A 238,092-nucleotide genomic window follows, 5' to 3' on the forward strand; every position below is an offset into this window, starting at 1 on the left:
TCTATAAATGTACATATATATGAAATATTAATAGATTATTTTAATATTAATCTATAAATTCATTGTCATTCTTGTAAAAAATCTAACAGGGTTTTCAGTGGAACTTGCCAAGCTGACAAATGGTTCAATTAACATTAAAGAGTAAACCTTGAAGAATAGGTAAGAAAATTCTGAAAAGGATGAATAAAGAGAAAAGAACTGCCCGAAAAGAATGTCAGGAACTTTTGTAAAGTTACAGTAATTAGAGTGTAATAGTACCAAAAATAAAGATAAAATGAATCTATAGACTGGAATAGGTAATAGCCAAATAGATGCAAGCATATGCGGGGCTTTCATGAATAAGAGGAACCACAAAGGCAAGAGGGAAACTTGGGTCTCTTTCATAATAATGTGGGAATAATTGCATTTCCATATGAGGAAAAACATTAAATGTTCACCTGATACCATTCACAAAAATAAATTCTAGATAGATTACAAATGTAAATATGAAAATATAAACTTTGAAAAAGAAAATATAGGAACATATTTTTAACCTTGAGGTCAAGAAAGATTGCTTAAACATGAAAAAACATGGAAATTATAGAGGAAAAGAATAATACATTTGACTGTATGAAAATTTAAACTTCTTTATGACAAAAACATAACATGATTAAAAGACAAGCCACAGGTGAGAGACGATGTGTATACTGCATATAATTGAATAAGAATAAGTATTCAGGATATGTAAAGAATTTCTACAAATCAATAAGAAGAACAGGAGACTATATAAGGAAAAAATGAACAAAAAATATGAGTAGCAAATTCACAAAAGACCCAGATGGCCAATAAACACGTAAAAAGATTTTTAGCCTCATAAGTAATCAGAAAAATTATAGATTCAAATAGCAGTAAAATACCACCTCCAGCTAAGATTGGCATAAATTAAGAAGACTGACAATATCAAGTGTCAACAAGAAGGTAAGAAAATAGGAAATCTAGTAGGACATCAATTTGATGCTATCTCATGAAGTTGAAATGTGCACAGTTCATAAGATAGAAGCTTCACTTCTAGGTCTATATGCTAAAGGAACTCACACATATGTGCACAAAATTCCACATAATATATTCATTGAAGTTTTTTTGTGTTACAGTAAAGAATGGGGAAAATATGTTTATACTAAAAGAAAAGATAAATTATGGAATATATTCAGCCATGCACAGGCAAGTGTTTAACAATCGGCTCTTTTAAAAAAAGTAAAAACAAACAAGCAAACAAACAAAACCAAGCCTTTATTTGTAGCGTTTGTTGATTGCCATGGTCAATTTCAAGCTACCAACACCATATCACCGAATGCAGTGTTGGGAAGAGATGTACACAGTGGGATCCATCTGCACCAGCACAATACTAAATATATGCACACACTCACCTATTCTTGCCTGCACCAGAGATAAGAATCTTTGGTATTAGAGCAATCTTCAAGGTCTAGAGCCTGCATCTCTCTACCTCAGACTTACTACTGGGCAGGTGGGCTAGTCCTGCTGTCAAAAAAGCATTTCCTGTCACAAAAGACTTTTAGAAGGTGAACAGTAGAGCTTCTTGAGCTGCAAAATAGGAGGCATGTCAACTGGGGGCCTGCTTCTGATGGGCAGAAGAGTTCTATGGCTGATTTTTGTTTTACCTAAGCCACTGATGGTGAGGTGATAAAAGGCCATCTTCCACCGTCTCTAACCACTACAAACCACTAATATTATTTTTTTAAATGAAACAAAACAAAACAAAAAGCCAAATTTGCCCGACAGCTGCAATGACTTAAGTGAGCAACTACAATCTATACCATTTAAAAATTGGGCAATAATCAAACTTTAAAATTGGGCAACATCGTAAGAATAATTGGCTTTAAGTATCAGGGTGGAAAACATAGGAGACTTTTATTTCTTAAATGTGTTGTTTAATTTTTCTCAAATTCTGAAGCGATTATGGTAAAACTGAATATTTGCTAAAACTGAATATTTATTAATCTTGGAAGCCAGGAAGTAGGAGTTTGTTATTTTATTTTCTAAAGAAAAAGGCAGTGCTGTTGCTTTGGTACACCTCTCTACTAAATCTCAGGTATTAGGATTTCAAACAGGGAATAGTGAGGCTGTTTAATTCTCTCCACCTTTTCTTGCTTCCAGCCAGATGTGTTTTTATCTTTCCCTGCCTTCTTAAACTGATCTGAAATATACTACAACACTGGCTTTGGAATCAGATAAACAGAAACTCCACCTCTACCATTGACTAGCTATGGTAATTTTAGCACCTGCTTTTTATGTGTAGAATGGATAGTGGTGCCTACTTCATGGAGCCAATGTAAAGATTCAATGAGATAACATATGTAAACCACAGTTACTAGAAACATAGGAAGCACTCGATAAACTGCTCCTTCTACCTGCTAGTTAGCAACTGCCTCCTAGCAAAACATGGGCAATAAAAACACAGCTCAGCCCACTCCTCGCTCAGTAGAATCTCCAGTGATGAGAACATAGGTCTTCAGCAGACACAACCTGCCCCCAGTTATTTTATTGTCACAATCTTAATGGCAGATGTTAATCAGTTACCAGTTATTTGCAATCCTAGTCACTTCTTCATTGTGTCAGGGTATCAAATGAATAAGGCTGGGGCCTTAAGTCCTTCATTTGAAAGGCTTATGGCTTTTCAGTTTAAAGAAGATTAGGCACTCTGCGGTCAAGGTCCATGCCTTATTTCCTATATCTGCCCCAGTGTTTGGAAACATAGTAGGTAATTAGTTCTCATTTTAACTGAAAAACAGTAAATAGAAATTTCTCTGAAGGTATTGGATGGGGTGACTTGCTTTGATCTCAGGAAGGGCATTTCATAAACTGACCAGTTGAGAAAGTGGTCTGAAGCTTGGAGGAAGAAAGCCATTGACAGGTAGAAAATGGAAAAACCCTCCCCCAGCTATTTCCACACACTCTCCAGCTTCATAGAAGCTCAGGCCAGGAGTTGGGTTAAGAGACTTGCAAAGTCCTCTCACCCAAGCCATTTCTCAAGGATGTTCTCTGCCCTCTTTCTACTCTATTGCAAGATGCTGATTCCTTCTGCTTCACTCACAGAGTTCTGCCTTCAACCAGCTGTCAGCTAACCTGAAACACAGCAGTCCTTGTTGTTCCTCCCAGGGCAATCAGCATATGAACAGGGGCCCAAAGCTGTATAGAGCAAGAGTCGGCAAACTCTCTGTAAAGGGCAAAGAGATATATGTCAAGCATTGTGGACCATCTGAGTCCTGTTGTTGCTATGTAACTTTCCTGTTGTATGTAGCACAAAGTAGCTGTAGACAAAAATAATGTAAAGGTGTGAACATGGCTGTGTTCCAATAAAACTTTATTCACAAAAACAAAGCAAAGGGTCATAGTTTGCTGACCCTTGGGTTTTAGAGAATAACCTTCAAGGTGGTGGAAATTGAGATGGTGATAATAATTATAACAGAAGCAGTAGTGGCAACCAACATGTACATAGTACTTACTATGGGCCAGGCAGTATTCCAAGTATCTAAGGGTAATTACCCATTCAATCCTCACAACAATCCTAAGAAGAAGACACTATTATTATCTCCACTTTATATATTAAGAAACTGAGATGAAGAAAAATTAAGGAACCTTCTCAAGGTCATGCAGATCCTGAACAATGCTCCTAAATTCCACCTGAGAGGCAGTTCTTTACACCTATGTCTGGCCCTTGACAGTCCAGGAGTGAGACCTCCACCATCATGCTGTAGCATGCAGACCCCTGGTTTCACAGGGTTCCATCTCCAACAGTTTACTAAGAAGACTTAACCCTGTGGGAAACAGCTCCCAAGCTATAGGTTCCTTCAAAATCCTCTGGATGGTTTGTTGAGGTACAAATTTCATGGCTTGGAATTTGGAAATCCCGACTCACGTCAAATGGTGAGTTCCAGAGATCTGCATTTTTAATAAGCACCCTTGTGACTCTGATGCAGGTAGTCTGTGGACCACACTTTGATGAACAGGACACTGTGGAATTTGCATCAGTCAGATGCTTCCACTCTCATTGTGGTTATTGAATAGCTTTCCTCTGATTCCCTTTGTATAAGAAAATCAAAAGATCATAGAACCTTCAGTTTCCTAGTAGGGAATATATCAGATGTTAAGAATTCGAGAGATCATCAACACAGAAGTCCACTTCAGAAGGCCTCCAGGAAACAGCCCCTCTGTGGTGTGGTTTGAGGACCTGCATTTTTAACAAGCTTGGGGGTTATTTCTATATGGAAAATGTGAGACCTGCTGACCTTGGCAGGCAACTGTGTTTTGGAGTGTGTACAGACACCAATCCCAATGGTTGGAGAGGCAGGGGAGACTTCTTACTCAGCTGGGCACTGAGAACCCTAATAAGCCACTCTTTAGGGCCAGGTGGGCATTCAATGGGTTTGGTTTCAGCCGTTTCCCTTTTATAGACCCCAAAGAACACATTGTTATCTTTCTCTTATGACATAAGGAAGAATCAGACAAGCAGCTTACTTTGTGTTTTCCCAATTCTCTTTCTACTTATCGAACCCTCATAAAGTATTTAAACTGAAGCCAACTCAGCTATGAGCTACAAGGTTGTCCCCTGATTTCAGGAAAAGTCTCCAACCTCTGCTAATTAGAGGGATTATCACTGCTCACACGGCCTAGTTAGACTGTGACGTCTGGGAGAGAATACTTAACACACGGGAATGGTTGAGTGAAGGGAAGACACAATTGAGCTGGACTTTTCTCTGAAAGGAAACATGATTCCTATGAAGAAGTTTTTCTACTGCTTCTGAAATAAGGGTACAAGGAAACAGGCTTAAATTGTAAAAGGGACACTTGATTGATAGCTATGAAGACCTTCCAGGGCATCTGAGGATTCTTGGATCCTAAAGTATTTTAAGGAGGGAGACAATGTTAGTCATAGAAAATAGTGCCATGGCTGCAGCCTGGGTGTGAGGCAGCCACAGAGAGATAAAATTCTTCAGATAGGAGTGGTATTGGAGAAAGAATGGGTAGGGCTTGGTTTGGGGATTTTTTGTTTGTCCTAGAAAAGTCATTCAGTTTTGAGGTCTTTTAATGGAAGCGAGATGATAATAAGTTACATATGAAACTTGATCCAGACAACAGGAGGTTTAGCCACTTAAGAAAATAAATAGTATATGTAATCCCATTTCCCTTTGAAAATGGCAAAATTGTTTTTGGTAAAGCTGATTCTTTTATGCAAATGGACAACAGCTCTCTTTAGGGCCAATTGCATTATCTGCCACTTTAACAGGAATGTCAGTTGAAGTAACAAAGGGAAGGTGATAGGAGGCCTCTTGGGGGCATTTTTGGAAATTCTCAGAGTAATTGATCAAAGTTGATAGACTGGCAAAGGAGGCTTCCTGAATTGGTAGCAGGTGAGATTATACTCATATTCTGAATCAAATTTTAAAATATAAGTTTACCTTCTAATTGCCAATGATGGGAGTGGGAAGACTGCAATGGCAGCCACTTTCTAAAACAATGTCACATATTACACTAATAAGGACAGCTTTGCACAAACATGCAAGCAAGAGTGTCAGTCACCAATGACCTGTGAGTAGAAGTGTTATATCTCTTTAAGTACAAGGAAAGGAAGAAAGCTATTAATAGCTACACCTTGGTTTTTCAGTTGAATTTCTGGGAACAGGAGTTTGCCAACTCCCATCTAAGTTCCATAGCTTGAATGGCATTTCTTCTTACTAAAATAATAGCAATTATTTTAATACCCAGAGGAGTCATTAGGTGCTTATTACACGGCAGGCACTGTGTAAAGTGTCTTACATAGGCTATCTCATTTAATTCTCATAACAATCACATAAGATAAGAATTGTTTCTCTCAATTTATGAAAGACTGAGCTTAGTCTAGTGCTCAGAACCTGAAAAAGGTCAAAATAGAGAAATTAGCTAATAATGTGTTCTTTTCGTAGGTCAGTCTCCATTCTCAGTTGATTAGCTAAACCAATGTGTTGATGCATGTGTTCATTCATTCATGCATTAATTCATAAAATCTTTACTGAGTGCCTCCTCTGTACTGAACATCATATTAGGCACTGGGGAAACAGTCGTGGCCCAGACAGACACTGTCACTACCCTCATAGAGATTACATAAAGATGGAGGAGACAAGTACCCACCAGCATTTTAGTAGATCCCAAAGTAAAGGTGGATAAACAGGTAAACAGATGAACAAGCTGTGATATATTCATATATTCCCATAAAATTCTACTAGAATAAAATACACAACAGAATACTGTCACCATGGACTACTACTCAGCAATAAAAATTGAGCTACAAATACAGCTAACAGCATGGATACATCTCAGAAAGTGTTACAATAAGAGGCCAGACACAAGACCATATGGTGTGTGATTTCACTAACATAAAACACAAGAAAAGGTGAAGTTATAATAATAGAATCCAGATCAGTGGTTGCCAGTGGCCAGAGGTTGGGAGTGGAAGGAGATCTGACTACAAAGACAAGAGGAAACTTTGGGGGTGATGGAAATGTTCTATATCTCGATTGTGTTGGTGGTTACACATCGTAAAAGTTTGTCATAACTCATGGAATTATACATTTAAAATTGACAAGTTTTCTTGTATGTAAGTTACACCTTAATAAAGTTGACTTTACAAAAAATTAGGGACCCTGGGAGCCACATCCTACCTCTTCCACTGACACACCAGGTGACATTGGGTGAAACACTGAATCTGTGTTTTTGTTTCTTCTTTTCTTAACATGGGCTAATGAGACCTTGTCTGCCTCTCTTATTACTAGGTCAAGAGAATTTCAAATGTGCAAGTAAAAGGCTTTGCAATGTATTAGATGCTAGGTAAATATGTAACTTCATCGTTATTGTTCCCTCACTGAGGACTATGCTTTCATGATTCTCAGAGGTCTAGAGTTGATTTATTTTGATGGATTTCATAACAGTTTGGTTTTGATCTCCTTGTAAGAAGGGAAGCTTTGGAGGCTGAGCCCGGGCTTTGTGGTTCCGGGTCAGCATGTTTTAGGGAAGACCCAACCCTTGGCGCTGGATTTGGCCCATCACCTGGCTGAGCAGATGGGAACAAGATCTTTGGAAGCTTTTTACCAATAACCACACATCCCTAAATAATCAACAAGCCTATGTCCCCTGTGTGACTGGGTGAGAAACCAATGCTGCAGGTGATCCGCGCAGAGTCTGCTCATGGAACAACATGAGCAACTGATGGTTAGCTTTGTGGTTAGAAACTTCCTTGATTCTCATCCAAGGATTTATCTCCTTACTGCTGGCTGTTTTCCTGAAGAAGCAAAAATGTGTTCTCCATTCTGAAAGCAATTCTTCTCCCACCAATTTTTATTTTATTTTATTTATTTTAGAGCTCAATATGCCACTGATTTCAAAACTGTTCACACTGTAAAGAAACATGAGTAGCACAGATAAATCCATCTTGACATATCCAGTCAGTATTTGATCAGGTCACCAACATGCACTTGGGCCCATATTGGATGCTAAGAGGGAAACTAAGAAGAATGTTGCACTTTCCTTGTTCTCAAGGCCTTTAAATTTAATTTTTCCTGAAAGTGCAGTCCCTTCATTTACTGAGTCAGTGGCAAAAAAAATGCTATGACATTAAAACATGCCCATTATGAAATTAAATCTTTCTTTAAAAATATAAAAAGAAGAAAAGAAAAACCACTATGAGTGCCACTGTTGACTTATGCTCTGATTCCTTCCAGTTTTTTATTATTTATATAGACATATTTTATAATAATATAAAATTTATCCACTTACATTTTGACCATTAGGGCTTTCAAAGAATCATTGAGTTGGAGTGTCACCCATTTTTCCTAAATTACCCTCCTCAGGAGCATTCATCAGTGCTCAATTCTTCCCCAACAGATGTTGACCAAGGCAGAGTCCCACCGAAAATACTGTGGGTCGCCAGATATCTCAGCTTTTTAAAAAGTAATGCTTATTAAGTTAGCTTATATTTACAATTAATAGTTAATACAAGAAAATTGGAAGAAAAAACACTAGGAAAATGCTAACTTTAATCTCAAAGTAACCACTGTCAGCATCTCGGGGTGTGTCCTAGATTATTCCTCCGTGCCTATTTTTCTTTGTAAAAATATTAGTGACATTGGGCTTATAGCCTGGCTTCTAAATATTTCTCCATGTCAACAGATATTCTTTAACAGCATGCTTTTCGGTAGTGACCTATAATTTCATTAAATGGATATGCTGACTAAGCAAGCCTGTGCTGTGAATGTAGAGGTTACTTCCAGTTGATTTTGCTTGTCACAGGCAATGCTACAGAAAATATCCTTGCATTTGCAATCTTAAGTTATTGCCTTAGAACAAATTCCAAGAGGGGGAATTGCTGAGTCAAATATATTTAGTTGTTTTTTTTTTTTTAATAAAGAAAATATAATTACATAACATCCCCAATTCCCCCACTCTCTGAAAGCACCTTAAAGAAAGGTGGAGACAATTTGAGCTCCTTCAGGCAAAGATCCTAAGAATTCAGGAATTAACTCCTCAAAAGGGAAACAAAGTAATCATACTATGATTTGGTGGCTTACCAAAGGCAACACGAAAATGAGGAATATTAGGACCAATAAAGTGGAGAAAGCAATTTCCACTCTTCCACTCTTTGATGGATGCTGTGTTACATGTAATAACACATTTAGCAAGAATGGCAAAATATAAATTTCCTCTAGTAGACCCTTCAAATGGAATGATAGTTATAAATACAATAGACATGACATGTCTCTAAGGAGCAAAGGAAGTCAACTTCTGTTATCTGTATTCTACAACCAGAAAAGAGTCAGGTATTTAACACCATTATATTACTTAATCTTCACTGAGGCTCTTTGACGTTTGTTAGGGACTGAATGTTTATGTCCACCCATCCTCCCAAAATTCATATATTGGAGTCCTAACCCTAGTGTGGCTATATTTGGAGATGGAGCCTCTAAGGAAGTAATCAAAGTTAAGTAAGGTCAAAAAGGTGGGTCCATGATCAGGCAGAATATGTCGTTAAAAGAAGAGATAACAGGCCAGGTATGGTGGCTCACGCCTGTAATCCCAGCACTTTGGGAGGCCAAGGCAGGTGGATCATGAGGTCAGGAGATCGAGACCATCCTGGCCAACATGGTAAAACCTGGTTTCTTCTAAAAGTACAAAAATTAGCTAGGTGTGGTGGTGCGCGACTATAGTCCCAGCTACTAGGAAGACTGAGGCAGGAGAATGGCTTGAACCCGGGAGGAGGAGGTTGCAGTGAGCTGAGATCGGGCCACTGCACTCCAGCCTGGGCAACAGAGTGAGACTTCATCTCAAAAAAAAAAAAAAAAAAAAAAGCCCTCACTAAAAACCAAGTTTGCCAACACCCTGATCTTGGATGTCTCGGCCTCTAAACCTGTAAGAAAATACAATTTATGATGTTTCAGCCACTCAGCCTGTCATATGTTGTTCTGGCAGTCTGAGAAGTCTAACACAACATGGATATTATCATCATCTACATTATAGATGAGAAAACTTCAAGTGAGGAAGGCTAACAATATACAGCAGGTCACACAGTAAGGATCTGACAGCTTTTGAACTCGCCTCTGTCTGAGGCCACAGCCCATGTTCTATCTGCTTTATCTTCTTGACTCTACAAGAAGGAAAAAAGTTGGTGACTACCTTTGAGGTGTGATTTGAGCCACTCTAGTCAACTGTTCTAGGTCCTAAGACATGATCGTTACTATCTGCCTCCGTTTCTGAAATTCCACCATTAAAGAATCTGTGCCCAATATTCCAAGGTTTACTCTCTTTCTGGAACTTTTCTCTGAAATTCTGAAACCTCTCAAAAAGAATAATATTTTAAACCAAGGAATCTGACATATAGTCCCCTCCCCAAATGTACAGCCCACCTGTTCTGAAAACATTACCTTTGTCTAATAATCTAGACAGTAAATAAGGAGAACAACCAGGCCTACCCAGTTGCCCATCATTGCAATTATGTTGCAAAAAAAAAATGTCAAGCAAGAAGGCTAAAATAAAAAAGTAATCATAATTAAAACTAAATGCAATTATTATATAATCTAGAGCTACTTAATTCTATTATAATTACATCTTAAAATTGGGGTATTTTGAAGGTTTACTGACAAAAAAATGACAGAGAAGAATAAAGCCTCCATTACACCCTTGTTTTTTTTGTTTCTGTTTTTGTTTTTTCGAGTCTTATCAACATGTGCAAGCCAACCAGGCAAGAACTTTCTCTAATTCCTTTGCTATCAGTTAAATATTCTTGCAGATACCCTCTCACATATCCTCCACTTCCAATACATGCAAGGTTTCAGATTATGTGGCCCAATCTTCCTAAAGAAAACGTAGACAACAAGCTAATAACTTTTTTGGCCACAGTTTATTCATTCAAGCCTGTTCTTGCTCTCATATTTCCTACCTCAATTGCCATCCGCTTAGTTGCCCCAAATCAGAAATTTTGGAGCCATTCTTGCCTCTTCCTTTCATGGCAATCAGTTTCAACAGGTTCTGTGGATTCACCCTAATCAAAACTTTCTAAACCATCTGTTTACGGTCTTCCTGATACCCCCACCTCATTGTAGGTCAAGGTCAGCATCATCACCCCCCCTTCCATCAGGGCATCAGCCTCATCATTAGCCTCCTCCACCAATCACTCTTATGTAGGGTGAGAAACTTCAAGAATGTCTAAGGGATGAAGAACCATAAGGTATTATTAAAAGTATTAATTTTTAAAATTTATTAAATTAAAATTTATTAAATAATTTTTAACAAAAATAAATTTTAATAAAAATAAATTAAAATTAATTAAATAAATTTTAATAAACATTAAAAATAATTAAATTAATATTTAATTAAATTTATTAAATAAAAATTAAAAATTAATTTTAAAAGGTATTATTGAAATATTTGCCATACTGTATGTTTATGTTTCTCTTGAGGCATATCTCTTCAGGATCTTTTATGTACACTCAGCATGTTAATACTATTCTCACGAAAGGTCTTAAATTCTTTGCAGGATCTCAGATTGTCGAGGTTTTACAATTTGAGGGTAAGTCACTTAATTTCTTTGAAATGTGTTTGCTTTATCCGTCAAATGATGTTACACCTTGGTGATGTAGTCCTCAAATTCTAAGGCTCTCGGTTGTCTTGAGTAAACTTATCTACTAAGATTTTATTTGCCTTTCTAATTTATTTCTAAGGGTTCAGTGTATGCATTGGTGAATGAATGCTGCTGTGCTTAGACTGTTTAATCCTTTTTGATGCAAGTCTGCTTTTCTTTGGTGTTAAGTGTTCCACAAGAGGGCGCCCACTTTCTGGTAAATTGGATATTATAGCCATAGTCCTCATATTTTAGGGAAATCCCTGAGGGCAATTTAAACAGCAGTTTAAACTTGTAACCTATTTAAATTGTAAATATAACTTGCTTAAATATTTCAAAAGATAATTGTTAGTTAAATTTAATTTAAGTTTTTAAAGAGTATCTCTACAAATGGGGTGAACTGGTGATTTTTCAATGATACTGAAATGATGAAAGACATCAAATTTATATGAAGATATACTTGGGGTTCTATTAGACTTTCTAGAGAACCTTCAATTTCTTAACTTCCTACTTAATAGCCATGCTTCCTAATTACATCTGAATGGTCTACCTCAGAGGGTTTTATGGAGGTTGATTTAAAGTATATGAAAATGATTTGAAACACTATCTAAATATAGGCTATTGTTTTTAGGCAAGAGTTTATTGCTAAAAATCAGGACTCAGGTTGTGTCTTAACTATCTTAACCATCATTACATATTGATAGGGGGAAAAGTTAAAACAATTATAAAAGATTCCGTTTTTCATCTTGAAATGTCTCTACTTGAAATTCCTATCAAATAGATGAAAGGTAACCACGTAAATAGCATGTCTGCACTCAACAGCAACAAACTTTTTACGCTACATGGTGGCTTTATCAAAATAAGCCACTGAGTCAGACATTTTCAATAAAAAATAGTTTGGGGTAGAATTCTTCACAAAAACAGCAAAGCACTCTGGAGAGCAAATAAGCAGTTTCGAGGAAAGATTCCGCTACCCATTGAGAAAATTTGATTCAAGGGTCCACGTTTATAAACTTTAGGCAAATTATAACGGGGTCTGATGGTGGAGATGATGGTGATGGTGAAGGGAGTGGGGCAAAGTTGACGGGAATAAAGGAAGGGAAGTGAATGAAGTTGGGAGATTGGTAGGGGATGGGGAAGGAGGAACAAACTGATAGTCAAAGGGACCCTGCGGGCAGGAAGACATTAGGTCAGGACAACGAACACAAGACGGCAGCTTCTAGCCTCACTGGACACTCAAACTTGCATTTGAATCCTTTGAGAAGGACTCAAAACATCATACAAAAGGCACAGCAGCCACCCAGGAGGCTAGCCAGGGCATCAAAAGATGTGAGAGATGACATCTATATATGAGGTAACAGAGTTAGTAGGAAGAGTATACGTTTCTCTTTCAGTATGGGTTTGAGTGACTTTGAGAAAGTTAATGTTTCTGAGCTTCCATCTCTTCAACTTTTTTTTCTTTTCTAATCTATTTTATTTTCATTTACTATTATTATTTTTATTATTTCAATAGTTTTTGGGGAACATGTGGTATTTTGTTAAATGGGTAAGTTCTTTAGCAGTGATTTCTGAGATTTCAGTGCACCCGTTACGCAAGCAGTGTACACTGAACCCAACGTGTAGTGTTTTATCCCTCACCCCCTCCCATCCTTCCCCCAGAGGCCATTATATCTTTTTTTTTTTTTTTTTTTTTAGATGAAATCTCGCTCTGTCTCCAGACTGGAGTGCAGGGGCGCCATCTCGGCTCACTGCAACCTCTGCCTCCGAGGTTCAAGCGATTCTCCTGCCTCAGCCTCTCGAGTAGCTGGGACTATAGGCACGCATCACCACACCCAGCTAAGTTTTGTATTTTTAGTAGAGACGGGGTTTCACCATGTTGGCCAGGATGGTCTTGATCTCCTGACCTCATGATTCGCCCACCTTGACCTCCCAAAGTGCTGGGATTACAGGCATGAGCCACTGCGCCTGACCCATTATATCATTCTTATGCCTTTGTGTCCTCACAACTTAGCTCCCACTTATGACTGAGAACATTCGATGTTTGATTTTCCATTCCTGAGTTATTACACTTAGAATAATGGTCTACAATTCCATCCAAGTTGATGTGAGTGCCATTATTTTGTTCCTTTTTATGGCTGAGCAGTATTCCATGGGAGATATATATATATATGTATATATATATATACTTGTTTTATATATATATGTATATATATATACTTGTTTTATATATATATACACTTGTTATATATATATACACTTGTTATATATATATATACATTTGTTATATATATACACTTATATATATATACACTTGTTATATATATACACTTGTTATATATATACACTTGTTATATATATACACTTGTTATATATATACACTTGTTATATATATATATACACTTGTTATATATATATACACTTGTTACATAGATATATATACACTTGTTACATAGATATATACACTTGTTACATACATATATGTATAGACTTGTTATATATGCTTGTTCCACATTTTTGTAATTGTGAATTGTGCTGCTATAAACATGTGTGTGCAAGTGTCTTTTTCTTATAAGGACTTTTCCTCTGGGTAGATTCGCAGTAGTGTCAATGGCAGATCTATCTTTAGTTCTTTAAGGAATCTCCTTACCATTTTACGTAGTGGTTGTAATAGTTTACATTCCCACCAGTAGTGGAGAGAGTTCCCTTTTCACCACATCCATGCCAACATCTATTATTTTTTTTGATTTTTTTAAGTATGGTCATACTTTCAGAAGTAAGGTGGTATCACATTGTGGTTTTGATTTGCATTACCCTGATAATTAGCGTGTTGAGCATTTTTTCATGCCTGTTGGCCATTTGTATATCTTCTTTTGAGAATTGTCTATTCATGTCCTTAGCCCACTTTTTAATGGGATTATTTTTTTTTTTCTTGCTGATTTGTTTGAGCAGCTCTTCAGCTTTAGAATGAGGATAATAATACTCACCTCTCGGTGTTATAATGATTTAATAAAATAGAACATAAAGCTGTACATGGTAAATACTATTACACAAAAACAGTACCTCTACCATCACCATCATCATTATCCTCCTCACCTCCTCATCATCATTATTTTTGTCTGTGTTGTCCCACATTATTTCTGTTTAAGACTTGACGATGTGGTAAGTCCTTCAGTGAACGTACCTGGCTAAAATGCTTCTGTGGCTTTCCATACATGGCAATTAAATAAAAAAAAATCTTACGAAGTTTAACATATACCTACCTGACGACCAAGCAATTCCATTCCTAGGTGTTACCAGAGATAAATGGAAGTATTTGTAAATAAAAAGACACACTAAAAGTTCATTGTAGTTTTAATTGTAACTACCTCAAAGTGGAAGCAACCCAAATGTCCATCAAGTGGTGAATTAATAAATTATGGTATACTCATCCAGAGAATAAGCTATTGACACAACCAATAACACACAAATCTCAAAAACATTATGTTGAGTGAAAGAAGCAAGACACAGGTAATGCATACTAATGATTTCTTTATACAAAATTGAAGAATACACTAAACTAATCTATGTTGACAGAAATCAGAACAGAAGTTCAGGCCGGAGGAAGAGGGAGCAGAGGAGGGAGCAGGACAGGACTGGTAAGGATTGACTAGACAGGGGTATCGTGGAATGTAGAATGTTCTCATCCTGTGTAGGGTGTGGATTTTATGAGTGTACACGTTAAACGGTTCGCTTATGCCCTGTGCATTTGACATATGCCAGTTATATACTGATAATATGTCAGTTCTTTGGAAATGTAAGAGAAAATAAACAAGTCTGTGAGATTTAAGTAGCCAAAAAGAGCTCACAAAGTGAAACTGATCTACCAAGATACAGTGAAAGGCAACACGTACAGAGACAGCTTCCGTGGCAAAAAGACAGAAACCTACAGTGATGAATAAAGTAAGAGCAGATTTCCAGAAGTTGCTGAATCCATAGCTCATGAGAAAAATAGTTGTCAGGGGCCGCCGCCAGCAAATTTTCCCTGTGCGGACGCTGAATTGTCATCAAGCATGATCAGCGTCTGTGAAGCCGGTTGATGGGGGCACGTTCTGCACATTTACTGCATATCCTACTCACCCCGTAATTGAGTCATCTGCCAGGCCTTCACAGTATGTTCATAATCTGGGCACTTCTCACCACCTTCATTGCAGCTCAAGTCACCATCCCCTGTAGCCTTATTATGGCAATAGCTTCGGTTTCTGGTCTCCCTGCTTCTACCCTGGCCTCTTTTCAGCATAGCCTACTCTCAGCACAGTAGCCAGAGAGACCTTGTTAAGACTCTCCAGTAGTTTTCCATGACCTGTAATACAAAATGCCTAATTATTTATTGCCTTGGCCTATAAGGTCTGCATGAACCTGCTGCTGCAGTCCACCTCTCCAACTTTATCTCATTCCCTGAGGCACTCTCCAGCCCTTTGTGATCCACCCTTAACAGTTTCTTACTGTGGTTTGGATATCCTAAACTTGTGTCAGATATAGGGTTTCGTACCTGCTATGCCCTTCCCCGAGAATGATCCTCTTTCACAGCTTCTGGCTTTTACTTCATTTAGATTACTGTTCTTATGGCCTCTCCCTAGAGATGCCTTCTCTGAGAACCCTTTTAAAATAGCACCCCCAGTTACCACCTTTCCCATTAACCCATATGATTGTTAATTTTATGTGTCAACTTGACCGAGCCATAGATATGCCCAGATATTTAGTCAAACATTATTCTGGGTGTTTCTGTGCAGGTGTTTTGGGATGAGATGAACATTTAAATATGTAGACTGAGTAAAGCAGACTGTCCTCCCTAATATGGGAGGACAATCAGCTGAAGGTCTGAATAGAACAAAGGCTGACCCTCCCAAGAATAAGAAAGTCTTCTTCTGCCTAATGGCCTTCCAACTGGAACATTGGCCCTTCCTGATTTTGCAGCAGTCTGCCAGCCTACAGGCTCAAGCTGGGACATCAGCTTTGCGGGCCTTGGACTTGCTCCCCCTCCATAATCATATGAGACAAAGCCCCTTAATGAATAAATAGATCCTATTGATTCTGTTTCTCTAGAGAACCCTAATACAACATGCTTTATTTTTCCCACAGTGCGTACCCTCATCCGGCACACAACATATTTTCTCATTTATTTGTTTATTGCCTGACCCCTCATGTAAGTTCATGAAGGCAGGAACTTCGTCTTATTTTCTGCTCTAGGTAAGCACCTAGCACGTGGTAGGAGCTCGGGAAATAATTGTTGAATGAATTCTACTTGAAAAGCTTATTCTACTTGAAATGCCACTTAAGAATACTTAAGAAGCTTTCTCTTACAACGCTAGACACCTAGAGTAGTGGTTTTCTACTTGGGTTACACTTGAGAATCAATAAGAAGCTTTTATGTATTTTACTTTATGCTTTTAATACATGATTCTGATAAGTGGTCTACAAGATTCACCAGGCAGCCAAAGGAGTCCATGGTACACAAACGCTAAGAATTTACCTTCCTCAATGAACATGGCAGGAAGTGTATCTTCATCTTCACTCACAGTGCTTAACACATTGCTGCTGTTCAGTGAGTCTTTCTTGAGCAGAGTGTGAGATGGAGAGGCCGTGGTGGGTCCCTGCCACCCAGTAGCTCACATTGCTGAGCACCTGATGCCAGGCACTGTGTAAAATGCTGTAGAAGCCTTGTCACTTCATTCTCACGTTGACAATCCTGTGAGGAGGGCATTATTATACTCCGCAATCATAGATGAGAAGTTTAGAGACTTTAGGCAGTGTAACCAAGGTTCAACATCTCTTTGATCAGGCTGACTTGGGAATCCAAGCCTTTACCTACTGTGCTGCCTCCCTGTGGCATCTCTTACCTAGGTTGCTCCAGAAGTCTCCTACTTGGTCTCCCTGCCTGCATTTTTGCCCTGTTCCAATATGTTTGCAATACCACTATGTCACAACCAACTTTACTTAAGGCCCTTCAGAGGATTCTCATTACCCTCAAGGTACCATCAAACTGATATGCCCTGGGCATCTGTGACCGGGCTTCATCTGCTTTCTAGGGTCACTAGGGCCGTCGCTTCCCCTCGCTGTCCCAGATCCCTCACATACACTATACTCCAGCCTTGCCAAACTTGCTTTGGTCTCTCAAACTTGGCACAAATTCTCTTCAGTCTGGGCCTTCCTAAAGCAGCTCCTTGGCCTAGTGTGTGCTCTCTCCTCCTCTTCTTCTGCTTAACCCAGCCTCCCTTTTAGTTTTCTGTTCAGATACCACCTTCTCCAGGACACCTCCCCTGAATTCTTCAGACTACATTATGAGCTCCAGGTAAGGGCTCCTGAGGTCTTTGGGCCTCCCCTTCACATTCCATCCCCCTTTACCATTTTTGTGAGTTAACTTCTTGCTTTCCCAGCTGGATGGGATCTAGCCTATCTTGTCCACTTTAGGGTGAGCACCTGGCACCTACAACAGTGCTTGGCACATTAAGTATGCCTGATGTATATTTGTTATATGAGTGAATAGATGAGTCATTGAGACACCTCCTCTTAAGAGCTCATCTGTTCATTTGCATGAAATGTCCAGAAAAGGCAAATCTATAGAGACAAAACGATTAGTGACTGCCAGAGCATGTGAGTGGGAGCTGGGAGTGATTGCTAATGGGCAGGAGAGATCTCTTTAGGGTGTTGAAAATCTAAAATTGGTTTGTGGTGGTGGTTGCACAACCATATGTCTACTAAACATCATTGAATTATACACTTAAAATGAGAGCATTTTATGGCATGTAAATTATTCTTCAATTGAACTGTTTTAAAAAGGAACTCATCTAGCCTTTGCTGGCTGCTTGCCAACCAGTTCCACAGATTGCTCTGATGGCAGGAAAGCCATCCCAAAATCTTACATAGCTTAACATTTTTATAATAGCAATAAGGGCCAGACCTCAAGTTTCACTGTTTCACACACAACCTTAACTTCTCAGTGGAAAGTATTTTGCTACCTTAGATTCTTCAGGATCTGTAGTCATCAAGTTTCACAGAACCTGATAAGGAGGCTCAGAGTCACATGGCCGAGGGAATTCCTGTACTGAACATTAAAAAAAAATCTTTGTAGCTAAATTTACTTGGAGACTAGCACAATGTGCACGGGTGTTAGATAAGGTCAGGGAAGTGTCTGAGTGTGACCAGGCGAGAGACAGGAAGCCAACTTAGAGAGCAGAAGCTGTTCTCTCTAATTTCTGAACCCCCGCTGCAAAGTTGCTGAACAGTCACGTGGTTCCTAGTGGGTGGAAGGTCTCTGATTTCTCTTCTGCAAATGTGGCAAGAATTTAGAGTTCCCCAGCCCAATAAGAGGAACACGTGTGGTCACAGGCTGGCCTTGGGACTCCAGTTATATCCTGGAGGGCAGCTTTTTCTTTGCCTTGGTTTTGTCAAATGACATGTGGCAAGAAATGGTTTGCTAAGAGACTGCAGCTGTACTTATAATGTTCCCACAAGCCATGCCAGATGCTCAAAGAGAAAAATTCTAGTACCCCTCAAGTCCAAGATTCCTGGAGAGCTCACGGCTGCTGCCCCAAAGTCCTTTGGTCTGATGGAATCTAGGACTACCCAAATGTTGAGAACAGAGTGACAAGGCCAGCAGGGGAGAGAATTCCTGAGCTGTCTCTTACTGAAATTTGCTCTTTTGCATAGGAATTATTGGTGATGCTTGATTGCCCTATAGTTGGTATATGTGATTTTATAAGATGGGGGGAACAATCCTCTGGAAGGAGTGTGGGACGTTGGACAGATGACTGGACGAGAACACAGAAAACCTGAATTCAAATACTAATTCTACAACAAATCCACTATGTAAGCTTAGGGAAATCACTTTTCTTCTCTGAGCATCTGATTGCCCATCTGTAAAATGAGGGTTTTTGGTTAGATGAACTTTAAGGTCCTCTTGACTCCGATAATAAGAAGAGTAATAACTATAATCATGAGTGCCAGGTACATCGTGTGTAATCCTAAGAGGCAGGCGTGGCTATCACCAGTTACAAATGAGGAAACTGAAGATATGGCAGACTAACCAAACTCCTCAAGTTCAAACTGTTTAGAAAGAATTGCTTGAACTGACTACCCTAAAATAGATCCTGAACTCTGACTACACAGCAGAATGTGAGGGAATCATTTCTAATTTCTTGGGCTTGTGGGCACCATAGACATTTCCAAAGGCCACTGGCTACTGCAGAAAAGCCTCTAGATTTCCCCCCTAACATTACATTTAGAAAACTTTCAAATACACAGAAAAATTTTAAAAATTTTTTATAGTACCATCCTAATACCTATCTTCTACTAGCTCTTACTGCTTGGTTTCACACATAACTAGTCACCTGCCATCCCACTATCCCTCTGTCAATCTTATTTTTGGAGGAACCTTTAGTCTTGATGAGTTTCTAAGAAAGATGTCTCTCATTAAGCTTTCTCAGTTCTTTCTCCCTGGCCACATATTGCTTAATCTTCACAAGTGTCGATGAAGCCAGCACGAATGGGCCTTATGTAGGAAGAAACTGAGGCTCACAAAGGTCAGCAACTTGCTCAAGGCCACTGAGCTGGGAAGTGCTGGAACCCACCTGTCTCAGGCAAAAGCCCCTGCTCTTACCACCAGGTTCTGTTGCCCTCTGACACAGCACTTTTCAAAAACATAGGCCTTATGCCTTTGTTAGTCAGTCATCTTTTACTTTCACTGAGGGTTTTTTTCTTCCCTAGGGCATTAATATCTTTGAGGCAAAATGAAACAAAATAAAAATGACTCAGGTTTTATTCACTCTGCTATGAGCAGAACTTCATGTATAGTGTCCCAAAAGAGAATGAGTAAATTATGTGGTCCCCCTCCCATACAGGTTGACTTTACCGTCTGGTTTTGTGTGTGTGCGTATATGCGTGTGTTTATGTGTAGTCCATCATATCTGTTTGCTTTCACAAACCAGTGCCTTTCAACTCCATTGTCAACCTTAGCTGCTTCTTTTGTCTTTCTTCCTTTCATTTTGCGTGCCATGTTCTTGAAATCATGAGAGAAGAGGAAGTTCCATCAGAGTAAATGAGTGTAGGCACAGGCCTTGAGTGATATGGGAATGCTTACACTGCTCAATGTGGCTTTCAAGCCTTGTCATCCTCAACCTGTCAGCTGGGCTTGCACAAGTAAATACATTTCCGTGTTGTTTTTTTTTTTGAGACCGAGCTTTGCTCTTTTTTGCCCAGGCCTCCCAAAGTGCTAGGATTATAGGGATGAGCCACCGCACCTGACCTAAATACATTTCCTTGCCAGCTTGATTGAGTAAAGGGATGTTGGCAACCAGAAACGCCTCAGGTGATCCAGAACCCCATCACACCTTTATTTTAAAGTAGCTTTCCCCCTCTGCTTTCATTTAAATATGGGTGTGTCTGCAGTTACAGGAGCCATAATACTTTATTTTTTTATAATTTTTCTCCACTTTTTAAAATTATTTATTTATTTATTTATTTATTTATTTTGAGATAGAGTCTCACTCTGTCCCCCAGGCTGGAGTGCAATGGCATGATCTCAGCTCACTGCAACCTCCGCCTCCCAGTTTCAAGAGATTCTGCTGCCTCAGCCTCCCAAGTAGATGGGATTACAGGTATGTGCCACCATACCTGGCTAATTTTTATTATTATTATTATTTTTAGTAGAGACAGGTTTTCACCATGTTGGTCAGGCTGGTCTCAAACTCCTGACCTCAGATAATCCACCCACCTCGGCTTCCCAAAGTGCCGTGATTACAGGAGTGAGCCTCCATGCCCGGCCCACTTTTTTATTAAAAAATAAATCACAGATTGGGAAAAATGGGTTAATATTCTTAGTGGACAAAGGTAGCGTACAGATTGGCAAAAAGAAAACACATTTCCAGCACAAAAATGAGCAACGACAATGGACAATGGGAGCCCTAACACTTTAGATCAGGGAAACTTACCGTGAAACTGTTTAACTGTTTTGTTCCATGAGCCATTTTGGCTGCCTGGTGAAGTCTATAAACCCCTTTCTAGGAAAAGCATTTTTATATAAAATGTAATATAAGAGATTACAAAGAATACTGATTTTATCATAATGCGATTATTAAAATATTAAAATATTAATCGTGAGAATATTTATGTTATTAATATATTACATAACTATATTTAGAGATAATTCTAATAGTTACTGTAATTTCCAGTTAGAATGTAAATATTTAAGATATCTGAAATATTATCAAAATATTTGATAATTTGAAATATAATATTAATACAACATGAAAATATCTGATTTATCTGTGTGAAACAAAGCCACATGAACTACTAATACATATGAGTTTTGTTACCCACCATTCATAGTTGAAGGAAATGTTAAATGTCACATAGGGCTAGTAAGAATAAATATTTTTCCTCCAAAGAAGTTTACATACATCCTAAATTCTATGCAGTTATAAGAATGATTAGTTTAGGTGGCTCCAGTGGCGCAATCGGTTAGCGCGCGGTACTTATTAGAATGATTAGTTTAGAAAGGATTTTAACAATTATACAGCTCAAGGATTCTAACCCTGGATGGACATCACATTCATCTGGTGAATATTGAAAAAATAGAAATTCCTGGGACCTGACTTATTGAATTAGAATCTCTGAGGAGAAATCCATAAATTTGTATTTTTTATAAACTCCAGAGGTTATTCTGATACAAAGCCAATAGGGAATCCACTGAACTAGCCCAATATTTCCAATAATTTATTCACCAAGAATTTATGGAATACATTCCTTTTTCCATCCTCAACTCTCATGGACCTGGTGTTTTGACAGGGGCTTTATCTTACTACATGCATTAAATAATCATTAATTTTTCCCCCATATTAAAAAATGTTTAACATACACTTTGCATATACTAAAACTTATACTTTTAGTGTACCATACAGTCATGGAACTGAAAATTAGGACTTCAACATACAAATTTAGGGGGAAAAACAATTCAACCCTTAACAGCTTTGATTTCTCATTTATAAAGCTAAGATAAAGCCATCTTCTAATATTTTGATTGTAACTTTCTAAATTTTCTTTTAGCAAGCATTTAGAATTACTGATCTAGGAAATAGATATCCAAAATTGAACAAAGTGCCCTCAGGAGCACACAGTCTACTCAGGCCTTATTCATCTTTTGATTCTCAGAATCTAGCATAGTGCTAGACATAAAGTATGGCTCTACAAATATTTGACAACTGGTAAAACAAAAGAAGGGAGGCAGGACTGTGCTTACTTTAGATCTTCCTTAATGAAAGAAGAATAATTGCTTGTCATTTCCTTAACGAGTTCAGGTTTTGTACAGGTCCAAAATTAATGATTCTAGTGAATGTGAACATCTTAATTTAAATATGTAGATTGGATGCCTGGTGTAAATTCATCAGGGGCAACATCCTGCTTTAACTTGGTTTCTTAGACAGTCTAGATCTAAAGGTTCCAGACACTGGTATGATATCAGCAATAGATGTGACCTTGCAGATCTGGTTCTCCTCTTTGGTTTTATCTACTCATCTGACAAAGGGCTAATATCTAGAATCTACAATGAACTCAAACAGATTTACAAGAAAAAAACAAACAACCTCATCAAAAAGTGGGCAAAGGATATGAACAGACACTTCTCAAAAGAAGACATTTATGCAGCCAAAAGACACATGAAAAAATGCTCATCGTCACTGGCCATCAGAGAAATGCAAATCAAAACCACAATGAGATACCATCTCACACCAGTTAGAATGGCGATCATTAAAAAGTCAGGAAACAACAGGTGCCGCAGAGGATGTGGAGAAATAGGAACACTTTTACACTGTTGGTGGGACTGTAAACTAGTTCAACCATTGTGGAAGTCAGTGTGGCGATTCCTCAGGGATCTAGAACCAGAAATACCATTTGACCCAGCAATCCCATTACTGGGTATATACCCAGAGGATTATAAATCATGTTGCTGTAAAGACACATGCACACGTATGTTTATAGTGGCACTATTCACAATAGCAAAGACTTGGAACCAAGCCAAATGTCCAACAACGATAGACTGGATTAAGAAAATGTGGCACATATACACCATGGAATACTATGCAGCCATAAAAAATGATGATTTCATGTCCTTTGTAGGGACATGGATGAAACTGGAAACCATCATTCTCAGCAAACTATCACAAGGACAAAAAACCAAACACCGCATGTTCTCACTCATAGGTGGGAATCGAACAATGAGAACACATGGACACAGGAAGGGGAACATCACACACCGGGGCCTGTTGTGGGGTGGGGGGAGGGGGGAAAGATGGCATTAGGAAATATACCTAATGTTAAATGACGAGTTACTGGGTTCAGCACATCAACATGGCACATGTATACATACGTAACTAACCTGCACGTTGTGCACATGTACCCTAAAACTTAAAGTATAATAAAAAAAAAAGTAAGGAATCCCATCCCAGAATCACTGACCACAGTCACATAGCCAGTGCCAGGTGAAGTCAAGTCCAGAATCGTCTCTCCTCTTCCACTGCCCTTTGTATGACACGATACTGCCTCTACTTCCTACATGATATAAACAGCTCATTTCTCCCTGCCTGTGAGGGTTGGAGAGAACAGACAAGGACCACAAATACCACTCCCTCCAACTGCTGCAAATCTTCAACTAGATCCCAGTGAAATGGACAGTCAGCACGACAGAATGAAGGCAGGATGTTGGAAGTCCATCTGTTTTGGCTCAGATACCTTGCAAGGGACAAACCTCAGCCCTAACGCTGCTCGGTGGAGAGCTCAACCCCAGGGGCAAGAATATAGTGGACAACTTCATTTAGGGTTTTCAGGGGCTTCAGAGAATGATGTCACCCCAAATCTCCCCCTCTGGACTGAGGGAAATGCTTCGAGGCAAGCCATTCTTCATTGTTACATATCTGGGACACTGAAGGCTGTGAAAAATAGTAACTACCACAGCAACTGACATTTGGTGACCCCCACCTTGTTGAGGACATTGTACTAAGTAGTTGACATGTCTTATCTCATTTGATCCTCACCACAACCCTATGACATAGGTGCTGGTATTATCCTTGTTTACAGAAGAGGAAACTTGAGAAGTTAAGCAACCTGCCAAAGGTCTTAGAGCCTGAAAGGTTAGCCCATCAACCAAATCCAGCCAGGCTTTACAGCCAGCACAAACATCGGTCAGGTGGCCTAGGGCAAGTCATTCAACCTCTCAGAACTTCAGTTTGTGATGTCAGTTGTGGATAATGATACTTGCCTTGCAGGTATGTCATGCAGATTAGATATAATACATGTAAAGCACTTAGTACAGAGTCTATGTTGCATCAAATTATTCATACAGAGAAGCTATTTTACCATTCTCTTTCCGTTGTGCTCATTTACTACCTAAAAACTTGTGGGAGAAGACATAAGTCTCTTTATATCTCAATGAGAATAAGTATGAAATGAGGGCACAACGAGGGCACTGGGAGGCCATAGGGTTGTGGGCACAACCAAAGACACTTTGCTTATCACAGTTTTTTCCAGCTGATGGAGGACAGGCTATTATCCATGCCACAAAACTAGATGGGATACTTATGGACTGGACAATAAAGAGCCTCGTTTGACCTATAAAAGGCATTATTCCTGGATCCCTTTGGGATTCCCAGGGGAAAACTGAGTTCACTTCTATAGTAATACAACAGCCATGACATAAACCAGTTATAGTGTGCCAATGTCAGCATCTTACACACATTGTCCATCTCATTCTCACAGCAACCCCAGGAAATGGGAATTCTTTTACCTATTTCCAGAGAGGAGGATACAAACCTAAGTCAGCCTTACTCATAACCCCATGATTAAAATACTGTACTTATTAGAAAAGTCTGCTTGCAAGGAAAATAATCAATTCAATATACTGTAAGCAAAGGGAAACTTTTATGATAAAATAGTATTTCACAGATTCCTGAGTAAGGAACCAGAACTAGGAATAGCAAATTATCTAACTACTCATCTCTGTCTGTCTGTCTATCTATCTATCTATCTATCTATCTAATCTATCTATTCATTTATCTACTGACCTATCTCTATCCCTTTGTCTTTTCCTCGGTCTTCTTGTCCTTTTTGTAGAGCATCTCTGTAGCCTTCCTCAGCCCTAGTGTAGAATTAGCCACTCCATACTTCTGAAGTCATCTGCTACTGGTCCAACCTATCATGAGGATTTCTTTTCAAGTACCCAGGAGAGGAATCTTATTAGTCCAGCTCGAGTCAGTTGTCTTCCAATGTTTGTACTGGTCCAAAGCAGGAACTACTCTGCATTGCAGAGCATAGAGAAAGGGATTGATGCTCAAGGGTAGATCAACACGAGGAAAGGTATCCTCTATAGGTATACTGTTTTTCTATAAGATATTCAAACTTTTTTTTCATACCAGAAAATTCAAACAAAGCATGGCTTGTATTAACACAAGCACTAATTGAGGAATATGTAATAAAGATACTTGATAGCTAAATAAATTGATTTAGGCAGAGAAATTAGTATATCTAAAATGCAGAGCAGCCAGGGAAAGTAAAATACACCAGACTAGTCTCCTAGTAGAAGCTTAATATGCTGTCTGGGTTCTATAGCAATGCTGTCCAATAGAAATAAAATAAAAAACACATGGGTAATTTTAAACACTCTAGTAGCCACATGTTTTAAAAAGGAAAACGAAAAAGGTAAAATTCATTTTGGTAATATATTTTATTCAACACAGTATCCCAAATATTATCATTTCAATGTGGAATCAATATTAAGTATTATTAAGGAGACATTTTATATTTTTGTACTAACTGTTCGAAATCTAATGTGTATTTTGCATCTCAATTTGGATGCAATTTTTTATTGGAATTATCTGATCTGAATTTAATTTTCCCAAATTTACAGTTGAAAAAGTAGACCTATAATCACATGTTCATTATTTTACATTATCTCTCGTTCATTATCAGGGATGAAGTTAATTCATGCCAGAGTTTCCTTGTCCCCTGAAATTCTATCATTGTTGGGGGGCAGGGGACAACAGATGCTGACTGTGCAAACCACTGATGGCAAAATGCAAGCAGGTTTTGTCCTCTCCTGGTAATTATTGTACACAGTAGGTGCTAGCCGGGAAACAACAGCCCATGTGGACAGCACCTAATGACAGGTCCATGGGCTTTTGGCAGAAGCCAGGTGGGTAAGGGTCTATGAGTAAAGTCATGGAAAGGCCACCATGCCTAACAGCCTCATTTCTGGCACCAGGGAAAGTTCCCTGCCAGAAAACATAAGGCTGAGTTCTCATACTCTCCTCCCCTTGGTATTGCTGGGCCTGGTGGGGCCTCTACTTTTCTTATTCTTTTTATTCATGTTTTGATTTACGGAAGGAAGAGACAGCTCCAGCTCCCTTTTCTTGGCATCCCAGTCTTCATCACGCTCATCCAGAGGCAGCCCCTTCTGCTGGGCAACACGGCGGTGGTCCTGGCACTCGGGCTCTGCCCTAGGAAAGAAGAGAGGGGCTTCTGAACTTGGAGCAGCAGGGCCTGTTCCAGCCTGGGAATCGGCCTCTATTCACAGGTTCTGCACACCGCAGTGCAGTTGAGAAGGAAGGAGGCCAAGTTTGAGCATTTCCAAGCATACACTTAGGGAAGATCTCAGACGCTAAAGAAACTACTTGGAGGTGGAGAAAAATTGTGGGACCCGAGTGAGATATTAACAGACTCAAAGATAGTCACTCAGCTTGAAGAAAATGCTCCTGATTTTTGAAGTGCTCACATTTATAGAGCAACCTGCAGATTATCGCGAGACTGTTTTCCTTTGTTTATTTTTAGTTTTATTTTTCATAGTTTTAAAAGTGATGTGTGTTCCTTGTATAAAATTTAAAAGTACAGAAACATATAAGGAACAAAATGGGAATCACTCACAATCATATATGTATTATATGTATGTATGAATTATGTAAAAATATATATAATTGTAAATGGATACATGAATGGATAAATAGACAGATAAATAGAGCATTATACACACATAGACAATGGGAAATACACACATATACAGTTTTGTATGAGGCCAAAGGTGAGTATGTGACTTGCTTAAAGGCACTTGGAAAAGTCACTTTTGAATCAATATGAGGACAAATGGAATTTAAGAGGATAGATAATGGTACAGGGAAGGCAAATAGTATTTTAAGTGCAAACTATTATTAAAAGCACAGTTCATTCAAAGGACAGCAAACTCACTAGTCCTTCACCCTAAGCTGGAAGTGACCTTTCAATCTTCAGACCACACCATGTCCTTCCTCTGCCTAGTCACTCTCTGTCTTGTGTTAGTGTTATTTATGTAAACAAGTTATTTCGTCTCCCAAACAGTTAATCTTCTTGATGTCCAGCACTGTATCTGTTTTATTTTACATTGTTTTTAGGGTCTAACTCAATGACACAAATAGAACTCAAAAATATTTGCTAAATGAGAGGTTTATCACTTGGGGGCTGAATCAAAAGCTGAATTGTTTCACAACATTCCCTAGGATATTCAGAAAATGATCACATACTATCTAGGCTTCTTTTGAAGTTCTCTTATGTCCTTTATCTTCATCACCTAGCCCAGGAGCTAACTTACTCAAAATGTGGATCAAAAAGAAATTGCTTAAGTGATCCCCTTGCCTAAAGTCTAGCAGTCTTCAATCCCACGCAGTACCACTGCCAACTCATCTACTACACAAATAAATTGCTAATGCATCTATTTCAGCTTGTGACTCCCCTGATGAGCTCACACTCTTCTGCTTGCCTGGTTCACTGTGGTCACCCACCCTGTCACCTGACCTTTTCCTCCATTCCTCTCTAGTGTGAATCCTCTGCTTAGCCAGGCCACTCATCCCTGCACTGTCCCTCCACTATCCCTCGCCTTCTCACATATACACACAACCTATGCACATTTCCAACTTGGTTCCTTCACTCTGAATCAACAGTTTTTCTCCCTCCTTCATTAGCCAGCTAGCTTTCAAGATCATCCAGGTTAATCCCCCCTTAATTCAGGATTCTTCTTCCTAAACGCTCTAACTGTCAGAAGGGAAGTTCTTAGTGGGAGCTGCTGATAAGTAGAAATGACTCACACATGATGTGACTGACCTTTATTGTTTTTGCTGGCTCAACACTGTCTGCCTACTTTTCTTGGTAATAGCACTCCCCACTATTTGGAGGCAAGCACCCCTCCTGCATTTCAGTTATGCTGGGGTCATATTTCATGTTGATCCCTGGTCACTAGGGAGGGGCTGGGATTACTTAGAGAGAGTCAGTAGAGGACAGCCAAGGGCAGGACCCTGAGGAATGTCAGCATTTAAAAGGCATGCAAGAATATATCATGAGATTTATTCTTAGAAAAAGCACATTTTAAAAGTCATAAGGAATTATCGGAGAAGTAGAAGAAAAACTAAAAGAGAATAGCATCAGATAAAACAAGGAAGAAGAGTTTCCGGAATATTAAATAGTGAATTAAGTGGAGGTAAGATGTGAATTGAGAAGAGGCAATTGATTTAGCGTGAGGAGCTCCCTAATGACTTGAGTGACAGCTGATTCAGTATGAGGATCGGGGAAGAAGTCTGAAGCGTGGGTGAGAGGTGAAGAAGTAGAGACAATTACACAGATTAGTTTCCTCAAATTTAATGTTTCAAAGAAGTACAACTATCATGATTAATATTGCTATATTATATGTTAAAGTTCCAAGGCTATATATGACTATCAAGTAATATCAGTAAGCATTCCTATCATAATATTCAAGCAAATGAAATAACATTGCCTTTTTGAGAGAAAAACATATTTTGAAACTTTTACAAGCAGACATAAAGACAGTTGACATTTCCAAAAAGGCACACGTAGTTTATGAAAATCTATTACGTCCCCAATTTAGCACAAACTCAAAGCTGATCTAATTCTGATATGTAAAATGCACCTCTCTCCTCTGGATGAAAATGAAATAACAAACCCTTCCAACTAACAGACATTTAAAATCTACTCAATTTGATTGCTAACAAGTCAGAGGAAGGACATGTTGTCCTTCCCCAAGATTTTAGGACCTAATGTTTACCATGATCTTAGATCTCGCAAATACAAACTACTAAAGAAGTCAGGTGTTTCTTGATTTATATAGAGTCAAAATTCTATTCCACTGGGGAGAAGAAAGAGAGGGTAGTTGTTTAATGGGTGTGGAGTTTCAGTTTTACAAGACGAAAAAGTTCTGGAGATCTGTTTCACAACGATGTAAATGTACATAACACTGATGAACTGTACACTTTAGAAACAGTTAATATGGTAAATTTTATGTTATGAGTTTTTCATCACAATAAAATACAGAAAACTTCAAAAATTCTATTTTTTACACAAATTATTACTATAAAACATGTTAGACACTCTGAGAGGATAAGTGCTTTTCCTTTTGGATTAAAAAAGTAGATTAGCTTTCAAGTTGCTTAGAAGTGTAGGGAAGAAGAAAGACACAACGGAATTCAGAAGGGCCTCTAACTTTTTGTTTGTTTGATAATACCTATTTGAACATGTTCACAGTCCAAAAAGAAGTCAAGGGAAAGGAAAAAACACTAAAAATACAGGAGAAACAGTAAAGATGTAACAAAGAACACACGAATAATGAATGGCCTTCTAGAAGACATAAAGGATTAGATCAAGAGTCTATATGGAGGGGTAATACTTTATAAAGGAGGGACAGGACGGCAAGAAGGAGCTGATGTAAATGTACATAAAATATGCAGGTGTGAGAGTTGAAAAATGTGTAACCCATGGCTTCAATATTTTTTCTAAAGTAGAAGGCATACCTCTGAAAGACAGGCTGAGGTGTGATGTGGCTTTGGAATTGCCAGTGAGGGAGTAGGATAGGAACAGATAGCCAAGCTGCTCTGAGGGCTCAGATAAAAGTGGAAATATTCAAACTGCTGGTGATACCCATATATTGATATGTGGGATTTTCTCTAGCTGAACAAGCATAAACGTGGAGAAGACAGAGATTCATCTAAGGTTGGGAATTCTGGGTTATATGCTGGGTTGAGAATTAATAGCAGGAATAGCGGGAAGAGAGTGGAAGAATGAAGTGTATTATGGTACTCATATGGTAGAGGAAATTTAGTGAGACCTTCAGGAAGGTGATAGATTAGGAGAAAAAGGAGAAGTTGAATGACAAGAGATCTTGACGAATTCAAGACCTGGTGATAATGCAGGAACTGATAAAGTGAAGAGAGCTATGGTCACATTGTGGTATGTTAGGATTTTAAAAAGTTCAGAGAACAATGTCTGCTGATGCTGAGGTCCACAGAGGATGGAGATCATTGAATGTAGGGGATGATGGATGAAATTGGAGAAAAGTGAATCTGTGAGTCAGGACTCAAGGTTCTGCCTCTTTACTCCCCAAAGCATCTCAATTGTGATATTGGATATTTTTAATGTAAGACATTACCTTTAAGAGAATGTCTCTTGGGTTACTTCTATAGATAACTAATATCATCATAGGCAAAATTTTCACTTGTTCAACTTTCTGAAGATAACTGCACTTTCAGGTTCTTCGGAGGGCACCCCATCATGAACTGCCCCTGTAGATGGCATTGCTGTCTGTATCATTTGGTTTCCAAGCAACGATGCCCTCACTCCGATACTCTACTTTCTCTTGTATGAATTGCTTGTCGAAGTAATCAAATTCTAAGTTTCCAAATTTTGTTCCATCCCTCTCAGAACTATAACTGTTATGCAAATTATTGGTGCTTAATTATGTTTGAATGCTTGGCTGAGAGAAATAAATAAACAGGTGCTAGTTAAGTTCTTTGTGTGTAAATAGGGCATTCACAGATGAACACAGAAGTTTTAAAAGATAGGAGGGCACTGAAAAATGGAAGTCTAATTCACCTGCCTCATTTTAAATATGAGAAAACTGAGGGTCGGGAAGCTGCCTTGACTTGCACAAGGTCACACAGCCAATTTGGATGCCTTTCAGAAAGCTGAAGGTCATGATTCTTGCACCATGCCCCATCTTCAAACTTGGTATTCCAATTCTCTTATCTGAGATAATTTTTGTATAATCAAAACAATATGTTAATATAGTTTTGACCCCTAAACTAGTCTTTTAAGTGAAACATTAATAAAAGTAACTCAACTAAAAAATCAATAAAAATAATAGTCTGTTGGCTGGATTTCCTCATTTCATTTTCATTGACCTGAGACCACAGAATCAGCCAAGATCTTGATCACAGACTCCTGTTCCTCTGCTCCTTCTATAGGTGGAAAAAAAATAAACTTACTTTTCCAGAAATGCCACACAGGCTTTCTGTCCATAGATCTGTGCAATCCTCTTTGGTGTGTCTCCAAAGAAGTCGGGGGCGTCGATGGCAGCATGCAATACATGGAGAGTTTTGAGTACATTCAGATGGCCTGATTCTGCTGCAAAATGAGCTGGGGTCCAGCCCACACTAGTAACCAGGCAGGGCCTGGCTCCATATTCTATCAGGAGCCGTATCACCTCCATTTGCCCTTAGATGTACCAAGAAGAAACAGGATGAGGTTAGGATAAAGATGTCCCAAGTGGCCTGAGGCCAGAGCCAGCCTAGGTAACACAATAGAAGGGGAAACTTTGCCTTTGAGGAGCCTCCAGTTTCCTATTATCATCCCCTCTTCCCTTTTCCCTCTTCTCACCAGGGACTCAGTGCCCTACCTCACCCCATGAACCTTGTTCCCACCCAGGGCCTGAGCCCTGCAAGCCTTCCCTGTCCTCATTCCAAGACATTCCCCTCCCCTGTGCATTGCCACAGGCCATGCCCAGGAATCTTGCTTTATCTCCCAAGCCACACGATACCTGCCTATTGGTAAGGCCCACTGTGCTTCTGACAGTCTCAACACTGAGCCAAAACCGAATATTTTAAGTCCTATTTACGTGATAAATAGCACGGGTTAAGAGCACAGGCTTTCTAGTTGATAGATGTGATTTCATACCCTGACAATCCCACTTGCTAACAAGTGGCACCTCAGACAAGAAACAAATATCTGAGGCCAATTTCCTCATTTGCAAATTAAGGATATTACCCCTTATATCACTGAATTCTTGTAGAGTGCAGGTGAAATCACAGACATGAAGTACACAGTGCCCAGCAAATAGCAAATCTTCACTAAAAGGTGTTTCGCTATAGCTACCATCACTTTGTACTTAGATTTTCTCAAAAATATCCCAACTAATTTCTCTGCAGCCAGTCTTGCTTCTTGTCAACCCATTCTCCACACAGGAATCACAATAAATGTTTAAAAAGCAAAGTTGACCATAGCACTTTCTTACTTAACATTCTTTAATGGCCTTTTATTGCCAAAGCCTTTGAGAGGCCCACTGCCTGAGTTTTTGCCACTATCTTCCTCTAATTCTGTAACTGAGCTATGTAAGGCGTGGGGGATTCAATGAGGAATGAAGCAAAGTCCGTATCCTTCTTTGTGATGCTCTATTCCTGTTAGAGGTTGAGAGGGCAAAGGACTAATATTAACTGAGAGCAGACTATAAGATAGGCACTGTACACTCATTATTTTACTGAATTCCCATCACAAGGCTCCAAGGTGGCATTCCTGCACACGTTATTTAGATATCAGGCCCAGAGACATCGAATAACTTGCTTAAGATGCTACAACTAGTAAGCAGTGACATCAGGATTAAAATGTTCCATCTGGGGCCAGGCATGGTGGCTCACACCTGTAATCCCAGCACTTTGGGAGACTGAGGTGGGCGGATCACTGGAGGTCAGGAGTTCAAGACCAGCCTGGCCAACATGGAGAAACAACTTCTCCATTAAAAATACAAAAATCCACTAATTGTGGTGGCACACACCTGTAATCCCAGCTACCTGGTAGGCTGAGGCAGGAGAATCGCTTGAACCCAGGAGGTGGAGGTTTTAGTGAGCTGAGATTGTGCCACTGCACTCCAGCCTGGATGACAGGCGAGACTCTGTCTCAAAAAAAAGAAAAAAGATGAAATGAAGTTTCCATCTGGCACTAAAGAAATGTTTGTTCCACTCCCCCACATAGCCTACTGATTGATAGCCTCATGAATGGTGGACTCAAAAGGGCAGATCTACCTAAGCATTGCCCACTCACCTTTGATTGCAGCCCAGTGAAGTGGGGTCCGGTCATTCCAGTCTACATCTTTGTAGTTTGGGTCACAGAGACCTTTCTTCAAAATCTTCTTCACTAAGCTGTAGTCTCCTGCAGCCACAGCTTGGTGAAGCTTTGTCATGTCTGACATTTTGGCCAATTCCATGACAGAAAACAACTGTGGGAGAGACATGCCACTTAGGAAATTCTATGTAACCCTTTATTCCTAGCGAGTAATCCTATAGACTACTGTATCATTTATTTCCTTTCCTGCTGCATGCATTTGCCTCTCAGTTTGCCTCATGTGTGTGGCGTGAGTGTGTACTTAGACCTTAGCTCCTGTGGATAGTGCCCGCCTGTCCCCTACCCTAAAACTATTGGTGGCTCCCACTGCACACAGAATGATGTCTAAACTTACGGGCTGATACACTGCTACCTGGCCTCAAACTATCCTCCAGTGCTATTTCCTACTCCTACTTCAGAGTTCTAGTAGTGTTCCCTTACATTAGTAAGTTAAGTTAGTAAGTAAGTAAGTTAGGAAGCGAGAATTACATGTAATTCTGTGCCTTATCTTTCTTATCTATAGAATGGATAAAATCTGCCAGGGTTGTTGTAAGGATAAATGTCAATTTGCAAAAAAAAAATTATATTGGATACAGAGCAGGTACTCCATGAAAATTAAATAGTATTAATGTTGTTACACCCATTGAGATGGACACGCAATCACACAAATAAATACCTAAAAATTGTTATTAATGTTATGCCATAAACTAGCAGTTCTCAAACTATAGTCCATAGACCCTCAGAAATCCCTGGAGTGCTTTCAGGGGATGTGTGAAGTCAAAGCTGTTTTCATTATATTGAAATATTATTGGCCTTGTTACACTGTGTTGACAATTGTTCTGATGGCTCAAAAGCAATAGTGTAGAAAACTGCTGGTACCTTAGCATGAAGCAAGGCAATGACACCAAACTGGACCTGGAATCATGCCATTTACCACACACTCAGAGTAAATTTTAAAAAGCCAGTTACATAGGAACATCCTAAATGAAACAATAAGAATTATTTTTATTAAATCTTTATCTTTGATTACATGACTAAATAAATGTGTTTTTAGAATATCACACAATGAAATGTGTGAATGTTTAGAAAATATTTATCACCCTAAAGACCAATATTTTCATGACAAAGAAAGGATGTTACAAAATCATGCATGGATAAAGAGATCCATTTGGTAGACCAATGGATTTTAATAAAACCATATAGAAAGTGCATTGATATCATTTCAGATTGCACATTGCAACTAACCTTTAAGACACTACAACTTACCCAATTTTGTTGTAGTATCAAACAATATCCACAATTACCTGAAAATATTCCTTCCTTTTCCAACTTTATATATATAATATATATGTGTATATGTACACACATATATGTATATATAATATACATGTGTATATGTGTACGTGTGTATATAATATATATCATTATATATTATATATACATGTGTATGTATATGTGTATGTATATATATATCATGCACATATATGTATATATATATTATATATACGTGTGTGTGTGTGTGTGTGTGTATAACCAGATTTGCTTTATATACTTTAACCAAAACAACAAACTGAATGCAGAAGCAGATACAAGAATCCAGCTGTCTTCTATTAAGTCAGATATTAAAGAGATTGGGCAGGGGAGAGTAAACCTATGTGACTAGTCACATTTGTTTTGCAAAATATATTTATTTTCATAAAATGTCATTTATATGATAGCATAATAAGTTTATTACAGTTTTTTAAATGAACTAATCAATATTTAAAAGTTTTCTCAGTTTTAATTTCCAGTAGAATAAATTGACAGCTATAACCCACATAAACAAAAGCTCTCTGGGGTTCTCAATAATTTTTAAGAGTAGAAAGAAGCTCTGAGAACAAAAAGGTTGAGAGCTGCTGACGTAAACAAGGAGCTGAGATAGAAAACAAGAGTGGAGAGAGTGCCACTTGAGATGGGGCCATTGGGAATGTCTCTGATCTCAAGATTTAAGTTGGGATCATAAGAAGGAGCTGGAGTCAACTTCACTAACTGTGACCAGCAGCAGCAGCCCCTGGGAACTTGTTAGAAATGCAAATTATTGTGCTCAGCCCCAGACTTACAGAATCTGAAACTCTGGGCGGGGGTCCGGCCATCTTTGTTGTGGTAAGCCCTCCAGGTGAGTGCTTTGAAATGTGAGAACAGCCCTGGAGGGAGAGAAAGAAAAGTAAATGTAATTAAAATGCAATGCCCTAAATGCCCAGAGGACAGAGAGAAAGAGCCATTCACAAAGACCTGAAAGTAAAAGGAGCTTTCTCTAAAAGTGGCCTAAGCTGGGTCCTGATGTGATGGGTGAGATACATATTGGCGACTGATGGAGGTGGAGGATCCCCAACTGAAAGACAGCATGTATGTGGCCGGAGTCACACACTGCAAAGGGCAAGTAGTTCCTAATGTGTAAACCAAGAGTCAATAAACTTTTTCTGTAAAGAACCAGATGATAGTAATTTTTATGCCAAGAGGAAAAACAAAAAAGAGGGGAAAAAAAGAGAAGCAAAAATTATGCCAAGAGTCTATTATATATATGTGAGAAAGAAAACTCCTGCTCCACCCTGCCCCCCTTGCCTGGGGTGGATCTTTCTACCCTCTTTGTACCCTGGAGCCCTCAGCTGCAGATATTCTTAGGGGAAGGTGGACAAGCCTGAGGGGGAAGGGCCTGGTCGGTGAGATGGTCAGTTTCACTCTGCCCTAGTGATGCTCAGATCCCAGTGAGCTTTCTGTCCTCCTAGAGGGGTCATCTCCAGTTGATTGGCAGGAGACACGGAGGCTCATGGAGCCACCAACTCCCATACTGAGATTCCACTGCTCAGTCCCAGCAGTTGCCACCAGCAGAGTCCCCATTGTGTAGGTGGTGACCAGCAGGGCCTGGGCAGTGGCCAGGCACAGCTGTGGGCTGCTGAGGGGGCAGCAGGGGCAGAGGGCATTGCCTGGGCTTGCTCTGGGAATCTCACTGTGCTATCCCATGGAGGTTCAACACCTTAAATGGTGACCACGGGCCTACGAAAGCGGGGTGAGCCAGATTTGGCCTGTAGACCATAGCGTGCTAACCTCTGATGTATGCAAATCATTAGAGATCTTGTTAAAATGCAGATTCTGATTTAGTAGGTCTGGAACCTGGCCTGAGATTCTGCATTTGTAACAAGTTCTCACAACGGTACTAGCTCACTTACCACACTCTGAGTAGCAATATCTCTGTGGCTGAAAAGTAAGGTATAGACTGGCAGGAGGCAAAATTGGAGAGCTGAGGAGGGAGTAAGGATGTGGCAGCTGTTCTCAACTGAGGGGCTACATGAGAATCAGCAGTGGGTTTTTAAAAATACAGATGCCTGGGCCTCAGTCCAAAAGGAATCAGAACCTTTGGGTGTGCAGGACAAGGATTGGGCATGTTTTGTGAAGTAGATGCTCTGTACATACTATGTTAGGTAAGAGAGAAGATGGCACAGACTGCATTTTACTTTTAAAATTCATTTTAATAGAAATCCCTTACACTGGAGCGTTTGATCGATGACAAAATAGTAAACAAAAATGCTAGAGTGTTTCTAATCTGAGGGTGCCACTAAAATAAAACCATTTTTTAAATCAGTATCTAGAAGTCTTTCGCTTGCCTTTCATAGAGGCCTTTAAGCAGGTTTACATTTCAACCAACCCCATTTGTCCCACATTTGAGTTCATGCCAAGATTCCATAACTTCCCATGGGTGAGTTGCAATTCAAGTGGAAGCATTGGGCAGCAAAATTTATTTCCAGAGAAATGGAAAAGCTGATTCTAAAAAAATCATATGGAAATGCAAGGGACCCAGAAGAACAAAAACAATCTTGAAAGAGAACAAAGTTAGAGGACTCACACTTCCTGATTCCAATAAGTATGCCAGGACAATTCAGTGACAACATAATAGTCTTTTCAATAAATGATGCTGAGACAACTGGATATCTACAGGTAAAAGAATGAAGTTGGTCCTCTCCCTCACAGAGATTTATTCCTGTGTTTTCCTCTAAGAGTTTTATAGTTTTAAGTCTTACTTTTAAGTCTGTGATCCGTTTTGAGTTAATTTTTATACATGACAACAATTGCCACAAAACAATTGAACATAAATATAAGGGTTTTTTCTAGACTCTCAGTTCTACTCCATTGCCCTAAATATCTATCTTCATGCTAGTACTACACAGTCCTGATTACTGTAAGTTTGTAGTAAGTTTTGAAATGGGAAAGTCTGAGTATTCCAATGAGCTATATACCCAAGAGAAGAAAAACATATATCCATATAAACATTTGTACATGAATGTTCATAGAAGCATTATTTATAAGAGGCAAAAGTGGAAACATCCCAAAGGTTCATCAATAGATGAACAGATACACAAAATGTGGAATATCCATATAAAGCATTCTTATTTGGCAATAAAAAGGAATGAAGTACTGATACATACTTTATGGATGAACCCTGAAACACGCTAAGTGAAAGAAGCCAGTTACAGAAGACCACATATTGTATACCTCCATGTATGTGGAATGCCCAGAATAAGCAAATCTAGATAGTTAGAATGTAGACTATAGGCAGCGTAGGGCTGCGATGGAGGTTGGATGGGGAGTGACTGCTGATAAGTACAGGATTTCTTTTTGGGGTGATGAAATGATTAGACGCTTTCACAACTCCAAAAGGCCCAAAACCACCGAATTGTACGTTTGAAATGAATCCAATTTTATGGTATGTGAATTGTATCTTAACAAAGCTGCTTTACAAAAAAACTATTAATTAGAAGCTTTCTACAAAACAAAAACAAACACAATTTGTTTGCAGAAAGCATATACAATTCACTAGCTTAGCATTGACTACAGAAATTTATCAATTACTTCCTTTAGCAACCAATCCTTGTGAATTTGGTTAAATGCACTTGATTTCCTATCTTTCTGGTAGAGGCACATCTACCATAAAGATAGGAAATCAAGTGCAAAGTAGTCAATAAATATCAGTTCTAATAAATGTGAGTGGTTTTTAAATAACTATAGTAAATAAGAAAGGGTAACTTAAAAACACTTACTGTCTTCTGTGAAATTTGAGGAGCTCTGTGCTGGCAGGCACTCCTAACCATCCGGAGTGTTGTGCCCATGCCATGGAAACTGACTCCTCCTTCTGCATGAAAGCCAGCCAGTCAACTTCAGCTTCCCTAGGTGTCTGGGTGGGGTGGGATTGCCAGTCTGCTTCACACCCTAACTCTTCAGCAGTTCCAGCCATCCTTTTTAGTCCAAATGTGTTGGCCCTAAACAGGTTCTTTCAAATAGTATTTAATGCAAAAAATAAAAATAAAATAAAATTTAAAAAGCTGTGAGTGATTGTCTGCCCACATAACACTGTGATGGAGGTAGGCTGCTTACAGACCACATAACCGTAAGAGATGTGAGACCTGTGGGGGAGTGGGGACAGTGTGGGCTCCTCACATTCAGAAGCAGCTGTCAGGTCTTGGGCAAGTTCCTTAACTTTAGAGAGGTTTTTTTTTCTTTTTTTTTTTTCTCACCAATAACATGAAATTTTAACATCTTTTTTTGTATAGTGCTATTATATATGACTAGCTAAAATAATTTAGAAAACACTTGGCACAGGGTAGATGCTTTTACAAAAAAGAAGAAGAAGAAGGAGGAGAAGGAGGAGCAGGAGGAGGAGAAGGAGAAGGAGGAGGAGAAGGAGAAGGAGAACCAAAGAAAAATTCCCAGGTGCTTTCTTTTTGCTTCCTCTTTTTACCCCTTGCTCTAAGCGAATATCTACCATATTGATGATGATGCTGGTCAAAAAGACCTATTTCTTCTTCCTCTCTTTCTATGTTTTCCCTGCCTTTTCCCTCTCTCCTTCCTTTTCTTTTTCCCTCTCTCTGAAGGGAGTTCCTCTCTCTCTCTCTCTCTCTCTTACTCTCTTTCCCACCTCCCTCATTCTCCATCCATTTCTCTCCCTGCCTTTCTTCCCATATGTATTTAGTAAATGCCTTATATCTGTCAAGCACCACTGTACTGGGTGGGCCCTGTGAAGATCAAGATACTCATTGTTCCTGTCTTCCTTGAGCTTTTGGTCTAGATAAGAATAAACAAGAAAACAAATAAATGTACACAAGTAGACTCACAACCTGTACAAGTACCATGAACAAACTATACAATAGCAGAGAACACCAGGAAAGGAGTATGGGCAACTTAGGGGATGACATTTGAGGGTCTGAGGGGAGACCTGGCACAGCAGAAGAAATCAGGCATCTGAAGAGCTAGGAAGGTGACCTGGGAAGAGTGAGGGGAGGAGCTTGGCTTAGGTGAAGAATGAAGAAGAGGAGGATGCAGCTGGTTTATGGAGTGTGGGGCAAGTAGAAGATGAGATCATTCCCAGTCTACTAGGACATGGTAAGTAGTTTGGATTTTATCACAAGTATAATGGGTAGACGTTGGAAGCACTTAAACAACGAAGAAGAATGTGCAACTTTTATTTTCTTAAAAGACTGCTTTGACTATATTGTGGAGAATGGAGCAAAGGGAGACAAGATTGAAAGCAGGAAGATTGCTGAGGAGGCTACTGTGGAAGTCCAGACAAGAAAGGATGGTGACTTGGTGAACTGTGGCCATAGAGATGAGAGAAGTGAGTGAAATTAAAAGTTTTTTAGGAGGGAACATTGACAGAAGTTGCCAATGGATTAGACATGAGTACTGGGGGGAAAGAAGGCATCAAGGATGATCCTCGGGTTTCTGGCTTGATGAACCTGGTGGAAGGTGGTGACATTGGTGGTAGGAGGTGACTAGGGTAGGGCCAGGTTTGGGTAAGGGAAGGACAGTAAAAATGAAGTGTTCTGTTTCAATGTGTTAAGTTTGAGATACCTATGAGACACCCAAATATCAAGTAGGAATCCAGAGTTCTGTGACTTTGGGCTAAAGATACATATTCTGGAGTTATCAGCATATAGGTGACATTTAAAGATGTAAGAGTATATCAGATAATCTAAGGATAGCAAGTGCAGAGAGGAGACCCAAGCTCTGAGGCCCATAGATCTGGCAGCAAAGAATAATTAGCAAAGGGTATTAAGAAGCACCACTGAGAGGTAGGAGGGAAACCAGAAGAATTGTGTCTTACAGAAGCCAAGAGGAGAAGAGTGTGGTTAGAAGGAGTAGCTGTTAACCATGTAAAAGGGAGTAGAGTTTAATGTGTGTCTATCACAAGCCAGAAAGATGCACATGAGACCCCTTCCCCACCCTCAAAGAGCTCAGTGCCTCATCACCCTTTCTAAGATTTGTAACAGTTCTGGTTCAGCTTGATTTCGTTGAACAAATACCTGATGAGTAACTAGTATGTGTTGATGCAAGGGTGCAGAAACAGAGGTCTTGCCCTCAAAGAGCTTGTAATAAGGGACAGATGGTAAAAAGTTGCATGCGTCTGGGGCCTCACCTTCTCTTACACCCTCTCACAGATTTCCTTCCCCTAATAACAGGTGTCCCACATCTAATTTCTTGACAAGCCATGAGCTGGCCAGAGAGTGAGGCAACCAAAGGGAGAGGCCCCCAGGATTTCCCCAGGATTTTCCACAAGTTAAGATTGAGTTACTTCCACTATACTAAAAGGAAGAAGAAGAAGAAGTGACAAAAAAAGGTGCAAAATGTTGTAGTATGTTTTGAATAAAAAAGTAAAATTTTGACATAATACACAGGGCTATATAAAAATAAGTAAGGCCAAAATAAATCTTGATCTTATGAAAATATTAATTATTTGTTAACTACAAATAGTAGGGTCTGCTAATGTGATACTCAGTTTGTATGATACATGTTTCTCAGTGCTCTTAGTGTGCCTTTGTGACTGAATGAAGGTCAAAAGTCTACATTCAAGAGTCTCTCGCCTATCCTGCAATAGGTCACAGAGGCCACCTGGCGCAATATCTATGGGCCAGCCGTTGATCTTTGGTCATATTGGCTCAAGCACTGGGACTAAAGTTTCTGGATAAGGTGACTTCCATGAGACCTTTTTCCCATAGAATCAAAGTCATTTTTAGATCAGGAAGAAACTCTGGAAATAATGAATCCAAAACTCATTTTATAGGTGAGAATATTGAGAGCCATTGACATTAAATTATTTATTTAAACTAACACTGCTACTGTGTCTTAATTCATCTCTTACCACCTCCCCGACCCCAGCTAAGTTCAACATACAGAATAGATGCACAGCAACCGCACGTTAAGGGTTCAGTTCAGGGTTCAGGGTTGAGTGGGTATGGTCTGGGCAGCTCTGCCACCCATGAGCTGCTGACTCATGCTTGGGACACTGAGACTTGATTCTCTCCTACCTCCTTCCAATTCTAAAGAGGATGATAATAATAACAAACCCATATAGGCTTTGTTCTAAGTACTTTAAAACACATTAACAAGTTTATTTCTGTGGGGAAGTTACACTTATTATGCCTACTTTACAGAAGCAAAAACAAAGGCACGTAGTAGTCGAGTTACTTCGTTAAGTTTACAAAGCTAGCTGTGGGACAGTTCTGGTAGTTTGGTTGCAATATCCATGTTCTTATCTACTGTGCCACATATTGCCTCCTGTGGTGGAAGTCAAACTTACATGCAAAAGTTAATGAAGTTAAGACTTCTCTCCCTAGGAAATAACCCAGTTTCAACTGCGTATGAAAGAGGCAACACAGTAAAGGGACGAAATGGTGACTTGGACAATGGGAATGGCAGGAAGGAAATGGAATATTTTTTAGATGGCTTTGTGCCTCAGGCATTGTTCTAAGTATTTTATGGATATTATCTCATCAATCCTAGCACCAAGCCTGGAATACAGATAATTTGCAGGCAAAGAAACAGGCTCAGCTGCTCTGCCTATGGAGTAGCCATTCTTTTCTTTACTTCTCTCTTGAAAAAAATATAAAAGAAAGAAACTGAGGCTCAGAGAGCTTAAGCGTACTCAAATCAGGTCTCTGTATTTCTTGCATTTCGTGTTATGAGGATGACAGCTGATGAAACTTGGTGCCTGATGGTGCGACTACCAAAGCTCATACCTCAGGCAAGTTCTAGAGTTCCCTGCATCTGGGACTAGGAGGGTGAGAATTGGGTTCCATCTGGGCTTCTGGATTACTCATTCCCTTCTATCTATATCCATTTTGCTGGAGCTTTCACAGGGCCTCCTATTCAAAGAGTAGAACCTGAATTGACGTCTTGGACCACCCATGGGAAGAGACTGGAGAAAAAGCACGTGCTGGATCTAGGATTCCAGCATTGCTGCTGATCAGCCCAAACTAGAAGTGTGTGTCAATCCATCATGAAACTTGTAAAATCTTGTTCTGGGGAGTTAGGATTTCCAAGTGGGCCATATTTCCTCTAAGGTGTTGTTTTACTAGCAGATACCAGCTTCAAAGACAGCTATGGCTCTCCTCTCAGTCTCTCCTGTGTGCTGCACAAACTCAAGGTGGGCCTACGTAGATCCCCGCCTCTGTAGACCCTGACTCTTGCATGGGTTTACAAAAGGGCTCCATATCACTGCCTTGGTATCTCATATCCCTCCCACCAAGGAGCCCTTGTCCAGACATGTCATCCTTTCTAGACTCTCTGGTGGACCTATTGTCCCTAAATCAAGTTTCTTGAAGGAGTCTCTTTGGGGGATACATTTACAACAAATATTTCCTGAGCACCTGATCACACATGTGAAAAAGATCACATCTCTCTTTAAGGAGTTACTAATCTAGTTGAGGAGGTAAGATATTGCACAACAAAATGTAATCGAGGTTATGTTAAATGCTGTAAGAGGGGCACTAAAGCACTTGAAGACTGGTATATAGGAATAAGCGGGTACGCTGGACATCCTCCATTTGTCTCATCAGATCCACTCTTAATTTTTCCCACCTGGCATCCATGGACTCTGGTGCCACTGACTTCCAGTTGGGCCTGGGCAATTTTCAGCATGAGATTGAAGGGTGGATGGAGAATGGGTTTGGAATATTTAGTTCCTTGGCCTCCTTCCTGCCTGAGTGCCAAGGGTTTGCTGTGAAGGTCACAGTTCCTCTCTGGTGGCCTTCTCTATAGTGTTGCTCTTGCCAGGTCACAGCTACTGCTTTCTCCTCTTGCTCCTGCAGGCACATGCATGATAAGGGCTCTTCAGTGTTGTTTGCCCAGAGGCACTGCACTATGCTTTGTTGGGTTTCCTAAACTCTGCTTTCACCTTTGTCCACATTCACTTTGTTAAACATCCATCCAATAATCCAGTTTGAGCATGTTGCATGCTTGCTGCCAGGACCTGGACCAATAAAGTAGGAATTCAACAAGCTAAGGGGATGCCATGACATGAAGTCCAGAATGGCTGAGCATAAAGTGAGCTGAATATGGGAGACCTAAATGAAAAGGAGCTTGAGGCCAGATCCTGGGAGGACACAAATGCCACGTCGGGATGTCTAGATTTTATCTGTACCTGTGTCCAGTGGGACACATTGGCAGTTTCTGAATGGGGAAGTAGACTGAGTTAAAGTCCATCCCTCACTTTTGGAGAGGTAATTTTGCCGTAAGAATGTAAAATGTATTCTGGAGTAAAGGATACCCATGGAGGTGGAAGAGAAGAACGAGTTAGAAGACAAAAATATGCATATACTCTGACTCAGAAAATTCATTTCTAGGTATTTCTCACAAATAATTAAAAACATGCACAAAGATTTAATTGCAATGATAGTCACTGAAGTACCTTTTCAAAAATTAAAAATTATGAACAACCCAAATTTTCACTAACAAGAAAATAAATATTTAGCCTTTCAAACCGATTCTGTAGATGTGGATTTGTTGGCTTGGTAAAATGTTAGTAGTATATGGCTGAAAGAAAATAGAGCCTTATATAAATGGCCAATAATTTCAGTATATGTATTTGTTTTTGTGGAAAAAGCTTAAATGGATATATATTTAATTAGTAATAAGCACTTTTTTAATGAGCATGTATAATTTGTGTAAACAAAAGAAACATTTTGTAATTGTCAAGGTTAGACCTTTTGAGGGCCTTGATTAGCATGAAAACAGTAGGAACTGTGCAACCAGATAAAGGATGTGGGTGACTGAATCACAGTGCCAACTGAGAGAAACCTGGGAGTTCGGATTTAGCACAATGCTTCCCACATGTTGATTAAGGTAAGGGTGTTATCAATGACTGGGGTAAGGAAAAATGCCCTGGAGACCAGTTTGGCAGGCCAGATGGTAGAATCCAGTTACTGAATGCATACAAACAAACCCATTGTGACATCCACAGTTCTCAAGTCCCTAAGTGAACCACGTCCACAAAAGATATCAAGGCATTGCCAATGAGGAATGAAGGCTTAGCCTGGCATTGCATAATAAGTTTTGGAATTGGCTAAAATATCAAATCAAAGATTAGTTTTTTCTACTTCAAAAACTTAGAGGCATAGTTATCATCACTGGACTCTTGGACCTCAAATTCTATTCTCAGACCATGATATTCTCCCTTCCCACTTCTGTCACTCTGTCTTGTGGTAGGTTCTTCCAACCCACACAAACCACCAGTACCTTCCAGGTCTTCCTAGTTATTCACATATATATTCATATATGTATGAATTGTCTTTCTCATATGTATATTTATGTGAAATATCGCAAGATTTCTCTTCAAACAGCCTGCTCAGATTCTTATTCTCTAATTCCAAATTACCGCCCCTCTTTCTTCTCCTTTTCTTCTTTCTGATTTTACTACATGCCCAGGCATGCCACAGCCCCAGCTCACATTTCTTTCCTTATTTGGGAATGGACTGGCGCTCTAGTCCTCTGTAGATGACCCCTTCCTCCTCTTCCCTCTTTCCCATCATAAGCCAACCTTATCTAAGAAAGTTTAAATATTTAACCAATCGAGTCTAGTTTAGATTGTGCGGTCCGACCCCAGCCGATGGGGAAAGGACACAGAGGCAGGAGTCATTTTAGGAATAAAAGCTTCTACTCTCCTTTGTTCAGTGTGCTCTCGTGGCAATCATCCCTGCGAGAAGCACCCTTCTGCGCAGAAGTAAATTTGCTTTGCTAAAAAATCATTTGTTTGCTCCTTTTTCTTTAAGACTTCGAACTGTATTTCTAACAAATTACATATCTCTATATGCATATATATCTATATACATACTAATAGGTAACATCTTTCAAGTGCCCACTCTGCTTGTCAAACATTGTTCCAAGCACTTTACATGCATTATTCCTTATCCTCACTACAACTCAGTGATGTAGTTGTTGTTATTATTTCCATTTTATAGATTAGGAAACTGAGGGCTTAGAAGGCTACATAACTTGCCCAAGACCTTTGAAGGAGTACAGGTAGAGCTGGATTCCAGGCTTTGTCTGACTCTGCTCTCTTAATAACCACACTCACATCTTAATAAAGCATCTAGAAGGTATGTACCAAATTGTTAAATAATTACCAAATGAAGTTGGGGTTACAGGGCAACCTGAACTTCCTATTTTTTTCTGTTTTGTTTAGATTTCTAGCAATATCAATATTACATCTTAACTGGAAAAATGTTTTCAAATTACCATCCATTATGTCATTTTCTTATGACATAATTGATCATGTTGTGATGTACTACTATTGCCATGTGCTAGACTTTGTACTGGATGCGAGAATAAAAATGATGTGGTTCCTGTCCTCAAGGTGCTCACTGTCCAAACTCTATTACATTACCCAGAGGACTTTTTTAGCAACCCCAGCCCTCCTTTCATTCTTATCTTCTGGTTTGTCCTATCCATAGGCCTAATGCTCTTGACATGATGGAGAACTTGACATTCCCAAGATGTATTATTCACTTTTAGGCCCCTGAGCCTTTGCTCATGAAGTTCCATATTCTGTAGAACGAGTAGGAGTTCATCTGGAATAACTCCTACTCATGCTTGAAAGCTACTGCCATGGTGAAGTCTTTTCACAAAGTTCTAATCTTGAAAAGTTTTAAATATGTATTCTGTACAATCACAAGCATAGTTCAAATAAGTGGCAGTGAAATACTAAAAACGAAAAAAAAGAGTCCCCACCTCAGCCCACCCCAACCCCAACGTCAACCTCAGTCTCAATTTCATTGCCATTCTCCAAACTCTTAATGGTTTCTGCTTTTAGATTTCTGGTGGTGATCTCCATGTTTCCAAAATAACATGCTATCTTATTATTTCCTGGTACATCATCTTAGGCCCTATCTACCTAATTTTTCCTAAGAGAAATGAAGATTTAACTCACATACACACTGGTCTTATCTCCTCCCTAACCTACTAATAGAGATATGTCTCTATATTCAGCCCTGCACTGCTCTCTCCTCTGTACATCCAGACCATTTTGTCCTGTCAACTACAGACAGTATCTTTTGACTGTCACTTCCTAAAGTGAGAACCTGAGTACCCCACGCTTCTCTCCACCTTGCTCCTGCTCCTACCCCTTTCTACCTATTGACGTTTACCCTGTGCATTAAAAAAATAATCATATTTGCGTTATCTTTTAGAGTCATAGTTCTTCTTTGACTTGCTTATAAGGTGAATCTAAAAGCAGAAAACCAATACGCAGCATTTCTGTGACTATGTGAATATTGTTCCCTGTAATCTAGTGGAGGGCTTGATTATGCTTCCTGCTCTCGATCATTTGGAGAACATTCAGATTTCAGATTTAAATGGGATCTCCTGTTTGAGACACCACTAATAGCTCAGAATCAATCCATTTTAGGTACATCACACTTGCATCAGGCCTTTCCTGGACATTTTCTCCCTCGAAGATCCTAGTTTTAATTTCAACTTTATACTTTAGATGGAAATAATTTAACCGTAATTTTTTTTCTTTGCATTCTGTCACCTTCTAACAACCTCCAGGGCTTCCAAGTTCCTAGCCATGATTTCGATGGTATTGAACCCTATTTTTCCCTCCAGTCTTCCTACTGCAATCAGGATGGGTTGCTTCCTAGCCTCAACACTGCTGCCATTCTGGGACCTCTCCTGCTTATCTGGGTTGGAGCCACTTTTCTTTGGGTCCCAGACAGTGAGGTTTCCTTGACTCCCACATCTTTCTCAGGATAATTAAATAACTCACCTTGCTGAACTCCCACAGTCCTCTGTATTTGCCTAATAGGGTAGCACTTTATGTTGTTATTTCCTTATCCTCTAGGGAAGGACTGTGTCTTATTCGTCCTTGAAGTGGTACCTGACATACAGCTGGCCCTCATCTCAGTAAACACTATTCAAATTTAAAAAAAACGTTGAGCACATGGCAAGGCACAGTGGCTCACACCTGTAATCCCAGCACTTTGGGAGGCTGAGGCAGGAAGATCGCTTGAGCCTAGGAGTTCAAGACCAACCTGGGCAACATAGTGAGACACTGTCTCTACAGAAAATGAAAATAAAAAATTTAGCCAGGTGTGATGATATGTGTCTGTGATCCTAGCTACTTGGGAAGCTGAGGTAGGAGGATTGCTTGAGCCTGGGAGGTAAAGGCAGCAGTGAGCTGTGATCATGCCACTGCACTTCAGCCTGGGTGACAGAGTGAGACCATGTCTCCAGGAAACAAAAAAGAAAAAAAAAAAAAGAAAGAAAAGAAAAGAAAAAGAAATTGAGCACATTATTACAATTTACTCTAATATCTTGATTGAAGGGAAGAGCCGACTCATCAGTTTCATTCATATTAAAGAGGAAATAGGTCTGCTATGTAGATGGGAAATGAGAGGAGGAATTAAATGTAGGAAATAGAATAACAAAGAACCAACTCATAAAAAACTAAAACAACCCATATCAGACACACCTTATAATCTGTATGTCTGTGTTGACTTATCCTCTTGGAATGTGAGGAATATTCTTTATTAATTTTACTTACGGAGTTGCCAGATATAATACAGGAAGCCCAGTTAAATCTGAATTTCAGATAAACAACAAATAACTTTTTAGTACGTGTCCCAAATATTGCATGGGGCATATTTATACTAAAAAACTATTTATTGTTTATCTGACATTCAAATTTCACCAGATGTTCTGCATTTTTATTTGCTAAATCTGGGCACTCTTCACTGGGCATCTTCTCAGGGCACTAACCTGCCAAATGCCAACTGCTGTGGGGCTGCTCAGAGAATATGACCTAATGACAATGGAGATGACATGTTGCTGGCAATGAGAGAAGTGAATAAAATGTTGCATACTTGTTTTTAGGAGCTGTTCTCCAAGCTTAACACCTTTTTAGTGTGGGGTTAGGTCTTCAACTTCAACTTTGTCTTCATCTTTGTCTTAAGGTCAAAAGAAGACATTAGAGATCTCTTTGGTAGGGCATAATGTATCCTTTTAGATTGATATTTGTGGGCCATTTGTTTTACAGGGGGCTAGTCCAGGAAGTACAAGACAATGTCATTAGGCAGATAGAGTTTCATTTAAATTAAAAATAAAATCTACTGTTAGGTTTAAATGAGTCACTGCTTCATTAAGCTATCAATATTAGACAACACATATTGAATGAATGTTTTCCATAGGCCAAGCTCTGTCCTAAGCATTTCACATGTATTTGCATTTCATGCTCACAAACTGCCTCTGACTGACTGATTTTGATTTTCTTGATTTTATGGATGAGGAGACTGAGAAGCAGAGATGATGAACTTCCCCAAGGTCACACCACTCATAAGTGGGAGAAACAAGCTAAAATTCAGGCCATCTTACTGCAGAATACTCAAAATCAAAATAAGCAAAATTTCACCTCCAGTTCTGGCACCTCACCAAAAACCAAAACACGATTTAAAAATATAAAATTTTAATAACACCACACATAAATTTCAAACTACTTTCCCTAAGTTTCTAAGTGAAGTTTTAAATGAGTGTGTTTTTAATTTTTTAGAAAGTGGATTGAAGATAAAACATTGGAAAATGAAGGAAGGCGTTTCAGTTAAACCCCAAATAACTCTGTGTTAAACAGCTGTAAAACGGCTCCTTCTAGCTCCATGTCTCCTCAGACCTAAGTGCTGTTCCTGATTGCCCTTCATTGTCATTTCCGGGGAGAAATGACACCAGCACAGCTGCAGGCCTTCTAATCTGGAGCACGGTCCACACAACTGCCGAGTTGGTGTTCAGTGTACAATGTACCGGAGTGCGGAAAATGCCCAGGGCATTGCCAACTATAGATGCTGGGAGTAATTCAGTGTATTCAGAGAACATGGTGAAACAAGCAAAACCGGCCTGATTGTGGGGCGAATTCAGCAGGGAGTAAATCTGATCGGCATCAGGTCTGCGGAAAGGAGCTGGTGAGCACGGCACCACCCAGGCATTGCCTGGCTCTGTCCGCGGCGGGCTAAGTTAACCGCAGGTCCAGGTGCGGGCCCCGGCCTTGGGGAGGGTGCTGGGTGCGCTCGAGCACGCTCGCGTCGGGAGCCGCCGCTGCTAGTGGGAGGCTGGGGCCACACACGCTCCTCCCCGGTACCTCCTCCAGCATCACCAGGGGAGGAGAGGGTCGAGGCCACAAGGCCGCGCGGGGCGGACCCAGGACACAGCGGGCGCGCAGCCCACCCGCCCGCCGCCTGCCAGAGCTGCTCCGCCCTTAGCCAGGGGGACAGCGGCTGGTCGGAGGCTCGCAGTGCTGGCGGCGAGACGCAGTCGGGTTTGGAGCACTTGGGTCGCGTTGGTGCGCGGTGGAACGCGCCCAGGGACCCCGGTTCCCGAGAGCAGCTCCGCGCCGCGCCTGAGTGAGGAGGGGCCCCTGGGGCGAGGCGGGAGTGGGAGGAAGGGCACGGTCGCCGCGCTGGAGGCCGGGACCCCTGAGCGGCGACCGGCCAGGGTGGGCTCGCTGAACCGCACCCGCTCTGCTGGCCGGTCCGGGGCTCACAGTCCCTGCAGCCCTCGGAAACAGCTCTAGGATCCTTGCGGGGAGAGGGAGAGGGTGACAGTATTGGACACCAGTTCTTCCAAACCTTTTCCCGAAAGGAAAGGAAGCAACCCTAAGAGCTCAGAGCTAGAGGGGAGAATCAGGACAGGCAGGGAACACACGGAGTTTTCTTCTTTTCTTTTCTTTTCTTTTCTTTTCTTTTCTTTTCTTTTCTTTTCTTTCTTTCTTCTTCTTCTTTTTTTTTTTTTTTGAGGCGGAGTCTCACTTTGTCGCCAGGCTGGAGTGCAGAGGCGCGATATCGACTCACTGCAACCTCTGTCTCCCGGGTTCAAGCAATTCTCCTGCCTCAGCCTCCCGAGTAGCTGGGACTACTGGCGCGCCCTATCACGCTCGGCTAATTTTTTTGAATTTTTAGTAGAGACGGGGTTTCGCCGTGTTAGCCACAATGGTCTCGATCTCCTGACCTGGTGATTCGCCCGCCTCCGATTCGCCCGCCTCCGCCTCCCAAAATGCTGGGATTACAGGCATGAGCCACCGCGCCTGCCCCGGAGTTTTCTTATCTGTAGATCTCCTACAGGGACAATCTCTCTCTCTCTCTCTCTCTCTCTCTCTCACACACACACACACACACACACCCCACTACACATCTCTCACTCTGCCTCCTCTCTCTCTCACACACACCCTTCTCCCTCTCTCTCACTCTCCCTTTGAGGAGTATTGCGTCTTTTGGAGCCCAGTTATGAGTGGCTGCTGTAGGAACAAAACAAAGCACTTTTTCTCCTACCTGGAGCATCCCCCTGCAGGCCAGATAAGATCACAGCTGTTTCACCAAGTCAAGGGACAGGCTCATTTTTAAAAAATTAAGAAAAATCAGAAAACAGAGAACACTGTCTTCCTCATCATCTCCTGGAGCTTGTAAGAGAAATTTCTGTCACCAAAAACGAAAAGTTCGGGCTTTTATTCATGCCTGTGGTTCTTGGGATTACTGCAGTGGTGATGAGGGAGGAGAGGTGCGTATGGCTCATAAATAACAATTTGCCACCTTTAAAAGGCACATGGATTCAGATTTGGGATGTGTTAACAAATCAGGCTTGCACAAATTACCTTTGATCCAAATGAGAATGCCGAGCTGGGAGACTGGTATAAGGGTAGGAGCTGGAAAATGTATCCCTTGAGGTGTTGGCAATCCCAAGAGGCTCAGCACCAAACCTTGAGCTTACATTGAATTCAGAGATCTGAGCATTAAGCACTGGCCTGATCAAGAAGAAGCAGATGGCCTTCTGGTCACGAGGCACTGGTGAGCCTCCATCACCCAGGCAGATTCCCTCACAGAGGAATTCTGCTGGCCCTGCAGAAAGTGGTGAGACAGCCCACCACCTTGGCATTTTCCAGCAGGCCTACTTCAGTTCCTTGCACTTGGGCACTGGAAGTGCTTTCCCCTCCCCAGATATTTGTGTACCAGAAGCTGCTGCTGGCCATGTGGTGGATGTCTCAATGTCTTTCTTCATTGAACTGGGCCCTTCATACCCAAGGCTGGCATCATAGTCTGTCACTGCCTGTACAGCCAGCGAGACTGAAGGAGTTGCAGCATTAGGAGTGTTGTGAATCTGGTTCGGCCACTCATTTTACAGTTGAGAAATCCCTTCTGAGGTGTGGAAGGGCTTGCTTAGCACCGCAGGACTTTTCCCTCAAACAGAACCTGGGACAGCTGCGTCCTCCTTTCCTCTCCATTGCATCTCTGTGCCCTTTGCATTTTTGTTGTGAGGAACATACATGGGCCTAAACACATTCCCTCACCCTCACCTTTGCACATGAATACGGTTTACCACCCTCTTGGAAGCTCTGTGAGCACAGAACATTAAGAAAAGTGCTGACTAGGTACCTGAGCAGCTGGAGTGGGAGCACCTGGGAAGGTCAGTTTAGGAGTCCCCTTCATCTTCCTGTTCCTGATACCCAAGAAGATGGCTATTTCCTGGAAAGGAAGGTGGTTATTGGATTATTTACACTCTTATTCCTCTTAAGCCTAAGTTTTTTTCAAGATTCATGATAATAAGCCTGACTGACGTCTCAAGATGTTGAGAAATTTCCATAAAATAAAAGCATTGAAGGGAAAGTACTGAGTGAAGAGAAATTGAAGGGGAACATTTAATTCTAACATCGTGTTGTTCCAGAATATGATTCTGGGTTCTTACTGCCTTTCTTTATGACGCCAGCCACCTGTTAGACACATTATGTGCCCTCACTGTCATTTTGCTCAATTTTATGGACGTGACTCAACACTAATAGAAACAGGCTAATACATACAAACATGTAGGTTTTTGGTTTTTAAAGAAACTTAGCAGTTGAGGAGAAATAAAAAGTCTATTGTAAGAGTAGATGCTTATTGAATTAAGTGGGCTAGTTGATTCCTAGTAGAACTTGTATTCATTCATTCATTCACTTCAAAAAATATTTATTGATCAGATCCTAAGTGCCAAGTACTGAGTACAGCACAGTTAGTAAGATAAATACGCTCTCTGCTCTCACAGTGCTCACATTCTAGAACTGAGGGATGAACACGGTGAATTCATATAGTGAGAAGAAAAGCAAGCAGAGTGCTGCAGTATAGTGGTGTGTGCGTGTGTGTGTGTGTGTGTGTGTGTGTGTTGGATATATGGGAGGGGCCCAGCTTCTTGGATTGGATTGTGAGGAGAGACTTCTCTGCAAGAAGGCCTGGAGATGAAACCTCAGGAAGATGGGCAGACATTCCCGCAGAGGGAACCACAAGCACAAAAGTCCTGCTCCTGGGAACAGGTGTGATGTGTTGGAGGCACAGTTGGAAGGTCAGTGTGGCTGGAGTTAGGTGAGGGAGAAGGAGAGTTGGAGGAGTGAGCTTTAGGCGTAGCAGCCAGGTCAGGAAGATCCTCATAGGCCAAGGGAAACATTTGGATTTTACTCTTTACAATGAGAGAAGCCAAAAGAGAGTTTGAAGTAGAGATGTGACATAATTGATTTACATTATAAAGAGATAACTCTGGGTACCATGTGGCGAATGGATTATAGGGGAAGGAGAGGGGACAGAAGGAGGCCAGAAGCGAGTTTACTGATGGGGGGTGGTAGCAGTAGATGCACGTAGGCTATTTTTTTGGAGTTACAGTGGGAAGTTAATGTTTCTCTGTCTTGAATTTCCCATCTACAAAATGGGAATGAGATTGCTATACCTGGTCCACTTGTAAAAACTAATAAACAAATGAATATGCCCTGAAGCATAATGTAAGACATTATTACTATTATTATTTGCTAATATTGTATTACTTTGAATTCCCTGTGATTTATTTTAAAATTTGTTTTAATAAATTTGATGTCTTATTATATTCTTTTCAGTAAACCTAATTTATTATACATAAAAGTATCTTTCTCTGTTCAGAGAATTGGAAACTCTTAACTAAGAGTTACCAATAAAAACGAGTCATCACAAAACACAGGGAAATTATTGCTAAAATAATAGCTGGCTTAATTTCAAAAGCTGAATATGCTCAGATAAAAATTCAAAAATAGAATAATTAAAGCTGGGAATGGGAAAAAAATATTTTGGACAGATTTGCCTTTGTCCTGGCTGTGGTCATGCAGATATCTGTGAGTGCAAAGATTTGTAGATAACTGAAAATATCTATATGGCAGCAGAATTTCTGGAGAAGTCTGTAGACCAGAGTTGAGTAGGGTTATTTCCCTTAGTGAAGCATTCTCTCTCAGAGGAAGCTCTTGAATTTCCTCTCGTTGATCACTAAGTTTTAGAGAGTCAGAAAGTTTTAAAGTTGTTTACCAACTAGGATAGCGATGTTCTTCGCAGAGATAGAACAAGTAACTGCCAAAATAAGGCAACTCTATTTCTCTTTCCTGACTCACTTTGATGTGCAAGTTACTAGAAGGAGATATGCCTGCTTAGAGGAAAACAAGCCCTTCCTCATTTGTATTGTGGGCAGCGGCAATGTCAGCTCGTGACTTAATAGTCCCTAGGTCATGTTAACTTGCCAGATCCCCTTAATTATTTATTGGTCAGTATGTCTGAATTTCAGCTTGAAGTGGCTAGTCTGGTGATTCAAATTGCAGACAAAATGTGATAGTAATTCTGGGATCTGTATGATTTATCTCTTGCCATATCAACCACCGTATTTTTCTTAGGGCTGGAGAGTGGGGGTGTTTGGGTATCTTAAAGGGAGAGGTTACATCTCTCCTTGAAGCCAGAAATCTATTTGTTTCACACATGTTTTGAAATGTTGAATTAGTTGCTCCTTTAAAAATCAGTGGATATTACATACAAATGTAATTTTCCAGTTTTTCTTGGAAATAATCAGATGATCTAGTGACATGGAGCTGCCATTCCTACATGGAAGCAATTAACTGGAATAGAGTGGTAGTTGCCTTCTTTGGATGGTCCAGTTTGCACCATCCAAATAGAAAAAGGACAGTTCACACCAGTCCTTATTCTATTGCATGAACCTGTTTGATTCATTTAAATTACCTGTCTGGCCCTTGTAGACTTTTGATTTTTAACTTCAGGTTTAGGGCAATCAAGGGTAACCTGTCTGTTATACTTTCACCTTCATCTAATGCAGGAATCTATATTCCAGTACCCCTGCTGGTAGGCCCCAGGCCTGTACTTTAACTGCTCCTCTGATAAAGAAGATAATGCTAATTGTTGAAAAGCTACTGTTGATGGAGCTGTACAGTCTGGGCCCACATAGAACATGTTTAGGAACTTTGCACAGGACTGTGGCTGTCACATGCAACCTGGGTTTTCCCCATTAAAAGCAAACATTCCTCATTCCTTCAACAGCTCCTCATGTGACTTGCTGCCTTGTTCCCTCATCATTCTGGTTATTTTTGGGTTACTGTCCCTTGTCCTGAACCTTTATTTGTTAAAATCCTTAAATCCCCACCAATTCAATAAGATGTGGTCTAACTGGTGCAGAATGCAGTGGGAGGGTGGCCTCCCTTTCTCTATGATGTTATACTTTTGTCATGTAACTGAAGATGTCTTTAGATTTTTCTGGGCCAATCCATTGTATTTTTAAATTTACTTTCAGGGCTTATTTTCCAGTTAGATTGTTCCTGAGAGTTTACAGGAGAACTGTTCAATGTACAGCTTGAGAGCAATGGTTTTCAGCTGAGGATGATTTCTGCCGCCACTCCAGGGGACATCTGGCAATGTCTGGAGACAAAATATTTAGTTGCCACAACTGGGGTGTGCTATTGGCATCTAGTGGGTAGAGGCCAGGGATGCTGCTAAACATCCTACAATGCACAGGACATCCCCCACAACCAAGACTTATCAGCCCCTAGTGTCAGCAGTGCTGAGCTTAAGAATTCCTACTTTAGAGTCAGGGTCTAGGTTCAGATCCTGGTTTAGCTACTTCCTATCCTTGTGAACTTGGGCACGTTATTTAACCTCTTTGTCTTCATTATCTCAACTGTATGTCAAAGAACTCTGAGGGCTAAATGAGTTCATTTATATGAAATGCTTAGAAGGGTAACTGTATGTATAAACACTATCTTATTTTTCTACCATATTTTATTCATTTTGGTGTGTACATATGACATCAGATAAGTGGGTGGGTAAAGTTTGAGGGATAGCACTTCATTTCTAATCTTGCCTATGGGATGGGCACTGGTGCATTTGGATGTTTTAGGGAGCTAACAGCTCTTCTCAGAAATGCCTTCCCTCTATGGCCTCCATTATCATTTTTCCAGCTTCTTTTAGTGTTTTCCTCCATATTGGGGCATATATGTCAGTTTAATACTGCATCCTCCTGGAGAATATGGACAATGAGTTCCTTTAGCGGGATAGGATCTGTGCCTGTTGCTTATACATCCCATTTCCAGTGTGCCCCAGGCTCCTCCACACCCCAGTCACTGTGGCTTGCACCTGCACAACAGATTCCTGGGGCTGAGTAGCAATTGGTAGACTTTGGATAATAATAATAGCATTTCTCCAAGGGCTCACATCCCCATAAGAACCCCATTATCTTTCTTCTGACCCCAAAATCATTCTTCTGAAGCTTTAAATTCATTGTAAGACTGTAGAGAATATAATAGCTGAGGTCACAGTGCCAGGTTGGCCTATCTAGGCAGGCAGGTTGGGGGACTGAGTCTGAGAGTAAGATCAGGAACTTCCAGTATAGCAGCAAGCTGCCCATTGATCTTAGACAACTTTTACCTTTTATGACCTTTAAGCCATATAGAACACCAAACATTTGGACATTTGCACATGGGATGCAGATTAGTTCCCATTTCCAAAATTGTGAGTAGAAGCAACTAATTATATGTTACTTGCAGGTTTTGCATCTCATGCATCTGCCTCCCTAGAATGAAATAAATATTTCTTCCTTATTAAACAAGGATAGAGTTGCCCCAGCATTTTCTTAGACCAGGGTTTCTCAACCTCAGCATTACTGACACTTTGAGATTCCTCTATGTTGTAGGGCTGTCCTGTGCACTACAGGATGCTTAACGGCATCCCTGACTGCTACTCACCAGCTGCCAGTAGCAGCCCCCTCCTGGTTGTGGCAACCAAAAATATCTCCAGACATTAGTAAGTGTCTTCTTGGGGGGCAAAAATGCCTTAGTTGAGAGACACTGCTGTAGAGTGATGTTCTAGCCACATTCTCCAGCCTTCATCCTATTGTAAAATATCCAAAGAAGATTTTATCTTCTTCAGCAATCATTTGGTCTGGTAATGGGTCAGTTTTGAGGTATTTAAGCCACTTTCTTTGACTTTAGTTGAAACTGAATTGGGCTATTATTTGCTCTTTGTCTCATTCAGTTACTTTATATGCTCCATATTAGTTTTCTATTGCTGCTATACAAATTTTCTACAAATTTAGTCACTTAAAGCAACGCAATTTATTATCTCATGTTTCTGAAAGTCAGAAGTCTGACATGGCCTTACTAGGCTAAAATAACAGGTTCAGTGAACCTTCAGAGGTCAGCTAGTCTGTGTTGCTTTCTTGAGGCTCCAGAGAGAATCTGTCTCCTTACCTTTCCAAGATTCTAGAGGCCATCCACATGTTATAGCTCATGCCCACTTCCTTCATTTCAAAGTCAGCCATGGTGGGTTGAGTTCTCACATCACATCATTCAGACCTCTTCTTCTGCCATCCTCTTATACTTTTAAGGACTCTTGCGATTACATTGGGTCAGATAATCCATGATAATCTCCCTATTTTAAGGTCAACTGATTAACATTAATTCCATCTGCATCTTAATTCTTTTTTGCCATGGAACATAACATATTTGCATGTTCTGGGGTTTAGAATATGGACATTTGGGTGGGAGTGCATTATTCAACCTGACACATGCTCCCATTCCAAAGGTCAATCAGGAAGAATTTGGAAAGAGAGTACTGATACTTAACAAATGAGCATTTTCTTTTCTGACTCTTTACTATTAACACAAGAGCTAAGGTCCACCTGCCCTAATCTCTTGCCAGGACTGGGTTTTACTTGGATGGTTTATTTGTCAGCTTTTCGCAGAGATTTCAAACTTGAGATTGGACATTTTATCTATTGTTTTGGTTTGTCTTTTGTTTCAAAAAGGGAAATGATGCCTGATGAAAATTTAACAGTGACAAATAGGGGAAATCAGGATCTGTGGCAGTTATGGTTGTGTATGGAGACTGCAACTGAGATCTGAAGAACAGGTAGGGAACTGTGGTTTCAGTGGGAGAAATGAAGTCTGCAGGAGAGAGGCAGAAAGGTGGAATCCATTTAAATGGAATGTATTATCTGAGTGCTCACTGAAAGTCTTCTTGATTGCCAGGATGATATTTTATCTAGTGGTCAAGGGGCCAAATTGAAGATAATTATTTTCAGGCCTTACTATTTGAAGAAAATTGATTTTTAAAGTGAACATTCCCATTGATTTAGAATGATGGTGGCTCATGCCTGTAATCCCAGCACTTTGAGAGGTAGAGGTGAGCGGATCTCATGAGGTCAGGAGTTCGTGAGCAGCCTGGCCAACATGGAGAAACCTTGTCTCTACTAAAAATACAAAAATTAGCCAGGCATTATGGTGGGTGCCTGTAATCCCAGCTACTCAGAAGGCTGAGGCAGGAGAATCACTTGAACCTGGAAGGCGGAGGTTGCAGTGAGCTGAGGTGGTACTATTGCATTCCTAGGTGACAGAGTGAGACTCTCCAAAAAAAAAAAAAAAGTTTGTGTTTTTGTATTGACCAGTGATTGTGGTTATGGTAATAGATTTTCATACAATGTGATGATGAAGACGGCTGTATCAAGGGTTTTAGTGTAGTCCCATTGGATTCTCTAGTTCTAAGAGAATGTCTAAAGGGTTTTAGTGTAGTCCCGTTGGATTCTCTACTACTAAGAGAATGTCTAAAGTTACCATTAGGTTTTTCAGGTCCTAGTTCTTAAATATAAATACATTTCTAGCTAACTCATATCCCATGGTTGAGAAAAAGGCACTTATCTGTGTAAAGAGAACTTTAAAAGTTAAAAGACTTCTTATGAATTATTCCTGTGTGTTCATATTCAGAAGCCTCTGTGGTCATTGTGATTATTACGTGTTAATATCGTTCCTGGCTCATAACTCCCCTCGCCCTTGCTACAGTCTTTTGTTATAATATTGGAGTGCTTTCGGCCTCAGGAGCAGGTCTCAGAAAGCAGAATCTTTCTCTCTGACCTTTTCCTGCCTTCCTTTCACCTGTCCAAGGCAGGACTCTACTCTGATTGCAGTTTATAAGACCCTCATTCCGGGAAGGATCCTCTTACCCTGGAAGAAGGAATGCTGCACAGAGAGACCAAGAAGAATCTGAACAGACAGGGCTTGCTGGGTTGCCCCTCTGAGTCTATTAGCATTAGAGCTTACCCTTATTGTCCAGTCATATTTCTACACAGCTGTTCATACTTTGTTGAACCTATGCATAAAAATAGACAGTTTCCCCTGTATTTTTGGGTCTTCATTCTGAAGGCTCCTTGTGAATACACATTAAATAATCTGCCTTTTACAAGTTGAATTTTCAGTGACCCTTCAGAGGTCCAAGGAGAATGCCACCCATGGCCTCCTTGGCCCCTGCAGTGTGCATGTATTCAAGTCTAGAAATACCTCTGGAAAAAAATCTGTTAGCAAGTCATTATTTGTGAAGAGAAACTCAATTTACCTTTTTCTGTTATGTTTGGATTTTTGAAATCATGTATTAACTTTATAATAAAATTAAATATAATACTGAAATAAGATCAAATAAAATCAACCAAAATTATAAATAATCAAAGAGTTACACATATATACCTTTTTTTTTCTGATCAAAAGAAAGATGTTGAATAAGGAAATACAGTCCCTCTGCAAGTAGTTTAAGAAGTTTTGGCCGGACGCGGTGGCTCATGCCTGTAATCCCAGCACTTTGGGAGGCCAGGGCGGGCAGATCATGAGGTCAGGAGATCGAGACCATCCTGGCCAACATGGTGAAACCCCGTCTCTAGTAAAGATACAAAAATTAGCCGGGCATGGTGGTGGGCGCCTGTAGTCCCAGCTACTCGAGAGGCTGAGGCAGGAGAATTGCTTGAACCCAGGAGGCAGAGGTTGCAGTGAGCCGAGATCACACTACTGCACTCCAGCCTGGGTGACGGAGTGAGACTCTGTCAAAAAATATATATATATATTTAGAGCTCCAGCAACACATTTACCAGCTGCCTATCTGGGTCTTTCTAGACTGTACAATAGGAGCTGCCCTTACACGAAAGCCCCATCTCTTTGAAATCTTTCTGTCTACATTCCTGTTGCTCTCAGAACTTGCACCATATCATTTAAGAATTATAAAGTGCCCCTGTAATTTGCTTTCTTCCTGTATTATATTATTAATATATGCTAGTCTTGTCTCTGAAACACAATTGTAAACTCTCTGAAAGTAGGGATTGGGTCAAATTCTCTGGTACTTACCACAGTTGTTGCCGTAGGAGAGGGCATATAGTATTTGCTTAAGAAATACCCTTTGATTGAATGACTGCAGATCTGATAATCAGGATAGGCCATGCTGTGATGCATTAAGGCAATAACAGTTTCACCTGGAAATTTCAGTGGTTTAACACAGCAACGGTTTATTTCCCATTTGTGAAAGGTCATTTGAATTGGCAGGGGCTCTTCTCTGTTCAGTGACTAGGTATCCAAGCATCTTTCACTTCAAGACTGCACTGCATCAGCACATGATTTCTAAGCTTGCTGTGTCAGGGAGAGGTAGGCGTGAAGGAGATACAGTGACTCTGTTGCAAACCACTTCTGTTCAAATTAGTCCCATGGGCCCAGCCCAACCACAGGGGCGGCTAAGAAATGTAGGGAAGCACATAGATGTTGAGGAGCACGCATTGTCTGTGCCACACATCTATATTACATTTTCCCGCAAAATAGCTGTACTAACGAGTGCTTCATTAGTGTCAGTGGGACACCGGATCATTAAACTTGGCTCAGTTTGTATTAGTAACCAGATGTGCTAGATTTATTCACTCAGCAGGCATTTACTGAGTGCCTCTGTATACCAGGCACTATTCTAGGTCTTGGGAATACAGCAGGGGGAAAAACCATCAAAAATCCTTACACTCACAGAACTAAGTTTTTAGTGGAAGGTGATAAACAACTAACAAATAACATACAAGGTATGTTAGTTGGTGATAAATATTGGAGAAAAATAAAGTAGGGAGGGAAATAGGGAATGTATTGGTGTGAAGAAGGAGGTTAGGTTGCAATTTTAAATAGATTGAACTGGGAAAGTGTCACTGAGAAAGTATCACTGGAGCAAAAGCCCGGAGGTGAGAGGACCAGTCATTTGGGTGTCAGAGCAAAGAGCATTCCCATAAAAGGGAACACATTCAAAGCCCTCAAGGTGGGGATGGAAGGTGGGTGTGGAGTACTTGGCATGTTTGGTGAACGGCAAGGAGCAAGTGTGATTGCAGCAGAAGTCCAAGAGGGTATAGCGGAAGGATTGGGAGTGTGTTGAGTAAAGGTTATGTAGATCCTTATATGCTATTTTGGGTGAATGGCTTCTCCCCTGTAACATATGACACCATTTGGGGGTTTTGTGCAGAAGGGTGACACAATCACTCTGGCTGCTGTGTTGGGGATAGATTTTAGGGTCAAGGGCAAAAGCAGGGAGACCTGTTAGAGGTGATGGCAAATTTTAGGTAAGAGATGGTGGTGGCTTGGACCTTTTCTATCCCCCCCAAAAGTTGAAGGGCCAAATTTTAGAGGGGAAAATGGATGCACAAATGCAAGATAGGTTTCACTGATAAGATGTTAGCATACAGCCTAATTGTAATTTATTATTACCACACATCTCATATTCTGTCGTTTCATTTACTGATTCAACAAGCATCTATGCAATATTACTTCTTCCAGGCCCTCTATTAGGCACAGGGACAACAAATAGACCTGACCTCTGCTTTTTGGAAACTTAAATCATAGTAGGATTATAGAAATTACCAAGAATATAACATCATATTAACACCCGAAACAACCACAGCAGCAGAAATATAATCACTATATAATGAAATGATGGAAATAGCCAAAATTTATGAACTATTTACTATGCGCTAGACATACCTATGGATATTATGATGATGATGATAGATGGTTGTTATATTTGTTATATTTTGTTGGCTATCTTTATAGCTGACCATACTGTCATAAAGTTAGAAAACTAGTGACCAAAAACTTAATCTAACTGTCCGAAAGTATTATTTTGGTGCTCTACAATCCAATGTAATCCCGAGTAATGTAGGTAATGGTAATCCTACATTACCAAGGATTTTACCATTCTAGTGCCAATCTAAAACCCAGCACAGAAAATACATGTTTTATTTTTTCCAAGTGTTACTAGTACCTCAGCCCCTCTTCATTTGTCAGCTTATTTAAGGCCTCTTCATTGCATACTTTTTTTTCTTTTAATCATCTGCTTCGAAGGAGACTAAGCTGAAACTGCTGCTCAGCTCCCAAGATGGTACCACCCAAATTGCATGTGCTTTTCTGCCTCTGCGGCTGCCTCGCTGTGGTTCATCCTTTTGACTGGCAATACATAAATCCTGTTGCCCATATGAAATCATCAGGTAAGAGGTATATTTGTTCAAGGTCTTGAGCAACTGATCTGTCGCCATACTTCAAGTGGGCCCCAAGATGTTGCACATCTGCACATGTAAACAAGTCCTATTTAAAGGCTTGTGGAGATCCTGTATTCTGCTGGAGTAGGAGAGAGGTTCTCACTTTTTCCTCATTTCAACTGAAATTGAAGAAGCACTTGTGTTCTTCAGTATCAGGACTGCAGGACAGAACCAGGATGGGACATTTTAAGATACACTGGATGTTCAGCTTGTAATCACCACGGAGAACCTCCTTAATGCCACCCCTTCTCTCTCTGACTGCCCTGACGCATGCCCACACAAGCATAGTAATGCAACTGATCTGGAGTCCACTCCAAGACAGCCTCAAAACCTGCTTCCATGAGGTGGAGAAGAAGCAGGTGTCTTGTTCAACAGGCATAGTCCTGGTTAACAGTGGAAAGTCGTGTGAGATAACAATTTCAGGTCTTGGGATCCAAAAGGAAACAATCTTTCCTACCTAATAATAAAAAGAAGTAGGGACAAGTAGGTGCTAGGGAGTTCCAGATGAAAATGGATGTGATCACTCATTCTTTCTTGCCGTGTGGTAAGTGGGGAAAGAAAGAGGAGGAAGGCTTAGATTAGACTAACCCAGGAGGAGTGGCCAAAACGGGGCAGCCATCTTTAGACGGCTACATTTAACGTCACTAAGAGGGAACTTAATTGGAAAAAGATTGTTTCTGGAGCTTTGCAAATTCCTGCTCATCCCAGAGGGTTGTGATGCATAAACTTCTCTTTCCAGTCTCCTATGGAGAGCAGTGTAGGTGGCTTCTGAATGGTGTAATACTGACTATACCTACAGAGCTGTGCACCTGGATAGTTGTGGGTCACTCTGGATCTAATTGTTCAAGCTTGATGGGTGACTCCTTACTATAGCATTTGCAAAAGAGCTTTCATAATTCAGTACCTTAAATTCTGCCCTACTACATAACCAGGAAAATGAATGCATTAGGAGAGGTTTTATATCTTGTATCTACATTTGCATAGGAAATAGAATAATATCTCACAGGTCCATTCATCCTACAACACATCAGGAAGTTAAGTTATCAAGGATACACTGGTGACTAAGACAATAAATTTATAGTCAAATTCAAGGGTCCTGCATCCTAGATGACATTAAGTTCATTTTGCCTACTACCTTTTTCATGGATTGAGAACAGGTAATATCTTAGATGGTGGGAAAATCATCATTCAGGAAACATTTATATCCTTCACTTTTAATTGGTACAGGGTAAAAATTTAAACACATTTTTTAAATCCCTTTATCTTTAAAAACCATTGGAAGGCTGTCACTGGACTGACAGAAACTTGAGGACAGGGACATTGCTTTATCTTTATAGTCCCAGCATTAAGCCCAATGGAATGCCCATTCTAAGTGTTCAAAAACGAATGCAGGCCAGGCATGGTGGCTCGTGCCTGTAATCCCAGCACTTTGGGAGGCCGAGGTGGGTGGATCACTTGAGGTCAGTCAGGAGTTCGAGACCAGCCTGGCCGACATGGTGAAACCCCGTCTATATTAAAAAAAAAAAACATAAAATTAGCTGGGTGTGGTGGTGCACACATGTAGTCCTAGCTACTTGGGAGACTGAGGCAGAAGAATTGCTTGAACCTAGGAGGAGGAGGTTGCAGTAAGCCAAGATTGCACCACTGCACTCCAGCCTGGGCTACAGAGCGAGACTCTGTCTCAAAACAAACAAAAAAATGAATGCATATATATTGGTTTAAAGTATTAGAAACAGTTTATTAAATAAGATTAAAATAATAAGTGATTCTTTATAGTTTCTTACTAAATGAATACACAGAAAATATGGCTATGCAGGTAAAAAGGTTTGTAAGAATGGGCTAGAGATATCCTCTGCTAGTGGAGGACATAAAGCCATATAAGAGTGTAATTGTCCTATCATGTACACAGTTCATCTCCAAACCCAAGACTGAACATCAGGAATATTTGACAAATGAACACGAACAAAAATATGTAATAAAATTAATAGCATACCATAGGTTCCAATCCTCCAATTAAATTAAAGTTGAAGAAAACTAAGAAGAGACATTTGTAAATTCTGAACCACAAAACTGTGTGAGTGGTCATTTGATCTGATGAGTCTCTTCCTTCCACTTCCTTAATGATGACTCCTGACAGATGGTTAGAGAATGGGACATCCAGGCCCATAACCAGGTCGGCTGTAGGCTATGGAGCCTGTTCCACAGCCACCCCCAGGCACCCTGGCACTGGTGCATAAGACCCCATAGACCTATACCAAAACCTGGGTCAGCCTGATGATTCCTGAGGCCTTCTCAGAGGTCAGGTGTCCTGGAACAGGCAGATCTCACCTTGACCTGAATGCTCCTGAATGCTGAGTGAGGAACCTTCTTAGGGAGAACAGGTGTTGGACAAGTAGGGCACTCCTAACTTATTGGAAAATGTTCCCCGGTCCTTTGGAATTGAGATCTCACAAGTGGAGGCTTGTGTTGGGTGAAACCCTCCCGTGCCTCCAGAACTGAGCCTCCAATTCTAGAGGTAGTGTCTCCAACAGCAGCTGTGGCTCTGGGGCTCCTTAGAGACTTGTGTGAGCCAGAGGTCTCCCTGCAGCAAGCCCTGCACAGGCACACCATGCCTGCCTAGGGGTGGGGTTGCAGTAGCACTAGGCTGCTTGCCACAGAAGAAGAAGAAGCAGGTGTCCCTGCCTTAAGGTCCTCCTCCTTGGTACTTCACATCTCCCTGTTACACCAGAAGCATGGCTCAGTAGATACTCTTTTAATGGAAGAAGAAGAGCCTTTTGTAATTCAAAATAGACCCTGAAAGTTCACCTTGCAGGTAAAGTTTAAAAAAAAGAAAGTTTCTGGGGTTTGAATTTACCTGGGGAGAGGTTAGACCTGCTAAAACTTCCCTAAGGACTCAGCACAGATTTACCTAGCAAGAGTAAATGAACTCCGGGGAAGGAGTAAACAGCATTAGTTGTCTACCCGTTATGTGTCATGTTTTGTACTAAGAACTTGACCTACATTCTCACCTCATCTTTACAACTGTCCTGTGGGCTGGTCAAGTGCTTTTATGTCATTTTACGAATATGGATCAGAGAGGGGAGCAAATTGCCTAGGCCAGAGGATTATAGCTTGTAAGAGGTACACCTGAAATCTGAAATAGAACCATGTCCCTCCAATTCCCAGGGTTTGTTCATCTCCACCCCCTCTCCCCTTGCCTTTCTTGAAACTACCTCCTACCATTTGACCATGGATTGCTGACCTGTGTGTCAGGCAGGTGGTCTGGAACTTCAGCCCAGTGTCTCTTCAACTTTAATGGGCACTCCTTTTCTGATTCAGTGGAATTGTGGTGAAGTCCAGGAGCCTGCATTTCCAAGCTCCAGATGGTGCCAATGATGCTGGTCCATGGATCAGTTTTGAGTAGCTGAGCCTTATGTACTGAAAGGCTTCATCATGGGCAGGTGTTTCACACATGAGTCACCAGTGTGGAGGCTGTAAATTGGTTTCTTCCCATGACTCAAAACCTTTCTGGGCAATGTTCCATGGTATTGATGCAGATGCCTTACCTAACATTGCTCTTGATAGCTGGCTAGCAGAGAATAATCAACTCCCACCATCCAATGGAAGGAATGGGTGGACAAGCTGAATATGTCAAGGAAAGTGAGAGTCTGAATACACTGATATTTGGATTCAACATCTTGTAATTAAATATGGATTTGATTGAGGTTTAGAAAGGAGAACAGATGAAGCTGCTAGTGTGTGGAAGGATTGCACCAGAGAGAGAAAAGTAGTTTTAGGAGTGGGTGAGTAAAATACTGCATGCGATAAAGGGTTTAAAGGAAAACAAGAGAGACCAGTGGCCATTTAAGTTAACTAAGCTTATTTTCATATGTATTTGTTGAGCACTGACTATGTGCCAGACACTGTGTTAAGATCAGAGGATGCAAAGACATGGATATGGCTCTGGAGAAAGAGCCTAGTGTAGCATGCAGACACGTAATTTTAATATGTGATAGGAAGAATGATTACATGTGTGTATACACACATGCACATAGAATCTATGTAATATTGAAGATGAAATGATTAAGTCTGTCTGGGGAATCAGGGAAGGCTTCAGAGAAGACAGGACATCTGACCAAGGTATTGAAGTTTGAATGGGAGTTTGCCAAGGGGATTTAAGCACAGGCAGAAGCATTTACAAAAGTGCAGTGGCATCAACCAGCCCAGTATGTTGCTCAGGAGTACTGTAGCACAAGGAAGGGGTATAACTTAAGGGGAAGAGGAAGAAGAAGAGTACGAGGCAATGGGCCTCTAGTGGAGGGTTTCTTTGCAGTGCCCAGAAACTTGGGATTTAACTTGTGCACCTGTGAACCTCAGTATGTTTCAACCCCAGAGCACTGGAAGGATAGGCCACATTTTTGCAAGTAGCAGTGTATTTGCTTAGGAAAGCATGTGTAGATTTCAATTCCTCCTACAAACTGCCTTCCAAAAAGATTACAATACATTCCTCCTTCAAGGAAAGAACACTTGCTGATAGGAAGCCATTGAAGGATTTTAAGAACTGTCTAGTGTGATTTGTGCTTTAAATCCCTCCAGGAGCTGTGTAAAGGATGCGTTTGAAGGGGTCAAGATCCAAGGTGGGTAGAACAGTTAGGAGAGAGAGCAAGAGTCTGGTCAAGAGACAGCGAGGGCATAAGTGAGACAGTTGAGCTAGAGGGTCAGTGATATATTGTGGAGATCATTCTATGCTAAAAACTAATGTTAGCAATAGAGGCTTGGGGCTGGGCACGGTGGCTCACGCCTGTAACCCCAGCACTTTGGGAGGCTGAGGCAGATGTATCACGAGGTCAGGAGATCAAGACCATTCTGGCCAACATGGTGAAACCCCGTCTCTACTAAAAATACAAAAATTAGCTGGGTGTGGTGGCACATGCCTACGCCTATAATCTCAGCTACTCAGGAGGCTGAGACAGGAGAATCGCTTGAACCAGGGAGTCGGAGGTTGCAGTGAGCCAAGATTGCACCATTGCACTCCAGCCTGGTGACAGGGTGAGACTCTGTCTCAAAAAAAAAAAAAAATAGAGCCTTGGTTGAATGTAGGGGGGTTGGTGAGAAAGAGGTAGGAGAGTAGGATGATTCCCAGGTTTCTGGCCTGTGGTGCAGGAGATGAGGAGTTCTTGAGTTGCAGGCTGTGTGGTTGGAAGGTGAGAAAAGAGAGTTGAAAGATGGTCATTTAGTTTCATTTTGGAAACTAAATGGCTTTGACATTTTTATGGGAAGGACATCAGGTAGAGATGCTCAAGGAGAAGTTGTAGGCACAAATCTGAAATGTGAGATAAAGTTCATGTTTAGGAAAAACAGATTTGTGAAGTCATCTTTAATGTACTCTGGATAGAAGTAGAATGAGAGGGCAAGGCTGCAAACATTAGGAGGTAACAGTCCAAGGCAGCTTGGGAGAAGGGCTATGTCTACTTTCATCTCTTTACCCTCCAAAACCCCTACACAGTGTTTCAAACAGAGCAGACCCTCAATAATTGCATATTTTACTTGTTAGGTTGAGAAAGAAAGAAGGCCAGAAACTATGGGAAGTAACTTGATTCCATTGGAATTCCTTTGCATAATAAAATCTGATGTGTAATGGATGACAAATGAGATAATATTTACCTGTTTTTCAGCATGGGTCAACAAAATACAAGTACTGATGGCTGCTGCAAGCTTTGGCCAAACTAAAATCCCCTGGGGAAATGGGCCTTATTCCGTTGGTTGTACAGACTTAATGTTTGATCACACTAATAAGGTAATGCTTTGATTTATACAACTTATCCTAATACTCTAATATTGTCTGTCGCTATGGACCACTAGAAGGTGTTCAAATGTGACCTTGCCCTCACCTGAGAATGACACATTTTTCAGTTTGTATTGTTTCATATGAAGGCTTTTGCTAGTTTGACCATTCCTCGATTCTTTGCTATTGTCTGATTAATTTCTCTATAAACCTTATTTTTCACTTCCTTAATACCTGAAGCCAGCCTGCTTATATTTTCCTTTCACTGAGATAGAATATTGTTTTTCTGTTTCTCTTTCATGACTATCTTCAATCACCACAGCAGCCTAAAAAGTTCTCTAGACCTTTTTGTGAACACAGAGGTATTTGGGTCCCCACTAATTAAATATGCAAAATAGCTGCTGGAATATGTTTGAGACACAACTTCTCTAAAAGTGCATTAATTTCTTTCTTAACAGGGCACCTTCTTGCGTTTATATTATCCATCCCAAGATGATGATCGCCTTGACACCCTTTGGATCCCAAATAAAGAATATTTTTGGGGTCTTAGCAAATTTCTTGGAACACACTGGCTTATGGGCAACATTTTGAGGTTACTCTTTGGTAAGATTTCTGTTGATCCTTCTTTGTAGGCTCTCGCGTATAAGAAAACCTTGAAAACAACAAGAATTTCAAGTAGTTAAGACCATAGTAGATTTTTCTCCAGTCCAAACAGCTCCTAAAATGATAAGGAAAGTGTTTCTTTAAAGCCCAGGCAACTACGACAGAATCAAGGTTCTCATTTTGTCCTTTCTGAGTTGGATGGGAGTGGCCGAGAGTATCAGACTGACTCTGACATCTTTCTGTGGCTGCTCTTTAGTTTTCATCTGACATACCATAGAGAAGGCAATACCGTGGTGAGAATAGCAGGTTATTTGGTGTGGCCACTATCCCGCATGGTCTGTGCTAAAGTTAGACAAAAAGAGAAAGAAAGTAGAAGCCATAGAACTCTCCAGATCCAAAACAAAGGAGTCAAAGCTAATGCCTTTCTTGTCATACATGAAGAGACTCTACTTTCATTCCCATCACCTACCCCCATCACTAAGACAATCTGATGTGCATTCTTCACTTACTGTCTACATTCTACTAATACAGACTTTTTGTTCCTTATCTGTTTGACTAGACACTACTGTTGGGCTGATGTTAACTGTGTATTCACATTTACCCCTCAAAACGATCTACAAATTTTGGGATTCATCTTAAACATCAGCCTCTAATTTTCTTAAAAACCACTTATAACAGACATAAAAATAGCATAACTGCATATTTATGTTGCAAAATAACTTATAAATCACTTCCATAGCAATCATCACATTCAGTCTTTATGACTGCATCTGCATTTTATAGACGAGAAAATGAAACACAAATGATTGCTGATAATAATGGTGACAATAAAAATTGAGAAGTGAAAGAATATTTCCATTTTTTGAGCCCCTTACTACGTGAGGGATAGGTGCTTTACATATATTACCTAATTAAGTAAAATTCTCACAAAAACACTATGAAAGAGATATCATTTTCTCAAGTTTACAGAAAAGGAATCCGAAGCACAGAAAGTTTAAGGAACTTGCCCAAGATCCATAGCTAGGAAGTGGCAGAGTTACATCCATGACTCAGTATGAAGTCAGTGGTTTCTCTACCTTTTGCTGCATGATTATGACCAAATCATAATGAACAGAGTCTCTGTTTCTTAGATTCTGGCTCTCAGTGTAATGTATCCAAGGTTTTATGGGTAGTTTGGTTTCAGAACATTCCCTTTAAAATTTTTCCAAAACCTGGGAATGGCAATTAAGTAGCAGCCTTTATGAATACACGTATGAGTAGGAAAATCTCTCACCTTAAGTCCAGAGCTGTCAGTAAGAACTCATTTTTAATGATCCTATGGTCTGAGGAAAGAACTTACGCTGGGTGCGGTGGCTCATGCCTGTAATCCCAGCACTTTGTGGGGCTGAGGCGGGTGGATCACCTGAGGTCGGGAGTTCGCGACCAGCTTGACCAACATGGAGAAACCCCGTCTCTACTAAAAATACAAAATTAGCCGGGCGTGGTGGCGCATGCTTGTACTCTCAGCTAATCGGGAGGCTGAAGCAGGAGAATCGCTTGAACCTGGGAGGCAGAGGTTGCAGTGAGCCGAGATTGTGCCATTGCACTCCAGCCTGGGCAACAAGAGCAAAACTCTATCTCAAAAAAAAAAAAAAAAAAAAAACTTACAGTTCAACTCTTTTGTTGGTGGGTATCTAGTAGCAGTCTTTTTAATGAATCTACTATTCATCCATAAAAAAGTTGATATAAATCAGATGGGTCTGCATTTTATGCTAATGAGATATGAATTAAATTCACTAGCAACACTCAGAGAAAACCTTAACTATAACCTTCCACTGTTGTCTAGGTTCAATGACAACTCCTGCAAACTGGAATTCCCCTCTGAGGCCTGGTGAAAAATATCCACTTGTTGTTTTTTCTCATGGTCTTGGGGCATTCAGGTAATGTTTGAGAGGTTGAACAATTTTAGCTTCCAGGAACAAATGACAATTTTTTTATTCAAGAAAGAAATAGCAGATTTTGGAATGTCATGCAGGCCCTTGTCTGGAAGAGTTGGGGTTCCTCAATAATTGGCTGTGGGTCTATTGATCAGTCCTAGCCCTGTCTGGTCAAGTAGTTTTCTCCCTACTACCAGCTCATTGGGATTAGCCTTACAGCAGAGAAGAAAGGGTGTTGCATTTTTATAGTTGTCCTTCATTATTGTAATATTTACACTCTTAAAATTATCCTCCATAAAGTTTAGAACTTTTGAGAAACCAATTTTAGATTAGCTGTGAAAGGCATTTATTAAGAGAAATATCTGTGAAGGCAACAGAAGGAGCAGGAAAAGATGGGGAGACCCTTTGGACCATGACAGAGGTTGGACACCTGAAAAGGTGATGGGGAAGGGAAAAGGATTGGATAAGAAGAGCTTCAGACTGAAGCATGGTTCTAAGAAATAATTGAGCCAGGCCAGTGGAAGGAGTGCTTGACTATATTTGCTTATCAAGAGGCCTGTATCTCATAGGAATGGGCTAATGTTAGTACCCATGCTGTGCCAAGTCTCTGGGAGCAGCTCACTGGATGCTTAGCTTCCACTTGACCATGGTGATGGATCTAGGGGGGCAAGAGCTGGATAGGGTCTTTAGTAAGCTATGCAGTCTGTAGCATGAGAGCTGAGTGGCATATTTTCATAACAACAACCACCCTCTTCACTTTCTTCCACCACTTTCTCACCTGTCGCCCCTCTTCTACCTCAGAGGATTGTAAAACTCAGAAAATAAGAGAGATGGCTTTTAGCTGGGAAGAAGTTGGGTAGCACTTGCAATAAAGAATTCTCTTCAGCACTTTAAATGTAGTTCAGCAAGCTATTTGATTTCTCCTACACTAGTGATTGGCAAATTAGAACCCAAGGGCCAAATCCAGCCCACTGCCTATTTCTGTAAAGTTTTATTAGAACACAGCCACACCCATTCATTTTTGTACACTGTCTATGGCTACTTTTGTCCTAAAACAGCAGAGTTCAGTAGCGGTGACAAAGACTGTATGGCCCACAAAGCTGGAAATATTTACTCTCTGGCTTTCAACAGAAAAAGTTTGCTATAACCTGTGCTATATCATTTCCCCCTCTTGAAAAGGTCCTGTATCTTCAGCAATAAAGACATAGTTTCTAGCTACCTCCTTTTTATTCTCTGTGGACATTTCCTATTGAATGCATGGTATGAGGAAAAGGTTGTGCAAATGAAGCTGTGGAAGAGAGCATAAATGCAGTGCATAGCACATGATTTTTCAACCATTTCACCCAGTCCAATCATTTAAATAATAGCTAACATTTGTTAAGTATTTACCTGTTTCTAATATGAGTATAAGTACTGAAAATGTTTTAATTCAATTGATCCTCACTGATGAGGTAGCATACTATTATAGTATCACCATTTTATAGATAAGGAACCAAGGCAGAGAAAATATTGTGACTTATTAAAGGTACACAGCTAACAAGCGGTAGAACCAGGGTTCAAACTCAGTGGTCAGACTGCAGGTCTCATTCTTGTAACTACCATACTGTACTGCTTTCCTATATACATTATCTTAGCAAAACCTTACAACTACCCTAAAACAAATGCTTTACTCTAGGCCCATTTTACAGGTGAGGACAAAAATGCAGTAATTACCTAAAATCATATAGCTGGGAAGTGGCAGAGCCAAGATTAAAAACCCAAAACTCTCAAAGGCAATATTTATAATCACTGCCCTGGGTTTTCTCAACTTTAGTAGTCTTGACATTTTGGACAAGATAATCTCTTGTTGTGAAGGGTTGCCCTGTGCATTGTAGGATGTTTGACAGCATCCCTCTACCCACTAGACACCAGAAATATCCTCGCCCACATTTGTGATAATGAAAATACCTCCAGACATTGTCAAATATCCCCTAAGGAACACAATCACCCTCCTTTAAGAACCATAGCTCTCCACTCCACCCCAGGGCACTACTACAGGGGTATAATGGCCTCCATGTTCCCAGTTTTATTAGTGGACTCAGCCTTGTAATCATGACGGGTAGTTGTAATGGTTCCCTCTTTTTGTTTTAAAGGACACTTTATTCTGCTATTGGCATTGACCTGGCATCTCATGGGTTTATAGTTGCTGCTGTAGAACACAGGTATGTTACCTGATAGAATTGGGCTCTTTGGCCAACTACAGGGAATGTCAATGCTCATAACTATGTTTCTAATTTTCATAAAAGTTTATTTAAAATGTTGATGGAACTTTCAAGTATGGCAACATGATGAGCAAAAAAGGAGATTGAGTTTATCGACTTAAAAGACTTAAAAGCACCTAACATTTCTAGAGTGTTTATTGCCTGCCATGTCCTATGCGAAATGTTTTTAATACACCATTTCATTCAGTCTTCATAACAATCCTATGATATGGTTATTATTATTGTTGTTGTTGTTTTAAGGAAGAGGAATATAGAGGTGATAAAGGGTAATTTGCCCAAAGTCACACAACTAGTAAGCGGCAGTGCCGGGATTTGATTCCTGAGAGTGAGTTTCAACATGGCTAACATTGCCTCCCAGAATTAGGAAGATAGAATGGATTGAGTTTACCTGCAACTTGACGATAGACAATAAGGTTTTTTTCCTGGAACTCTTTTACAGTCTTCTTTAATTTAAGAGAAAATATAGAGTGGAAGAAGAAAGGGAAGTCAAAAGATCAGAGGAATTTGAGTCAATGATGGAACTGAGAAACACGGGTCAGATGAGGAAGGGAAGGAGCATACATAAATAATAATTTTGCTTGTATTATAGAGATAGATCTGCATCTGCAACTTACTATTTCAAGGACCAATCTGCTGCAGAAATAGGGGACAAGTCTTGGCTCTACCTTAGAACCCTGAAACAAGAGGAGGAGACACATATACGAAATGAGCAGGTACACTGCAGTGAAAGGAGAGGTGGTTGGTGACCTAAAAGCATGTACAAAAGGATGACATTTGTTAATTTAGTTTTACAGATGGCAAGTTATGCTCCTAGCTCTCCTATTTCCCATTCCCAAAAGATCTGTCAGTAGATTCCTGGAGTAGTAAAATTCCCTTAATGGAATATCTAGTTCATAGTAAAAATAAAGGCAAATACAAAAATTTGGGAGATGACAGTGAATATTCAGAATTCCCTTGAATTAAAACTTCTAATTTTAGAATCTAAAAAGTGCTAGAAAATAAATTAATAGATTCTTCCTCACAGGCAATATAAAAAGACTACTTTTCAGAGAGGCAGTATACAATAGAATTAAGAGTATGGGCCTTAGAACCCAATTTTCTATGTTTGAATCCTGGCTCCACCACTTAATTTTGTTATAAAATAATGAATAAAAACGTTATTTGTCTTACAGAGCTATTACGGCAGTTAAGTGAAGCATATTGGCATCCTCTTTATGGTGGGTGTTTTATATGTGTCATTACATTTGAGTCCACCCACATTTCCTTTAGGTAGGCATTATTATACAATCAATGGAAACTCAGAGAGGTTAAGTAAATCATCTCAAGTTACATAGTAGGTAAGCAACAGAGCCAGGATTTGGACTAAGCTATACCTATGTGCACAGCTGGGGCCTGTGTCATTATGGTAGCATGTGATAGTCACTAATCACATTTCCAGTTTATAACTGACCAACGATTTTTCCCACATACAGCTTCTACCTAAACTTTAAAATAAGTGTTATAACTTTTTACTTTGTCATTTCCTTCTTCTAATAATTATATTAGGTACGGCAAAGAGCAAAAGAATGTTCCCAAGCTCTCAGTCTGATTCTTGACATTGATCATGGAAAGCCAGTGAAAAATGCATTAGATTTAAAGTTTGATATGGAACAACTGAAGGTAAGCTATAAAAAGAAGTAATTTTTCTCTTGTCCTACAGTTCTTTATTGTTTTTGTCATCTAATTTTCTGCTATATTGCAAGGTACAACATGATAAAGGGCTGCAACCACCCCCCTCCCCAACGCACACACACATAGACACACAAAGCAGTACAGGTAAAGTATTGCAGCAATGAAGAATGCATTATCTTGGACTAGATATGAAATTGCCAAAAGTTAGTCAGTTTTGATCTACAAAAACAGCAATGTCATATGGTTCAACTCAACTCCTGTGGAAGTATTATTATTTCATGGACAGCTCCTGCATGTTTTTAAGCTTGATCTTGAAAACTTGACACAAGTTTGGGAGCGGGTGGAAAAATATCAGACAGAGTGGGCAGCATGAGCAAAGACTCAAAAGTGTGTGTGGCATGTGGAGTGCAGGGATTAGGGGGAACTAGAGAATAAGATGATGGTCTGTTCTCCAGATACAATGAAGAAATTTGTTATCCCTCAAGCAGCCACTCTCTTCTGTATCCTTGCCTTTGTACATGTTGTCCCCTTGGCCTGACACACCCTTCCCCTTGCCTAACTCCTACCTAATTTCAAGACTCCAGTTGAGCATCACCTCCTCTAAGAAGCTTTCTTGGACCCCAGTGCCCACTTCTGGACCAGGCTTGCTGTCTGTCATGTGTGCCCCTTTGTAGCACTGTACTGTATTGCATCATGCCTCTGTATAACTTTCTTCCCTGATGGACTGCAAGCTCACTGAAATGAGACTGCAGTACCTGGCACAGAGTAAGTACTCAATAAATACTCATGGAATGAACAAACAAATAAACATGGGGTGAGGAAAGGCAGAAGTCAGAACTGATGTTGAAGTTTCCAGTGTGGTGACTACAAAGACCATTAAGTTTACTTTCAAACCTTTACATATGTTATATATATTTGTAAATGTGTTTTATATATGTATGTATATATGTATATGTGTGTATGGTATGTATAAATGTGTGTGTGTATATGTATATTCTATTTTATAAGAAATCAAAGTATTTAACCATCCCCATGAAATGAACAATTATATGATTGACAAAATCATTTCTTCTAACACCAAGAGATAGCTATAAATTTATATCATGCTTTTTCAAATAGGACTCTATCGATAGAGAAAAAATAGCAGTAATTGGACATTCTTTTGGTGGAGCAACGGTTATTCAGACTCTTAGTGAAGATCAGAGATTCAGGTAAGAAAATAAGATAGTAAAGCAAGAGAATAGTAAATTATTGGAAGAGGGCGAGTGATAACTCATGCAAGATATAATTTTTTATTCAAATTCTTAGTGAAGAAGGGATCTCTTGGAGTTTATAAGGCTATTCTTCTGCCCCCATAAAATACTCTATATACATTTTCCTAGGCTAAAACATCTACTTCTCCTGCTATTAAAATCTCCCCCTACTCCCATATGTTTTCCCTCATTATTCTTGTTTACCTAAGGGCTTAACACTTTTCAGTTAAAAATTTATTTTTATATCATTTTTTGTGACAGAATGATTGTGATAATAATATTGTCATCTTACAGTATTGCCAGTCTTCTCCAGTGGGCAGGACATTTTTTAATTAGGGTTTTCCCCCTTTCACCTTTAAGATGGAGCTGGATCTAAAATTACGATTATTAGGGTAGGAGTTGGGACAAGACCCCAGTTTTCTAGCTTGCAGGAGCATTTTCTTTCTTAAACTACTTCATTCCAGACTGATGAGATCACATAGGACAAACCGTACAGAGAGTGGGCAGGATCATTTTTGAAACTTCACCTCAAATCCTTAAAAGTCCATTTCAGTGTTAAGAGAATTCTCCTCTTTCATCCATTTAGCAAAAGATCAGGAAACATAGGATAAACCTACTTTTAAAAAGGAAGTTAGTTTCATTTTCAAATGATATGCTCCATATGTTTTTCTTCAACCCTCAGACAGTTTTTCAGCTGAAGTGCCTCTAAATATAAAGTAATGGGCCCAGTTGTTACTCTAAAAAAGCTATAATAAATACACTACAAGGTGCATAAAAGCTCTGAAAACAAAGGTGCATTTATTATACTTTTTCAGGTACTCCACAGTGTTGAAGAAATTATTATGTATTCTAAAATTTATTTTGAATAAAAAGTTTTAAGGATATATCACTCAAATGGTTGCAATTCCTAAAAGGCATATAAAGAAAATGATTATATATAATTCCAGGTCTGCTACTTTACAAAGTTAATCATATCCCTTTCCCACATTGAAGTATAATACCTCTTTATTCCAATGAGATAACCCATAATAAACTGGTATGGTGCGTGTCCACCAATCCTAGCATTATTAGGATGTCCTCAATGTTGGCTAGTATGTAACCAGTTTAATTTCATCATTGTCAACAAATACCTACAGATGTGGTATTGCCCTGGATGCATGGATGTTTCCACTGGGTGATGAAGTATATTCCAGAATTCCTCAGCCCCTATTTTTTATCAACTCTGAATATTTCCAATATCCTGCTAATATCATAAAAATGAAAAAATGCTACTCACCTGATAAAGAAAGAAAGATGATTACAATCAGGTAAGTATTAGTGACTTATTTCGTTATCTGAAACAAACTTGAAGCTTGGGTAAATATCAATCGATATCATTTGGTAACCATTACAGAATTGCTGAATTGGTTGTTTAGACTTTCAATAAGGAGAGAATTAGATAATCTCAGTTTCTAAGTACATTTAGTCTTACTCTTTTTAAAATGGGAATGTTAATGTATATAGTATATATACTGGTTATATTAGTCTGTTCTTGCATTGCTATATAGAAATACCTGAGACTGGGTAATTTATAAAGAAAAGAGGTTTCATTGGCTCACAGTTCTGCAGCCTGTACAGGAAGCATGATGCTGGCATCCGCTTGGCTTCTGGGGAGGCCTCAGGAAACTTAACGATTATGGTGGAAGGCAACTGGGGCGTGAGCACTTCGCATGGCCAGAGCAGTAGGAAGAGAGGGATGGGTGAAGGTACTGCACACTTTTAAATAACCAGGTCTCACAAGAACTCACTGTCACAATGACAGCACCAAGGGGGATGGTGTGAAACCATGAGAAACTGCTCCCATGTTCCAATCACCTCCCACCAGTCCCTACCTCTGACACCGGGGATTCCAATTTGACATGTGATTTGGTGGGGACACAGATCCAAACTATATCACTGGTAATTAAAATTAGCATTATACTACATGCTACTTTAATCTAAACACCAGAATATGCCTACAGATTTTTGGGGGTAGAGCTAGGCGGAAGTATTCCATCATTAGGCTGGGCTAGGAACTCTTTAAAGAAAAAGTCAGATTATCTATTGAGACCTGCAATATACTTACCTGTTGAGAAAGAATATGAGTTTATAAATTCCCCAAAGCTATAATGGGGTGCCATCAAGTGTTGGCAATTCTTGTATCCTGGAGGTGAAAAAGAACTCCTGATAAGGTTTCGAACTCTCAATGAGATATTACAAAGCAAAGATGGACCTGAACTCACCCCTTTCCTATCTGAAACCTGGTTTATTTAGGAGAAGAGAAGAGGCAGGAAAGAAATATACAGAGTATAGGCAATAAACAGTATGGGCTCAGAGAATAGAGGGGTCTCTTCCAATGGAAAAGGGTTCATAGATGACACTAAAATTGGATTTTGTAAGATCAAGAGAGTTTAGATAGTAAGGAAGGGTTTAGGTGTTTCAGGCAAGGACTTCATTTAGCTTATGTGTATGTGCAACTCTAATTCTAAAACAGAAATAATACAGAACACCTAACCTTCCCTCAACTCTACTTCCTTACTAGGCTCTCACCTTTGCTTTTGTCCCTTCTCTGCTAGAAACCTTCAAAGAATAGCCAATATTAGTTATTGCATTGTGCTGACTTCTACTCACTCTTTGACTCTTGTGGTCTAGCTTCCTGGGCCCTCACTGGCATGCCAAAACAAAGACACTAAAGGCCTGCTGCACACCACACCAGCAGCCTCTTCAGAGTCTCAACCTTGCTCTCTGCATCTGTTCAACATTGCTGACCACCCCTCTTCCTGCTCCCTTGGCTACTACGACCCACCTCTTTGCTGCTTCTCCTGTCATTTATACCGCTCCTTCCATTTTTCCTCCTCCGGCCAGTTCTCCACAGTCAGATCATCCAAGCTTCTGCTCACAATTCTCTGTAGTCCTGCTGTTTATCTTCTTTATGTTTCTGACATTCAAGTTTCCTGGGGAAGAGGGAGAGGGAGTTAAGTGGCCCTGTTTTGAGCTTAGATGACTAAAAGAATGATGGTTTGCTTATAAGAACCAGCAGAGTCAAGAGGCAGAACAGCTTTGGGCAGGGCTGGGAAGATCTTTTAACTTCACAGTTTCTTAGCTTGAGAACTGGGGAATCTGTATACAGATGTCTGGCCACAAATTGGATGATTACATAATTTACATGATAACACAGATGAAACATTTGAAGTAGAAGAAATTGCAAAGTGAGAAAAGAGTTGGTCTGCCAATAGAATCGTAAGGAATGCCTACATTCAGCCAATGGGAAATGGGTGAAGAGCCTGTGAAGAACATAGAGTGGTTAGTGTCAGAAGGGAAGGTGCAACGTTAAGGAAACATAAAGAAAAAAAGTGCAAGAAAGCCATCAAGTGTCAAATGTCCCAATGGTGGTAGAAAACGAGGACTTAAAAAAAGCCATTCTATTTGACGTTAGGCTATTGATGAATTTAGAGAGCAGTGCAAATGATATTTATAAAGTGCTTACATTTAATACTGGGAAAGGTGTTGTTTGAAATCTATTTCCTCTAAGGCTTAAATCTAAAGTGATTTAAATTTAAAGTGACTAGCATCAAATACATACCACGTTCAGTGGTGAGGGCAGGCGGCAGGCTCTGGCTCTGAGTTCAGGGACCCTTCAACACAGAACACATTCCAGTATTCAGATTGGAAGTATTCCAATTCACTAAAAACGAAGAATAATTTCTTCTAAAATCAAGATACCAAGCAAGAAGATTCTTTGAGTTGTTTTTCTGGAAGGAAGAAGAATATACTCTGGGATCCCTAAACAGCCTGTGACCCTTGAAATACATCTAAGTAGATCAAATTACAAGTTTTATTTCTTCTTTGGTTTTCAGTAAACAGACCAACAAAACCAGTATCTTACACTCTAACTAAAAAAATAATAATTTTATCAAACAATGTGACTTTTAAATGTCTTGTTCTCTTTTAGGGGTTCAGTCCACCAGAATTTTGCTGACTTCACTTTTGCAACTGGCAAAATAATTGGACACATGCTCAAATTAAAGGGAGATATAGATTCAGATGTAGCTATTGATCTTAGCAACAAAGCTTCATTAGCATTCTTACAAAAGCATTTAGGTAAGAAACTATTTTTTCGTGACATAAACCAGATGAATCTCAGGACAAAGCTGTCTATCTTAATACAGTTTTAGTACCATTTAAACTATTTCCAGTTGGTTTACAATGAAACAAAGCAGTGTATCAATTTGAAAACAGAAATCTGAGAAAGTTAATTTTGCTGCTTTACATCCTCTATATCATAGAAAGCAAACCCAACTGTTAAAGCTAATATTCTTTGTATGAAGCCTAGAGTGGACTTCCATGTTGAGGATACTGACAGCAGGTTGCCTCACTCCTATCCCATTTGCATTCAGCTGCTAAAGCAGCCATGAGGCAGCTGATACAGAGCACATTGTCTTTACCATCCTAATGGAACTTGTGTAATTTGTAAATCTTTATTGCCACCTAGGGGCACCAAACTGTTTAATGCTCTCAAAAGTTTAATATGTTCATTAACACTTTATATTTTATAGGACTTCATAAAGATTTTGATCAGTGGGACTGCTTGATTGAAGGAGATGATGAGAATCTTATTCCAGGGACCAACATTAACACAACCAATCAACACATCATGTTACAGAACTCTTCAGGAATAGAGAAATACAATTAGGATTAAAAGAGGTTTTTTAAAAGTCTTGTTTCAAAACTGTCTAAAATTGTGTGTGTGTGTGTGAGAGAGAGAGATTTTTAATGTATTTTCCCAAAGGACTCATATTTTAAAATACAGGCTATACTGTAATCGTGATTGAAGCTTGGACTAAGAATTTTTTCCCTTTAGATGTAAAGAAAGAATACAGTATACAATATTCATATCAGCCTAAATTTTAATTTTACAAAGAGGATTCCTTTTTAGTGTCGAAGTTAAAAACTGCTTTCACATTACTTTGACAGACAAGTAGATTAAAACAGGCAAAATGCCAGTGAAAACCTGTTGCGATGATACAAGACTTCCTAAACATACATTTAAAAAAAAACATTTCTTGCTTTTATTATCTACTATGGGCAGTGGAGTTTAATTATAGCAACATGATATGCTAGGTAGAATCTGGCAGCACTTCTCTTTGACTTTTGGTCACGGCAAGAAAAATTAGAACAAGCAAAAGCCATTGTTTTAGCACAGGATTGGTGGTACTACACAATTTCAAATGATGACTAAAAAGGAGTAGAGAAGGGTTAACAACATTACAGATGAGGCAAAGGCAGTGGATTAGAGAAAATTGGTAATTTTTGGCACTTTCTTTAATTCTTTAAGGCATTCCATTTACTAAAGAAAGGTTCCATAGGTATTACAGCATATAGCAGGGATTCCAGTTAAAATACATTAGTTACTCACACAAAGGCTGTGAAGGATAATAAAACATTCAGAATTACATTTAGCTTCTTCATATTCCAATTAATTTTATTTAATGTTTTCAATTCTGTATGCAGTAGTAAAACAGAATAACACGATTAAATGGAGGTAAAAATATAGCTTAAGAATTTATATAAATATGGGAATCATGGAAAATGATTTTATTTCCCAAGGGACATAAAAATTTATACCACTCATTTGGTACCCTAGTCCTATCTTAGTGGTGTCAGGTGCAAAGTCACTCATTCTCAGAAATTTTACTTCTGTAGCCATTCAGATTAAATTTTTTAAAATAGGGAGTTAAACTCAGCTTAAAATTGAAGGCTTCCTATAATCTGACCCTAACGCATCTTCTCTGAGTTTTGCTTCTGGCAATTCACATTATATTGTCTATATGAGTAAGCCAAACTTGTCTATTCATTATTCCAGGAATAAGTAATATACTCATCTACCTCAATTACTTTTAATGCAAACCTCTCTCCCTTCTACTTACTGAAATTATAACCGGTTTTTAAGGTTCATAATTCTATTTCCATTAGGCTTCAGAGTTTGACAATGCTTCACAGAGATACACTTTCACCCCAGTCTCATTTAGCAAATCTTTTCCCTATTCATTTTAGAAATAAACATTCCAACTGTATGGATGTCCCATTCAACAATTTTTGTTTGTTTTTTTACAATCTTTTGTTGGTGGCACATGCTGATGCTGAAAGGAGAAAATAACTATTGAAAATATCTACTAAGGTTAAAAAGAAATAACCTAACATAGTGCACACTGAGTATTTTTCAGGGTAAAGAAAGAAACATTTATCAAATGCCTACTCCTTTTCAGGGACTTTATATCAATTATTTCTAATCTTAAAAAACACTGCAAGAAAGGTTTTATTATCACCACTTTACAGATGGAGAAGATCAAAGTTCAAAATATTACATAATTTGCCCATGTCACATATCTGTTAAGCAGCATATAGCTAAGATCTGTTTCCAAAAGCTAAGATCTATACTTTGCAAAATCATGTTTAAAAAGTCATGGCCTTTAAAGTTAGGTAGGTCTGGGTTTGATCAAGCCTCTGAGACTCATTAGCTATCTGACCTTAGTTAGGCAAGTTATTTAACCTCTTTATGAAGCTTCAATTTTCTCACCTATAAAATATGGATAATATTGATATGCACTTCGAAGTTGATGATTAAAGTGAAAAAAATGCATTTAAAGTACAAGCTAAGTGACTAATACATAAGAGCTAACATTTAATATTACTATGCTTTCCCCAATCCTCCATTACAGAGGAGAGATGGAACCAAGTATATTTAAGAGTTCTATTTCCTTTTTAATAAAATGAGACCATCATACTAAGGATAAACTTTATTTAAGGATAAACTTTATTCAAATCTTGTATTAGAATACTTCCAAATTCAAACAGAATGTTAGTCAAATGTTTAGACAAACAGGCAAAGATTCAAAATCAAGACAAAAATTCTGAAGGAGATCCTGCTAAAAAGCTATCCTAAGTAGAATCAAATAATGTACTTGTCATGAGCCCTTATTTTTCTATTTTAATTTAAACACTGTATTTGAAAGGTACCAAAATAGTTTTTTGAAATGTAATGTGTTAGTAATCTGTTTAGCAAAATAAATCCTCCCAACTAATTAGAAACATAACACAATAAAGACAAAAGATCCCAGATCTGTATATATAACAGGATCACTATAAACACACTCCACCGTCAACCTGAGACCTAATTTGTTTTCCACCTATATAAAAGTTTTGAGAATGACAACTTCTTGTTGTTACATGTTTTCAATTTTCTCAAATACTGTTGGTCTGGGTAAGATGCCACTTGTTCGAGGGCAGCTTCTGACTGATTGGCCACAGCTATAGATCCACAGTTAAATCTCCATCACCTCCAAACCCCTTTTCTGAAACAAAAAGAGAAAAACTTCAAACTGAGAAAGAAACATACAAACAAAAAAATTTATTTCCATGGGTGTTACCATGACAAATGTCATGTTCTCTAAAAGGGAGGGGGGACAGATGAGTATTCTAATTACTATAGGGCATTATCTCTATAGAAATAATGTTTTATTTTATTATTAATATTTTGGTTCTCACACTGTACCATCAAATCAAGTTTCTCTAAAAATTATGAAATTGGCATATTTTATATTTTGCTAGAATGGTGTGAACAAGGCTGATAATCAATTAGTTCTTTGTCCTTTTTGATTAGTATATATTTCTCACATGATATTAAAGCTACCATTAGCCGATTTTATTCTCAGTGTGCCTCAATTCTAAGAACCACTGCATTGTTTATGAATAAGAATGTGCAATACCAAGAACCAGCCAATAATTTGAATCTTATATAAACTAAAGATTCAGAAATTCCAAGAGATTATTTAACAAAGATCATTTGAACATATGAGCCAATTAACAGAGAAAATTCCTTAAAATGTGAATTTATCACATTTGTAATTTAACTTTCAAGATTAATTCAGTTAATAAGTTTCCTCTATTTCAAGAAATCCTCATCTTGGTTATTTATCTCCATAAGTATTTTTACATTTTTTTTTACCTAAAGTGGTTTTTCTTCCCTGCTACCTATGTCCAAAGAAACTGATAAATCATTTTTGTTTGAGGGATTCAGCATAACAATATTTTTAAGAAATTGTAATTCTGGGTGATAGAAGTATTTTGTTTTAAAAACACAAGTTACCTTTAATTGTGGTATCACCCGCTGACATGAAGTAAAGATCTTTCCCTACTCTTTGGGATACAGCCTAACAAAAGGAACCTTTGAATTGCTATTGATTCTTTATCATGAGTACAAAATAATTCAAATCAGAAATGGAACCACAGATAAGCCAGAAAAGATGTAAACAACAAAAGGTATTTCTATCAAAATTATGACAATCTGATTTTATAATGAGGAATCACGTCAAATACATTTTCTATTCTTCAAATGCTCATTTCTCTAGAACATATCCCTGCAGCACTCTACACAGGGAGTAAAGTACCCTTTTCCAATGTTTAGCTCCCAAACCCCCAACAACTCTGGTAATTGGTGAAGGAGGGAGGGACATCATTGTTCAAGGGGCTGTTATTCAAACACAGTATCCATGTAGAGCCACAGATGCTTTATTAAGGACAATGAAAAGGGAAATATTTCTCTTATATTCCTTTTAACAACCAATAGCATCATGTGCATGCATCATGTGATACAGTAACTAATTAACAAAATACTCTTAGGGTAAAATAAAAGATAAGAAACCATTTTTTTTTAAAAAAGTAATTAGATTCCTAGATCATAGTGACTTCATGTATCATTAAAAAAAGTCATGCATAATACAATACTCACTTTGTAAGGAAAGCTAGCTCATTTGTAGACAGGTATCCAGATTTAAGAGCTTCCTCAAATTTGAAGGAAGGATATTTAAATCTCATTAGTAACCAAATCAAAATTTTTAGAGCCTTACTCATAAGTAGTTTCTATATGTCTGCTAACTGGCCTAGTCAAAGCCAGAGGTAGTTATCTATTTACTTATCTAGATATATAATTTTATGTCTACGTTAAATAGTTCTTTTCTATGTAGCAGGCATAGAGAACTTTATCCAAACTGAATCTTGTATGTACGTATGTATGCATTTGGCTGTGGATTCTTCATAATTAATGGATGGAGACAACCCAAATGTAAAAAGTTTTAGTAAATATTGATGCAAAAAGTGTAGTAGGCTGATATTTCTGACCTAAGCAAAAAAGTAATTAACATAAAGAGAGATATTCAGTGATTTTTAATAGTAAAAATTTCAAATGACCTAAATATCCAACACTATGGGAAATGGTTTAATACATTATGACTCACTAGTGTCATGCAGCATTATTCAGCTATTAAATATTGTTTATGGCATTCTGGGTGCGCCAAGATGGAATAAGCTGACCATAACCTCTTTCGCTGATTACAATGAAAAATTCTAGACAGAATATAAAAAGCAACTACTCAAAGACTCAAAAGTGAACAGAAATAGGTAGATTAAGAATTAAAGTAAAAACGTGAATAATGACTCACAACAGGAGTGAGTTTCATAGGCCTTTTCTTTTCTTTTTTTTACTTCTTTGTCTCTTGACTTTGATCTGAGGGTGGGCCAAATCAAAACTGCCCAGCTAGGGTAGACAGCAAAACTCTGAGAGAAATTTCTTATTTATAGCCAGTGGACTAGGGATAAAGGAACCCTGAATGCTAGAGAGTAAGAAATAGGTAGGAAATCTCTTTGCTGTATTGTGGTATTATGTTTATTTCTATTTTTCTTCTGGCTCTGCCCTGAGGGTGGCAAACCCCAGTTACTGCCTGGTGACAGCTATGGCAACATAGGCACCTACAAATGTGAGAGATGACCCGTCTCTCTAGCCAGTGGAACCAGGAAAAGAGCTTTCTGTCATCTGAAGAGTAGTAATAGGAGATTGTTTTTGTTATCTCTTTATCTGCTTCGCTCTTACAGGCAAACAGAACTGTGTGGTGGAGCAGAGTCTGAGAGAAAAATACTGCCTGGCTAGGTGACCAGAAAAAGGGGCCATTGGAGGCTGGATAAAAGAGGATCCTGGGAGCCAGAAAATGTTGAGGACATCTCAGAGAGGAAAGGAGTTGAAAATGTTTAACTCCTAATGCTACATGTGAACTGTAAGTCTCAGGATTGCCCCTGAGCTATGCACATGCAGAACAGAGCCAAATAAGCACAGCAAAGTCTTTGACACCTAACTACTATATAAACCACTGACCAAAGTCCCTGACTACCCTGGGTGGCTTATGTACCAGGAAGACCTGAACAACAAAGGCTTTGAAAACTAAACTGACAGGACAATCACCAACCACAGAAGGAGAAACAGAACATGTAGTATGAATTGAAACCAGCTGATCATCCGCTATAACAAAAACTTCAACATTCTCCAGATTTTAACAGAACCCAAAGTCTTAAAACATAATATGCAAAATGTTCAGGATATAATCCAAAATTACTCAACATACAAAGAACCAAGAAAAGCTGACCATTTCTCTAGGGAAAAGAAAATCAACAGCTACAAACCCCAAGATGACCAGATATTAAAACTATCAGACAAAGATTGTGAAGGGAGAGGTTCAAGAAGTCCAACCACCCCAAACAGGATAAACTCAAATGCCCAGACACATCATAATGTCATGGCAAATTGCCCACCATATAGTCTCAAATGAAGAAAAACAGAATATAAAACTATACATAGGATGAAATCAATTGTGTCTAAAATATGTAGATGAAATACTTATATTACATATAAACAGAAAAATTATAAAAGAAAACCAAACTGGTCAACCTATTTGTCTCTGGATGGGTATATTATCGGTGATAGTTACTTTCTCATTTTTAATATTGTTATATTTCTCAGGTTTTCTGCATCTAATATGTATTTTATTAGAGTCATGAAGACCAAAACATTTTCTAATCAAGAAGTAAAACATTAATAACTAGTTTTCTCAGAATAATACTTGGCATAAGGACTAAAATCATTGATTTTGTTATTGCTGTTTTTAACTATTGTCACAGGATTTTTCTCCCATTTTTCCAAACACAAGGGACTTTGGAAATAGTTTGTTAAATCACCTTTCAAAATGAAGAACAATGCTCTCACTAATTACTATTTATAGAATTCCATACCTCAGGTGGACTCTTATCAAATTTGGGTATGCCACTCCAGACATTCTCAGGGTTCACTATCTCCTCCATACCATTTGAAAGGTTCAAAACCTACAGGAGAAAACAAATTTTTTTAAGTGTCCAATTCAAAAAAAACCGATTTATGTACCAGAGCAATTATTTTAAAAATGAAATATTATTATTATTATATTATTATTATTATTTTGAGATAGGGTCTTGCTCTATTGCCCAGGCTGGAGGGCAGTGGCAGGATCAGAGCTCACCGTGACCTCGACCTCCTGGGCTCAGGCAATCTGCCCACCTCAGCCTCCTGAATAACTGGGACTACAGGTGCACGCCACCACGCCCAGCTAATTTTTTGTATTTCGGGTAAAGACAGGGTTTCACTATGCTGCCCAGTCTGGTCTCAAACTCCTTGGCTCAAGCGATCCACCTGCCTTGGCCTCCCAAAGTGCTGGGATTACAGGCATGAGCCACTGCACCTAGCCCTAAAATGAAATACTTCAAAAGACAATGAAAATGAATTTATTGAGCTTCAACCTTATATTTCAAACTCCATACTACTTCAGTTTCACAAACATATATAGAGTATCTACGACTGGTGATCAAAGATGGATAAAATTTCAACATCGAACAGTTCAAAATCTAGTGGAGAAAAGACCTCTAAGCAGATAATTAGAATACACCATAGGAAGTTCAGACTTCTGTAGTAGGAGGTATAGGATTATAATACAGAAATAAGGCTTTTTTTGGGATGGGGGAAGGTTGAGGACAAGGATAAATTTAGAAAATAACGTCAGTGAATGCTCCCTGGTAGAGGCAATGGGTAAGTGAATTGGAATTAACCAGTTTGGTAACAGGATGGAATATAGGTAAAATAGAACTGCATTATTAAATATATCGAAACAGCAAGCAGATGGTATATGTAAGAGAAGTCAAGAATTTTGATGTTCATCTAATATAAAGTTCAAAATATAAAGAATTAGGGCCAAAGAGAGTACATAAACACCTAACCCTAGAGGATTTCCTATGCCATGTTAATGAGCTTGACTTTTATGTTCCCGGCCAGGGGCTCTCCAATTTTAATGGAATATGAATGCACATTCGGGAATCCTAACCCCAGAAATTCTGAATTAGCAGGCCAGGCCAAGGCGTAGGAATCTATAATACAATTTCAAAAACAGCCGGGCGCAGTGGCTCACGCCTGTAATCCCAGCACTTTGGGAGGCCGAGGTGGGCGGATCACGAGGTCAGGAGATCGAGACCATCCTGGCTAACAAGGTGAAACCCCATCTCTACTAAAAATACAAAAAATTAGCCGGGCGTCGTGGCGGGTGCCTGTAGTCCCAGCTACTCGGGAGGCTGAGGCAGGAGAATGGCGTGAACCCGGGAGGTGGAGCTTGCAGTGAGCCAAGATCGCGCCACTGCACTCCAGCCTGGGCAACATAGTGAGACCCTGTCTCAAAAAGAAAAAAAAATATATATATATACACACCAGGTAATTCTCAAACAGGTGGTTTTCAAATCACGGGAGAAACACAATCAACAGGCTCCCTAATAAGTTTTACACAATAATGATGCAATCAAATTTGCATTTTACAAACGTCACCCTGACACCGTGGACAATCAGTTTAAGGAAGACTAGAAGAAGCAAACAAAATAGAAGGTTATTAGAGTAATGTAGTTGTGAAATGACTCAACTAAGGTAGTGGCATTAGATATAAAAAATTCCAACTAAGAGATAAGATGTGTAAAGTGTGGAACTAGGTGATTAATAGAATTTAGAAAGAGTAAGGGAGATAGAAGATACAGCCTAGGATGATTTCTTGCTATGATTCTTATATATGGAGATTTAAAATATTTGTGCATTACATCAAATTATCAGGGGGAACAAGCAGGTAAACATTTGTTCTATCACATTCTCTAGTCTGACAGAGTCTGCTAAACTTTCCTTAATAGTCTGCATATACATTTGGAGATAAAGTACTTAAACGTCACTTACCCTTGTTCCTTCTTCAGCTGTTTCTAAAATCTCACATTTAGACCATGTGTTTCTTAGACTTGACCACACAACACATTTAGATCCAACAGTAAAGGCTTTCAGAGTGTAGGTGTTCTGTGGTTGAGCTGCCAAATTGAATTGAGTAAGACTCAATACATATCTCTTAATTCCTTAATGCAACATACACAAGCAAAGCATTTTCCTAATCTGCATTATTTCTATATCATCAACATCATGTAATTAGTACATTGGTATGACTGTCTCCCTCAATTTTGTTTAAAATTCTTCCAGTGCCCCTCCCCCATATAATCTCTTACTGCTTTTCTAAACCAACAAACCAAACAAAAAATCACATCATAAGGATGTGAATCTGATTTCTAACAGTGAAAATCGCTAATAAAATATGGTACTATTTAGACAAGTGGTGTTTTTTATACTTACAACAGCCATTTCTATAAGAAAGCAGCATGTTACAAATGAGCAGACATTCTTATCACAGAGTTAATACTTACTATTATTAAATATGACAATGAGGAATAAATATCTAATGCAAGGGTAATACTTAAATAACTTATGTGTAACCACAGGATGGCATACCATGCAATTAAAATATTTTGAAAGCATTTTTAAGGGACTAAAATGCAGGATTCAATACTGTATGATAGTATGATCTAAACTGTTTTTAAAACTACGTAGTAGACATACACAAAGACAGTAAAAGACAACAAAAAGAAAATACATCATGGTGTTAACATTGATCACTTCTTGTTGATTTTCATTCTCACTATTCCATTATTTTCCTTATTTTTACAATGGTTCAAATTTAATAATATAAAAATTGACATTTAAAAAGTATAGCATTGATTATAAAAAGCTAAAAGTTACCCATTTAACAATTCTTTTTAAGTAGCAAACAGTAGTAAAAATAATTTATAAAAAAGTTAATATAATAAATGTCCTCCAAGATTTACACATGAAAATTTTTTTGCTTAATATAGGCTACCTAAATCTATTTTCTTTCTTTAAGGGTTTCTAATGAATTGCAAGATCAATGCACGATACAGTTAAGTCTAAAAGACCCTGTTAAAATAATCCTTAGTGTAAATTTATGCCTATAGCAGTGCGATAAATTTGGCAAGGGAATACCATGTTTTATAAAACTTACCAACACATGCCCTCTTGACTATAAATGTGATTACATTTTAAATGTGATTAACTTTTGGAGACTAATAGATTTCAAGCATTCAATTTTTAAACACAAAACTAATATTTCAGTGTTTCTTCCAGCACATATTATGCACTGATTTCACAATACATTTTCCCCAAGTTTAAAATGCCCTTCATAAAATCCAATCTGATTCACTTTCCAGGTTTTTAATCTCTTTTACAAAAAATTATTTTTTAGAAATCCATATAAGAATTATTCTCTTTTCTTTAAAACAAATAACAACTTTGGAAAGTCACTATGTTAAACTTAAAAAAGGACACTTTGGGAGGCTGAGGCAGGAGGACTGCTTGAGCCCAGGAGTTTGAGACCAACCTGGATAACATGACAAAACCCTGTCGCTACAAAAAATAGAAAAATTAGCTGGGTGTGGTGGCACACACCTGTAGTCCCAGCTACTCGGGAGGCTGAGGTGGGAAAATCACTAGAGCCCGGGAGGCAGAGGCTGCAGTGAGCCAAGATCACACCACTGCACTCTAGCCTAGATGACAGAGCAAGACCCTGTCTCAAAAAAAAAAAAAAAAAGAAAAAAGGACAAGGGAAAAAAAATTCACATACCTGAGATATGATCTGGTAAACCATTATTGTGCTTGCTTCCATCACTGCTTTCTTCCTCAGAGAACAAGGGCATCAGTGCTGAAACGGCATCCCTGTTTTCATACTCTATAAATTCTTCTTCATATATATTCATTTCATTCTGTGTTTTGGGATCACAATCTGCTCCATGTAGATGCAATGACATCCTGTGCTGGTCTTCAAAAGATTCTACACAACTTGACTTTCTCATGTCCTCAGTACACATGGATTCCTGTGCTTTCTGACTAACTCCTGAAGACAAAGGATCCATCTTCTTATCTAAAGGCAGCTGGGCTGTAGGTAGTTCTAGTTCTGGCTGTTTCTCAGCTTCACAGCTGAGAGGAAGCTGCAGTGTAAATAGCTCCATGGCGCCTTTTGTGACACATTCTTGGGAGAGTGGCACACTCGGTGGCACCGGGCTTAGCTCCCCTTTTTCTTCATCCACAACCAGAGAATTCTGTAACTCAATAGATTCCAGTTCTAAGAATTCTTTTGATTCATCATGAGGAGAAAGTGGCACCTCAAGTGAATTCAGTTCTAGTATCTCCTTTGTTTCATTAGCATGTGGTAGTAATGTGTTAAATCCTGTAATCAGGTATTTATCATCAAACTCTGCTTTGTCAACCAGATGGCACTCTAATTCACCTTCCAGTTCCTCAGTATCAATTTTATCTTTGCAGAGGTTTTCAAAGCCTTCACAAATGTTATCAGTTTTAGGGTCACGGAAGTTACTTGGTTTGGTTCCAATGATGTTTACATCGTTTTCAGTTATTTCAGCAAGCTCATCTGTCTGCTGTTCCATATATATTTTATTTTGTACAGCTTTATTACTTAACTTCTTAAGTCCTACATCAAGATTGTAGGACCCACGAGTCTGCTTTATCTCTGAGTCAATATTTTCATAGGGAAGAGCACTTTTAGTAATACCAGTCTTAGAATATTTCTCCATTTTCTCATTAATACTTTTACCTTTGCTTTTCAAGTCAACAATTGCTAAAGGGATATCACAAACATCCCTTCTGATTTCTAGTATTGTTATTTCCAACACATCTTCTGTTATTATTTCATGGAAATAGTCATTTCCCTCTTGAGAACATACCCCTTCTGAAATGTTAAATCCCGAGAGGCAACATGGAAAGGCTTGCATGGGAACCGACAAAAGCTCAGAAGGAATGGCCCAGAGTGCTTTTGGGTCCACACAGTCTTCAATGTTTCCAAAGTCCACAAGCCTGACAGATACAAGATAATCTTCACAAATATTAGTGATAAGTGCCCTATAATAATGTCCATCTTCTCTGTATCTTACTATACAAGGATCTCCAATATAAGGACATGGGATACAATTTCTCCTGTCCACTACCTGTTCTCCAGCAGTCTGTACTTCTACTTCTAAACACTGAAGTTTCTCCATATCAGCAAACTGACACCAAAAGTACTCAGGTCCATCTATCACAGTGGCATAAGCTCTTACCATTTTTTTTTGTGGATTATACCAGTTAAGAAATACTGAAGTGTCAATGTCTGATTTGTCAACAGACTTTGAATTGGCATCTTTAATTACTTGGGTAGAAAGTTCTATTTGAGATTTTTCACTGAGAGCATACCTGCTAATCATATCATCTGCTATGATCCCATGTTCATCAGCAAGAATAACTTCCCATCTGTCTTGAAATTTAACAAATTCACATCTTATTGCAGCCTCGCCGGTCCGTTGGGAAAAGTAATGCATCATTTTCTTAGAATTTTTATTGTCAGGAACCCCAAATCCCTGCAAGGAGCAATGAATGCACAACCCTGGCAATACCGCATTAACAAGGTCAAGCCTACCTATTTTGTTATTATGAACCACAGAAACATTGCCATAATCTATAAACTGCACAGAGAGAAGGTCATTGGGTTGTTGCTCCTTGATCACAGCACGATACCATAAATTGTCTTCTGGGAAAACAGCACATATCATATCTCCTCTTTGCAAAGGTGGACCTGCATAATATTCCGGCCTTGTTTTAACACTGTTTAATCTCTCTGAAAGATGACTAATTTCAGATTCATCTTCTATTAGTTGAACATAAAAGTCTGAAAGGTCATTTATATGAGAAACATACACAGTTGTTTTAAATCCGGGCATTATAATCTTCTGTGGGAACTCACAAAATTTCAGAGGCAAATCTTTGTCACATGAATCTCCTATTTTTCTCTCTGAAAGAGTGGCTTCTACTCTTGCTGTTTTCCAGGGTGTCTCAGCATAAATTTCTTCTTTCTTTTCTCTTGTTAATGGAAACACTTGACTATTTTTATTTCCCATAGAGTCTTGATATTGAGTGACTAAGTTTGTTTTTGTTAAACTTTGTAAAAGTTTGAGTTCCTTGTATGATGAGTCGATCTTAGGTTTATATGACTCTTCCAAAATTTCTTTATTAGGTAACTTGTTCCCTACTGATTTACTTAAATACTCTGTACATGGCAACTTCATATTCTCATTTTTTTCTGCAAGAGTTTCAGTTGTAGAACGGAGCACTTCACTTTCTTTTTTTCTTATTCTATCTTTGTAATTAAGTAGCCCCAACTTCTTATTAATACTAGCACTAATTTGAATATTGTCACCATATAGTTCTATAATCAGTGTTCCATCTGGATCTTTTGCTACAACTAAAGCCTTCAATGACTTATCTAAAATAGTCTCCTGAAACCACACCACCACTTCTTCTGGTATACGATCAGGAATATCAGATAATGAACATCTGACAGCTTGCATGGGCAAAAGTAAGACATCATATGCATCACTAGGTATTGGAAGCAGATCATCACTTGTTACTACATAAATATTCCCAAAATCAACAAAGAAGACTTTCTTTGGCTCTTTCTCTATTACTATGCCCCTATACCAGTTTCCATCAGTATACTTGGCAAGGCACAAGTTTCCAGGGTTCAAGGGAGATGTTTTTAAATTCAGCAAAACTTTACTTAATTGTGTAATACTACATGACAACTGTTCTAAAATATTTGCATTTCTTGCCAGCTGGCAATAAAATGTCCAAGGGTCATCAATATGCGTTATATAAACTAATTCTTCACTTCCAATTTTGATATCATGTGTAGAATAGAAGTAGGAATGCAGCTGAACAGAGGACTCCAAAGGCTTCTGAAATTTTAGTGGTCTTGCAAGTCTCTTTTCTACCAAGAAATGGCATGCACTCTGAAAGGGGGTTAGCAAATCCACAATGTTAAACAGTTCATTATTAATTGAAGCCAGAGCAAATACTGTACATTTTAATTCTAGATTTTTTTGCCATGCATTATCTATAAATTCATTGAAAGCTTGTATTGCCTTTACATCCCAAACAAGGGGATTCTGGCCAGTTGGGTGAATTAAATTATAAAGACTGCACCTAAAAGCCTGAGCCTTAACCTTGAGAAATTCTTCACTAATTGAATAAATATTCTTCACAGATACCATTTCTCTGTCTCCATAATCTACAAATATTACATTGACATGCTCCACAGATTGTATCCCACTGATAAGTGCCCTGGACCACTGTCTGTTTACTGTTCGCTTAGCCAAACAAGCAGGGGTGTTTCCCTTGTGAGGAGCAGCTGTATTTTTGCAATAGTACTGAATATCAGACATTAGAGTTTTAAGCCCTTGTATGTTCCTGGTCAGCTGACACCAGAAATAGCCAGGGTTTTCAACATAAGACACTCTGACTTCTACTGTACTTCCAACTTCCAGCTCTCGTTTACTAGAGGAGCCTGGCTTAATTTCCAATAAATTCTGTATAAGAGGAAAATAAACAGATGCTCTTTTCACTTTTTCCTGCACAACTAGTTCAGTTGAATCATTTGTTACAACTGTTGTGTCACTCAAAGCTTTTGAAACAGATGTGGTTTTATTCTCTCTCTTGGCTTTCTGCTCTCCTTCTCTGGTCTTGGCAAAAGGTATTTTGTTACTCTCCGTAGTAAAGTGATTTGAAACATGCCCTGGGGAGTGGGCATTTACCGGGATATTTTCCTTTGTTTCAAATTCCTGATACTTGGCATATCCAGCTTGGGCAATTACCTTACTAATGTTTTCTTCCCCTGTTCTTGATTCATCAAGAATCTCAATAACATATTGATGATCCTGTTTATCAAGAATATGGATGACTAATTCTTTGTGGAGCACAGTCTTTTTAAAAAAGGAAACTGCCTCCTGGCTCCAAGTTTTTCCCGAAGGCCAAGTATCAGCTAGGGTGCACTTCAGAGCCAATACTGGTAGCTGCCTAAACTGAGGAAGCAGCATCCTTACATCATACCAGTCCACATTTGCCGAATTGCCTCGGTCAACTAAGAATACATCCACACTCTTGTCATCCAATTTGGTGACTATTGCCCTATAATAACCATTTTCTTTCCACTTGACACAGCAAAGGTCATCAGGTTCAGGTTTCAAAACTACACCATCCAGCTTACTGGCAGAGGAATAGAAACCGCACATTCTCCTCATCAGCTTACTGAAGGTGACATTGTGTTTCCTCAACCTAATCCAAAACTCAGAAGGATTTTTAACAAACTCTACCTGGGCATCGTAGAAGGCATTCATCTTTAACCTGATAGATCTTAAGGCTGGGAGTGAAATCTCTTCATCTACTTCTTCAGCAGGAGACTGAGACTGAGATGTTTCTGGTTCCTCCTCCTCTGTTTCCTGGCTCTGAAGGGCTCGGTCAGCCAAGCAACACGACTGTACTCCAAACACACGGTTCAGATTAATCCCATCTTCTCCATACAGGCTGACATAATATACACGCTCAAAGGAGCAATAAAATTCAATCTTTGCATTCACTGCCTTGCCCAGTATCAGTGCCTTCAGGTCACCGACCTGTGACCGAGACCAGCCTCTCCCACCGTCCCAGAGTCCATACAAAGCACAAGGGTAGGTCACCACCGGCATTCGAAAATATTCAGGCAGCAAGTACCGAAGGCTGCTGCAACTCACTAACTCCTTCCTTCCATAGTCCACATGAAGCACCTGGGCACAGCGCTGGGGCCGAAAAGTCTCCAGTAAGAGTGCTCTGTACCAATGTCCATCCAGGCCACAGGATGCACACGGAGAGCCCGGCTTGTCTGGGCTCTCCTCCCTCTCCTCCCAGGTGGCACTGGTCGAGTTCTCATCCCCTGTCCCCGTGGAACCCCGGTATACTTGGGCCATGCTCTCGGAGAGGCGGTGGATCTCCTGCGACAGGTTGCGAAGCTGGCAGTGAATGCGGTGGGGATGGCACACTTGGGTTACGACCACGGGCTCCGTCACGCCCAGCTGCAGCTGGGGATAGAAATAATCCAGACCAGGCTGCTTTTGCTCGAGCGGGACTCGCGAGAGAACCGGGACCCCGGAGCCCACGCTAGCAGTGGCCGCTGTGAGATGGCGCTCCAGCAGCGAACGGAAGAGGCTGTCGGGCACCCGCCGGACCAGGCCTAGCTCCCGCATCTGTTGGAACACATCGGGCACCTCCAGGAGGACCAGGCGGTGGAGCAGCAGCACGTCCAGGACGCACCCGTGCACCTCCTTGCCCTGAAGGTTGCTAAGGAAGTCCACGGCGTCGGCGGGCCAGTGCTGCGGCTCGCCCGCGCCCGCGCTAGCGCCGCAGCCTGCCGGCACCAGGCCTGCCAGCACGCAGCCCAGCACTTCTGAGGGCAAGTTGAAGAACTCTCTGCGCCCGGGCGCCAGCGAGCCCGCGCCAGCCGTGATGGTGCGGCCCTCGTCCAGCAGGAAGACACGGCTCTCCTGTGCCTGCCGGCTGATCACGCGGCAGCGGTGCCACAAAAGCCCGACTTGCACCAGGCACAGGTCGCCGGGCGAGGCCGAGGCGCTGCCCAGCGCCCACTGGCCACGCGTGGCCGCCGCTTCCTGGATTTCCCGATTCAGCCGCAGGTACTCGCCCCGCCGCTCGCCCACCAGCCCCCACAGCTGCACCGGGATCACATCGGGATGCACGTCCACGAAGGACACCCGCAGGGACAGCGAGGCCCCTGGCGCCAGCATTCCGGGCGTCGAGCACATCTGGACTGCGCGGCGCGGCGCCCACTTCCGGAAATTCGGGGTCGCTTGTCAGGGCCTCGAAATCCTCCGCGCCGCCGGAAGGCGAGTTCCAGCCAAACTAGGTTCAAAGGACCCAGGGGAGGGGAAGGACGCCGGCGAGGCGTTTCCTCGGCAACTCCCCCGTCGACGGTCCTACAGGACTCACGCCGCGGACTGGTAAGACCCGGTGGCCCCACCAACCGTCCGAGGTCGCGCCTCCGGGCACGCGTTTACTGCGCTCGGCGCCGCCACTTCCGGCCACGGGGAGTGGGCGGGGCCAGTTGAGGCCTGGGGTTGGCCTAACGCCTAAGGGCCCAAGGAGCTTGTTGGGACCTTCCGTAGACCCTGAGGTGGGAGGTTTTGGACACAACCTGCATCTCCTCAGACCGCCTTCGACTCTGGAGGCCGCCGTGTGACTGCCTGGCACAGGGCTGCGGTGAGGACCGACCAGAGAGGGATTTCCTTTTCGTCCTCCCAACTACCAGGGATTGAGCACTGGGGGCCAGGCAAGGTACTAGCCAGTGGCGTTCCCGACGGGAACGAGAAACGCGGGAGCCAATGGCACGTTCCTAGGCGTTAAGGCCGGAACTTTCGGAGGGCCCCGGGTGCTGCTGCGGGGCACGGGTGCTCCTGCTGGCTCAATGTATCCGTGGACAGCCAGGTGCTCAGCCTCTATTCTTTAACCCTGTTTCATCGTCTGAATTGATAGAGTTGTTATGAGGTTAAAATAACGTATGAAAGTATATAGCAACTGGTACATATTTCCCTTCCCACACTTAGCTGATACGGGTTCCTTTGCTGCTTTGCTGTCTAACTCTGGCATCCCAATTTTGAAGGCATTTTCATTTACTCACAGAGCTAGCACAGAACTGGATTCATAAAAGGAGGCCAAGAGGAATGGAATCAACATTCCTTCAAGCCTCTGCTGTATATACTAAAATCTTAACAGGATAACCCTCTGAGGCCTCTGTTTGTTAAATGTCCAAACCTCCATTTGGAATGGAAAAGTGCAGGCAAACTAGGAGAAGTTTCCAGGATATGTCTACATTAGATTTTTGTTCATTTGCAAAGTTAGACACATCCGTGGAAGCTTCTTATAGTCTGCCTGTACTTTTCATTCCACGTTTCGAAATGTCATTAAATACAAATACAATAAGGCAGTGCTTAAAATGACCCTGGCCTAACTGTAAATCTCAGTGTCTTCAGTCTGTCCAGATTAGAGGCAACCATGTGCTTCCACATCACCCTATGCTTACTTTTTCACGGCACTTTTCACATTGTGTGGCAACTGTCTGATCTCTATCATCCCGCCAGCCGACAGGTTCCCTTTGGCAAGCACTGTTTGTTGGATTCTCGGAATCTAGCTTGGAGTAAAGGCAATGAATATTTGCTAAATGAATATGAATGAATGAATGAATCCAATTTCTCTAAAAGCTTTGGCTTTTTCCTGAAGAACTCATCCTTGAAAACTCAATTTTCCCATCTTTTTCTAATTGTTTCATATTCATTATGGAAGAAAAACATTTTATTTAAAAACATCTAGCAAGACCTAGCTCAAACGTCTTTTCCTCATGACTCTACTATTCCCCCTGGCAGAATTGGTTGTTCCTTTTTTTTTTTTTTTACATACTTCTATATTATTATATTTTGTAGCTCTCTGTCTGCCACAGTAGGAACATCTTAAAAGCAGGAACACTTCTCATTTATTTTTATGTTCCCGATGCCTAGCCAGTGCTGTACTGTTAGCATCCAGTAAATCTTAACAAGAGTAAGCAATCTAACACTATGCCCTTTACAGTGGAAAGAAGAAATTCATTATAAAATGGTCTTATGATCACTTGAAATTGTTTTATCATTACATGGAATAATGAATGGAGACTTTAATCCATCATCTATTTCAGGTTCATGTAGTATAACCAAACTCCTTTGTAGACCACAGGGTTGTAGATATTATGACTTACTTTTTGTATTTCATTTGTCCTCCAACCTCCTTGCATGGCTCATGGCCTTAATCCTAGGATGTCAGGGTATATCACGTGGCCGTTATGGGCTGATCCGAATCCTTTACCCCCATCCACCCAGATGTTTCCAATGTCCTACCTTTTCTGTATCTGGAGCAGGTAGCATTAGTTTGTTCTGTCTTGCTCTGCTGTTGGACAGGGACTTGGGTTAATTTTAAAAATCAGGTCACTGCACTGTTAAGATTAAGCTCCCCTCATATATCTCCCATACTATACTAAGCAAAATATCTTGAGTTTTATGATAAATAAACTTTCCTCCCATTAGTTTTGAGAGGCCCTTGGTTTCGGAAAAGAAGGGAGAGGGGATATTCTTTTTTTATTATTATTATACTTTAAGTTCTGGGATATATGTGCAGAACGTGCAGGTTTGTTATATACGTATACACATGCCATGGTGGTTTGCTGCACCCATCAACCCATCATCTACATTAAGTATTTCTCCTAATGCTGTCCCTCCCCTATCCTTCCACCCCTTGACAGGCCCCGGTATGTGAAGTTTGGGAGGATATTCTTATCCTAATACAAATACGTAAAGGATAAAGGGGGAAAGGATAAGGCCAGGAATGGAATGTGTATGACAGGTGTTTGAATACTAATATTGTGAGCCACTTCAATATTTTTTACGGAAACGATGCAGGAAAATTGGGCTAAATAAATCATACTTATTTTGTGCTATCTTAGACCTCTGTATATAGAGAACTCTAAGCAGAAATGCAGTATACTTTACAGTCTATAGTTTCTATACTACTAATTGACTTTGTTTAAAGTTGCTTAGAAAAATTAACATTTACTGGATATTTTTAGAAAACAATTCAAGTAAGAAATACCCTGTTAGGAGAATGAAAAAGACAAGCTACAGACAGGGAGAAAATATTTGCAAACCACACGTCTGACATAGGACTTGTATCTATAATAGATAAACGACTCTCAAAACTCAATAGTAAAAAAAAAATAAACTTGAAAATAGACAAAAGATATGAAGTGGCATTTCACAGAGGATGTACAGATGACAAAGAAGAATATGAAAAGATTTTCAACATCATTAGCTATTAGACAAAAAAAACCCCACAATGTTATATCACCACATGCCATGATAATGACTAAGCTAAAAAATCGTGATAACACCAGTACTGGCAAGAATGTGAATAAACGGCATCACTTATGTTGCTGGTAAGAATGTAAAATGGTACAGCCACATTTTAAAAACTATATACTTGCCATATGACTGAGAAATTGCATTTAGGCATTTATCCCAAAGAAATGAAAACATGCTCATGCAAAAACCTGTACATGACTGTTAATAGCAACTATATTCCTAATAACCCTAAACTGGAAACAACCTAAATGCCCTTCAATGGGTAAATGGTTAAACTGTGGTACATCAATACCAAAGGGTCCTACACAGCAATAACAAGGAAAATGAATTATTGATGTGAGCAACAACTTAGGAAGGTTCTCCGTAGAATTTTACTGAGTGAAAAAAAATAGTAAAAGGTTACATACTGCATTCTATTTTCATAATATTCTTAGATGAACAAAATTATAGAGATGGAGAAAAGATTAGTGGCTTCCAGGAGTTAGGGATGGGGAAGAAAAGGGATGAAAACGCCTATAAAGGGATAGCATCAGGCATGGGCTGATCTGTTCTGTATCTTGTGTGCAGTGATAGTTATCAAAGCTACACAAAGGTGATGAAATTGCATGGAATGACACACACACACACGCACACACACACACAAATGTGTGCTTGTAAATAAGTGACTTTGGAATCTGTGGATTGTACCAATGTCAATTTGCTCCTGGTTTTGATTGTGTACAACAGTCATGGTACATCCCTATACATTTTTTTGGAAACTTCATGAAAATCTAAAATTATTTCAAAATAAAAAGGTTTTAAAAATTTAAGATTCCAGTGTCACAAAATACAATTTTATTAGAATACACACACAGACAATTCAAGACCATATCATTACAGGGGGCAATGAGAGTAGAGAGAGCATCATAGTCTTTTGAGTTACAGCAGGACTGGCCTCCATTTGTAAGAGCCATGTGACCCAGGCAAGTAATTTACCCTCTGTTTCCATATCTGAAAATGGATATAACAGCATACACCTTACATTTGGGTTCCAAGGACTGCATGAATTAATGTAAATACAGTTAACATGTTTGCATTAAATAAATACTTGAGATACAACAAAACATAGTGGGAAAGGAAGGGCTTTAAATTTTGAAAGTCCCTGTTTATCATCTCAGGGTGACATGGATAATAAAATTTTCAGAATTAGGTACTCTTCATCTATAAAAATGGAACTATACTTAAATATGAAGACTAAATGAGCCAATATGGGTAAAAGACCCACTGCAGGAAATATGCAATAAGTTGTAGTTATTAGTGATATGAATGAAATTAAAACTTAAAAATATGTTACCTCCTAGGATTCTTAAAGATTAAAAATCTTAAATTAGGTTTTTTAAAAATTTGGTCTATTTAGGCATAATTTTTGTACAGTAAAACTCACACTTTCATATTGTACAGTTCGATATTTTGACAAATGTTTACAGTTTTATTCCCTTAAATAGTGTCTTTTGAAGAAAAAAGTTTGTAATTTTGATGAAATCATATTATTCACATATTTTCTTTTCTAAATGGTAGTTTATTTTGTTGTTATTGTTCCACTAAATCTTTTACTAACCCAAGGTAAAAAAACAAAGCAAAAATCCACAAAAACAAACTTTCAATGTTTTTGTTTAGAAGTTTTATAATTTTAGCTCTTGTATTTAGGTCTATGATTCATTTTAAATTAACTTTTTGCAGTGAGGTAAGGGTTGAGGATTTTATTTTTATATACGGATATCCAATTGTTATATTGCCATTTGTTGCAAAGACTATACTATCCTGTTAAGTTATCTTGGTGCTTTTGCCAAAAATTAATTGACCATATGTATGTGAGTTTATTCTTTGACTTGTTATTCTGTTCCATCAATCCATATATCTGTCTTTGTGCCAGTACCCCTTTGTTTTGCTTATTTTCTAAACTGCTTAAAAGCCAATTTTAAAATTAAGTAATATGAATCCTCTTTGTTCTTTTCCCTCAAAATTGTTTTTGATTTTCTATATGTATTTTAGAATATACTTGTCAACTTCTGCAAAAAAATTTGAAGCCTGCTGGGGTTTTTTTAGAATTTCTTTGTAGGTAGAGATCTATTTGACAATAATTAACTTTGGAGCAATACTGAGTCTTTTAATCCATGGACTCAGTTCATTGCTCTATTAAAATCTTTAATTTCTCTCAGTAATGTTTTATATTTTTCAGTGAACAAATCTTGTACACATTTGTTAGATTTATCCCTAAGTTTTTAATGTCTTTATGCTATTGTAAATATTAATTTTTAAATATTTTACTCCCTAGTTTTTCATTGCTAGTATACCAAAATATATTTTTGTCTATTGGCCTTATAGCTTGTGAATTTGCTAGGACTTCATTATTAATTCTTGTAGCTTTTGGTAGATTCCTTGGGATTATTTTATATATGTAATTATATCATCTGTGAATAAAGGCAGTTCCATGTCTTCTTTTCTAATATATGTGCCTTTTATTTCCTTTTCTTGCTTTACTGCAATGGCTAAGACCTTCAGTACAGATTAAAATAAAATGGTAAGAATTGATATTGCCTTGTTCCTGATTTAAGGAGAAAGTCTTTCACCAATACGATGTTAGCTATAGGTTTTACTTAGGTCCTTTTCATCAGGATGAGGAAGTTTCTTTTTTTTTGCTATTTTGTTGAGAATTTTTACATCAAATACTATTGAATTTTATCAAATACTTTTTCACATTCTGTTGATAAATGTTTTGTTTTGTTCTGTTAATTGGGTGAATTATATTGATTTTTTAGGATGTTGAACCAATTTTGTATTCCCAGGATAAGTCTCACTTAATCATGATGTATTATACTTTATATGATGCTGGATTCAATTTGCTAATGTTTTTTCACATCTACGCACAGGGATTTTTAAATTTTCTGTTTACTGTGGTAAGATATACGTAAAACAAAACTTACCATTTAAAACATGTTTAAGTGTAGAGCTCAGTGGCATTAAATATATTCACATTGTTGTACAACCATTACCACTATCCATTTCCAGAATTTTTCATCATCCCAAACTGAAACTGTACACATTAAACAACTCCTCATTCCCTTCCCACTATTCTATATTGTCTTTATGAATTTTCATTATTCTAGTACCTCAAGTAGAATCATGTATGTATTCACTTTTGCCTGGCTTATTTCACTCAGCATAATGTTTTTAAGGTTCATCCATGCTGTAGCATGTATTTCCTTCCTTGTTATTACCTTCTTAACTCAGAACTATATCAGGACAAAACAAAACCCGTGATAACAAGCAATTAGGCACTTTATAACATTTACTTTTAAAATAAGAATAACACAGTTTATTTACTCACATATATTCCTGTTTGTTACCAGATATTTTCAGCAAACAGACATCTTTAAGCATCTTCATCTGCTTTTATCAAACCTTCAAGTGGCTCCTGCTGCTGTTGACAATCACAGCAGCCTGTTGGGGGTAAAGTATGGGGAGAGAAAAAAATAATGTATTCCTCAAAATTCAGAAATAATAAAGCACTTGAGTGGGTAAAATGTGCATGTATATGGCATCAATGAAGGCCAAATAGTGATATAATTTCCATACATGCTTTAAAATGAAGAATAATGTAAGCACATCACATATTTATTGTTAGTCAATTATATATTATTTAAAACTATCAAATTCTCGATTTTATGGAATAGCTATTAAACTGATGAAGATGATCCTTAAAAATTATGACGTTTCAAACACACATGATCATTTAAAAACATAATTAAGCATTTAATACGGTAAAAAATTTCATAAAATCAGAAGTGTTATTGACCCAACATAATCATTCTGAAGAAGAGAACAAAATGATTTAATCATGTGTATAAATGTCTTTCTCTTCACTCCCCAAAAAACCCTCTCAATTCATCAGATACCTTCAGAGTGGCTCCTATTTGAAGTTTGTAAGGGATACAAAGATGTGTTACATGGTCCTTGCTTTCAAGCAATACATCTTGTGTAGGGGACGCTGATGCGCACATCTATGTAGTAGGGGAAGCAGTGGGAGAAAGGGGGTACTGAAGATACTGAAGGCTTCAGAGAGGAAATAGTAGGTGATCATTTTAGATAACTGAGGTAGAATTTAACCAATACGAATAAAGATGAATAGGTGGTGGTGGTAGGAAGAAAGGTAGATGGAGGGAACAGAATAAACTACATAGAAAAGCAGCAAGTATAGCGCATCTGCAGGAAAATAATTAGAGCAATGCATTTCTAAGGAAGTAGGGTACAGGTATGCAGTGAAAGGTAAAAGTGAGAAAAATGGGCTGGAGTCAGATTGAAAGGGTCTTGGATATAGCATTAAAGGTTTTAATTTTTAGTATGTGTGTATATAGGAGAAATTGAAGGTGCGAATATGCCCAAAGTTGCCCAATGGAAGATGACTGTGCTTCCCTGTGAAGAATGGATTTCAGGGTGAGACAGTCGAGACACGTCAGAAGTCTGTATTATACTTTAAGATCTGAATAATTTTTCCCCATCTTGAAATATGAGAAAATAAACCCAAGCATAAAGAATCCTAATGAAATTTTTAAAATTCTATTTTTTTAAACCTGACATCAATATGGCTCCCTTTAGGTATACACAGGTTAAGATTCTAGAGTTCAATCCTTCAGCTTTTTTTTTTTTTTTCTTTCGCAGACAGTCTCCCTCTGTTGCCCAGGCTGGAGTGCAGTGGTGTGATCTCAGTTCACCGCAACCTCCGCCTCCCGGGTTCAAACAATTCTCCTGTCTGAGCCTCCCGAGTAGCTGGGACTACAGGCGCATGCTGATTTTTTGTATTTTAGTAGAGACAAGGGTTTCACTGTGTTGCGCATGCTGGTCTTGAACTCCTGAGCTCAGGCAGTCTGCCCGCCTTGGCCTCCCAAAGTGCTGGGATTACAAGCGTGAGCCACCGCGCCCATCCCACTTCAAATTTTAAGGAAATGGGAATTCAGAGAAGTGAAGGGACTTGATCCTAGTTATACTCTTCTGTCAGTAGAACCCAAAATAGGATAAAGATCTTTAGATTCTGGGTTCAGTCTTTCTTCCACATTATCTGACATTCAATAATAATATATATTTGCTTGGTAGTCATCTTTAAAAAGTCTCAGTTTAATTGGGAAGAAAAGAATTACTTATTTTCCTTTCCAAAGAAATTGTTTTAACCATCAAGTATTAAAATTAACCATTTTTTCTAGGAAAGTCCTGAAGGAATTTGTTTTCATTAACAGAAAAATTATATGTAATTATAACAACTGTAAATAAGTGTGCTTGAAAATTTGAAGATGACTGAATAACAAATTCTTTCATATTTATATTGTCCTGAGTTTTTATTTTTTTATTAGCAAAGTAAAAGAGAAATTGCAGACTCATATGATAGTCACAGATTCTTTTTTTTTTTTCTTTTTTTTTTTTTTTGAGACAGAGTCTCACTCTGTCACCCAGACTGGAGTGCAGTGGCGCAATCTCGGCTCACTGCAAGCTCCGCCTCCTGGGTTCACGCCATTCTCCTGCCTCAGCCTCCCGAGTAGCTGGGACTACAGGCGCCCGCCACCACGCCTGGCTAATTTTTTGTATTTTTAGTAGAGATGGGGTTTCATCGTGTTAGCCAGGATGGTCTCGATCTCCTGACCTCGTGATCCGCCCATCTCGGTCTCTCGAAATGCTGGGATTACAGGCGTGAGCCACCGTGCCTGGCCACAGATTCTTAAAACAATAAAGATAAAATTAATTGATTCATGTCATATGTAGCTGTAATCATTTTTTCTTAATAGCAAAAAAATGCTACTAAAGAGAGCAGAGATTTATATAAAAATGGAAGATGTATACCTATCCACTAGTGGCTTACAATCAAATAGGATTTGGAGCACTTGAAAAAGACATGTTATTCCATATTGAAAGCAAACTTAATGTTATCCCTTTAATTATATATAAATTAATTCATATATAATTTATATCTTATAATTATATATGGCATAAATTGGCATAAATTTAGTCTATAATTATATATACTAATTCATTTATACATATAAAAAACTGTACATAATTAAAAATGAGTATATGCATTTTCAGTAAGAAAAAATCATTTGAGAGGAGAAAAAATGTAGAGAAATACCACATAGAGTAGTACTATAATAAGTAAGTGAGTTTGGAATTCTTAAGTCTGTGAGTAAGGACATAAAAATTACTGAAATTTTTAATCCTTTTTATTTACTGAGGATTATTTTGGAAAACAAGATGATTCCAAGTTGGCAAAAATAAGCAATGTTCCAAAATAATCAGTAGATATGATTTCACCAGAAAATTATGAATATGATTGGATAAGTATTGGGTATACTGGATTTGGTTAGATTATAGAAGGTCTTAATGTTCAAGCTAAAGCATGGTGACTCCATTCTAAAATGTATGCTAGAGACAATTCAGATTCATTTAAAATGTATGAGACATACAAATGCCATAAAGAAAAATCTGTTTTTAGAAGACTCTACTGGGTTGTAACCATGACATAAGACCCTTCCTTGGTACCTAATTAGTGAACAATAACTCTCAGTCATAATAATCATATTAATTAGGAGAACTGTGTTTTTATCCTGGCTCTGCTACTAAGTCACTCATGAGCATAAACAACTCTACTTCTCTGAATCTCAGTTTACTAACATGTGAAATGTGAAGGTTAAATTAGATAATCCCAAAGAGTCATTTCAGGTTAAAAATTCCTGAAATTCGTGTTGATCCAGATCCCAAGGAATGATGTCAGTGCGTAAGCAGTGTTTTCATCCCAACTCCCCGACCCCACAAAGAATAAAGCTAAATCAGTTGTTCACGGTCTAGTTTGGATGTAATTATTTTGATCCAGTCTTTACTTAATTTAAAAAATTACAAAACATAAAAAAAACAAAATTTTCCCTAAGTGGTTCAATGCAGAACACTTGGGAAGTTAAGCATATATATATATATATATAAAATATTTTACAATGCAATTACATATTGACAAATTCAATGAAAAAGTAGACGATCTAAATATTTTAAGAGATTAAACTTCACATTCTCTGCAACTAGAAAAACAATAAGCTACTGCATATCAGTACATGACATTCAAATATATTTTAAAGTGTACTTCCCCCTCTTAAAATGGCAGTGAGTATACATTAGTGCAACCACAAAGCACTTGTAAACTTTTTTCTGTTCAACATCATCCATGTCCATTAGAACAAATTCTGTTTGGCTGGCTCCAAGGCCTTTCTTGGGCCTGAGCTTTTCATGTTTTTCTGTGTTAACAGTTACAGCCTTTATCCATAACCGCAGCCATCCATCCAGAAATGCCCACCGTCTGAGGTTGGGAGAGCTGGTGGTATGCAGCTGAATTTGAAGAACTCTTTTACCTTTCTAAAATAAGAACATGGATTTGATTCAAAGATTGGAGACATAACTGTGTACCATGAACAGATTTTTACTTATCACTTTTTAGGCAAGAATTTTTCTAAACTGCGTAAGAGTCAGGCCACTGGCAGTTTTAGTGTGATTTGTGAGTGCTCTCTCTGCCTCTCTGGAGCCCTTAGTATCAGGTAAGGGAGATAAGAAAGGATGCATGTCAGAGTTGGCTGACTTCATATCTATATCTGCCTTGCTTTTAAAATACCAATGGAAGGCTGATGGTTAACAAAAGGTGCTTTATAAAAGGATCTATACAGCTGAGTTTTAATCAAATAAGTTGTAGTTCTTAATATATTACAGTTCTTGAGAGCTAGCAACATATCTGGGTTGTAACAGACTATGTAACAAGGCAAATGATCTTCTCCTTTTTCATCAAGATTCGGTGTGTGGCTGTCAGAGGAAGTCATTAGCATGTGCAGTGGAGTGCTAACCAATTAACACAGATCTAATGAGAGGGCACTTACAGAAAGCAACCTCTTTTCTTGAAATTCAAACATCATCTCAACTTGATTTTTTTTATCTTTCTGACAAGAAAAAGTACACCTTCCTTCAACACTAGGGAAACTCAAAATGTTTATTCATTAATTTCCATTCACCTCCCTTTAATTTACAATATGTACACTTTAACAATGACAGAAAAGTGAATTATCAAACTTCAATTATAAATACTGACATAACAGGTTAAATGTATTTCTTAAGCACTACGTATGTGTTCTTCCACATTCCTATCATCTACTTCAGATCTGAAATGCTGGCTCCCTCCTGGTACTCCTCCTCTAAGCAGGCTCTTCAGCATAGAATAGCAACTCAAAGGCCAAACCTTCTTGCCCAAGGTGAAAGTGGTCAGGCTTCGATTCTTCTTTAGAAAATGCTGTGTGGGGTCTCATTGGATGGCCTTGTGAGATCCGACCAGATCACTTTTGGACAAAAAGAGGAGTCAAAGAGAACTTGGGTTTCCAGAAAAAAATAAAGTGCTGCCCCCTATAAATCAGTCTCTGTGGAATAGGTGTCTTCCTAAAGAGGTAGAAATAATAGGGGGTATGTGTTGCAGATGCCCATATTTCAATAATACTGAACACTGTATCTTTAAGGGTTGCATCTTTAGGGGTTTAAAATGGACTGACTCCACTCATCTCTCTGATTTTTTCATAAGTAAGCCAGAACACCATTGACCAAGGGGTCTGAAAGATTAACCAAAGAAGTTAGTGCATATTTCAAAGCAATTATAAATAGTCTACATATGTGCATACATATATTTGAATGACAAAGTCATTTTGCATCCACTTAGGCTGAAAACAAATATTTTGGTATTTCACCTTTGTAAAGGACTTTACAATTTACAAAGCATTTTTATGTCTTATTTATCACAGATTTCTCTAAACAACATCTTACAATAGACAGGAAAGATATTAATATCCCTGATTTTCAGATGAGACCACTGAAGCTTAGCAGTCAAATGCCTGTTGGCATGTTGTAGAGCTAGACCACAGGCTTCTGTTTTCCATTCTCAGAGTTCTTTTTATTGAACCATTACTGGCTAAAGGGCTGGGACTCAAGATGCCTGAATTCTAGGCAGTCTTTTCTATATCTAGTTTGTATATGGAGCATAAAAATAAGTCACTTTAGAACTTGAAAGTGAGGAAGGTGAAAGATTATCCTTGGAGATTTAGGTCATAAAACCAACACCTAATGTCTCACAACATTTATATAAAAATCCACATTAAATAGAGAAAAGCCCTTCTAGTTCAGAAAGGCTTGTCTTTAACTTGAATGAAAATATAGCTACATCTAAAGGAATTATAGAAGAATAAGGGTTAGAAGAAGACATAAATGCTAAAGATGTAAACAGTAAAGACACAGAGGGAAATCACAGGGTAAACACTGGAACAGAGAAAGAGTGCCTTGGATCTAATAATTCCTGTCTAATTCAGTTCTAATCAAAATTGAACAGAGAGTAGCTCTATCATTCTAGAGTAGACAAATAAGCTTAAGCAATTAGAAAATAAAGTGTATTTGGTTTTGTTTGTAAAGCAATGTTTATCTCATATTTGTTTGGAAATACTGAGCATGTTATATTAGTAAACTGAGAATTCACTAAATAGTAGATTTAGGAGAATATATCTTGGTTATTTAACGGTATGACAACATAGATGAAATAAGGAATATAAAGCTATGATGATAACCATATTCTTGTGACAACAAAAATGAAGTAAACCAATATAACTGGAGTTGGATGAAGAAGGTAGAGGTCTTGGTAATCAATCTTCTTCTTCATGTTAATGAAATTATAGCAACAAAATCCATAGGCAAATGAAATAAGTACTAGCCAGGGACTGAGCAAAGCAAGGTCATAGTACCTCTACCCAGTAGAAGGGATCAGCATAGAGTTTAGCTGGATTTTGAATAGAGTTTTTAAAGAGTGGGAGATCATATAGCCAAAGAATGTGGGTGGTATATAAATGGGATTTACCAAGCCTCTGTACAGAAGTAGCACATGTGGGCATTATGTTTGCTTGCTGATTTTCTCACTGATACAGCTATGAGCACTGCAAATAATCCAAGTGTATATGAACCCATATTGTTTCTTTTGGTCTATCTTTTGCCATAAGGCTGGAGAAAAACCCGAAGCAGGGTCCCTTTTCATGCCTGCTACTGTGGAGCTGAACACATAAGAGCTCTCTTAGGTTGATTAAGTTTACAAATAAGCTCTTCCTGTTCTGACTCTGTGTTAAGAAAGTAACCTTCTGATTATTACTTGAGTACCCATATAGCTTGAATTTAGGAAAAAACACATTGGCCAGAGGACTTGAACATCTAGATCAGTTGCCAAATGTGTTGTGCAGTGTGAGTGAGCCAACGATTGTGGCCTGATCATCAGTGTCAATGAGATCAGCTGAGTCAAATCTGTATTTTCAAGGCCAATTTACTTGGAAATGCTCATGAATTAGGTTTCTGTGCTCTGGGTCATGCACTGTGGCAAGTCAACCAGGCAGTGACTTTCTGGTGATCTCTGGTGGTTAGCCAGCCTTTCTTTAAATACCCCTCCACTGCTAGGAATGTCTCTTCAATTTTAAAACTTCTGTAGCTAGCTGCAGGATGTTGAGCAAATCAGTATATTGCATTAGTAAGGAGCATAGGGTTTTAGGGGAACAGACCTGAGGTCAATTCCCAGCTCTGCCAGATACTAGCTACATGAACTTAGGCAAGCTTCTTATACTCTGAGCCATGATTTTCTTATCTGAAAAATGAGGATAATACTGCTTGTTTCGCTAGGTTCTTATACAGTTTTAAAAAGTAATGTATGTAGAGCTTTGCACATATTAAATACTCTTTTTTCCTTATTTATACTTCCTGAGTCATATGTATAAAGACAAAGGATTAAACAAAGTGGTCCCATCCTTTGTACTTAAATATTCTACCTGCCCCTCATCCCTCCTGACCCTGATTTTGTGTTTCTGCAGTGGTCTCACTCATCCTCCTAGTTGCCTGCATTAGAAACACAGGAAGTCCCATTTGCTTTTTTCTGTCCCTCACCTTCTACATATAATCAGTTACTAAGTCCTATGGAGTTAACCATAAATGTCCCTAAAATTTATCTTCTCTCCATTTCTACAGTCATCTAACTGGTTAGATCATTGCTAAAACTTCCTTTCTTACATCCTAGCTTTCAATGCATCTACTATACGACTTCCAAAGTAATCTTGCTGTCAAACAAACATTACACATTGCTCCCGGGCTTAAGCAGGTGCTCCATAGAGTTCATCTAAACTACTAGGCTTGGCCACAAGGTTCTTCCCAACTTGGTCCTTAAGTACTTCTCTAGCCTTATCTCCTACTGCCTCCCCTATGAGGACCTGTTCTTCAACCAGACTGAATTTTCTGTAGTTCTTCAAACATAACAGACCTACACATGACATGATGCCTATGCTCATGTTGCTCCCTTATATTTCTCTTGACAAACGCCTATTGATGCCTCAAAGCCCAGATCAAATATCAGCTCTGTGAAGCCTCTTGCGACTTACTAAATATGGTCATAGCCATTTCTACTCCACGATCTCTTCCCACAGAGTACTGTTCATACCACTGGTAAAGCAAGAATACAACCTCCTTAATAAGGCTGTGTTATTGGGTGTCAGGCCGCCTGGGTTTGATGCCCTGAACCACTCACCTGGCCAAGCTATTTAGACTTTTGATGCTTTTTGTTTCCTTCTCTATAAAAGAGGGATATGATAGTAACCTGCTGCACAGATTGTTGGGAAAATTCAACGAGTTAAGCCATGAAAATGATTAGCACAGTGTTGGCCATATACCAAGTGATTCAGTAGTATTTATTTAGTAATTTTTATTTCTGTAATTTTAACTACTTACATGTTTAACTTCTACATCTCATTGTAAGCTCCTCCAGTGCAAAGACTATGTTATTCCTCAGTGTTACCAGCACTTATAACAGTGCCTGGTTTATGCAGGCCAAATCAAAATTTACCTTTCCAGTAAGAAACAACCACAGTTTTGACATAATTTCAAAGTATAATCAAAACCACCAAAATAACATCTCAAACTCTTGTATACTTTTATCAGGTATTGCCAAGGGCTTTGGCTATTACTTTCATATTAATACACAAATACCTACTATTCCTTGATGATATCATTTATTATCAACATTTCAATTACCATCTATATGTGGAAAATGCTCACATCTAAACCTCCATCCCTGTATTCTCTCCTAAGACCTAGACCAATATATTCAGTTTGTCATCTAGACATCTCTGCTTGGATGTCCTATGGGTATCCAAAATTTCATAGGTCTTAAACCTTATTTTACCCCCAAATCTTCCCTGCAAATGATCCCCGTTTTAGGAAATTACATCATCATCCTCAGTTGCTCAGAGCAGGAATTTGGGAATGAAGTCTGACTTTTCCTTATCTTCTCCAACCTTTCTCCCATCCCCATCCAATCAGTCATGTTTCTGTTCCCTTTCTACCTCCTAAACATGTTTTTAATCCATCTTGTATTCCCACTGTCATACTCTTGTCCAAGCCACCATTCTCTCTCATATATCACTACTCCTGGCCTTTTCCCAATCCACATGACAGGCAGAACACATTTTCTAAAAATGCATATTTCTTCAAACTGGTGCCCATTACTCTTCTGGCTCATATGGTCCTTCCCAGTGTGGTGTCTGCCTCTCTGTGGTCTCACCCTCTGACTCTCTCCATGAGGTCTCTGTGGCTTGGCCTGCTAGGTTTCCTTGAACTCACCCTGCTCTCTGTCCACTCCAATTGTCCCTCTATAGAGAATGTTTTTTTTCCTGCCCTCTCTACCTGGCTAAGTCCTACTCATTTTGCAAATCTAAATTCAAAAGTCCATTCTCCAGGGAGGTTTTCTTAATTGCCAGCTTAGGCTGTACTTATTTGCTATATATTTCTATAGCACTATGCACTCTTCCCATAACATTTATCACTTATAGTTTCTTATTCAAAGCTGAGACCTCAGTACAGGGCTTTGCATGATGTAGGTACTCAATTAAAAAGATACATATAATATTACATTATATATAATTGTATTATAATATATTGTGTTAATTTTTGATTACTTGAATTTCTAAACCTATAACTCACCCATTCTTTCAAATGTTTTAACTTACAAAAAACGTCAGCACTTTGTTTTTATATTTGCTATATTACTTAAGTCTATCTAATTCTACATTATAGAATTAGAATTCTATATTCTATTATATTTGCTGTATTGCTTAAACAAGTCTATCTAATTCTATATCTTAGTTCACTGCAATGAAAAATAACATCTAAACCAAATAAAAATGACATAATGTTTTCTTACTAAGCAGAGTTTTGTGGTAATAAATATTAATGGGTAATGTAACATTTGCTATCAAAGTAACAAATTTTTTTGAAACAGTAATTTTTTTTTTGTAGGAGAGGTCTCTAGTGTAAAATCTGTATATATATTCCAAAATATTGTATTAAAATATGACTAAATGAAATACTAAAAATTTTACATTACAGAAAATCTATTTACTGGCTTTATAACAAGACTATCAACTTATTCGTTAATGGATGTAACTTGTTTTACCTTACTCTACCACAGAAGGCAAGATAACTCTGAGGAGAAGTGAAAGGAAATAAAAGAAGATTGAAAAAAGAAAGAAAGGACCTTGATTTGGGGGGCAGGGCCATGCTTCAAACCAGAAGAGAAAAGGGAAAATGCTTATAAATTAAAAGCAATTTAAGTACAAAGAAAAAAAAAAAAAAGGAAGTAAACCTAACTTTACCATTCTCAGCCAAGATGGTAAAAAGCCTTTATATAGACTCATGAATCCTTCACCTTGAACAGCCTGAATCAAGCAGTCAGTTGATGATTTATACAAAAGTCCCCTACAAAGGAAACAAGATCCTTTTGTTAATTTTTTTCTGTGTAAAAAAAAAAATATATATATATATATACATAAAAATTGTCTAAGGAATCTTATAAAAATTAAATATTGGCCGGGCGCGGTGGCTTACGCCCGTAATCCCAGCACTTTGGGAGGCTGAGGCAGGCAGATCATGAGGTCAGGAGGTGGAGATCATCCTGGCTAACACGGTGAAACCCCGTCTCTACTAAAAAAAATACAAAAAATTAGCCAGGCATGGTGGCGGGCGCCTGTAGTCCCAGCTACTCAGAAGGCGGAGGCAGAAGAATGGCTTGAACCTAGGAGACGGAGCTTACAGTGAGTGGGAGATCACGCCACTGCACTCCAGCCTGAGAGACAGAGTGAGACTCCATCTCCAAAAAAAAAAAAAAAAAAAATTTCTGCTAGTTTAGAAACATACTTGTGGTTCTACAGATACAGATAACTTGTTTTGATCTTAAAAATATTTTCAAGGTTAACTCTTCTGATTCATGCCACCCTTGGTCTTACACTTAGAATTCACTCTATCTTTTCCAGAGAGAACATACTATTTCATATCAAATCAGATTCTCCATGTTACCTACTCAAGTCATAAGCGTCTGAAGAAAGTGCTCTATAAATTCTCAGCAGAATATGCTTTCAACAATTCTTTAAAAACAGTAAAGTCATAATAAAAACTTTGTGTCTAAATAATATGATTGTTAATTAGCTTATCTCCCCAAATGCATGTAACACTTTTTCATCAAAGAGCAGGTAATTGCATAAAAACAATGCTCTCAATTTTCTCAAAAAACACACAAATACATTTCTATCAATAAAAAATACAGAGATGCATCTTTAAAAAACAATGGTATTACAGACATTCAAGCACATGGATACTGAAGACTTTTTACCTACCTTCCTTGTTTATCTCGTGGTTGATTCATTATTCTGCTTTTGATGACATCGGCTGGTGTTCCCAGAATAGAAGCTACCAGTCCAGAACATAAACTTTAAATACAAATAAATGAAATTGAAAGATGATATGTAGTAGTTTCTAGCTTAGGAAAGGGAATGTGGTATTCAGAAAGAATATAATACTAAATATATTCTTATAAGCCTCATAATGCTCTTTTTGCTTAAAATTAATGCTAAATTAATTAAAGAGGTAGAAAAAAACAAAAAGAATGTCAGTCAACAAACAGGCATTGTGCACCTGCTGGTGCCAAGCATTTTTCTAGGCAGTGAACAAGACGGGTAAGACCCTGCCCTTGAAGAGCTTATACTTCACTTGGGAAAAGGCAGAAGTGAAATAAATAATTTCAGAAGCTGACAAAAGCTATGATAAAAACATGGGGAAGTGTGACAGGGAGCAACTGGGTGGCAGGTAGTCAGGGAAAGCTCCTGGGGTGACAGCAGAAGAACTGAGTGGTTACAAAGGACACATCTATATGAAGACCTGAAGGAAGAATGTTACAAGAAGACAGAACAGTACATGCAAAAGCCCCGAGTCAGTAATACTCTTGGAGTGGTTAAATTCACATGCGTGCGCGCATGCGCGTGCACACACACACCCCACCTCCAAATATTTGACTTGACGCTACTACACTTTCAGGGTTGTCTACTTTTAGGGTCATCTAAATAGCATAGGAAGTTTTAGAATTTGGAAACAAGATCAGAAGCTAAATGAAATCACTATAATGTCAAGGACAGTAACATCCATAAAATAAGTCATTCTAATGGATAATTTGAAATTGTGTTGCAAAGAGATCAAGGTAGTGCTCCTTCCTGGAAAGCCCTTCTTCTTGTCCCGTTCTGTGAAGAGACACAGGCTTTCAAAACTCTTGTCTATTTCTACCTCCTTTGTGGATCCTTCTAAGTGGTTATGTTTTTTCCTTCCTCTGAACCCTGTAGTAACTAGTTGCTTCCTTTTAGCATTTCCTGTAGAGTGTTTTTATATTTGTCATGTTTTCCTGGTTGGTAAGTTCTCTGGATAGGAATTGAATTTACCCCTTTGGTGCCCACCACAGAGCCCTGCCTAGTGCCTTTAACATAAAAGGCACTCAAACATATCTGTTGAAATGAGTTGGAGAGTCCATCATCATAGCCTGTTCCTGGGATGGCCCCATCAAGGTGCCAATATTTTGAGAGGTTTAATCCGAAACATCCTACAACTTTGTCTGTCTCTTCCCCATTCTTACTGCAAGAAACTTTAAGACATTTCTCTTTATAAATGTACTCTTCTCTGAAGGTGATGCCAGTACAGTCCCAATCAAATGAGCCTAAAGAATTTATGCCAAATATGAAAGAAAAAGTGATACAAAAAAAAACCACAAAAAAGAGTCCAACTAAAACAATCCTTACCTTGATAAACCGTGAGTCATGATATTGTCCTCAAGTGGTGTATTCAATACCAAGTAGTGTTTCACTGTATCATAAGTGGTTAAATCTGGCAATGGAAAAAGTTTAAATATTCATCAGTCAACAGTGAATGTCTTTTGTGTCAAGAATATGCTAGGCTTGGGGCAGGAATGTGTACCAGGATGAAAGATACCAAGGAATCTTTCTTGTTCTCAAGGAAAGCACAGCTACAGATAGAGGGAGAGAAAAAGAAAAGAGACAGAAAGTCAAATGTATCATTTAGACTCCTGAATCTAGCTATGCCTAAATTCAGCTCAACCCCTGGGCCTTTCAGTATTTGAGCCAATAAATTACTTTTTTAGCCAAAGTTGAATTGAGATCCTGTCACTTACAGATAAAAGGTCCTATTATTCTACATTAAGCATTTTATACATTTTCAAGACAGGGTCTCTGTCACCCAGGGTTGAGTGCAGTGGCGCAATCTTGGCTCACTGCAACCTCCGCCTCCTGGGCTCAAGCGATTCTTGTGCCTCAGCCTCCCAAGTAGCTAGGATTACGGGTGTGCATCCGGCCAATTTTTAAATATTTTTGTAGAGATGGGGTTTTACTATGTTAACCAGGCTGGTCTCCAACTCTGGAGCTCAAGAGATCTGCTCACCTCAGCCTCCCAAAGTGCTGGGATTATAGGTGTGAGCCACCGCGCCTGGCCCTTTTATACATTTTTCTAATGGCAATGACGAGCTATGGAAGGGTTTTAAATATGAGAATGACATCACAATGCTGGAGTTATATAAAGTTAACCCACACTGAAGTATGGGGAAGTAAGTTGTAATGAGGCAAGAATGGATAGGTACATTTGATCGCATTGGGGGAAACAGCCATGGACAAAATGAACAAAAATCCTTGTTCTCTGTTGTGGGATGAGACAATAAAGTAAACTGCATGGTGTTTCAGATGCACTTGCTCTTGAAGTAAATGCCCTGAAGACAAAGAAGGTAAGGAAAGGGGACAGAGAGTACCAGAGGGTAGGGAGGAATAGTTTCTATTAATTTTAAATCGGGTGATCAGGCAAGACCCCTTGATAAGCGGACATTTGAACAGAGACCAAAAGAAAGCATGAGAAAACAAACCTGTAGATAGCTAAGAGAAATTGCCCCAGGCAAAAATACAGTATGTTTTCTAACCCTGAGTCAGGAGTCAGCTTACTGTGTTAGAGGAACAGCCAGAAGACTGGGCCAGCAGCAGCAGAATATGCAAGGAGTAGCAGAGTCTATATGGTGAAGAGCAGAAGCCAGGGGAGGCTTTTGAGCAGAGGAGTGACTGCCCAAAGTTACTAGTTAGAACTTAATAGAACTATTGAGTTCTTAATAGAACTTAATAGAACTCAATAGTTCTATTAAGAGTAGACTATAGGAAAACAAGGCAGAGCAGTAATCCCAGTAAGCGATGATGACTTGAATTAGGGAGTTGTGGAGCCCTGGTCAGATTCTGGATAAATTTTGAAGAATCAACAGTATCAGCCAGCAAACCGAATATGGAATGGGAGAAAGAAATCAAAGACAACTGCAAGGTTTTGAGTGTGAACAATTTAAAGGACAGAGGCACCATTTATAGGGATGGTGAAAATGAAGACAGTTTTAAATTTAAAAAAAATAACGTAGTAGCAAGATAATCTTGATAAAATCAGTTTCAAAGGCATAGTGGGGCAAAATGGGAATGGAGTAGATCTGGAAAGACCAGTTATGAGGCCTCTGTAGTGGTCCAGTAGGAGGGGATAAATAATACTTGGACTACAGAATGGCTCCAGGGATGGAGAAAAGTGTATGAGTTTGAGATATATCTGGAAGATGGAACGACTGGATTTGGTGACTGCTTGGATACAAGCAATGGAGCAAATGAAAGAAGAGCCAAAAATCATGCCTGAGTTTCTGCTTGTACAGCTGAAAGAGTGGTGATATATTTTTGAGATTATGAAGAATGTAGAAAGAATGGTGTGAAAGAAGAGTTTCTAGCTTCTTTCTCACACCAAGAAAGAATGGGTGTGATAAAGGAGTTTGGTTTGGACACATTCAAAGTAATGTGCTTGAGATATCCAAATGAAGACACTGAGTAAATAGGTGGAACTTGGAAGAGAAATTTTGGCTACAGTAGATTTTGAACCAATGAATTAAGAAAGTACAATCATAAAGATTTTCTGAAAATCAAAATATCCACAAATATACAGTAAACACAGACAGACTCTAATAACAAAGCTGAAAACAGATTGACTTCCTTTGATGTTTAGGTGCTATATTTCCGGAACCCTCAAAAATGCTATTTATATATTTCTTAGAACCATATAATTGGTCTTAGGAAGGATTATTTCATTAATTCATTCTTCAAATGTTTATTGACTATGTATGAGGGTCTGGGAAAATAAAGATGAATAAAACACAGTCCTTGCCTTCAAAGGGCTTATAATATAGTGGAGGATATAGACATGCAGTAGCAGGCAAGGAAAAGAGATACAAGCAATAATAGCTATAGAAACACACAAAAGGGCATATAATACAACATGGCATGGAGGAAGGGATTGTGGCAGGTTCAGGAAAAATATATTGGTGAAGAAGACACCTTAGCTGAGTATTAGAGGACCTCTAGAAGAAAACTAAGTAGGAGAATAGGGAAAAGGACAGAAAATACAGAGGTGAAGAACACTTTGGTATGTGCAGGCATGGAATCTTGCAGCTCATTACTGCACCACTCTTTGCAAGAGAATCAATGAATTGCTTAGTTCTCTGAAGGCACAGGCCAGATTTTGCAGATCTTCTAAGTCACATTCCAAAATTTCCACTTTATTTTGTGGGTGATTAGAAGCCAGTGACAAGTTTTAAGGACACCAATAATGTGTTAATATCTGTGTTTCAAATAAATCACTCTCAATACCAGGTACACATTTGAGGATGGAGGAGGAGACGAGTTAGATGGCTGTGGCAGTGGTCCAGCTGAGAGGTTTTGAAGAAAAAAACAACCCCATCAAAAAGTGGGTGAAGGATATGAACAGACACTTCTCAAAAGAAGACATTTATGCAGCCAAAAAACACATGAAAAAATGCTCATCATCACTGGCCATCAGAGAAATGCAAATCAAAACCACAATGAGATACCATCTCACACCAGTTAGAATGGTGATCATTAAAAAGTCAGGAAACAACAGGTGCTGGAGAGGATGTGGAGAAATAGGAACACTTTTACACTGTTGGTGGGACCGTGAACTAGTTCAACCATTGTGGAAGTCAGTGTGGTGATTCCTCAGGGATCTAGAACTAGAAATACCATATGACCCAGCCATCCCATTACTGGGTATATACCCAAAGGATTATAAATCATGCTGCTATAAAGACACATGCACACGTATGTTTATAGCGGCACTATTCACAATAGCAAAGACTTGGAACCAACCTAAATGTCCAACAACGATAGACTGGATTAAGAAAATGTGCCACATATACACCATGGAATACCATGCAGCCATAAAAAATGATGAGTTCATATCCTTTGTAGGGACATGGATGAAACTGGAAACCATCATTCTCAGCAAACTATCACAAGGACAAAAAACCAAACACCGCATGTTTTCACTCATAGGTGGGAATTGAACAATGAGAACACGTGGACACAGGAAGGGGAACATCACACACTGGGGACTGTTGTGGGGTGGGGGGAGGGGGGAAGGATAGCATTAGGAGATATACCTAATGCTAAATGACTAGTTAATGGGTGCAGCACACCAACATGGCACATGTATACATATGTAACAAACCTGCAGGTTGTGCACATGTACCCTAAAACTTAAAGTATAATAATAATAAAATTAAAAAAAAAAGAAATGGTCATTTTAAGGATACTAAAGTAGTAGGTATAGGAGGGGAAAAACTTTTTTTTTTTTTGAGACAGAGTCTCGCTCTGTCGCCCAGGCTAGAGTACAGTGGCACAATCTCAGCTCACTGCAAGCTTCGCCTCCCGGGTTCACACCATTCTCCTGCCTCAGCCTCCCGAGTAGCTGGGACTGCAGGCACCTGCCATCACGCCTGGCTAATTTTTTGTATTTTTTAGTAGAGATGGGGTTTCACCGTGTTAGCCAGGATGGTCTCGATCTCCTGACCTCGTGATCTGCCTGCCTCGGCCTCCCAAAGTCCTGGGATTACAGGCGTGAGCCACCGTGCCTGGCCGGACGGGAAAAACTTTTAAGAAATATTTGGGAGACAGAATTGGTAAGTGAATATGAGAAGTGAGGGGTAGGGATGAGTTAAGAGAACATTCAGGTTTCCAGGCTGGGGTGTGAGACTGTATAAAAATTGATTATTTAGGAATAGGAGCAGGATTGCCAGGGGAAAGATTTGGACAGTCTGGATATAATAAGGATCAGATAGCTGTATATATCAGTTTTAATCTTAAAGGAAGGTCTGGACTGCAGGGGAGGACTTAGAAATAGTTTAGCCTTATGTCCTTATTGTCACAATTTGCCTATTTTAGTAAATCCTATCCTTTTAATACATCACTGTAGAATGAAGCAAAAATGCTCTGTGGAAAATATTCAGTTATGACCTAGAACATCTATACAGCCGGTCAACAATATATGGTCACCAATATATTATAAATAAAAATAAAACATAAATTTTAATTTCCCTAATATAAGTGCTTACAACTATTAAGGCAATTAGGACTTTTTAGAATTTAACAAAGTTTTCATTACCTCCCATATTCACCAGTGCTGCTCTTTGTATATTGGGTACCCAGCCTGCCCAAAGCCCACGTATTCCTCCTTCAGCTAAGATTTTTGCAAATGCATGATGTACACCACGAAATCTAAGGAGAATAATAATGAAATGTGAAAACTCCATGTATTCCTGTGTATGAAATGCAACTGGATAAGCTTCACTTATAGCTCTTATAATCTGGAGTAAATAACATCCAGATATAATTTATCCAGAATTATTAGAGATTGAAGCAATCTACGTAAGTCTAATTTACAGACAAACATAATAATCCTTTAGAAAAAAGGCCAACATTTGACTTAAATATTTTTAATGGAAATCTTTATACACTGTGTCATCCTCTTCTCAGATTAGTAAACGGATAAAAATACCTTTCTTGATATTTAATATTATCAGTACACATTAATTATAGGAGAAAACCAAAGGTTATCAGATTCTGGATTAATTTTACTGGTGATGGAAGGGACCTGCAAATTTTTAGAGTTCATCAAATAATGACATTAACAACAATTAATCTCATAAAAAATGACAGACTAAGAAGTAAAAAGGACAATTTCATAAAAAGAGTTCTTAAAACGGAAGAATTTTAGCTTCAAGAAAATTTAGTAGACTATCTTTATCTTGCTCATTTCTCTATAGATAGATGAAGAATGGTGCTGAAGAAGCATAAACAAATACGGAAACTTCTGGCATTAAAAAAAGTCTGAGCTTTATGCAGTCAGAAAAACCTGAAGTCACACGCCACCTTCACCACTTACTAGCCTATGTGGCTTTTACTCAGGCATCACTCTCTCTGAATCTCACCAAAAAGATAATATCACATATTTATTGGACACACATAATTGCTGTTATGCCACATGAGAAGTTATGATCATGAATGATGATCACTGTAACTAAAATTTATGGAGCCCTTAGTGCCAAGCATTTAATATACATGAGATGCATTTTAATACTGAAAACTCTATGAGGTATATAATATGATTCTAATTTACATTTGAAGAAACCAAGGCTTAAAATGGATAAGGAACTTCACTATGATTACAAAGCTAAAATGTGGTAAAGACTGGCTTTGAATCCCAGGCTGTCTGATCTCAATGTTCGTGCTTTTTACTGTAGTATATAGACTTGTCCCCTATTACAGGTTAATATAAAGAGTTCATTAAAATGTACTACATTAGGTGCATTCAAACCAAAAAATTCCAACATTAAGAACAAAGAGGGGAAAAAACGGATCAGTTAAAAACTCAGATATTCTGGATCCTAATAACCAGTTTTCTCCTCCTATCCAACAAGGCAGTGTGACTTCTCCCTGTTACTTAGTCATTAGAAGTTGTTATAAGATGACAAACTGGGCCCTGGGGTTCTATAAACTACTTGGTTAAGTCACAGTGGTACCCTTTTCTCCTGTGCTATGCATATTCTCTACATGTTTTGAAGGCTGAAGGGGACCATGGGCTGCAGTAGCCCAGTCTCCTTTTCCACTGAGTCAGCTACATGAAGAGGGGCAGACAGCAGTGGTCAGCGGTGAAGATGGCCCCAAACCCTCCTTTGCCTCTGGCTCAGCTGCAGACCTGGAGTGTTCAGAGGGGCAGCTCCCTTTGTACTCAGCTCAAGTCATCCTGTAATTACCTTTCTTCTGGGAAAGGTCTATCCATCTGCATGATTTTGTCCCTTTCCCAGGGGAAACTAAGTGGTATTTTAATAAACTGTTGAACATGAAACCCTTGGAAGAAAGGTAGATTTTAATAATAATATAGTGTAATGCAATGGGAAGATTTTATATCCCAAAGCCATATTAGGGAAAAAGAGGGCTTCAAGATGAAGGAGGAATGAGATTCAACAAGAAAGTTGGGACAATATGCCACGTTAACCTTGCTACTCTCTTTCTGCAGGAGAAAGGGAATGAAAGCAAGGTTTTTCACACTAATGAGCAGCCAGGCATGTTAACCATCATGACAGCCCTTTGAGGGAGTTTATAAAGATAAAAACCCAAGAGACCAGAAATGTTAAGTGACTTCCACAACACCAAGCCACAATGGCAAAATTGAGATTCACACCAGGGCAAATTTTAATAAACTGTTTATGTTAACCTGCAGTAGGGGACAAGTCTAGCCTTGGCTGGGAAAAGCAGCAAAGAACATTACACACCTATAATTTGTCTGGTATAGAACATGTACACTTCCTAGTGCAAAGAAAAGATCCAGCTTAGTTTTCCTCTTAATGAACTTCCAGATTAAAAAAGTCAGAAGTAATATCTTTACTGCATATTGGATGATAATTCTATTAGGTACTTGTTAAAAATATGACGGTGGCCAAGGGAAAAAGAGAGGTATTGGTTAATTGGAGAACTTACCGCAATGGTTTTCCTTCCAGTTTCCTTTTTCCTTCCATTTGCATCTGAACCTTCACTAGGTCAGTTGGATTGGCTAAAAACTGGCCAATAACACCAGCCATCATCCCTCCAATGACTGATTTCCTAATTGTAGAAGGAAATTCTTTTTAAAGTTGCCATTAATTTCGTGAATTTTATAGTGAACCAATACTGAGCTGGCACAGGGCCTAGGTAAGAGATTTCAGATGAAGTAAACAAAAGGATTTACCCAAATAAGTCACAGAGTAAAGTAAACAGTTTGACTGTTTACTGATGGGAGGTTAAAGGAGTACAAGGAGTGAAAATTTCAGGCCTTATATGGCCTGAATGGCCTTATATGGCACAGTACATTATCATATTTTTTCTCTCTGCATCTCTCATAACCACTCTTTTCTCTATATTTTTTACATAATTCTAATTGTTTATTCATCGACTCTGTTACTGTAAGCTGAATGATGGCAGGACTATTTCTTTTTCATTACTATAGCCTCAGTATTAAGTATAAGACTGGCATACCATACCATAATTACCCAATAAATACCTACTGACTGACTGAATTGTTCTGATTGGGTCAAAAGGACATTAAACCTATCCACCCTAAAAGTTCTAGTATAATATTTCCTTTGAACTTTTTACTTAAACCTTTCCCTTCTGGAAGAAATTCCAAAACGCAAGGACTAGAAATCTTCTATTCCATAATTGACTCTGGGAAAGCAATTAGTATAGCTTAGTACATCACAGTTTTTCAAAAACAGGATAAAGAAATGTTGCCTGAAAGGTGAAACTCTACATATTGCCCCTTTTTATAGCTGTGACTTGGATTTTTTTTAACCCTAAGAAAGGTTTTATAGTTATCTTTCCATGTTAGTCATATGAAACCCACCTCATGCTTTTAATAGCTGTGTTATGTGATAAATATCATAACCTACTTAGTTGCTTCCAAATCAATAGTTTAAATTTAAAAAATAATTTTCTATCATCAACACTGCTACAGTCAATATATTTGTGTCTGTCTTAATGCATATGTAGAAGCATTTATAAATGATTATAATCACAAAGGGGTTACACATTCAAAAATGCTAACAAGTAATTTATGCTCCAAAAAGACTATAGTAACTTATATTTCCACTAACAGCTTAAAGTTAGTTTTAATTAATTCCCCTCATTACTGGTGAGTTTGAACATTTTTATGTTTCATGAACATGTATATTTCTTTTGTGAACTGCCTATTGGTATCCTTTCCTTATTTTTCTACTGTGCTTTCTCTCTCTCTATAGATAGATAGATAGATAGATAGATAGATAGATAGATAGATACACACACACACACACACACACACACAGAGGTGAAGAACAGTTTGGTATGTGCAGGCAGTGGAATCTTTCAGCTCATTACTGCACCACTCTTTCCAAGAGAATCAATGAATTGCTTAGTTCTCTGAAGGCACAGGCCAGATTTTGCAGATCTTCTAAGTCACGTTCCAAAATTTCCACTTTATTTTGAGGGTGATTAGAAGCCAGTGACAAGTTTTAAGGACACCAATAATGTGTTAATATCTATGTTTCAAATAAATCACTCTGGATACCGGGTACACATTTGAGGATGGAGGAGGAGACGAGTTAGATGGCTGTGGCAGTGGTCCAGCTGAGAGGTTATGTATTATAATTTTATATAATTATATATATATATAAAATTTTTTATTTTTATTTTTTATTTTTTGAGACGGAGCCTTGCTCTGTCACCCAGGCTGGAATGCAACAGTGCAATCTCGGCTCACTGCAATCTCCACCTCCTGGGTTCAAGCGATTCTCCTGCCTCAGCCTCCTGTGTAGCTTGGATTACAGGCCCCCACCACCACACCCAGCTAATTTTTTGTATTTTTAGTAGAGACAGCGTTTTGCCATGTTGGCCAGGCTGGTCTCGAACTCCTGACCTCAGGTGATTCGCCCACCTTGGCCTTCCAAAATGCTGGGATTACAGGCGTGAGCCACTGCACCCAGCCTGTGTTTTCTATATTTCTATTTATTTATAGGAGCTCTATGTACATTATTTATAGTAACCAATTTTTTCAGTTTCCGTTAAATAATATACACTTACATTCATCATCTCACTTTGTCCTATAAAAACACTTAATGGTTTGTATTACTTCTATAGCCGTGAAAACTGAAGATAAAAAAGGTGAAGCAGTTTGTCCAGGTTATATAGAAGTAGAGCAGGAATTTGAGCCCATCCCTGTCTGACTCTAAAGCCCAGAGTTCTTAATAAAAAGAGGAATAAAAAGGTACTCTGTAAGAATTCTTTCAACAGTAAAATACTAAATATCTCTATATACGCAATTTATATATGTATATACATGTATGTCTGTATACATCTGCAGTAAATGCTCAATTATCTGGACTTATATTGTAATTATTATTTTAAATCCATAACTTAAGGCAATTTGGGTACAAATGTACAATTTTACATAAACCTAATAAACATTAAGGCATTTGGGGCAACAGCATATTATTTTCCAAACAAAACTTACCAAAGGGGATAATGCTCATCTTCACTTTTGCCAAACACAACCTCTCGGAGATGTTCGTATGTGACCATTCGACCTCCAGAATACACTGTGTAAAAAAGATCATTAAAAAGGTAACTTCGGCTATATGTATCTATATGCTTACGTATGTATAAAATAAGAGGACATTCTGACATGGCCTAGTCAATCTCTCTAGCTGTGTCTTTGTCTCACGGGGCTGGTGCTTCTGACACGTGGGCTTCTTGATGCTTCTCCAAATGGGGCATGCTCTTTTCAGATTCTGCCCTTCCCTGTCTGATCTTTCTAGAATGAATTCTCCCTTCTCTGCTTTACTAACATCTCCTTGTCTTTCAGGACTCAACTCAAAAACATGTTTTTCAGAAACTGCTCTCTGACCTTTTTATCATGTTGATTAGAAATTAACTCTTCTTGCTTATCTTTCCATCAGACCATGAGCTTCTCCAGGCAGGCTCTGTGTGTTTGTTTTTACTTACCTCAGATGCCCTAGTACATACCTTGGTACGCAGCAGGCATTTTCGTTAAATAAAGATACATAATTTCATTGGAGAATTTATTGTAATTTTTCAGCTAAGTATCAAACATATGAAATGAATCTTAGCTGTAAAACAACACAATGAACAACAAACTACAAATGAAAAGAAATGAAACTCAAAACAATGGGATGCAAAGGAGAAAATATTTTTAAAAGGATGGAAAACAAAATAATTAAAATCAACACATGGTATTTGTATAGAGAGCTTTTCTTGATGTTTTAGAAAGCTGATGAAATATTTTAAGATACTCAAAAATATACAACTTGCAAAACCAGTAACAGTCTCTGCACACAATTCTAGATAGTTTTTGATGATACACCCTAAGTTACTCACATGGAGAAATGAATCTTTAAAAATATTAAGCCAGTAAATTTTAGAAATTAGAACTGAGCACTCTTCTGATCAAGGATCCTTTCATGCTTCAGGAAACATTATGAGGAGAAAAATGCCAAACCTATCCTACCTCCTTTAAAGCCAACTTTATATTCTCCTGTACACAAGCTAAAAAGTCAAGTCCTCCTCTTGTGAGTGCCACTGTGGAAGCAGAGCAGAAAAATGTTCTAACTGGCATAGTTGCAGCCATCTTCCTTTAAGGGTGACTGAGGCCCACATAGCTAGTTAGGTAGCCTTGGAACTGGGGCAAAAATCACCTGTGTTGCATTTACACTATAGCCAGTGTTGGATTAGGCAGTGAACTCTGTTCTCTTTCAGAGTAGCCTGGTCTTAGATTATGAGACGGGGACTCATGAGATTTGGCACTGTAATAAATATATGTTAATTTTCAAAAAATATGAAAAATTTAAATTCTGTGTTTAAAGTTCTTAAGAAAAATATCAGCTATTCACTTTTTCTTTCTTAAACCTATACAAATTTTTATTAAGAAAATTTTCAAACATTGAAAAGTAAATAATATATAACTCTATCTCTACCATTGAGATTTATTAACTGCTAACATTTTTGCCATATTTCCTTAATTTTCTAACTTTTTAAATTTATTTTTTATTTTTTATTTTTTTGAGACAGTTTCACTCTTGTCACCCAGGTTGGAGTGCAATGGCATGATCTCGGCTCACTGCAACCTCTGCCTCCTGGGTTCAAGCGATTTTCCTGCCTTAGCCTCTTGAGTAGCTGGGATTACAGGAATGCGCCACCAGGCCCTGCTAATTTTTGTATTTTTAGTAGAGACAGGGTTTCACCATGTTGGCCAGGCTAGTCTCGAACTCCTGACCTCAGGTGATCCACCCGCCTGTGCCTCCCAAAGTGCTGGATTATAGGCGTGAGCCACAGCACCCGGCCCAATTTAATTTTTTTAGAGATGGGGTCTTGTTTTGTTACAGAGGCAGGATCAAAGCTCACTGCCACCTTGAATTCCTGGATTCAAGCTGTTTTCACACCTCAGCCTCCCGAGTAGTGGGGACTACAGTCATGTGCCACAATGCCTGGCTAATTTTCTTACTCTTTGTAGAGACAGGGTCGTGCCATCTTGCTCAGGCTGGTCTCGAACTCCTGGGCTTAAGCAATTATCCCGCCTCGGCTTTCCAAACTGCTGGGATTTTAGGCATAAGCCACCGTACCTGGCTTGCTTCATTGTTTTTTGCTTAATTAAATATTTTAAAGTGGTTTACAGACTTGATGACACTTCATCCCTAAATACGTGAGTATGCGTTTCTAAAAATTTAGGACAGTAACTTCTTAATAATAATCGGTAGTTAATTTTTTTCTTCTTAAGAAACTGTATGTGTTCTGGCTGGGCACGGTGGCTCACGCCTGTAATCCTAGCAATTTGGGAGTCCAAGGCAGGTGGATCACCTGAGGTCAGGAGTTTGGGACCAACCTGATCAATATGGTGAAACCCCATCTCTACTAAAAATGCAAAAATTTCACGAGGTCAAGAGTTCGAGACTAGTCTGACCAACATGGTGAAACCCCATCTCTATTAAAAATACAAAAATTAGCCAGGTTTGGTGGCATGTGCCTGTAATCCTAGCTACTCAGGAGGCTGAGGCAGGAGAATCGCTTGAACTCGGGAGACAGAGGTTGCAATGAGCCAGGGTCACACCACTGTGCTCCAGCCTGGGCAACAGAGTGAGACTCACTAAAAAAAAAAAAAAAAATTAGCCGGGTGTGGTGGCGGGCACCTGTAGTCCCAGCTACTCGGGAGGCTGAGTCAGGAGAATCACTTGAACCCGGGAGGCAGAGGTTGCAGTGAGCCAAGATGGCACCACTGCACTACAGCCTGGGCAACAGAGTGCGACTCCATCTCAAAAAAAAAAACCTAAATAAATGATAATAAAAAAAGACTATGTGCTGTATGTGTTCAGTTACTGTATCAGTAGGAGAAAAAAACTAGCTTGTTTTTGGACAAACAGAAAAGCACAGGAGACAAACACAGAACTCATAACAAACTTACCAGCTAGAATCAAGATAAATACCTACGTGTCTGTAAATGGCGGGTGTCACTCCTTGCCAAAGCTTTAGAAAGCCTTCCTCTTGAATGATCCCTAGGGCTGTGCGCACCATTCCCCTATAGGGGGCAGATTCTCTTGCACCGTCTCCCAACCGAGCAAGAGCTGCTTCTCCTTGCATTTGGAGTCGAGTTTTTGTGAGATCCAGGGGAAAGGTTGCTAACAAAAACACAAATGCAGGGAAAAACCCACAACATTCAGAGAAACAAACAAAAATCTAAAATCATAGGAGTAATATTTTCCCAAGACTGGTTGTTCTCAAATTTTAGAATATATCAGAATCAGCTAGGGAAATTTTAAAAATTAGAAATTTTCTAGCCCCGTGCCCATGGATTCTAATTCAGTAGGTTGAAGAGGGTTTAGAAACTTGATTCTCACACAGTCCCAAATTTAAGAATCACTACGCAAGAGCATCCCGGATCACTAGCACAAAAAAAAAAAAAAAAAAAAAAAAAAAATTAAAATGACAAGCCTTGGATTCTTTCTATTCAGAAATTTAACTTTAATATGTAAGTCATTCATTTTTGCTTTTCAATGGGAAATAATTTAAAGTATCCATATTGTGTGCCATCCTCTTGACAGCAACCATGATTATTTGAGATCTAATGTAACATTAGAATACTGCACTATATATTCTTATGTACTATAATAAATGCTAGATGAAGCTGAATTCTATAATTTCATGGGTGATGTTCACATGCAAATGAATGACTGACATGATGTTTGAGATACAGAAGATGTAATGGAGTTTATAATGTTGTCTTTTATATTCAAGGGTCATAAGCTCAATATTCTTTCAATTAAAGTATATATGAAATTATTTTTCCAGCACTAAATTATATGCATGGCCTACTCATGGCCTCCTTACAAGTACTAACTGTATTTTGGAAAAATGTTTTTGGTTTTAAGTTTTAAATTAGATACAGACCTTTTACCTTAATACAGTTAAGCTAAATGGCCTACATAAGGAAGATAAAGCTCATAACTTTATACAGAAAATGTCCTGAATAATGAAAATAATAACACTCAGACAAGTTCATGAACATTACTTACATTATATAAGACTTTTCAATGACCACCACCTGACACAAAACCTTAGTATACCTTTTCCAAGAGAAAACAATATGGGGAAGGGAAGTGAATATTAAATCTTACCACTGGTTTTTGGAAAAGTTAATCTTGCTGACAGTTTCCCTAGAACAGAAGTAGCTTGCACAGACTTCAAGCAATGTTTTATTGACATACGAAACCTGAAAAATCTTAATAGATTTCTCCATATTACACAGATTATGTCTTTCAAAATTAGTTTTGTTTTCTTGCTGGTTTCTTAAATGATGCTTCAGGTTCCTGAAGTGGATGGACTTAAAACCATCCCACATTTTGATTCCCATCCACTCTCCACACACAATTCTCTCCATGAATTTTTAACGAGGAATAGTCCTGTATAAAAGCCATTGAGTCACAGGGGGACACATCAGTTAAAAATAAAACCTGGAAATATCATTCAGCAATCTGCTTTTAGATCTTTTTAAGCTGATGAATTTTATTTCAGTAAAAACAATGAAAAGTAAAAATTCTCCATCATTTTCGAAAGGAGAGACATTAAAAAATAGAGGGGCTAAAAGGCAAAAACGGAAGAGCACGAAACAACAGATCGTGGCTGGCTATGCTAGAATTAAAAAATAAACTCTTAAAATAGGACCAACTAACATTTACAAATGATAACGCATCAGAACTGTTCTTTTTATTTTTTTGTAACAGGCAAGAAAATGTAAAGGGTAATCTTAAAATACACAGTTAAGGCTTCACAGGAAACACATGAGTACACTACTCAGAAAATCCTTGGAATAAACGCTACTTGCTCATTCAAGGGCATCATCATTCCACTCTAGATGGCCTCTTAAAGTTTCTTCTTACTCATTTAGGCAGATGTAACTGCTCTTCTATGCTTTTGTGACACCTAATAATATCTCCTTTATAACAAGTAGCACATTATAATTGTCTTTCTCTGTCTCCCCAGCAGCCTGTAAGAAGGTCAGAACTGGGTCTTTTCAAATATATATCCACAGTCCCTGGTATTGTAGGAATTATAAAAATGTCGCAACTAATGGGTGTCCTGCCTTGGGTTTAGCAATCATATATTATTGACTTCTCAGAATCCTGCAAGGTAAACAGTATAGATGAATTACACTCAAAAAGGTCAAGTAACCGGCGGATGCTTAAGTCGATGCTCTGTGAGTGGCAGGTTAATAACGGAAGTCCCACAAGGTAGGTCCACAACTTGGACCCACAAGATAATGACAGTGTGGCTGTGTAAGACTATAAACCACAGAGATTATCTCAGTAAGGACGGGAAACAGATTACGTTTTTAAAAAGGTCATCCTCATGAAAAGGAAAATGATTCCTACAGAGGAATGACAGCTCGCGAAGCTTCTTAAAGTACAACCTTCAAGCACCACAGCACATGCCTAAAGGAAGCATTAGAAGAGATTAGAAGGAAAAGGCCGTGGAGACCTCAATCCCTCCTCCTCCCACCGCGGGCCTGGCCTCCACCGCCACCTCTGCCAGGCGGGCGTGGAAGGGGCGATCTCTCCGATGCGCACTGCCGGGCGCGAAGCCGCCCGCGCTCCCTCCCCCAGCGCGGCGCGTGCCACTGGCCCGGGAGGCCCAGGCGTGGGCAGCCGGGTACCTAGCTCGGCCACGGTAGCCGCGCAGCCGGACAGTAGGAACTTGCTTGCTCGGGGCCATCTCTGGGTCAGCGGCAAAAGCCTCTCCTCTTCCTCCGGGACGGACATTCAGCAGCCGGGCAAGACGATAACGCACCCCTTCTCGCCGCTGCGCTGCACCGCGCCGCGGCGGCCGCTTCCCTGCCAGGGCGGCCCCTTTTCAACCGGCGAGTGGCCGGGTGAGGACCATTTCCCTCGTTCGGCTCGGCCGGGCGGACCTGCAACCTTCCTAGCAGTCCTAGGCTGGAGTGGTCCAGCTGCCCCCTACACCCCAGAATAGAAAAACACGGCGGAGCCCAGGAGGTTACTGGGCAATGTAGTCCGCCGGGCTCCGCGACGTCTCTGATTGGCCGGCCGCGGGGCCTGCTGCGGCTCCGCCCCTGGTCTCCACGGCAACGCGGCGGGTTCTCGCCCGTCAGTCCTAGCCCGGCCCTGCCCCTCCCTGGATTTTTTCCGCGCTGGCTGAGATTCAAAGAGAAGTGGAGGTGGGAGGGAGCGGCAATGCAAAAATCACCTAAAAATTGGGACAGAGGAAGGAGGCTACAGTTACGAAGGACAGCTGCAAAAGTTGCAGCAGAAAGGTTGGGAGTCCCGACAGGTTCCGTAACCCACAGAAAAGAAGCAAGGGACGGCAGGACTGTTTCACACTTTGCTGCTTCTGGAAGGTGCTAGACAAAAACATGGAACTAATTTCCCCAACAGTGATTATAATCCTGGGTTGCCTTGCTGTGTTCTTACTTCTTCAGCGGAAGAATTTGCGTAGACCCCCGTGCATCAAGGGCTGGATTCCTTGGATTGGAGTTGGATTTGAGTTTGGGAAAGCCCCTCTAGAATTTATAGAGAAAGCGAGAATCAAGGTATGTGGTCGTGGCAGGCGGGGTCTCCAGAGGAGACAATGCTTTCTTTTTTAAATTTTCTTTCATTGGCTCTTAAGTGCAGTGCTAGAACACGGGGAACATACCTGCTTGCCTCAACTAAAGGATCTAGTCATTTCTGGATTCCTCTACTAACAATTAACAATATCCTGTGCAAAATTTTGCGAAAGAAATGAAATACAATTGCAGCGTGCATCTACATTTTTGGAAGTTGAGATTAACTTTTCGTATTTTAATTCATCGAAGTTAAGTTCCAAATGTGTATGTGTTAAGTAAATGTTTGCAGTAATTGGGAAAGATAAAGTGTAATCCAATTTAAGTTTGTGAAAATGAGTAATTCGTATCCAAATCGGAGTTAACACCAAAGTATTGTACAAATTGCTTGCACAGTTGGTCTGCACAAAATAAACAGGCTCTGTAGTTTTAGCTGACGTTGTTATCTGATGATGATGTACTCCATTTTCACTACGGCCTGAGGAGACTAGTAATCCTCCTTGTAGTAGATGTTTTTGGCTTGAAAGTATCTTTTAAATGTCTCAGCACTTTAAGGAACAGATCTTTATTAATGTCTTTTAAGTTTTATTCAATTTCCAGTCACAAAGATTTTATGGTATTTGATTAATAAATTTGTATGATATTATCATTATTCTTATGAATTATAATACTTTCTGTGGTGACCCATTTTCCATCTGGTTAGCCCAATTTGTAGAATGAATTTATACATAGTAGCATTATTTTACCACTGATCATTTACCTTCAAAATCTCTGAGATTCCAATTTAGTAAAAAACATATAGAAAATTAAAGAGAACTAAGATGAAAATAAAAATAACCCAGGATATCACACCAGATATACTGTAAAAATTTAGTGTATTTATATTATTTTGGTCTTTTTCCTATGTATTTACAACTATTTAATGAACAACAATGGAATAATAATGTAATACTCTTTTATGTGCTTTTGACTTTAACATATAATGTGAATAACTTTCCTGTACCATGAAATACTTTGAATCTTCCTTTTATGGCTATATTTTGTCATAGGAGGATACAATAGTTTACTTAAATCTCAATAGTTGGGTTTATACTTGCTGCCAACCTTTTTTCTTTCTTTGAACCAATGCTTCAGTGAACATTCTTGTGTGTGTGTGTGCATGTATTGATTGTGTGGTTGTACATTTTGCAATTATCTGATTGTTTACTCAGAATAAATTCCTAGGAGTAGAATTGCTGAGTCAAAGGACATGCACACTTACATTGTTTATATGAATGTGTCATCTTTGGAAAAAGATGTATAAATATGCAATTTTTATTTTCCATCGACTGTATGCAATTGCCTAACTTCTCAAATCCTGGGCCACACTGAATACCATAATTCTTTGCAATTTTTGCTAGTCTGATAGATGAAAAATTATATCTCCTAAAGAAATACTCCTTTGTCTCCCACAGCCTTCCTTATGCATATGATCTTGATAATTTTTAAGGAACTGTTTTTTTACAAGCTTGTGTCAGAAGACTAAATATTTGTGAGGTCTCTGTTGCTTTCCTGATTAAACAAAACAAGTTGTTGCTGGACTCTGTGGCTCACACCTGTAATCCCAACGCTTTGGGAGGCAGGGGTGGGAGGATTGCTTGAGGCCAGGAATTTAAGACCAGCCTGGGAGATAAAGCAAGACCTCATCTCTACAAAAGCTAAATAGAAAAATAAAAAATTTAATCTGGTCCAGTGGCACATGCCTGTAGTCCCAGCTCCTCGGGAGGCTGAGGTGGGAGGATTGCTTGAGCTCAGCAGTTCCAGATTCCGATAAGCTATGATTGAGCCACTGCACTCCAGCCTGGGCAACAGAGCGAGACCTTGTCTCTTAAAAAAAAAAAAAGAATATGACTGCATTATTTGATGTTTTACTACTAAAAGCTTTTAAGGTTCACTCTTGCTTCTTCTTGTACCCTTAATCTCAGCAGTATGATTAAAAAAAAAAGCCAGGGTGCTCCCACCTTTGGTGCCAGGGGAGATTCAAATCACACAAACCCTAACCTTCATGCAGGAAGGCTCACACCAGCCTACCCTCTAACCACAATAAAACCCTAAGACTTGCCTCTTTTCACTGTTTTCTCAAGTCATTTTCAGATCAGCTTGAGAGGACTGCCCTTCTTTCCCCAGAGAAGTCTCGTTGTGTATGAAATAAACCTCTTCATACCCTCTCGGTGTGTGGTGTGTGTGTGTGTGTGTGTGTGTGTGTGGTCATTGTCTTAACATCCAAACCAGATCTTGGGTGGGGGTCCATTCTGAGTTTTCGCAGTGGCTGCAACAGGTAATCGGTAGACTTGATGCGAAATTGCATCTAAATGGCAACTGCATAAGACACTACTTATGGCGTATTGAACATTCAAGAAAAAACTTCTAAAATTCCATCATTAGCTAACACTCTCAGCTTCTCATGCTCCTCTAGAAGACTGAGAAGAGACAACATTGGTGACCACAAAAAAATCTTCCCATTATTTTTATTTAATCTTTGAATAGATCATGCATTTATACGATTCAAAAAATTGTAAATATAAAAACTACAGGGAAAGTCCCTTCAACCTCTTTTTCCCTTCCACCCAGTTCTCACTCCTCACTCCCAACCTTGGCAACTGTAATTCATTTCTTATATATTGTTTCATAGTTTCTTTAACTGTATACAAGCAAATAGAATTATAGATTTTTATTTTCCCCCTTATAAGCAAAATGTGTCATATTATTCACGCTGTTCCTTTGTCAATAGGGATTAACTCTTTACATATTACTACATATAGAACTTCTAATTCTTTTCTTTGAAGATGCATGGATATGGCTACATTTATTTAATAAGTTTCCTCATCGATAGACATGTGGTAGTCAGATTTCTAAGATAACCTGCAATGATCTTGCAACGATTCCCTTGTGTAATCACCTCCTTTTGAGTGTCAACAAAACCTAGTGACTCACCTCTAATGAACAGAATATGGCACAAGTGATCTGATGTTACTTCTGTGATTAGGCTTTCATCTTGATAGCAGACTCAATGCCTTCCTAGTTTGCACTCTTCGATGATGAGAGCTGTCATTATAGAGAGGCCTACAAGGCAAAAAATAGAGGGAGGCCCTGGCCAACCCCAGTAAAAATCAAAGGTCTTCAATCCAATAGCCTGTGAAAAACTAAATTCTGCCACCAGCGGTGTCAGCTTGGTAGTGAATACTACTACCCGAGTTGAGCCTTGAGATGGCTAGAACCCAATCTTTAGTTACGAAATTCTATTACAACAGAAAAACCCATATTGCAAACCTGATACTTTGTACTTTATAATTGAGACAGGATTTTGTTTATGCTTCAAACTGCCTGGTTATATCAGTCTTTTGTTTATTAGAATTTACCATTTTTTAAGCATGAGACATTGATAAAATTTCTGGCACTCTAAGAGAGTTATTTTAAACATGTAATAGTATAGACAATCTGCAGCTATCTAAAAGTATCTGTTTGTTGACACGATGGAAACATTTTTTTTAACTTTTACCAACTGTTTTAATATACATCAAACAACCTGCATTAATCCTTTTAGTCTTTTTGATCTACCCTGTGTGCATCTTAATCATTTTCTTGTTGTGCCAATATTGTTTGCATAAGAGTAGGTTTATAATTTATGTTTTTTTATTTTTTTATTATTATACTTTAAGTTCTAGGGTACATGTGCAAAACGTGCAGGTTTGTTACATATGTATACATGTGCCATGTTGGTGTGCTGCACCCATTAACTCATCATTTATATTAGCTATATCTCTTAATGCTATCCCTCCCCCCTCCCCCCACCCAACAGCAGGCCCGGGTGTGTGATGTTCCCCTTCCTGTGTCCAAGTGTTCTCATTGTTCAGTTCCCACCTATGAGTGAGAACATGCGGTGTTTGGTTTTTTGTCCTTGTGATAGTTTGCTGAGAATGATGGTTTCCAGTTTCATCCATGTCCCTAAAAAGGACATGAACTCATCCTTTTTTATGGCTGCATAGTATTCCATGGTGTATATGTGCCACATTTTCTTAATCTAGTCTATCATTGATGGACATTTGGGTTGGTTCCAAGTCTTTGCTATTGTGAGTAGTGCCACAGTAAACATACGTGTGCATATGTCTTCATAGCAGCATGATTTATAATCCTTTGGGTATATACCCAGTAATGGGATGGCTGGGTCATATGGTATTTCTAGTTCTAGATCCTTGAGGAATCGCCACACTGTCTTCCACAATGGTTGAACTAGTTTATAGTCCCACCAACAGTGTAAAAGTGTTCCTATTTCTCCACATCCCCTCCAGCACCTGCTGTTTCCTGACTTTATAATGATGGCCATTCTAACTGGTGTGAGATGGTATCTCACTGTGGTTTTGATTTGCATTTCTCTGATGGCCAGTGATACAGAATGGGAAAAAATTTTTGCAATCGATTCATCTGACAATGGGCTAATATCCGGAATCTACAAAGAACTCAAACAAATTTACAAGAAAAAAACAACTCCATCAAAAAGTGGGCGAAGTATATGAACAGATACTTCTCAAAAGAAGACATTTATGCAACCAACAGACACATGAAAAAATGCTCATCATCACTGGAAACATTATTTGAAAACACAGTGTCCCAAAGTGTACTAGGCTGAAGTTCGGTATTTTGCAAAAATATTCAATAGATAGTTTAAGTAGATTTTTGGAAAAATATTTGCTCAATAAAGCATCATTATTTTTCAGGTTCTAATGAGGGAAATGGTGTCTACCTCCCACCAACAGGTGTAGAATGTGAAATTCTGAAAATGTGGGCATAGGATCTAAATGTCAAGCAGCCCCCAAAAAGACAAAGTTCCCTACATTAAAATAGATAAATTAGACAACTTCTGCAGTTTGTCTACTTAAACAGCTCTTGGGAAGGGCACCTCCTTTAAGCCACGCTAAGCGATATTTGAAGTCTTACCTGTAGTCATCTATGTTGAGTTAAAATCTACTTTCTCTTATATTATTAAAGCTGTACCAACTTTGTTTTGGTTAGTGTTTGGATGATACCTATTTTTCTATCCCTTTCAATTTTTCTGAGTCTTTATATTTTAACCCAGACTCTTGAAAAATAAAAGATAGATTGAACCAAATGAAAATAAAAATACAACATATCATAATTTCTATCACTATGCACTTATATTAGAAAAGAAAAATCTGAAATTGATAAACTTTCAAGAATCATCTCCTTCTAAGAACAGAGTAAAATAAGCCCAAATAAAGCAGAAGGAAGGAAATAGTAAAGAACAGAAATCAATGAAGTTGAAAATTAAAAAAAAATAAGGAAAATCAATGAAAGAAAGAACTGGTTTTTTGGAAAGACCAATAACATTGCCAGACTTCATGCAAGACTGATAGGGAAAACACCAATGACCAATGTTTGAATGAAACAGGGAATATCACTGCAGACATCAAAAGGGATGATAAGAAAATACTATGAATAACTCTATAAACATAAATTTAACAAGTTACATAAAATGGATCAATTCCTAGAAAAACATATTCTAACAAAACTATCCAATATACAATACATAATTTTAATAGCCCTACACTATTAAGGAAATTGAATTTGTATTTTGATAACCTCCCAAAAAGAATTCTCTATGCCCAGATTGTGTCATTGGAAAACTATACCAAATGTTTAAAAAAGAATTAACTATGAGTTCCATTTCTTCCAGAAAGTAGAAGACAAAGGAACATTTCCCAGTCTATTTTATGAAGCTGGTATTACCTTGATATCAAACCACAGATAGTACAGAAAAAAACTACAGACAAATACTACTTATGAATATATTAATAGATATAGAAATAACAAAATATCAGCAAATAAAATTTATCAGTATATGAAAAGAATTACCAAGTGAAGTCTGCCAATCCACATAGGCTGCCGTATTAACAAGCTAAAGAAGAAAAAGCACATAATTGATACAGAAAAAGCATTTGACAAAATTTGATATCCATTCCTGATATCCATTCGTGATATCAGGATTCATGATAGAGGGAAATTTCCTAACTCAATAAAGGACAACTACAAAAATCCTACAGTTAACAGGACACTTAAATGATGAAAGACTAAATACTTCCCTCATGTGACTGGGAACAAAGCAAAGATCTCTGTTGTCACAACTCTTATTCAGCATAGTGCTGAAAATTTTAGCCTGTGCAATAAAGTAAGAAAAGAAAAGAAAATACATATAGATTCGAAAATAAGAAATAAAACTGTCTTAATTTGCAGATTACATGATTGTCTATGTAGAAAATCCCAAGGAGTCTACAAAAACCTCTGGAATAAATACAAGGTATACATAAAAATGGCAATTGTTTGGTTACATACTAACAATGAACATGTGGAAACCAGAATTAAAAATACATTACCATTTATAATAACTCAAGAAATATTTAGGTATAAATGTAACAAAATGTTTAGAACTCGTATGCTAAAATCCACAAAACATTGATGAAAAAAATCAAAGATCTTAAGGGAGAGACATACTGTGTTCCTGATTGGAAAAGTCAAAATATTAAAAATGTCATTTTCCTCCAAACTGATACCCAGGTTTGATGCAAATACTATTCCCAGCAAGATTTGTTGTAGATATATACAAGGTTATTCTAAAATTTATATGGAAAGGCAAAGAAACTAAAATACATAAAACAATTTTGAAAAAGTAGAATAGAATGAGAGGAATCATTCCACTCAATTTCAAGGCCTATTATTAATCAAGATGATTTAGTACTGGCAGAAGGATAGACACAAAGATCAGTGGAACAAAATAGAGTATGTAGAGATAGATCCACACAAATATGCCAACTGATTTTGGCAAAGGTGCAAAAACAATGAAATAAAGATGGCCTTTTTAAACAAATGATGATGGAGCAATTTGATAGCGTAAGCCAAAACAAACAAACAAAACAACGACAAAGAACCAGCCCCAACACATACAAAACATGAATTTCTACCTAAGTCCTATATCTGATATAAAATTAACTCAAAATAGATAACAGACTTAAATGTAAAACATAAAAATATAAAACCTGTAGAAAGAAATATAGAAGAATATCTTCCTAATTTGGGATAGAAAATAGCTCTTAGACTTAACACCAAAAGGACAGTTCATAAAAGGAAAAACTGATAAATTGAACCTCATCAAAATTAAAAGCATTTGCTCTGTAAAAGAGCTCATTAAAAAGATTTAAAGAAAAGCTACACACTGGGATAAAATATTTATAATATAATATATTATATATATAATATAATATTTACAAAATAGAATATTCAGATGGCAAATTAGCACACGAAAAGATGTTCAACATCAATAGTCATTAGAGATATGCAAATTAAAATCATGAGATACTACTACACATCTATCAGAATGGCAAAGATAAAAATAGCAACAACACCAAATATTGGTGAGGATACAGAGAAACTGGATTACTTATACATATAGTGGAAATATAAAATGGTACAGCCACTCCAGAAAACACTTTCCCAGTTTCTTAAACATCTAAACACGCAGCCAACCATATGACCTGGCAATTGCACTTCTAGGAATTTATCACAGAGAAACTTAATGTTTACATAAAAACCCAGATACGGACGTTTATGGAAGCACTATTTATGATAGCCCTTAACTGAAAAGAATCTCACTGTCTTTCAACCTTATTCATTTTTATTGTTTTTATTTTTAGAGACAGTCTTGCTGTGTTTCCCTGGCCAGAGTTCAGTGGTGCAAATCATAGCTCACTGCAACCTCAAAAACTCCTGGGCTCAAGCGATACTCCTGCCTCAGACCCCCAAAGCAGTGGGATTATAGGCATGTCTAGCCCAGCCTTCATAATGTTTGAATAAACTGTCGTACATTCATACAGTGGAATACTACTCAGAAATATAAAGGAATGAATGATTGATACACACAATTTGGATGACCATTCAGAGAATTACACTGGATGAAAAGCCAGTCCCCAAAAATTGTATACTAAATGCTTCTGATTATATGACATAGTGAAATTCAAAGTTATAGAAGTCGAGAACAGATTAGTGGTTGCCAAGGATTAATGAGAAGGTAGGAGTGAGAGAAACAGTTGGGGGTGGCTATAAAAGGGCATCATTTAAGATCTTTGTGGTGATGGAAACATTCTGTATGTTGACTGTATCAATCTCAATAACTTGGCTGTGATACTGTACTATGGTTTTGCAAGATGTTAATACTGGGAAAACAGTAATGGATACGTAGGCTCTTTCTGTAGCATTTCTTACAACCGCATGATAATCTACAATTATCTCTAAATAAAAAGTTCAATTAAAAAATATACAAGCACCACTTCTTTTTTTTTTTTTTTTTTTTTTTTGAGGCGGAGTCTCACTCTGTCGCCCAGGCTCGAGTGCAGTGGCGCAATCTCGGCTCACTGCAAGCTCCGCCTCCCGGGTTCACGCCATTCTCCTGCCTCAGCCTCTCCGAGTAGCTGGGACTACAGGCGCCCGCCACCACGCCCGGCTAATTTTTTGTATTTTTAGTAGAGACGGAGTTTCACCGTGGTCTCGATCTCCTGACCTCGTGATCCGCCCGCCTCGGCCTCCCAAAGTGCTGGGATTACAAGCGTGAGCCACCGCGCCCGGCCTACAAGCACCACTTCTACAACATACCGTGTGTGCCTGCCTTTACTTCGTAACACTGAGGCTGCTGACATTGCATACAAAAAAAGAACAAAAGGAAAGCAAGTAAAACAAACACAACAACAAAACCCTGTTACATAATTTCTAACACTGTGCATGACCATCTTTCACTCTGCAGTTATATTGCAGTTACTTTAAATGCCTCACATCAACAATTATCTCAACTGCTGATTCAATGTATTTGAATGTGGTTAGTCTACACTTGTGGCCAGGTGCTTATAGATGTCACAAAAAGCTACCTACTAATGGGAAGTTAAGAATTCTCATTTGCACAAAACTTTAACAATGAAAATGAGTCATCTTCTAAGTACTGGTTAACAAACAATTACAGATAGGAATGTTGGAAAGCAGTGTAGATGTCTGGATCACTAATGTAAAAAAATGGGACTTCATTTTCTGGTGGCTTAATGATTTTTGGGCCTGCAAGTTGCCTAGTAGCACCCAACACTGTGTTGCAGGAGTAACCATGTGCCATCTCTTGGGAGGTATAGAAATGACTAATACTGAAGTAGTGACGAGCATAAATTATGCCTTGAGATATGTATAATGCTGTAATGGAATATGAAAGTATGGTGATTTCTTTTGATGATAGAGTCATGGAGAAGATTGTGGTTTGTTGCCCACATTCATAATTGAAGAAACTGCTAAATTATACTTAGACGCCAATAAAAATGATGGCATATTTTTTTCCCAACAAGGTCATAGACCCCTGCTATCGAACCCTGTGCTACAGTATGTTCACAGGTTGCTAAGAGAGGTCTGATAAAGAGGGGAAAATTAATGATGTAGGAGAGAGAGTCATAAATGTAGAAGAGAGAAGGCAAGAGTGTAGGATCCATAACACAAATGGAGAAGTGTTGACATTTCACAAGGGCAGGAACCTCCATCCGTGTTAAGAGGAGGGAAGGCATGGAGAATGGGTGCAAATGTATATACCTTGCAGGATTTAGTAGCGAGAAACTGAGACTGCTACTTGATTGCTCCATTTTTCCAGTGAGTTACAAGGCAGGGACACTATGTCAGAGTGGAGAGGTTGGGTAGGTTGTACAGGTGAAATAGTCATTTTGAAAACTAGGAAAGTGAACAGATTAGAAAAGTGTATAGGATTGCAAGACATTGTTGAATAACCATGGATTTCCCATAAACCAGTTGGCAATTTTGAACATTTTTGCTGAACAATTTTCAGCTATAGGTTGCTTATAAGTCTACTGATACCTTGAAAACAATGTTTAAATGTCACAATGTTGATATAATTTCTAATTATTTGTAATTATTATTTTCTACTTATTTCATACTACAAGAAAGGAAGCTACAAATAGGCAATAAAATGATCAAAGGGAACATTACATATTAGGACAGAACAAATTAAAATGTATATAATTCAGATCTGGCTGAAACAATCAAAATTTATAACTAATTACCAAATATAATCATAATAATTTTTCTTTTGACTATAACTTTAGCATTAGGATTCTTGAGGAGAATGGTCTTAAACATGGCTTAGGAATGCTTACTAATATAATCTGTGTTTGTTTTATTTCAGTGTGGACCAATATTTACAGTCTTTGCTATGGGAAACCGAATGACCTTTGTTACTGAAGAAGAAGGAATTAATGTGTTTCTAAAATCCAAAAAAGTAGATTTTGAACTAGCAGTGCAAAATATCGTTTATCGTACAGGTAAACAATATTTTCAGATAGTCCATTCGAAATCCAACATTGGAATCCAGGAGTAGAATAGTTTGGCCATTGAAATGCAAATGAATGGCAGCCTAATACATTTGGATTTGAATTAGACACGTGAAAGTGAAAAGGTTACCTCACTGATGTTTTCTTTAGAGAATATTTGGAATCTGTATCATGTTACAGCTTCCAGGATGTCACTAACTCTGTTCCACTGCTGTGTATACAATGTTCTACAGGGTACAGCTCTTAGACTGGTTGCATGTTACTCAGTCCCTGAAACTAGAATACCATGGCTTAGTAAATCCTTTACAGTGGCGTTTTCTGACAAATTTTATAGGGCTGTTATGGTAAGTGGGAGCTTGACTTGCCGTTTCACAAATCCTCCATCTTCAGAGACTACCAGATTGTACAGTCAGCATGCTTCCAGTATGGCTGTCTGCCTTCATTTCTTCCTAGGCTGCAATTGTTTGTACTGGGGCCATGTGTCCTCCCTGGAACGCAGAGCTGGTTCAATTTGTGTCTGGTTCTTTTTTGTTCTTTCACAATGTTTTTGCTTGCTTCTATTCTCTGTGGCGTCTTTCTCTCTGTTTCCCTTTTTTCTTCTTTGGTTCCTTTTCATGTAACCTTTTGTGCATTTCTTGCCATTAAGACAAGCAAGTTTGTTTTAAAAGCTACCAGTAATCAATAGAATTATATATATTTTTTCTTCTTGTATGCGTGATCATCACAACCTGGTGGTGAAATTCTTTGATTATTTAGTGCTTCTTGATACTTGGACTATGGAATTTTAGATCAAATAATATAAATATTTTGAAGGCCTTTGATCTGTAGAGTCACATATCCCTTCAGAAAAATTTACTAAGTTACCTATCAGAGGTGTATGGAAATGATTGAGTTTTTTTCACCTGAGCCTCCTCTGGGGACTTTCATGCTTAAACATTTTGTTGAACAGATGAAATATATTAACATTTATTCTTGAGTCAGCTTCCCATCCCTCCCATATAGTAGATGTATGCTACTATACATAGAGAAGATGTATAGTAGCATATTATACATACCAGTATAGTATATGTATAGTAGCATGGTATACATACTATACTGGTATGGTAACATAGAGAAGATGTATGCTCAGGAAATCTAAAACCTGTTTTTCATTAACTTACACAAAATGTATCTTACATGTAATAGGATGATGAAATACAAAATTAAAACTTAATCTTTGAAAAAGTTACTTCAATAAAATGACAACAATGGACACAGGGGACTACTAGAGGGAGGGGGTTGGGTGGTGGGGGCAAAGGTTGAAAAACTAACTATTGAGTACTGTGCTCATTACCTGAGTGATGGGATTAATCATGCCCCAAACCTCAGCATAACACAATATACTCGTATAACAAACCTGTACATGTACCCTTTGAATCTAAAATAAAATTCAAAATTTTTTTAAAACAGAAAAAGTTACTTCAAGGTCAATAAAACAAGATAAAATAAAAATATAAAGAAATGAGTAAAAAATAAACCACAATTTCTAATTAGGAATGTGTGTTGTAGAAGCAGCATGAATACTAACATAAAGAAAATAGTGGGCTCAAAGCTATTCATGGGGTTAGGAAAGGCCTCCTGGTGGAAGTAGTGTTCAAGAAGACACTTGAAGGACAAATAGAAATTTGCAGGAGAAGTTGGAAGCTCATAGGTATAAGTGTGTGGGATTTGGTGGGAGTAGATATCAGTATAATAAAGGAGAACATTCTGAGCAGACAGAACAGCCTCTGAAATGCTGGGATATGTAAAATATCTGTTTTTAGTGTATCTGCACTGTAGATTTGGAGGGAGAAGGGCTGAAAATACCAGCTCTCTTAATCACCCATTTATAGATTATCCCTTAAAGTGAATAGATTTCCATTATCTCACAGAATACGGTGAATCTTTTTTGTTTGTTTTGAGATAAAGTCTCTGTCGCCCAGGCTGGAGTGCAGTGGTGTGATATTGGCTCACTGCAACTCCACCACCTGGGTTCAAGCGATTCTTCTGCCTCAGCCTCCCTAGTAGCTGGGATTACAGGTGCCCGCCACAGCCAGCTAATTTTCCTATTTTTAGTAGAGACAGAGTTTCACCATGTTGGTCAGGCTGGTCTGGAACTCCTGACCTCAAGTGATCCACCTGCCTTGGCCTCCCGAAGTGCTGGGATTACAGTTGTGAGCCACCACATTCGGCTGAGAATAGGTTGAATCTTTATCTACTTTTATTTATGGGAGGTGACCTTATGTGCTGGGAGGACTTTGGCTGTAGTCCCTGCTGACAAAATAATAGTAGATATATATTGACTGTGTGTTTCAAGGAGTTGTTGCTTATTTTGAAAATAGTTTTCTTTGTTCATAGCATCAATTCCAAAGAATGTCTTTTTAGCACTGCATGAAAAACTCTATATTATGTTGAAAGGGAAAATGGGGACTGTCAATCTCCATCAATTTACCGGGCAACTGACTGAAGAATTACATGAACAACTGGAGAATTTAGGCACTCATGGGACAATGGACCTGAACAACTTAGTAAGGTAAATAGATGCATTAGTATGATTTAGTCTTGCTTTTTGTTTTAAATAAAAAAATGGAAACCGATACATTGGACTTCAAACATTGTCAGGTTGATTAATGAAATCTACCTAACTAGGCTATTGAGAGATTATTTTAATCTTTTAAATTATTTTTTTTTGAGACGGAGTCTGGCTCTGTCACCAATCTTTTAAATTCTAATTCAGTTTAGCATTTCTATTTCATGGTGAGCAAACAAGCCAATACAGTCATTGTAATACATTTCTCCTTAGTCATTCCATACATTTGTGTATAAACTACATGGATTTTCTTCTTATAATTTTCATACTTCCTTTAGAATTTTGATGAAACATTCAGTGCAATTTGTGATTATTAGAATGAGAGGACGTTGAGAGGATAGGGGAGAGAGTGGAATCATAAAGTGGTGAAAAAGGTCCAGGAGATGTTTGTGTTACTTAACAAGTGGCTCAGGCAAAGTCAGTGTGGGCTTCAGGACTGAGCCCCAGGGTCCTCTATTAAGGGAGATCCCGAGAGAGAGGGAAGAGCAGCAGACAGAGTCAGCCCGATTCTGAAGCTTTCTGGAAAAGTTAAAGTCAGGGCATGGGAGCCATGAAAAAAATTTCCCACATGTATAAAGAGATTTCGTAAGTTGAAGTTACCTGAGTCACATTGCCATCTCAGCAGGAATCCTGGAATGCCCAAGGCAAGATTCAGCAGTTCAGACTCAAACAGAATGACAGTGAACATTCTGTTAGAGGTCCAGTAGTAGGGGGTACAGGGGGGACACAGAAACAAATAACCAAATTAAAAAATGTGCTGAAGCATACCCAATATCTATAACAAAATGAAGATATTGAAATGAACAAAATATTCTTGGGTATTTTTGAAACTTTGGGTGGAGGAGATTATGAAGGGATGGTAAATAAAAATCAAATAAACAATATTAAGTGTTTTAAGGCATGTTAACAATATTTTATATTCTTTATCTTAAGTATGCTACAGTAATCACTTTATTCTCTTAATGGTAAAACTTATTGATGATATGTACTATATTTCAATGGGCAATAGTTTGAATTTATGAGATCCTGTGAGAAATTAGGAAATTTGGTGACTAATATTGCCCTGATTCTTTGTTTTTGTTGTTGTTGTTGTTGTTGCTGTCTAAAGGCATGGACTATATCTTAGCTACTATTATTTGCTAAATAAATTATTGTTGAATTGTATTAGATCAGTTTATTTATTATTTCATATTTGTCAGAGTCTAATATGCTTGTTTAGAAAGCATTTAAATATCTTCAGATAAATCAAACCACAGTTTCAGTTCCCCCTGTATTATCTTGACCACAGTAAACAAATATCAAAACTTCTTAAGAGTGACTTTTTCCCAAGATAATCTGTCACCTGTTATCTGCTCCCCATATATCGCTATAAAATAATGCCCTGCTTTGTATCCTTTGCCTTTCTTCTTTGGTCTTTGGGTCTGACTTTCTGTGTGTTTCTGTGTTTGTAGACATCTCCTTTATCCAGTCACAGTGAATATGCTCTTTAATAAAAGTTTGTTTCCCACAAACAAGAAGAAAATCAAGGAGTTCCATCAGTATTTCCAAGCTTATGATGAAGATTTTGAGTATGGGTCCCAGTTGCCAGAGTGTCTGCTAAGGTAACAGTTGTTTCCTATAATTAATTCATTGACCAAGCTTCTCTTAGCAATTCAACACCTCTCATTTTTCTGTAACAGCAGTTTAAGTGGAAGAGAAGCCATTTCTTATGACCTGTTTGTTTTTGGTGGCTGTATGTGAATTGAAGGAGGACCAAGGAAGAAATATGCTTTTCTTATTGTGATGATCAAAAACAAAAGAGAGAAAGAGATTGATGGGATTAAGAATTTATTTTGAGGCCTTTTATCCCACGTACAGCTTTTTATTATTGCACTCGTTGCTACAGTTAAGATTCCTGCTAAATCATCAACCTGAGTAGTCTCAGAATCAGACACTGTGCTCCTCATTCTCTCTGAGGCAAACATGGGCGTGGTTAAATGCATTTCTCACAGTTGGTTCAGACAAATGTTTGTAAAATGAGGCACATGCAAAGTAACTGCATGATTTTGAAATTTCTTGGAAGAGGCTCTATGTCTTTCTCCATCTGGGTTGCTATAACAAAGTATCATAGACTGGGAGGCTTATAAACAACAGAAATTTGTTTCTCATTGCCCTGGAGGCTGGAGGCCTGAGATGAGGGTGCCAGCATGGTCACATTCTGGTGAGGGCTATTTCTCATTGCCCTGCAGGCTGGGGGTCTGAGATGAGGGGGCCGGCATGGTCATGTTCTGGTGAGGGCTCCTTCCGGGTTGCAGACTCCCAATTTTTCACTGCATTCTCATGTGGTAAAAGGGGCAGACAGACTCCCTCAGACCCTGTTCATAAGGCTACTACTACTCCTTTTCATGAGGGCTCTAGCCTCATGACCTAGCTACCATCCAAAGACCCCCACCTCCTAATGACATCACCTTGGGGGTTAGGATTTCAACATATAAAGATTTGGGAGAGACACAGACATTCAGACCATAGCCTACACAGACCATTCATCTACAATGGTGACTGTTCAGACAAGATTTAGAAGATAAGAGCCAGTTTGTTCTTCCCGGCTTAAGTCAGCGATCGGTTCCGTGCATTGGGTTTTCATCCTCCTGCAACTTACAGCAGCCGTAGTAAAGGCAGACCAAGCAAGTGTGGGTTCTGCCTTCTTATTCAGTGCCAACCCAGTAGGACTCCAAAGTTTTATTTACAAAAGACACTAAAATGCAGTTGCTCTGCCTCCCCAACTGTCTTTGTGGACTAATCATTCGAAAGGTAGACCTTCCATGAAATTATACCTGAAAATGAAGAATAAATTTGGAGAAATAATTTTAATTCCACAGACATCCCTTTTTTATGCTATGACCTGTTATTCCTAAAGTGCTTTCCAATTAATTTCTGTATATACTTTTTCTCATGTAGAAACTGGTCAAAATCCAAAAAATGGTTCCTGGAACTGTTTGAGAAAAACATTCCAGATATAAAAGCATGTAAATCTGCAAAAGATAATTCCATGGTAAGTATTTCTTACCTTTCTTTTGCTAATGTAAAGATTGTAATAAATTATGGTTGTTAAAATATATTTTGCTAAAATACATGAGATTGATTAGATACCATTTTTGTGTCAACCACTGTACTGGACATGTTGAGATACATTATTTCACTGTTACATCATCACAACAACCTATGTAGAAGAGGTGTCCTATTCCACATAAGAAAAAACCAGAGACAACGAGCAAAAAATACAATTCCAATGTTCTGTATTGATTTCTGTGTTATCATACAGTTGGCTGTGTCAATAGCAACAGGTGAAAGTAATGGCAAATTAAGAAAAACAAAGCTCTACAAAATAGGCTTTGTTGTTGATGCCACTACCATTAGTTGTTTCTTCAGATGCAAGGAGGCAGAATAGTATAATTTAAAAAGCCAGGAACTAGGAACCTGTGCTCTGTTACTCCAGATCTGTGGTTCTTCAAATGTGGCCCATAAACCAACAGCACCAGCATCACCTGGGAATCACAATCAGAAACTCTGCAGTAGGCCAGGCATGGTGGCTCATGCCTGTAATCCCAGCACTTTGGGGGGCCGAGGCAGGAGAATTGCTTAAGCCCAAGAGTTCGAGACCAACCTGGGCAACATAGCAAGACCTGGTCTATACAAATAATGATAAAAAAAAATTAGCCAGGTACGGTTGCACACACCTGTGGTACCGGCTACTCAGGAGGCTGAGGTGGGAGGATCACTGCCTGGGTCAAGGCTGCAGCAAACCGTGATTGTGTCCCTGCACTCCAGCCTTGGTGACAGAGCGAAATCCTGTCTCAAAAACAAACAAACACACAAACACAAACAAACACCTCTAAGGTAGACAATCTGCTTTAACAAGCCTTACCTTCGGTTCAGATGCTTTCTAATGAATGGTTCTCACCTCTGCCTCTCATTAGAATCACCTCCGGGAGCTTTTGAAAACTGCCTGAGGCCAGGGTCTGCCCACAGAGACTGGGTTTCATTTGGTCTGGACTGCCTAGGCTCAAATCCAGTCACTGGTTGTGTAACCTTGGGCACAGTACCTAGTCTCTTGGCCTCAGTTTCTTCACCTCGTGAAGTTGTGGGAATTAAATGATTTAATTTTTGTAAAGCACTGAGAACAGAGGACTGGATAGGAGCTTATCATTGTTACCATCATTTAAAAAAACTCTTCAAATATTTTTATATTTAAAGATGGCATCAAAAGTTTTTGTTTTTAGTTAAATAGCAAATATTATCACAAACAGCTTTGCTTAAAACTAGAAAGGAAGATGGCCTTAGGAAAAAGGACTTGTGAATGTTTAGGTATCTCCTTCCTGAGTAAAGGGAATAGGAAACCATACTGGAAGGCCCTTCATTGACAAACTGTTTCAGCTAATATTTTTGTTTTATGAACAACCCAGACAAACACACATGTTCTTTGCATTATTTTCCAGGACTTAGGGGCAAAAGCACATGTATATAAAAGATGTACCCAGATAGATCTGTAATCTATGGGCCTAGCAAATAGAGTTTTTAAATTCCCAGTTAAAATTCCCTACCAAGGCTGGGTGCTGTGGCTGATGCCTGTAATCCCAGCACTTTGGGAGGCCAAGGCAGTGGATCACCTAAGATCAGAAGTTCGAGACCAGTCTGGCCAACATGGTGAAACCTCATCTCTACTAAAAATACAAAAATTAGCCTGGCATGGTGGTGCACGCCTGTAATCCAAGCTATTCAGGAGGCTGAGGCAGGAGAATTGCTTGAACCTGGGAGGCGGAGGTTATGGTGAGCCGAGATTGCGCCACTGCACTCCGCCTGGGCGACAGAGTGAAACTCCGTCTCAAAAAAAAAAAAAAAAAAAGTAAAATTCCCTACCAACAATACCTCTAGAATAGCATTTATTTTTCTTACTCTGAAGAAATGAGGTATTTTTAATCATAGGTACTCTTAACTCCCTATTTGTATTAGTCCGTTTTCATGTTGATGAAACAGACATACCCAAGACTGGGCAATTTAGAAAACAAAGAGGTTTAATGGTTCCACATGGCTGTGGAGGCCTCACAATCATGGTGGAAGGCAAGGAGGAGCAAGTCACATCTTACATGGATGGTGGCAGGCAAAAGGAGAGAGAGCTTGTGTGGGGAAGCTTCCCTTTGTAAAACCATCAGATCTCATGGGACTTATTCACCATCACGAGAACAGCACTGGAAAGACCTGATCCCATGATTTGGTTACCTCCCACTGGATCCCTACCACAACATGTGGGAATTCAAGATGAGATTTTGGTGGCTTCATAGCCAAACCATATCATTATCTGAATAAAAACAAAGTTTGAATTCTGCTGAAGCTAATCCAGTGTTTAAAACTTTAGGAGAGAATTCAACTTGAACATCCACGAGCAGTTTAACTTTATTTTTTATGTATTGCGTCTCTGTTTTCCTCTAGCAGTGTTCACACTGAGCTTGTGTGTGTGTGTGTTTTGTGTGGCATTTTTTTTTTTTTTTTTTTGAGACGGAGTCTTGCTCTGTCATCCAGGCTGGAGTGCAGTGGTGCTATCTCGGCTCACTGCAACCTCTGCCTCCCAGGTTCAAGCAATTCTCCTGCCTCAGCCTCCCGAGTAGCTGGGACTACAGGCACATGCCACCACACTTGGCTAATTTTTATATTTTTAGTAGAGATGAGGTTTCACCATATTAGTCAGGCTGGTATCAAACTCCTGACCTCGTGACCCACCTGCCTTGGCCTCCCAAACTGCTGGGATTACAGGCATGAGCCACTGTGCCTGGCCGAGCTTATGTTTTTATACTGATATTAAAAAAAAAAGTGTGAGCTAAGAAGAAATTTAAAAGATTTTATTGTCTTCAACTGCATAAATAGATTTCAGTGGCCTAGTGAAGCAGAAGACTGAGTAGAAGTTGAGTTTCATTTTTAAAAAATATATACACATTTTATTCCATCATTAATGTAAAATGTGATTTCTTCCATGTTATTTTAGATATATCTTAAACTAGTGTTTTTCATTTAAAATTATGACTGTGTCACAGAGTATCAAAATAATGAAATATATCTATAGGATTTTCATGAGGTATAAACTTTGTCCTGTGACAACTTACATTATAAGTATGATAGAGACAAGCAGTAAATGAAATTCATATCTAAACTATTTTCAATTCTGCTAATCCATTATTACAAAAACAATAAGAAGACATTAGCTAACATTTTTGGGGTGCTTACCTTGTGCCAAGCATAATGTTACACATTTCACAAGTAATTTCTTATTTATTTTCACAGCTTTAATACCAGGAAAACTGAGGATGTTAAACCCAGAAAGCTAGGGATTAGAGTAGTTAATCTCTTGAAAAATTACATGCTTTAGTAAATAATAGCATCAGTCTCTATTTTATAATGTATTTTATATGCTAGTGATTGAATAGTTTTTTTTTCTGTGTCATAGTATCTGAAGCAAAGCTACTATGCTGTGGTACAATGCAGTTCTCCAAATCCTTAATATAAGAGAGTTGTGATTTGTGTCTCTGAGGGGGCCAGTATAGCATAGTGGCTTAGAGTGTGGGCTCTGGAGTCAGGGCTAGACTCACAGGGTTGGGATCCTAACTCAACCACCTTCAAGCTATATGTCCCTGACAAAATTCCCTAACTTTATTGTGTTTCAGTTTCCTCATATGCATAATGGTGAAAATAATAGTATCTGTGGGGAACCATAGACACTGGACCCTATTTGAGGGTAGAGATTGGGAGGGGGGAGAGGAACAGATAAAAACAATTATTGTGTATTAGGCTTAGTACCTGGGTGATGAAATAATCTATAACAAGCTCCTGTGACACAATTTTACCTATAGAACAAACCTGAACTGTACCCCTGAACCTAAGAAAAAACAAACCCTGACAAATAGAGCCAGGGAAGGTCTTGAAGAGAGGGTTCTCATGCTTGAATGTGTGATTAAAAAAAGAAAGAAAAGAAAACTCTACAAAAACGACAAACCTGCACAAAGGCCATCACAGCCTACACAGTAATACTTCTACAGGAACACCTTTTTAGCAACTGGCCTGTCCAATATTGTTATTGATCTTTGTAGACAAGGATAATGATTGCACAATTATGTAATCCTTCTCATTTTTTCCTTTAAAAATCGTTGTCTTCCTTTAACTCTCTGAATACGCACATAGTTTACTATTGCATGCATATTTCCATCACCATGCTGTATTCTCAAGTAAACATCTTTTCTTAAAAATAAAAAAAAGATAGTATTATCTGCATCTTAGAGTTATAGTGAGGAGTGAAATGGGTTAAATACTTGCAATACACTTAAAACAGTACTTGCCCTTAGCAAGCAGTGAGTTGATATCAGCTCCCATTATTTCTATCACCTAGATATAAGTTATTTAAGATTAAAAGTAGATGAGTAACTTAATGAAAATGTTACAGTGTCTGAATTTTTTCCCATGATGGGGAGCCATCACTGGCACGGACAAATCTGGGGAAACCGCCCTATGAAGAAAATACTTTAGTGGGATTTGTTTGGTGACTTGGGAACATGTCTTGCGTTGGGTAGCCTTGGATGGGGCCCTGCCCTGAGCTGTCACTGTTCAAGTCAAATGTCAGTTCTCTGTATGGTTTTAGAGTATTGTGGTATTTATAATATTCTGGCTTGGCAGTTCTGTCTCCCATGGTGAATGGGCTGAGAATCTGTATGGTGGATGGGGGAGTAGTTTTCTCCTGAATGCAACAGAGATGTGTGTTTCTCTATTGCTTGCATTTTCCTAAGAGCAGAGGTTTATAAGACAGGGATTCCAGGGCAGTGTGGAGGGCAGAGATAATCACACACGATTTGCCAATTCAGTTTGGTAAAGTAGAGATCCAAAGTGCATTTTACCCTCTGAAAGGTTTTATTTTAAGCACTTTTTAGGTACTAACTCATTTAATTCTCACAACAATCCTATGAAGTAGGTACCATATTATGAACATTTTATGGATGAGGACACAGAGGCACAGAGAGATTAAAGTAGCTTGTTCAAGGTCATCCAGCTCTTAAATAGCTGAGCCAGGATTTGAACAAATGCAGTGAAGCGGTCAAGCTCCAGAATCCCTACTCCTAATTACTACAGTAAGGACATAAATCCTTTCACATGCCTCAAACTGCAAAACCTGGGAATGGCAGAAATGATCTCTTTCATATTAAAGAAAAATGCATGATCTCTTGTTTATTAACATCAATATTTGTCACATAGCTGTGGTTTGGCAATGTTTATTTCTTTTAAACAGACATTATTGCAAGCTACGCTGGATATTGTAGAGACAGAAACAAGTAAGGAAAACTCACCCAATTATGGGCTCTTACTGCTTTGGGCTTCTCTGTCTAATGCCGTTCCTGTAAGTATATTAGTAAAGTATGAGTTACATTGCTCTCCACTGTCCTTTCATCTTTTTTTCCTTCATTTCTTTCTTCCATTCCTTTTTCCACTCGTCACTCATTATGGAAAAGAAAAAAACTACAGTAGATTTGGTTGTGAGATAAAAACCAAAACTGAATGCCTAATGAAATCTGATTAGGTTACAAAGGAGACAAAACAGATCTCAAGCAAATTCTGTCCTCTGAAAGGCAGTGAGTAACAGGATGAGGGAAAAGCTTGCCCTTTGGGGCCAGTTGTAGACAACGTCTGTTTATGGAGCACCTTTTGTATGTCTGCCAATGTGCTCAGTCTTGATATCGAAAAGATGAATAGGGATTGGCCACAGGCTTTTATTGGAAAGAATAAGTAAATGGATAGTTTCAGGTAACTTGGGCTTGGATGCAGACATCCCAATTCATAGTTGTAGACTGTCATGGTGGTAATTTAAATTTTCTGTGCCTCCATTTCCTAATAAGAGATAATGTACTATTTTACCTAATAAGGGTAAAAAAAAGGGATAATGTACATGAACCTCCCACTGTGGTCTTAGAACTTGGGTGCTCAATAAATGGTAATTCTCATTTCTCTACAAAGTTGTTATGAGGATTTAATAAGATAAGCCTAGATGGTATCAGTGAATATTAGCTCTTTTTCTCCATTTGTACCCATTCTCCTTCTGTGTGCCATTCCTGTTTGCATTGTTTAGCATTATGGTCATACAAGCTTCCGCACGAATGGTGCTGGTGAAATTGGAACTTTCAACACTTCTAAAGAGAGGCAAGACTTAAAAAAACTGTGTTTTTTTTTTGTTTTTTTTTTTTTTGAGATGGCATCTCATTCTGTCCCCCAGGCTGGAGTGCAATGGCGTGATCTCAGCTCACTGCAACCTCTGCCTCCCAGGTTCAAGCGATTCCCCTGCCTCAACCTCCTGAGCAGCTGGGATTACATGCATGAGCTACTGGACCCAGCTAAACAACTGTTTCTTTTAAAATCTGTCTTGAATTAGATTAGAGCCATGAGATTTGTCTGTCACGTCATGTTCAGTGCAAATAGTTTCCTGGGCCAGGAGGTTCTCACATTAGCCTAAGATGCTACTTATATTATCTGAAATTAAAGGGTAACTTTTTACATATACTTGTTTTCTACTAAACAGGAGGATTTAACCTATCCATAATGATATGTGTGGGCATTTTTATTCCTTTTTCTTCTAACAAATACAAATGAGGAAGATGTTTAAGTATTATTTATTTAGCCTTACTTTTATAAAGGCCTAGGTAGTTAAAGGCTTTCTCAGTCCTGATATTCTAGTTTCCCTTAACTTGTTGAAAAATTTACTTCATAAAGAGAAGAGATAGAAATTCTGGCCTCTTTTCTCAAATGTGTGTTAGCCAGTGTGATACACATTTCATCTGATATGGTCAAGTAAAAGTAGTCTAAACCCTTCCCCTTCTTTATGTACCTATAATATTATTCTCTGGTTTTTCCTTAAATAATATTCTTGGAAGCTGATTAAGCTATAGCAAAATTGAAAAACAAACATCAAACAACTCTCAAAGTAGCAACAAAACAGGCACTCCTGTCAAAGAATTATTTCTCAATATCTTGTTAGAAACATCCCCCGGAATAAAGACACACAAAGCCCCATTGATCTGACACAGGCGAAGTCAGTTCTTTGGAATTTGTTCTTGGCACTGGTCTGAAAGGATTTAAATCATTCATTTCAGAAAGAAAGTGTCTGATGATTAGAGAAGATTCCATCGCACTGGCTCTTGCTGGCACCTCCAAGAGGCAGCCTGGTGAGCAGGCAGAGATCCTGGAGAGGCTTTAGAGTCAGATCCAAAGCCAATTCCCAGCACCGGGTAACAGTGGGCCAGTTGTTTAACCTGCCTAAGCCTCAGTGCCCTTATCTGTAAAATGGGATTAATGCTATACCTACCTTAAAGGGTTGTTGTAAGGATTATTTTGGTAAGAAATGGATCGTGGCTAATAGCACCTGGTTCAGCATAGGTCTTCAATAAATGCTAGTTTTCTTCCCTTACAAAAATTATCTCCCTAGTTTCAGTCAATCATTACTTTCAATGGCCCATTAATACTGAACATAGGCTTCCAAATATTTGATGGCTCAAAGGCCCCAGAGTGGGAATATCCACTGCTGTTCTGGTTTGGTGACCTTTATTGCTGCTGAGAATACCAGAAGCCCTGCCAAAGGTGTAGGTGGTGGGGCCTGTCTTTTCCTGGAGCCCAGAGTGTATCTATATCTCCTCTCTCCTACTTTGTACTCTGCCTCAAGGCCCATAGGACTCAGAGCTGAGGCTTCAGATGGGTTAGGCACTGGGTCACTAGGAGGCTCCTTTATGGCCCAAGATATTAACTATAATTTATGAAATTATTTTTATGGGAAAACCATTTCTAAGTTCAAGAAATTTCTGACTGCCAAATGATTTTTTTAGAAGATTTCTCCAAACCAATCACAAAGCTGACATTTTACCTTTTTTATCTGCTGCATCTCTTACATTCTTTCTAAATACTTTCAGTAGCAATTGCTACCCCATCCCACTCTCAACTCCCACAGCATTTATTTTTTGTAACATGTGTTTGCTCTCTCACTGTCTTGTACATTTCGTTCATTTTTCTCCAATATGTATTCATATGCCCAACTAAATGTGAAAATACTTTGGACAGGAATTATCTCCCAACGTATTTGTGTTTACCATGATTGGTAGAAGACTCTCTGGCATGGTATAAAGACTCCATCAAAATCTCTTTTTGAATAGATAAATCAGTACCAAAGAACACACTCAATTTGTCTTCTGTTTGACACAGCAAAGATACAGAGCTTTCCTCCTTGCCCTTTCTCTCATCTGTTCTTACCTCTCCAAAACAATGGAATGACATTGTGGTGGCTGCTTCTGCAGTTCAGTGAGCTGAGTGGCCCTTCTTCTTCTTGCCCATCTCTGACCATGGACTTGAACTGTTTTACAAAATACTAATTGGTACTGTTGGGAGCAGTTTTCTACCCCTTTCCCAAATGTGGGTGCACAAAGACCTCAAGGTCACTTATTCTTGCTTATTGATGTAGTAATACATATAAACTTTTATTAACTCTTTATTTTATATGCCTTTTTATCTTTTAAAAATACTTTGGCTTTTTTAAAAATAGAAAAAATTTTTAAAAACAGAAATCTGTTAAGGAAAAAGGAGACATTAAAAAAAAAAAAATGGCTCACGCCTGTAATCCCAGCACTTTGGGAGGCCGAGGCGGGCGGATCACAAGGTCAGGAGATTGAGATCATCCTAGCTAACACGGTGAAACCCTGTCTCTACTAAAAATACAAAAACTTAGCCAGGTGTGGTGGCGGGCACTTGTAGTCCCAGCTACTCAGAAGGCTGAGGCAGGAGAATGGTGTGAACCCAGGAGGCAGAGCTTGCAGTGAGCTGAGATCGTGCCACTGCGCTCCAGCTTGGGCAACAGAGCAAGACTCCGTCTCAAAAAAAAAAAAAGTAACAGCCATTTGTAGTTTAGCTAAATTCCTTATGTTTGTCATTTAAAAAGCAGTATCCAATTTTATTGAATCTCTAAAGCCATATTTAGGCACATACAACTATGAACATCTGTTTTGCATAACTGAAAATCTAATATGGCTTTGCTCCGTGTACCCACCCGCATCTCATCTTGAATTGTAATCCCCACATGTAAAGGGAGGGACCTGGTGGGAGGTGACTGGATAATGGGGACAGTTTTCCCCAGGCTGTCCTTGTGATAGTGAGTGAGTTCTCATAATATCTGATGCTTTAAAAGTGTTTGACCATTTCCCCCACCCCCTTCTTCTGACACCATGTAAGATGTGTCTTGCTTCCCATTTGCCTTCTGCCATGATTGTAAGTTTCCTGAGGCCTCCCCAGCCATGCAGAACTGTGAGTCAGTTGAACCTCTTTTGTTTATAAATTACCTAGTCTCAGGGAATTCTTTATAAAGCAATGTGAAAACAGACTAATACATTATGTATTATCACTATTTTTTTCCCCAACATGAACTCTGACCCTTCAAGTAAGATGAAGTGAGTATGGAGTAGTTATTAATTGAATTCAATAATTTAGCACTTTTATCTGTAGTTAATAGTAGAAAGGGGGCCTGAGTAGAGACAGGACAAGATAGTTCTCTGAGCATCTGTTTCATCATCTGTAAAAATGAACTAGATAATCTCTAGGATAAATCTTGCTTAATTTGGATAATACTCCTGAAAGAAGGCCTCTAAATTGAGGACCCTTGGTTCCCCTATTCACCTTGTTTATGTAAACAGTACCATATTTATCCTTGCATTATCAATTTAAAGTTACAAAGGGAAAAATAATGAACAGTATTGAATTTGGCTTATTTGAGCACTTCTTTTCGGACAATTGCTCTTCCTCTTTTGACCACAGAGGGGAGTATTGGTATTATTTAAAGGTACATAATGTTTCCTCACAAAAGAGACAGACTAAATTTAGTCAGAGTATTGCATGATTCATTTAAGGACCAATTTTCCTAGATGAAATCTCTTTCATAATAAATGTATTTAGAAAAAAATGAAAGTGAAACCCACACTTCTTTGGATGATTTTATACAGGTTTTCTTTATTATGTAACCTAAGAATAGAAGCAAAACTATTTACCTGAGGAGGAAGTTGATTTTTAAGATGTAAAGCAGTATGATTTTATCTTGTAATACCATAACGAGGAAAGATATGAAATAAGTTTGAGTGGCCAAGAGATAAAATGTGCAAATATACTATATTCAATAGCATTCAAATGTGAAAGAACTCAAAACATTTTTTTTTAATTTACTAATTCAGAGCCAAAAAAAAGCCAAAAAAAAAAAAAAAGGACTCTGTTTTTGACATTGAGTACTCTCATAATTTAGTTTACGGGATGGTTTCCTGCTGTGTTTTCCTGGGCTTATTTAAAACTACTATGTTTCAGTTGCAGAATATAAAATTTGCTAATTCACTTGTATTCTAAGGAAATTAAATCTTAAGAAATGTTTTTGTTTTGGATTAATATTCTTAAGTGTCATAACTAGTTGCTTCTGAAAATTTAATATATGCCTATATAATATTTTATGTTACTCATTAGTAAAAATAACAACTTTTCTCATTTTTTAATGAAGATAGATGTTTAATCTATTTAAATTATATAGTTAAATTATAGTGACAGAATAAAAATTTAAATCTGTCTTCTTGGAGATATATTACATATCTCTTATTCATAATATCTAGTTGTTTTCAAAATATGCTTCCTACTAATGTGCTTTTAAGGTTAATTTAACCATCATCCTTTTTTAAAAATATATGTATGGCTAATACTAAATATGCTTTTGTTCACCTTCAAAGAAGTTCATATTTTTGATATGTGTTTTTCTTTTTAAGGTTGCATTTTGGACACTTGCATACGTCCTTTCTCATCCTGATATACACAAGGCCATTATGGAAAGCATATCTTCTGTGTTTGGCAAAGCAGGTACTAAACCTTATTATATAGAAAGACACAGCTAATAATGCATGTTTGTCACACATTATTGGCAAAGCTAAATACCTATAATTTTATAAAAATTCAACATAATCCAAAATTCAACGTAATTTGTTATATATCAGGATATAAATTGATCAGGTAGAATCCTAGAGTTTAATTACTGTCAAGCATATTTTTGTACAACTCCTTCATTTTCCAGATGATGAAATCAGTGCTATAGAGATTGTGATTTGCCTAATTTCCTTACTTAAATATATATACACATGTTTCTTCTTCTAATGTCTTGGATCCTCACCTCAATTGAATGAATGTCCACAGTTTTCAAGTTCGGGATTTTTCAGATTTTGTAAAAGTAATAGGGGGTATATTCCATATATTACATAAGAGCCCTGCTAGGACTGTAGAGGTCAGGTAAGGCTTGCTACCAAAGGATTATTAAAAGACAACAAACAAAAAACAAGTAAACAAAAAGAAACAAAAAAACCCTTATGGTTGTTAGAAATTTGAGGATTTAGGAACTGCAAATAGGGATTGTTGCCTTGAACCCTTTAGTTCAGATGTCGGCTGTTTATTTATCATCTATTTTAAAAAGCAAATACAAGCTTGAATAGAGAGTACTCAACTACTTGTTTATTCAGCATAATTTGACCAATCTGGGGAGTTGACTTTTTTAAACTTCTTAATATGTCGTATTATGTATCCTGATGTAAAAAGAATAAGAAATGATAGGGTTTTCTTGGAAGAAAACAATATAATATTAGGGCAAAAGATATGATGCCAGTTAATGGTTTTCCCTCTCCCTTCCATGATTACTGAAAATATTTTATTTAAAGTTTTTTTTTTTTTTGGATTGCTTCTTATGGAGTTAAACCAAAAAGTAAACTGGCTTGGCAAGCATGAATATCTAAGTAATATTGTCTGAGCCTTGAGTATGCGTCAGCAGATGCTGGACCTTATAGAAATGGTGAGCATTATTATCATTGAATGCCAACAATGCTAACAGGTTAGATTCTGGAAAGACACTGGTGAATATAAGAGAAGACAACTGGCCTTCGTGCAGCTTGCATCTACAAAACAAATAGAAAGGCACATGCCCACATGTCTACAAATGGAAAAAGGCAATGCACTCTTGATTGTCACATATTCTCCTTTATCATTTCCTTACTAGAGTCTTTTCCTGACTTAGGGTCCTCCAAATTTGTGGTCTTTAGGAAATAAAAGAGTAGAGAGGGGATGATGGGGATAATGTGGGGGGTCCTCTCTGACCCAAAGGCCACAACAGAAGTGTAACATTAATCTAAATTTCTACAAGGCTTAATTCTAGAACTCTTGAACCCAGTTCTGTGGGAGAAAGATTAAAACCTTTTTTCTTTTTCTATGTTATTGTTTATTTTTAAAACCCATTGTTCTCTTCTGACACACAAAAAATGCTCCTTTGAATAGTACTACCAGTGCAACAGCTACATTATATCAATGCTTTCAGTCTATAAGACACTACTGCAGAATTGAAAACTATTTATGAAAGACATCAAACTTTTTTTTAACCATACTTATACAGAAGCTATTCAATCAATCCATACATAAGATCTAGTAGCAGCTCAGGAATTTAAATGTTGTGAGAGGAGTCCACATATCTTTGGAAGCTGATATCAAGGAAGATATCCATGTGTCCATACAAAGGATTCTGTCAAGGAAGGAACATTTAGGTACATTGTATTAGTCAGGATTCTCCAGAGAAATGGAACCAATTAGGATGTAAATAGACACATAGATAAAGAGAGAGATAAAACTCCAAAGACATTTATTATGAAAAATTGGCTGACCTGACTGTGGAGGCTGAGGAGTCCCATGATGTGCTGTTGATGCAGGCTCTCAGTGGATTGGATGGTGCACACTTACATTAGGAAGGGAAGCCTACTTTACTGAGCCCTGACTGAGCCCATCTGTCATCCAGAAACACCCTCACAGGCACACCCAGAATAATGGTTAAACTGAATACCCCATGGCCAGTCAAGTTAACATATAGAATTAATCACCATCTAGGCATTGTTTAATCTGTTGAGTTTTGTTTCTCTGGAGAACCCTGAGTAAATTTACCCACCCACATATAGGAGGGCAGTCTGCCCTGCCCAGTCTACTGATTGAAATGCTAATATCAACTAGTAATACCCTCACAGACACACCCAGAAATAATGTTTAGTCAAATATCTGGGCACCCTCTGATCCAGTCAAGTTACATGTACAAATTATCATCACAGACATGGAACAAGAATCTGACTCAGTACAGCAGTTTTTCCATTCTATGCTCTTGTCTCCCACAAGATCACCATTTCCTTCTTGGGAATGTCTTTTATGAATTTCTGATGCTGTATCTCTGTAGCTTCAACACTCACTTCTAGTCACTTTGCCCAACTTTCTTATAAAACAAATCTCAGGGTAAAAACTACTATTGAATACTTGGGAAAGGAAAGGGTCAGACTCATACCACTTTTCTAAAGGCAGTTAGTTCTTGAACTATCTTGATAGCTGCCTTTCAGCCTACTCTTGTGTTCTCTATTTGTTTACTTTAAAACGAAAACTTTTTGGGGCTCCTTTGTGAAGATGCTTGCTTAGCCCCAATTATTTTGGGTGGTTCTTTTCATTATTCTACTTCCTCTAACTAATCCTGTACACATTCTATCTAAGTCTTTATTATCTACCTGAGTCTTCATTATCTTCCTAAGTCTTCATTATCTGCTTCTTCCTTTTCTTGTTTTACAGCTGTGTTTTTATTTTTTAATTGCACACTTTTTAATTTATAGAGACAGGGTCTCACTTTGTCACCTGGAGTGCAGTGGAGTGATCATAGCTCACTACAGCTTCGAGCTCCTGGGCTCAAGTGATCCTCCTGCCATAGCCTCCTGAGTAGCTAGGACCACAGTGTGTGCCAGCATATCGGGCTTCATTTTTTCTAATGGGACATTGGGATAGAGGAAGGTAGAAGCACATTCTCAGGTTGTCATCTTGAGCTATAAGTTTGTGTGCATGTAACATGCATCAACTTATAAATAAAATTATATATATATAATCATATATAATTAACATACCATAAAATTTATCCTTTCAAAGTGTGAAATGTAGTAGTTTTTAGTATATTTATAAGATTGCAACCATCAACACTGTCTAGTCCCAGAACATTTTTATCACCTTCATTTTTATCACCCATACCCATTAGGAGTCACTTTCCATTTCCTTCTATTTCTAGCTTCTGACGACCATTAATTTACTTATTGTCCTGACACATTTGCCTTTTGTGGACAGTCCATATAAATGGAAACATATGATATGTGGTCCTTTATGTCTGGCTTCTTTCGTCTAGTGTACTGTTTTATATTATAATGTTTTACATTAATTGATTTTCAGGTCTCGAAGCATCCATGCGTTTCTGGAATAAATCCTGCTTAATCCTCATGTATAATTTTCTTTATATGTTGCTAGATTCAGTTTGCTAGTATTTTTTGAAGTTTTTTTTTGAAGAATCTATGTTAATAAGGAATATTGACTTACAATTTTCTTTTCTTAAAATAACTTTGTCTGGTTTTGGTATCAAGATAATTCTGGCTTTAGAGACTGTATTTCTTCCTCTTCTAATTTTTGAAAGAGGTTATGAAAGATTGATGTTATTTCTTCTTTAAATATATGGTAGAATTCACCAATGAAGTGATCTGGTCGTAAGATTTTCTTTTTGAGAAGTTTTTTGATTAATTCAGCCTTTCTACTTGTTACTGGTCTATTTAGATTATCTATTTCTTCTTGAGTCAGTTTTATACTTTATGTCTTTTTAGGACTGTCCATTTCATCTAGATTATCTAATTTGTTGGTATAAAATTTTTCATAGTGTTCCGCACAATCCGTTTTATTTCTGTAAGGGCACTAGGAAACCAAATATTTCATTCCTGATTTTAGTTTGGGTCCTGTTTTTACCTTCTTGGTCATTGTAGCTACATATTTGTCAATTTTGTTTTCAAAGAACTCACTTTTTAATTTTGTTTATTTTAACTTGATTTTATTTTTCCTAGTGATTTTTGTATTTAATTTAATTTTGTTCTAATTTTTACAACTTCTCTACTGATATTCTTTATTTAGTTCTTTAGAAATGATTTCTTTAGTTCTTTGAACATAATGAAAATATCTGATTTAAAGTCTTTATTAAGTCCAGCAACTGAGTTTCTTCAGGGACGCTTTCTGTTGATTCCTTTTTCTCTCTGTGAATAATCTATTTAGACAGTCTTCTACTTACAGTGGTTCAACTCTTGATTTTTAACTTTATGATTGTGTGAAAGTGATATACATTCAACACTGTATTTTCTTATTTCATGCCTTGTTTCATGTTTCTTATTATATGCCTTATAATTCTTTGTTGAAAACTGGACATTTTAAATAATAGAATGTAACAACTTTGGAAATTAGATTCTTCCCTTTCCTCAGGGTTTGTTGTTGTTGCTGTTTATTGTTCTTGTTGTTTGTTTGATTGTTTAGTGACTTTTCTTAACTAATTCTGTAATGTTTGCATTCTTTGTCATGGGTGGCCACAGAAGTCTCTGCTCCATTATTTAGTGATCAGGTATTAACTAGACAGATATTTCTTTACCTCAGTAATTTAGAAGTCCCCATTCTTTGCTGAGGGGCTGTGTGTGCATGTTGGCCACGCCTTCAACACTCAGCCAAGCAGTTGACAACTCTGCCTTAGCTTTCACTTTCTACCTGTGCAGAGCCTCAAGAATGGGTGTACATGACAGCTTGTGGTCTTCTCATGTCTTTCCTGAGCATGAGTAAAGCCCTGGGCAAATGGATGCCTTTCTAAATTCCTGGGAATTCATTAGACCTCTGCAAAGCCACTATGAACAACTCATTCCCTAGCCTTTCATTTTTCATCTTGTTGGTTTGCCTGTTGTTTGTCCAACAGTTATCTACTGACTCAGATAGTTGCAAAGTTAAACAGTTGTCTTTAAATATTCCCCTGGAGGAAAGGCTTTTCATACTGAGTGAGCTCCAAGTCATGTCGAATAAAGACAGTCTTGCAAGTAAGATCTTCTAGGAAACTGCCAACTTGTCGCATAATGAGAATACTGTAGTAATGAGATTTAGAAGAAGTTCCAACCTTGTTCTGCCCTATCTAGTGACTGCTGGGTTGTTGATTTTCACAGTGAATGCAGACTTCTGGCTTTTAAGGCTTCTATGGAGATATATAGAGGGGTTTGAGAATAGGGCAGGTTAAAATGACATTAAGCTTGATGTTCTTATCAAGATTCAACTATTTTTTTCTTGAATAGACATTCTTGAATTGCTGCAAAACTTTGGTTAATCTGTAGAATTCTAAAAAACTTGATTCTTAGAATTTTTACCAAATTTCTTATTGCTTTTAAGGAGGGAACTTTAGGAGATCCTTGCTCTGCTACTTTTACTGATTTCACCCTGAAATATAAGTTTTAAAATTTCTTTAGAAAAACCTCCCAGGCTTATGTGGATTAACCCTTAATTCATCCGTTATTTTACTTGGCCCTCAAACTTATTTTGTGAGTGCTCACCATGTGAAGGCATTGTGTGAAGTACCAGAGCTATGAAGATGAATAAAGTACGGTCCATGTTCTTGCAGAAACTTATGAACTAAGTGCTTTTTATAAAAATTGAAGACAGGTTTGGAAGTATCCAGAAGATATTAGGAGAGAAAAAGGAATATTTACATTGTTTCTTTGGAGACATGTACCTGCTGGTAAATTCAGTAAGATTCCTGTGCCTGGAACTCTTTCCCTTACTAATCTTTCAGTCAGCTTGAATGTCACCTCTTCAGATAGGTATTTTAGTCTTACCCCATCTAAAGTCACTTTCCCCAACTCTGCCCTTGGTGATTTTCTGACTTGTCTTACTCTATATTTCCTTAAAAATAAGACAAGTTAGAGAATCACTAACTTTTAAACATATTTTTTATTTGTGTATTTATGTATTTACCCCACCAAAATGCAACATCTCCAACAACAGAAACTAAACATAGTTGGTCTTTGTAGTAGCTAGCTGCCTAGAACTTAAAAATTATTCAACAACTATTTTCTGAATGAGTTTAATGAACAAATGTAAGAACATACGGCTAGTTTTAAGAGATAAGTATCTTGGTCTAGCCTCTGTTTGCAGCTCTATCAACCATCCCATTTGACATTTTATGTGAAATGAATGTTTTATATAAAGACTTTTTGACAGTTTTCTGCACTTAATTTTGAGTTAGCAGAACCCTGTTGTATGATGGTCAGTCAGTTGGGAGCCACAAAAGGAGCTAGATCCTTTATTAGGATTTCCACAGGAAAGGCAGGGAAGGGACAAGTCAACAGTTTAGCATTAGCTAATTTGAATAATCCCCAGGGGCTCTAAACTGTAAAGTGGTTTCTAGTGGCCTGGTATCTGGCCCTGAGATGATTAAGGCGGAGGAATATTGCTTTTTGGGTTATCTGGGCCAGATAGAGGAGTATAGTTCTAGATCGGTTGATTTGCATGTCAAAGGTATGCTCCAGGCTGAGTTCTGTGCTGACTGGAAGAACTAGCTTGTCCCGAGAGGGAGAGAAGCAGTCTCTCCCCAGCCAGAAGGGTTTTCTGTTTCTTTTAAAGATGTTATACATTTAAGAAATATTATTATAAAAAAATTTACACACCTACACAAATCATAATATACAGAAAATTAAAAAATATATATAATACACCTAGTCCCAGCCACTATCTTATCAGTACTTTGAGACACTGAGCCATTTCAAGCCCAGTAATCCATATGAATGGTAAATAATGTTAACTTTTCTCTAGGGTTTTGATCTCTGTAAAGCATTTTTTTTGCCTATGGTTTTATTTTGTCCCTTAATTTTGGGTGAAACATATATTACCAAATCATTGATGATCTGATAAAGAATAATTTTGCTTTGCTATCAAATTTTGGGGTATAATTCCTAGAAATGAGTCATTTTGTTTTAAATTTTAATTGATAAGTTACTACACATTATTTCAGTTGCCTGTCATAACCTCATAATATAGTGTGGACACTAGGGTCAGACTGCCTGAGTTGAAATCCAGGTGGAGACACTTATTAATGGTGCATCTTTACTCAAGTTATCAAGTTCTTTAAGCCTTTTTCCTCTTTGGGAAGATGGTTAATAATAATACTCATCTCGTGACGTTATTAGAAGGATATAGCAAATGTAAATTAGATAGATAGCATAGTACCTGGCAAATCATAATTGCTTTGTAAATCTTAGCTATGACCAAAACTGATACAACTATATCAGTTATATGAAGTTTTATAATCCTCCCATATCATGAAATTAGTAACTGTTAAAACTTTGAGTTTTTCTACATCGAAATATTAGTCAGTGTTGTTTTTTGAAATAAGATAGTTCCCTTGACTTGTAATCCCAGCACTTTGGGAGGCCGAGGCGGGCGGATCACAAGGTCAGGAGATTGAGACCACGGTGAAAATACAAAAAAAAAAATTAGCCGGGCGTGGTGGCGGGCGCCTGTAGTCCCAGCTACTCAGAGAGGCTGAGGCAGGAGAATGGCATGAACCCAGGAGGCAGAGCTTGCAGTGAGCCGAGATTGCGCCACTGCACTCCAGCCTGGGCGACAGAGCGAGACTCTGTCTCAAAAAAAAAAAAAAAAAAAAAAAAAAGATAGTTCCCTTGAATGTTTACAGTCACAAATGAATTACTTTCGTATGAATTGGCCGCACTTTTGATGGTGTCAAAATGCAGCAGAAATATAGCATGAGACTATTTATGTCTAATATTGCCCTACAAGATAGGAGTAGTAGAAACAGTAATAGTTAATACTCAGCGCTAATTAAGTAGCAGGCCCTATTTTAAGTGCTTTCCTTGTTGGCTTATTTAATCCTTGGATCATCCTTCCTAAACATTATTATTTGCCCTATTTTATGCATGAGGAAAGTGAAATCCCAATTAGATAACTTACCTAAGACCATACAGCTAGCAAATGGTAGGGGTGTGAGTTGAGCCTAGTTTGTTTGGCATGAAAGTTGACAATACAAATCAGCAAATCTCCTTGTTTCAAAATTGTACTTAGAATCCCTGAATTATGATGCTTCAATCCAATTTCTAGCTTTATTCTGTTCCAAGTTGTTTCCACATTAATCTTCCTAAAGCATAGCTCTAGAGGTATGCTACATGTATACTCAGAAAATCTTCCTGGAGTAACATTCATACCCCTGAGCCTGATACCTGTGGCCATGATGGTAGGTTTGACCCATCTTTGCATGCAGAATCACAATCTAACCAAGGTAGACTTTGGAATACCCACTAAAAACACTCTGCATTTTCTTTCTGCTATGTGTTAACATTTATAACACTGAATATTATTTAATTCTAATGTATTTATAAAAATTTACATATAAGTAAACTTATAGATTAGAGAAAAACATTTTCTAAGCCATTCACCTCATTTTTGATTCAAAAAATATGACTACCATATTTATAACCCAGTTGTTTTCCAAAACAATATGATGTGTCTGCCAAGACAATAAAATTACCCAAAGGAATTAATGGCCACTTAACCAGGGCACTTTAACCAGAGCGATGGTCTGTGGCTAATGTAGACAATCATCTTTACTTGTTGTGTACCTATACCTTCTTCTGACCAAGGCCACCTGGACATGTAGATCCCAACCCCCTAATTACCTCTAAGATTTTGTTCCATTGATCAATCGCCAATCTCTTGGTGGGTTCAACTTCTCTTTCTCCACTGGCTCTTTTCTCTCTCTGTGTCAGATTCTGGTACTCAGTGCACACATCCAGTGGCCTCACATCTCACTCAGAATGAAATCTAAAGCCTTCAGATGGCCTCAGAGACTCTTTGTCATCTGATTCCTGTCTAACTCAATGACCTCATCTCTGCCCTTTCATCCTTGTTTATTTTACCCCAGCCACACCCATTCATTTATTAATTCAGCAAATATTTGTTGCACTCCCGTTATATGACAGGAACTGCTTTAGGAACTTGGGATATATGAACAAAGTAAATATTACTTTTTTCTTGGTGCTTACATTCTGGTAGAGGAGGCAGATAATTAACAATAAATGTAATACATAAGTAAATTCTAAATGTAAAAATATTAAAAGGTGATAAATGGCTGGGCATGATGGCTCATGCCTATAATCCCAGAGCTTTGGGATTGCTTGATGCATTCAAGACCATCCTGGGTAATATAATGAGGCTCCATCTCTTAAAAAAAATTGTTAGCTGGGCATGGTGGCATGCACCTGTGGTTCTAGCTACTCAGGAGGTTGAGGTGGGAGGATCGACCTGAGCCCAGGAATTCAAAGTTGCAGTGAGCTAAGTTTGCGCCACTGCACTCCAGGCTGGGCAACAGAGCAAGACAAAGGAAAGAAGGAAGGAAGGGAGGAAGGAAGGAAGGAAGGCAGGCAGGCAGGCGAGGGAGGGAAGGAAGGATAAAGAGAAAGAAAGAAAGAAGGAAAGAAAGAAAGAAAGAAGAAAGAAAGAAAGAGAAAAAAGAAAGAAAGAAGGAAAGAAGGGAGGGAGGGAGAGAGAGAGAGAAAAGAAAAGGAAAGGAAAGGAAAGAAAAAAGAAAAGAAAGAGGAGGAAAGGAGGGAGGGAGGGGGAGGGAGGGAAAGGCTAGAGAAAATCAGGAATGCCAGGGATGGGGGAAGGTGGTATTATAGTATTAAGTAGAATCAGTGTAAGCCCTAATTGGCAAAGTGAGATTTGAGCAAGGACTTTAAGGTGTTAAGAGTTAGACAAGCAGATATCTAGAGAAAGAGCTGATTGGGGTCAGAGACAGCAGATGTGGCCTCACTGTGGGCTCACAAAACTCTTTGAGATCACCATCATGATGGCATTTCTGTTGGAAGATGTTTGTCCTTTTTTTTTTTTTATTCCAGAGAAGAATGTGAGCACATTTCTAAAAAATAGTTAATATTAGGTTAGAAGAAGAGATTCAGAAAAAAGCTTTTCTTTCTTTGTCGCATTATTCAAAGCAAAATTTGATTCAACTATCAATGTGTGGATTTTTAAATAAAAAAAAAAGAGGATGAGCATTTGATTTTGATTCAGAAAATATGACTACCATTCAGAAAATATGACACCAGTACACAGGTGTTCTAGTTAATTATCGCACTGTTCTAAAAAACTGTCAATAGTTTAGACAAGTTTGAAGTATCATGAGAAAGGTGGGGAGATATCATTGTACTTAGTCTGCTTTTATGGAGTCTTTAAGCGAGGGGTCACTAGCCTGGGAATAGACAAGGAGTGTATTTCTATATATACACACAGACATATGCATATATAAATATATATTATGTTTATAAAAAGGTATATAGTTATAGTTATGAAATGTATTTATATTTATAAAAATATATGTTTGTAATGATATATTTTTAAACTCATATATATTATTTACAAACACACATATTGATACATATCCATTTTTGGCTACGCAAAATCTGAACCCTATGTTTCAACAGAAACTTGCCTACCATAGTGGTGCAGAAAAATGCTAGATTTTTGTTTTCCTTGCCTTCCTTGAAACTAGGATATTACCATGAAAATAAGACTTGGCCAATCAAATCTACCAACCCAAGACTTTGAATCCAGAGTTACCGAAATAAAGAAATGGGGACTAAAAAATTTTCCCTGGAAGCAACTGCAGGTTTTGCAGGATGAAGTTTCTGGGGACACAGTGTCATTCAGTATCCTGTGCCAGCGGCCACAATGCGCTTGACATCAGTGGCAGTGTCATGCTTGCCAGACCAGGTCTGTGGCCTGATTTGGAGCAAGATTCCTGGCTATGCACCCTTCAAGCCTGGTTGTCTAGCCCTCCTAAAAGTTACATAAACTACTTAATAAACTTTTAATAAATTATTATTTTACTAAATCAGCTAGATTTAGGTTCTGCTGCTTGCCTCTAACAGATCTTGCTGATAAAATATAGAAAGTGTAATAACTAGAATGTACAATATGGAGAAAATGTAGAAGTGACAAAGTCAGCTATCAGGAAAAGTGAATGGAGCCAAAGGAGAGAATGAGCATACTCTCCTATGGTGGTATAAGGGATAAGATGAAGAAGAAAAGACACATCTATCCAGATTTTCTGCTGTGATCAATGTACAGTGGACTTTTTACACTGGAAATGTCTGTAGGAAGCAGAAAGTCAGGTGAAAAGGGAAGTGTGAAAGCCATGAACCTAGCAGGTTCTTGTGTGATGGAAACTAGGAAGATGGGGATATACTTCCATGACACCTCTCCTTTTTGTATGTGCTCTCTAAATATGGTTTGGCTGGTGCAAAAGTAATTGTGGTTTTTGCCATTACTTTATTTACCATATTTAGAGAGGATGTATAAAGAGGAGAAGATGTAATGGCTTCCATCACCACTGAGACATTTCTTCCTCCTGTAGGGTTTTATGTATTCTCAATATGGTGAATATTGTTGTATCCACACAGCTGAAGAATAAAGTTATCTTTTTACTTTGACATTAAGCTATGTAGTATCACAGATTCAATTTTATTTATTTAAATATTTACATTTTAATTTGTTTAAGGAGGATTTCATCAGCCTACCGTTATGGTTTACTTTTCTATTTTAATTAAAATATAATTTTGTTTAAATATTTAGAGTACATATTTAGATGTGGTGGGTTTTTTTTTTTTTTGCTTCTTTGTGTTTTGTTTTTTTCAAAATAACTACTAAAGTAATACCGGATCATAAAAGATTAATTGACAGCGTAAGTAGTCACACTTATGGGTAACTGACCTAAAGTAATCAAAGGCATTAATGTTTAGCTCCTGTGTAGGCTGTGTTATAAAGTAATTTTCATTTCTAATTCAGGACTCCCACTGTGAGAATCTGCCCGTCAACAGAGGCTCATTCCTTCTTAAAAAAAACAAACAAAAATGTACTTGAAGTTTTTTCACTGGTTGCATTTGACTTTTCCACCTATGCTTTTTAACTTAGGATAGCATACACATGCACCCTTTTTATTTTATTTTTTTGCTGATCAGTTTTACTTTGCCTTTATTTAAACAATAAATTAATAAACATTTTCTGTTAATTTAGAAGGAACCAGATTAATTAATAGAAATGCACCTGCATAGAAATGCTTCCTATCTTACATAGAAGTCATGATTTATGCATCATAAAAGGCACATACAGAATTTTCATTGGATTAGAGAGTTAGTTAGCAGTTGGATTCATGAATTTCAATCTTGTCACTCACTAACTGTGTGATTGTGGATGAAAGAGAAACCTTGCTCAGAGCCAATCAACAGTGGTTTTTGGTACCTCTGTGTTTTGATTTAGCAGCAATCCTGACTAGGGATACGCCAACACTGTGGGATGGCCAGGGTCTGTTACCTGGTGACATTGACTTAGGTAGGTACACATTATACACTGGTGAGGAAAGCGTCTGACTCTCCTCATAAATATAAACAAGTATAAACACTAGTAAAGTGAAAAGTGATATTCTAGGTAAACTCCATATTGTCTGCTTTATTTTAATTAGTTGATTAGTTTTACTTTATTGCATTTAAGCATTTGTATTTATTCTTGAAATCTTATATATTGTCATTGTTTACCCATATTATAACTTGTATGCAGCTTCCCTTCACTTGGATGTGTCTCAGCACCATCTTGCCAACCAATAACAACCTTCTTGGAGGACTCCATCATGGCGTATTGTAGACCTGAGTCCCTTCAGTGAACTTAAGCTCACGCTCACTACCCAGCTCCAGCCTGCCAGGGCCCAATGGCTGATGGCCAGAGTTGTGTCTGTGACAGATTCTTGGCCCCTTGTGCGATGCATTGCCCAAAATAATGAAGAAAGAGATCAAGGAGCAGAGCCAAGGACACTCCAGTGGAATTATGAACAGAAGGAAGTCATTTTATCTTAAAAAATTATCTCCCTTCCCACCAGTAGCCTGACGCTATGAACCTAACACAGAGATTTTGGAGGCTATAGCTTATCATGCAGGAAATTTCTCACATAGCCTCATTTACCTTTGCTAGCCTAGCTTTTAAAATCCAAGAATGGACCCAGGAAATTGTAGATTATGGAGGAGCTCCTTACAAATTACTTCTCATTTATCAACCTTGAAGACCACATATAGATTACTTTAAAAAGTATTTATAAATGCAAGAAAGTTCATTTGAAACTATTCTTTCTACCCCAAATATATAATTTGGCTATCTTCTTATTCCCTTGGCCTTGAAGATCAGGATGATGTCATTTTGGAACTCATAACTTGTGATTTTCCTATCCACTAACCTAGCCATAATGACTAGGGTGAGACTTGCATGTCTAATACCTGGCCCAGGAGAGATTTCTCAGGAAGCTTTATTTCTTCCACTGTTTTCTACCTTTAATATCCAAAGTGGGTCTTGTGATACCCTAGCTCAAGAGATTTTGTGTGAAGTCACTCTCTCCTTTTTTATTGCCTAGCTTCAGTGGCTGAAAGAGATGCCTCTGATAGCTGTAGATTATTTGATATCCCTGTTCATATTTATAAGCTTGGAGATAGGTTCTACTCTGGTGCCTCTCATTTTAAATCTTTCACTATCTTATTCTGGGGCAGCACTGTTGATCTGCTTTATTTATTCTCTACATTTTTTCATTTAGACACAATTCTTTCTTCAGAGCCTTCTGTTGGTGAATTTTTCAAGCATTTGGATAATCTTTTTTTTCTTCTTTAGGAGATACTAAGGTAAAAACTCTTAAAGTCAGGCTGACATCTCTCCAGAGAGCATAAACCAAAAATTTGGACTCAGACTCAGTACACTGACTTTATACATAAAGGTATTTCTAGATCAAAATTTATTTTACATATTATTATCTACCCACTGTTCTCTTCTTTAGGCAATATTCTCTCCCTTTTATTTATCATGTATTGGACTATATCCTTTATTCCTTGAAAAAAATATCATGATTATGAGGCATGCTCCATTTTTGTCCTCCGGTAATTGGAGAAATTGATAATCTCTTTTTTAAAATATGAGAGAAGCACTTCTTAAAATAACACCAAATATTATTTTTCAGAAGAGAATCTTGTATGGTTGACTTGGTATAGTGGCATTGAACTTCTTTTGGCATGATAGAATGGGATTTAGGATATTTAATATGTGCATGTATTGACGGAAGAAAGAGTTGGGAGGGTCAGCCTGTCAATTCTCCTTATCTTCCATTGGATGTAATAACCTGTTTTCAGAAACGTTGCAGTCAGTCCTTCATATCTTTCTCACTCCATTGTTATCACTGCCTTTTCCAGGCTTTGCCTATTGGTATGAATGTCAAACTGAAACAGCTGAGCAGGAACTACTTCCAAAAGGTTATTACTTGTAATTTTTCAATAGGAATATGGGTCTTTGATAATAAAATCTTATCCTAAATCCTTCACATGCCAAAAGGCCATATCCATCCTTATAAAAGTCAGAACTAGAGCTGAAGGCCAGAAATGACTGAGATGCTTGGAAGAAGCTGGTGGCTGGAGGAGGAGAGTAGAAACACGTGTGGTTTACCAGCTACTGCTACAATCCCTGAGGCCCCAGTGCTCAGATTCCCAGAGTCCATGGACAATCTCTAGGCTTATTATTTGCTTTCCCCAGTCTGTATTCACCACAGATGCTTTAAGCTGCTTTTTAAGCCTTCCTTCTCATGTTACATCTCTCCTTCCTATTCATTTAACTGGTATTTCTCTTGCGTAAAGAAATCAGACTGCGGCAGGACCTATATGGAGGAAACTATAAGATTTTTTTAATATACACGTTTTAAAACAGTCTAAATAAAGAAAAAGGCATATCACATTCCTGGATGGGAAGATTTAATGTGAAAATCCTAACACTTTTCAGATTACTGTACATATAATTATAATGAGAATTCCATTTTTTGGGGAGTATAGTTAGCTAAATGATTTAAAACTATATAGAAAAATAACTGTGATTATAAATAAAAATTATTAGAAATGTGACCAGACGCAGTGGCTCACACCTGTAATCCTGGCACTTTGGGAGGCTGAGATGGCAGGATGGCTTGAGGCCAAGAGTTTGAGACCAACCTGGGCAACATAGTGAGATTGTCTCTATGAAAATTAAAAAAAAAAAAATTATCCGGATGTGGTGGCATGCATCTGTAGTCCCAGCTACTTGGGATGCTGAGGTGGGAGGATCACTTGAACCCAGGAGTTCGAGGCTGCAGTGATTTATGATAGTGCCACTGCACTCCAGCCTGGGCAACAAAGTGAGACCCCCATCTTTTGTATACATGAAATGTAAATTAGTAAGGCCCGATTCACCCTAATTAAGGACAGATTTTAATAAGTTATTAAAGCTTATTATAAAACTGCTAAAACAAAAGAGCACACAATTGGCATAGGAAAAACAATTGATCCACATAACCCTTGTGTATCTTTTACCAATAAAAATCAACTTTGTAATCTTTTCTTTCAAAACTAAAACTGTGGGGAAATAGTTTTTTTAAAAATTGTTTCACATTGTCTAGACAAAATTTCCCAAATGATCTACATTTGGAAAGAATTAATATTCTAGAAACCTGCACTCAATGGAGACAACCTATAAAGAATTTGCGGGGATAGCAGAGAGTGAAAAGACATTTAACTTCACAGCTACCATCATGATCTTTCATCTGCTGTCATCCCCTCTTCCTTGAATTTTCTATAATTTGACTTATTATCTTTCCCATAGATATTTTATCTCACACAACATGTGTAATAATAAACATGTGCAATTACAAAAGAGATAAAAGTTTTACAAGAAACAACAAACCCAAATAGTATATCATTTTTCTTTGTTAAAGCAATATTTGGGAGGTAATATAGAATATTCATTTTTATATTGAATTTTTGAAGGGTCTCTCAGCACAGTAAGCTTACAAGTTGCTTGGAATGATAGCACAAGCCTTGTGTGTTAAAAAAGGCTGGAATAGCTTAGATTTTACATGTGTGTCCTCAGCCCTGGAGCTTCCCGTGTGGACCTCCTTCTGTTTTTCCTTTCTTCATTTTCAAGAGGTTTCTGTGAGCTCTCTGACTGAGGCAACAAGACATAACTAATCTCCAGGGACTCATTCTACTCTTTTCAAAAAAGATTAATCAATTTTTTTGATGTTAGGCAAATCACATTTACTGTCTACTGATTTTAGGTACCCAATAAATTTCTTTTTTTTTTTTCAGACGGAGAGTCGCTCTTGCCCAGGCTGGAGTGCAGTGGTGCAATCTCGGCTCACTGCAAGCTCCGCCTCCCGGGTTCACACCATTCTCCTGCCTCAGCCTCCCGAGTAGCTGGAACTACAGGCACCCGCCACCATGCCCGGCTAATTTTTTTTGTATGTTTAGCACAGATGGGGTTTCACGGTGTTAGCCAGCATGGTCTCGATCTTCTGACCTCATAATCCGCCCACCTCGGCCTCCCAAAGTGCTGGGATTATAGGCGTGAGCCCACGGTGCCTGGCCCTAAAACTGATTTTTCTATTTGGTAATCAAAGATCAGTTTCACACTATTTCCTTTCAAAATTGAAAGAATAATTGCACAAAAGCGTTTATTGTTTTCTCTATTTAGAGACAAGTCAACAAATACTCGTCTCAAAAAAAAAATTCCCACAAATCTGTAACCAGCCCATTCTCGCTATCTATAAATAACTGTTATAAAGCCTGTTGTAGGCCAGGCACGATGGCTCACGCCTATAATCCCAGCACTTTGGGAGGCCGAGGCGGGTGGATCACCTGAGGTCAGGAGTTCGAGACCAGCCTGGCCAATATAGTGAAACGCCGTCTCCACTAGAAATACAAAAATTAGCTGGGTTCGTGGCAAGTGCCTGTAGTCCCAGCTACTCGGGAGGCTGAGGCCGGAGAATCACTTGAACCCAGGAGGCGGAGGTTGCAATGAGCCGAGATTGTGCCACTGCACTCTAAACTGGGCAACAAGAGTGAGACACCTTCTCAAAAAATAAATAAATAAATAAATAAATAAATAAATAAATAAATAAAACCTATTGTGAATGGTATTATCTACTTCAGATATTATCACCTCGATAAGAGTGAATATATATTTTATTAAAAAGTAGATATATAATTTTAAAAAATGGAATTGCTGAACATTACTTTTATTGAAGTTTTAAAAATTCCTGAAATGAAGGGAAGGATGTAAGGGTCTCTTTTTTCCCACTCTAGAATACTGACTATTGTAAAGTTTTATTTATTCTTTCTCTTTAGCTTTGTCTCTGTTCTCTAAAAGCTGACTTTGTAGGATCTTATCTGGAGGTCTCTGGTTGAGAAAATAAGCCAGAAATCTGAACAGTTACAGTTTTCTGCCCTTATTTTCTCACAGGAATTGTTGTCATTGCTTCATTGTTTTTGCGTAGAAGTCATAGAAATGCTATATATTTTCCAAAACTATTGCATAATTTTCTGAAATGACAGTATAAACACTAATTTTTTATTATTTGGTTTTTACTTTTTGAAGAAATTACTATTGTAAAATTTGAAGAGTAGATTTATTGACCAAATGTTGATAGGAGTCATTGCTGAAGGTTATTGAATCAGTTTGTTTGTTTTTCATCTATTATCTCATGTATGTTTATTCCAAGTTCATTCTCCTTCATGTGCACTATGATCTTTTGCACACCCTTCAACTTTACGTATTTTAAACAAGCTGTTCTAGGAATATGGAAAGGCAGCCTCTGAGAAGGAAAACTTACTCATGACACAGAGGAGCAAACAGAACTGAGAATTCATGCTTTCAAAAGTAATGAAAGAGGTGGTGGACTGTGTTGGGGTTGCACTCTTTAAATCTTGGAAGGATTTTATTATTTGCATTTTTTCATCTTTTCATTCTTTTCGTTCTGATTTTCATTCTTGGAGAAGCACAGGGATTTCCTCAGTATTCAACTCCACTTTGCAACCCCACCTTCCGATTCAGTCTCCTTGAAATTACGTTTGCAAAGGTCTGAATGACTTAGTAAATGCCTACCATTCCTCTTCTTCTCTGTCAAAACATGGATTATTTCCCCAAAGTTATTAGTTACATTTTTAATGAATATTACTTCAAAGCTGCAGAAACAATTATATATATATTTACTTATTTACCTACTGTGTCTGCATGTATGCGTGTGTGTGTGTGTGTGTGTGTGTGTGTGTGTATAGGGGGAAGGGCCTTGAAATATTAAGGAGCTAGAGAAGCCATCTCTCAAAGAAGGACATCCTTTAGTGATTCTATTTGACTCATGTTCTTTTTTTTTTTTTAAGCCCAAGAAATTTTTGTGATTAATTTTAGAATTTAAGTTAGCTTTCTTTCTGACTCCAACCCATCCTTCCAGGCTTAGTTGAAATTTCAGCCCTAAGTGAGAAGAGACACTTGAATCCTCTTATATGAAACTTAGAGATATTTATATCTGGGTATTTTTTGTGTGTGTTCTTGTTTCCAGGATCCTTTAAGGCAGTGGCTGTGTGTTTCTCATTCCCTTCTCCTCTTTGAGGAAGCAATGTGGTGTGGTAGCAAGGTTGAAGCCTTTCAGTATAGACAGACATAGGTTTGAAGGCTGTTCTGATACTTTCAAGCTTGTCTCCTTGAACACTTTAACCTCTCTGAGGCTCAGTTAGCTGGCAGGTATCTATGAGGAATAAATGAAGTGATCCAAAATATTTGTGACATTAGATGGGCAATAAGTTTTATTTCCTTCCTATCTCTTATAGCACCTATGCTTAGGCTAGCACATAACAGATATGGAGCAAATTTATATTGAGTGAATCAATGGCTAAAGTAATAGAATTTCAATTTGTTATAATTATTAACAAATATAACATATGTAATGTGTTATAATATACTTATCATTATGAGTATGTGTCCTAAAACTATATATAATATTTTATAAACTTTTTTTGCTATTTCTGAATGCAAGAATCATTTCTTTTACTTGATTTTCAACATCCTAAGGTTTGCTTTTACCATGTTTATGCCAAGAGTTTAACAGGTGGTTTCTGAATTTTAGCCCAAATCACTCATAGTTTCTTTATTGGTCTGTCTTCTGTACTGGTCCCTGTCTCCATTAGACTGTAGCCCTTTTCATGATTACCTTGGCATTCTTCCAAGTGAAGCCTTCTAATTTTAGAGTCACAATGCTGGAAGAACAAATCACAGACGTGCATTGAAGTATGCACAGTATGGGTACAGAGCTATTTCTAAGAGTCAGTAAAAAAGGTCTTTTATACTAAAGAATCATTCGAAAACTTAGTGTATTTCCTTTTCTTTTTCTTTTTATGGTCCAAGAATGCTACATTATTTTTCTCACGTGACACTGAGATTTGAAAAACTAAAAATATTTTATCAAAATATTTATTTTCCAAATGTAGGCTACATCTCTAATACATTTATAGGTCATAATTTTAAGTATTTTCTATTCAAAACAAGCTTCCGTTTCTGTATTATGTAATATAAAATGTTTTTACCCTTTTTAATTTAATAAGAGTACTTTACCCAAAAATGTTTTTCTGAAGGAGGTCAGAAACTTCACCATTACTAGAGTCCAAACTTTTCCAAGACCAGAATTATGCAATATGTAGGTCACCGTGGAGACTCTTGGATTTTCACAGATCTGATTTCAAACACAAACTGACCGTTAGTTGCCACCTATCCTTGGTCAAGTAGAAAGATACTTCTTTTCTGCATCCTATAGCTGCAGTAAAATAAAATAGAAAAAAAGTAGAAGAATTGTTTGATTGATCTGTCCAGTGTAGATGCCGTAAATAGATTTTGAGAGAAAATAAATTTTTTGAAAAATAAGATATAGAATTTAAATTGTAAGCTACTGCTAATTTATTTGTAAAGTCCATTTGTGAAGGGCCCTAACTTGCTGGAACCGCCTTGGTTTTTAAAATAAAGGTAAATTGTTTGGACCCCATCTCAGGTTTCTAATTATCTTTGGAGGGAGAAATGGGAGAGGAGGCAAGAGGTAGAGGCTTGTGTTTTTTCTAGCCTTTTCTTGATTCGTAGTTCCTGCATTTGCTGATTTTGCAATTTCTAAACTCTTTCCCTTCTGCATGTCTGCCACGTTTTCTGCATTGCGTTGCCTCACTGGACATCCTCCAGCTGTTTATTTCCCAAAGCATTAAGTTAATGTTAGCTGATTTTATTAAAATATTAAACATATGGGACAAGGAAATTAGAAATTGCATTGCAGTCAGAAACAACTTAAAATTAAAAGTCCTGTCTGCCAAAGAATTTTCCTTGACACTCTACTAGGTTATCAGTGACCTATCATTGAAGCTGGGCCCTCTCTCTTCTTGGAAATCCCCAGCTTTGTCTTCCTTACCTTGCACACTGGCAGCCCCAGTTGCCTTTCACTTCCTGTGCAAAGCCGCTCACTATCCCTTTGTCTCACCATGGACATTCAGGGATTCTAACATAGGACTTCATCTTCTCATATATACTGCTAGGCAGTGGTTTTCTTGGTTTCTTTTTCTAGAGTACATTCTAGAACAAGCTTGTCCAACCTGAGGTCTGCAGGCCACATGCGGCCCAGGATGGCTTTGAATGCGACCCAACACAAACTCGTAAAGTTTCTTAAAACATTATGAGATTTATGCATGGACCTTTTTTTTTTTAAGCTCATCAGCTATTGTTAGTTTTAGTATTTTATGTGTAGCCCAATGCAATTCTTCCTCTTCCAGTGTGGCCCAGGGAAGCCAAAAGATTGGATACCTGTATTCTAGAAGAATTTTGTGTCCCCTCATAGATTTTTAAATTGATGTCTAATAGTTGCTATCTTATGTTTAAGTAATTGCAAAGGAATTAAGTAATTCCTGGTATATTTTCTACATGTTCTTAGTCTATTTAAAATGCATATCAAAAGTTGCAGATTTATTATAGTTCACTCAGTTATGAAAAATGGGTGCCATATAACCTGATTCTCAAAGCCAGTTCTTATTACCAAGCTAATAATCCAATCCAATTTATCTTCTAACAGAAAAGGTCTGACTTCATTGTTTCAATTCAAATAAACATGTTAATATGTGTTGCTGTGACACTCATCTCACTTTTGAATTCTGATTCTAAGATCATCAGGTGGACAAACATGGTTTGTAAGCAAGGACTAGTGGACAAAGAGGTGAAAGAAGACGTATCTGCTTTTGGTATTTCTTTCCTGTGCCTGTTTTACTTTGCTCTCAAGGGCTTTTCCCTTAGGTTCCATGTGTTATCTAATTGCCCTTTTGTTTGGCAGCCAAGAGATGTTTATACCTCAAGGAAAAAACAGTAGAGTAAAAATCGGCATAGCTGAGAGGCAAGATATTCCATCGTAAAGTCAGGAAAAGGTGACTGTATTGGGGAGATGGGAAAAGAGAACTGGGCCACAGTCTTTTCTTCAACAGATCAGTTTTAGAAAACAGTGAATATGGAAGTTGAGTATCAGGGAATTGATTTCCTTAACATTATTTGCTCTCATGTGCCCTCTGGGTGTGTGAATGTAATTCGAAGATGATTATAATGTATTCTAAACAAAGACATTTTCCTTATAAAGTATAGACTACTTTTCAGGGAAAGAAATTTTCCTTGTAAAATATAGACTACCTCTTAGGGAAAGCATATTGTAAAATAAGCATATTTTACGGGGTTATCCAGATACTATGCTAGGCATTGTATACTTGACTTGGTTATATAAATGATATGTACAGTGAAGACTACATAGAATTTATAGTATTGTAAAATTCAAATGCTGGAATAAAATCTGGACTTCTAAGCAATAGGAAATACCATGAGGAGCAAACCAGTACCTTGTCCCCTTGATGTCCCCTAGGCAGGGGCAAACTTTTTCTATATAAGGCAGAGAGTAAATATATAGCCTTTATGGAATACAAGGTCTCTTTCGGCCGGGCGCGGCTGCTCACGCTTGTAATCCCAGCACTTTGGGGGGCCAAGGTGGGCGGATCATGAGGTTAGGAGATCGAGACCACGGTGAAACCCCGTCTCTACTAAAAAAATACAAAAAGTTAGCTGGGCCTGGTGGCGGGCGCCTGTAGTCCCAGCTACTCGGAGAGGCTGAGGCAGGAGAATGGCGTGAACCTGGGAGGCGGAGCTTGCAGTGAGCCGAGATTGCGCCACCGCACTCCAGCCTGGGTGACAGAGCGAGACTCCGTCTCAAAAAAAAAAAAAAAAAAGGTCTCTTTCACCACTCTGCTATTGTAGTGCGAAAACAGCCATAGACATGTCAATGAATGAGTAAACCAAAAAGTATCTGAGACAGGTTTCAATCAATTTAGAGGTTTATTTTGCCAAGGTTAAGGATGTGCCCAGGAAAAAGGAATACAAAACCACAGGGATATTTGTGAGTCCTGCTTTTTCCAAAGAGAGTTTGGGGACTTCCATATTTAAAGGAGGAAGAACAGGCAGTGGGGGAAAGAGGAAGGGGAAAAAAAAGGAAGGAGGGTAGATAAAAGGGGCAAGTGCTTGCATTCTTTTGGGTCTTTGATCAGTGTTCACTGAATCCACATTTTACATGTGAAAGAGGGGATAGAGGAATAGTCAACTGTATATTCATCTAGCCCACAGAAAATGGTCAATTTGTATAAGTAAACATAGAGTAGCTACCTGTGGAGACCTCTGGCCTTCTATCTGGCCTTATCTGTAGCTATTTGCTTAGGAACAAAAGGAAAGGCAGTTCCAGCTTAATATTTCCCTTTGGCGTAGTGAATTTGAGATTTGTGGTCCTGAGATTTTATTTTTCTTTCACATTTCCAATAAAACTTCATTTATAAAATCAAGCAGTGAGCTGGATTTGGTCTGTTGGCCATAATTTGCCAACCCATACCCTATGCTATGGCTGCATACAGGGGAGAAGGAGAATAGGGTCCAATATATGCGACTGCATGTAAGCTCCAGACCTTTGTAGCTGTAAAAGTGATATAATTTTGAACCATTTCTGAAATCCTGGCCAGTTAAAAATTCAATCATAATTGATCATCACATTGTTTAGTTTTATTGTTCAGAAGAAGAAATAAAGCTTTTTTCCCCCCCATTTTATATTTAGTGGCTTTCAGTGTCAATATATCCAGTCAGAATTTCTGATTTAAATCATAACTTTTAGCCACTAAGTGTATTTACCTACATTTTATAAAATAGGAAAGATAATTTAAAAATTGGCAATAATAACTGCTTTAAGCCTAGACTATTTAACAATAAAATCCAAGGATGTCTTCTACCTCTTTTAATTCAGCACTGTGGTTCTTTTTTTTTTTTTTTTTTTTTTGAGACGCGCCACCAAGCCCGGCTGATTTTGTATTTTTAGTAGAGACAGGGTTTCTCTGTGTTGGTCAGGCTGGTCTTGAACTCCTGACTTCAGGTGACCCACCCACCTCGGCCTCCCAAAGTGCTGGGAATACAGGCATCAGCTACCGTGCCCAGTTCAGCACTGTGGTTCTTAGAGTGTGGTACCTGGACCAGGAGCATCAGTATCACCTGGAAATTTTCCAGAAATGCAAACTCTTGGGCCCCACGTCCAACCTACTGAGCCAGAAACTTTCGGGTCCCTGCAATCTGTGTTTTCACAAGCCTTCCACATGATGCTGATTCATGCTTAAGATTTGAGAACCACTGCTCTAGTATATATCAGGTTTTTACTAACTCTTTTGTACTTAAAGATTTTTACATTCTCCCTCAGAAACATCTTTCAAATGTGACTTCTCTACATACCTCCCATTGCTGTTACACAAATTAAAAGCTTCCTAATTAACCTCACCTTCCACTGTTTTAGACATGCATTCATCCATCCATCCATCCATCCATCCATCCATCCATTCATTTATTCAGTAAAAATATATAGAGTACCTACTGTATGCTGGACACTGTGTTAGATATTGGATATACATCGAAGAATAGATCTAACAAGATTCTGAAACACATGTAATCACATCCTATTTGGGGGATCCCGGGTTGTTTTATATATTAATAGGAAGTATAAGGGAAATAAAATGACATAATAGTGATTAGGGAGATGTTAGTTGGGGTGGTGAGGAAAGGGTTTCTGCAGAGGAGAATTTTTAGCTGAGAGCTAAAAGGTGAAAGGGATCCAGCCTTTCAAACAGTTGGAAAAGGCAGAGGAAATAATAATAATAAGTAACCTGAGGACCGGCATGGTGGCTCACGCCTGTAATCCCAACACTTTGGGAGGCTGAGGTGGGCGGATCACCTGAGGTCAGGAGTTGGAGACTAGCCTGGCCAACATGGTGAAACCCTGTCTCTAAATAATAATAATAATAATAATAATAATAATAAGAAGAAGAAGAAGAAGAAGAAGAAACCTGAGATTTTGCCACATGCCAATTATAGTTGTAAGCGCTTTACAGGTATTAACACTTTTAATCCTGACAGCAACCTTGTGGGCATGTACTTTCTATATTTCCATTTTATATGTAAGCAAACTGAGGCATAGAGAGGTTGTATGATTTACGAAGGTCACATAGCCTCTAGGATTCAGTGTGAGATGGGACTAGAGGGATAGATACGGCTTTTTTTGCCAAAGTGAGAATGTTGGATTTAATTCTAAATGATATTGAAGCCATTCGTGGGTCCTGAGATGGTACTGTCTTGGTCTTATTTACAAAGGGGTTGTAGAGGAGCCAGGTGGGAGCAGGAAGCATGATGAAGGCTGTCACCCTGGACCAGATGAGAAATATTCACGGCTTGGACAAGAGTGGTAGCAATGGAGATGGAATGATGTGGATGGAAGTAGGATTTAGTTTGCAAATAAAAGCAAATTTTGCTGATTGGTTAAGGAAGTAAAAGGGAAAGGAAGGACAAAGGAAAACTGTTTCTCTACACATAACACTTCTGACACCAAATGTGTGAGTTTTCCACACCAAACAATTCTCTAATTCTCTTCAGATATCAACTGGGTGTCCTAGAACAAATCAATTCTGACACTAACTGCATGACATTACCACAGACCTACAGGTTAGGGACTCAGTCCCGCAAGACTCTCCCCAACTTCAGATGCCCATTGAAATTAGTGCAGCCCCAGGTTATTCACACTTCTGTCCAACTTGTCTACAAATCGGGAGTTTTCCACGACCACCTCTTTAGATTCAATAATTTGCTGTAAGGGCTCAGAGAACTCAGGGAAACACTGTGCTTACTATTTCTGGTTCATTACAAAGGATATCAGAAACGATACGCATGAATAGCCAGATGAAGAAGCACATAGGGCAAGGTTTGGAAGCGTCCCAAGCACAGGAGCTTCTTTCGCTGAAGTTGGATGTGTTACCCTCTGGCACATGCATGTGTTCACGAACCCAGAAGCTCTTTGAACCCCTTTATTGAGGGATTTTATGGAAGTTACAGTACAAAGGTGTGATTGATTAATTCATTCTCCATTGGTGACTAGCTGAATCCCCAGCCCACCTCCCTTCCCCAGAGGCTGGGGGATGGGGCTGATAGTTCCAACCCTCTCATCTCATGGTTGGTTCCTTTGACAACTAGGCCCTAATCTCCAAGAGTCACTTCATTAGCATAGTCAGGTGTAATCGAAAGGGGCTTATTTGCTGGGTGGGGTGGCTCACACCTGTAATACCAGCACTTTTGAAGGCTGAGGTGGGCAGATCACTAGAGGTCAGGATTTCAAGACCAGCCTGGCCAACATGGTGACACCCCATCTCTACTAAAAATACAAAAAAATAGCCGGGTGTAGTGGCACTTGCTGGTAATCCCAGCAACTCAGGAGGCTGAATCGCTTGAACCTGGGAGTCAGAGGTTGTAGTGAGCCAAGATCACTCCACTGCACTCCAACTTGGGTAACAGAGCAAGACTCCATGTCAAAAAAAGAAGAAAAAAGAAAAGAAAAGAAAGGGGCTTATTATGTATGAATACCAAAAGATGCTCCTCTCTCCCGTATCATTCAAGAAATTGCAAAAGTTTTAGGAGATCTGTGTTAGGAACCACAGACCAAATACATATTTATTATATCACAATATCAAACAGAATTATCTTGGATGATTTCTAGGTTTGAACTTGAGCAGCTGGGCAAACATTGTTACCGTTTTCTGCGATGGCAAGACCAAGAGAAGAAAGGCTTTATTTCAGTGGGACAAGTGAGGAGTTCTGTGTAGGCCAGTGTGTGCTTTGAGATGCCTTTTAGACATGCAAACAAAGCCAATGAGAAGCCAGTTGGATAACAATAATCTGGAGCTCACAAAAGGGATGAAGTCAAAAAGTGTTATTGTAGGTGTCACTAGTCCACTGATGGTATTTTATAGAAAAGGGTTTGTTTGAGTCCCCCAGGAGGATAATGTAGAGAAGAGAAGAGGGCCCAGAACTGACACCTGGCAGTCTTGGGGTACATTCAGAAGTTGGATAGCAGGAAAGATACCTCCTGTCATCTCTGGATTCATCTGGTATGAGCAGACTGGAACCTCAGTGGAACACCCTTGGAAGAGAGGCTGGATCCATTACCAAACCACCAAGAACCAGTGCAACAGCTTGTTCTGATGTGCATCTACAGTTGATTGACCTAGTCACTTGCTACACCAGACTCTATTTCACACTGAATTCCTGTTATCTGAACATGCTCTTTATTTTTGTGCATCTGATTTTTTCTTCAGATTTTTTTCTTCAGACACCTCCCACCCCTGTCTGGTCACTGTCACCACTGTGCTGCTATAGCGAGTTGCACACTTTAATGTGATAGCACTTATTGCATTAACCACTTTTAGTTCTCTGTCTTCTCTATCAGACTATTCAGAGCCAGAGACATGACCTACATTTTCATACTCAGCACTTGCAAACTACCTATAGGGTCTCAGTCTCTGCAGATATCTGTTGAACAAATAATGGAAGGAATTCCTCAGACCCTGGTACCCAATTCGTGTTGCATATGCAACCCCACATGCCAATCTCTAAATTTTCCCCCAATAAAGGTTTCAGGAAAAAGAATAACTTTATTAGCTATGGAGTAAAAGTAGGTAGGAAGGTGTGGTTTCTAAAGAGTCATTATTAAATTCACATTAATAGTAATGGTGATAATAAATAAAAAGTAAATCAGCACCACCTTGTACTGAACACGTAGTACATACTGGGCACCGCTCTAAGTTTGTGTGTCATTCATAAACTAATTCAAAAATTAGAACCTCAGAATTTCTCATTTTAACATTGTCTAGACAAAGCACTTATTCTTTCTTTAATTTTTCATCTTATAGTCTTTTTGATGGTAAAGATCTCCAAAACTTTATTCTCCAGTGAATGCCAAACAAACATTTGTCTATTTGATTTAGCAATGATATCTGTTACATATGCGAAATCTCAGCCACTTTTCAAATAAAGAATTCTGACCATGGCTTTTCTAAATTATTTTTCTGAATTAGTTTAGAAAATGTTGGGATAGTTTGGGGAAAACGTAAACTAAGTAAAATTTATGGTACCCCTGTCTTTCCATGGTATATCAAGACAGTTTTCAGTTGGTGGTCATGTTTTTAGTTCTTAATAGCTACTGATAGATTATACCATGTGCACGAAAGTTTATGCCATGTGCTAGTAATCTTCAGACACATGAAAAACAGGGTTTGCTTCTTTGGAGGATTGCCTTGGAAATAATCTGTATCCTAATTTATATAGCTAGTTATCTTTTATGTAGCTAATGATTTGCTTGTATGGATACTGGTAGAAGACAGATTCCATGTTACAAAAAGTTTGGGAATATCAGTGTAAATAACTGTTTTATTGCAGGATTTCTCAAAGCCTGTAATACACTAATGTGTCCAGTGCATCACCAATAACATGTAGCATTTTTCATATTTCGTTGCCCATGAACCTTTTTCCTCCTTCATATATTTGACATCTTGCAAATATTTCATAGAACACAGTTTGGAAAAACTGTGGCATTTAGGTTGTGAAGATGCAGAAGGCATACTTATTATTTTCCAATTTTTGTTATGGAAAAGGAAAACCAACAGGTTTGTTGGGCAATGCCTGCAGAGATTACAGCAAAAATCCCATAAGGGTACTTATCTCCTTTTAATATTAGATTGCTCAGATCTGAGCAAATAAGCAGAAGTTCTTAATTTAATAGAGAATAGTGCTGTATATCACTGTTACATTGTTGAGGTGTTAACCCTCCCTCAGCCTAAGACAGGAAGTTTCCAATTTCTCTAGCCTCTGGATTTTCCAGAATGGCATTTAGGATCATCTGTAGTATGGCCTTAGTGGATCTCTCACTGTTCCATCACATATGTCTCACCTTCTGGGCAAAGTGGACCCATTGCCATTTTCTAAATATACTCATGTTGTCTGCAGTCTTACTTTTGTTCTTCCTCTTTGCCTAAAATATCCACCCATTCATCTCCCTATGTTGAAGTTGGACCATTTGCTAATTTAATATATATTTACTGGGGTCGACTCTATGCAAGAAACTAATCATATTTATAGTTTTAGAGAAAGATATTCATAAAAGATTTTCTTTTTCATCTAGTTGGATGTGAACCCTATCTGCTTTTAACTACCTTAGAATATTTTACGTCTCAGAAAATAGTTTCTTTGCCTGCATGATGTACCAGTCAACTGTGTGCTTGTCCCTTACCTCCTAGCAGACTAAGTGTATTGCAAGCAAGAGCTGTGCCTTAATTATTGTAATACTGGTGCAGCCTGTCTCAGCTGCCGGTCCCTACGTGGTGCTTAAGAATCTGTCAGGTTGAATGGAGTTCATAGGTTCCTAGACTCCACTAACCAAAGGTGTTTGCTTCTGACTCCTTAGGAATTCTATCTATACTGACAGAAAAGGTTTCCCAGGCAGCACCCAATAAACCTTTTCCTGCAGAATGTGCTTGCTTTTGAACACGCCTCATCCGGAGTCAAAGAGAGACATGGCTGGAGACCCTAGTTCTACTCTTACCCACTCATTCCCAAGATGGTCTGAAAGCAAACGTGGAAAAGAGAAATGCGTTGACTTAATTAAACTGACAATATTGTTGTTGACTTTTCTTAATCAAATACTGTCAAAAACAAATTGAAAGCTCAGTTGTTTCAAGTAATTTTCAAAATGCAAACATTTTACTTGAAATATTGTTAACTAAACTGTCTAATTTGACTGAAAGTTCCTGCCATTACTTTAGATGGTACAAAGATTGATGGTTGATGCCCCTCATCCACCCCGCCCCATCCTTTTTCAGGTGCTTTCAGTCTAAAGATCAAATAAAGTATGGATATCACGTTAAGAAAGTTTGATGCACCTGTGTTTAGAGGGCGTCTTCATTCTTGCAGCTCAGATACTTGTGCCCCATTGCCCCTTTTCCAGTTGTTTTTTGAAATGAATGATTTAGGAAAAAAAAAAAAAAAGCAATTCAAAAGGGTAAAGGCAGAAGAAAAAGGCCAGATGGCTTCTCGTATCTTTTTCTTTGTGCTTTTGATGTCAGTCTTTTATTGCTTTTTACATAAGTGGAATGAGAATTTAGACAAGAAAAAGATGAGTAAAACCTTTCTGACAAGGACTGTCTTAGCTATTTGATGGCTATAAGACTGTAGGAACCTAAGTTGGATACCAATCCATCACATTACAGTAATCAACATTGGCTTAGTTTTTTATGCCATACATTTTACCTTGTCAAGAGGAAAGTGATAAAGAAAAAGAGGCAATTAATGACTAAACTTGTAGTAGGTCGTAGTAATAGGAACACTTTACTTGCTGTCAGAGGCAACATCTAACCTCTGCTGATGAGCTTACATGAAATCACTTTCCGACCTCTGTAGTCTATTTATTTCTCATTAAAAATTTTTTTACAGGCAAAGATAAGATTAAAGTGTCTGAGGATGACCTGGAGAAACTCCTTCTAATTAAATGGTGTGTTTTGGAAACCACTCGTTTAAAAGCTCCCGGTGTCATTACTAGAAAAGTGGTGAAGCCTGTTGAAATTTTGGTAAGCTTTGGTTTAGTTTTAAATTAATCAATCTTCTACAAAAAAAGTACGCATTTTACCCACATGTATTTTTCAGATTGACATATCTTGATTTATTTTTACTTGACAAATAAATATTTTATATATTTGTCTTGTACAACATGTGATTTCGAAATATGTATACATTATGGAATGGCTAAATCAAACTAATTAAAATATGCATTACCTCACTTGCTTGTCAGTTTTCTGTGTAAGAAGACTAAAATTCTATTCTCTTTGTAATTTTCAGGAAAACAGTATGTCATTACTAGGAATAGTCACCATGTTATACAATAGACCTCTTGAACTTACTCCTCCTGTCTAACTGAAGTTTTGTATCCTTTGACTAATATCTCTCCAGGTCCTCCTCCACCCCTTCTTTACCCTTCAATCCCCGGTAACTACCATTATACTCTATTTCTGAGCTCACTTTTTTTAGATTCGACATATAAGTGAAAATACACTTATATGTGGTTTGTCATTCTTCCTGGCTTGTTTCATTTAACAAAATGTTTTCCAGTTTCATTCATGTTGTCACAAATGAGAGCATTTCCTTCTTTTTAAAGGTTAAATAGTATTCCATTATGTATATATACATTTTATAAACATGGGAGTGCAGATACATCTTCAACATACTGATTTCATTTCCTTTAGATATGTACCCAGTAGTGGGATTGCTAGATCATGTAGTAGTTCTATTTTTAATTTTTTGAGGAACCTTCATACTGTTTACCATATGGCTATACTAATTTACATTCCCACCAATAGTGTGCAAGTGTTCCCTTTTCTCTATATCCTCTTCCACAATTATCTTTCATCTTTTTGATATAGCCATTCTACAGGAGCAAGGTGATATATCTTTGTGTTTTTAATTTATATTTTCTTGATGATTAGTAATGTTGAGCATTTTTTTATACCTGTTGGCCATTTGTATGCCTTCTTTTGAGAAATGTCTATTCAGATTCCTTGCCCATTTTTAAAAATCAGTTTTTTTGTTTTTGTTTTTTACTATTGAGTTGTTTAAGTTTCTTGTATATTTTGGATATTAACCTCTTATCAGATGTATGGCCTGCAAAAATTTTCCCCCATTAGGTTGTCTCTTCATTCTGTTGATTGTTTCTTTAGCCATACATAAGCTTTTTAGTTTAACGTAATCCCATTTTTCTATTTTTGCTTTGGTTACCTGTGCTTTTGGATTCATATTCTCAAAAAATTATTGCCCAGATCACTGTCATGGGGTCTTTTCCCATATGTTTTCTTCTGGTAGTTTACAGTTTCAGGTCTTACTTTCAAGTCTTTAATCTATTACAGTTGATTTTTGTATACAGAGTGAAATACAGGTCTAATTTCATTCTTACAAATGTGGATGTCCAGTTTTCCCAACATCATTTATTGAAGAGACTGTCCATTTTCTATTGTATGTTCTTGGAACCTTTGTTGAAATTCAACTGACTGTAAATGTATGTATTTATTCTGGGGCTGTCTATTCTGTTCTATTGATCTATGTGCCTGGTTTTATGCCAGTACCATGCCGTTTTGATTACTGTAGCTTTATAATATGTTTTGAAGTCAAATAGTATGATGACTCAGGTTTATTCTTTGTTCAAGGGTCTTTTGTAGTTTCATATGTTTTTTCTATTTCTGTAAAAATGTCATTAGAATTTTGATAGCATGTATTTTGTAATTTCTTGAATTCCGTTGAGCACAAAATGATCCTAGAACAGGTTATTAATAAGAGTTGTGTAGCAATGTTTCATTAATATAGATACTTATGGCAAGTATTTTAAGTAAAACATAATAACCCTTTAATAATCATTCTGGCCATCTGATTCTGAATCAGAATCGATATAATCCTATTTAAATCAGGCAGGTGAACTGAATGGTCTCTTGTCTACTGATTCAACCAACATGAATTTCTTAGCACCAATGAGCTAAGGAATTCAGGATGTGAAGAAAGTTATTTTGCATAGCTAGAAGACAATTTTAGGCCACAGATTACAGATATGGGAACAGATAACAGGAATATATTGGATAATCTCAATTTATATTAGGAGGCAGCAGCTGAGTGAAGGTGAGAGGATTTTCTACAGACAAAGTAGGAGGAAATTCTCAAGTTCACCATGAAAGGGTATGTGCACATGGCAGACTTATTAGTTAAATATTTGTGAATCAATATGGCATAACAAATTATTTTTCTTGAAATGATTTGACTTAGGGCCTGCATTATCCAGATGGATCACAGTTAGTCAGTCCTCTACTATTGTTTGCTTTTTTATATGCAGCTTGAGAGTGCTTGGATTCAAACCAAAGAAATTTTGTAATAGAACACAGATAAAAATCCAAATTTTGAAAAAGTGGAAACTTTTGCTTCCAAAGGAGGCATGATTTATTTAACTGATCTTGTGTAAATTAGAGTATTCAGTTTTTGTGGGATTTTAACAGTTCATACTTTTATTTATTTTTATTTTATTTTAATTTTTTTGAGACAGGGTCTCACTCTGTCACTGAGGCTGGAGGGCAGTGACACAATCTCAGCTCACTACAACCTATAAGTAGCTCTTCCACGGTCTTTTAACCTCATATATTAGTCAGGATTATGTTATAAAGGGAGTTGTAACTTTTGTTGGGGCTATTAACCTCCCACATTCTTTCAAAAGTAATTTTACTTATTGTGACAACTTTGCCAGAAGAGATACTCATGCTCAAACCCATGCACAAAGATGAATACTCTTGCATGCACAATACCCCATCTGCACAACCTCTTAAATATACTACCGCAACTATCTAATATTCTGTTTGTATGACATTAATATAGAAACCAAAATTTCAGCATAGTGTAAATCTGCCATTAAAATTTTTTTAACACTAATTCTTCACTTTTTATGCATCTAGAGAGTTTTCACATTTATTTCAGTGGTCACATAATAGTCCATTTTCTTGATAGCATAAATATTTAGTGGTTTTTGACTCTTCAGAATTTAGATTGTTTTACTTTGTGGTTATGTTAATATGGTAATTATTTACATCTCTGTTGCCCATGCTGGAGTGCAGTGACATGATCTTGGCTCACTGCAACCACTGCCTCCCAGGTTCAAGCAATTCTCCTGCCTCAGCCTCCCAAGTAGCTGAGATTACAGGAGTGTGCCACCATGCCCAGTTGATTTTTGTATTTTTAGTAAAGCCAGGATTTCACCATGTTGGCCAGACTGGTCTCGAACTCCTGATCTCAGGTGATCTGCCCGCCTTGGCCTCCCAAAGTGCTGGCATTACAGGCATAAGCCACCACACCCAGCTGAAAAGTTTTCTGTATTAATAAAACACATCTACACAATTTTGAATTGGTAGCAAAGTCATCTAATATATGGATATAGTATACATTTTTAAACTAGTCCCTGTTCTTGCATATGTATGTGGCTTCCAATTTTTCACTTCTATAAACAGTGTGAAGATGAACATCCTTTTAGCTAAATCCTTGTATACATTACTAATTATTTCCTTAGTATAAATTCATACAATTTGTTTCTTTCAAGATTCATATGTTTTCAAAAACAAGTGGAATGTTTTTGCTGAACTGAAGTTTAATGATATGTTCCCAGAAATTTGTATTTTAAAACACGTTTCACATGGGCTTATCTATGTTGAGTAATGACAGAGGCTCATATTTTCTCCTCTGTTGGGCAACTGGTCAATGTTCCTTTTTATGCATGCTAGAAGTATTCTCCCACCACCCTTCCCTAAGGTAGTTTGAACAGGCTATCTGTTTATTTTTGCCTCTGTGCCCTTTCCTGGAAATGGAATGAATTGAAATGGACGAACACTCTCTACTTTCTTGGATTTACTGCATTCTTTCTTTCTCTTTATTATGCTACCTTTCTAAAACTCTGAAACTTCTACCTGTATTCTCTTTTCAAGGTTTTGTATGTTTAGCATAAAAGTTTATCTTCAAGAATATCCAGAAAAGAGTAACAAAAAAAAAGTATTGGAAAAGATGAGTAATTGAGAAATATTAATTATCCTTTAAAACCTGTTATAAAGCTGAAAGAATTAAAATGTTATGATCCTGGTGTCAGACCAGATGTTCAGATCAATAGAAAGAACTGGAAAGATAACAAAGAATTAGCTCCCTTATACATAATAATTTAATATAGGATAGGTGACTCTTTTTATAAATCAATGTAAAGGGAAGAAATTAATATGTGGCTTGGGATGACTGACTAAAAGTGGGTTTTTTTAAAACTTCTAAAGTAGAAGTTCTCAAACTTTTTGGTTTCATGATCCCATCACACTCTTCAGAATTACTGGAGATCCCAAAAAGTTTTTGTCTCTGTCTATTTTAAATCTATCAATATTAGCTCTATTTCAAATTTAAACTGAGAAATTGTTAAAATATTAATTTGGTGATTCGTTTAAAATAACAAAAACCTCTTACATGCTAACATAATACATAGTTTTCTAAAACATTAACTATATTTATTTTATAAAAAGAAGAGGGCTGCCTGATTTTAAGACTAATTAATGAAACCACAAAAAGGATAAACAGATTTGAATGTACCATATCAAAATTTAATGTCTCATTTTTTAAAAGTGTAACTCAAATGTGAATATAATGTAAACATCAATATACAATACAACTATAAATAATTTTAATATTTAAAGAACTGACACAAATCAATAAGAATGAGTGTCACATAGGTTAATCAAGACAGAACATGAAAGTTTATAGGATAAAATAAAACTCTCAAACATAAAATGTAAATGTAAAAACATAAAAATGTAAACCTAAAACAACCATTAGAAATGTCAGATTATAGATAAAAGGGTAATGAAACTTACATTCTCATAAATTATAGTTAGAAATATATTTTGCTACAAAATTTGAGGAAACAGTTGAATAACATGCATTTATAGCCTTAAAATATGCATGTCCTGTGTCATCTGAACATCTGTGTTAACAGAATCTATGTGAAAAAATGCTGTGTGGAAGAAAGTGCTTATGGTGGCACTATTTACCATAGGAAAAAAAGTAGGGAATGATTACATTAATTATTGTTTAATCTACCCAATGGAAGATTAAACAGTCATTGGAGGAAGAAATATTCACCATGAATATACAATAAAAAGGGAAAACATGTTATGAAGTTAAGTGAACCAAGAAAGATTAAATTGGTTATTCAAGAGGATCAAAACTGTGTTTAAAGTTTAACAACAACAAAATATCTCCTCTTAATACTAAGTAAACATACTGGAAAGAAATATAGCTAGTTAATGACTGTCTTTGGGTGTCAGAACTCTGGATTTTCTTTTCTAGTTTTTCTACTTTTCAGAATTTTCCAAACTTTTTGTAGAGGTCAGTTTTTATCATACAAAAGAATATACTCTTTAATTTTAAAAATACTTATTTTATTTTATTTTTTTTCGGCACAAACACCAACCAAGCCTCTGGTTAAAAGCTAGGAGAAAAGGCTGTGTGCTTCAGACCTCCTGCTATAGATGTGTTGCCTCTGGACTCCTCCTTTCTCTTTAAGATTATATATTCCTGGCACCCACTTAGCTCTGAGCACCTTTCTTGAATTACAACACAGAGTCCTGCCTTCTCTTCCTTTTTTAAAGAAAGCCCCACTTCTAGATTATCAGATGAAGCTTGTTTTGGCTTCACACCATCCAGGTGAGGTGGGCTGGCCAGGCTCAATTCTGTCTACCTGAGAGATGCAGTTCTTGCAACACACAGAAGTTGTAGCTTCCCTTTGCTAGTGATCTGTGTTCTCCTTCTGCGACTGTTTTGCCTCCCTCTTGATCTTTCACTTAATCTGTCATGTAAGTAAAGATAGGGACTGTTTAGGCTGGGCGTGATGATGTCTGCTTGCTCAGAGGGTTTCTTGATAGAACCAGCTCCAGCATTCCTTCATGCTATTTATCAGTCTGGCAGTTGCTGCTGCTGCAGCAGGAACCTCTTTCTTGTCTCCTCCCTGTTGCTAGTGGTAATTCTGTTACTGAGGATCTGTATGAAGTTCTCCTCCCTTTGCTAACCTGCTTTGTAGGCTACAACAGTCAGCAGCCTCCAAGTCATGATCACAGATCAACAGCAACTGAAGAGGACTTTGCGGTGGGAAGGGGAAGGGCTGTGGTTGTCCTGACTGAAGGTCCGTCCCTGTGCTGCCCCCAACCCTGCTCTCAAATACACATCACTGCCCTCTGTGGCTGATTCCAGAGTCAGTAATGACCTCTCTAGCCTCAGCTCCAATGGAAGTAAAACAAACAGACAGGATTGGGATCTCACAGGTCTCTCTATTTTAAAATGATAGAGGGTACCTGCAAAAGCTTCACTATCTTCCCAGTCTTGGATTTGAGTCTCTCCAGCTCTCCCGGTTCCGAAATTGCCGAATCTCAAGCAATACTCAGCTGCCACTAGAGCCAACAGGGGTTCTCCTGGGTTAAAAAAATGATGACATCCCTACCCATACTCCACTCATAACTATCAGTAAAAGACATATTTTTATTTTTCTTCGAGACAGCATCTCACTCTGTCTCCCAGGCTAGAGTACGGTGGCACAATCATAGCTCGCTGTATCCTCAACCTCCTGGGCTCAAGCAATCCTCCTGTGTCAGCCACCCAAGTAGCTGAGACTACAGGTGCACCATCATCCCCACCTAATATTTTTAATTTTTTTGTAGAGACGAGGTCTTCCTATGTTGCCTAGGCTGGTCTGAAACTCTTGAGTTCAAAGGATTCTCCCACCAAGGCCTCCCAGAGTGCTAGGATTACAGGCATGAGCCACCACACCCAGCAGAAGACATATTTTTAATTGTAAGGTGTTTATGCTTTGGATAAGTAAACCTAAAGTAAAATTTTGCAAATATCTTGAAGACATTTCAAAATTATACAAGGTTAAATAGATGTGGCTTATGATGATGGGCAGTGGGAATTACCTAATAAAATATCTTTACCTTAGTAAAGTTGGTAGCTATCCAGCAATTATAAAACTTGGGAGATCTCTTTGTCCTGTGGTTCCTGAACATGGTGATGATAGGGAGATTTTGTGAAATGGGTTTTAGTTCTTTGTATAGTTTATAGATCATGAAAATCTGTTGTCATATGAATCAGGAAGGATAATGTAGACTGCCTGGGGAAACGCATTGCTTATCCTCATTCCCACAAGCACTGTGACCCCAAACACAAACCCAACAAAACAACAACACTTGCCTTTTCCTGTGTCTTCCTAACCAGTTGTTTTTCATTTGTTTCTGTCCTGATAACCAGTGCTGGACTGAGGAAAGAAAAGTCCACTGCCCTTGCTCTAACACTGTCATTAGTATCCACAAGAACAGGACATCCTCTGCCCCTCTTCTCAGTGCTACCATGGCCATTGTCCCTGTCTCAGAGTCCAATTTTTCTGTTTCATAACCTGAGCCTCCACCGTAGTTTCTGCCTTCAAGAACTCTGGCCACAAACCCTAATATCAAACATCAAAAGCTACATTAGAATGGACTTATACTAGTTTCTAAAATTTTGACATTTAGCTAATATTTCCTTCCATGTAACTGAATATGTGTACATGTGAATCAGAATTATATAATTTCCTCTATGTAACCAAATATATGTATATGGAAATCAGAATTATATAGATACTATATTATTAGATTTTATATTATTTATAATTAGATATTATATAATTATATAGATATTAAAAATTAGATTTTCTCACAGTCAATTATAAAATGTATATCTTCACCACAATATAATTGTAGCATTATTTTTAGTGGCCCAAACTCTCTTTGAAGTACATTTCGTAAAAATGGTTTGCCCCTGATTTTTCTGTTATAGAATTACATCATTCCTTCTGGTGACTTGTTGATGTTGTCTCCATTTTGGCTGCATAGAAATCCAAAGTATTTTCCTGAGCCTGAATTGTTCAAACCTGTAAGTTATCTCTTTCAGTATATATTATTCTTTAATTTTAATTTCTTTTTATTTCAGAAGGGTAAATTCAGAAGTTAATTAGGACTATGTAATTAAGCAGCCATATTTCTCTCGTAACTAAGAACAAAGTTGACTACAAAATACAGAACAGATTTGCAATATAGACAGTGCAACATTTACAAATCAGTTAGAAAAGTTTTTGTAATAAACTTCTCTAACTTTAAAATAAATCTTACATGAAACCAGAAGGGCATGTTCAAGTAAATAAGCTTGTATTTGATAGAAGACTTATTTCATGTTCTTCAGGCAATTGCTTCTGTCATTGGTTTCCAAGGAGTACAAAAAAATACAAATAAAGCAAATTAAAACCTTGATCTGCTGTTTCTTAGAACTGGAAAGTTACAGGGCCGAACAGAATGTTAAGAGGTCATTTAGTGTGTTCTCTGCCTTTAGGTAAAACTGTCAAAAATGGCATCCAGATGCATTCATTCTGCATCCCAAGCTTTTTCCAAAAGGCAGGGATGTCAGTGTCTTATTACTAAATTTATTACCAAGAGCAATTTTATAACGGAGCCTGAGACCTTATTATAAATATTCTTCCTCGTCTTAGGTCAATTCTGTGGTTGATTTACCTTATCATTTACATTTACCACTTAACAGAATTTTTTAAAAACCTTTTTATTTATAAGTTCATGTTCCAAAAACACAATTGTGTCTAATATTAATAACAGGGTGGAAAAAATTACCAACAACCCTGCAACTTTATATGCAAGGATTAGCTGTACAAGGTCATTTTTAGCCTAGAGAAATAAAGTTAAGCTTATTTATATAAGGCTGATTTGGAAAAAAAAAATGTTTTCTTCCCACAGGAACGTTGGAAAAAGGCAAATTTAGAGAAGCACTCTTTCTTGGACTGCTTCATGGCATTTGGAAGCGGGAAGTTCCAGTGTCCTGCAAGGTCAGTGAGACAGCTGGGCCACATTTATCCAGAAAGTCTGCAGAAAGATGGTGGCTCAGAGGGGGACAACTTTGGCTTAATCTCTTTATATATATATTTAAACTATAGGGAAATCCAGAAGAACACATTTTGTCTGGTTTATCTGTGGTCCTGTGCAGTGTCTCTGTGCGAATATCTAAAGTGGCTTCTGATAGAGGACCTCATGAGAAGAGAACATTACACTTGCCAGATGCCACATCAAAGCAGCATTTATGGTTCAAATTGTCAGCTTTCACACAAAGATAATTGGAAGTGGTTTGGGTGCTACCTTCTTTAAAAACAAAGATAGAATTATATTTCTTTTACTATGACATTGTCATGGATATTTGCTAGGGTTCTAGAACATCTTTGGCTTGGAGCATAGCAGAAGCTTATTAGGTGGTTTTTGTCTATGGTGTTAGTTTGGTTTGTGAAAACTTTCTTTTGATACCTTTTATAGTTAAATTAATCTGGCACCCAGCCCTCCTCCTCAGTGTGATACCCTGTTCTAATGCAACTGTCCATTGTTTAATGAAAGTTATTGTTATCTTTATTTGTTCAAGCAGAAAAGGTTTTTGAACATCTCATCTGTTCCATGCCCTCTTCTAAGCTTCAGAGAGCCCTGAGGAAGACTAACATGGTCCCTGACTTCATAGAATTTACAATCTACATTAAATATGTCACATTTCTTCATTGGGGATGATTCTGTAGGGGAAACGTCAGTACCTGTTTGTGACAAAATCTCACTCAATGAATGTAGAAATCCATTAAGTTTTTATATTTAAAAAATTGTAGTTTCTTGAAGTCAGTCCTCTTCATTATTTGAACAATAATGCCAGTCTATATTTGCAGTTATTAATTGCTCCACAGTATCCATTCCATCCTTCCATTCTTCATGTGTTTAGAGTATTGGTATGATTTTAGTAATTTACGCTTCCCCTAAAATAGTATTAATTAGTCATAGCCAATCATGGAAATTCTATCCTCATTTTAGACATTATTCCAGAAATCTAAGCCTAAGCAAATGGGTGCCTGGTGTTTTGCTGAGCTGCTTGTCCTGAGATAGGAAGTTGAGCTAAACTGGCCAAACAGAGTGAAAGGAGAGACTTCTTCAGGATGAGACCCCATTCATCCTGTCCCACTGGATATGAACAAGGAAGCATGCAGCCTCAGATGTTACTAGCAGCAAGTTCAAGAGGATAAGCTGTATGATGGTGCAGTCTGTAGATGGCAGAGCAGACATATAGTAGGAGCCTGAATCCCTGGAATCTCGGTAATACTATTTTGTCGCTGAATTCATCAGTTTCGAGGAGCTTGTCTACTTCCTGTTATGTTAGATAATAAGTGTCCTTACTTTTTAAGTCAGTTTTAGTTGAGGGTTCCATTGTTTGGAGCTGAATACCCACCATATACTGACATACCCACCATAAAACTCCAAAGCTGAACATTGTAATTGAGTATCAGTTACTTTAGGGACATCATATAACACACAACAACATTAGCAACAAAAACCCATCATGCTCATCCTGCCTCTCATATTATTTTCACTTTAGAGAAGCAGTTCTTAAGCCAATAACAAATTTTTTGTTTTTGTCATATACCAAATGTCAATGTCCTAAGAATAGCTCTTCTAAAAACAATAGATGCTACTTTTTTCAGGTTTCTTTATATCACTATATCTATCTATCTCTCTATCTATCTATCTATACCAATAGCAACTAAATAATTTATTATAATCATCCTTTACCTGGAGCTAGCAGTATTTTAAACCAATGACTGAAATGTCTTGCAGTGGAGTGTGTAGTATGGGCCAATGGTCAAGGATTACCTGCTGACTGTTGTTTCCAAGAGGCGCTATTACTACCTTCCATGATGACATTTGAGGCTAACAGACATTGTTTTGAGTTTGAAAGTAATTGGTATAATAAAGGGAACCATGATGCTGCAACTCAATCAATAGTATCTTCTTTAGACAGAAACTACGTATTTTTAGAGTGTGCTGAACTCTTACTCTGTGCAAGGCAGTGCTCTGGCTACCATAGGGGCTTTGGACATGAGTAAGACATGTTCTCAACCCACATGAGAAACAACTTAGTAGGGACAAAGTGGACATTGAATTAATAAATAACTGCAAGGACTTCTGGTCGAGAGATGCCAAAGTGTCACACTGAGCTTCAAGAGAAAGGATACGTCTGGTCAAGATGCTCTCAGAAGATTTCTCGGGGAAAGTTGCGGAAGACCTTTTAGCTTGAGACAACAGAATGGGCAAAGGGTTACTAAGCACAGAGGCGTGTGGCTTAAGGCCTTATGGTTTTACTATTACTGGGACCAGATTACAGTGGTGAGAAGGCTGAAAATGTACACTGGCCCAATTAAAAAGGCCCCTTAATATCTGATGTATGAGTTTATATGCAGCTCACATGGCACTAATAAAGAACTAAAAGGTTTTGGGCAGAATGGATTCATGTGAAGCATGACTTAGGTTATATGGTTATGCTAATATTCTGTGTGTGAGACATGGAGTGGTAGAATCTACCAGATTTGGAAGATGATTAGAAGTGGGGGTCAGGTGAGAGGAAGGCTTTGAGGTGGACTGTGGCTTTAAATCCAGATGTCTGGTAGAGATGGTGGAAACAGAGAAATCAGGAATGAGAGAGAGTCTGGGAGCAAGATCTGAAGTTTTCCTTTGAAAGTAGAGTGTGTCAAAAAATATATATCACTTAACCAAAATCTACCAGTTAAATATAAATGTTGAAAACATGTGACCTATTTAAGAAACCTCATTAAGTTTAGTTTTCTACTGTTTCTGTTTTAAAATGTCCTTAATTTTGTCTTATTACTTATTACTTATTTTAAACAGCCAGTGCATGAAATTTTTTGTTTCTAAAGACAAATAAAATAGCAAATTGTTCAGGAAAGCAAATGACTTCATTTGGACAGTGTATACCAAGATAGATTTTTTTTTGCACTAAAATTTAATCCCATAAATCCTTGGTTGTAATCCCCAGAAAATTGCACTCATTCTTGATTTGTGTTCCAGGCGCCAATTTATTTTCTCATGCACCAAATACTCAGTGAGTCAGAGAAAGTTGCCCGTAATATGGCTGATGATCAAAGTTCGTCATGAACACACACTCTTATGGCCTTGCAGCTGTCACTTCTTGGAGTTCAAGCCACTGAGGTGGTATGAGAACCCCTCTCACAAGTAAACACAGAAGGGTCTGCTGATTTAAGTCAGTATGTACTCGGTCCTGGCATGGGATAACAACCAAAAATCAGAATGGAAGAACTGTGGTTCCTCTTCGTATTTGTGGGGGTTCTGAAAGTAGGTTTGGAGCAGGATCCCACTGCAAGGCATTTCCTTGTAGCACATGGAAGAAAATCTTTCTAGTAATTCTACTACTGGGGAAGTCTGGTGATTTGTTTTTGTTTTGTTTTGTTTCAGAAAAACAAACAGGAAAGAGCAGCATGAACCACCAGACTTCTTCAGAAATTGTAGCTTGCAAAGTGAAGAGTCTCATTATAGTGGACAATCTCACATTAAACTATATTTAAATGGAGGAATAAGATGGAGGATTTTCAGTGTGGAGGAAAACTTCTTTGAGTGAGCACCTCTGAGAGTTGATGATCTTAGGGATGTGCTTGCTATACCTGTCCCCTGAAACACACACCAAAACTAACAAGCTTGATTTTCCTTGGTTCTAGTTCCTGCAAGAGGATGCCTGATTGGCTGTGTCATTGTGCAAATTGAGATGGCTTAAATTCCAGTGTAAAACAACAGCCCTGATCTTTGGCAAGATTGATCTGCTTATAAAGGCATGCTTGGATAAGAAGAGAGTGTAATAAGAGGAAGGCTGCAATACTTGAGAGGTTAAAATGAAGCATGGATTCCTCAGGAATAGAAAGTGTGATTTTTACTTTTTGTGTGTGTTTGGGTCTTTCATGTATTCTAGGGAGTCCTAGGCCACAAAGTCATGGACTTGTCTTGAATTCCTAATGAAAATCACACATCTATTGGAAAATTAATTAAAATCAGAGGTCCATCTAATTGTAATTTAGTAGCACTGTTTTTAACCAAACATCTCTTGAGCATCTAGTATTAATACAATTATTCTTTTATTCGATAACTATGTACTGAGTGCGTGCTATGTGTCAGGTTAGGGTTCTAGGAGTTATGGAAAACAAATCAGATAAAGCCCCTTTCCTTTAGGATGTTATATTCCCACCCAATTCACCTTGTTAAAAACTGGGAAGAGTCAAAGACTCATAACATTTCTGAATTGGTTATAATGTGGTTGGGGAAATGAGACATAGCCATATGAAAAAAAAAAAGCCCTGCTTAACAGCTTAAGATGGCACATGACAAATGCCAGAAGACTCAGATATGTAACAACTGCCATAAGAATTTGGAGGAAGGGGGATTAGAAAAGGCTTTTGGACTAGATTAGAATAACCAGTAAACAACATAAAAGAAAGCTCAGCTTCCTAAGATGCAGCAGTATCAAACTTCAAGGGAAGAAAAAAAATTAAGTGCTCACAGGAATATAATATACCTATATGTTAGTGATAGCAAGGCAATCATATATTTGGGACTTATGATGCTCTGAGCACATTTTTTTCTATATATGTTAAAGATAATGCCATTTTAAAAGCTGTGCCTTATAAAGTACCTGCACACTATTGTATTTGAGAAGTGTTATTTGTAGCTTTCTCCCTTTTATACTCAGAAATAGCTGATTGCTTTTAAGGAATGAGCAAATTTAAATCCCCACAGATTTAATGACAAATTAAAAATCCAATTTATTCTGAGGAATTTGTTCCATAAACAAATGCATCCCCTCAACTCTAGCTGTTAAATATAATTAAAGGAATTCTATTTACTTGTATAATTGTTTCCTAACATTTTCACAAGAGTGTGCACATATCCTGGAGAGTATATAAAAGAGGGTTAGGAATGAGGGTGGGAAAGGTGAATGTGGCTAATTCTAAGACTCTGAGCCAGGTTGTCAGAATCCTTATTGATTTTTAGCCATGCTTCTCTCTTCTCACTGCTTTGCAAAGGAGCAATGAGTCACTCAAAGGAGCATAGAAACCATTGGCAAAATTGCAGTCATTATTTTCCTGGCCATTTCATTTTGAAACTTCATTATGAAGCTAAGATATAAGTATGTCAAGAACAGAAGCAGCAATTCAAGAGTGATCTTTTTTTCTTTTTCAACTTTTATTTTGGGTTCAAGGGGGGTACATGTGTAGGTTTGTTGCATGGGTAGATTGAGTGTCTCAGGAGTTTGATATACAAATGATTTATCAACCAGGTAGTAAGCACAGTGCCCGATACGTAGTTTTTTGAACCTCACCCCCCTCCCATGCTCCACCCGCAGTGATTCCCTCTTTGTGTCCATGTGTATTTAATGTTTAGCTCCCACTTGTAAGTGAGAACATGCTGTATTTGGTTTTCTGTTCTTGTATTAATTCATTGAGGATAATGATCTTCAGCTGCATCCATGTTGCTGCAAAGGACAGGATTTCATTCTTTTTATAGCTGCACAGGATTTCATGGTGTTACTATGTACCATACTTTCTTTTTCTTTTCTCTCTCTCTCTCTTTTTTTTTTTTTTTTTTTTGAGACAGGCCCTGTTGCCCAGGCGAAAGTGCACTGGCATGATCATAGCTCACTGTAGCTTCAACCTCCTGTGCTCAAGCGTCCTCCTGCCTCAGCCTCCTGAGTCTCTGGGCCTACAGGCACATGCCATAGTGCCCAGCTAATTTGAAAAAAATTTTTAGTAGACACAAGGTCTCACTATGTTTCGTAGGCTAGTCTTGAACTCCTGAGCTCAAGCGATTCTCCCACCTTGGCCTCCTAAAGTGCTGAGATTACAGGCATGAGCCACTGCACCTGGCCCCACATTATTTTAAATCCAGTCCACTGTTAATGGGCATCTAGGTTGGTTTCATATCTTTGCTATTGTGAATAGAGTTGCAATGAACATATGAATGAATGTGTATTTTTGGTATAATCATTTATATTCCTTTGGGTGTAATGGGATTGCTGGGTCGAATGGTAGTTCTAAGTTCTTTGAGAAATCTCCAAACTGCTTTTTATAGTGAGTGAACTGTTTTACATTCTCATCAGCAATGTATAAGCATTCCCTTTTCTCCTCAACCTCACCAACATCTGTTATTTTTTTACTTTTTAATGATAGCTGTTCTGAATGATGTGAGATGTTATCTCATTGTGGTTTTCATTTGCATTTCTCTAACGATTGGTGATGTTGAACAGTTTTTTATATACTTGTTTCCCATGTGTATCTCTTTTTTTGAGAAATGTCTGTTCATATTATTTGCCCATTTTTTTTAAATGGGGTTGTGTTTTGCTTGTTGATTTAAGTTCCTTATAGATTCTGGATATTAGACCTTTGTGAGATGCATATGCCAAATATTTTCTCCCATTCTGTAGATTGTTTGTTTACTCTGTTGACAGTTTCTCTTACTGTGCAGAAGCTTTTCAGTTTAATTAGGTCCCACCTGTCTATTTTTGTTTTTGTTGCAATGGCTTTTGGAGACTTTATCATGAAATCCTTGCCAAGGCCTATGTCCAGAATGGTAGTTCCTAGATTTTCTTTTACAGTCATTAAAGTTTTAGGTCTTACATTTAAGTCTTTAATTCATCTTGAGTTGATTTTTGTATATGGTGAAAGGAAGGGGTCCAGTTTCAATCTTCTGCATATGGCTAGCTAGTTTATCCCAGCACCATTTATTGAACAGGGTATCTTTTCCCCATTGCTTGTTTTTATTGCTTACTTATCCGATCTGATGTTTTTAAGTGTGCAGCTTTATTCCTGGATTCTCTAATTTGTAACATATGTCTGTTTTTGTACCAGTGTCATGCTGTTTGGGTTACTGTGGCCTTGTAGTATAGTTTGAAGTCAGGTAATGTGATGTCTCTAGCTTTCTTCTTTTTGCTTAGGATTACTTTGGTAATTTGGGCTCTTTTTTGGTTCCATATGGATTTTAGAATAGTTTTTTCTAATTCTGTGGAAAATGACTTTGGTAGTTTGATAGGAATAGCATTGAATATTTAAATTCCTTGTGCAGTATGACCGTTTTAACAGTATTGATTCTTCCTATCTATAAGCATGGAACACTTTCTCCATTTGTTTGTGTCATATCTGATTTCTTTCCTTGGTATTTTGTAATTCTTATTTTAAATATATTTTACCTCCCTGGTTAGCTGTGTTCCTAGGTATTTTATGTGTGTGGCTGTTGTGAATGGGAGTGCATTCTTGATTTGGCTCTCAGCTTGGATGTTGTTGGTGTATAGAAATACCACTGATTTTTGCACATTGATTTTGTATTCTGAAACTTTACTGAAGTTATTTATCAGTTTTAGGAGATTTGGGACAGACAGTAGGGTTTTCTAGGTATAGAGTCATATCATTTGTGAAGAGAGGTAGTTTGATTTATTCTCTTCCTATTGGAATGCCTTTTATTTCTTTCTCTTGCCTGATTAGTCTGGTTTGGACTTCTAGTACTAGGTTGAATTGGAGTATGAGAGTTGGGCATTCTTGTCTTCTTTCGGTTTTCAAGGGGAAGGGTTCCAATTTTTGCCCGTTCAGCATGATGTCAGTTATGAGTTTATTGTAGATGGCTCTCATTATTTTGAGGTATGTTCCTCCTATGCCTAATTTGTTGAGGGTTTTTAACATGAAGGAATGTGGAATTTTATCGAAGGCCTTTTCTGCATCTATTGAGATGATCATATATTTTTTGTTTTTAGTTTAGTTTATGAGATGAATCACATTGATTGATTTGTGTATATTGAACCAATCTTGTATCCAAGGTAAATAAAGTAAACAAAGTAAGCTTTATTTACTTTAAAGTAGACTTTATTCCTGGGATACAAAGTATGGTGGATTAGCTTTTTGGTATATGGCTGAAATCAATTTGCTAGTATTTTGTTGAGAATTGTTGCATGTATGTTATTCAGCAATATTGGCTTGAAGTTTTCTTTTTTCATTGTCTCTGCCAGATTTGGGTATCAGAATGATGCTGTCTTCATAGAATGAGTTAGGGAGGAGTTCTTCCTCCTTGACTTTTTTGAATAATTTCAGTACCAATAATTTCAAGATTGGTACCAGCTCTTCTTTATGTATCTGGTATAATTCAGCTGTGAACCCTTCTAGTCCAGGGATTTTTTTGGTTGTTAGATTATAATATAATAACGAGTTTTGATTCCATTTCAGAACTCATTATTGGTCTGTTCAGGATTTCAATTTCTTCCTGGTAAAATCTTCAGAAGCTGCATGTTTCCAGGAACTTATTCATTTATTCTAGGTTTCCAAGTTTGTATGCATAGATGTGTTCATAATACTCTCTGAGGGTTTTTAAAATTATTTCTGTGGGATTGGTTGTAATGTCCCCTTTGTCATTTCTGATTGTGTTTATTTGGATCTTTTCTCTTTTTTTCTTTATTAATCTATCTAGCTGGTGGTCTATGAATCTTAGTTATTCTTTCAAATAACAAAGTTTTGGTTTTCTTAATCTTTTGTATGGATTTTTGCATCTCGATTTTTGCATCTCAATTTTGGTTCAACTCCAATTTTGGTCATTTATTTTCTTCTGTTAGCTTTGGGGTTGGTTTGTGCTTGGTTTTCTAGTTCCTGTAGGTGATATTAGATTGTTAATTTGAGATCTTTCTAACTTCTTGTTGTAGGCAGTTAGTGCTGTAAACTTTCCTCTTAACACTGATTTAGCTGTGTCTCAGAGCTTCTGGTATATTGTATCTTTGTTGTCATTCATTTCCAAGTATTTGTTTTTATTTCTGCCTTAATTTCATACTTTAAAGTCATTCAGGAGCAGAGTATTTAATTTCTATCTAATTATATGGTTTTGAGAGATGTTCTTGATATTAATTTCTATTTTTATTGCACTGTGGCCTGAGAGTGTGGTTGGTATGGTTTTGGTTTTTTGAATTTGTTGAGTGTTGCTTTTATGACCCAGCGTGTGGTCAATCTTAGAGTATGTGCCATGTGCATATGAGAATAATGTATATTCTGTTGTTGGGTAGAGTATTCTGCAGATGTCTGTTTGGTCCAAATGGACTTGGTCAAGTGTTGAATTTAGGTTCTGAATATATTTGTTAGGTTTTCTGCTTTGATGACTTGTCTGACACTGTCAGTGTGTTGTTAAAGTCTCCCACTATTATTGTGTGGTATGTAAGTCTCAATATAAGCCTCTAAGAATTTTTTTTATGAATCCGGGTGCTTCAATGTTAGATTCATGCATATTTAGGAAAGTTAAGTATTCTTGTTGAATTTAAGCCTTTATCATTATGTAACACCCTTCTTTGTCCTTTTTGAGAATTGTTGGTTTAAAGTCTCTTCTGTTTGAAGAAAGAATAACAACCCCTACTCTTTTTTTTTTCTCTTTGCTTGATACATCTTTCTCTATCCCCTTACCTTGAGTCGTTGGGTGTCATTGCATGTGAAATGGGCCTCTTGAAGACAGAATACAGTTGGGTCTTGTTTCTTTATCCAGCTTGCCACTCTGTGCCTTTTAAACGAGGTTCTTAGCTTGTTTATATTCAAGGTTAATATCAGTATGTGAAGATTTGATCTTGTCACCATGTTGTTCACTGGTTCTTAAGTAGACTTGATTGTGTAGTTGCTTTATAGTGTCAGTGGGCTATGTACTTAAGTGTGTTTTTGTGGTGGCAGATAATGATTTTTGATTTCTGTTTGGTAGTCCCTTAAGGACCTCTTGTAAGGCAGGTCTAGTGGTAATGAATTCTGTTCACATTTGCTTCTCTGAATAGGATTTTATTTCTCCTTTGCTTATGAATCTTAGTTTTATTGGCTATGAAGTCCTTGGTTAGAATTTCTCTGCTTTAAGGATGCTAAGTATACACCCCCAATCACTCATGGCATGTAAGGTTTCTGCTGAAACTTTCATTGTTAGACTGATGGCAATTCCTTTGTACATGATCTGCCCCTTCTCCATTGCTGGCTCTAAGATTTTTTCTTTTGCATTGACTTTGGAGAATCTTATGAGCATGTCAACCTCTCTAGTGAAGTTGAGGAAATTTTTGTGGACAATATCCTGAAATATGTTTTCCAAGTTGCTTGTTCTCTCTCCATCTTTTTCAGGAATGCCAATAAGTTGTAGGTTTGGTTTCTTAACATAATCCCATATTTCTAAAATATTTTGTTCATTTTTATAAATTATTTTTTCTTTATTGTTGTCTGCCTGCATTGATTTGAAGGAGCTGTCTTCAAGCCCTGAGATTCTTTCCTCAACTTGGTTTACTCTGTTATCAATGCTTCCAATTGCATTCTGAAATTCCTGTGGTGAATTTCTCATTTCCAGAAATTCAGTTTGGTTCTTTGTTAAAATGGCTATCACATCTTTCAACTCTTGGACCATTTCACTGTTTTCCTTGGATTGGGTTTCAACCTTCTCCTATATCTTGATGAGCTTCCTTGCTATCCAAATTCTGAATTCTATATCTGTCATTTCAGATATTTCAGGCTGGTTGAGAACTATAGCTGGGGCGCTAATATGGTAGTTTGGAGGTTAAAAAATGCTCTGGCTTTCAGAGTTGCCAGAATTCTTGCACTGGTTCCTTCTCATCTGTGTGAGCTGATGTTCTTTTAATCTTTTGGATAGGACTTTTTGCTTCTTATATTCTTTGATACCTGATATGGTTTGGATCTATATCCCCACCCAAATCTCATATTGAATTGGAATCCTCAGTTTTGGAGGTGGGTCCTGGTGGGAGGTGATTGGATAATGGAGATGTTTTCCACGAATGATTTAGCACCATCCCTCTTGGCTCTGTCCTCATAATACTGACTGAGTTCTTGTGAGATCTGGCTGTTTAAAAGTGTGTAGCACATCCCCCATCTCTTTATTGCTCTTGTTCCTGCCACATAAGAAGCTTGCTCCCCCTTTGCCTTCCATCATGATTGGCAGCTTCCTGAAGTTTGGCCCTACCCACCCCACCAGAATCAGAAGCCACTATGTTGCCTGAACAGCCAGCTGAACCATGAGCCAATTAAACCTTTTTTCTTCATAAATTACAGTCTCAGATATTTCTTTATATCAATGTGAGAATGGACTAATACAATGCCCTTGAGGATTTGGCTGTGGCATAAGTTGGATTTAGTTGACTGGCTTCATATCTGGATGTTTTCAGAGGCCCAAGGCTCAGCTCATCACTCCTGGACTGGGCGTTCTAACCCAGGAGGGCTGGGAGCAGGCCCACAGCTTTGTTCTGGGGCCTCTTGAGGTTAAAGCACGGGCTGTGCTGGAGCATTTGAGGTGTTTCCAGTCTGTTGGCAACAACACTTGACTGGAGCTTCTGGCAAAAGTGCTCTGGCAGGGCAGTGGTGGGCCCCTGTGTGCATGTATTCCAGTGAGGTGGGGACAGGGGGATGCTATGAGTGAGTGCACATCAATGTGGGAAGGCTGCAGGTAGGTGCACGCTGGCAAGATGCAACAGTGCTCCAGTGGGTATGCAGCATCTGCCAGTGAAAGAACTATTGTGGTGACCACTGACAAGCACTTTGGCTGGGCAACTGAGGCTGGGCTGCCTGTGGTTGCAGCCAGGCAAGGACCCTGAGAGAGGCCAGCAGACTGGGGTGTGCTCAAATCAGACTGCATGGACAAAACAACCCCACTGTCTCCAGGTCCAGCAGCTAACAAAGGCTAAAGTCACCTAAAAGAGTATGGTGAGCCTTGTGGGATGAGTGTCCATGGCCATGCTCCACTATAGACATTCCCATGTCAAACCCTCTGGGCTCCTTCCAGGCTGGAATTCTGTTTCCGCCAACTCTCCAGCCAATTATCACTGGCAGCTCAAATGTCATGGCAGTTGTGGGATCTCCCATAGCTAGGATCCCAGAAGTCCATGGTGAAGGTGAGCCACTCCATGCCTATTTCACTCACCCTTTCCTTAGGAGCCTCTTGGGCCCAGAAATGAGTCCTCATGCTCGGCAACCCCCTGCAGTGTTCCCAACTTTCTCTACTTTCAGCCTTTGATCTGTGTCCTTTTTGTGTCCACTCTCCATGCCTTCTTTCCAAAGACCTGTTCAGAGTATGTTGGTCTCCTTGATAGTCTGGTCTCTTTCAGTGGGAGAATTTCTTCCTGGCTGTATCTAGTTGGCCATCTTGGCTCCCTAAAAAAATTGACAGTGATTTTTGATACTTAGACCAAAGTGATTCTAAAACAAACTATGTTTATTTCTGAGCAAAAATTTCAGGATGACACCCTTTTCCTTTATTTACAAAATAGATCTCCAGCCCCCATCCTGTGCACAGAATACCTGGGCAGGATATGTATCTATGGAGGGAAAGAAAGGCCACTTAGGGTTGGATATCCTTTTTTCCCCCCTGGGCTTTCTCATCTCATCTTAACTGAATGACTGCTCTTTAATAAGTTAGGTATCTCTAATGTTCAAAAGAAATTTTATTCCTAAGAAAAGGGGACTAGAATTAAAACTGTGCTATGTTACAATATTGTCCATAGGTTATTATCTCCTCATCACCTAATTCCTTCTCCTCACTTTCTAATAGTTTTAATTTTCACTTGGATATCCATGGGGATTCTGAAGCACCGATTCCACTCCCAGCTCTGTAGAAATGGAACACTTCCCTAAGACAATCAGCACATGACGTCCCTGCCCCCTCTCTCCTTTACAATAGTGATTAGTTTAGGTATTGGCAGATGTTTTAAGCAGGAAAATTAACTACTAGGGTTTCTATTGAGACTTCTGGGTCAAAAATAATCATTCCTTCCAGGATCTTCATAAAGACACATTTGACCCCAGAAACTGGTGCAGCTATTTTGAGACTAGAAAAGCAGACAATATTATGCTGAGGCTGATAACATAAAACAGAGCAGTAGAAGGAAACTGACTCCATGGCAACATCACTGAGCTGCTGGAATGATCTCTTCCTGAAGCCAGCATGAGCCACAGGTTTTTCATATGTATAAAGCAATGCATTTCCTTCAATATAGAAATCAGTCTGATGTGTGTTTTCTGTTCCTTGCAACCAAAAGTATCCTCAGTAATATAATTCCCTTAAAAGCAAGAGTTTTCTTTCAAGAATTATTGAACTCCATTAAATCTTGTATTAGCACTTCCTAATCATATAAGTTAATTGCTTTCTAAATAACCTGTGCTTTTTTAAAGGGCTGAGTTTCATTTACTTTGGTTATATCAGTCAAGACTGTCAAATGCCTGTCTCAGACACTGATGACACCCACTGCTATAGAATTATGGCCCTGTTCTCCAGGTGCCATAGATGTTCCATACACTCCTGAGCCCAGGATTCTGGCTCTGATGTTGCTCTGAGCACCTGTGCGCTGAATACTGGGACCACCACTGCCACAAAAATGCCTGTGCCCTGGAACCAGTGCTACTGTGGTTACCAGCATGCCCTTGTGACAGACCCAGCACCAAGAGGATCCCTTTGGCTAGGACTCCCCACAGTGTCCTAGGAGGCCCCAGGAAAAAGAATAGCAGGAGGACCACAGCAATCTTTGACACCAAGGCCCTCTAAAACTTTCATCACTGCTGCTGCCTTCAAATACATCTACAACCTTGGCCACTGAGGACCCCTACAGTCCTGTCAAATGTTGATTACAGCTGATGGAACTGCACAGACTATGCCACCACATCCTATTCACTTAGCATAGCACTCACCCACAAATGAAAGTATTTCCCCACAAATCCAGCCCATCAGTCTTGAAGAGATGACTGCTCCCTCAAATGCACAGATATCATTGCAAGGTCATAAACACATACACAAAGGAAAAATGACATCACCAAAGGACCACTATAATTTTCCAATGTGAAACCCTAAAGAATTAGAGATCTATAAGCTTCCTAAAAAGGAATTAAAAATAATTATTTTAGAGAAGCTCAGCAAGATACAAGAGAACTCAATAATACCAATCAGAACAACAATATATGAATAAAACTGGAAGTGAAGCAAAGAGATGGAAAGATCAAAAGAAAGCAAACATAAATCCTGGAGCTGAAAAATACAGTGAATCAACTGAAAATATGCAATAGGGAACTTCAACAGCAGACTCAACCAAACAGAAGAAAGAATCTCTGAGATTGAAGATAGGTTTTTTGAAATTATCCAGATTAAGGAGAAAAAAATTGAAAAGAGTAAAGTAAACCTATGGGACTTAAGGGACACTAATAATGAAACCAATGTATGCATCATAAAAGTCTCAGAAGGAGGATTGAGAAAGGGGAAGAAACCTTATTTAAATAAATTATGGCTCAAATTTTCCCAAACCCTTAGATATGGACATTTACACCTGTGAAACTCAAATGTCTCCAAACATGTTCAACCGAAAGAGAACTTCACCATGACACCTTATAATCAAATTGCCAAAAGTCAAAGACAAAGAAATTTAAAAGCAGCAAGAGAAAAGTGACTTGTCACATACAAGAGAACCTTTATAAAACTATATTGGACTTTTCAGGAGAAACTTCATAGGCCAGAAAAGAATGGGATGATATATTCAAACTACTGAAAGAAAAAACACTCTGAAAACCAGTAATATCATATCTGGCAAAGCTGTCCTTCAAAAATGAAGATGAGATAAAGATATTTCCAGAAAAACAAAGCTGAAGGAGTTCATCACTACTATACCTGCCTTATAAGAAATGCTAAAGGCACTTCTTCAAACTTAAGTGAAAGGACACAAATTAATAACATAAAAATGCATGAAAGTATAAAACCCACTGGTCATGGTAAATATATAGTCAAAATCAGAATATTATAATCCAATAATGGTGTTACATAAATATGTTTTAACTCCAGAAAAAAAGATTAAACACAAAAGTATTAAAAATAACTATAGCTACAATATTTTGTTAAGAGATAGATAATATAAAGAGCAGTAAATTGTGACATCAAAAACATATAATGCATGTGGGGGGTAGGAGAAAAGTAAAATGTAGAGTTTCGGTAGGCAAATGAAGTTAAATTGAGTGCACCCTTGGATAGGTATGCAGTATAGTGTAGTACTGGTTTTATTAGGTTAAAATATATTGCTATAAGTATGTTTTCTGTAAGACTCATAGTGACCACAAAGCTAAAAGCTATAGTAGACGCACAAGAGATAAAGAGAAATGAATTAAAGTATACCACTACAAAAACTAATCATATCAGAAAGAAAGATAGCAAGAGAGGAACAAAGGAACTAAGGAACTATGAAACAGAAAATTTTTACAAAATGGCAATAATGAGTTCTTACCTATAGTTAATTACTTTGCATGTAAATGGATTGAATTATGTAGTCAAAAGTCATACATAATAACTGAATTGGTAAAAAAAAAAAAAAGCAAACAAACAAAAACAATACCCAGCTATATATTGCCTATAAAATGCTCCCTTGAGGACACATATAGGCTGAAAGTGAAGGAGATGGAAAAAGATATTCCATGTAAATGTAAACCAAAAGACAGCAGGGTTAGCTCTGATTAGACAAACTAGACATTAATTCAGAAACTGTAAAATGAGACAAAGAAGGTCATTATATAATGATAAAGGGATAAATTCATCAAGAGGGTATAACAATTGTAAATATATGTGTACCCAACATCAGAGCACCTGAATATACAAAGCAAATATTAACAGAACTAAAGGGATAAATATCAATGCAATAATAGTAAGGGACTTAAATACCCCACTTTCAACAATAGAGAGATCATCCAAGCAGAAAATCAATAAGGAAACATTGGACTTGAACTACATTTTAGACCAAATGGACCTAACAGACATATACAGAACATTTCATCCAACAGCAGCAGCATATACATTCTTCTCAAGCACCTATGTCTAGTGCTATGACATTCTCCAAGATAGGTCATATAGTAGACCATAAAAAATTTAAGAAAGTTGAAGGCATATCAAGTGCCCTTTCTTACCACAGTGGTATGAAACTAGAAATCAATAACAGGAGGAAAACTGGAACATTCACAAATATATGGAAATTAAACAACATAATACTGAATAACAATGAGCCAAAGAAGACATAACACTTTGTTTACATTTTGAGACAAGTAAAAATGGAAACACATCTGATATGGTATGGATGTGTGTCCTCTCAAAATCTCACGTTGAAATGTGATCTTCAGTATTAGAGGTGGCCCTATTGGGAGGTGTTTGGATAATAAGGGGAAATACCCCATGAATGGCTTGGGGCCTTTCTGTGGCAATGAACTACTGCAAGATCTGATTGTTAAAAAGAGTTTGGGACCTCTCCCATTTCTCTCTTGCATTCTCTCTTCCTGTGTTGCATGCTGGCTCCCCTTCACCTTCTTCCATGATTGTAAGCCTCCTGAGGCCCTCACCAGAAGCAGATGCTGGCACTATGCTTCATGTACAGCCTGCAGAACCATGAGCCAAATAAGCCTCTTTTCTTTATAAATTCACTAGTCTCAAGTATTCCTTCATAACAACACAAATGAACTAACACAACAACATACCAAAACTTACAGAATGCATCAAACACAATTCTAAGAGGGAAGTATATAGCGATAAACACCTACATTAAGAATAAAGAAAGACCTTAATAAACAATGTAAATTTACACCTCAAGGAACTAGATAAAGAAGAACAAATGAAGCACAAAGTTAGCAGACATATGGAAATAAAGCTCAAAGCAGAAATAATTGAAATAGAGACTAGAAAAACAATTTTAAAAGTCAACAAAAAGGTTTTTCAGTTAAAAAATTAAGTCTTGAGAAATGATATATCTTCTGGTAGACTGATGAAAAGAGAGAGAAGACAAATAAATCAGAAGTGAAGGAGGACGACAGATAACACATAGGATCATAAGAGATTACTATGTGCATTTAAATAAAACCAGTTAGATAACCTAGAAAAACTAGATTAATTTCCAGAAACATAAAACCTACCAAGAATGAATTATAAAGAAATAGAAAATCTTAACAGACCAACAACAAGTAAGGAGATTGAATCACAAATTAAAAGTCTCCCATCAAAGAAAAGCCCATGAACTGTTTCCCTTCTGAATTTTACTGAACATTTAAAGAATTAATACAAATTCTTTTCCAACTCTTAGAAAAAATTGAAGAGAGAACACTTCCAAACTCATTTTACAAAGCATTACCCTGACACGAATGTCAGACAAGGACACTACAAGAAAAGAAAACTACAGGTCCATATTCCTGATGAACATAAATGCAAAGCTTCTACAGAAAATAAAATACTAGCACCTGTATTCAACAGCAAATTAAAAGGATCATACACCATGATCAAGTAGTATTTATCCCTTGGATGCAAGGGTGGTCCAACCTATGCAAATGAAGAATGTCATATACCACATTAACAAAATGAAAAGCAAAAATTATATTATTATATCAATGGATGCAGAAAGAGCATTTGACAAAACTTATCTTTTCATGATAAAAAACTGTCAACAAATCGAGTATAGAAGGAAAGTACCTCCACATAATAAAGGCCATATATGACAAGCCCACAGCCAACATCATACTCAATGGTTAAAGATTAGAAACTTTTCTCTATGACCAGGAACAAGACAAGGATGCCACTTCTGTTACTTGTATTTGACATAGTACTGGAAGTTGTAGCCAGAGCAATTAGGCAAAAAAAGAAATAAAAGAAATCCAAATTAGAAAGGAAGAAGTAACATTATGACTGTTCACAGATGATATGATCTTATATTTACAATCCACTGCCCCCAAAACACTGTTAGAACTAATAAATGAACTCAACAAAGTAGCAGGATACAGTATGAACGCACAAAAAATCCATTGCATTTTTATATACTAACTGAACAATCTGACAAGGAAACTATGAAAGCAAACCCATTTATAATAGCATAAAATGAATAAAATAATTAGGAATTAGCTAAACCAAGAAGGTGAAAGACTTACACACTGAAAACTATAAAACATTGCTGATAGAAATTAAAGACATAGATAAATAGATACATATCCCATGTTTCTGGATTGGAAGACTTAATAATGTTAAAGATGCCAGTGCTACCCAAAGAGGTCTACAGATTCAATGTAATCACAATGATGTTATTTTTTTTTTGGCAGAAATAGAAAAGCCTATTCTGAAATTTATATAAAATTTCAAGGACCCCAAGTAGCCAAAACAATCTTGAAAGAGAAGAACAAAATGGAGGACTCTCGTTTTCTGATTGCAAAACTTACTACAAAGCTGCAGTAATTAAAACAGTGTTCTATTGACATAAAGATAGACATGTAGACCAATACAATAGAATAGAGAGCCCAGAAATAAACCCTGGAATATGTGGTCAAATGATTTTTGACAAAGATGCTAAGACCATTCAATGGGAAAGGGGCAGTCTTTTCAATGAATGGCGCTGGGAAAACTAAATATTTACATGCAAAAGAATGAAGTTGGACCCTTATAACCTAATACCATACACCAAAATTAACGCAAAATAAAATAAATACTTAAAACTATAAAAATCTTAGAAGAAAAACAGAGCACAAACTTTATGACATTGGATTTGGCATTAATTTTTGGATATGACACCAAAGGCACAAACAACAAATGAAAAAGGCAAAATTGGACTTTATGAACATTTAAAAATTTTGTGCATCAAAAGACAGTATCAACAAAACAAAAAGGCAACACACAGAATGGGATAAAATATTTGCAAATTACATATCTGATAAGGGTATTAGTATCCATTATGCATAGAGAACTTCTAAAACTCAACAACAAAATAACCCAATTCAGAAATGAGCAAAGAACTTAAATAGACATTTCTCCAGAGAACATACACAAATGGACAGTAAGCACATGAAAAGATGCTCAACATCACTAATCACTAGGGAAATGCAAATCAAAACTCCATTGAAATACCATCTTATACCTGTGAAAGTTGATTATACAAAATGAAGTCGTTTATGTCATACCCAACTAAAATGAGCCAAGAAGCCATCAGAAAAACACTAAGGTTACATACACCTGTTTTTTTTTTAATGTCTTATAAGCTCAATCCAGATCTGAATGGACCTAACCGTAATTTCAAGACTACAAGTGCCACCTGGCAACTGCTGAAACTCACCTATCAGAGCTCACTAGCTCTTGTAAGGTGCTGCCAGCACCAGTGAACTTTCTCGCAAAACAATTTGTATAACCTTCCCTTGCCCCAGTAAACCTTGACCATTTCTTTGGTCTGTGGGCATAACAGAGGCCACCCTAGTCTGTGTGTGTGCCCTGAATTGCAATTCTATTCCTTGTATATTCCAAACAAAACCTCTCGCTTAGAGATTCATCTCTATATATTTTTGAGTTGGCATATCCCTTAGAATGACTACTGTAAACAAAGAAAATAACAAGTGTTGGTGAGGATGTGGAGAAATTGGAACCTTTGTGCATTATTGGTGGGAATGTAAAATGAAACAGCTGCTATGGAAAACAGTATGGCAGTTCTTCAAGCATTTAAAAAAACTGCTGTATGATCCAGCAATTCCACTTCTGGATATATATCCAAAGGAAACAAAATCAGTATCTCAAAAGAAATATTTGCCCTCCTAGGCTCATTGCAGCATTAATCACAATAGCCAAAATATTAAAACAACCTAAGTGTTGATTGATGAATGGATAAAAAGTTATACATATATATGGAATATTTTTCAGCCTTACAAAAGGAAATCTTGCCATTTGCAGCAACATGAGTCAACCTGGAAGACATTATACTAAGTGAAATAAGCCACACATAGAAAGACAAATCCTACATAAAGTCATCTATATGTGTAATCTTAAAATTTGAACTCATTGAAACAGTGAGTAGAATGGTGGTTACCAGGGGTTGGGGGATTGGAGATATCAGGCAAAGAGTACAAGCTTTCAGTTACAAGATTAATAAGTTCTGGAGACCTAATGGACAGTATGGTCACTATAATTAATAATAATGTATTGTACAATTGACAGTTGCTAAGAGAACAGATCTTAAGTTTTCTCACCCCCACTTCTCCCAAACACACAAAAGGGTAACCACATGAGGTGATGGATGTGTTAATTAGGTTGACTGTGGTAATCATTTCACAATGTGTGTGTATGTGTATATATGGGTACATGTATATATGTGTGCGTGTATATATATGTGTGTGTATATATATATATAAAGTCATCTCATTTTGTGCTTTAAATATATATAATTCTTATTTACTTATATTTTGAGGTCAATCTTACCTCAATAAGCTATAAATAAAATAAACCATAAGATCATTTCTATTTTGCAAGTACTTAAACTTAATTAAGTCAGTACTATTCCTCTGCCCCTTTTCCTTAATAAGAAGCTGATATAGTTAGGCTTTGTGTCCCCACCCAGATCTCATTGTGAATTGTAATCCGTACAATCCCCATAATCCCCATGTGTCAAGGGAGAGACCAGGTGGAGATAATTGAATCACAGGAGTGGTTTCCCCGGTGCTGTTCTCGTGATAGTGAGTGAGTTCTCACGAGAAATGACGGTTTTATAAAGGATTGTTCCCCCTTTGCTCGCACTTCTTCCTGCCGCCTTATGAAGAAGGTGCCTTCCTTCCCCTCCACCTTCTACCACGATTGTAAGTGTCCTGGGGCTTCCCCAACCATGCTGAACTGTGAGTCAATTGAGCCTCTTTCCTTTATAGATTGTCCAGTCTTGGGCAGTCCTTTATAGCAGTATAAAAACGGACTAATACAGAATGTTTAAAAAGAGATAGCCAAACTATTAGCTCATAGCTCATTTATATGGAAATTTTATTTCTAGGAGGAGTAACCACAGGATCACCATTAGAACAATCCTGGCTGCAGTCAGGAAAACAATAGCTTCAGAGCATGCACTCCTAGTAAGAGCCACTTACAGTCTTCCTAATGAAACAGAAAACAGTATCTCAAATCGAGAAGGGCTGAGGTTCTCCAGTTCTTCATTCTTGCTGTCCCATCTGCTCTTGTGACTGAGCATCAATGAGTTTGCTGTCAGATGTGCATAGAGGCCAATACCATGGCACTGGCTTTTGAGAAAAGAAAATCTTTATTTCAAGTCAACTGGCAAGGAGACAGGAGGAAATGCTCAAATCTGTCTCCCCAAGCTGGAGGCTGGGGTAGGTTTCATAAGCATAGGGTAATGATGTGTGATCTGATTGGATCTTAACAATGAGGTGATGTTGGGAAGCATGATCTGACTGGATCCTGCCATGGGTGATGACAGTGCTGTATCTGATTGGATCCTGGATCCTGCAATGTGGTGTATGCTGTTTAATTCAGTCCCTGCTCCTTGGTCCAAGCACTTAATCCCTCTGTGGTTGCACAGTTGGTTATCTGGGCATGCCCTGGTTACATGACCTTCATCCTGGGGGTCCATGGCAACTGAAAAGCAACTCACAACATTGTTACATAAACGTCTACACCAGATTCGTTTGATGTGGTTACACTTTCTCATCTCCTTTTTTTTATTTTATATAGTTCCCATTTTCTTCTTTTTTTTTTATGTTTTCTTCTTTTCCTTCTCATTCAGCTTACCCTTATCCCTTTCTTCTCTTCCCATTTTATTCTATTTTTTTCTATATTTAATATAAAACATCTACCTTTCCACTCTACCAGATTATGCTTTCACCAGTATTCCCAATCAAAAGTTTGGTACCCCAGACATAATGTTGCATGTATAATGGAGATATTCTTTATAATTTTAATGTTGTGTGCTAAAATTAAAAGGTTTGGCAAACTGCATCTTCTAACATGTTTTTTTTCCTCACTTTCCTTGAAAAGTTCCTCTAGATCAGTATTCTCAAAATGTGGTCCCCAGACCACTAGTATTAACATTACCAGGAAACTCGTAATAAATGCAAGTTCCTGGGCCCAGTCCCAGATCTCCTGACTCAGAAACTTTGGGGGTGGGGCCCAGCAATCTGTTTTAACAAGCCCTCCAGGTGATTCTGATGCACTAAAATTTGAGAATCACAGGTGCTAGATTATTTTGCCTCCTGCTACCATATTGATTTTATTTTCCTAAAAGATTTCTCAGAGGGATGAGATTGCCGTACTTCCGCTTAAACTTGATAGCTGTGCTTCAATGAATGATGCTTATGAAACTATGTCTGTATGCTACCTTCTCTGAATTCCAGGGCAAGATCATTCTATTTTCATAAGCTGCAGCTGGTAGCAACTAGGAATATACTTCAGACCTCTTGCTCCTGGCAACGTGACAGCTTTCCAGCACATGCTGGCGTTATCTACGATGACTTCTAGGAGGAAAAAAGAGAGAGATGTTCTCTTTAAAAGTGACAGGGGTATTCAGTCTCAAAATCAAGACATCTAAAATTAAAATCATCAATTTTCCCCAATACTAGCATTCCTTCAGTACTCTCTCTCCTCCTATCACCGCTCTCTTAGACACCTGGGTTTTTGGAGTTATCCTTTACCCCTCCTTCCTTCTGGCCTTCTGTGTACATTCTCCACTCCTTTAAAACTAGGTCTCCTCGGCCAGGTGCAGTGGCTCACACCTGTAATCCCAGCATTTTGGGAGGTCGAGATGGGCGGATCACTTGAGGTTAGGAGTTTGCGACCAGCCTGACCAACATGGTGAAACCTCGTCTCTACTAAAAATACGAAAAAATTACTTGGGTGTAATGGCAGGTGCCTGTAATCCCAGCTACTTGGGAGGCTGAGGCAGGAGAGAATAGCTTGAACCCCTGAGGCAGAGATTGCAGTGAGCCGAGATCACACCACTGCATTTCAGCCTGGGCAACAGAGCGAGACTCTGTCTCTAAATAAAATAAAATAAAACAAAAAACAAACTAGGTCTCCTTCACCTCAGCATCAGATGACTATTATCATTGCCTAACCCTTCTCCCTGACTGTATTATCTCTTATTTTAATCCATCTTACTCACTACATACAGATGAGTTTTCCTTAAATAATAATCTCTGATTGTCACTCTCTCCTTGAGATTCTGGTGCCACTACCTGCTGGCCAAACTCATTAGCCTAGAACTCCGAGCCCTCCATAGTCTGACACCAGCCTTACCTTTCTAAACATCTGAGAATGTCTTCCCCAGAGTGTCTACTTGCTGTTCCTTACTACAGAGCGTCCACTCCTCCCCTTGCCCATGTTTTCTGCTGGCTCTGAAATGCTCTCACTCAACAAGTCAATAAGTATATTTAAAGGTTCTTTTGCCCTCATGGTGTAGCCCAAGTTTCACCTCCATATAAAGTCAGTGTTAATCATGCCAGGTTATAGAGTGCCCTCCAGACTCCAAATTTTATTTCCCTTGTTTCTACCTTCATCTATATATTATTGTGACCTCTTCCGTCTCTCCATGTGCATTGCTAGCATTGTGTTGTGTAGGTCTTGGTGTTCTCAATGCCTGCGTAGCATTCCTTAATGAAGTATTTAAATACAAATGCAGAAAATATGCAAGTACCAAGTATTTAAAAAATTTTCAACATGTTTATATTTTAATAAGCTTTATTAGTAGATGTGTAATGTTGTTCTTGTAAGTGTAAAAGATAAATCTGTTATAAACAATGTGCCTCATTATTTTCACTGTTTTGACATTAGAAGTATTAAGAAAACATTACTTACCTGAACATAGCTTAGCTTGCTTCTGAAGAGCTTCTGTAAAAATACGAATTTACAAGGCCCGTTTTCTTTGACATAAAAAGCTTTCTATGTCCTAGGTATGTATGTGTCAGTTTCTGGTATTTTACACATTGAACAAAATTCAGTGACATAGTAAAGGCTTTAAAAAACAGTATTTTTTTTTTTTGCCACTGTGAAGAAAAAAACTTTAGTGGTGAATTGAGGTAATTCTATTAGAATATCCAAATATTTGGATTTGAAGGAAATTCAACTTTTCCTTTAAGATATCAAAATCTTAATGTAATATAAATATCAATACTATCTTAATAGCTAGTTATTAATTTAATAATTAAACTAAGACTAAAAAATAGAAAAGAAAAATATTAAGCCACACAAATTCAAAATGTACATTATGAATTGGCCAAAAGCCTGAGCGATCATTTATCTTTAAGGGAAATGTAGTTTTATCATTTTTAAGAACATCACAAGACTAAAATTAATTAAGGAAATTCTGCCTTACAGATTATAACAGAAAATTATTTTAATACATTGGTAAATATTATTTCTAATCTTTTTTGAAATTTTTTATTATTCTGTCCCTCATTCTACTTTCTCTATAGATTTTTTCTAACATATTTTTCTGCTTCAAACTTTTAAAAATTTATTTATTTATTTGTTTATTTTATTTATTTTTTAATGGAGAGGAGGTTTCACCATGTTGTCCAGACTGGTCTCCAACTCCTGAGCTCAAGTGATACACCTGCTTCAGCCTCCCAAAGTACTGGGATTATAGGCATGAGCCACCATGCCTGGCCTTTAAAATGTATTTATTTTAAATGACAAGTAAAAATTATGATGTACAATATGATGTTTTGAATATGTACATGTTGTAAAATGGCTAAGTTAAGCTGTTTAACATAGGCATTATGTCACAACTTTTTTTTTGAGGTGAGAACACTTAAAATCTACGCTCTTAGTCTGGACACAGTGGCTCATGCCTATAATCCCAGCACTTTGGGAGGCCAAGGTGGGCAGATCACCTGAGGTCAGGAGTTCGAGACCAGCCTGGCCAACATGGCGAAACCCCATCTGTACTAAAAATACAAAAATTAGCCTGGTGTGGTGGCAGGCGCCTGTAATCCTAGCTACTCAGGAGGCAGAGGGAGGAGAATCGCTTGAACCCAGGAAGCGGAGGTTGCAGTGAGCCAAGATTGTACCACTGCACTCCAGCTTGGGCAACAGAGTGAGACTGTCTCAAAAAACAAACAAACTACTCTCTTAGCAACTTTCATATTGTCATTAACTGTAGCCACCATGATATACAATCAGTATATTGAACTTATTCCTCCTGTCTAACTTAAATGTGTCCCTTGAATAACATCTCCCCAACTCCCCTAACCCCAGCCTTTGGTAACCACTATTTCTAATTATTTCTAATCAAAATATACACGGTATTTCTAAAATGTTTAATATTGTGCTCTTAACTTATGAACGTTGATCTTGTTTGCATTTCTCATTTGCTTAGCAAATTATTTTAGGGATCCAGGAAGTATTTATTGAATACCTCCTGTATATTGTAATAATGCTTCGAGAAGCCCTGTTTCCATACCTAGGTATAATTGTTCAATCAGCACCATCTATTGAGGGGCACTTTCATTATTAAAGTCCCAACACTGTCACATGGCACATTCAAACCCCCCTTGAACCGGCTCCTCCTGCACTGTCCAGCTTCATCTCTCATCACCTCACCTTCTGCATGGATTCAACGACTTGCAGGTCCCTAGATACTATTTTTCTTCTAAGTCTGTCCCTTGGAGTGGATTTTCTCTCTGCGAAGTGTAGCTTCTTCACTTGCACAGCTCCCACACTGCACCTTCAAATTGTTGACTGTCTTTTTCGCTTGTTGCAGTGCCTCTAGGGACTTGAGAGGAAGGGTGGCAGGGGCCTTTTATCCCAGGATGCTGAACTCAGAGAAGTTGGAAATCACTGCACTGGTCAATAGCAAGCTACTATTAGAGAAGGGCTTAAAACAATGATAAGGAGATAGGATTTATTTGAATAAAGCAAGGAACCTACAAAACTATTCTGTAATTCACAAATACAAAATTAGCCAGCATTTTTCTAGAGCTGCCAAGTAAACATTGAATGCTAGGAAGTCACTACTTCCTAATAGTCTACCAAACATGAAATGCCAACTTAGTTATTTGAAAAAGTGAGCTCATTTAATTTACTTGTAGGAAGGGAGATAAGTACTGAAAAGAAGTGGTTACTTTATGTAAGTGGGAGCTTGATGTCTAATTTCACATATTGGTGCTTTTTGCCTTCTTTCCATTTGATAGGCTGGCTCACACCTTCCATGAAACACTTTATTTATGGGGTTGCAGACACACCACCTTCCTTTATTATTCTACCCTTTGGCCTGCTTCTTCCCCATCTCCTTTGCTCATCTTCCTCAATTTCCTGACTTCCAAATTCTGCATTATCCCAGGGCTGCTTCCATAGATTTTTTTTAAATCAAGTCTATTTAACTCACTCTCTAAGTGATCTCATACTGCCCCATGGCTTTAAATAATTGTCTAAATAATGATGACTCTTATATTTATAAATCTTCTATCTCTGACCCTGAATGAATCCTTCCTAATCATGGGGCTCATTACTTAGCTTCCATTCAACATCTCCCTTGGATGTCTAAAAGGCACTGGTCTATAGAGAGCTGTACTTAAGTCCAAAACTGAGCTCCAGATTACAATTCCCTCAACCTCCTCTTCCTTCAATCTTCCCCATTTCTGAGGTAAATAACAGCTGTATCCTTGCATTTCCTCAAGTCGAAAATTTTGGAGTCATCCTTGATTCCTTTATATTCTTCACATGTATAATGTAAACCATCAGTCCATCCTACAAAATATATCCAGACTCTAACTATGGCTTACAACTATTTCTACCATCCTGGTCTAAATCATCACTTTCTATTGTCTGGAAAATTGTAGTGGCTTTCTTATCACTCTTTTCACTTCCATCCATCTCACCCTATAGTTTATTCTCAGTGTAGCAACTGAAGGACCCTTTCAGAGCTTGTCATACTTCTCAAAACTGTCCAGTAGCTTCCCGTCTCAACACTAGGCTTCTCATCATTTCTCATTCTTCTAACTCTGGGTTTTTGCACCTTTTATGGCTCACTCTCTTGTTTTATTCTAGGGTCTGATAAAATGTCACCTCATCAGAGAGGCCTTCCTTCTCTAAAATATTTTAGCCCACACCTCCATCAACTTTCTTTTCCTGTTCTTATTTATTGTTCTAGAATGCATTCTACTAGAATTTAAGCTTCATGAGAACATGAATATTGTTTTTGTTTACTGGGGTGACTTCAGTGCTTAGAAGTATATAAAGCACCTAAGGACACAATAAACATTGAATGAATGAATGAATGAATGAGGGTCTTATTTTATTGTTAGAACTCTTAGTGTATAATCTAAGTGTCGCTTTACTGTTCCCATAAAAGTCACTTTTTTTCAACGGAGAAGAGAGAAAAGACAGGTGTGTTACATTCACAACCTAGTTATCCATTCAAATTTGACCCTTGGTGTTCTGCAGTCTTTGCTGAGCTCCCAGCTCCTCCACGTGCTACCACCCACATCACTGAAAATGAGATGCTGCTTTTTTTCAGATCATCTCCAGCAGAGGGATGAAAGTGAGGCTACTCATGCTTCCTGCCATTATATCACCTCTTTACTTTCCACTGCACTATCACACAAGATAGTGTAAATGTATCAGTTCTTATGGAATTTTTAGGGTAAACAAATTACAGCATAGGTAGGGAAATATTAAAATTGTACATAAAATGTTTCTTTTCCTATAATCCTAGAGAAAAGTACTTAAATTGAGCACTTCACAGAAGATTCCTTTTTCCTAACCTTATATGCCTTTACATGGCAATGTGTTTGTCTCTTTTGCAAAATAGTCACAGAGCAGCTGTCCTCCTTTTAGTCTCATCCTTCCTCTGAGAAGTTGATTTTACTCCAAGATATATCACCACCCTTCCTCCCTAGGTCATTTCTCAGACTGAGTATGGAGTAACATGAGGGGCTTTAGGAGGACTGTCCATGGTTGTCCTTGGGACTTGAGTTCCTCAAAACTGTTCATGGTGGGCACAGGCACACTATGTTCCTTAAGACCTGCCCAAATATTAATTCTTTAAATTTTCTACTGAATGAATGGTTGATTGTCATTTCAACATCAGTCTCTTTCTCTCTTTTACATATTTCCCAAAGACAATCATCTTTTTTTTCTTATTTTTTTGAGACGGAGTCTTTCTCTGTCACCAGGTTGGAGTGCAGTGGTGCGATCTCGGCTCACTGCAACCTCCACTTCCCAGGTTCAAGCAATTCTCCTGCCTCAGCCTCCAGAGTAGCTGGGATTACAGGCGCTTGCCAGCAGGCCCAGCTAATTTTTCTATTTTTAGTAGAGACGGGGTTTCATCATGTTGGTCAGGCTGGTCTTGATCTCATGACCTCGTGATCCACCCACCTCGGCCTCCCAAAGTGCTGGGATTACAGGCATGAGCCACCGTGCCCGGCCAACAATCACCTTTTTTCCTAATGAATGCTATCATCTAAATCCTTACGGAGAAAATTAAATATTTACCCCCAGATTACTTAGACTGGTCTCTCTCATGGTAAAATTAGTGCATTATTAGAAAGAACAGTGATATAGTTTGCCTCTGCGTCCCCACCCAAATCTCACGTTGAACTATAATCTCCACATTTGGAGGAGGAGGGTCCTGGTGAGAGGTGATTGAATCATGGGGGTGAACTTCCCCCTTGATGTTCGTGATAGTGAATGAGTTCTCACGAGATATGATGGTGTAAAAGTGTGTGGCACTTCCCCCTTTGCTCGCTTTCTCTCTCCGGCCACCATGTGAAGAAGGTGCTTGCTTCCCATTCACCTTCTGCCATGATTGTAAGTTTCCTGAGGCTTCACAGTCATGCTTCCTGTTAAGCCTGCAGAACTGTGAGTCAATTAAACCTCTTTTTTTTCGTAAATTACCAAGTCTTAGATAAGTTCTTTTCACAGTGTGAGAACAGATGAATACAAACAGTATTAGCTCCCCTTCTTTATACCTTAACTGCTTGTTATTTTTCTTTCTATTCTTTAAACACATTGTAAGTCCTTTGGCTTGCATAGTTTCCAGTGTAAAGTCTATGTTAACTTTTAATGTTTGTTGTTCTTTATGGTGTCTTTGTTTTCTGGCTACTTAATTTTTTTTAATCCCTGGGTTTGTTTATTTGTTAATTACAATTTGATTATGATTTGCATTAGCATGATTTTCTTTTTCTTTTTTTCTTTTCTTTTTTTTTTCTTTTTTGAGATGGAGTCTTGTTCTGTCTCCCAGGCTGGAATGCAGTGGTGTGATCTCAGCTCATTGCAAATTCTGCCTCCCGAGTTCAAGCAATTCTCTGCCTCAGCCTCCGCAGTAGCTGGGATTACAGGCACCCGCCACCACACCCGGCTAATTTTTGTATTTTTAGTAGAGATAGGGTTTCACCATCTTCACCAGGCTGGTCTTGAACTCCTGACCTCATGATCAGCCTGCCTCGGCCTCCCAAAGTGCTGGGATTACAGGTGTGAGCCACTGTGCCTTGCTCTTTTTTTTTTTTTTTTTTTTTTTAAAGACAGAGTCCTGCTCTGTTGCCCAGGCTGGAGTGTAGTGGCACAATCTCAGCTCCCTGCAACCTCCTTCTCCCTGGTTCAAGCAATTCTCTTGCCTCAGCCTCCCAAGTAGCTGGGATTACAGGCACACACCACCGTGTCCAGCTAATATTTTTGTATTTTTAGTAGAGACGAGGTTTTGCTATGTTGGCCAAGCTGGTCTCGAACCCCTGGCCTCAGGTGATCTACTCGCCTCAGCCTTCCAAAGTGCTGAGATTACAGGCATGAACCACTGCACCCAGTCGGCATGATTTTCTTTATATTTCTTCTGCTTGGGGGTCATGATCTGTAAATTCTAGTTTTCAAAAAAATTTGAAAATGTTTCAGCTATTACTTCTCAAAATATTTTCCCTACTTGCTCATCTATATCTCTAATAACATGTATGTTAGACTTCTTTATTTTATAAGTTAATAATCTATTTATTTTTATAGCCTTTTATTCTATGTACTTCATTTTAGATATTTTTCTTTGTTATGTTAAGTTCCATTATCTTTTCTTTGGCAGCATTTTACCATCTGTTAATCCCATCCAGTTTATTTTTCATTTAAGATATTGTATTTTTCATTGCTAGAAGCACGATTATTGTTAAAATATCTTTCTCTCCTCAACATGCTGTTCTTTTCTGCCTTTATGAACCTGTGGAGTGTAATAACTATTTTTAATATCTGTCATTTCTGGGCCTATATTTTTTCAATGGGCTTTCTCTTGGATTGGGGTCATTTTTCTGTTTTGTTTTTTCTAAGCCTGTTAACTTTTGAATAGATGGCAAGACGTAAATGTTAAGTACCATGGATACTGGGTTGTGTTGTATTCTTTTAGTTTAGATTTTATTATGACATGTAGTTGGTTGCTTAGAAAAACAACTTTTCAAAACTTGTTTTTAAGCTTCGTTAAGGTAAATCCAGAGCGCCATTTAATATAAAATAATATAATCCCACTACTAAGGCAATACCCATTTAAGGGGTCTAACTAATGGTCCATGTGCTATACAATGGTCAGACTTTTTCTTGTGTGAACACAGCCTCCATGTCTTGTGTGAGGTCTTGGCCTTATTCAGCTTCTTGTGCTTTGATTTCCCTTTCGTTGTTCTTTTTCTGCCTCAGTAGTTTCCTCTCACACATGCAGAGATCAGTACTCTGTCAAATACTCAAGTAGACTCCTATCTAGATCCCTGGAATACTCTTGCACTCTCTCTCTGTGAAACTCCTTCTTTTCTGATATTCTTCTGTACAAACTTTAGTCTCTTTAGCTTGCCTGAACTTGGATCTCTGTCTGCTGAATTAATAATACTCTCAGACCTCTGAGTTTTTTCTGTCCTTGCGCTGTGGCCTGAAAACCGCCAGAAGCAGGAAACCGAAGCAATCATGGGTTTCATCTCATTCTTTACTTCCTCTGGAGATCTTTGTCCTACACTGGATTTTGCCCCGTTTTTGAGTTATTTGAGGCAGGAAGATAACACCAACTTTTGTTACTTTATCATGGCCAGGAATGGAAATTCCAGTTTGTGAAAAGTTTGACAAAACCTTAGTTGTGAGAAATTCTGAACCTTTATATAAGTTAGCAAAATTGTTTTTTCTTAGAAACATTGCTGACTTTGATCCAACTCAGTAAATATTAGCCATGTCCTATTTCACAGACATAGATACTCTTTTAGAATAAATTATCTTTAGCATTTGCAAGTAAGTAGGGTTAAATTTGCATCATAAATATTACTGAATAATTGATGTGATATTCAGATGGGTTATAGCCACACCTGGAGTGCTCCAGATTTCATTTGAAATAAAATACAGTCAAGATGTTTCAAGAACAGTAGTTCAGAAAAATCTGATTATTTGATATGAATATGAGATCACTGATATGTATACATTCACTCATTCAATCAACAAACATTGAGGATTTAAAGATAAGACATAGTTCCTGCTTTTTGTGAAGGCTGTAGTCTATAAGGGAAGACAGACATGCAAATTCTAGCTGTAATATAGTAAGATATAGTAGGATTGTAGGATAAAGGCATTAGTTAAGGGATATGTAAAGTGCCACAGAAATACAGAGACAGGTGGAAAGGGCAGGAAATTGAATCTGCTCTATGGAAGGCGTCACTTTCCATCACTATCCATTTATTCAGTTAACATTATTAGGTACTAATAGTGTGCTGTGCACTGTGCTAAGGCCTCATAATACAAATCCTCCTCTGGGAGAGCCCTGGCTAACAAGCAATCACAATGAGGTGCAGTAGCAGCTGTGGCTAAGATGTGAGCAGGGAGCCATGTGGTGGAGAGGAAGCGCACTACAGCCTGGAGGACAGTTATCAGGAAATGCTTCCAGAGGAGATTGAGCCTCAGAAAGGGAAAGGCTTATGGCACAGAGCATCATCATTCAGAGAATGTCAAGTAATATAACGTGGCTAGAGCCACGTGGTGTCAAGTGGGAGCTCTGGGGGAGAGGAGACTGCAGAGATGGGTAAGAGGCGGATCTTCAAGGGCTGGCTGTATTCTGCTGTGGTGTTTGAAAGATTGCGTGTGTGTGTGTGTGTGTGAGTGTGTGTGTGTGTGTAATGAGATAGTGAAGATTTGTGATTTAGAAAGATTACTCCAGTGGTAGGGTAAAGGATAGAGTAGAGGGAAGTGAACTGGAAGCAATGTGGAAGGTAAATTGATTCAGTAATCCAGGAAATAAATGATGAAGAACTACACTGAGGGAGTCATGGGGGGACTGGAGATAAGGGGTTAAGGAGGGGAATTAAGAGCTATTTAGGAGAACAACAAAAAAAGGACTTGGTGCCTAATTGGATATGGAGGGCGATGGAGAGGATTTAGTCTATGACAGTGTTCTGTCCCGTTGGACTAATTGTATTCATTAAGGCCTATGTTTCCTAAAAGGTTTCCCTATCCTGCAGAGAGTTCAAAACAACCCGATGGGGCACAAGGAAAAATAACAGAGTTCTATTTATACTTTTTTCAGCTTTTTAGTTTCTATTTGTATGTGTCTTAGAAAACAGACACTAAACAGTGTAGTATATGTGCATAATTTAAAATAAATATCAATATATTGTAGGGCATGCTGAAATATCTTATTATCAAGAGTGTGTGATCAAAATGCTTGGGCAGTCTTAGACAAGGAACGCAAAAGGAAAAGTGGATTTGGAGGTCCTGGGGAATTTGATGTTCCTGTAGAACATTCAGGCAGTAATTTCCAGTGGGCAACAGGATCTAGACTTAGGTGGGATGGTCCAATAGAGCCTTCTGTGATCATGGAAATGTCTTAAATATACGCTGTCCAGTATAGTAGCCCGTAACCACATACAGCTTTTGAGCACTTGAAATATGGCCAGTGCAACAGAGGAACTGAAATTTTCCATTTTGCTTAATCTTAAACTTATTTATTAAATGTATTTAAATTGAAATAGCCACTTGTAGCTAATGGCTGTGATACTGGAAAGCACAGTCCTAAAGAGAGAGACTTGGGACTGTCATTTATTGAGAGCTCCCACTGGCTCAGCACTTTATATACATTTTAAAGCAATTTAATCATCCCACTACCCTGTGGAGTAGGTGGTATTAAGAAACAAAAGAGTTAAGTTCTTACTCTATCCTTTAAATAGGAAAAGAGTATATTGTAAACAAGAGCATGTTTACTCTGAAATATGTATGCTTTCTAGATATTCTCTGTTGGCAGATATTTATACATCTTTCACAATCAAGTAACAGTTTTATTCTTTCCTTTCAGGTGGTTTGCTCTGTTAGAGGTTCAGATGTGTATTATTTTAATACTTTATAAATATGACTGCCGTCTTCTGGACCCATTACCCAAACAGGTAAGTGTTTTCAGAATTTTGAATATCATGACTACTTATAAATATGACATAACCACCCCCACTTCCCCCAATTTTAATTACTAGAGATGAGCTGACATTTCCTCACTTAGGCCTGATCTTAACAGGTGCCTTAGATTGAACCAGACTGAGAAGATACTTGGTCTCCTTAATTCAGGATCTAATCTATGTACCCAATTACTACCTGGCTGGGACTTAATAGCAGTCTTTCCACCACTTCCAGTGTTAGGAGCTCTTCAATGCACTTACCAATTTGAACACTTTTCCCTGAGTTAAATAAACATGGCCCCAAATTTGCCCTTATTTTTCTAGAAAGGAATGTCTGTGATCCAAAGGTGAACTACTGTTTTTAATGCAAGTCATAGCCCTTGGTCCATCTGAAAAGGATCAGCATGGAAAAAAACTAACCTAGCAGTAAAAACAGTGAACAGAAATGAAAAGGTCATGGCTTTATTCCTACCTCAAACTATTGAATATTCCAGTCATTTAAGTTTTCTGTAGATCTATTCTCATAGATCAGTGGCTCTCGAATTGGTGTGAGCATCAGCATCACTAGTAGAGCTTGTTAGAACAGACTGGATAAAGGTGCTACTTATCGCTAGAATTTCTGATCCAGTAGGAACTGGGGAGGGGCTACAGAATTGTATTTCTCTTTTATTTCTTTTTTTTTCGGGGGGGGTTGTTTTTTATTTGTTTGTTTGTTTGTTTGTTTGTTTTTGAGACAGAGTATCCATGGAGTTCAGTGGCACAATCTCAGCTCGCTGCAGCCTCTGCCTCCCGGGTTCAAGTGGTTCTCATGCCTCAGCCACCCTGGTAGCTGGGCCTGCAGGCGCACACCACCACACCTGGCTAATTTTTTGTATTTTTAGTAGAGACGTTGTTTCGCCATGTTGGCCACGCTGGTCTCCCAAAGTGCTGGGATTACAGGCATGAGCCACAGCGCCCGGCCCAGAATTTGCATTTCTAACAAGTTCCAGGTGATGCCGCTGCTGCTACTGCTTGTCTGGGTGCCACACTTTGAGGACCTCTGTTGTAAGAAATAAAAGGAAGTTCAATTTAAATCCAAATGTTTGGAAATCATGTGAACGCTTTGGGTAAAGGGTGCTATTGAAATTGGGGCTGAAGCTGAGAAATTAAGGATTGCAATCTCAGAGCTATTCACATAGCATTTTATGCTTTGATTTACTCTTGATATAATAAGGCGAATGTATGGAGAGATAAATAAAACTCTTGGATGGCATTTCAATAGGAATTATGTAAGTGCATAAGTGACACAGAAAATATTTTATTACTCACAAATATGCACATTTCAGCATTTCACTTGATTTCTTTTGCACTTTTATTTTGAGGACAAGTAACTTACCGGTGATGAAGGGCTCTCAGAATCTTACAATGAAAAGGAACTCAAAACAACTTTCACAAAGGTTCTTAGCTACCTGCTATGTTGTTGACAAAATGAACATCAGGGTCAGGCTTTATGGACATCAAATACTAGTTCCTGATCCACTGAGTTGAAATTGTCACAATTTTGTCACTGAGTGAAAATTGTCACAATTTTGCTCGGGATTAAACTCGACCTCCAAAGATTTTTTCCACCAGCAAGAGGACACCAGAATGCCTTTTCAGATGAAAAGGATGGCATTTGTTAAAACCATGGAGATTAGTAATTTTGATCAATTCCTTAGACAGGATTTTTCCTAGAATTTTCTTCCTAAGAATTCTATTATCTGTATTTAATTTCTTATACTATTTTATATATGTCCTATTTATGTTTTGACACCACTGAGAACATTTTTTAAAGAAATGTTCTCTCAGGTTATAAAAAGTACAAGTCTGAGTGAATTCCCATGATCTCAAAGAGCATTTTATTTCTCAATTCTTATTCTAGAATGAGAAACATCAATTAACTTTAACTATTGAACTTGTTTCAATAAACTGTAAAATCGGGTGATCAGAAAGTGCAGGAAATGGCCATCAAATCACCAGGCTCTTCTAGGAGAAGGCAGGGATGGGTTGTCAAAGCATGTCCTGAACACTCTGTTGTCAGGTGCAGGGAAATCAGTGGACTTGGAAACCAACTCCCCTGAAGCAATTTACTTAACATAGTAGAAAAAATCAAATGCTAGAATCTCCAATTTTAATTTTGCAACAGCCGAATGTTTTATTTTACCTCAAAGGGCCTTAAATAATGTAGTGTTAATTCTCTTCCATTATGAAGCAAACAAAAAGGAAATACTACAAAGTTTAAGGATCCGTGATCAGGCAGCAGTGTCCTGACGTTGGCAGCGGGGGCTGTTCCATTTTGAGCATTAAGGAACGGTCAACTTTAATTCTCTTGCAAAAGCAAGCACATTTTTGCTAACATAATGGGTTTTTATTTCTTTGTATGGTTGTTTTTCTTTTTTTGTTTTACCTTTGGGGTTCATAGAGCCTTAGGAAATCTCACAAAATGCATGGATCCCCTTTGTAGAAAAGTGCATACTTCTTCATACACACAAAGTTGTGGATGCAATTTCAGTGGGTTCATGGAACCCTGCAACTTATTCTTTCAACTCTCCAAAGAATCTCCTTGCTAAGGAGCCCATTTTGTGCCCTATTCCATTCAAACTTGAAAATAGACTGATTCTAAATTGGATCCACCTCATCTTTCCTCACTCCTCATCTTCCCTCAGAGAAAGGTCGACAGAAAAGGTTCCTTTTCTTTTTTAATCCCCTAAACCTCAAATATCTCTTTGTATTATTTACGATACGCTAACCTCCCCTTGACCCTACACAGTTTCATATCTTATTTCTAACTCGGGGGAAAAAAGTCAGAACATTTGGAGCCTACAAAGTATCTTTATGGAGGCGACGGAGTGAGACTCCTCTCAAAAAAAAATATATCTTTATGGAAAGTCACGATCATGAATACGCTATAAGTGGTTCACATCACCAACTCCACATCATTCTTTAAACACCTGTAACCTGCAGTATGGAGATCTCACCCAGCGATTCTAAATGAAGTGTCACAGTTTTTGAGCCAGAATTGTAGAAGGAGCCTTATTTGTGGTAACCTCTTTAGCCAGATAAAGCGAAGGGTGGCAGGCCTATAGCCTTCAGGTGTGTACAACTAAGGAGATTGTTATTAGAGTAAGGAATTGTATTCTTTTACTTCTGCCTGAACGGAAGGCTAAAGTTGATGTTGGATATTGTGAAGTTCATTGATGCAAACATTTCCCAACTTGAAAAACCTAAATTGTGTACTTTTTAGAGGAGATTACAATGGAATAAACCTTAGGTCTGAAACTGTGGGCTTATGTCTCTTAATTTCTATTTCTTCTGCATTTCTGTTTTTAGAGTTATCTCCATTTGGTGGGTGTCCCCCAGCCGGAAGGGCAATGCCGAATTGAATATAAACAAAGAATATGACATCTGTTGGGCCTCACAAGGGCCAGGGCCTTCTGGAGGAGTGGCACCACCCCACCTGGCAGCACCTAGACCTGAGCCCTACAAAAACACGCTGCTTCACTTTGTTTTAGGACTTAGTTCAAGAACTCATTCGAATGGTGCATGTGTTTGGTATCTTCAACAGTAGACCAAGAATCTAACATCACTCTCAGTAATATAGAGACCAGAATACATGGTTTATAGGAAATGATCAAATGATCCAAAAAAACCCACATTTTTTAAGAAGTTGGAATTTGATTTCATGCATAACTGTATTAAAACATTAAATAGAAATAATGTCATTTGAATGAAAATCTTATCACATTAAATTCACTGTGAAGGCAGCATACTTAAATTTCTATTTTGAAAAGTCTAAAAGGCTTAGATTTTTAAAATTTAATAATTATTTCTACAAATTTTCTATTTTCTTAAGGTGATTCTCAACTAGCAATTGGAACTCCTAGGCTCTATTAACATAATTCTTTATTGTAAACGTATCTAATGCTAAAAGTAATAAAATGATAGTTTTCTGAGACCTGTGAGGACAGGAATGGTGTCTTACATTCATTTCTACACTTTGTTATGCTCAGGATTGCACCTTCTTTACAGAGTATATTCAATAAATGTATGTTGATTGATATATTGATTTATATTTTACTTAACGTGGAAGCATTGTTTTGACTCAAAGTGTTTGCAATTATAGTTTGGCAGATACCATATTTTTGCTAATGCATAGAAACACAAATATAATGGTATGCCAAGTAACTGTAGTGGAATCTATTAAAGACTTATAACTGTCAAGTATTTACCATGAAATCCAGAAAAGAAATCTTATCATGTTCATGAAAACATATGACACTAATAACAGAGTGAACACTTATGTCATAATTCATCTTCCAGTATTATATAAAGTGCTGCTTGCCTCTCTTATTTCACAGTGAGGAAGCTTTGTGTGGTGCATGTTGTTCTTCTGTGGCTTATTTGCTTCCCTGGGCTAGAATTATCCCATGAGGTTGATAATGATTGCTTAGTCATCCATTTCCTACTAGCAAGCACATGACTCCCTAGGAGAAAATTAAGTACTTTGAGGTGCATTAACTCTTCCAGACTAATGCAGTGATTTTGAAGCTGAGTTAGTAGCTCACAGCTTAGCTTACAGGCTCAGGGATCTGGAGTCAGAAGGAGCTGAAGAAAGCAGTTCAGAAGTCCACGACATCTCTGAAAGTTGCAGACTATAACTTGGCAGGTTCTACTGAATATGGCAGGTGCGTTTCGAGGGAAGGTTTCTTCTCCCAAACAGCTAAGGGTCACAATGAAGCACTGTATTTGCATACAGTATCCACTTTAGCCAAATTTGCAGTCACTCAGAGCTAGTGTTTAGCTGCTTTTTCTTGCTCAGTAAGGATGAATGTTGGCTGACAAGTTTATGCACTTCAAAAAAGATTGCAGACACAGGAGATCTGTTGACCTTTGGGATAATGAACAGTTAAGAGGAATATACTTGGAAGTCCCATATTTCATTTTACTTCCCTAGCCTGGGGTTTTATATTATATATAAGTATACATTCAGCATAAATTCTCATGTGTTAACTGGGATTTTACTGAAAGCAGAGCCTGAGATAGGACTTGTGTGCAGATAGCTTATTTGGGATGTTCTTGCAGGTAGCATAAGTGAGGGATCAGGAAGAGAGTAAGTCATTATTAAGGTTCTGTTTTTGAGGTGGGTGTTATAGCATCAAGAGCTCAATTTCACTGGGATCACCTGAGAATAATATATAATACTTCCTAGAATTGTCCACGTTAAAGATAAGAAGTAGAAGCAATTATTGACGGCTTCTGTTTCCCATTCATTAATGATTACCTCTGGAGATGTTAACCCTGCACTTCCAAGCTACATTTGTTTGTGGACTAAGCAAAAGTATCAGGTGGAAAGAGAAGGAAGTGAAGGCAGAAGAAGGCCGATAAGAAGAAGCAGTAGGGGTAGGCATCTTTGAGGCTGAAAAGGAAGTATAGTGGGAATAAATGAGTGAGAGCTGGGAGGGTAGAAGGTAGAGAAAAAACTGTCTCAAATTAAAAGTTCAGAGGACAAACAGGTGGGGGATGACAGTGTTAATGATGAGCACATGAGGTGTTGCCAGAGTGGGCGTTAGCTGAAGAGAATGGAATGATGAATGTTTTGATTATCTTTTAATATGAAAGTGAGATCGCCTATATGCAGAACATTGTCGTGGAGATAGCCATTTTGGCACTTGTGATAGTAGAAGTTGACCTTCCGTTTGCTTATACAAAGGAAATAAATTGGCATAGATTATAATTTAATTTATACTTGACATCCTGAAACAGAAAATAATTTATGTATTTACTGACAGAACTGCAGAGGTAAATGGTGGTGCAATTGAACATTTGTAATTAAAGCAAGAAATTAGGGAGGAAGGCCATTAAAACTTAAAGTAGGAAGTTCCCTGCCAAAATGTAAGTGTAAGCATTAAGTCAGAGTTTGCACTCATTTAGAGGGAAGTCATTTTAAGCTTTTATTGACTGACTGATTGATTAATTGATTGAAACAGGGTCTCTGCTCTGTTGCCCAGGCTGGAGTGTAGTGGTGCCATCAGGGCTCACTGCAGCCTCCACTTCCTGGACTCAAGTGATCCTCCAGCCTCAGTAACCCTCCCTCCTCCGTCCACTCCCGGTAGCTGGGACTACAGGCACATGCCAACATGCATGGCTATTTTTTTTCCCATTCTTTTTGTAGAGACAGGGCCTCTCACCATATTTCTCAGGTGAGTCTCAAACTCCTATATGAAGTGATCCTCCCACGTCAGTCTTCCAAAGGGTTGGAGATATAGGCATGAGCAAGATTTTAATATGGAAAAAAAGAGAAGTAATCACTCACAGCTGCTTAACATTTTTTTTAATTTTTAATTTTTGTGGGTACATAGTAGGTGTATATATTTATGGGTTACATGAGATGTTTTGATACAGGCAGGCAATGCATAATACTCGCATTATGGAGAATGTGGTATCCATCCCCCTTAAGCATTTATCCTTTGTGTTACAAACAATCCAATTATACTCATAGTTATTTTTAAATGTACGATTAAATTATTATTGACTATAGTCACCCTGTTGTACTATCCAATAGTAAGTCTTATTTATTCTTTCTAATTTTTTTTTTTGTGTGTGTGTGTTTACTTATTAACCATTCCCACCTCCTATCCACCCCACCCTCTGCCACCATACTCTTCTTCCCGGCCTCTGGTAACCATACTTCTACTCTCTATCTCCACATGTTCAATTGCTTTGATTTTTAGATCCCACAAATAAGTGAGA

General features: G+C 38.2%; 5 protein-coding genes across 16 annotated transcripts; 2 read left to right on the forward strand and 3 right to left on the reverse strand.

The window, feature by feature from the left end:
• Positions 1 to 26,158: 26,158 nt before the first annotated feature.
• ANKRD66 (ankyrin repeat domain 66) lies at positions 26,159 to 38,520 on the reverse strand. The gene is made up of 5 exons (XM_003254205.2): positions 38,419 to 38,520; positions 35,446 to 35,529; positions 33,287 to 33,461; positions 31,459 to 31,687; positions 26,159 to 26,661 (listed from the first exon to the last, which is right to left on the reverse strand). The coding sequence occupies exons 1-5, from the start codon at positions 38,485 to 38,487 to the stop codon at positions 26,463 to 26,465; spliced, it is 756 nt and encodes a 251-aa protein (XP_003254253.1). The 5' UTR covers positions 38,488 to 38,520; the 3' UTR covers positions 26,159 to 26,462.
• A 10,990-nt stretch (positions 38,521 to 49,510) lies between these two features.
• On the forward strand, positions 49,511 to 80,512 carry PLA2G7 (phospholipase A2 group VII). 3 transcript variants are annotated; one of them, XM_030802325.1, is made up of 11 exons: positions 49,511 to 49,596; positions 67,966 to 68,087; positions 68,534 to 68,678; positions 70,504 to 70,597; positions 72,727 to 72,795; positions 73,445 to 73,568; positions 74,401 to 74,514; positions 75,646 to 75,737; positions 76,916 to 77,086; positions 79,750 to 79,898; positions 80,354 to 80,512. In XM_030802325.1, exons 2-11 carry the CDS (start codon positions 67,992 to 67,994, stop codon positions 80,488 to 80,490), a joined length of 1,191 nt encoding a protein of 396 aa, XP_030658185.1. In that variant the 5' UTR covers positions 49,511 to 49,596; positions 67,966 to 67,991; the 3' UTR covers positions 80,491 to 80,512. The 3 variants fall into 3 exon arrangements, with proteins under 3 accessions (XP_030658185.1, XP_030658184.1, XP_030658183.1); XM_030802324.1 differs by lacking the exon at positions 49,511 to 49,596 and adding an exon at positions 49,802 to 50,034; XM_030802323.1 differs by lacking the exon at positions 49,511 to 49,596 and adding an exon at positions 61,776 to 62,260.
• Positions 80,513 to 80,686: 174 nt separating this feature from the next.
• On the reverse strand, positions 80,687 to 104,634 carry TDRD6 (tudor domain containing 6). Of its 2 annotated transcripts, none has more exons than XR_004027713.1 (4): positions 103,252 to 104,634; positions 88,915 to 89,039; positions 86,913 to 87,002; positions 80,687 to 83,149 (listed from the first exon to the last, which is right to left on the reverse strand). XR_004027713.1 is itself a non-coding variant. In XM_030802322.1 (4 exons), the coding sequence occupies exons 1-4, from the start codon at positions 96,747 to 96,749 to the stop codon at positions 83,120 to 83,122; spliced, it is 6,297 nt and encodes a 2,098-aa protein (XP_030658182.1). In that variant the 5' UTR covers positions 96,750 to 99,123; the 3' UTR covers positions 80,687 to 83,119. The 2 variants fall into 2 exon arrangements, 1 of the variants encoding a protein (XP_030658182.1); XM_030802322.1 differs by lacking the exon at positions 103,252 to 104,634 and adding an exon at positions 90,698 to 99,123.
• A 2,105-nt stretch (positions 104,635 to 106,739) lies between these two features.
• Positions 106,740 to 131,853, reverse strand: SLC25A27 (solute carrier family 25 member 27). 7 transcript variants are annotated; one of them, XR_004027715.1, is made up of 10 exons: positions 131,469 to 131,853; positions 128,746 to 128,937; positions 125,763 to 125,847; positions 123,218 to 123,340; positions 120,843 to 120,955; positions 116,111 to 116,195; positions 114,665 to 114,757; positions 113,648 to 113,750; positions 108,178 to 108,274; positions 106,740 to 107,309 (listed from the first exon to the last, which is right to left on the reverse strand). XR_004027715.1 is itself a non-coding variant. In XM_030802326.1 (9 exons), the coding sequence occupies exons 1-9, from the start codon at positions 131,572 to 131,574 to the stop codon at positions 107,019 to 107,021; spliced, it is 1,191 nt and encodes a 396-aa protein (XP_030658186.1). In that variant the 5' UTR covers positions 131,575 to 131,853; the 3' UTR covers positions 106,740 to 107,018. The 7 variants fall into 7 exon arrangements, 5 of the variants coding, with proteins under 5 accessions (XP_030658186.1, XP_003254258.1, XP_012356963.1 ...); XR_004027714.1 differs by having other exon boundaries at positions 108,178 to 108,538; XM_030802326.1 differs by lacking the exon at positions 108,178 to 108,274.
• Positions 131,854 to 131,937: 84 nt separating this feature from the next.
• On the forward strand, positions 131,938 to 235,307 carry LOC100604697 (24-hydroxycholesterol 7-alpha-hydroxylase). 3 transcript variants are annotated; one of them, XM_003254213.3, is made up of 12 exons: positions 131,938 to 132,362; positions 142,645 to 142,780; positions 145,226 to 145,340; positions 146,849 to 146,998; positions 148,335 to 148,428; positions 153,700 to 153,807; positions 159,233 to 159,323; positions 189,132 to 189,265; positions 197,106 to 197,201; positions 198,071 to 198,159; positions 231,231 to 231,318; positions 234,673 to 235,307. In XM_003254213.3, exons 1-12 carry the CDS (start codon positions 132,186 to 132,188, stop codon positions 234,742 to 234,744), a joined length of 1,350 nt encoding a protein of 449 aa, XP_003254261.1. In that variant the 5' UTR covers positions 131,938 to 132,185; the 3' UTR covers positions 234,745 to 235,307. The 3 variants fall into 3 exon arrangements, with proteins under 3 accessions (XP_003254261.1, XP_012364315.1, XP_003254260.1); XM_003254212.3 differs by having other exon boundaries at positions 131,952 to 132,362; positions 145,166 to 145,340; XM_012508861.2 differs by lacking the exon at positions 145,226 to 145,340.
• Positions 235,308 to 238,092: the final 2,785 nt, after the last annotated feature.

The sequence above is a fragment of the Nomascus leucogenys genome, chromosome 22a, assembly GCF_006542625.1.
Source record: "Nomascus leucogenys isolate Asia chromosome 22a, Asia_NLE_v1, whole genome shotgun sequence".
NCBI classification, from domain to species: Eukaryota; Metazoa; Chordata; class Mammalia; order Primates; family Hylobatidae; genus Nomascus; species Nomascus leucogenys.

Coding starts and splice junctions, on each gene's coding strand:
- ANKRD66 (XM_003254205.2), bottom strand. CDS start 38,487: ATGGGCACAACACTCCGGATGGTTAGGAGTGCCTGCCAGCACAGAGCT. Junction 31,688..33,286: donor TCACTGGGCTGCAATCAAAG/GTGAGTGGGCAA, acceptor GGTACATCTAAG/GGCAAATGGAGGTGATACGG. Junction 26,662..31,458: donor TGTGTGGCATTTCTGGAAAA/GTAAGTTTATTT, acceptor CTTCTTTCCTAG/GGCAGAGCCCGAGTGCCAGG.
- PLA2G7 (XM_030802323.1), top strand. CDS start 62,152: ATGGTACCACCCAAATTGCATGTGCTTTTCTGCCTCTGCGGCTGCCTC. Junction 68,088..68,533: donor TGTTTGATCACACTAATAAG/GTAATGCTTTGA, acceptor CTTTCTTAACAG/GGCACCTTCTTGCGTTTATA. Junction 79,899..80,353: donor ATTCTTACAAAAGCATTTAG/GTAAGAAACTAT, acceptor TATATTTTATAG/GACTTCATAAAGATTTTGAT.
- TDRD6 (XM_030802322.1), bottom strand. CDS start 96,749: ATGTGCTCGACGCCCGGAATGCTGGCGCCAGGGGCCTCGCTGTCCCTG. Junction 87,003..88,914: donor CAGCTGAAGAAGGAACAAGG/GTAAGTGACGTT, acceptor TTTCTCCTGTAG/GTTTTGAACCTTTCAAATGG. Junction 83,150..86,912: donor TTGATAAGAGTCCACCTGAG/GTATGGAATTCT, acceptor TTTTTGTTTCAG/AAAAGGGGTTTGGAGGTGAT.
- SLC25A27 (XM_030802326.1), bottom strand. CDS start 131,574: ATGTCCGTCCCGGAGGAAGAGGAGAGGCTTTTGCCGCTGACCCAGAGA. Junction 123,341..125,762: donor GATGAGCATTATCCCCTTTG/GTAAGTTTTGTT, acceptor TTCTACAATTAG/GAAATCAGTCATTGGAGGGA. Junction 107,310..113,647: donor TACCATCTTGGCTGAGAATG/GTAAAGTTAGGT, acceptor TTCTTATTTTAG/AAAGGTAAAAGAGTTCTTCA.
- LOC100604697 (XM_003254212.3), top strand. CDS start 132,186: ATGGAACTAATTTCCCCAACAGTGATTATAATCCTGGGTTGCCTTGCT. Junction 159,324..189,131: donor TTCTGTGTTTGGCAAAGCAG/GTACTAAACCTT, acceptor ATTTTTTTACAG/GCAAAGATAAGATTAAAGTG. Junction 189,266..197,105: donor TGAAGCCTGTTGAAATTTTG/GTAAGCTTTGGT, acceptor TTTCTGTTATAG/AATTACATCATTCCTTCTGG.